Below are 283,880 nucleotides of genomic sequence, written 5' to 3' on the forward strand. Positions count from 1 at the left end.
CAGGGGTAGTGCTTTTGCTAAGCACACACAACACCTTGGGTTCAACCCTCAGTACTGCGGGAAAAGGGGCATGGGAAGAGTAGGGAGCTCAGTGCCAGCCTTGTCTGGAGACCTTTCACCCCCTCACTTCCTGCCAGTCTCAGAGGTTGGCGCCTTGCCAGCATTTTCTGATGTATCTTTGTTAACACCGGTAATCTGCCTTTGTATAATTATCACTGCTAGTCAATGCCTTAGTAACTTTTCCTCTTGTGTGATGGAATACCCTGACGATAGACACTTAAAACAAAGAGTTCATTTGTTCTTATATTTCAGGGGTATAGTATACCACAATGGGAAGTCATGGTGTCAGGAGCTTGAGGTGGTTGGCCACATTGTGTCCATAGTCTAGAAGTAGAGAACAATTGCTTATGCCAGCTCACTTTCTCCTTTTTGTACAGTCCAGAATCTGAGCTTAGGGAATGATGCTGCCAATAGTGGGCAAGTCTTCCCGCCTCAATTAACAAATTCTGGATGTTTTGAATACTGGCTGTGTGCTCTTGGACAAATTGCTTACCATCTCCGGATCCCCCAGTTTCCTTATCTATAGAATGGGTATGTAAATTAATTGGAAGGTCAAAGAAGACACTTGGGCTGGAATATGAAGAAAAAGAGAAAGAAAGAGGGGAGGAAATTTGTAGGCGGAAATGAACAGCATGTGCAAAGGCCCTGTGGCAGCAAAGAGAAGAGGTAGGGGCAAAACAGGGTCCCAGGACTGAAGAGCTTGCCTGCTCAGCATCCCCACATTGTACCTTCCTATCAGAGGGACTAAAAGTGAGGTGGCTCTGACGTGGTTTAGGCCCTGCTACATTTTCTGTGTTGACTGTCCTCCAAAGGTCCATGTATGGAAGGGAGGTGGGGCCTACTGAGAGTGCATAGAGCTCGTGCAGGGCTGAGTTTAGCTCCTAGCACCCATGTCAGGCACCCTACAACCTCCTATAACCCCAGTTCCAGGGGATCTGAGGACCTCTCCTGGACCCTAGAGGCACCTGCACTCACATACGCACACACCTACTTACAGAAAATATGGAAACACATAATTTAAAAACAAAACAAATCTGAAGGAGAAGAAGAAGGAGGAGGAGGAGGAGGAGAAGAAGAAGAAGGAGAAGGAGAAGGAGAAGGAGAAAGAAGGAGGAGAAGAAGGAGAAGGAGGAGAAGGAGGAGAATGAGGAAGAGGAGGAGGAGGAGAGGAAGAGGAGGAGGAGGAGGAAGAGGAGGAGGAGGAGGAGGAGGAGGAGGAGGAAGAAGAAGAAGAAGAAGAAGAAGAAGAAGAAGAAGAAGAAGAAGAAGAAGAAGAAGAAGAAGAAGAAGAAGAAGAAGAAAAATTGTTGGTGAGATGGCTCAGTGGTACAAGTACTGGCAGACCCTGACAACCAGAGTTATTAATCAATCCCTGGAACCCACATGTTGGAAAGAGAGAAGTAATTTCACAAGTTATCCTCTGACCTCTGATCTCTCACCTCTGTGTGTGCTGTGGCATGCTTCCCCCAACCCACACCCCATGTCTACAAGAGTAATACTTTTTTTTTTTTCCGGAGCTGAGGACCGAACCCAGAGCCTTCCGCTTGCTAGGCAAGCGCTCTACCACTGAGCTAAATCCCCAACCCCAGAGTAATACATTTTTAAATGGGTATGGGCTTCTGGGTTGGATGTGTGCCTGGGCACTACATAAGTGCCTGATGTCCTCAGAGGCCAGAGAATGTTGGATCCTCTAGAACTGGAGTTACGGATATATGTGGATGCTGGGAATGGAATCCCTATCCTCTGAGACAGTAATGTGCTTTTTTTTTTTTTTTTTTTTTGAAGACTTATCTATTTTTTTTTTTTTTTCGGAGGTGGGGGCCGGACCCAGGGGCTTGCGGTTCCTAGGCAAGCGGTTTTCCACTGAGGTTAATCCCCCACCCCTTTTCTATTTTTTTTAAGATTTATTTATTTATTATATATAAGTACACTGTAGCTGTCCTCAGACACACCAGAAGAGGGCATCCGATCCCATTACAGATGGTTGTGAGCCACCATGTGGTCGCTGGGATTTGAACTCAGGACCTCTGGAAGAGCAGTCAGTGCTCTTAACCACTGAGCCATCTCTCCAGCCCTTATCTATTTATTTTATGTATATGGGAACACTGTCTTCATGCACATAAAAAGAGGGCCTCGGATCCCATTACAGATGGCTGTGAACCACCATGTGGTTGCTGGGAATTGAACTTAGGACCTCTGGAAGAGCAGTCAGTGCTCTTAACCGCTGAGTTATCTCTTCAGCTCCAGTGATATTCTTTTAATTAAAAAAAATTGTAAGAGGGTTGGAGATTTAGCTCAGTGGTAGAGTGCTTGCCTAGCAAGCGCAAGGCCCTGGGTTCGGTCCCCAGCTCCGAAAAAAAGAAAAAAAAATTGTAAGAAGAAATGAAGGAAGGAATGAAGGAAAGGAGAGAGGGAGGGACGGAGGAAGGAAAGATGGGACCAGGAAGATGGTTCTGTGGTAACTGCATTTGCAAGCTTGATGACCTGAGTTTGACCGCCAGAGTCCAGTGGGGCAGGAGAGAAAGACACCTGAAACTTGTCCTGTGACCGCCATACCCATGGTGAGTGTGCCCTCACCCCCGCTCTCAGACCTTACACACTAGTAACCAACAGAACAAATTAAAATAGAACTCTCCTTAAGTAGGAATTTCAGGTCCCTCCCGAGTGCCCTGTGTGCAGCTCCCGAGTGCCAGGGGCGTAGTTATAGCTAAAACGATCTGTTGCTTTTTTGAAACTAAAACTGAAGCAGACTCTGCAGTGTTTTTTCACTGATTAAGTCTGATTGTAGCCTAGCAGGACCTTGGACCTCACTGCTATGTGGAGAGCACTGCAGACGTGATGGGGTGCTGGAGGACTGAGTCCACCTCCCCTGTTTCCTGATCCCGTAGATGGAGGCTACAGGCCATGAGTCACACCCAGTACCATGAGCCTCCTGGCATGGGGGTCTGGACACCAGTGAAGGGAGGCTGGGGTCCAGGAAGGTTTGTGGGCTCTCACCCCTCCCAGCCGTCCCTGAATGCTCTTCCAAAGCTGTCCCCCCACATCTTGAAGGTTCATCTTGGCCTGACCCCATCATGTGGCCTTGTTTCCTGTCCTATCCATCTCCCCTCCTTGGGTTCAGAAGCCAAATGAAGATTTTTCCAACCTTGAGTACCTAAGTTCCTCCCGTTCTCTGGGACCTCTAGTGCTCTGTCCCTAGGTTCTTGTTGACCAATCAGAGGTCGAGGGAACTCCAGTGCATTCCTGGCCTGCACAGACCTGTGGAAGGAAAACTGCTGGTACTGCTGGCCTGCTAGTGTCCCAGAGTCGGTCTTCAGTGGACCAAGTAGCAGCTTAAAGAATTCCTGGGTATCCTGGAGCCCCAGAGCACCAGTCAGAGGCTAAGTGTCCATCAGGACAACAATTAGTGATCCACTGGCCTCTTAAATCCCAAACAGAACAATCTACAAGAGAGACTTGTGGCCTTTTGACCATCCTGGCCTGACTGGACCAGCCAAGTGACCAGGTCCTGGCAGCTCGGGGTGATGAATGCCTGTATGGGTACCACTTGGGAGGCTGAGGCAGGAGGGTTGCTGTGAGCCTGGTGACCTGGGTTGCAGAGTCAGACCTCATCTCAGAGGGTCAACTTTGAAGTCACCCCCCTCCACAGACTGCTCAGTGGGTCCCTCTGTGAGGCTGGGGTGGTATGGAGAGGTTCCCCCTCCCACCGTAGTACCATCCAATGTTGATGGCTTTTACAGCTTGGAGGGGGCCCTCATGTCCCTGCCTGCAGTCAGTGTTTGCCATGCTACCTCTCCACCTGCCTATTACCAGCTATTTATTTGTTTGTTTGTTTATTGTGTGCCAGTGGGATCATTCCACCTCCTCCAGCTGTTGTAACACCAGTCTTGAACTTAATAAAATGTGAATGGAAAAATAAGTCTGACAGCAGCAGCTGACTCGTCCCCGAGTCACTTCCCTAGAAGCTATTTCACTTTAGTCGGAAGGCAAGTATGGTAACCTCTCTGGCTTTTGTCCTCTAGCATGTTAGCCAGGACCTTTGGTGGATGTGGCTATCTGGGATGAGATGGGAGTGGCCTCCCAAGGCTTGGGAACTCATGCTGTAGGTAGGGCAGACCCCTTGTCTTCTCAAGCTAGTCCTTCAGGTGTTGGGAAGCAGATGTGTGTCGGGTTGTAAGCGGAATGATGGAAGCCAAAACATCTGTCTGTATATAGGAGCCAGGGGTTCTGGGAATATGCGCAGTGTTTCCTCGGGCGCCCTCTGTTGACTGCTAGGGATGCAGCGTAGTCTGATGTAGGGGGGTGTGGCGATCCGGGGCTGGAGAGTAGGCTGAAGTAGGAGGGCATGGCGATCCGGGGCTGGCCAAAGCTCTCCCTGAGCTTCCCCAAGCCAGGACTGGAGGGACAGACAAAGGATGGCAGAGAAGGGCTGGGGGAGAGGCAGTGAGGGGCTAAATGGCTGGAGCCAAGGCCCACAATCCCATGGGTCATCCCGGGCCTCCAGCACTTGGCCTGCACCTGCCTCAGTCCCGCCTTGCCATGCCAGGCTTTCTTCTGAGTCCTGCAGAAGTCACCTCCTGTGGGGACCCTCCTTTGGCAATGCTCCTGTGTCCACTCCACTTTGTACTTGGGATCCATCACAACCCTGGGTACAGAGTGGATGGCGCACGATCACTGAAGGACTGGCCACTCCCACACCTGTCCCTCAGACCCTGCGGACCTACAATATCTACCCAGGGCTGCAGAGCCAGGCAATGGGGAAGAAAGACCTCACCCCGGTTCTGCGGCTCACTGAGGTCACGGGCCTTTGCCGGAGCGGCAACACAATTTGGTTATTTTCAGCCTTGCTTGTTAGCAGTTCCGGGGCTTTGGTGCTTCCACCGAGGTCTCCTGGGCCTGCTTCCCTCTTTTTCCAAATTTCATTAATGTTCTCTCTACTGTGCTAATTATTCTTATGGCTTTATGTTCCTAAAAATAGCCCCTTGTCTTGGTGAGAATGGAGAGTCCGGAGGGAGCAGAGAGAGATGTGTCTGATCTATCTTAGTTTACCAGAGCCCACACTCAGCCTAATTTAATCTTCACACCAGTCCCAAGGCCAAGAACACGCCACCACGGGGACAGCATAGTCTCTTCAACAAATGGGAAAAGTGGGTAGCCCCAGGCAGGGACGTCAGATCGGACTCCTGTCTCACACCACAATCAGCTCAAAATGGATGAAAGATGCCAACAGAAGGCTGGTAGCTAGGAAAGTACTAGAAGGAGAAACAAAAACAAACAAACAAACAAAACCAAAAAAAACCAAAAAACCCAAACAAGATTAGCAGAAGAGCAGACAGCCCCAGGACATTTGTGAGGGTGATATCTGGGGACGTGGTATGATCCAAAAAAAACCCACAGGGACGAGAGGAAAATAGATGCATGGACTTACATCAAAATGCTCTGTGCAGCCAAGAGAATGATCAGAATAAAGAGACAGCTACCGCCCAGACGGTGCTGGCACCTGCCGTGAAGTCCAGCACTGGGAAGCAGAGGTAGGTGGGTCTATGAGTTCGGGGCCAGCTTGGCCTACAGAGTGAGTTTCAGGACAGCCAGGGGTACAGAGAGAAATTCAGTCTTGAAAACACACACACACACACACACACACACACACACACACACACACAGAGAGAGAGAGAGAGAGAGAGAGAGAGAGAGAGAGAGAGAGCGCCACAGAGTGAAATGAATTTACCAAAGCACACATCTGAATCTGACAGGGGCTTCGTACACACTATATGTAAGGATCATACCTCACCAGCAAGAGAGCAAACACTATAATTAAAACGGACATTAAGCCCCTAGGTGTGGTGGTGTGCATCAGAAGCCTGAGGTTATCCAGGGCAACCTGGGCTATGTGGCAAGCCAGCCTGTCTCAGGAAACAAACTTACAAGAACAGCAGCTACATGAATAGGTGCCAAACCTTGGGATTCATTGTCAAATTGAAACAGCAAAATCCAAAGGGGTGGAGCTGGCAAACACCTTTAATCCCAGCACTCGGGAGGCAGAGGCAGACTGAACTCTGTGAATTCAAGGCCAGTCTGTTCTGCAGAGTAAGTTCCAGGACAGCCAGAGCTACAGGCAGAAACTCTGTCTTAAAAACAAACTAACAAAAACAAAAATAACAAAACAAACAAACAAACAAACAAACAAACACAAAACACCAACCAACCAACCGACAAAAGCCCAGGGGCTGTATACTTGACTCAGTGGTTAAGAGAGCTTGCCAAGTTCTTGCAGAAGACTGGAGTTTGACTTCCAGGACCCACATAACTCTGGCTTCAGAGGATCAAATGTCCTCTTCCGGCCTCAATCCGCACCTGTACTCACTCACAGGAGCAAAACATCCTCCCACCAACGTGTGCATAATTAAACAAACCAATCAAAACCCAAACCACCACGAGCTCATGTGTTATTTAAAGATACTGATCACACACATATGCTCAAGGCACACACACACATAACACACACACACACACACACACACACAAATACATAATAAGTTGTTTTTGTTTTTTTTTTTAAAGGCAGTAGGGGCTGGGCTGGTGAGATGGCTCAGTGGGTACAGGAGCTTGCTGCTAAGCTTGACGACTTGAGTTCAATCCCTGGTACATGATGGAAGGACAAAGATGTCCTCTGTCACAGATACACTGTAGCATGTCGCTTGCCCTCCCCGCTAATACATTTTTTAATAAAGAAGCGATTCTTTTGGGCTCGTATTTTAAGAATGCACTCCTCATTGGCAGATCCAGCTTCTCCCCCCCTTAAAAAGCTGTGTCCTGACTGTGCGTTGGACAGAGTCCTGGCCTTAAGAGGTCGATGAACTATTTGTCAAGTGTAATTAACAGTTGGGAATGGCCTAGGTGTCCACCAGTTACAGATTAGGAAAATAAATGGTGGTATATCCATTTTAGCATGTGCACTGCTGACAGGGAGAACAATGGTGCATCCATTTAAAAAATACCATTTGGCTGTTTCGAAGGATCAGGCAGAAGACTATTTAATTTCATGGAAAAATGCCCCTGACACATTGGTAAATTGAAGAAGCCAGTTTCCTAAGCAGCAAGTGCTGTAGAAACCCCATCTCACAGTAATAGCAGGCAATGACAAATTAATTAAAAAGGACTCAGCGTTTGCACACCGTGAGGGCTTTACAGTCACCACCCCGACTCTCACTGAAACTTAAACTTGATTGTGAGGCTTTTATTTAAAAAATTTTTTTAAATTACATTTTATTCGGTTTTGTGTGTGTCTGTGTACCTGTATATGTGTGTGTGTGAGAGAGAGCCTGTGTACCTCCGTGTGTGTGTGTGTGTGTGTGTGTGTCTGTCTTTGTGTCTTTGTGTGTATACCTCCGTGTGTGTGTGTGTCTGTCTGTCTGTCTGTGTGTATATACCTCTGTGTGTCTGTGTGCGTGCGTGTGTGATTGAACTCAGGTGGTCACCCTTACTCACTGAGCAGACATGCTGACCCAGTAAGTTTAGGTGACAGAAACTTGATGGCATTGTGGTGATGGTAGAACCTGAGGGAGGTTAGATGAGGTCACAGGGAGAGGCTGATGGGACTGTGGCCCTCTAAGAGAAGGAAGAGAGGCACAAGATAGGGCAATATGTCTCTCTGCATGATGTCCTGTCACTGTCTTGGGTCCTGAGAATCCCCAATTGCAAGCGGTTCTTAATGACATGGCCGCTCAGCCTCCCAGCCTCGATACTTGAGAGCAGAGTAAACCTCTCTTCTCTCTGCGTCTCAGTATCCAGTGTGTAGCGTTTAGTGATCTCAACTGAAACCAGACCAGCGCACACACAGTTAGCCACTGTAGCTAAGGTGGTAGCAAGCCAGTGTCCAAGGTGGATGGATGTCCAAGCGAAATGTGATCCTTGAGGGACTGGCTCCACGGCTCCCTCAGATGCAGGGTCTGTGAGTGTTGATGTCCCTTACGGACAGTGCTGCTCCATGTGCGTGTGACACACAGCTGTCCTAGATGATATGGCTCATCTGGATTACTCGGTGACTGAGGGGCCAGTGCCCTGTGGATACTCCTTCTGCGGTGCCGTTTAGGGACTAAGGATGGCAGGAGACATCCGTGCGCTCATTCAGTAACACAGGTGCTGTGTGATTTCATGTATCTGAAATTTCACGTATGTTTCACGCTTAGGAAGGTCAGAGGGCATTTTGCAGGAGTCAATCACGTGGGGCTGGAGAATCAAAGTCAGGTCTTCAGGTTTGACAGCAAGAGTCCTTACCAAGTGAACCTATCTCGCCAGCTCAGCTTTTTTTCTTTCAAGTCAGGATCTTGTTGTGGAGTCCATGCTGGTTTAGAACTCACAGTGTCCTGACTCATCCCCCTCATGTTGAGACTGCAGGCGTGTACCTCCATGCACAGTGCAGAGCCTGCAGGCATTCACCTCCATGCACAGTGCAGAGGCTCCAAGCATGCACCTCCATGGGATCTAGGGGAGTGGGTCAGCCAGGGAAGGCAGTGCAGTAGCTACGGTGAGAAGGAAGGTCACTGCCACGCAGGCAAAGCAAGGGAAATGGAGTAGAGCTCTCACCACAGCTTGTCTTAGGAGACACTGGATTTCTCTTTCTAAAGACCCTTCTGCTTCCACAGGAGGCCTACACGCCGATGCTTGTGCCACCACCGTGTCCCTAGTGATCCCTGAGAAGTTCCAGCACATTCTGAGAGTACTTAATGCCAACATCGGGGCTGCGGAAAATAGCCTTCGCCATCACTGCCATTAAGCGGGTGGGGCGGAGATATGCGTGGGGCGGAGGTGCGCTCATGTGGTGTTGAGGAAAGCAGACACTGACCTCACCAAGAGGGCTGGGGAGCTCACGGAGGACAGGCGGAGCGTGTGATCACCATCATGCAAGCTCACGACAGTACAAGGTCCCCAACTGGTTCTTGGACAGACAGAAGGATGTGAAGGATGGGAAGTACAGCCAGGTTCTGGCCAACGGTCTAGCCAACAAGCTGCGCAAGGACCCGGAGCGGCTGAGGAAAATCTGAGCCCATAGGGGGCTGCGCCACTTTTGGGGCCTTTGTGTCCACAGTCAGCACACCAAGACCACTGGCCGCAGGGGCCGTACTGTGGGTGTGTCCAAGAAGAAACGAGTCTTTGGGCCTTTGCTGTTAATAAATTGTTTATATACCAAAAATAAAATAAAATAAAATAAAATAATAAAATAAAGGTCCTTTTGACAAGGTCATGAGAGGCCAAACCTACTCCATCTTGGGATGGGCCTCCATTTTAAAGAAAAAAAAAACCCTGAGAACTTGACCTGCAGCAGAACCTGTCAGCTTACAAGAGACATTCAGTTAGATATGTGCCCAACTGGACACCCTCTCTCTCCCATTCCCCATAAAACCATGTCCTGCTGAGGGTTTGAGGCTGCTCTGTCTTCCCTTCCTGTCGCCCTGCTGTGTCAGGGTTGGGTTGAAGGAGAGCCCAAGCCCGAGCCTGTAATAAAGAGACCCTAATGCTATTACATCAGAGACGGCTCCTGGGTGGTCTTTCAGGGTTCACGAATGCTTCCTGACACAACAGTCAAGGACCCATTTACTTATATACCAGCATAATATTTCAACTGAGGTCATTTCGACTACTGCTTGGTCCAGAAGTCCCAGGAGCTTGTGTGACCCTTATCTGAATGATGACTAGATTGGGAGACTATTATATGTGACACTATATAGTGTATATGTGTATATAGTGTATATATATATATATATATATACATACATATATATATTATATAGTTACTACTCTCCTAGGTGACTTTAACTTTATGTCAATTTGATGCAATCAGATTGACTCTCGGGCAACAATGTAAGGGACTATCTTGCTTGTCAGTACCACTGTGGGTGGTACCATTCCCTAAGCAGACAATCCAGGCTGCTTAAGAGAAAGAAAGCTAGCTAGCCAGTAAGGAGCATTCTTCATGGTCCCTGCTTCAAGTTCCAGCTTCAGTTACTTTCCTGACTTCTCTCAGGGACCGGCTGTAACCTGTAAGATGAAATGATTTCCTTCTTCCCCTAAGTTGCTTTTGGTCAGAGCATCAGACAGCAAAGGAAGCCAGTCACCTGTCTGATTTTCCCCATGGTGATTGAAGTGATATTTTGGATGTACTGGGTTAAATAACATCTTGTGTGTACATGTATGTGTTTTTATTATTATTGTTGTTGTTGAGACAAGGTCTCATGTATCCCAGACTGGTCTCAAACCTAATGAAACATAGCTGCAGGTGCCCTTGACTTCTGATCTTCCTGCCTCTTCCTCCTGACTGGCGGGGTTATAGGAATACACATATAACATATTACCAAAATTAATTTTTACTTTTTGAAAGAAGGTTTCTAGAGTTAAAACCCACAGTGGCTCAGAAACTCGGACATACAGCAGCCCAACACAACATGAGTTAACCTCTCATAGAAGCTCCGGCCACCGCAGTCCAGGAGGGCTGCAGAAACTCTGCTCTCGGTCACACACAGAGCAGCTGCTTTTCAACCCCAGTCGGTCACCTGCAGAGTGGACAACCCATGGCTGTGGCTAACAGAGCACCACAGTTGAAATGCTCGAGCCTACAAGTGAGACCAGCCATCCTTGCTTGTAGCTCATTGGCCAGTGCTACCCACATGACTTAACTCAACCACCAGGGGGCGGGACAGTCTCACTCTGCACTAGGTTTTGGCGCTGTAGAGAGCCTTTTTTTTTTTTTTTTAATTTCTCCTTTAAAAAATCACTTTTACTTTTTTTTACAATTCAGTCCTTACCCACCTCCCGGTCTGCCCTCCTACAGTTCCTCATCCCATTCCTCCTTCCTGTCTCCAAGAGGATGTCTCCACACCCCCAACACCCTGCCAGGCCTCCCCACTCCCTGCAGTCTCAAGTCTTCTCTCACTGAGGCCTGCCCAGGCCGTTCTCTGCTGTATATGTGTCAGGGACATCGGACCAGCTCTTGTATGCTCCCTGGTTGGTGGCTCAGTGTCTGAGAGATCTCAGGGGTCTGGGTTAATTGAGAATGCTCGTCTTCCTATGGGGTCACCCTCCTCCTCAGCTTCTTCTACCCTTTCCCTAATTCAACCACACTGGTCCCAACTTCACCCCCTTGGTTGGGTGTAAGTATCTGCGTCTGTCTCAGTCAACTGCTTGTTGGGCCTCTCGGAGGGCAGCCATGCTAGGCTCCTGTCTGTAAGCACAGCATAGCATTAGTAACAGTGTCAGGTCTTGGAGCCTCCCCTTGAGATGGATCCTAAGTTGGGCTGGTCACTGGACCTCCTTCTTTCCTCAGTCTCTTCTCCATTTTTGTCCCTGCAGTTCTGGGACAAAACTGGGTCAGGAACAATTCTGGGTCAGAGTTTTTGACTGTGGGATCCCTAGTTTTAAATTATGACACATTAGAAACATGTTTTGAATTATGACCATTTGTGGAATGTTGAAGATTCTTTATGGACAGGGGCCAAGCACTGGTCCACTGGCTGTCTCATTTGGGATATGGTGGGTTCACTCTGCCTGTGAAAAAACTGTCCTAAGAGAGGTGAGGGACCTGTCAGGTCACTCAGCCAAGTGGCAGCATGTAGACTTGGGAACCAAAAGCACAGCCACCACCCCACCCTTCAGGCCCAAAGTGAGGACTTGCTATTCTTTTTCTTTTAAGATTTATTTATTTATTTATTTATTTATTTATTTATTTATTTATTTATTTATTCTATATGAGCACACTGTAGCTGTCTTCAGACACACCAGAAGAGGGCATCAGATCTCATCACAGATGGTTGTGAGCCACCATGTGGTTGCTGGGAATTGAACTCAGGACCTCTGGAAGAGCAGTCAGAGCTCTAACCACTGAGCATCTCTCCAGCCCAGGAACTTGCTATTCTTTATATCTTTGAACATTAGTATTTAGGGTAGACTCACAAATACCTCGATCCTCTCAGGGTCAAGGAAACTGGGGCCTAAGCAGATGGAATGCCTTTTCCAGAACCACGCAGCCCAGAAGAGACAGGATTCGGCTAAAATGCAGCGTGTGAGGCTTTCTGCCTCTCTGAAGTATTTATCTGGCTCTCCACAGGTACTTGACTGCCAGCAGGTCAAGCCTGAGTGATTTTCTCACGGTTCTTCCGTGCTGGTGCTCTTTGCCCAGCCACACCTGCCTCAGCACCCGACGTTTCTCCTTATCTGGACCCTAGAGGCAGAAACTTCTAGACTTGTCATAGACTCTGAAGCCTTGATGTATACAACAGACAGGAGGGGCTGGAGAGATGGCTGACGTGGTAATGTGCTTACCCGAGGAGCATGAAGACCTGAGTTCAGATTCCCAGAACCCACATAAAAGTCAGATGTCACCATGCCAACCACAAGGGGGCAATAGCGACGGGCATGGCTTCCTGGCCAGCCAGTCTAGAGGAGTTATTAGCTCCAAGTTCAGTAAGAGACTGTCTCAAAAACTAAGGTGTGACAGGTGTGTTTGTACACACTTGTCACCCCCAGCTCTTGGGAGAGAGGGGTAGCAGATCTCTGTGAGTTCAAGGCTAGCTAGGTCTACCAAGGGAGAACCTGCCTCAAAAACAAACAAAACAAAACAGGGCTATAGAGATGGCTCAGCGGTTAAGAGCACTGACTGCTCTTCCAGAGGTCCTAAGTTCAATTCCCAGCAACCACGTGGTGGCTCACAACCATCTATAATGGGATCTGATGCCCTCTTCCGTTGTGTCTGAAGACAGTGTACTTATATATAATACATAAATTTTTAAAAACAAAACAAACTGAAAAACAAGAAACAAGATGGAAAGTGACTAAAGAAAGGCATCTGATGTCAATATCTGGGCTTTACGCTCATGGGCACGCACGCCTGCATGCACCTATGGGCACACATGCTGATCACCCCACCCCCAGACAAAAGTCTTGATTTCAGCGAGTGGGAACAGGTGGGTAAATTACGGCAGGACCACGTTTTCAGGGAACTATTTTATTTCTAGCATTATAGGGCTTGATGTAAGCTCTTGGGAAACACGTTTTTATGACATCCAAAGATATTTATTTTACATGCCCTTTGAAAAGCACCAGGGCCATAAATAATAACAGCTAACAGTCTCCTCCGCCTTCCAGCTCCTCTACTCGCCGTCACGCGATGACAAGTGGGGGACACGGAACCCTGGGGGAATCTGATGGGCAGTCAGTGCTTGTCCCATGGTCCCAGAGGGGATCCTCAGGTCTGATAGGAACATCTGTAGCACTGAAGTCAGTCACACACTCTGGGCCTTGGAGTGCACGTCTGAAACTTCCCGCTGCTTGGTAGATGTCCCCAAGCTCCTGGAAGGAGGGCTTCCCTGGGTAGCACTCATCACAAACACTGGAGTGACAGTTGAAGGTTTGGCGTTCTCCTGGGGGGACCATGGATAGAGTGTTTTGGTCGTGGCGTTCCCTTGCAATCTGATGTTCCAGATCTTTCTTGGGACCGGTCTCTTGCTTGCCACTAGGGAATGAGGCATCGCTGGCTCTTTGGTTTGTTTGTGTTTATGTTCATGTTTGTGTGAGTGTGTGCACATGTGCCTGAGGGTGTGTGTGTAGTGCATATGCATGGGCTTCTTCAGTTACTGTTAAACCTGAAAATTGTGGGGAGAAAGACCAGATCTGTGATGGTCCAATTATTGAAATACAGGAAGATGGACAGTGGTCAGGTCCATAGCTGGGATTCCCAGAGAATAGGTCTGAATTAGGTCAGTCGGGTGCTATAAAGTCAAAACCCATAAGGCTACACACTTCCTCTGTGATCAAGAAATCCCATGTAGTTAGGGCAATCGAGCTGGTTTACCGAAGCAGAACAGAAACACATGACTTGTTATCTCCCATGAACAACGGCCCCCAGCAATCAGGGGAAGTTATCTGTCCTTAGGCAAGCAGTCTCACAGGTTAACGTTGGCATTTACGTAGCTTACTGTGTTTTGGTTGTTATGGTTGTTGCCTTTTTTTATTTTTTAATGTATGAGTGTTTTGCCTGCATACAAGTGTATCATCTGGTGTCTGTGGAGGTCAGAAGAAGAGGGTGATGGGTCCTCTGGAACTGGAGTTACAGATGGTTGTGAACCTCCATGTGGGTGCTGGGAATCGAACCCCGGTCCTTTGCAAGAGCAACAAGTGTTGCCTTTAAATGCTGAGTCATCTCCCAGTCCCCCATGTTAGTTTTTGAGGCAAGGTCTCTCTGAGTCAGGAGCTCTTGCTTTGGCTAGCCCTATCATTCGAGATACAAGCGTGCCCTGTTACACCAGCCTCTCATGTGGGTGCCAAGGATCTGAACTTAGTCCTCATGCCTCTGTGGCAACCACTTTACTGAGACACCGAGTTAAGAAGCTACAGGCTACCCTATTGGTCGGCGGCGGCTCCTCTCTTGCTCTCCCTCCCTACCTGTGCTTACACGGCCCAGCTCAGTCTGGCCGTGTTCACTTTGGACTCTCTCAGATGCCTCTGCCGCTGCCTCTGGCTCCTTTCTCCCTTTTATTTACAATAAACTTTCTCTTCTACCATCCCCAGGAGCGTTCTGCTTTTCCTCTTCTCTTTCCTTCTGTCTTTCTATCTTTCTGTCTGTCTGTCTGTCTTCCTTTCTCTTCCATTTATTGAGTACGGTAGCATGCTTAGTCAGCATCACCACCATCAGAAGGATGGAAAAACTTGCCTAGAGTCACCAGCGCAAGTGTGACCAAGCTAGGACTCACGCGTGCCTGGCTGCAGAGGCTCGGCTCTTGGCCAGGTTTCCTGCCTCTGCACCCTTGATGTATGGGGCCGGTGGTGGGCTTGTTAGGTTTATTGAGTAGCATCCCTGACCCGAGCTGCTACACGCCAATGGCACCCGGTCCCTGACGGTGATTATCTCCAGCCCCTACAGAAGCCCCTACCAGTAGGACGCCAGCACTCAGGCTGAAGATCGAGCTGACGGCAGACTCAGCTGCAGGGCTCAGGCTCAAAGGCAAGAAGAGTTGAAAGAAAGGAAGGGCAACTTCAGAGAGTTCTGGCTCTGTGACCCTGGGACTGGCCCTAGCACAGAAAGGTATTGGCTGATGGCAGCCTGCTAGGATAAGCCCAAGATGATTGTGGGGTCTTTGATCTCAGGAGTCACTGGTGTGCTATGGGCTGGGGGGAGGAGGGAACATTGTTTTGTCTCACCCCTAGTCGGCTAAGTGTCTCCTGCCTGGGAAGGATGTCTGGTGGCCATTAGGGAGCTGTCTGATGGTTATCTAGGAGACAGCTTGGTTCTCTCTCTCTCTGTGATTCTAAATGGGGCTAATGGCCACTTGAGATTCAGATTCTGCTACGCCTGGAGCCTTCCTAGTGCAGGAGAATCAGTAGCAGTCCCTCCCGCGCTCGCTCCCAACTCAGACATATGCTAGCGCCCTGGGCACTGATGGCAACGGCTCCTGTCTCCCATGGCCCAGATCAAGTCTCCAAGTGCCTTCTTTCTAGGCATCCCAGCGCCAGCCGACACGAACAGGGCCTCTGGTAGTGGACCCCAGAAGACCTCTACTTCCTTCACCCTATCAGTCCTTAAAATGGCCACCGAGTCAGGCCTAGTGTCACAGGCCTGTGATCTCAGCTACTGGGGAGGCTACGGCAGAAGGATCACAAATTCTAAGTCAGCCTGAATAATCCGGCGAGACCCTGTGCCAAAGTATGAAAGTTAATGGGGCTGGGGGTAGCTTGGTCGTGGCGTGCTTGCTTAGCACGGCGGAATCACTGGGTTTGGTCTCCAGGACTGCAAAGGAAAAGGAAGTTCATCTGACCCAGCTTTCCCAACTCCCTGACCTGTCCTTACCAGTGAAGCTGCCCATGTCCCCCCCACCGCCATTGTTCTCTGTCCAGGCCTCTTCATTCCCGTGATTGTTGTTATTTCTATTACTCCTCTTCCTCCTCCTCTCTCTCCTCCCCGCCTCCCCCTCTCCTAGTCCTCATAGGGCCTAACCCAGCAGCGTGGCACACCTTTTATCCCAGCACTCCAGAGGCAGAGGGAGGTAGGCAAACCTCTGAGTTAAGAGGCCAGCCATGGTCTACAGAGTGAGTTCCAGGATAGCCAAGGCTATGGAGAAATTCTGTTTTAACTCTCCCCCATCACCCCTCCCCCCTCCCCAATTACATACATTCATACATACATACATACATGCATACATACACGCATGCATACATACATACAGATAAGGTCTCACTGTGTCTCACCTGGAACTTGCTCTGTAGGCCAAGCTGGCCCCAGGCTCTCCGAGTTCATCTGCCTCTGCCTCCTGCGTGCCCCACCACACCCACCTCTGCTTCTCCTTCGCTTTGCAGCGCCAGGCCCACTTTTCCTGCTCTGACAGCGTACGGGACCTGTTGCTACTACGGCTTTTCAAGGCTGGAAGTAGGTGACTTTGAATACCATCAAGGGTTCTGGACCCTAAGCATCAGGGGTCTTAGCCTTCTTTGCCCCCTCAGAAGTGCGACATTAGGTCCATCTTGATGTTGTTACTCCTGCAAAGGGAGAGTAAAAACAAGGCCTGCCTCAGGGCATCAGTCAGCCAATCAATCAATCAATCAATCAATCAATCAATCAATCGTGTGTGTGTGTGTGTGTGTGTGTGTGTTTTGCACTCGTGTCCTTGTGTGCCTGTGGGGTGGGGGTGGGGCAGAGGACAGCTCGTAGGAATAGGTTCTCTCCTCCTACCATGAGGCTAGCACCAGATTCCTCAGCTTGGCAGTGGATGCTTTTGCCCTCTGAACCATCTTGCTGGCCCTCAGAGGTGGCCTTCACCACCCAGAGATTTATTTTCCTTAGCATGCTGTTTTGTTTGTTTGAGCCACAGTCTGGATCTGGAGCCCAGGCTGGCTTTGAACTTGTGACAATCTTGCCTCCGCCTTCTGAAGGCTGAGAGTCTAGGCATGCACCACCGTGCCTGGCTTCTCCTCCAACATACTTGAAAAATTCTGCTCCATGGTGTCTCAGAACTCTTTTTTTTTCTTCTTCTTCTTTTTTTTTTTTTGAGCTGGGGACCCGAACACAGGGCCTTGTGCTTGCTAGGCAAGTGCTCTACCACTGAGCTAAATCCCCAACCCCGTCTCAGAACTCTTAGGAGTTACACATCCGTCCCCTCCTCGTGTGTGCTCGTGTGTGTGTGTGTGTGTGTGTGTGTGTGTGTGTGTGTCTGTGTCTGTGTCTGTGTCTGTGTGTGTGAATGCACATGCCACAGCACATATGTGAAAGTCAGAGGACAGCTTCAAAAGTCTGTTCTCTCTTTCCCCAGGGGTCAAACTTGGGTCATTGGGTTCAGAAAGTGACATCCATTAAGTCATCTCACCAGCCCTGGCTGGGCCTGTACTTAAAATAACATTTGCAGGGGCTGGAGAGATGGTTTAAGAGCACTGACTGCTCTTCCAGAGGTCCTGAGTTCAAGTCCCAGCAACCACATGGTGGCTCACAACCATCTGTAATGGGATCTGATGCCCTCTTCTGATGTGTCTGAAGACAGCGACAGTGTACTCATATAAATAAAATAAATAAATCTTTAAAAAAACAAAACAAAACACAACAAAGTGGACCTTTGGCCACATAGTACATAAACACACATGTAAACATGTATACACACATGAACCTGCACACATGTACAACCCGTCCCCCCATGCATTACAAGAAAGATGGCATATGAAACCTTCTGTCAGAAAGGGCTGCTGTCCTCCTGGGCAGGGAGCGAGTGAAGCACATGGCTTTTCAGAGAAGAACCCCCCTTGAAGGGAAGCTTCGTGTCCTACTCAGGGCTGCAGGCCCAGACCCTCTGCCCTTGACACACAGTAGGTGTTCAGTGTTGTTCCTCACAGGATGAGTGTGTCAGTCACAATAGGAACTACGCTCTGTCCATCTTGGTGCCGGAAACCAGATTTGTGAGATGTCTACCAGCTCCTTTGAGTGAGTGTTTGTGAACAGAACAGCTTTGGAGAAACGCTGTTGGGCTGTGCTTCCAGCTCAACTGGGAAAGATGTTGTGACAGTTGGCAGGGCTGAGGGATGCTTCCATAGCGGGGAAGACACCACCCCCGAGACTGTCTGGGAGGCCATTTCCAGGAGGGTAGGTATGGGTGTGTGGACTGACACTGCACACTAACCCACTGTGGGCTCCCATGGAGCTAGAGGGTCAGGAAATACCCAGGGAGGCTCTGAGGATGAGCTGAGATAGCCCTTTGGGCTGCTGGGGTTTCTAGTTCTGGGGTCTTCAAGCTCAGATGAGGGCTCACTATACTACTGCACCCCTTTTCTGGTGCTCAGGGCTTCCCGTGCAGACTGGGACTCTGTCTACAGCTTGCCTGGGCTCCAGCTCCAGCCTCCTCGCTCACATGAGTCAAAACTCTCGGAATACATCTCTCTCTCCACTGGTTCTGTTGTTCTGGAGAACCCTGACTAAGACAAAGACTTAATCTCTTATCCCAAATCTCGCCAAACCTTTTGGAAATCGAGGCTATTACTAACACTCACCGAATAAGGTTGTTTTTAAGAGTAAATGAAGAAGTACCTGGAAAGAGTTCACTTAGTGTCCTTCCTTGAGCCTCACTTTCCCCTTTTGTAAATGGGTACGTACTCATCATTCGCTTACTCAGCACACGCAGTGTTTAAGACTCAGGGAAGTAGCTGGGTGGTGGTGGGTGGCGGTTGTGGTGGCGAAGCCTTTGATTCCAGCATTCGGGAAGGCAGATCTCAGAGTACCAGGCCAGGCCAGGTCTACACAGGGAACACTGTCTTGCCAAAAACCAAACAAAAATAAAAAACAAACAAACAAAAACCTCCCAACAACCTGAGGGAAGGCCTGCAGGCTCTAGTTCTTGCCGTGAGGCTCTCTGTGGATGGTAGAGTACAGAACTCTGTTAGAGATGCAGACAGACAGTGGGCGAAGAGGAATATTACGTGTGGGTCCACAGGGGCTAGAGGTGTGGGTGAGGACACCTCAGGGTCTCGGAGAGCTAGCTAGCAAACGGGAAAAGGTTATAGACACCAGCCCATGTGTGTGTGTGTGTGTGTGTGTGTGTACCATTGACATCATGTCAGTGTCAAATGGACAACGGACTAGTCCCCTGTACGTTCTGGTCCTGTACTCCACGTGCCTTTAGGGTGCTACTTAGCCGCTGGCTCATGACACACACCAGGGTTTGTTTGGGATGTCCCATCAGAATGAGTACTCTGTTCAGACTTCTTGCTTTCCACCTCCTCCAGTGACCCCCTCTCTCCCCCTCCCTCCCTATCAGTCCAGAGAAATTGATATTAAAGGCTAGGTCCTTGGCTTATTCTCCAAGTACTTGCCCTCAGTCTCCTGTAGGATCCATTGCACTGAGAAGCTTGGGCAAGGGAGATACGTAGGAGACCAGGCTAGGCCTCTGGGAAACTGCGTCTAAGAAGCACATGCTTATCTCCTGCACTAGCTAACTCCAGGGAACTGACTTCTGCCAGCCAAACTCATAAGAGACTGAAACATTCGAAGGAGACATTTACATAGAAGCTAGGTGTATTGGGAGAAATTATTCATCTCCGGTGACCAAAATATTTGCCCCTGTTACCGACAGTAGTCTTTTATCTTTTCTTTTCAGTAGAGAGAAATTTATATGCCAGGGGTATTTAAATGTCAGGAGTGGGCGTGTTGGCAATGGTTTGGCCAGATTCAGAAGGAAGCCTCAGTGGCCCTTTTGCAGTAGGCCTCAGGGAAGAAGCAAGATTTATGAAGTGAGAGCCTGCCTGGGCTGCCTCCTCCTCGGGAAAGGCGTCCCTGCAGTATTTTCTGTCTTGTCAACGCCGGAGTTTCATTTTAAATTGCAGCTGAAAGCAGATATTTTCCCCCCTTGCCTATTACACCTCTTAATTTGTCTCTCCCTCTGCTGTAGTGTCTATAAAGTGTTTTGCATGAGAGACCCACACAGCAGTGTTATTTGGCCCCGGGTGAGGTTTCACAGCAAAGGAAGGGCTAAAGTCCACCGATGCCTGTGCCTTGGGGCAGGGGCACACGTGTCTGACAACACATGTCTGTGTATGTGTGGGCTTGTGGAGGTGTCTCTGGGTATGCCTGTGCACATGTCAATGTTTGCTTAGATAGACCCGTCTAGATACACTTTGACATAATCGCTAGGGTGTCCGTGCTGAAACTAAGTGTATATTTGCATGTAGGCACACACTCACACGATAGTCTCAGTATGCATGAAAATGCAAATGTGTAGTTACATGCATATCCTATGTATGACCCGTGCATATGTCCAGGTTCCCGAGTCTCTCTGTCCCTCTCTTCTTGCTTCTCATGTTAGCATCTCTCGCCAACCCCACCCAAGGGCCTTAGCCACGTTTTTGGTGGACGTATGAGAGGAACCCTGGAAATACTGATTCAGCCAGACCTAATCGCGGCCACAGCTCTCGGGTTTGGTCCAGCCATCCCCATCCCCCGCAGCGCGAAGCAGCTGTACCACCGCGGCTCGTCTGAGCTCTGAGCATCCCTGGCTACCAGCAACCTGGCAATCCCCGGCCAGTGCTGAAAAGTGACAGGGTCGCCCAACGATGGATAGCGCATTCCAGACCAACCTGGTCTCTTGGCCCTTCTTGGGGAGACCGAAACACAGAGCGGCTCAAGGCGGAGGTGGGCGGTGGAGGGGGCGTCTTGGTCTCTCGGAGTCCAGCGAACGTTGGGCAGAAACCAATGGGTGACTGTGGCCCATCGGGGATCCCTCGGAAGCAGCCAATGACCTCGCTCCGCTCTGCACCCCGCCCTCTCCACAGCGCGCAGCTGGACCATTGGAGCTAGCAGGAAGGGGGAGCGCAGCACCAGTAACGGGGAGCGGGGGGCGTGGCCAGGACTAGGATCCGCCCATGTCTCCCGGTTAGGTTCCCCATTGGCCAGACTGCGGCGCCGCGGCGGGCGGAGAGGAGGGGCGCTAGGCGCGTTGTGGGCGTGGCCTGAGGGCGTGGCTGGCGGGGGGCGGGGCAGCAGCGCTGTCGCAGTGAGAGCCTGAGCGGCGGCGGCCCGTCTGGAGCTGCGGCGGGCGAGCCTGCGCGGCTAGCGGAGCCGCGGGGCCGGGAACAGGTGATCGCAGCGGGAGACCCGCGCCCTCCCGAGTTGCGGCGCCCGAGCCTGCGCTTCCGGGCTCAGCGGCAGCCTCCCAGCCCCGGGCTGCTAGAGGCCAGCTTCAGGCTTAGCACGCGCTTCCTGGGTATCCCTCTCCCCGCGCGAGCATCTAGAGCCCCTGGGTCCCGCGCAGCCTCGGGAGCGGCAGCCGCGCGCGGCGGAGCAAAGTTGTGGACGTGTCCCGATCGCTGGGCCCCGCGCGGTCGCCACTGGCCGGGCGCGCGCTCTAGGAGCGGCGCTCGCCCTGCAGCCCCGGGGGCTCCCTTTGCAAACTGCTCCAGAGGCTGAAACTTCGGGTGCCGGCGGGTCGGGGCCTGCGTCCTGCGCACCCTCCGCGAGGACGTCGCGGACGGCATGTGACCGTTCCGGCGCGGGAAGGCGCGGGCTCCCTGGACCAGGCGGAGGGCAGGCTGCGGTGCACGGCGGGCCCGGGCTCCAGCCGAGCAGCCCCCCTCGCCCGGGCCCCGCCGAGGCCGGCGCGTTCCCGCCCCCGCGCGGGAGGATTCGCTCCAAACTCCCTGAACTTCGGGCGGGTCCCGAAGCGGCAGCCTCGAGGTGCACAGCTCTGCTCGGGGACCCCAGCCACTTCATCGTTGCTCTCCACCCTCGAGGACTCTGAAGACTCCTGGAGCCCCGGGCGGAGCTGACAGCCCCCTGCTGCTGGCCGTGCCGTGATGCTGGTGAGGAAAGTGCCGGGCTTCGTCCCGGCCTCGTCGTGGGGGCTGCGGCTGCCGCAGAAGTTCCTTTTTCTGCTCTTCCTCTCGGGCCTCGTTACCCTGTGCTTCGGTGCCCTGTTCCTGCTGCCCCACTCCTCTCGCCTCAAGCGCCTCTTCTCGGCCTCGCGGACGCAGCAGCCCGGCCTGGAGGTGATGGCCGAAATCGCCGGCCACCACTCGGTGTCAGAGCAAGAGCCACCTCCCAACCCTGCCCCTGCGGCTCCGGCCCCGGGTGAGGACGATCCTGGCCGCCTGGTCGGTGTCCTCCGTAGGAAAGGGTGGCTGCGGCGAACCCGCCCCACCGGGCCCCGGGAGGAGGGCAACAGGGTTTCAGCCCTCCGGCCGCAGGAAGAGAGCGTCCGGTTCAGTTTCGACTACAATAGTTTCCGCAGCCGCCTTCGACACCCGGTCTTGGGGACAAGGACTGATGAGAGTCAGGAGTCCCAGAGTCTAGTGAGAGCTCAGCGAGAGAAAATCAAAGAGGTAAGCACCCCTCCCCTCCAACACACACCTCCCGCCAAGACTTCTAGCTGCAAGCCCTTCCCTACCTGCTTGGCCTCTCCTGGCTTCAGGTCTACTCAGACCCTTTAGGCATGCCGCAGCACCGCCCCTCAATCCAAAGTTACTCTCTTTCCATGGTGCATACTTTAGGGTGACTAGGCTAGGTCATGGATCCTACCCAACCTCCAGGTGAATTCTTTTCCCGTTGAGTTCCCAGGCCTGGTGGGCTTCAGGCTTTCCCTGATGGGCTTCAAGTAGAGCGGATTCTAGGTCCTTAGTTTTCGTTTGTACAGCACGGAGCCACTAGAAACCCTCTCCCTCACTGAGTGTCTTTTAAGTCTTGACTTCTTCTAATCTCCATCAGGCTATGGAAAAGCCAAGACCCGTGAGGTATTTGCTGTCCTGTTTTGTAATCTCTCAGCATCTTGCAAACCAGAGATCTCCAGCATCCCCGCTAACTGCTTCCTTCTATCGAACTTCGCCACAATTGTACATAATTGCATGTGAAAGACGAAGGAGTAATCAATAAAGCAGTGGTAATGTTACAGAAGCTCTGAGGTTATTGGCTTAATGAGGCGGGTCTTGGACTGGTTCCCCGTAAGGAGTGGGCCGAAGAGGGATTTAGAAGGATCACTTAGACTTGAGTCACAGACTTTGTTTTAAGACATCAAAAACAAACACGGCCTGGAACTGGCTTGCAGACAATTGCCAAGAGGCCACTGGTACTTGAGTGTTCTGCCCCACCCCAGCTAAGAGTGTTCTGCCTGAGATGCGTGGCCAACATAGCAGAGGGGGTTGCAGTGACACCCCCAGGCCACAAGGGGGCTGTGAGCAAGCCGTGGGCCAGGGTCTCTTCCCTGGAAAGAAGAGGATTCTTTCTCCTTCCCGGGGACCCAGAAGGAAAGCATTGCTTCAGTCTGGACCTCTGAGTTTACCGCAGGAAGTCAGCAGCCTGTTTCGATTTCTAGAGAGAGCAGCCAGCACCTTTAGAGTCTGCTGCCAAGATCTTCCACAGCCATTGGAGGACTTGGCTACCCCCTTCCTCTACGGGAGCTGTCCTTCCTCCCTGCACCCACCTCATTTACAGCTGCACCCAAAGGTGCTGTGCTGAGCCCTGTTTGAGCTTCTGTATAAGCAGTCACAGGACAGGTGGAAACACACACACGAGCTTAGTCCTTGGTGTGTGCATGCTTGTGTGTGCACACAAGCAACTTCAGTTCCAGTTTTCACTCAACTCTTAAAGGTTAATCAAAGACTAGAGTTTATAACGGTTAAGCGAGAGCTGTCATCCGTGCCCTTTCTGTTCAGGCACTTCTTGTGTTCACTTCACCTGAGCCACCTGCCTCTCCCTTTCCTGTCCCTTAACCCAGTCCCACTTCCTACTCCTCCAAACCTCCTTAGCGGGCCACAGCCCCCCGTGAAATCACACATACATCTCGTTCGTGCGTGCCGTCTCTCCTGGGATGCCTAGAGCTGCCAAGAAATTGTCAAAAAGATCTCCAAAAGCATTGGGAATTCTCCAGTGTGGGAGAGGTAGAACGAGCCACTTCTGAAAGCCTGGGCTAGAGCCTTCTGAGAGCCTCCCTGGTAGGGCATGGCGCATGGGTGTGTGTGTGGGGGAAGCATGGGGGGTACGGTGGGCTGGCTCCTGGATGGGACCGTGGCCCTGTCCGTGCCGAGACAGCCTTTGTTACTAGCAGAGACTGGAGCTCCCCACTTGCTGCAGTGGCTGGGGCTGGTAGGAGGTGTGAGCACTGTATGCTGTGCAAGTGGGTGTGGCTGGGGCTGGTAGGAGGCGCTTGCCGTGGAGGTGGGCATGAAGTAACAGAGTGGGAGGAGGGCTGCACGGTGCCAGGTATCTGGATGTGTGATGTGTCATCTCCTTACACCTCTGGTTGTAGCTAGAGGCACACGTGTGGTTCCTCGCACCTGCCGTTCTACAGCCTTCTTGCTCCGTCTGCAGACTTCAAGCTCCTCAGAGTGGTGGGCTCTGGGCTGTATTCACAGTTATGCTTGGAGACCTGTGGTCTTCTCAGGCTGCTTGACTTTGAACCCTGCCCCATGTCCCCATTCTGAAAATGGTGGGTGGAGTCTTTGGCTTAGAAGTTAAAACACAATGACTGTCTTTGTTGTCCCACCAGAGGAGGCATCCCGCTGGAGGTGTCTGTCCGCCGTTCTCCTTTGGTCTCTCTCTGTGTCACGCCTACAGGTAGATCATTTTAAAGAAAGGGACCGTGTCATTTGTCTCTGGTTTGTTTATTTCCAGACACGGACTGATTAGACTCAAGAAGAAGAGGAGAGCTAGCATCAGATAAAAAGAGACCCGTTCTTATAAGATGAGGCTTTTGAAAGTGAACGTAAGCATCAGGGCAGAATCTGAGAGAGTGACGGATGAGCGTGGATGGAAACCGGACAGACACTCTGGCTCCGAAGCAAGTAAATGTCTTTGTGAACATTCTGGTGCGAGAGATGGATGCGTCCTGCTGATAAGATGGGTTGATGTAGCAGCTTCTGGTTATCTATGTGTCAGGACAGAGTTTATCACCCCCACCCTGGTTTTGAAACTGTGGGTGTTGGAGATGGGGGGAACCAAGAGAACATGGATTGGCGTCTTAGCTCAGCTGCCAACTGTCTGTCTTTGGGTAAGCCACGCCCCTTCCTGTAGGACTGGATGAAGAAGAGGGGCTAGGCTGTTGGTGGACGAGGGTCCAGCTTTGGCCCCTTCATAGACTTCCAAGCTGGTCAGGGAGGTCTTAGCCTTGAACTTCCTCTGTTCTTGTTCCTCTCCGTCCCATGCGGCCAAGTGTAATCACGTGGTGATGGTTTTGATGGCGGTGATGTTGTGGCCCTAGCTCGTACCTATGAATAGCTATCTAAATGTTGATTAATTTAGTTATTCCCAGCACACATATTGAACTTGGGAGATGGGGCTGAATGGCTCTGCAGCTTGGGCTCGAGAAGGGCCAAGATGGCGGCTACAATGGAAACCAGAGCTCTGAGGACCATACAGACCCACAGGGAGGCTTTCTGGCATTGTGGTATGATGTCATCTATGTCCATATTGGGATGTATTCATAGTTGTCCTGGGACATGTGCAGCCCGAAGGCTACAGGTTGGACATGTTTGATAGGGAATGGGGGTCACTGTCCATTGGTGGATTCAAATTCAGGTTTTTTCCAACAAGAGTCAGAAATGGGCGGCCTGTTAACATCACATTCCAGGGAAATGAATTATACTGCTTTGATCTCATGATGGTAGGTTGCTGACCTCCCAATAAAGGGAGCTTTGGTTAGAGAGAATGGGCAGTCCAGAACTGTGATACTGACTGGGCACTGGTTTCGGGTTTCCTCCCAGCCTGTTTGTTACTTTTGAAAAAAAATTATAGAAAGTATCATTTCTTCTGGTTCCTCTTCGCAAAGTGCTTGTCTAGGCAGAGAGGACCCTGGATTGAATTTCCATGTCCTTGCCCAGTTAGCCCTGAACTCTCGTGTCACCTCACAGCAGTCTTGCAAAGAATCCATTCCGGCTCCAACCCTGACCCTGGTCTGGGTCTTGGTCTTGATGTGGTAAAGTCGATAGACCAGGACTGAGGGGACACTCTTCTCCTCCCCACCCCCACCCCGTGTTTACTGCTGTGTTTACGGATCTGCCCCAGTACCTAGGATCTGCTGTGACATTTTGTTGGCCCAGCTACTTGAATATTGATCCAGCTTTATTAAAGATCTGTCATTCGGGCTGGGGAGATTGGTCAGTTGGTGAAGTGCTTGAGGACCGGAATTGGAATCTCAGAAGCCATGTGAGAAAGCTGAGCTCGGTGGCATGTCCTTATCTCGGTCGTGGGGAGGTAGAGACGGATGGGTCTTCAGGACTTACTGTCCGGCCAGCCCGGTCTACTGGGCAATGAAGGGATCCATTGGATTTTCTTCACAGGGTGTCTCTGTGTAGCCCTGGCTGTCCTGGAACTCACCCTATAGACCAGGCTGGCCTCAAACTCATAGAGATCTGCCTGCCTGTGCCTTCCAAGTGCTGGGATTAAAGACATGCAGCACCACTGCCTGGCCAAGAGACCCATCTTTAAAAAAAAATAGGAAAAAAGAAAAAAGGCTAGGTCAAGTCAGCTGTTGCTAAGATGGACTCCCTGGTGTCGATCTCTGAGACCCACAGGGTGGAAGGGAAGAACTATTTCCAAAAGTTATCCCTGACCTTCACTGATGAGCTGAGGTGCATCTCCCCCACAGGCAAAAGAAATAAATGTAAAGAGAATTGCTGCTTTTTTTGGAAAGGATTATTTATTTATTTTGGGTGTATCTATCTTCAGACACACCAGGGGGTTGGGGGATTTAGCTCAGTGGTAGAGCACTTGCCTAGCAAGCGCAGGCCCCCTGGTTCGGTCCCCAGCTCCGAAAAAAAAAAAAAAAAAAAAAAAGATAAAACAGACACACCAGAAGAGGGCATCGGATCCCATTGCAGATGTCTGCGAGCCACCATGTGGTTGCTGGGAATTGAACTCAGGACCTCTGGAAGAGCAGTCAGTGCTCTTAACCGCCGAGCCACCTCTCCAGCCCCCAAGATTGCTGTTCTTAGAAGAAAAGCAAAAGCAAGATGGCTAGCTAGCATTGACCACCTGAGGTTGACCTCTGGCCTCCATATGCACACGCACATGTGCATGTGTGCCCTCCCCCTAACATGCACCACCCACGTAGGAACACACAAAAAGACCTGCGAATGAACAGTTAAGGCTGCTGATAGTTGAGGTTGGATGTTTGCCCTAAGAGCGTCTGAGATTGCCACGGTGGGGTGTTGGGGCTCCAGCTGCGTTTAAGGGCGGACGAGCTCAACCCGAGAGACTGGCTAGACTATCAGTAATTTTCCAAGGCTAATTTGAAGGGGCAGAGTTCCTGTGAATGAACTCTTTCCTGCCTGGATAGCAGGCACCTGGAGGATCCTCTCAATTATCCCAAAGTGCCTTTGGCTTGGCAAAACGTATCCCTCGCTCTACCCTCCGGGCCTGCCACCTCAAGCCTCCAGGATATTGCTGACTGTGACAGGTGATGGTGTCATCCTGTCGAGTGATCTTTGCTCCTCATTAGTAGACTGGTTCATTAGTCATGTGTGGTTTCTCTGTATCTTTGATTTATCATCACTGGTACCGGGGACAGGTAGGAAAATTAAAAGGCCCTGTGTTCTTTGTAGCGTGTGAGCATCGGAGCCTGGGAGATGCACAGAATAATTAATATTAGGAATGGCTCGGATCGAAACGGCTCTGCCTGGAAGAGCTGGCTTGCAGACCCGTTGAAGGTCCTTTGAGTCTTTCCCGCTCCTCCGTTTTCTTCCTGACTTGCTGTGTAGTTCATTAATGTGGCTGGGGACAGGCTGTAATAAGTGGGCATATCCCTCAGGAACCTTGTATCCGGAGCCCAGCCACACCCTTCCAATCCCTCCTTAGAACTTCACACTTAGTGTCAGCCACCGCTAACACCTGCAGATTGCTGGCCCAACTTTCTCTCTGGGTGGCCAGCCTTTTGGGGGATTGGACATCGGAGAAGGGGTCGCTTCCTGGGCCTGACATCCTTAAGTCTGTTGTTAGTGTTAGATAAGGAACAAATAAAATGACGCCTGTCAAGAAATCAGCTGTTTACTTCACAGTACAGTTAGCAGGGGGCGGGGTGGGAAGACAGATTCCCCGAGGTGTTCAGAGTGACTGATTTACATCCGTGTTCACAAGATGCCTTTTCTCCAGCTTCCCCGCAAGACCGATCCATTACTCCACCAAAAATAAATATTGTGATATATATATTAGGCTTCGCTCAGAGGGTCTTTACTTCTTTTCTCTTATTGGAAAAAATAAATCAGGCTTGTAGATGGCAAGCCTGGCACAGGGAAGCTGCTTGGTAATCTCGGTGGGCACTTGGCCTAGTGAGTGGCGGCGCTCGGGCTCTGGGACGTCACCGGTCTCATCTTGAGTTGAGGGCAGGGTAGGGGATGGGCCAGAGGGTTAGGAATCTCTACTTTCTGTTACGCACGTCTGTTGGCCAAGCCGGTGGCGGCAGCTTAACCATGAAATGACGAATTTGGGATACAAGACAGTTGTCTTGACTGAAATCATGGCTGTTTATTACACGTCTGAAAGACAGGGACCACATGTGGACTGTGGCCGAGTGTCATGAGGGGGGAGGGTGTGAGTGTGTGTGTGGGGTGATGGGGGGGTCAACTGTTACCACAGCTTGGCGTGCCTGCCATTCAGAAACACCAGGCTCGGTCAGACAGCAATGTCTCCTGCTCTCCCACTGGCCTCAGGCAGAGGCTTGACTCACCAATGTTTGCCTAACTGGGGTAAAAACAGTAACATTTTCTGGGCTCTGTGTTTCCACTGCGGATAATGGAGACTCCTCAAAGGGATTTTGACCACCAGAGGACCCTAGTCCCACTTCCCTCTTCCTCCTTCAAGTCTCTTTTCTCTGGGACAAGTTAGTAGTACCCAGGTTAGGCATAGATCTTGTTCTCTTTCTGGACAGGGTTTCTCTATGTAGCCCTGGCTTACAGAGAGGCTACTCATTCTGTAGACCAGGCTGGCCTCGAACTTGGATCCACCTGCCTGCCTCCCAAGTGCTGGGACTAAAGCTGTGTGCCTCCACAGCCCAGCAGATCTTTTTTTCTATGCCGGCGGGAGAGCTCTCTCATTAGCCCTGGCTCTGTGTCCCTACGTTTCAAAAGAGTAACAGTCACAGGGGCCATGGCCACAGACCTCAGCTTCAGGAGTTTGCTGCCTTTCAAGGTTTGTTTTCTAAGATTTGGATCGAGAGCCCCCCCAGATCGGGGAGGCAGGTATTCAACCCGTGCTTCCTCATACTAGGGTCTGGCTGTCTCTCATCTTGGCAGTGACTTTTTTATGACTGAAGCTCAAAGTCTGTGGAAACTTTTGTGAGGCAAATTTATGCCCAACCCAAGATTTAAAAAAAATATGTACGTGTGTCTGCACAAGTTTTCATGCATACACGTGTCCTTCGTGGGGCACTGGATCCCCTGGGACGGAGGTTACATACATGTGGTAGTGAGCTGTCTTACGTGGATGCTGGGAATCAAACTTGGCCCCTCTACATGAACAACGAGTGCCCTTAACCTGTGAGTGGTCTCTCCACCTCCAGCGTTGGCATTTTGACGAGGGCCCTCGTAGGTAAAGGAACAATTGGGCTTTTGTCTGGTATATTCTGGGTCAGCTCCTTCACTAGTGGCAGCCATTTTCAACCAACACACAACAGGGAATTGTTTTTTCCCTCCTTACTGTCCACCTCAGTCACTTTCCACAGCCCCCACCAAACACAAGTCGTTCTGGCCAACTCAGTGGCCGTCATACACACTTCTGCGCAATGCCACCATGTCCCGATGGGCCCAGGACTCTCACCCGTCATCGCTGGTCCTGTGTGTTCTCTTCTTTTTCACAGCTTCCTGGTATAGGTGCTATTTAGGTACGTATGGTTTATATATAGTGAAATGCATAGATCTCTTTTTCCCCAGGGGGCGGGGTTTAAGACAGATCTGTCTGTCTGTCATCAGTGAGGACTCCAGTTCCACGTAAAAGGACTAAGAGCTGGTGGGTCTTGTTTTGAGTTTAAGACAGGGTTTCTCTGTGTAGCCCTGGCTGTCTTAGAACTCACTTTGTAGACCAGGCTTGCATTATAGATCAGACTGGCCTCAAACTCCGCCATCCACCTGCTTCTGCCTCCGAAGCACCAGATTGAAAGCGTGGGCCAGGCCCGCCAGGCATGCGCCGTATTCTTACCTCAAGGGAAAAGCATTTGTCTGGTTTCAAGACCACAGTGTCAGACATAGTGTTTTAGTGAATGTCTTTTATCAGGTCAAAATAAATTCCTCTCTATTCCTAGTGTGAGAGAGAGAGAGAGAGAGAGAGAGAGAGAGAGAGAGAGAGAGAGAGAGAGAGAGAGAGAGAGAGAGAGAGAGAGAGAGAGAGATTGATTGAGAGAGAGAGAGAGAGAGAGAGAGAGAGAGAGAGAGAGTGTGTGTGTGTGTGTGTGTGAGAGAGAGAGAGAGAGAGAGAGAGAGAGAGAGAGAGAGAGAGAGAGAGAGAGAGCTCTCCACATCCTGTGGAGGTCCGAGAAACAACCTGATTCCTCCGGTACTGTGCACCGAGCAGCCTTTGAGACTATCATCAGCTGGGACCTCACCATGGAGGCTAGGCTGACTGGGCAGTGAGCCTCAGGGACCCACCATCTCTGCCTCCCTGGAGGTGGGATTACAGGTGTGAACCACCACCGCGCTTGGCTTCTAGGGATGGCCTGAGCCATTGTCCTGGTGCCAGCAGGACTGAATGCTGTCAGATGCTTTTCCTGAATCTGTGGAGATGGTGACAGTGCTTTTCCTTTTTTAATCCTGTCACTATGGTAAAGCAAGATGATCTAAAAAGAATGTTAAACCGGTGTACTTGATGTCCTGATCGTTTGTTGAGGGGTTTGCCCGTAGTGTTATTGTAAGAAATCCTTATCTGCTTTTTGATGTCTACACCATGACAGCCTCACAGATGGCTTCTCTTCTCTCTGCATTGCAAAAGAATTATGCCTGAGTGTGTTCTTTTTATTCCAGGGTCTCTGGTAGCTCAGGCTGGCCTTGGATTCCAGCGTGGCTGAAGATGACCTTGAACTTCTGATCCTCCCATCTCCCAAGTGCAGGATTTACAGGAGTGTACGAATCAATAAATCACCCAGGCAGACACACATAGACATAATTTTTTAAATATAAAAGAAGCATTTTGTTTGTTTGTTTGACATAATATTTTTTTTTGTTTTTTGAGACAGGGTTTCTCTGTATAACAGCTGTCCTGGAGCTTGCCCTGTAGACCAGGCTGGCCTCAAACTCACATAGCCTGCTTCTGCCTCCGGAGTGCTGAGCCGAAAGGTGTGCGCCATCACCTGGCTTATAAGATTTTAAAATTTTTAAATGTTTCTTGGCTTTTTTAAAAATCTAGTGTTTTTGTTTTGTTTTATTTTGTTTTGTTTTCCAGTGCTGGACATTAAGTCCAGAGCGCCTATGCCAGGCAAGTACATTCCCAGCCCTAAGAAAATTTGGATTTTAATATTGTTTGTTTTGTGTTTCTTAGAATCTACCAGTAAAACCTGCTGGAATGCCTAGGTTGGAAGTGTTAAATCTGACTTTGTGGGGAGGGCTGGAAAAATGACTCAGTAGTCACTAGCCCAGAGGACGCAAGTTCTGTTCCCAGCACTGTGTTAGGAAGTTTGTAACAGCCTGCCCTCTGCTGGTTACCTCAGGTACTTGCACTCACTTTCATAGACACAAACACATGCTTAACTAAAGTAAGTCTTAAAAATTATGGTTTTGGTCATATAAAAGACATGGAATCATTCAGAATATTTTTCTTCTGCCAGATTTACCATTTTCTCTCTCCTTTTGATTTATTTATTTTATTTTATTTTATTTTATTTTATTTTATTTTTTTGTTCTTTTTTTCGGAGCTGGGGACCGAACCCAGGGCCTTGCGCTTCCTGGGCAAGCGCTCTACCACTGAGCTAAATCCCCAACCCCAATTTATTTATTTTATATATGAGTAGTTGTCTTCAGACACACCAGAAGAGGGCATCGGATCCCATTACAGATGGCTGTGAGCCACCATGTGGTTGCTGGGAATTGAACTCAGGACCTCTGGAAAGGCAGTCAGTGCTCTTAACCACTGAGCCATCTCTACAGCCCGCATATTCGTTTCTTAGAAGTTTGTCTAGTTCACACAAGTTGTCGACTCAATCAAACTGCTCCCAAGAGTCATTTTCTTTTACTTTTTTGAGGAATCTTTTGTGATCTTTCTTTCCTGACTGAAATTGACAGTCCCTTCCCTTGAGTCCTTCTTGTTTTTTGTTTTTTTAAGATTCATTTATTATATGTAAGTACACTGTAGCTGTCTTCAGACACACCAGAAGAGGGCATCGGATCCCATTACAGATGGTTGTGAACCACCATGTGGTTGCTGGGATTTGAACTCAGGACCTCTGGAAGAGCAGATAGTGCTCTTAACCGCTGAGTCATCTCTCCAGCCCGAGTCCTTCTTGTAATAGTAGTTTAGCTGTTAGTGTATCATTCCTATTGATCTGCCCCAGGAATCAGTGTTTAGTATTTTCTGTGTGTCCATGTGGTATGTGCATGTATGTACAGTTGTGTGCACATGTGTATGCACCTGTGGAGGCCAGAGACAGGTGTCTTTCCCTCCTTCCCACTTCCTTTCCCTTTCTCCATGCCCCCTCAACTTCCCTCCCCCAACAGGGTCTCTAGCCTGACTTGCCCGAAACTTGCTATGAGGACCAGGCTGGCCTCTGCCTCTTGAGTTCTGTGGTCAGAGGTGTATAGCATCGATCCTGGTCCTCTCTGTTTTTTTGAGACAAGGTTCATCACTGAACCTGGAGCTCGCCATTTTGGCTTGGCTGAGCAGCAAGAATCTGGTTTCTGCTTGCTCAGATCTGGGGCTACTGGGGTGTTGGGTTGCACCAGATTTTTCCATGGGTACTAGGGATCCAAACTCAGGTTTTCACATTCGAACATCAAGCACTTTACCCACCAACATGTGTTTTGACACCCAAATATTTTCTAATATCCATTTAAATTGTTTCTGTTTTATTTTAGTTACTTGATATATTGTCTTAGGGTCACTACTGCTGTGTTGAAACACCATGACCAAAGCAACTTGGGGGGAGAAAAGGATTTATTTGGCTTACACTTTAGTGTTTATCACTGATAGAAGTCAGGACAGGAACTCACACAGGGCAGGAACCTGGAGGCAGGCGCTGAAGCAGAGGCCATGGAGGGGTGCTGCTTACTGGCTTACTCCCCATACCTTGCTCAGCCTGCTTTCTTGTAGAACCCAGGATCATCAGCCCAGGGGATGGCACCGCCCACAATGGGCTGGGCCCTCCCCCATCAATCACTAATTAAGGAAATGCCCCACAGGCTTCGACAGCCCAATCTCACGAAGGCATTTTCTCAGTTGAGGCTCCTTCCTCTGATGACCCTAGCTGTGTCTCTGATGTGTCAAGTTGGCATAAAAACAGAAAATACATATATTTTCTGTTTTAAAAAAAACACATTTTATTTTGTGTGCTCGGCAGACATAACTTGTTAGCCATGGTCTGTATGTGGGGGTCAGAGGACAGCTTGTGGTAGTCAGTTCTCTCCTTCCACCGTATGTTACCTCGGGTTGAGCTCTGGTTCACCTTTGCCTGCTGAGCCGTCTCCCCAGGTATCAAACACCCTTCCTAACGGTATAGGTGTGTTTCTGTGTTCGGGATAATGCTCCTTGTTTCAAGTTTATTTCACCTGATTGATATATAATAATAGATATATTTTTCCATTCTTTCTTTTCCTTTCTTTTTGTTTTCTGTGACAGGGTTTCTCTGTGTAGCCCTGGCTATCCTGAACTCACTTTGTAGACCAGGCTGGCCTTGAACTCAGAGACCTACCTGCCTCTGCCTCCTGAGCGCTGGGATTAAAGGTGTGCCTCACCATGCCTGGCCCTCCTTTCGTTTTATAACCTATCTGTATTTTTGTATTTAAAGTGTGTCTATCATGGAGAGCACAAACTTGGCTCGCCTCCTTAATTTAGTCTGATAGTCTTCCCCAGCTCATTAGTTTATTCCATTTACATTTAATGTAATTTATATAATGCAACTCAAGTCTATAATGCAGCCGTTCTTAAATTGGTTCTGCACACCCTGTTTCTCCCTCTTCCAGTCATCTTTTGGGTTAATCAAATGTTTATAATTGATCTATCATTTTAGGTGATTTTAAAAACTATAATTATTTATTATTATTATCATTATTATTTATTTTTCAAGACATGGTTTCTTTGGGTAGCCCGGGCTCTCCTAGAATTAGCTCTGTAGACCAGGCTGGTCTTGAACTCACAGACTCCCCTACCTCTGCCTCCCAAGTGCTGGCACTAAAGGCATGCACCACCACTGCCTGGCTTATGATTTATATATTTTTTTTTACATCTGTGTATATGCATGTGTCTGTATGTATCTAACATGTGTGGAGGTACCAAGGAGGCCAAAAGAGAGGGGTATCACAGCCCCTGGAGATTTAGTTACAGGCGATTGTGAGCTACTGGACGTGGGCGCAAGGGGTTGAGCTGAATTTCTGAAAGAGCAGTGAGCACCCCAAAGCCATCTCTCCAGGTCCTTACATGATGTCTTTATTTTTTTTAAGATTTATTTATTTTATGTATATGAGTACACTGTAGCTGTCTTCAGACACAGCAGAAGAGGGCATCAGATCTCATTACAGATGGTTGTGAGCCACCATGTGGTTGCTGGGATTTGAACTCAGGACCTCTGGAAGAGCAGTCGGTGCTCTAACCGCTGAGCCATCTCTCCAGCCCTCCTTACATAATGTGTTAATTATTAGCGTTTTGTCTGTATTGCAGACTACCTTGAGATGGCACGTCATATCTGAACGCCCTGACGATGGGCTTTTCTTCTCTCGGTCTCCACTTTGTCGTCCTACATTATTTTTAGCTTTACATAGACATAAATATATGTCTGTGTACGCATACATGCATTTTAGCTGTGGTTATAAACACCGTAATATAGTTGGTGTTGTTTTAGCTTTATTTTAAACAATCAGTTGTCTAAAGAGAGTAATAAAGTTTCCACCCACATTCTTACCATTTCGAGTGCCTTTAATTTTTCCCTCTGTGTTTGTGTTTCTGTCTGCTTTTATTTCCACTTAGCTTGAAAACAGTCTTTTTTAACAGTGTAAGTCGGCTGATGACAGATTCGTGCAGTTTCTGTTTATCTAAAAAAAAACGTTTTAACTTTATTTTATTTTGGAATTTTACTTGTTCACTTATTTTTTTAAAAAAAATATTTTTTTAAAAAAATCTATTTATTTATTTTATGTATATAAGTACACTGTCGCTGTCCTCAGACACACCAGAAGAGGGCATCGGATCCCATTACAGATGGTTGTGAGCCACCATGTGGTTGCTGGGATTTGAACCCAGGACCTCTGGAAGAGCAGTCAGTGCTCTTAACCGCTGAGCCATCTCTCCAGCCCGTGTTTATGTGTATGAGTGTTTTGCCCGAATATATGTCTTATTGAATGTCTCAGCCCCACATGTATTTTTGTCACCTGCAGAGACCAGAAGGGGTCATGTCAGCTCCCTGGAACTGGAGCTATAGATAGTTGTGAGCTGACATGTGTAGTGACAATTCTGGAATTTTGGTTTTTTCAAAAACAAAACAAAACAAAACAAAACACAAGATATCACAGGAATGAGCTTTTGTTCTAATCCCAGGTGTGGGGTATGGGGCTGCTTCCGACTGACCACAGCAGCTGACTATGATTTGCCTCGGGCTCTAGCAGAGGCGTGATTTTGCCAGCTTCAGATAGTTTTTGTGACTGAACACCAGGCCTCCGGAAAGGGAGCCAGTGCTTCTTAATCACTGAGCAGTCTCTGCAGAGGATCTGTTCCCCTTTGACTCCTGAGCACTGAGATTAAAGGTGTGTCCAATCCTGGCCTTCTTGGGGATTGTTTGTCTTATTTCTTGAATTGATATTTTCATCACCTTGGTCAAAAAATCCAGCTCACATGTCTTCAGATACATTGAACTCTGTTACTCACTCTCTCTGTCTCTCTCTCTCTGTCTCTCTGTCTCTCTCTCTCTCTCTGTCTCTCTCTCTCTCCTTCAGTGTAAATGACTTTGTCATTTGCATAAATCTATTTTTAAGCTCATTGAACATTTCTTCTGTTGTGTATAATCTGCTGTTATGTCTTCCTAGTAGGTCTTTAGATGGAAAAGTTTTCTTTCTTTTTTTTTTTTTTTCCGGAGCTGAGGACTGAACCCAGGGCCTTGCGCTTGCTAGGCAAGTGCTCTACCACTGAGCTAAATCCCCAACCCCAAAGTTTTCTGTTTCCCAAGTGTTTGTTCATTGTTTGTATATTTTCCTTTAAATCCAAAGGCATATCTTTAGAATGGCCCTCTTTTTCTGTTGTTGTTTTTAAGTCAGGGTTTCTCTGAATAGTCTCAACTGTCCTGGAACTCACTCTGTAGACCGGCTGGTCTCGAACTCAGAGAACCGCCTGCCTCTGCCTTCAGAGGCATCACTGCTAATAGCTTTTCTTTTCTTCTTCTTCTTCTTTTTTTTTTTTTTAAAGCATTTTTGTTTGCTTTCTCCCCTTGCGGTCAGTCACCCCTCCCTCTGCAGCTGAATCTCCCGCTTGGGTCTTCACTTGCCAGCCATTTGTTACTCTGTATTAGAACTTATGGCTGCTACTTTCTTTGAGATGCTGGCTCCTCTGCGTTCAGTTCTCCTCCCCCTTCCTGGTAGCTTTCAGCTGTCAAGTTCCTCTGTGTCTGGATTCTCTGTTCCCTACTTGGCCAGTTTTGTTATTTTCTAGCCTGCAGTCGGCTAGGAAACCATTTCCTCTAGCTTGTTACCAGGATAGATAGATACAGTGCAAGCAGGCAGGCTAAAGAGATCTCTAAGGACTGCAGAATCAAGGACAGCTCATAGCTCAGCGTGGCATTTAAAGCACCTGATTGATTGATTGACTGACTGACTGATTGATTGATTGATTGTGTTATGATTTTTCTGTTGAAACTGCGACTGAACAGTGATGGGGTTCTGGAAAAGGGTCCCAGCTTCTGATTGATCACATCTTAAATTACTTGTGCATATTTTGTTCATCTGCCTTTTTGTATTAAAAGAGAGAGATGTTTTTAGTGGTCCACAACGTCCCAGCCGACATTACTGGGACTTGCCTCTCCGGATCTCATAAACAGTCAAATACCTCCTCTGGGTGCTTTACTTTATGTATAACGACTGCTTTTGAGTCTTGGTATAAATCTCCACATTAAAAAAAAGGAAGGGAGGGGTTGGGGATTTAGCTCAGTGGTAGAGCACTTGCCTAGCAAGCGCAAGGCCCTGGGTTCGGTCCCCAGCTCCGGGGGAAAGGAAGGAAGAGAGAGATGTGGGAGAAGGAGGGAAGGAAGGAAAGCTCAAGTAAACCTAACTGCTGAGTCGCTAAGGGATTTCCGTGGTGTGTTCTGTGAGGTCTGATTCTATCTCCCCTCACTCTCGAATGTTCCTGATGAATTTAAGTATCATGTGTCTTAGGGTTTCTATTGCTGTGATAAACATTGACCAAAGGGGAGGAAAGGGTTCATTTCAGCTCACAACTCTTGGTCATTATGCCTTATCACTGAGGGAAGTCAGGCAGGAACCTAGGACAGGAACCTGCAGGCAGGAACTGAAGCAGACAGATGCTGAAGAGGGCCTTGTATGGCTTGGTCCTTCTGGCTGGCTCAGCCTGCCTTCTTAAATACTCCTGCCCTGGGATGGCACCAGCCTCAATGAACTGGGCCCTTACACATCATAAATCAAGACAATACCCCACAGATGAAAGCATTTTCTCGGTTGAGATCCCCTCTTCTGAAATGTCTGGAGCTTGTGTCAAGTCGATACAAAAGTAGCCAGCACAATTATCACTGTGCATCCTACCCTTAACTTTGTTTCATTTGGGTAGCGGGAGGTGTTGAATCTAAGTCCTGAATCTCCTGTTAAAGATCCCGCCGCCCATGACCCTGCCCTGCCCCACCCCTGGAATGGGCTTTTCAAAGGTTCAAACCTGACTTTTGTACGTGGTAACTTCCCAGGAAGACATGCCAGCCCTTGTTCTGTTCCCTGCGTGTGTACTCTTGACCTAAATCAGACTCCTCCATCCTCTCTGCCTCGCCACAAGCCTTCCCCACGTGTGTCACTTGCCTTACAGAACTCTGGAGTAGCCTTGGGTTTTAATGATAAGAATCAGTGGGAAATGAAGCCTTTCATTCCTTCCTTTCAGAAGGAGCCCTTTTTAAAAACAGCAAGTAAAAAATATGATCGATTTTGCTACCTCATTGTGCAAGGGAACCCTTTATAAAAGAGACACGTTCCTGTTTTGGCCAGAAAACAGCAGCTCGGTCCAGAGACTCCAGCTGCTTGTGGTGCTGGCTTTCCCAGACCAAGGTTGGGAAGGGCTGGGGACACTCACTGCTCTCAGGGTGGCACTGTGCAGGATCCTCCCATAGTCATGTCTTGTTATTCATCCGCTAGGCTACCAGAGTAGCATCCACCCAGATGGAGTGGACAGAGGCGGACATTGTAGGTTTCCTGTGGCTGTGCATTGTGGGGGTTCCCTGTGCTCAATGTAAAGTTGCTTTTAGGTTTGGTGTCGGGAAGGAACAGGATATAGTCCTCTTCCAGGAACTAGGGTTCTACTTGAATGCAAGAAGTAGGGTTCTGAGGGCTCATGAGGAGGCTCAGTGGGTAAAAGCTGCTTCTGACTCAGCACAAACCTGAGGACCTGCATCTGGTGCCTGGGCTCCTGGATCACACTGTAGGAGCGGACTGGTTCCTACTGCACGAACACACACACACACACACACACACACACACACACACACGCTACAGAGATATGACAATAATAAATAAGATAATTTTTACTGATATTGTAGCAAGCTGCATAAATTTAATAGTTTAAAGATTAAAATTTTATTATTTTGCAAATACAATAAAATTTTAAAAAGAGAGAGAGAGTTTTGACTCAGTACCTACCACCCCTACATGCAAGAATTCTCAGGGCTGGGATGGAACTGTTTAAAGGACCAGAGGACCAGGGTTCAATTTCTAGCACCCACATTGTGGCTCACAACAGTCTGTAACTCAAGAACCAGGGGATCTCATGCCCTCTTCTGGCCTCTGCTGGTATTGCATGTGTGCAGTGCACAGCCATACATGCAGGCAAAACACCAATACACATAAAAACTAAATTAAATTAAAGATGAAAATAATCTTTAGGGAGCTTGGTTTGAAGGAAAGGGCCTCTAGAACCTTGACCTAGAACGATCAAGTCAGAAATTCCTGTGGTGTTCATAGCAGAGCCCCAGCATCCTATTCAGAGCCAAGCTGATCCGTCTAACAGACTGTGACATTTAGAGCAAGGACTGTAATCCTGGCTCATTCTTGACAGAACCCCAAGAGGGAATTGACCAGCAGGCTGCAGGCCAGTAGGTTTACACGGTGTTGTGTGGGCTCAGACATCTCTTCTGGCTTCCAGGTTGACATTCTCATGGCGTCATCGGAAAGCCGCAGTGGTCATTTTGGAAGGAGAGTTTTCACTTTGGCATCGAACACGGTTAGAAATGTCCTGGTCTTAGGTATTCAAAAGAACGAGGCGTCTGAGCCCTGAGAGCCCGGCTTCGGACCTTTTATTGCTGCCTAGAATCTCACGGAGGCCTTTGGTAAATGCTCCCGCACTTCCGTTTATGAAATCGGAGATGCACACTTGATTGGACTGGCTGTAGCCTGAGCCGCTGGACCTCTAGACACTTCCCAGTGGGTCTGAGGTGCAGCAGGCGTGCCCGCTCCGAGGTTGTTTTCACGCTAGGCTCCTTTTGGAGTTGAGTCCTTTTGTTCCTCACTTAAGAGAGACGCTGAAAGTTGGCTATATGTCAGACTGCCCCCCGGGATCGGAGGAGGAGAGACTGGGACAAAGACTCCGTTAAAACCGAGTTTTCCTGGGGTTGGGGATTTAGCTCAGTGGTAGAGCGCTTGCCTAGGAAGCACAAGGCCCTGGGTTCGATCCCCAGCTCCGAAAAAAAGAACCAAAAAAAAAAAAAAAACCAAGTTTTCCTGAGCCAAGAATACACACGGTTCCCTTGATCTCACGGATCCATTAAAACTTTAAGAAAAACATTGGCAACACAGACAGTCCACGGAGTCTCGTTTGCACAGTGGGCGCATAAGAAGGGCAAAGGGGAGCCTCTGGCTTCACAGAGCTTTATAGAATAATATTGTCACAGGCTCGGGTCACTTCCTCCTACAAACAGACGCCCAGAGTCAGGAAACGCTGCTTAGCTGTGTAAATATTTGCCTGTTCCACCTAAAACATTGGCGGGGGGAGCAGATAAACTGCCGAGATGAAAATATTTGCTTGTCCAGGAGTAGCTCTCACAGTGGGCCATCCTTGTCCTCCCGCGGTGGTCTCTGATGCTCTCCCATCGGCAGAACAGTCTTTGCCTGTTGCTTCTTGGCCTTCTGGAGGGCCGGTTGCTATCTATATAAAATCCAGTGATTGATGGAACACGGGAGGAAGGGATGCTTACAGTGGAACCCCCCGCCCGCACTCCCACCTCAGTCCTGCTGTTACCCTGTTTTTACCATGCTGGGTGTGCCCTACCCTGGGCATCGCTGACTGGGGTTATCAGATCCAGGGCATTGAGGCTGCTCTGGTTGAAGCTGCCAAGGAGAGATGCTACCACTGAGCTGGGTAGACGGCCCAGTCACTGAAAGTTCTTGCTGCCAAGACTGACAACCTGAGTTGGAGCCCTGGGGGGACTTCATTTTGATTTATTTTATGTAGATGAGTGCTCTATCTGCGTCAACACCTGCATGCTAGAAGAGGGCATCAGATCCCATTACAGATGGTTGTGAGCCACCGTGTGGGTGCTGGGATTTGAACTCAGGACCTCTGGAAGAGCAGTCCTTAACCACTCTTAACCACTGAGCCACCTCTCCAACCCATGCTCCCCCCATCCCCCGGGAGGGGACTTTACTGGTGTCAGGAGAGACCCCAGCTCCCATGAGTTGCCTTCCACACACTTGTCATGATGCAGGGGACCCCATCTACTTGTTAAACAAATTTGGAAAGAAATGATTTAAAACAAAGACTTTATTGTTGCTTCCCGAGAGCGTTCTTTCCAGGGGCATCTGGATGGTGTCTTGCAGATCTCCGTGTCTGTGAAAGAAATCTGTGAATTCCCAACCTTCAGACGACTCACAGTCTTTCTTCGGTTCTGTCCCAACTGTTTATTTCTAACAAATTCCTGGAGTGAGGCAGCCTATAGAAACCTGACTCAATTGCCCGTCTCTGATTTCCTTCCAGCTTGGGTGAGTGGACATTCAGCCGAGGGGCACCAGTGGAGAGTCAAGGGGGAGAGCTCTCTGTTGTTAAATCTCACAGCAAGCCATGCTTACTCCGGTTGCTGGCTGCAGGAAGCAAAGCCGGGCAGGCGGGCAGGCAGGCGGGCGTCTTGGCAGATGGCCTTGCCTGTGGTTTCCTGGAGGCCTGTGTGGGAGACGATTGTTTGTATATTGGTTTTCATTTATGTGTTGGCCCTATTTTCATCTTCCTGAGGTACCCAGATGCTATGGTGATAGATTGATTGGAAACGACTCATTTGTCAGGGTTCCGTGGGGGACTCAGGTTCCCTGCTCACGTGCAGTGGAGTCTAAAATGTTTAATTAGATGCCGAAGCTTTCTGCATGGGTCCATCTCTGCCAGGCCTCCCAGGACTTAAGTGGGAAAGGGGGGACCGGGGGCCTTTGTGCCTCAGCCTTCTCTTCCTTCACCTCTTCGTTGAGTCTCAGGACTGCTATTTGTCTGTGTCTCCCCCATCCCGGTTACCCTAAAAACTGCCCTCCTGTGGCTGCTGGAATTTTCAGAGCTGCTGCTTGTTGCCAAACAGGTCAGACCCAGACCTCCTCTGGATTGACACGCTTGAGCTGACAGGTGCCGAGAGGAATGTTAACTGCCTTCTGTTCCTTTCTGGTTCGACCTTTCCTGGGAGCTGACCTCATTCAGCCTCAGGTGTGAGGGCACAAAGGTGCGGTTTCACCTCCACGGTTGTAGAACTTGAAGGTTGTGAGCAGCCGCGGGCGCACAGTGTCCGCACCACAGAGGTGTCGTAGGCACGCGTGCGGAGGGCTGAGGAAAGAGTGGCATTTGGGGCCATCTGGGCGGCGGTTGGGAGGGGTGGGCTTGTGGAGTTGAAGCTGGGGGTGCTGGATGGTGGGAGGGATTGGTAGGTGTGACTGTGGGTAGTGATGTTTGGTGTGGCCAAGGTCTCTGCCTGGGGTGGGCCGATGCGACTAATTCTAGACACACTAAATGCGAGAGGCTTGTGGAATGGAGGCACCCATCTTTGCTAAGGGCTGAGGCAGCCATCTCTGCTAAGGGCTGGAGACTGGGCTTCGTGCTGGGTATGGTGAGGTCGCAGGAGTCATTGTCTAGTGTGCCAGGGGTCAAGGGCTTTCGTGCCCAGCCGTTGGAGGAGCACCTGAAATGAAGAGCAGGTAGCAGAGCTTTTGGAAGCACCAGTATTTAGAAGAAGAACCAGCGGCGGGGGGATGGCTCACGAGGTAAACTCCCTTGATGCTTTCCAGTGGATTGGAATCCCGTTCCCAGCAGCCATTGTGTGGGCCTCACGTGTAACGGCAGCTCAGGAGGCTCTTCCTTCCTCTGGCCTCCACTGGTGTCGCCCACACACGGTGCACACATGGACATGCTCATGCACAGAAATAAACATTTATAAATCTTAACAGAGAGAGTGGAACCGTGGTCTCCCCTCGGTTTAGCCAGGCTCCCAGCATCGCCCAGCTGGGTGAGGAGCCTGCCTTTGGTCCTTCAACCTCACCTCTCTCCAGGCTTACTGATGACAGTCCTCCACGGTCCCGAACTCCAGCCTTTCCTCCTGGCTCTCACCAAGGATGGGAAGCCATTTGCTGGCAGGATGTCGGGATTCACCATCTCAGGAGATCTGGGTGCCTGAGTTCTCTGCTTTCCAGCCTCCCTCCGAGGACAGTCACGTGACCATTCTGCCCAGCCAGTGCTGAGCCAGCCTCCATAGGCTGTCAACTGTTCATTTTGTTCTCTCTCTCTCTTCTCTCTCTCTCTCTCTCTCTCTCTCTCTCTCTCGACAGGGTTTCTCTGTGTAGCATTGGCTGTCCTGGAACTCACTCTGTAGACCAGTTTAGCCTCAAACTCAGAGATCCCCCTGTCTCTGCCCACCGAGAGCTAGGATTAAAGGTGTGTTCCACCATTGCCACTGCCTGATTTGGTTTTCTTGAGATAAGGCCTCCTTTAACCTAACCTGGCTTTGAACTAGTTATGTAGACTAGGCTAGTCTCGAACCCCTGACCCTCCCGCCAAGTGCTGGGGTTACAAGCAAGCACCACTGTGCCACACTGTTTATATATTGTGTTATGAGACAGGGTCTTGCTATGCAGCTAAGCTGCCGTAGGACTCATGAGGCATCCTCTGGGTGGTACCTCGTGGGAGCTCTTTGTCATGAGTTCTTCAGTGATGAGGGACTTGGTTTAAGAGTACACACCATGGGAGTGGAGGGCTCCGGACACCGGCTGGGAAGAGTTTAATGACATCTACACGGCCACGGCCTGCGTGTGAGATTTATCTTTGCTCTTTTCTCAGACATCAGTGAGGACGAAACTGCCTCCTCCCACCACACATGGCCCCCTTCCTTCCCCAGTGTGTCCCTGGAGAGGGCCACGGACCATGGCCATGCACATCCCATTTCCCAAAAAAGAGGGAACCCTGGCTCTGAACTTCCAGCCACAGAGAGGGAACATGTCGGCACAGGCATGGAGTCCCAACACCCGGGAGGAGAGGCAGGCCACTGTCACAGGCTACCCCACTGCCATAGTAGTCGCCTGGCTTCCTGGAGCTGGCCTGGGTATGAAGATAGGCACCTGGGGTGGGGGGTGGCTAAAGGGGACACAAGACCTCTGCTGCCATGCGCCCCTGTGTACCGCATCCAGGAGGTTCGCTTTTTCTGCCTTGCCCGGATCATTCTGCCTTTAGTGGCTCAGACATCTTGAAGTCTGAATGCTAACCCTGCTGTTCCCCCTGGGTGCAGGGTGAGGCCAGGCCAGCGCTAGTCAATTCCAGTTTATTACTGCAGGAATGAGAAGGGACTCTGATTGCAGGGTTTTCCTCTAATGGGGCTAGGTTGCTCAGATTGTTCAAAGAGGTGTCCTCACGGGCTCTGTGGAGGAGCCTGGAATCATTTCCCAGCCAAATTGAAAAGCATATGGCCTTCTGACTCTACACTCCGTTCTTTCTGGGACCTGGTCCTGAGTACTCAGCCAATGCCTAGTCCCACTCCCAACCCCCGACCCCTGGGATGGGACCAACGTGCCCTCCTTGTAGTCCCGGGTTTTGCAGACTCCAGACTGGCTTTAGCGGAGGCTGCACAGGTATCTGGATACCAGCAGGGAACTGCGGGGCAGGCTGCCGAGTGAGGTGTCTGTGTGTGTGTGTGTTCGTGTGTGGGTGATCCTGTGTGTGCAAGCGTGTATGTATGTGTGTGTGCACATGTAGAAGGGTGTATCTATGTGTGCACATGTAGAAGGGTGTATCTATGTGTGCACATGTAGAAGGGTGTATCTATGTGTGCACATGTAGAAGGGTGTATCTATGTGTGCATTCGTGCTCGCTATGTAGGTGTGCATGTGCACACATGTGTACGGATTCATGTGTGTAAGTCAGAAGACCACCTGAGAGGTCTGTCTGTCTCCACCTTCCAACTTATTTGAGACAGGGTCTCCTTATTGTTTTTAGGCCATATGTGCCTAAAGTTTCTGCATGGCCCTCAAGTTTCTTGAAATTCTCCTTCCTGTCTCTGCCTGCTGTGTTTTGGTAGGAGAGCAGGGATTACTGACCCCAGGCCTATGTGTCTGCCTTTTATATATCTCTAGGGTTCAAACTCAGTTCCTTGTACAAGCACTTTCACCCATCAAGCCATCTCCCTACCCAACTCCACTTCACTTCCTTTTTTTTGCCAGGCGGGGTGTGTGTGTGTGTGTGTGTGTGTGTGTGTGTGTGTGTGTGTGTGTGTGTGTGTGTGTGTGTGTGCTCATACCTCTTTTGGGACAGTAAAAGCCAAGGTCGAGTTTGAGTGACGAGAAAGTAAAGAATGAGGTGGTTGGGGAGGAGCGTTGTAAGACACATAGGCAATTAGGACAAGGAAAGGTCTGGAATGCTCACACCAGGGTCTCTAAGGCCTAAAGGTGCCGCAGGGCAGTCCTCTTAGCTATGGCTGACGATAGATCAGCTATCTTAAGCCCTCCAAAGCCCTGGCTCAGTGTAGCGGTGTTAGCTTAGGGGCCTGTTACTGTCCCCAGGCCTGAGAGACCAGGGATACCTGACAGAGGCCTCCTTTGCGGCCCATGAATCCGGGCAGTGCCACCCTAGAGATGGCTGGAGGTTAGCCATGTCTGTAGAGACTTCTGTGTGTTCTGCCCACTTGTTCAAACGGGGGCTCAGAAAGAGTGGCGTCCACAGCGTCACCAGGGAGACAGAACTCGGGTGTGCGTCTGGGCTTCCTGGCTCCAGCGTTCTCTCTGCTCTGCTCATTTCTGGGGCCTTCACGGCTCTGAGGCCTGTGGTCATCTCTCCCTGCGCTGTCTCTGTCAGAATAGAGGAAGGTCTTGGGCTCACGAGGAGTCAGGATCAGGGATGGGATCTGGGCCATTTCTGGCTCTTGAGCTGCCAGCTCTCTCTCTCCCCAGGCTCTGGTCAGATGGGAGATGAATCTGCTTTTCCTGGTCCGCTGAAGCCATCTTGACCCCTGGCTGTGCCCCCATCTGTCCATGCCCCGTTGTGGACAGCAGGACTCCCAGAGAGATGAGCCCTCATCTGCACTCGGCTCGGATTTTTCGAGTCACGGCCCGGAGTGCGATGAGGCACATTTAGCGTCTCCGGCTTTGAGCAAATGGTAAACTCTACTTGAAGGCAACATTCAATTATGAAATCTATTTCTCTTGCCACATTTCAAAAAAAAAAAAAAAAAGTCCCCTAATGTGCTTTTGTGCATACACAAATTTAGTGACACATCACTAAATGTGTATGCGGTTGCCATGGAGATGCCTCTCTTCTAACGTGGCGTTCTAAGAGCACAGCGAAAGGGAAGTTTTCTTTGTAAAGAGAAGTGGAGCAGAACTTGGCTAATTGTCATCACACTAATCCCCAAACTGTCACTCTTCCCTGACTACCTGTCCCCTCCCCCGAAACAACTTTACTGAGGAATCCAAATCAACGCACAGGGCTGGGTCCTTTCCTCACTTTCCCAGGAGTCCACAGGCACCCCCTCCCCCACCCTCCCTCCCTTCCCTCCCTCCCCAACCCCGTGTACACCCCTCCACCCCCAGGCTCGAACCTGGAAGGAGCCCTGGATTTCTTGTTTGAGTTTTCACCAGAGGCTCAGGAGCTGTACCCCAGGCCCCTTTAGCACGAGCCACTGCGGCGAAAAGCTCTGAGGGACTTGGTGCCATTTCCTGATAGAAAGTGTGAGCTGAGTAGGTCTGTCTTGTGCAGGATCCTGTGGTTTCCACTGGGGACTCTGAGTTTCTTTTCTTTTTTTTTTTTTTTCTTTTCTTTTTTTTGTCATTGTGACGAGCTTGTAGCATGGTGTCATGTAAGATGTTTCAATTTCACGATACCTTTTGGTTCTCAGAAGTCCCCAGTATTTTCTTAGTAGCGTGTGAGCCCACAGGATGTAGAGAGGGGAAAGGCCAGCAGAGACTTAAGTTGGCGCCCACCCCTAGGTCTCTGGTCTTCCCGGCTTCTCCTCTGTGGTTTCTTTAGATTTCACTGGACTGTGGATTGGGCCATTGAGCTTCACTGTCCTGCTGGGGTTTAGAATGAAGTAATTCCTGTTACTGATACAAAAGTTCAAGTTTGAGAGACTTAATGAGTTTACAGTCAAGAGTTTATCCTTGGGACTTGAGGCCACTTCACTTAGACCGTGCTTTCTCTTCCTGACATTCAGGTTGGACGATCTCTTGGCTGAGGCTGCTTATCGCTTTCCATAACAAGATTGTGTCAGGCCTGGAGAGGCCCAGAGTCAAGCAGGCCCTCTGACTTGCTCTCTCTGAGGAGAGGCCTTTGAGCCCTTCTGCAAGTCAGAGCAGCCAGGAAGCATGTGACGAGGTGGCTGGCTTGTACAAGGAGGCCAGAGGGCAACCTTGGTTGTCTTGCCTCAGACGCAGTCTACTTTGTCTTCTCAGAGAAGAAAGCTGGAGGTTACCAAGTAGGCTAGGCTGACCAGCCGGGGAGCCCCCAAAATCTGCCAGTTCTGTCTTCCCTTTTCTAGGATCACTGGTGTGGGTAATCTGAGTTTTTCTCACCAAAAAACTTTAGCTACTGGTCCATCAGTGTGAGACTATGTAACCCTAGCTGGCTAGAATTTGCTATGTAGATAAGGCTAGCCTTGAACTCACAGAGATCTGCTTACCTCTTGAAGGCTTGGCTTAAAGGCAGTGTGCCCTACCACACCTGGCCCCAGAACTGACTTTTGACACTAAAGGTGGTTTCCTAATGCTGGATGCTTCTGTGTGTACACACCTGTGTCCCTGATACAGTCTGAGGTCCCTACATGCCAGGGACATAAGGTTTGTCATCTACTGTTTGTCTCTTGCTCTCTCAAGGGATGAAGGAGGTACCAGGCTCAGGCTGGGGCATGACCTAACAGAATTTGCAAGGTTAAAGGAGGAAGGCCTCGAAACTCTTTAGTAACCAAATCAGTGTTTGGGATACCTTTGTGGAGTCCTGTCAGGGACATGTCCCCTCTGCGGGCCACGGCAGTCATGACTACTTACAAGCCTTTGTTGCCTCCTGGCGTCTCTGAGCTTGTGAAACAGCTCATGACCTCCGAGAAGCCAAGTCAGTGGGCCTGTTTGACTCTGGGCCTCTCCAGGCCTGACAGAATCTGCCCTCTGGCAGGGAACTGGCCTTTAACAATGGTGAGCGCTAGCATGGGATGGATGTTATGATAGGAGCTTTCTTCTGCTTTAGCTTTAGGCTGTGATAAATCTCTCTGGCGTGGATATTTGAATGGCTGTTAGGAGAGCCGCCTGCCCCCTTTCGCTCTTGGCTTGTGCTAGTAAATATCAATTTAGTCCTTGTAGGAGGAAAATAAAGGAGACTGGGTTGTCTCCTTAATCCACACACCCTGTAATTCTCACCTGGAAACTCTGGCTCTCCTATTTCAAATCTCTTTTAATGGCGAAGGCTAAAAGGGGGCTTTATTGTTCTTACCCAAGCTTATGTTGAAACTGACTTCCTTTTGGCTTCTGCATCCAGTAAATAAGAAACCCCTTCCGGGAACACCAGAGGGGGCCAGCTCTGGAGAAAGATGAGTGAAGCTTGAAACTGGGTGCCGGAAAGAGTCCCAGAAGGTGGGGGGACCCCAGCAGACGCTCTAGACGGAATTTAGGCATGATTGCTGCTGAGCTCAGGGATCCCTTCCTGTTTTCGATTCTGTCCCCGAGGGGAAGCGGGCAGATGAGTCCTTGCCGAGGACTATGGACAGGGGACAGCTGAGGTGAACAGAAAGACAGACTACCCAGAGAGAGGTGGGAGGGTCTCCAGCTCTGTGAGGCCCCATCCCTGAGCTCACCTGCTTCTTGAGTTGGACCCACAACCTAACTTTGAGCTCCCGGCCTCGTTCCAAGGGCAGTCTGGGCCAGTTGATCTTAGCAGCTTGTACTGCAGCCAGATGGGTTTCAATCTCACTTCTGCCCTTCTTGTTCTTGAGCAACCCTCCCAACAGATGGGAGAGGACAGCCAGCAACACTGACTGCCACGCCTCAGAGAGGTCCTTAAGCCACAGACAGACTGGAACGATAACCCTGACTCCGCCTACCAGAGGTCCAATGTCCCATAGAATAAGATGCTCCCCATGAGGGACAGCTACACCTTGGACTTAGATGGGTTTCAGGACTTTCCTAGAACTGATGGTTGTGGATTTAGAAATGTCGTCAAGTCCTGCTTCACAAGCTGGGATGGAGTCCCCAATTCCTGCCCGTTCAGGGAGGGACTCCTAATGGGCTTGGAAACCAGCAGGCCACATTGCCATGAGTATATACTCAAGGCTTTCTGACTGGCTCCCATAGCTACTCACACCTCCTAAGGCCTGGCATATCCCAGAGACGATTTCAGATCTCTTGAATCAAGTGGAAGAACCTTGGCTCTGTCGGTCAGGGTGCCCAGGCTGTGGAACCTCTGACCAGGGAGGCCTGGGCACGAGGACTCCTCAGGGCAGCTGCCATCGCCTTCCTGGTTGCTGTTGGCAAACAGCAGGCCCTTCTCAGTGACTGAGATTCAGGCAAGTGCGGCCAGAGGAGGCAGTTCTGTGTGACAGCCACACTCTTCTGAGAAGTGAGACTCTGCTAATGTGTTCTCAAAGGCCGGTCCAGCTGGCGGCCCCCATTCCTGCTCCTGTGGCTGGAAGGTCCCCAGCACCCCACTCAGGCATGGGGCTGGCTGGCTGGCAGCACTTGGCCCTTGGCCATTCAGCTAAGACTGGAGCCTGCTGCCTACCTCAAACAGTGGCACCTTCCTCCTGCCATTGCGGGTTTTGGCACCATGATGGGGTGGCTTTCTCTTGAGGCAGATCGTGTGTGTGTGTGTGTGTGTGTGTGTGTGTGTGTGTGTGTGTGTGTGTGTGTGTGTGATGTGAGTGTGTGTGTGTGTGTGTGTGTGTGTGTGTGTGTGGTGTGTGTGTGTGGTGTGTGTGTATGTGAGTGTGTGTGAGTGTGTGTATGTGACTGTGTGTATGTGTGTGCCTGTATGTGTGTGTATGTGTGTGTGTGCGAGTGTGTGTGTGAGTGTGTGAGAGCATGTGAGTGGGTGTGTATATGTGTGTGAGTGTATGTGTGAGTGTGTATGTGTGTGTGTGTGTGTGTGTGTGTGTGTGAGTGTGTGTGTGTGTGTGTGAGTGTGTGTATGTATATGTGTGTGTATGTGAGTGTGTGTGTGTGAGTGTGTGTGTGTGTGAGTGCGTGTGTGTGTGTGTGTGTGTGTGTGAACTACAGATTCACAGGATGGACCTTGGGTCCCAAGCATAAGTAACTATAGCCTCAGTTTCTTTTTTTGGCACAATGGGTGATTTTGGGAACCCTGCCTGACACACAGGACTTGTTTAATTAAGATTAGTTTCTACTGTCCCTGTTAGAACCCTGACATTTTCCCAGGCGTTGCAGCTAGTTGTAGACTAACAAGAAAGCTTTCACGTTTCTGTGTGATTGCAGTGTGCCTCTAACTTAAACTCCTCTTAAGTCGGTGACCTGTAACCCATCTTCTCAGATGGATTGGTCCTTATAGAATGCTGGTCCTGGGCAAGGGGACATGTTGGAGAATGTACCTCAGAGCTCATCTCCCTGGGACTGTCTGCTGTGCTTGCCTGTGCCTTTCCCTCAGCTGCCCGTGCAGGGAAGCGCTCGACTGGCCTGGCCCTCCCCAGACAGAGAGGCAGAGACATTTGGGCGGTATGAAACCAGTGGCTCCCAGCTGTGAATCCCACCTCACACTTGTCAGAGTCTGGGGGACACTTTGGGGTGCCACAGTGGGGGATGGCCTTGACACCCTGTGGGCCTAATCTAGTAAGACTATACATAGGACAACTCCGTAAATAATTATCGGCCCGGCAGTGGTGGCGCACACCTTTAATCCGGGCACCTGGGAGGCAGAGGCAGTCCACAGAGTGAGTTCCAGGACAGCTAGGGCTACAGCCCCCCACCCCCACCCCAAATAATTACTCAGCTGAGAAAGTCCGTAATGCTGAGATGGAGAGAGATGGAGGGACCCCCCCCCCATTCCTACCCTGCTCTCCAGTCCTGGCTAGGCAGTGAGAGGAATCTGGGGACTCTCCGGGTGCTAGAAGCAGGACTCTTCAGTTAGATTACCTCTTCACGTCCCCTAGTCAGGAGAACCTAGTCATTCCTTCTTATTGATGTGCTGTGTGGCTGAGGGCGGATCCATTAACCTTTCTGAACCCACCTTTAAAAAGTCCTCAGCTGTAAGGGCCTGCTATTTTCTCAACGCCTGGGATCCTGGGCAGTTCTCCGGACTCACGAGGCGTCTGACTTGTAGAGCGCAGGGCTTCGTAAAGGGGGACTTGTGTTAAATGGTGTGCTGCCTGTAGTCGGGCGGGATCCAGCTCAGGAGCTGAGGACTACCCTGACAGGCTGGGTGGGTGTCACCAAACAATAGCCCACAGGATTTTGCTTCAATTCTTATGTGGCTGTGCCGGGGCGGCGGACTTGTTGCAGACGCCACAGAATGTAACCTGCTCACAGTTTGGCAGTAAGTCTTCCATGGGCCCCAACATGGCAGAGTTCAGTGGAGCCAAAGCCCTCTCAAATTAGAATAAGGCAGGCTGGTTTAAAACAAACACAAAATTTAGATCTTAGCTCCCATGAGCATTTACTCCAGCCTGTACCATCCCCAAAGACCCCAGGCGAAAGAACTGGGCGACTCCAATTCTGGGCACCGCCTATCGCTGTCCAACCTCGGTCTCATTTGTAAGTCCCACCATGTAGCCTTCTGGGGTTCCTCAGAACTTAGGCTGGGAACCTGCCCCTCAGGGTTAAAGTCAGCCATTGTTCTCAAAGGCGTGGGCTGGCTGAGGCCGGTGGTGGCCTTCCTTGCCCACCTCTGTGGTTGCTAACCTCGGGTGGTGCTTCCGTGACTCCAAATGACCGGTTTAGTCACAGGGAGCCTCGGACACTTGTGGTTTAATCTCTTTTCTCGGCTTTCAGGGGGCAGAGTTGACAAGACAGATGGAATCCTGTTGTCTGGCTCTTTGCTCGGGCCCTGGGGACAGGAGGTGACCGATCAATGGTGCACAGGGGCCATTGCAGCTGCTCAGAAGGCAGTCTCTTTCCTGCGTGGCTCCGCTCTGGTCTCTCGCCCGCTGTCTTCTCAGCCTCCAGTCAGAAGGAATAACTTCCAAGTCTATTGAAAGAAATCTTTAAAAAAAAACAAAACAAACCAAAAAACTGCAGAAAATGCCAGTTTCCCCTCGGGATGAGTTCTCGTGTTAATGGGAGAAAATATGAAGAAGTGTACCTTAGCCTCCGAACCTCTGTTTCTCTTGGGTTCTAGTTTGATTTAAGGAAGGGAAGTCTTGTCCTTGAGCGTGACAGTGTGGGGTGGCGTCCCCCGGGCTGCAGACAGGACAGAGTCCAAACTGTCAGTGGGGTATCCTCAGCGGCTGCCGCCTCTTTGGGGTCTATAGAGGAGGCATTCCGACACCGAGACAGATGCTGGAACAGAGTCACCTCGCCTCTTCTTTATTTTCCTTAAGGAAGTCTTTGTGGGACCTGAGAGGTGGCTCAGTGGTCAAGGACACGGGCTTCTCTTGTGGAGGACCCAGGTTTGATTCTCAGGAACTACACGGCTGCTCCCAGGTGGCTGTAACTCTCATCCCAAGGGATCCAACGCCCCCTTCTGATCTCTGTGTGCGTATGGTGCGTGTACACACGGAGGCAAAACACGTGTATTTGTAAGATAAAAATAAATAAAAATCTTTAAAAGAAGAAATCATTCGTATGTCTGCGTGCAGGTACATGTGTGTGTACGTGTAAGTGGGGGCCAGGTCCACTGGATGGACACTTGTTTTTCTTCCCCGAGGAAGGGTCTCTGTTGGTGTGGGAGCCACTGATTAGGTCAGGCTGGTTAACAGGTGGTTCTCAGGGACCTACCTGTCACCACTCTTAACACAGCTGGCTTTTCCCACGGCTTCTGGGAATCAAACTCAGACCTTCAGGCTTGTGTGGCAGGCGTTTCGCTTGTCAACGTTAGGAAGAATGTTTATTGACACGTACTATTTCCAAAATTTACGGGGCATGGTATTATCACCTGACACATATATAATTATATGTAATATATCATTTCAATAAAGGAAGCACTCTCCCTGTGAGCTCCGTTGCCAGAAAGATGGCATTGTGTCCCTTGGTCCCTTGTCCCAGGCTGCCACTTGAGTAATGCTTCGTTGAAGTGTTAGCTCCTGGCTTCAACTAGAGGTGGCCGGCTTTGCCTCATTCTGAGCGATTCATTCCTGTGGTGTCCGCCCTCTGCCTTTTGCTCTGAGTGCGGTGCCCTCGGTAGGCTGTGCCGGGGCCTGCTTAATTGCAGTGTTCATTTGAAAGCGCCCTCAGAAGTAAACTTGAAAAAGGCTCGCGTTCCGTCACGCCCATACCGGCATCTTTGCTGTCTGTCTTCACCGTGCTGGGCGCGGGGAGTCACCGAGTTAAGAGGGAGAGATAGTTGAAAGGAAAGGTCACCTGTCTGGGCCCTGCCCCATGAGGCCTGCTGCCTGGCATGGTGGCGCCTTCCCTGCTCAGCCCAAGGCACTTTAGTGACTCATCCGGAACAGCAATTTATGTTCTTTTTCTCCCTTACTAAGAGATAATTTCCTCCCCATCTGCCACTTTAAGACTCAAGGCCTCTGTTTCCTGTGCTGAGAACAGAGTGGCCTGTTGTCCCTTAGCTCTGTTCATGTCCTTTGGGGCTTGGGTTTTTTTTTGGGGGGGAGGGGCTTCTGTCTAATAGATGCACAGAAACCAGATTGCCTTATCCAGAGCCATGGAGAGGTGGGGCAGGAGGACGGGGAGTGTGGGAACCGCTTGCTGTGCTCTGTTACCCACGGGCCTTGTCAGGTGTGACTTCTGTCCCTCATCCTTTTCTCTCTCATCGGTGTAACGAGATAGACAACCGTCACCCTGGGGTGATAACTGGGGACTCCGGCTCTGAGCTGAAGCAACTTGAAGTGAGCAGAAGTGGGTGAGCAACCACGCAGCGTGCCCCGCGGGCTGGGCAGCTGTCAGCTTCAGGGCCCACCCCTCTTGGGGTGGGGCTTACAGCCAGGTGCCTTTCCTATTTCACACCCCTCCCTCACTGCTCTGCCTCCTAGGGTCTGGGCAGGTCCAAAACTGAGACTGGACCCTGGCTGTCCCAGGTGCCACTGGTCATACCAGGTGACCTAGCACACATTAAGTTAGCCAGCCTGAAACTCAGTGACAGGGCGAGTCCTCCCTATAAGTTATCCATCTTCATGGTGACTCAGGAGACCGGGATGGCTTTCCTGTGCTGGAAACTGAGGCCCAGAGGTGGAAAGCAACACAGTTAGAAAGTGGCCAAGCCAGGGTGTGGACTGAGAGTGGCCATGCCGCCTGTGAGGGCCAGGTGTCCAGGCTGTGGACCCACGAGAGTGAGGAGAGCTTGGGGCTTCATGGGAGCACCAAGCCAGTACAGAGCCAGCTTCAGGCTCAACTCAAACCCCCTCTACAATTCTGTCTCCTCTTGGAGGTTTCTCTCAGCTGCCCAGGGACTGGACCTTTGGTCTTCACAGTAGTCTCAGAATTTCTCTTCTTTTTGCAGATGAGGGCCCGAGGCAGGGAGGGATACTCTGTCCAAGATGCTGTAGTAAACGCTGGAGTCTGCTGGTTTCTGTACCACACTGTCCATTCTCCATGTTAGACTTTAGCTCCTTGGATCTCAGGCTCGACTGCCTTGTGAGATGGGCTCGGGGCTATGGCCTGCACTACCCAGAGTTCCCTCCATACCATCCCTGATTCGTATATCTCCGTGGCCTCCCCAGGCCCACTCCATACCTCTCCACTCCATAGCAAGCATCTCTCACTCACCCAGGCTGCTCCCACAGTCCCTTCAGCTCAGTGAGAAGCCGAGAGATCGATTGCTTCCTCAAGTAATCTGCGGTCCGTGTCTCTCAGGGTGTCACCGGTTTGCCTTGGCCGTTGCCTCATTTCAGTACACCTGTACCAGCCGGGGTGCGGAAGGGAGCGGGGTGGGGGCAGTGGGGAAGGGCAGGAATGGCTCTTCTTGCTGCTGAGCCAGCGCCCGGGACACCCGGGGCAGCTTTCAAAGTCATGATTCTTCTGTGTCAGACTGCTTGTCTCCAGGGCCGCCTCTCAGGGCCTGCCAGAGTCACTGTAGCTCATGGATCCTGCACCCTGGCTCTGTCCCCACCCTGACCTCAGATCTCAAAACTGTATCAGTTCACTGGTACCTCATTCTGACGGGGCTGGAAGGGAGGCTGGCACCCCATTCTGATGGGGCTGGAGGGGAGAGTGGTACCCCATTCTGACGGGGCTGGAAGGGAGGCTGGCACCCCATTCTGATGGGGCTGGAGGGGAGAGTGGTACCCCACTCTGACAGAGCTGGAGAGGAGGCTGGTACCCCACTCTGACGGGGCTGGAGGGGAGGCTGGCACCCCACTCTGACAGAGCTGGAGGGGAGAGTGGCACCCCACTCTGACGGGGCTGGAAGGGAGGCTGGCCTGCTTGGTTAGTGCACCCAGGGACTGACAGGATCCAGAGATGACTGGAGAGGGTGGAAATTTTTTAAAATTAAAATATAATTATGGGGGTTGGAGAAATGGTTCAGCTATTAAGAGCACTGGCTTGATTCCTAGTACCCACACGGCAGCTCACAACTATTTGTAACTCCAGTTCCAGAGGATCTGACACCCTCTTCTAGTCCCTATGGGCACCATACATCCAAATGGTACACAGACATACATTCAGGCCAAACTTCCATACACATAAAATAGAAACATAATTATACCATTTCCTCCCATTTTTTTCTTCCATTTTTTCCCCATTGTCCCCCGTCCCCCATCTCCTTTAACTCTAGGCCTCTTTTTCATTAATTGTCATCGTTACACACAGGGCTGACCACTTGGCATTGGATAACAGGGGGGCTCCTCCCTTGGGGAAGACCACTTCTCCCAAGAGCAAAAAAATTTTATGGGCTGTTGGTTAAAACAACCACTATGTAAAAAGTGCAGTTTTTACACAGGTTTACTGTTAAGTATATTGAAAACGGGGGTAGCAAAGGCTTAAAGTGTATCTCTGCTAATTATCTTGCTGCCTTTTAGATAAGTCATGTAGACCTATGGTGTCCTGTATAGGTTTATTCATACTGGCTCTGTCCAGTGACATTGTGTTGGTAGCTAGAGATGAACAGGGTGGGAATATTTACACCACAGACATGTGCAAACATTGTAAATCGAAATGTGAGATGTCCTTTTAATCATCGTCTGGACTTAGAGAAGACATAAGGAGCCAGGTGTGGAGGGCCTTTAGTCCCAGCACTCGGGAGGCAGAGGCAGAGGTAGGTCGTGAGTTCGAGGCCAGCCTGGTCTACAAAGCAAGTTCTGGGACAGGCAGGGCTACAGAGAGCAACCTTGTCTCGAAAAACAAAAACAAACAAGCAAAAAGAAAAAGAATGATGGGGAAGAGGTAATAGAGATTAAACTTGAAGTCTTTGTGTATGCCACAAAAACCTAGAGGATTAAAGATTACCGAGTGCTGGGGACCTAGCTTGGTGGTGGTGTCTTGCCTGGCATGTGTGGGACTGTGAGTTAACTGCTCAGTACTGTCAAAAAAGTGGGGCGTACAGTATTTGTCAGGGTTCTCTAGAGTAACAGAACTTTAGAACAAATCTCTCTCTCTCTCTCTCTCTCTCTCTCTCTCTCTCTCTCTTTCTACACACACACACACACACACACACACACACACACACACACACACACACACACCATTTATTAGAATGGGTTCCAGGCTGTGGTCCAGCTAATCCAACTATGGCTTCCTCTGAACAGAAGGACCAGAAGACATGGACTTGCTAGCGAGGCGGGAACAAGCAGGCAGAGAGCAAAAGTTTCTTTCTTCCAAGTCCCTACATAGGTTTCCAGCAGAGGGCATGGCCCAGATTAGAGGTTGGTCTTCCTACCTCAAAAGATCTGGGTTAAAGACTTAAGTAGGATCGTCCCACTTCCAGTAAAGCACCTCAGAGGTGTGCCTCTCCACCTTGGGTTTTAGTTAACTCCAGATGTTGTCGAGTTGACAACTCAGAACAGCTGTTACACCTACCATGCATCCATCCAAGAAGTCACTGGTGTCCTGGGACACGGAAGGAACAACCACAGCCCAGATCCTGTTCAGTGGCAGAGGGTCCAGAAACACAAGAAGCACGAGACTGCCGTTTATGGCTTTGCAGACTTTGGATGCATAGACTCTCTGCCTTGGTCTCCCCACCAAGAATGAGCAGTATATATTTCCACCTTACACTAATGGGGACACATCTCAGCCCAGGATCTGAGGTGGGCTGTGTGTGAATGGCCAGGAACTGAAACAAAGTCTGAAATGGACATGAACGGGTTTGGGGGGGAAAGCACCCATAAGGGAAGTCGAACCATGAATTGGGTGTCTTCTGCCTAGCTCATGTTCGGCTGGGATTTCTCTACCATGTGTGGGTTGAAGACCTGAGGAGAGACCTTTGCTCCCGAATGGGGTTAAAAATATTTAATCTAAGAAACATCACAGGCTAGACAGTTTGTCCGTGCGTCTACCTATTTGTCGAGCAAATAGTGCCTGCCTGCCCAGCACCGGGCGTTACAAACTCCACAAGCTGCAGGGTCATGTGATCGGAGTCCTCTTCCTGGAGGAGCTTTTCTGTGTGTGTGGGAGGGAAATAGCCGAATGCTCCAGAAGCTTTTCCTGTCGTGGAATCATCAGCCATTTTCTCCGCATCTGGTTTTGTATTTTGGGTGGATTTCAGTTTGTAATTATCTATGTGTATGTACAGTGTATGTCTGTCTCTCTCTTTTTTTTTTTTATTCTTTTTTTCGGAGCTGGGGACCGAACCCAGGGCCTTGTGCTTGCTAGGCAAGCGCTCTACCACTGAGCTAAATCCCCAACCCCTGTATGTCTGTCTCTTACAGTAGGACTCACCACACCTACTGTAAGCATGGAGCCTGAAACAAGGGGGCAGAAACAATGTGGGTTCAGCCAAAACAGGGAAGCAGGAGGCTGCGGCCACAGTCAAGTCTCAGAGGTGTCCCAGAGTAAGAGGTTTGCTACAAGGACGAAGTCTTGGGGGCTGGGGAGATGGCCCAGTTGATAAAATGCTTGTGTCAAAAGAATGGCAACCTGAGTTCAATGCCCAGATCCCAGGTAAATACTTCGCGTGGTGGTGCCTGATCGAAATCCAGCGCTGGGGAGGCAGAGAGAGGCAGCCCTGTGACTGCTAATCATGGAGCCTGGTCTGATGAACTCCAGGCCAAATGAGAGATCCTCTAAAACAAGGTGTACAGCGCTTCCACATGCCACGCTTAGGGGGACAGACGGACGGACACACACACACACACACACACACACACACACACACACACACACACTGCCTTCATAGTCCTGTCCTTTGACACTTCGCCGGGAACTGAAAGTTCTTCATCTCCATTGCTCTTCTGCATTTCTGGGCTGTCACTGGCAGGTCACAGCAGTTTGTATAAAGTCACACACATACTGTGACATTGTGGGGCCAGAGACCCCTGCGTGAATCTGATGAAACTGTAAGCATTCCGTCCTAGGGCAATGCTCCTAGTGCATGCACACGGACTCATCCTACCTAGTTTTACATGACATTTACAGGGGTTCCCATCCGCCCTGGAGCCCACCCATCAACTCCGTACCAAGAAGCCTGCTGGGGAGAAGGGCGAGCCCGGTACCCACACACCCTGGTCCTCTTAGCCCCGAAGGATAGCCTAGTTCTTGGCAGATCGGCTGTGTGCAATGGGGGGCATCTGACGGCTAAGTGAGTTGACTTATGGAGCAGTGCCCTGGTTTGCCTTGACCTGTACAGAGCTGAGCTCACTGGGGTGGGGCAGCCGAGACCACATTAGTTCTGGTCTGTCCACATCTAAGAAGCCTTCTTAGTCCCTAAGGCTATTTTTCAAATAAAAACTTAGAATGTAGGGGTCTGGGGCAATGGTTCAGGCGGTAAGAGCACTTGCTGTGCTTGCATGAGGACCTGAGTTCGAATCCCAAGCACCCGTGTAAAAAGTCAGGCATGGCTGTGCATCCCAGTGTCGAGGGAGCAGAGACAGGTAAATCCTGGGTGCTCAGTAGCCAGCCAACCAGCCAGCCGGCGCAGCTGAAATGGCGGGCTTCTAGTTTGGTGGCGACCCTGTCTTCGAGGGGTGAGGCAGACACTGATAGTGGAAGGCACCCGGCATCCTCCCCTGCCTCTGCATGTGTGCACGTGACTGTGTACAGCTTCACACGCGTGTACGTGGAATATACACACTCCTCAGCGCGCGGGGTGATGGGGGAGCCATGAATTGGCGTTAGGTCAGGATCTTAGAAAGCCAGTGTCTGTGTGACTTCATCCTGGGGAATCGCTGGGGTTCTTACAACCCCGAAACTCCCACAAGGGGCGTATGAGTCCTGTGCACCCCACAAAGATAACGTTACACCCCGGCTCTGTCTAGAGAGCACTGGCGCACCAGCCATCTGCCGCCCACCCTTTCTATGGTCACCTGAGTTGAGTGACAGCTTTAGCGGCCTCTCTTGATGAGGCCCGTCTCTCGTTCAGTCCCTCCTACCCTTCCTTCCCCCATAGGGCAGCAGGATCGGGTTTTGTTTTTTAACGAAGAGCTTGTTTTATTCTCCTTCTCGTTTTGTACATGAGAACTTTTGGGCCGTTTGATGCCAGAACTGTTCAAGCCCATGGGGTGAGGCGGTACGGTGTTAGAATTTGCTTGGAGAGCTGTTCACATGGAGATAGACTTCTGCACAGCATTTCCTCCCGGGAGAGTCCTCTTTTTCCTCACCTCCTCACATTGAACATTATTCTGCCACGTGACCGTGGTCGGCTGAGGTACCACTGGCAGGTAATTTGTGTAGCCAAACATCTAATTATGAATTTAAACTCGCCCTGGCATCTTTACAGATTGTCGGCCAATAGCAGCCAGAGTTTTAAGTTCAGCGTGTGGTGTCTGCACTGCTCCTGGACACCGGAGTGATGCAGGATTTCCTTGGCTCTGAGCTAGCCCGTGGGGTGCTGTGTTAGCGGACAAAGAATGCGTCTGATAGATGGGGCCGAAACCGCAAGGGAAGGTGGGTAGCTCCTGAGGCAGGGTCGTGACCCAGGATCCTGGGGGGGTGGGGGTGGGATCTTATCTCCTGGTTAGACATACTGGCTGCTAGACGCCAGCCGATATTGCTGGCAGGATCTGCCTCCGCTAGACGTGTCACAGAGTCTGTGGACTGCTCAGCTGCGAGCAGACCTCGTAAGCCGGGCTGGCAGCTGTAATTACCACCTGTGAAGACTCCAAGAACACAGAGCTGGCCCCGATAGACTTAAAGCCACGGGCCCTGGCAGGTGGTTAATCCCAAACCTCTCCAGTCCTGTGGAGGAGTGCGGCCTGTGTGTAAACAGTAGGAGAATGGCTGAGAAAGGCAGAGGTGGCCCGTCTCTCCGCTTTCTTGTTTGGGTTGGGATCCATTGTATTTGCAATAATCTTTAATTATAAAAGCCATTACTACGGAGTGGATTATCAGTGTGGTTCACTTCTGCCATGTTGCTTGGTAACATCCTCTTGTGTCCAAGACCATTCGATGAGGAAAGGAAGCCTGCCTCTCTTTGCAGCCAGTCTGCCATTGTACAGGTATAGAACGCTCCTTAAGAAGGCTGGAGGGCCAGGGAGAGGGCCCAGCGGGGAAAGGCACTTGCCACCAAGCCCCGACCACCTGACTGCCATCTTTGGCTGGGTTACCAGGCAACGTTACATGACCTGCATGGCGGAAGGAGGGACTCAACTTTTGCAAGCTGACTTCTGATTTCCGCATGTGTGCATATGTGTGCATGTGCACACATACAGTTCAACAAACATGTTTTGAACTCCCACCCCCGCCAAAAGATCTGGGGGGGGTCTAGTCAGCAATAGAGTGCGTGCATAGTGTGAGTGAGGTCCTAGGTTTGATTTCTGGTACTGGGAAAAATGGGTGGAGGAAGTCCATTCAAAAAAGTCTATTTTCAAAAAGATGGAAAGACCTGGAGTAGTTTGGGGCATCCGGTCTAAGCAGCAAAACAGAAGCCGGTTCTCATCCACTAACCTGCAGTTTTACGTCCCTCCAGGATAGCACCCTGTTGTGTTGTGCACCCTCTCTTCTGAGAAGCCCATTCTGCACACCCCCATGGGCTGGAGGAGTCGTGAATCTTTAGTTTTTTTTTTTTAAGTTCCAGTGGAAGAAATGACTGGAAAGGACAGGCTGTTCTCAGCTATCTTGGGTACAGTCTGTTGGCTCCCTCGAAGCCGCTCTGTCGTCCCATCCCGCTGATCTGTGAAAGTCTCCCTTAATGGAAGAAATGTCTGTGGTTCTAGCAGGGACACTCAGAGTGTGCCATTTGCTCTCAAGGACCCACCGGAGGGATTTTTCAGACGGCACTGGCAGGGGTTGGGCTGCTGTTATTTATTTATTTTTTTAAGTTGAAGGACAGCTGCTCGGTCCACTTGGAGAGGTCGTCTGTGGGGTGTCAGCGCCCCAGTCGCGGCTGTGACCCCCACAAGTGGTTATCACTTAAAGATAATCACATCCCGAATTGTTCGGCTAAACCCTGGAATTGGATTGATTGGCATATTTAAATCTCATCTCCCAGGCACGTGCTAATTACCACAGCCTGCACAGGGAGAAGAAACACTCTAATCAGGGAGGCTTTGCATCTTAAAATCTTGCTGCCTTCCATAGGAAGAGGAAGATGCTTCCGTCCCTGACCTCGAGAGGGTTTAAACTTTCAGTGGTTTAAACGATCATGGTTAATCACACAGGGACTATTTTCACATCTAAATCCTTAGGGCTTTTTTTTCTCCTGCCTTTCCATGTAGGGTCCGTCCCTCTTTCAGTTACGAACTTCCCATCCGTCCAGGAGGGAGTCGAAGCTGACTGAGGATACCCACCTGTCTTACTCATTGTCTGTGGGCAGAGCTGGGCCTGCAGTCAGACCTGAGCACGAGCCGCCTCCCCCTCCTCTTTCTCAAGTTCCACACGGACTATCAAGTCCGTGGTGGAAGTGAGAAGAATTTCTCCCTTCTGTCCAGAAAGGGACAGCCACAGAGAGAGCTGGGCCGGTCTGTGGGAGTAGCGGAGGCCCCTCCTTAAGGAGAGCACTCCTAGCAACCTCACCCCATTCCACCTCCACCCCAGCTTTAACCCCCACACCAGCCATCCTGTCCCTATCCCACTCTACCTTACCTTAATCCTATACCCACCCTCCCCTTCCCCTAGCCTGCCACCTCGGGCCAGCCAACAGTGTTGTTATTTCTAAAAACCACTTATTTGTGTGCAAGTGTGTATGTGTGTGTGTGTACATGGGAGGCAGGGAACACTGAAGGTTCTTTTCCGTTCACCGTGTGAGGCCCAGGGATGGACTCCGGGTCATCAGCCTTGGCAGCAGGTGTCCTCCCCGCTGAGCCACCGCACTGGCCATGGCTGACAGTGTTTTAAGCAACAGTGCCTGTCAGCCGCTGAGCTCAGAACGAGGAACAAGATGGCTTCTGCCTTTATACAGAATATCTGGCTGTCAGGGATGGGAATCTCAGCGCAGCCTACCCTTTGTAGGAAGTGTCAGCCGGAGCCTGTCTCTGAGATTTATGAAAGAGGCCCAGTGAGCCACCGTCACCCACAGCGGTGCCTCCAAAGCGAGTGTGGAAAAGAGGAAATGTTTGACGGCTTTGTCGAATCGCCTGTCACGGCTGTCCGCTCGTTTGTCTCTGGTCCGTGGAAGGGCTCTGTTTTGCCCACACTGCGGGAGCTGCCATCTCCCCGTGGCAGGTTTATGGGCCCCAGTAGGAAAGCTCTAGATCTGGAGGCAGCTTAGGAAGGAGGAAATCCTGGTGCCATCAGAGCTGACAAGATCGTCAGGAATGGGGGCCTCGGATTTCGGGGGTGGGGTGGGGGGGAGGAGGCAGGAGGAAGCCTCTGGAAACGGAGCAGGTCCAGGGCTCGCGTGTGCTTTGATTGTGATCACTGAAGTCGTTCAAACGATCTGAGTTTTCTCTTTCTCTCCCGGCCAGTCCCACTAGTTCGTCAAGACGAGGCCTTTTGGTTTTCCCAGTTAATTGTTCTATGGTGTCTCTTTCAAGGGTTTGCGATCGAATCGCCTGATGCGCTCGCCCGGCTCCCGGGCGATTAGGTTCTCTTTTCAGAGGGCGGCTGCAGGAATCCTTTCAAGCACACAGCACTCTCTGCTCGCACTGTCACGGAAAGCATCCTAAGTGTATGCCCCGAGTAATTCAGTCGTGCGGGAGTGAGAGAGCGCCACCGGTCCTCATTAGGAACCTCGAAGGGCCGCCGCCGCGCATCGTCCATCACCACAGACCTAGAAAAATGAGAAGCAAGCCAGCCTGAGCAGGCTGATGAATGCAGACACCAGGAGTGCTTATGGGGTGGCAGCTCCCCGGCTTCGGGATGAATGAGTCCGGGACCCAGTCGTTTTTATGACATTTGTAAGGCTGAGCCATGCTGTTTGCTGCTACTGCAGCACCCCCCCCCCAGTGTGAGCAGAGAGCCTTCTCCATAGATTTGCCAAGGCTTTCTAGCCGAGATCAGCAAGCTACACCAGAGTCCGTGCTGGTGGGGGTCTGGGGTGGGGGATGACAAAGAGATTTCTGCGGATGAAGAAACAAAAGCCTGTCCTTCTTAGTGTTCAGCCGGAGCTCAGCCCAGCTGAGACCATTCACGGCCACCCCACCCCTCACCTGCCTCCGCCCCCTTCCACTGAGGGGCACCGGGCTTCTCTTCACAGTGTTTAGCCCCAGTTGAATTTCTCGTGTTCATTGTTTTCTGTCTGATCATTCTAGGATCCGTGAGTTATGAGTCACACGGAGCTATGCAGTTGGTCCTCAGGGCACGTTCTCTGAGGTGGAAACAGGCACAGGTTGCAGTCAGGCTGGGTTCAAACCTACTATTGACTGTGTGTTTCAGGTTTCCATCTTCTGTCTGTGATCTGTGCTGTGTCTGAGGTTCCTGTCCCCCGTCTGTGATGGCTGTGTCTGAGGTTCCTGTCCCCTGTCTGTGATGGCTGTGTCTGAGGTTCCTGTCCCCCGTCTGTGATGGCTGTGTCTGAGGTTCCTGTCCCCCGTCTGTGATGGCTGTGTCTGAGGTTCCTGTCCTCCGTCTGTGATGGCTGTGTCTGAGGTTCCTGTCCCCGTCTGTGATGGCTGTGTCTGAGGTTCCTGTCCCCTGTCTGTGATGGCTGTGTCTCTGGGTTTTCTCCCCCGTCTGTGTTGTGTGTGTGTCTCGTGTTGTCTCAGGTTCCTATCCCTGTCTGTGAGATGGGTTTCATACCTGCTTCCTGGAGTTGCCGTGGGCTAGGAGGTGATTCACGTGGGCACGGGTTGACTCCTGCCTCATTCCCTATTCTTTTAGAAGAATATTCTTTAAGGGAATAGAATAACTCTATTTGGATCAGAAACAGGGCACCTTCCATCCCGTGAAGGCTGAGCCTTCTGTGTTTGAAGGAAGATCTCAGTCTGTGTCCCTGGCAGGCTCGGAACTCTATGTGGACCGGTTGCTTCAGAACTCACAGAGATTCGCCTGCTCCACCTTCTGGGTGCTAGGATGCCACCATTCCCTCTTCATCCTCTGCTAATCCAGGGACAGGGCCTCTGAGATTAAGAGTCCTCGATAAAACCCTTTCAGTTCAAGGGAAAGCGCCGGGAAATGCACAGTTCCAGTAGCTTCTATGTGGACTGCACACCAAAAGCCGGCCTCTTTCAGTTGGCAGGTGACAGCTAGCCAGCAGGCCCTCTCCTAAGTCCCTTCTTCCCACCCGTGGCCTGGGCCTTCCTGTAAAGCTCAGGCTCTGGCACAGATCGTCAGGACTGAACGTATAGACTCCAAACTGAAGGCCGAAACCTAGTTCTCTGCTCAGCCCGAGTCCATCGCTCAAACAGGCTTGTTCATTGTGCGTGTGTGTGTGTGTGTGTGTGTGTGTGTGTGTGTGTGTGTGTGAAAGAGGTTGACACTGGGCGTTGTCAGTATTTTTGCGACAGGGCTTCTCACTGACCCTAGTCTGGCTGAATCATTGAGCCATATGGATTCTCTGTGTCTGTCTCCCTAACACTGAGGTCACAGACGTGGGTCCCCTCTCCTGGTTCTTGATGCAGATGCTAAGATCTTAGCTCAGGTCTTCATGCTCGACATCGAGTTATTTACTGGCCGAGCCATCTCCCCAGCCTGGTTCCTAGGCTCTTACAGCTCAGTCTCAGATCTCACAGCTCAGACAAAAGAACAGCCTCCTTTATATCCTCAGAAGCTCCAAGCCTTGCAGTGCCAAAGCCGGCTGCCCACCCCTTCCACCTAGGCAGCCTCCAGGAAACAGAGAACAGACATCAGGATGAACCCCATGGCCCAGCCACTGGGCAGCAGCCAGCCCTCATTCTGACGCTGCGTGTTGCCACATGCTGTCTAGAGGTGCCGGGGTGATGTTTCGTTGGTTCTCATTAGCCAGTTGGAGCATCCCGGTGAGATGAAGGAGTGTAGTCTTTCAAATCAGCCAGACTCAGGCTTCACATTGCTTCTGCCACTGCCAGCCCCACAACCCCTAAGGTTGGGAAGACGAGACTCTAATAAGACCCCTGGGTGGGACGCAGTTTGCTCCCATAGATCAGCGTGCAGGCTCTGAGCTCTCCTCTTACACCATTACCTGGGTCAGCCTGGTGTGTGGCCATGAGCAGGTGATCTCACCCTCTAAGACCAGAATGGAGGGGCTACGAGGAGGGCTCCGTGGGTAGAATGTTTGCTGTGCAGTAGCAAAGATCTGAGACGGACAACTAGATAACCAGAACCTATGTCAAAAAGCCAGACGTAGATGGGAGTGGTGACACACACCTTTATTCCCAGCACAGAGGCAGACCTCTGTGAGTTCAAGGCCAGCCTGGTGTCCATAATGGGTTCCAGGTCAGCCAGATGTAATCCCAGGACTTGGGAGACAGACAGGCAAGACCCCTGGGGCTCACTGGTCAGCCAACCCCACTTACTGGGTGAGTCCCAGGCCATCGAGATCCTATCTCAGAATCAAGGTGGACAATATCTAAGGTTGTGTCTTCTGACTTCTGCATGCAGGTGGGCACACATAATTCTCACCCCTCACATACGTGTGCACACATACACACGCACACACAGGCATACACACACATGGGCGGGGGGAGGTGGGTGGAAATGATATGGCAGCTGGCAGGATTGGCATGGGCTGAATGAACCGTCATCGGGACAGGTGTGCTGTGTCGACTCTTTGAGAGGTCATGCCACATGTTAGAAATACCGGGGTGACTGGGTCACCCATTCAAGGGACACACAGACAGACGCAGGTGAAATTACTGTCTATTACTATCTAGTAGAGAGATCAGTTGCTGCCAGGATGGCCTGCAGTGACCAGAGCCCCTGAGCCATGTCCCAAAGGTGCCACAGGGCAGACAGTCTCAGGCTTGGCTTGTTCATTAAAGGTAGTGTGTCAGTGTCCCGATGGCTGGGTGACCAGTCTCACAAACTCAGTGACTTAATGCACACATCTGTCCTCTCCAGCTCTGGAGGTCTGAAGCCTGAGATGGGTCTCACCGGGCTAAGAATCAACGTGTTGGCTGGACTGCATCCACTCTGTTCTGGGAGAGTGGATCAGGCAGGGTTCCCCAGGGAGTTAGAAGCAATAGAGTGAGAGCCAGAATTGAGCTGGGTTCTGTCGTGCAGGCCTGGGGAGCGTGGCAGGTTGCACACCTGTCATTTACCGCCTGGGTGGCCAGGGGGATTTGCTTGGGTCAGGGAGTTTGAGGTAGCCCGGAAAACAGCATTACCCTTTTCCAAAAACAAAAGGAGATCAAAAGTAAAAATGAAAGAAGAAAAAAAAATAAGACTAGATAAAAGGATGGATGTCGTGGTACAACCAACTTCAATTTTTCCCTGACTAGCTTACAAATAAATGAGTCCCAGACTATGGTTATTTGATTTGATTTTGACAGTTACTAGGAGTCACCCCTAATCTACGCGTCTAACTGCTGGCTGAGCTACCTCCTAGGCGGTGTACCCCAGATACTCTCTGTTTCTCCTGGCCACGTGCTCATGGTTCCTCTCCCCTCATGGAGGCTTCCTCCTATCCTCTCCTTCCTCCTTCTTCTCTATAACTCTCCTCTCGCCAACAGTTAACTCAAAACCCACCTACCTCTATTCCCTCTCAGCCCTCCCGGAACTGGCTGTGGCCAATTTTATTTAGCCAATAGTATTAAATTAAGGAACAAGGTTGGCACAACAAAAGCTTGTAACTGTGAGAATTCACTCGTAGGCCTAGCATTTCAACACCTAGCAACAGACCAGCCCTCAACAGGATGGATGGAAGGATTCGTGGTTTCCAAGGAGAGCTGATTGGTCGGGAAGAATGAGAACTCTCATGACAGGTTCCCGAGAGTCAAGCGAGCTGGTGATGCCACTCAGCGTGAGGCTTGAGAACTGGGGAGAGGGACTGGTTAGCTCTGTGAGGGGGACGTGTGAGTCTCGTGGTCGCAAGTGCCAGGGCGCCCAGAGATCTGCTGTCCAAAGACGAGACCAGGGTTTCCTCGGTAGCCCCGGAGAATGGGAACATGCTCTCCTTGCTTGGTTGGTCTCTTCTGTGCTTGCCTAGCTCCCGTGAACACTGAGCAGGACCCGCCTGACTTCTGACTCAGCCCACTGACTCTAATCAGTCTCTCCCACAACATTCTCAGAGACTCACTCAGAAGCCACACTTCACCAACCTCGGGAGCTTCCCTCAGCCCTGTCAGGTTAGCACGTGAAGTCAGCTGCCCTGGAAAAAAGCCCTCAGGAGGCCGGGCCGCATTCCGTTGCTTCTGGCTCCTTCTTCATCCTCAGCTAAGGACCTTCTTGTCCACCACCGAGGCTCTGACACCCTGCCCAGAGCCTAGCAGTCATGGTGGCTTGTCTGGATAATCAGGCTCACCCTACCAGGGTCAAGGTCAGCTGATTAATAGTCTAGGTCCACCTAAACTTTAATATCATCTGCCCTGTGACCTCTTGGACTCTGTGCTAACTCGGGTTGGGGGCCAGGTGTGTCTGAGGCCAGCTCAAAGGTTCCTGTGACTGAAGGTGGTGAGCAGAGATGGAGTCAGGGAAAAGTCAGAGAGAGGCGTTTGCCACAGGGGGCCGGCGAGCCAGGGGAGAGACACTGGCGTAGAGGGCAGGTAGACAATAGGTGAGCAAGCAGGGGGCGGGGGTCGCGCTCAGACAGGATGACTGTGAGGTATGGGCAAGAGGAGACTCCGAAGTTCTGGTCAAAACTAAATGCCAGTTCCTGGGGAGGGAGGGAAACTCACTCTGCGGTCCAGGATGTGACAGCTTTTGGGGACACCTTCTGGGGGTTACTAAGCGCGTGGTGGTTTGACAGTGGACAGCGGCAGCTCTGAAGACAGACAGGGGAGTACCGTGTCTCTGAAGCTTGCTGTGACCCTCAGCCTCAGTTTCCTTCTCTGTCAGTGAGCACGGTGATGTGCTAATCTCACAAGATCTGGGAGACAGGGAAGGAGTGTGTGTGTGTGTGTGTGTGTGTGCGCGTGCGCGCGAGTGTGCATCTGTGTGTGTTTCTCTGTGTTTGTGCGTGTCCGTGAGTGTCTGTGTGAGATGGGGGGATTGTGGAGGGATGAAGAACGTGGACAGCCATGGGCTGTGAAACACGGGATGGAGACACCCAGTCTAGGACACACTGCTGTGTGGAGCTGGGATCCAGTGCTGGGCTCTCCCCTGCCTTGCCTCCCTCCCTCCTGAGAGCACCTTCCAGAGGCATGGGGAGCACCAGGTGTGCTTGCTGTGTGTGTAGTGCACACCGTGTGGGCCCTAAAGGATGGCCTGTGAACGTGCAGCTTTGTTTTCTGGAAAATGGGGTACGCCCCACCCCATACATAACCAGGAGGTTTGAAAAAGAGGGAGACGGAGCATTCTAGAAGCTGGCCAGTCCGCCCACTCCTGGAGGTTTTACACCAAGTGTCTCCACAGGGCTGTGATTTCCCTTCAGCCAAGTTCGCCCATGCTACTGTCCCTGCCTTTTCCAGATTCCTGGTCCCCTTATCACACATGGCATGAAGGCCTCCATTCCGCAGGCAGCCCAGCAAGGTTTGCTCTTGGGGGAGGCTCTCTGTGTAGCTGCTAAGCGGCTGCCTTCAGATGTGTAGCAGCCACATGGCTCACCAGGGAGGGTTTCCCAAGAGCCATTGCTGTGCTGGTCCTCGGATGAGACCTTACTGGCATATTAAATCCTGGCTCTGGGGGCTTTTGTTCCAAGCAGTTCTTTCTCTCTGTGGTTCTCTGACCTGAGACCCAGGGTCTCTGGTTGTGTCGTGACTCACTGGGGACACTGAATGTACATGTGTTTTTGCAGAACCTCTGAGTGCAAGGGCTGATTGTGAACGGTGGAGCCCACAGCTCTGCTCTGTGGGGAACTAGATATGAACTAGTGATTCACAATCAATGTTACATTTCAACTCTAACCAATCTACACACGGGTGATCCAGGAAGCTAGCAAGTATTCAGTAACAACTAAATCAAATGTGGTTGGGCACACGTATGGTATTTGGGCAGGAGAAGGAAGTCAAGGTTATCCTCAACTACGTTGTGACATCATGAGTTCTAGGCCATCCTGGGCTACATGAAACCATGCTCCTCATCCGCCCCAAAAGTGTCAAGTTGAGAGCCAACATTTACCAGGCAGAAAAAAGGCAGGGACGTTTTCTGGGGGATGATCACATGCAAAGGTCCTGTGGCAGAGGAGGGGGTATGAGGAACGAGCTCCGAGCTGACGGGATCAGGAAGGAGGAGCTGACTGGAGACTTGAGTGGGCGGGACTCTGGCTTGACAGCTTCATTAAGGAGTTAGCTCTTTCCTTCTGATGAAAGTGTTTAAAGTATGTTGGGGTAGGAATAAATTTGCATTTCAAATAGCCGCTTTCGCTCCAGTGTGGAGAATGGCTTTGGAGGCCTGTGGAAGAACTCATTGGGAATTCTGATGTTGCAAGTGGGTGGGGAAGCGCTTAATGGATAATTAACAGGATGTGATGTCCTCCCGCCGCTTCTCATTGGGCATGCACTGTACACCAGCCATCGTGCTAAACACTTTACCTAAGAGTCAACCATTCTCCCTCATTTTAGATGTGAAAGTTGGGGCTCAGAGAGGTTGAGACACTCCAGCAAGGGCACACAGCCAACGGAGGCAGACTTACATAGGTCTGCGTGGTGTCCAGGGTGGCCTCCATTCATGGTGTGCCCAGTTGCTGGTCCCAGACCACACCTGGGGTAGCAAAGAGTTCCATCTTCTGGGACCCACAGTCAGCCATGGTGCCTGAACAGCCATGAGTTGGGTGAGCTCCAGTGGCTCGGGTCTAGGTCCCCACAGGCAGTAAGCAGGGCTTGATTGGCCACAGGTAGGCCATACCACAGTCACTGTTTGTCACTTCCTGTCCCTGTGCCTGCAAACCTGGGCAAAAAAAGTGGGTAGCCCCTCCCTGTCCCCTCACAGGGGCAGCGCTACAAAACAGCCTTGTTCAGGTTACCAGTCAGCTCCTGTGCTCCACCCAGAGCCTGGCTAGGTCAAGACAATGGTTGCGGGATTTGGGAGGCTGAGGCAGGAGGATAGCTGCAAGTTTGAGGCCAGTTTGAGTGACATTGTTTTAGGTTAGTTTTAGGTTAGGTTAGCTACAAAATAAAACTCTGTCTAGGAGGAAAAGAAAAGAAAAGAGAACAAGGGCTGGCGATATGGCTCAGAGAGTAGAGGGGCTTGCTGCCAGGGCAAGACAATGTAAGTTCAAAGCTGAGACCCACATAGAGAAATGACTTCTATAAGATATTCTTTGATCCTCCCCCAAATGTATGCCATGGCACATATATACCCCTATTATACACACACACACACACACACACACACACACACACACACACACACACACACACATACACACATACAATTAATATAAAAATAAATAATTTTTTTTTTATAAAAAGGAAGACAGCCAGCAGGGGTGGCTCCTGGGTGTCTAGCCGGCAGCTGGTTCCTTAGGCTGCACAAAAGTGGAGAGAAGCCACCACCACCCACGGCTCCAATCTGTGCACACAGTCAGTGGATCCCAGTGTCACTGGAAACCAAACCCTTTCCCCCTGGCTCTGTAGACAGGGCTGGTGTCAGTGCTGGGTGGTGCTAGTCAGGCATACAGTGAGGACAGAGGACACCAGTTGTGGCCTTGAATGACCAGAAAACCCTTTTCCCTTCCTCAGTTGGGAAAGAGCAGGTATGTTTGAGCCATTGTTGGGCCTAGCCTGCTGTGCTGGTGAGTCTAATGTGAGTCGTGTGTGTGTGTGTGTGTGTGTGTGTGTGTGTGTGTGTGTGTGTGTGTGTGTGTGTGTAGAAGCCAGGGGACAACCTTGTCTGTCATTCTTGGGCACCAGCCATCTTTGTTCTCCTTAGTCCTAACTGTGCTGAAGTCACCAGTCAGGACAGACGGCTTGGCCAGTAAGCTCCAAGGCTCCATCTCCGTCTACCTCTCCAGCTCTGCACAGTCGCCATGCCCCGCTTCCTTTATGAGTTCTGGGACTGACCTCGGTCCTTAGGCTTCTGGAATGCCCTTCATGGACAGACCCGTCGCCCTAGTCCGAGTGACTCTACAGAGGCCCATTGCCTGGCTTCATGCTCACTCTTCTTCCCTACTGGTCCCACGTAACTTCCTGTCCCAAACAGCGTGTTCCTTTCTTCCTCAGAGGCCACCTCTGGAACTGTGTCCCCCCTGGCTCACAGACCCCTTTCTCTGCTGTGGGTTGTTCTGAGCTGCTCAGCGGTATGAACGCCCATGCCTGGAGAGACAGCGGACCCTCTTTTCTGCAGGAGAAAGCCTTAAGAACTTCTAGCACAGTGATACCTTGTGCCTGCCTCCACCTGTGTCACCCATGTGGTGGCCTTGAGTCGTGGCTCTGGGCTCAGGGGGATGTACCTGTGTCCTTAGACAAAGAACTAGAGATATCTTGGGGTCCGACTCTTGTTCTTCTGTCCCATGGACCTTCTTGCTTTAGTGCAGAATATGGTCCCTAAAGACACAGACCTGCAGCTGGGTGGTGGCTTTAATCCCAGCACTCTGGAGGCAGAGGCAGGTGGATCTCTGTAAGTTCAAGGCCAGCCCAGAGTGAGTTCTAGGACAGCCATGGCTACACAGAGAAACCCTATCTCAAAAAACCAAACAAAACATCAACAGCAAAAGCAGCCTGGCAAGGCATGGGAAGTCAGTAAGATGCTCTCCTGCTCAGAGAGGCTGAAACAAGCCAGTTCCTCCCCGGGCTGCTGTTGATCACAGTGTTCTGTCAGAGCAATAGAAACCCTAACTGACACATGGCCCCAGACACAATCTATTCTCATAGTCACACATCATGAGAACTGTGTGAGGATTGGAGAAGTGACCTGCCCCAACCAGACAGGAAGGTTAAGGTGAGACGAGTGGCTGGAGCGGAGGCAGCTACATCAGACTTAAGGAGGGGCAGTCACCATCTGTGCGTGTGTGTGCACTCCCACACGCATGCGTATACATGCCAGACAGAAGTGGCCTCCCAGGGTCTCTGAAAGCCTTTCTCGTCTACTCAGAGAGCACCTGTCAGCGGACCCCACAGCCTTCCTTTCACTAGAGCACCCAAGGGTGGAGAGCCATGTGCTACCACAGAGTCAGACTGAAAGACATCTCTAGTTCTTTGTCCAACGACACAAGTACATCGCCCTAGGCCCGCAGCCACGACTCAAGGCCACCACATGGGTGACACAGATGGAGGCAGGCACAAGGTATCACTGTGCTAGAAGTTCTTAAGGCTTTCTACTGCAGAAAAGAGGGTCCGCTGTCTCTCCAGGCACGGGCGTTCATACCGCTGAGCAGCTCAGAACAACCCACAGCAGAGAAAAGGGCTCTGTGAGCCAGGGGGGACACAGTTCCAGAGGTGGCCTCTGAGGAAGAAAGGAACACGCTGTTTGGGACAGGAAGTTACGTGGGACCAGTAGGGAAGAAGAGTGAGCATGAAGCCAGGCAATGGGCCTCTGTAGAGTCACTCGGACTAAGGCAACAGCTCTGTCTTTGAAGGGCATCCCAGAAGCAATAAGGACCGAGGTCAGTCCCAGAACTCATAAAGGAAGCCGGGCATGGCGACTGTGCAGAGCTGGAGAGGCAGACGGAGATGGAGCCTTGGAGCTTACTGGTCAAGCCGTCTGTCCTGACTGGTGACTTCAGCACAGTTAGGACTAAGGAGAACAAAGTCTGAGATGCAAAACACCACACAGATATTTAAAAGTATGTTTTCAACTCCTCAGCGCCAGGCAAGGAAGGCTCATTATGTGCCATTAAGTGGAAAAGCGAGCTATCAAAATGTATGGCACGAAGTCAGCAAATTTATATATGTGTTAAAGGACTTGAAAAACAGAAAAATATTTATGGTGATTACATCTCTGGGTGAGGTGTTCGACGATTTTTATTTGTGTGAACCTGTATTTTCCAACTTCCCCACAGTGGTATCTGGAAATGTTTGCAATACAGAAAATAAAGGCTGTTAACATGAAAGACAGAGGGAATAGCGTCTTGCCCTGGATGAAAGGCAAGCACAGAAACTATGGGGTGGATGCAGCCAAGCGGGGTTTGCTAAGACAGAGGACGGTGTCTGGAGCTGGGCGTTATCCAGCAAGAGGAGTAACAGGAAGAGAAGCCCAGACTTAGGTCCCAGCCAGCCAGAACCCCAGAGCCTGTTCTGGTGAGTTTTTGTACCAGCTTGACAGAGGGTCATTTGAGAAGAGAGAACATCAATTGAAAATGCCTCCACCCTATTGCCTGTGGGCAAGCCTGTGGTCATTTCTTAGTGATTGATGTGGGAGAGCCCAGCCCTTGGTGGATGGGCCCACCCTGGGCTGTCCTGGGTGCTATAAGAAAACAGCCTGGGGCAGGCACGGTGGATTTCACGCCATAAAATTCGATATCTTACTTTTCTTCATGATGGCACATAATGAGGATTCCTTGCCTGGCGCTAAAGATTGGAAGACATACTTTAAAATAACTGTGTACAGTTTCACTTCTCAGTCTTTTTTTTAAGGCCCTTGCATAATTATTTTTGAAGGCATTGGAGTCTTGTCTGTCTGTGGCTTATCTGAGCCAGGGAGCTGGGTAGGCACTAAATGGAGACAGTGACAGACAGTGACGGCTCTGGAGGTCAGGCTTTGTTTGGGGGCAAGAAAGGGAAGACGAGACATGGAAGTAGGATGTGGCCTCATCCTGTACCCCAGGGCCTTCTATGGCCCTGTTGGCGTCCCTACATTTGGGTTGTTCTGATGTGTCATTAGCTTTGAATCGCAGACACCCCTGCCTCCACCTCCTGAGTGCTGGGGTCACAGGTGTGAGCCACCATGCCTGGCTCAGGCAAGCTTACACGTGTGGAGCAAACAAGCTATTTGCTTTCATCTGGTGTGCATGTGTTTGTGTGTGTGTGTGTGTGTGTGTGTGTGTGTGTGTGTTTTGTATGCATGTGTGTATGTGTTTTGTATGTATGTGTGTATGTGTGTATATGTTTTGTATGCATGTGTGTATGTGTTTTGTATGTATGTGTGTATATGTGTTTTGTATGCATGTGTGTATGTGTTTTATATGTGTGTGTATGTGTTTTGTTTGTATGTGTGTGTGTGTTTTGTATGTATGTGTGTATGTGTTTTGTATGTATGTGTGTATATGTGTTTTGTATGCATGTATGTGTTTTGTATGTGTGTATGTGTTTTGTATGTGTGTATGTGTTTTGTATGTATGTATGTATATATGTGTGTGTGTGTGCGTGTGCACGTGCCTGTCCGTGCATGCATGTATGGAGGTCTGAAATTACTGTCAAGCATCCTACTTAGGCTCTCTGTTTACATTATAAAAAATCTACTTAACTTTTGAATGTTTGCCGTGTGCCTATGCGTGACAGTGCGTGTGCTCCCACCCACTGAGGTCAGACATGTCAGATCCCCCGGAGCCACAGTTATAGGTAGATGTGAACTGCCAGACTTGGGTGCTAGAACTGAACAGGGTTCTCTGCAGCAGCGGCAAATACCCAGCCGTCTCTCTGTTCCTCCCACCTAATTTTTGGAAATGCGTCTCTCACGGAACTTGGAGTCCGCTATTCTGGACAGCCTGGTTGGTCAATGAGCCCTGGCGGGCTCTACCGAGCACTGCTGCTAGAGGCACGAGCCACTGGGCACCACTTTCCCCATCAGCGCCAGAGCGATGGCCTCAGGTCCCAGTGCTCGTTCAGTAAGCGCTTTACCCGACAAAGAGAGCCGCGGCCCCAGCCTCCCCAGCTGTCATCTTTGAGCACTTCACACACGCTAATAACTCCTCATCTGTTTCCTCTGACGATCTGACGAGACTCTGGATGAAGGAAAGCGTTTGAAATGTTTCGTGTACAAAGATACGCACTGTAGCATTGCCTTACAAACGAGAACTCGCAGAAATGTCTACAGTTGGGCAGGCAGATGAAGTAGGAGCTGATGGAGGTGCTCCAGGCTGTTAGGTAGCCATTAACAGTGCTGTTTAAGAAGTGTCTGTCACGACGCTGAGTGTGTTTGTGTCGTATTCACGGGGAGCAACGAGACGCCAAAGTCGGAACGTGATCAGATTGAATGATGGGTAATCATTTCCCTTCTGTCTGCTTTTCTACTTTGAGTCCGTGTACTTCTATATTAAATTATAGACAGGTGCGTGGATAGGAACCAACCTTACTTTTCTTAAAATTATCTATTTAAAAAAAAATGTCGGGGTTGGGGATTTAGCTCAGCGGTAGAGCGCTTGCCTAGCACGCACAAGGCCCTGGGTTCGGTCCCCAGCTCCGAAAAAAAGAAAAAAGAAAAAGAAAAAAAAATGTCACAGTCTTCTCTGTGTTGCTATAACAAAATGCCTGAGGTGGGTACATTAAAAAGAAAAAAAAAAAGATCAATTTGTCTCGCACTCATGGAGACCAAAAGTGTTATGCTCCACCCCACATTGCTGAACCACACCGCGTGAAGAAACAGAAAAGGGAAGGGAGTGTGTAAGGTGGGCAGAAGAGAAGAAGAGGAGAAAAAGGGGGAGGCAAGAATCTGAAGAAACTCCAAAATAATCCCCCTTCTCAGCAGCCAGTTCTGCCCAGTGAGGCAACCTCCTCCAACAAGACCTTCACTGATCCTTTCCCAGGGTCATGCCCCTGTGCCATGGTCACCTCCACCTGCCCCCGACAGCTCAGAGGTGCCATACCTCACAGCTCTGTTACACTGAGGACCAAACACATGGCCCTGTGGGGGACGGACCTCATCTAAACCACACATGCTGAAGGGGGCATTGAGGATACAGAACCGAGCCCAGAGGAACCTAAGGAAGGAGCAGAAAGGTCGACACGGAGCAAATCTTCTGGAAAGTGAGCAAAACTGTAAAAGGACCCTCTCATTAAAAAGTAAGAACCACTAAGAATGGACAGTCCATTTGAACATGGCAGCCTCATCCCTAGAGAACAGCCAGGTGGACAGTCCCCACTTTGTCTGCTGGCTTCTGGCTTCTACAGGACAGGCTGTGTTTGGCTGGGAGCCTGCCGTGCTGGGGAGGCTCTGGGGTGGGAAGACCTGAGGGTAAGAGTTGGGGTCCCCAGCTCTGAAAAAAAAAAGAGTTGGAAAGTAGAATTCCACGGGATGGACACAGTGAACGAACGTGGTGTCAGCCTTCAGCACGATTCCCTCATGCATGCGTGCTTTCTCTCGTCCATTCTTATCTATGTATAAACGTCTATCTATGCTCTGAACCGTCTGAGAGTATGCCGCAGACGCACGGCCCCTAAATACATAGCTGTGCCTCTTCAGCAAGATCAACCCTTCCCACAGCACCACGGAAAACCCCGTTAGAACCAGAATGTTAGCACTGTGGCGCTCTCTGTTCCCGAGGCCGCATTCAAATCTGTCCGGTCTCTATAACACCCTTCCCCCTAGGCATCCATAGTCACTGCCAGATGGTGTTTGCTTCCGGAGTAGCGGGGTCTGGCTAATTTGTTCCCTTCCTTGTGAGTGTTTCTTGATCTTCCTTTCTGATGTGTCTTTAGGGTTTGTCCAGGTGAGGCATTTTAGGGGCAGAAATATCTCTGAGGGGTTGCTGGATTCTACGTGCCATGTGGCAGCTACTTCTGGCCACATAGGGGTTTTTTTTTTAATATGTAAATCAGTAGTGGCTTCATTGAGACGTAATTCCTAAAGACCACCTTTTAAAAAGTGCTATTGGGCTGGGGAGGAGGCCGTGGGTCAAACGCTTTTATTGTGTAAGCATGAGGACACAGGTGCGGGTCGCTAGCAGCGTCATGTGTCTGCAGTCAGCAGTCGATAGTGGCGACATACATCTGTGATCAGTACTTGGGAAGAGGGAGGCAGGACACTTGGGGTTTGTTGACCAGCCAGCCTAGTCAAACTTGTGAGCCAGGTAAGAGCCTCCCCACCCCCCTCCCCAGTCTCAGAAAATACTATGGGAGGACACCCAATGTTGACCTCTGACCTCCGCACGCACAAGCACACCCTTCGCACACCCTTCGTCCCCAATGGCAGTCTCGTCCCCTCATGCTCCCCAACCTCCAGCAGCCAGCGCTCCACTCTGTCACCAGTACTCCCTTCTGAGTGTCACTCTTAATTAGAATCATACACTAAGATACATTTCTGGGCCTGGCTCCTTTTCCTTAATGCAGGGTTGCGGGCGTTCATCCGAGTTGCTGCGTTCTGCCGTCCTTTTTATGGTCACCAAATATTCTTTCGGATAGGTACACCGCAGCCTGTGGTTCGTTCACCAGTCAACAGGCCTTTGGTTTATTTCCCCCTTCTGGCTGTTTAAAATAGTGTTGCCACGAGCGCCTGTGCCCACGTTTCTATGTGGTTGTCTGTGTTCCAGTTTCACTCGGTTGCTATGGCGGTCTCAGCAACTTGGGGAGAAAGAGTGTCTTTGGCTCACCTTCCAGGTTACAGCCAGGCAGTGATGGAGTTCAGGGCGGGTCCTGAAGCAAAAGGCATGGAGGAGTGCTGCTTGCTGGCTCATTCCTTGGTGTGATGCTTAGCCAGTTCTATCATGCAACCCACCTGCCTAGGGATGGTGCCGCCCACGGGGGGCTGGGCTCGCCCACACCGGTGAAGATCATCCTCACAGACGTGGCCGTGATCCATCTGATCTGGGCAGCCCATCAGCTGAAACTCCCTCCGTAGACTTTCGGTGCGCCAAATTGACATCCGACGCTAACTAGGACATTATGTTTGAATTCCAGTTGTGTGCTAGGGGTCCTCAAGATGACAGAGGACCCGTGGAGTCAGGGGTTCAGTAGGAGGTCTTGCTGTCAGGCGCAGTGCGTGGTCTCAATCACGGGTGTGGTTTATTAAAGCAATGGGCACGAGACAAAGTTAACCAAGGAGCCACTGCGGGACAGCAGTGTGGAGGGTACCAGGTGCAGCTTTCAAGTGTCTTCCCCCCCCACCCCCAGGGAAACCACACAGGATGCACCTGCAGCATGAGATTGTGCCTGTGCAAGGGACCCTTACCATGTGCGTTCCTTAGAGACTGATCATGTCAGCACCCTGTGCCTAACATGTCCTGAAATCCCAGGCCATGGCAGAAAAGGAGATACTCCGTGTAAGTGTACTTGTGTCTTCTTGGTTCAGTGGGTCTCCTGACCAGTCAGCCAGGTGTGGAACACTCAAGAAATTCATCTACCCGGAGGCTGGCTCAAGCCCAGCGTGACCAGCAGGCTTTTCTAAGGATGGACCTCCTGGGCCTCCTAGGCTGACACATTTTTCCCCCCACAGTTATTTTACTCGTGATCATCTTACCTAGAAAGACTGGGTTAAATGCTAACTCTCCCTGTCTTGGTTCTTATTGTCAGCACAACCCAGGATCACCTAGGATCAGAATGGCTCCGTGGTGGGCTTGCTTACATCAGTTTGGCCTGTGGTCTGCGGAGAACTGTTTGGACTGTTGGTTGATGTGGGAGGGGCCCAGCCCACCGTGGGCAGCACCATTCCCAGGCTTCCAAAGTGAGCAAGTGAATCAGTAACAACAGTGCATCTCCTGGGCTCTGCTCCAGGTTCCCGTCTCTGCTTCCTCGGTGATACACTATGACGTGGAGCTGTAATTTCTCCAGCTTGCTCTGGTTACGGCATTTATCACAACAGAAGGAGAAACCAGACCGCTCCACGTGGGAACCTTTTCCTGCCCATCTCCATCACTACCCGTCATTGATGAGGTCTCCCGTCTCCCCGCATCCCTGCCACCGCTTTTACTGTCGTCTTTCTGCATCGAGCCGTCCTTATGCAGGGCTTCAAGTTAGTGATTTGCAAGAGCTTAGAACAAAAAGGATCAGAGGCAGCCAAAGTGAGTTCTCCAAGAGCAATCCTGCCAGCCTGAACCCGTTTTCCTTCACTGAGAGATGGGTTTTGCCCACCTTGCCTGAAGGTCGGCAAGTGGTGCTAGATCCAAGAGGAAGCCCTCTGGTGATTCCTCGCCCTCAGCCCAGCCATTTTCGCTTACGCCCCAAGTCTGGGTTGCACACAGATGCCTGCCCGTCTAGGCTGAGTTTGCCCGGAGCAGGCAGACATAGAACTGCACAGTCAGATCTGGTTCCACAAAGATCAGGATAGCGTAGGATGGGAGGCAGAAATGGGTGTCACCAGATGTGGCAGACAGAGCCTGGTGAAATGGGTGTCACCAGGGACAAAGGGCAGACTGGCAGCTGCAGGGTGGCCAAGGTCGGTTGATACTGTGTTTCTGATTTTTTATCAAAATGGGTGATAACGTCACAGGGTACCGGAGGGGAATGTGATGTGGGAAGGTTTGTGGTCACAGAGGGTGCTGTGGCTAGACATGGGGGACTCGGAGGTTAGGCTGGGGGGAACCTGTTGACATAGCAGGACTGTTCAGCTAGGGGGACAGGAGACTTGGGTCCCTGAGAGGAAGGATTTGTGACTTTGTGCCATTGATGGGGCTGTCCAGTAAGGGGGTGAGCCCCACATCACGGTGGGTATTCAAGGAGAGCAAGCTTAATTAATTCTCTACTTAGGAACGTGGGGGAGACAGGATGTAGTAGCCTGAGTGACCTATGGGGTCTTGAGGATCTTAGGATCACATCACGCCTTTGAACGAGGTCCCCTGGTGTTCACCTTGTATCCCTACCTGTCTGACCCAGCATTTGGGACCCAGCAGACTCCTCTGAAGACTGTCTCTCTGAGCAGCCCTTTGGCAGTGGCCGGTTCCCACCCATATCATGGAATTCACACAGGGCCTCCTGCCCACCGGTTAAGTTGCAGGGCCAGTTTTTCTGTTTGTTCTTTCATTCAGTGCTTCAGCAAATACTTAACAAGCCTCCTCCATGTGCCAGTGCCAGAGCGTGGTAGGCAGGCCACAGGAATAGGGGGGTACGGGGCTGACTTGATGGCAGTGGGAACAACCCTTGATCCCGGGCGCCAGAGTATCTTTGTGCTTGCTTTTGAGGCCGGGTCTCATGATATCGGACCGGAACGTGGGCTGCCTCAGGCGGTGCTGGGACTGACGACTCCCTCAGCCCGAAGGAAGATGAGCAGCAGGGAGAGGGGAGAGGGTGGAGCTGTTGAAAGAACACTGCCTCCACATACAGCTAAAACCGTAGCCCACGCCCTGGCAGGCGCTTGCTAGGTGTGTGCACGCTCATCCGGTGCCCAAGCGTCTCAGCCTGAGGGGTGGCGCGTGCGTGTTTGAGGGTTTGCACACCGAGACAATTGTGTGCCTTCCCAGTCCAGCCCCAGGTGACACAGGGATCATTTGTGCCTTTGGCCACCTCTTGTGCTTCTCCACTGATGCAGCTGGCAGGGACAGCCTTGGGAGGGCAGCTCCGAACGCACACCTGGGAGGCTCATGACTCCTCCTGAACACTCGTTTCTTTCCACGTAGGGGTTGGTTCAGGGTGGGGTACGGCAGCCCACACAGCTCTGCTGCGGTTTATGTTCTGAGATCTGCTTGCTGCTGCCTACCCCACTGCCAACGGCAATGGCGGCGGGGGCGGGGGCAGGGGGTGCAGAGGAGGGAGGGAGGGACTCCATTCTTCCTCCACGAGCATACCCAACAATTATTCTCTGTTATTGCCAATTCGAGATAAGTAGAAAATAACAGAGGAGTGGGGGCGGGCCTCCAGACCCGTGCTGAGCTCTTGCCATGAAGCTGGCGTGAACCATGGGAGCAGGGAGCCGCACAATGGCTATGTGTGACGGGGGCCCACTGCTCTGGGCGACAAGACGCATTCCAGTCCGGCTAGCTGTGCTGTCCTTCTTGGAGCCTCAGTGTCATCATTTGGGACGCGGGGACATGGTGCTAGAGCATCCTGCGGGTCAGAGTCCAGGCCACACCCCTGTGAGGTCACACCCCTGTGGATGTTGGTCACACAGCAGCAATGATTACCAGAAGAGGTGGCCTTTAAGCCTGGGTACCAGGGAAAAGGAGGACCACTGGGAGCACGGAGAGGGGGTAGGGTTGCCTTAGAGGCAGGCGCTGCCGCAGGAAACACAGAACGGAGTAAACCAAGACACGGCAGTGTTTGAAAACACTGAGAAATGGGGACCGGTTGAAGGCGTGTAGTGGCTCCGTTAGCAGCCTGCTCACCTAACATACAGACCTCCCTGCTCCCAGCCCCGAACCACAGGAGAGGGGCGGACAGGAGAACCAGAGGTTTAAGGTTAAACTTCGGCAATAGAGTGAGCTACCCCGGGCTACATGAGACCCTGTCTCAAAACCCAAGAAAGCCCTGCCCTGCCCCACTGTCACCCCAGAGCTCCGACCCCGCGGACCCTTCCTTGCAGAAGTGAAAGGAACGGAGTGTAAAAGCAATGAGGGGGACTGTGGGACGCAGGAGCAGGGTGGGCAGATTGTCCCCGTGTCCCTCAGCCTCCAGGCTGAGTGTAACCAAGGAGCAAGCACCGGTCCTCCTGAGGAGCCAACTGAGTGACGATCCTCAGGCACTCGGATAGTGTGTACAACGCCCGGGTTGGGTTCTGTCAGGAAAACTGAGGCAAGGCAGGTATAGTGTCTGGCCTCAAGGAGCTCCTGCCCCACAGCCATACAGATAACAAATGACAGTGACCAGCTAGCGCCCAAGGAGCCTAGGTCAGGCTCCATAGAGTCTCAGTGTCTTTAGGGGACAGACCTGTCACTTCTAAACCAGAGAGCGTTACATCCCATTCCCATCCCTCTCACTCACCACCTGGGAAGTCTGGGCCGTTACCTCATTCTTGACCCAGCTCCTCACGTACATGTTGGCTTCCACACAGCTCTCCTGGGCAGTCTCCTACCACTGAGCCACACTCCCCGCCCGAGAGTTTCCCTCTTCTTTCTGGTTTTCCTCTTCTCCTCGAAGGAAGCCGGAATCCGGTCATCGCTTCAGGTTCCTCCTGGGAGACCCGTGCGTGGTCTTCGGTCTGTGTGGCGTGACCTGGAGGGGGGCCGGCGGCTGTCTGCGCAGCTCTGACTGGGACTAAAATCAGGCTGAGACCTTGGAAGAGGGGTACGGTGGGTGCCACTGGCCACCAGCATCGTCTCACCGGGGCCTGGTCCCCTGCTCTTTCCCGCAGATGATGCGGTTTTCGTGGCAGAGTTACCGCCGTTATGCGATGGGGAAGAACGAGCTTCGGCCACTCACAAAGGACGGCTTCGAGGGCAGCATGTTTGGTGAGTTGACACAGACCCCCGGGCGTCGAGCACAGCAGCGCCACTTTCGTCCGTCCTTTCCTGGGCTCTCCCAAGCTTTCTCTGGACTCAGAGGACCCAAGTGCGTCCGTCCGCTCCTACATCCTCACCTCCGAGCAGTGGAGCTTGGGAATGTGAGGATGGTGAGGGGTGGGGAGCATGGAAGACTGGGTAGATACACCTTATGGATGGTGGTGGCAAGGAGGCTTTGTCTCCAGAGAGAGCCAACAGGTGTCTAGAGAGGCCCCGTTCAGGCTGCCTTAGACATCTTTCATGTTGCCTGGTGACAGCAGCCACATGCCCTTCTGTTTCTCCTGTAGCCCTTCTGGCTGTGCCCCCTCCCTACCGCAGCCTTCTTTGAGCCCAGAGCCCCCTCTGCATCTCCTAAAGGCTGCAAGCTCAGCCGTGTTTCGGATGTCACACCTCTACCTGTCATGGTGCTAGCTCCCGCTCCATGGGCCCTCTAGAGAGAAGACACTGGGGACAGCCTGAGCATCTCCTTCCTTAAAGGAAGGATGACTCGCTACACCGGGTAACGGGTAACGGCAGCATCATACACCCCACTCCTCACTCCCAAGCAATGCAGGCTGCTGGATTTGGATCCACAGAAGCAAGCCTGATACGGAAGCCCCAGGGAAACCTGAAGGGTAGCTGGATGCCTGAGGCTGGGGCCTGCGTGTGGACCCCCCCAGGATCGGGGTTGGCATTACAAGAAATGGAAGCCAGACCTATATTCTCCTCCAGTAGTCAGTACCAGGGATCCCAGTCTGTCTGGATGAGTCACCCCTGTGGCAGGAGCGAGGGATATGGATTTGAGCAACTTCGTGCATTTATGAATGGAGGAGGAAAGGGGGTCCAAAGAGTAGAAAGTGGGCAAAATAAACAGATTGCAGTTGCTCTGTCGCATAAATGCAGCCACTGCTGACGTCTCTGCTGATGTCGCTGCTAACGTCTCTGTTCACGGCCTTCCAGTTGTTCCTCTGTGCATTTTTTTGTGTATACAGTTTGGGCTCCATGGGAGGGACTTTTGTGTTGGCAATAGTGGTTGTGGCTCAGGCCTTTAATCCCAGCACTCAGGAGGCAAAGGGAGGGGGATCTCTGAGTTTGAGGTCAGCCTGGTCTACAGATTGAGTACCAGGATAATCAGTGCTATATGAATAAACCGTGTCTTGAAACAACAAAAACAAAACAAAACAAAAAAGAATGTGCGTTGGTCGGTTTTCTCATTTCTGTGGCCAGATATTTGACAAACGTCAGCTGAAGGAAGGGAAGGTTTCTTTTGGCTCACAGGTTAAGGGCACACGGTCTGGCTTGGTGGGAAAGGGCTGGGGCTGGAATGTGAAGGGGTGTTGTTATTGTTTCCATAGTGAGGGAGCAGTGAGAGGCACTCAGCCTTTTCATACAGTGTGTTTCCTGAGCAACACCGGGAGAGAAGTGTGCCTCACTGAGATCTTGAAATCAGTGAAGATTAACTGTCACGGAGTAGATATATTACATTTTTAAAATATCTTTGAGCCAGACGTGGTGGCGTATGCTTTCAACCCAGCACTGGAGAGGCAGAGGCAGGCAGATCTCTGAGTTGGAGCCCAGCCTTGTCTACGGAGTGATATCTAGGCCAGCCAGGGCTCCCTAAACTCTATCTAAAGAGATGAAGCTATAGTAACCATAATGAGTACCGGAGATGCTTCTCCCTGTGTTGCCCAGGTTGAAGTTGAACTCCCGGGCTCAGATAGTCCTCCTGCCTCTGCTTCCTGAGTGGCTGGGACGATGGTCTCCTCAGCTCGTATGAAAGGACTTTACTGGTTTGGCTGACTGTATGGACGTGTCGCCGCGATTCATGAGACTCCCTCACTGTGGACAAAGGTTGTTTCTGTTTTATTCCCGTTAAGAATAGTGTAAGAGCTTCACTCCAGACATAACCATTCAGGCATGACTTCCTAGAGATGACTCCTGGGATGTTTGGGGGAAGGGATGGTCTTGGGCCTCAGCATGAAGTATGAGGACTTCTGTCAGGAGTCCGGCTGCCTCCTCTTTCCAGCACAGAGACCTGCCACTGGGTGTCTGCCACCTGCCACCATCCGCTCAGCCTCGAGGACAGGGGGCTGGCGTAGCTCTTCCCAAAGCTGTTGAAACGTGGACTAGCGGACTAAGTGGGACTGTAATAAGAAAGTGTCCCCCTTTCTTCTCTGTAAAGGGGAACTGATGCTGTCGGTTGGGCGTCTATGTCTGAAACTGTGTCAGCATAGACCCAGCCGTTGTCTAGTCTTACAGGAAGCACTTCTACGAGGGACTGGGATCAGTTGGGCTCCATTTGGTGCAGTCCCCAGGGTGTAGGGTTTAAGGCACAGCTCTTCAGAACTTCACTCTGTAAGGGAAATCGCTAGGCGCCCGGAACAATGGAAAGAACAAATCACTGAATCCAGCCCTGTACCACATTCCTGATTCCTTCCCAGACTCTGTAGGGGCTGTGGGGTGGTCTCTAACGCCATCAGTGACCTCCAGAGCCTGAGCCCCATAGACACAGGATGCCCCAGGGTAGGCTGGAATAGGCAGATCCATCCTGCCCTGCCCCCTGTATGCAGTGCTCAGATGGGACAGGCTCCCACAATCTGGTCCTGGGGATCCTCTGGCTGCCTGCATGTGAGGAGGGTCCTGAGTTCACACTGGTGCCCCCCTTTGCCAAGATCTACAGGAGCTGTGGTGAGAATGGCCGCTGCCTGAGTGTGGTCTCTCTGTGTGGCCCTTCCCCATGCCAACCACCCTATGCTGCCCCATCCTTCCTCAGATCAAAGCCGTTCTTTCTCTGAGGGCGGAAGCGTCTTGCTGAGGCGTCTTCCCAGCCCCTTCTCGTGAGGCATCCCACTGTCCTCAGTAGCTTGTTCTCGTCCACATCCGGCTCAGCAGGCCCCACCGGAAGACACTCCCAATGCCCCACCGGTCACCAGAGAAGACAGTCAACTCTTGGCCTGTCACTCAGGCCATAGAACGTGGCTTTCCCTTCCTCTGTAAGCTTGCCAGACGGGACACGTACCGCCCAGCTGGATGGCAGAGAGGCATGGACTTCAGGTCCAGATAAGTTTGCATGGCTCTTGGCAGAGAGGGCAGGGCCTCAGTTTCCCGGGCCTGTGATAATCATAATTATTTTATACACTTTACACATTTTGTTTGCTTATTTTGTATGTGGGGGCACAGATTACAATTTGTGCAGGTGGAGATCCGCAGAATTAGTCATCTTCTACAACACGGGTTCTGGGGGTTGAACACTGGTTGTCAGATTTCTTGATAGCTGCCTTTATCTGATGAGCCATCTTGCCGGTCTCTCCCGAGATGATTAGTAGGGAGATGTGCACAGGACCCAGCCCTACACACCAAGGAGGCACGTGGACACTTGCTCTGACTGCTCCTGTCACAGAGGCCAGTCTTCAGCCTGGGACAGAGTGTGTGCGTGTGTGTGTGTGTGTGTGTGTGTGTGTGTCTGTCTGTCTGTCTGTCTGTCTGTCTGTCTGTCTGTGTGGTGGCAATGGTAGAAGAGCCAGCCCCAGATTGGCAGCCACCATGTTTAGAGCAAGTGGCTTGGTGTACAGAGGCCCAGTTTCTGCCTGTAGGAAGGCCAGCCACTACACCTAGAAAGTAGGAGACTGAGAAGTAAGCTCACTGAGAGGCCCCGCCTCCACAGCCAGAGGGCGGGGAGTTAATAACACTCTGCTGTTCCTAGCTGTGTGATCTTGGGTTAGTTTCCTAACTTCTCTGGGCCTTTTAGCCCAGCTGCCCAGCGAGGCCCTAACAGTGTTTCCTTCCCAGGGTTGATTTTAAAGGAAGTGGCCAGCACACACAGCACGTGCCTAGCACACAGGCTGCAGTCCTAGTGTAGGAAGGGCCCCGATGTCAAACTGTGCTGGTCCTGTGTTGTGGGGGCTCGCCCAGGTTCCCCGGACCCAGAAACCCATGTAAGGGCCAAAGGGCTGTCCCCATCCCGTCCCTGTTGCCCCTGGTAGGAACGCAGTGGGCACTGCTCCTCCTGGCCAGTTCGTGCAGTGTCTTAGAATCCTGTAACAGCAGCAGGGGATAAACCAGCCTGTTGCCAACAGAAGGTTCGGGGTGTCCAGGGCAGGCAATCAGTAACACCCCATCTTCGGACTCTGCGTGAGCCAGTCACGACTGCACTTGGCGATCGTTCACCGTTCTGTCCGTGCAGTGTGAACTCGGCCCCTTCCTCACAGGAGCGCCACAGGACAGAGCCTTGTTACCACCGCCGGAGGGGCCCTTTGATGGTGCGACTGTTCCGTTGGTTTAGAGTAGGGGGAACTGAGGCTCGGCGTGGGGAGAAGGGACTTGCTGGTGTGGCAGCTTGGGTTAACCCTAGCGGCTGGCATCCCAATCCACTGCACTTCGCAACACCCATCCGGAGAGTAACCGGATTGTCACCTGTGGCCTGTCACTGTGGCCAGGTCACAACCAGATGTATATAAGCTCAGAGCTTCATAAAACCGTCTTTCAGGAGGTGTAGGTTGGGGCCAAAAGTCCTACTTGCTCTAAGTACACATCCTTCCGGACACCAGAGCTGTGTTACCCTCATTGACCCAGTGTGCTTCATTTCACAGGCAAGAGGACAGAGCTACCAGGACTTGGCAGTGTAGGCTCCAGAGCCCTACAGTAAGGTGCACACAGTGTAGCAGGACAGAAAGCTGCCTCAGGGTTAGAGGGATGTGTCCCCCTTCCTCCACCCACCACAGCTAGGGTCCTCATCACCTGTCCCTCAGCGTCTTTACTGGACATGAGCGGAGTTTTTAGAGCTCAAAAGACTCGTCTCCCACCTAGAAAATCTGCCCAGCAACCTCAGGAATATCTGCTTGCAGCCGTGCCATTGGCTGTCTGGGCTGAGCTGCAAGGAGCAGAGGTTTGAGAGTCAGGCCAGCCTGGGTTTGAATCCTGGGTCTGCCTCTTACTCGTCCTCCAAACCTAGGGTTAGTTCCTTGACCTCTCTGCACCAGTTTCTCCATCTGCGCAATGGGTACAGCATCAGCCTCATCCGGTACTGGGATCAGAGGCAGCTGATGTGTTAAACACCTGGCGCAACACCTGCCCGCGTACTCGTTAAATGGAAGCCGCTGTCAGCATTCTACTTGCTAATTAATAATAACGACTCTGATTCTAATCCAGGCAAGAGCAGCGTCTGGCACGCAGCGGGCTCTTGATGTATTGTACAAAGAATGAACAGCCTGCCACCGTCTCTGCCTGGACCATTTCCTCTTTGTTCCCAGGCTGGCTCGGCCGTACTCCGCTCTCTCATCCCCTTCAGCGGCCTTGACCTCCTGCCTGAAGCACGCTCACTCGGAATCAGCAAAGAGGCCAGGGGAAGTGGCTGTCCTGCTTGGTCAGCAAATCTGGTCCCCGAGTCTTCGCCCGAGAGGATGGAAGTGTCACTAAAAGTGATATTCCCCAGCTCCAGGCCGAGCCTCACGGCGACTGTGAGAGCCACACATTGGATTTTGTCTCTGCCCATGGATTCCCCTATAGAAATGCCGGCCCAGTCCCCATCGAGGGGATGATTTATAGCCCTGAGTGAGTTAAGAGGCGAAATGAGTACGGTGTGATTTTCAGATCACGGGCCGGCCGTGTTCGGCCTTGGCAGAGAGAAAAATCATCTTTGCCTTGTAAACGAGCAAATAGGATGTCGAGGAGCAAATAAATCCAGACCCAGAGGTGTCACTTTTACAACTGCTGTGGGGCGTGTGGCTTAGTAGTGCCACCTCACGCTGCTCATGCTCTCCTGGGCGCATGCGCACACCGTTACACACGCCGCTCCTCCCCAGCCCATGGGGCTCCCTTTGGAGAAGCCAGCTTTGCCAGCCGAGGAGTCTGGGAAGCATTGCCGTCTTGCCCACATCTTCCCAGATCTCTACCGTGCCTCTGAATTTGGTTCTGGAAAATTCCACCCCTGGCACTCCCCAGACACCCACCCCTCCTCTCACGTTTCCTTTTACCTCTGTGTGAGGCTGGACAGTCAGCACACAGAATGGCATCAAACATTAAGAGGCTTCTGGCCTGGTCTGGGGAGATGCTCAGTCAGTTAAACAATGTGTAAGCATTCAATTCTCAGATCTGATGTTAAAAATGGCGGGCATGGTGATGCATGCTTGTAACCCCAGCACTGGGGGATACAGAGACAGGCGGGTCCAGGGAAGAGGTGTCACTGGCCAGCTAGCCTAGTCTACTTGACAGTGTCTAGAAGTGAGGTAGACAGGCCTAGAGACACCTTTCCTATGCAGGCACACAGACGCCTGCATATTAATACATACAAGAACTTTTTTCTCCATTGCACCTACCTGTCCCCTTACTGATGTTGTTTTTAAAAAAGGATTACATGTGTGTATTCATGTGTGTGGTTGTATGTGGGTACACACATGTTTCGGCACATATGGGGAGGTCAGATCGCAAATTTGAGGAATCAGTTCTCTCCTTCCATCATGGGGGTTCCAGGGAACATTAGGCTTGGAAGCAAGCGTCTTCACCCGCTGAGCCATCTTGCCAGCCCCCCTGCCCCCCAGTGCCTAATTCTTCCCTTCGGTTAAGTAATAGCGTTTCAAGTTGTCTGGTGAAAATACTGCTTCTCTTTTATGGCCTGTTTTTTTATTTTTGTTTTTTGTTTTTTGTTTTTTTTTTTTCTGGAGTTTTTCTTCTGGGGAAAGAAAAACATCTACAGTTCTTGGAACGTCAGCGTTAGGCCGGGCAGCTGGCTGTTCTGGCAAACTGTGCACACATTCCTGACTTGGGCTGGGGTTTGCTCTGAGAAATGACTGTCATCAACTTTTCGATCGAACGGCAACACTATCGTTCCTTGGACAGAGTAGGTCAGGCTGTTGGGGCAGCAGGCACCCTTCCAGGAAGTCACATGCTTTGGAAGCCCGGCAAGCTCCATCCGGAGACCAGAGGGTGGAAAGGCACAGAGGAAATGAACTAGAAACTCAGGCCACTGGCAGATGTGCCTTGGCCTCGAGGAGGGTAATTGGGTGAAAAGTCAGCCGCCTCTCTCGGTCCCCTGCGTACCCCGAGTCCCCTGCGTCCCCCGCGTCCCCCGAATTAAAGGACAAGCTGGACCCACAGTCACTGGACAAGTGCTGCAGCCCCCTGAGGTCTCCCTGGGACCTTGAATGACAGTCCCTTAGCCACCTTCTGATGGTCAGAATGCCCCTCGGGTCACCGTGGGTGATTTCAGCATAAACATTCCTCTACCGCATGACTCACTGGGTTTTCAGGCTTACGGGCAGCTGGCCGGCCACTGGCAGGGCCCCGTTCACTCCCCCTGAGACCGCTTTCTCCTCCAAGCAGTTTCTAATTAAGATGCATCGTGGTCCTTTTCTTTTCCTTTAAAAGCCCTAGCACAGAGCAGAATTTATTTCTTTAGAAAATATAGTAGCAGGTTGTTGTAAAAAGAATTCTCAGGCGAGAGGCCTGGGTTGCTGTCCCAATACTGGCACAGGCTGTCACCAGAGCCCACAATATCCTCTGAGCCTTGTCAGCATCCACACAAAGGACCTGTGCATAGGGCCTCTGCCTCTGGGCTCCTGGCTGTTTATCAGGTGCATTCTCTGTCTCTGTGTCTCCTGTCTTTCTCTCTGTCTCTGTCTCTGTCTCTGTCTCTGTCTCTGTCTCTGTCTCTCTCTGTCTCTCTGTCTCTCTCTCTCTCTCTCTGTCTCTCTCTCTCTCTCTCTCTCTCTCTCTCTCTCTCTCTCTCTGCTATTGCTGATTCTCTTGGCATCCAAAATGTAAGCAACAAGTCGTCCTCCTGTGGGAGCCCAGTGACTCAGGGTATCTATTCCCAGAGTGAGTTACTGCCATGCGTGAAATGATTCATATTGAAATTGACATTCCCTCCCCGTGGCAGCGTGTTCCACCCACTCTCCGAAGACCTTTCTTTCCTTGGAAACAAGGCTGAGCCTCAGCAACCAGCCCCCTCTCTTCTCACCACGCTGATGGCACGCACTTGCCAAATTCTCCAGCGAATTCTGTGACTCATTGGAATGTAGATTCACACTGTGGCCATGCCAATAGGATTTCTCTCCAGACGTCTGGTCTGGTCTGGTGCCCGAGGATGGGGAGGATGGTATCCAGGGGCAGGGACTCTCACCTGATGCTTGACAACCTGGATCTGAACCCCGACTTTGGAACATGGAATTGTTTGGAATTGTTTCTTATATGTAATTGCTGCCCATTTCTTTCCTCAGATTGAAGCATTTCCTGTTGGAGGGAGGTGTGGTTAAGACCCAGGAAGTAAAGGAAACTCACAAACCATAGGAAGCTCCTGAAACTTAAAAGATTTTCAAAGCCCTACCCCTAAGGTTGTATCAGCAGTGACAGTTGCTGGGGAGGGGAGACTGTCCAGCTGTACCACTTGCAAGTCCAGCAGGGAGCACCAGGGATGCCACTTTCATGAGTTGTCACCTTGCTGGGGTGAGGCAGCTGCCTTTAAATCACTGGTGCCCATGTAACTAACCCCAATAAACCCTTGGTTCACGGGGCTGGATTTGAGAGACATTTTCTTTGCTCTGTCATTATGTGTCTTGAGGAAAAGCCACAAAACATTTGCTAGAGGGAAAAAAAAACCCTGAAACTCTTAGGTGTTACTTGAACATCTGCCCAGTAAAATCATAAACACACACCACAGTGAGATCTGCACAGATACAGCTGCGGACCAGCCGTGCAGACCAAGATAGAGATGGGTTCCTGGTTCTTTAGGTTCTTCATGGTCACTGGGTGCCCAGTGGTGGCTGCTGTTTTGACTCCTGACACCAAGGACTCTTTTTGTCTGATCTAAACTTTTATGTCCTGCGCCTTCTAGACATGGGCCTTATGCTCGTCATCCTGTTATAAACAGTGGTTGATTTTTTATTTTTTGTTTTTAAAGATTTATTTGTTTTATATACGTGAGTACACTGTACTGTCTTCAGCCATACCAGAAGAGGGCATCAGATCTCATTACAGATGGTTGGGAGCCACCGTGTGGTTGCTGGGAGTTGAACTCAGGTCCTCTGGGAGAGCAGTCAGTGCTCTTAACCGCTGAGCCATCTCTCCAGCCCAGTAGTTGATTCTTTATCAGATCCTCCTGCCAATTCTACTGCTGCTGGCCACTTTTGTTTCTGATATTTGTTAACTATGTATTAGCTACCGTAAATGACTTCTCGTTTTCCGTGAAATGGTGCATGGTTTATGGTTTATGGAGGTTTTAGCCATTGCCCCAGTTAATTTTAGAACATTTGCATCATCTCCCCTAGAAACCCCACACTCATGAGCACATGGTTCTACTTATCCGATTTCCCTTCCCATCCTAACCCTGGGTGGACTGGCTAATTCTAAGCACTTTATTTAAATGCTATGATACGGTCTGACTCTGAACGGACCCCCACAGGCTTCTGTTTCGGATCACTTGCTTCCCAGCTTGTGATGCTATCTGGAAGGCTGTGGAGCCCTCCGGAGGCGGTTCCGAATGGTAGGAGTACCGCTAGGGGCGGGGCTTTGCAGAGTATACCTGTGCCGCTGTGTTGGGGATGGCACCCCGAGCGCCTGCAGTGTGGACTGAGTCACCCCCCCACACACATGTCTCCTCTGCCAAGATAGCCTGAGACCCTCTGAAACCATGAGGCAAAGTAAAGCTCCCTGCTGTTAAGATGTTGTGCAAGCATTTTGTCATAGCAACAAAAGTAACCAATACATGGTTTGTGTAACAGCTGGTCTTCATAACTGGCTTTTTTCTCTGAGTACGTTTTGTGTTTCATCCACAGAGTCCCATGTATTGGCCCTTTAGTCTTTTTTTTTTTTTTTTTTTCTTTTTTTTGGAGCTGGGGACCGAACCCAGGGCCTTGCGCTCGCTAGGCAGGCGCTCTACCGCTGAGCTAAATCCCCAACCCCTTTAGTCTTCTTTATTGATGACTACTTTCCCATTTTCGGATTTGTCACAAGTGCTGGGTTGTTCGGTAATCAACAGTACAGACCTTTGACTGTTTGCCATCGGGCTAGCCTAGTTTGCGTTACTACCAGGAGTCTGCGAGGATGAAGAGCACTTTGGATACATCGTCATTGTTGTTGTTGTTTTTCCTGGTAGGAATAGCAGGTGGTTGTGTGAGACACGCTCCATATTCTATTGGGATCATACGCTCAGTTTCTGAGCTTTACTGGGAAGGTACCAGTTTCACAGAGTGGTTAAACCCGTTGGCAGCCCCAAGCTGGGTGAGAGCTCCCTGGTTTCTCTGCTCTCCTCACCAGCCCTTGCTGTCATTGATTATGCTGACATTAGCCTCCTGCATGGCGCCTTTCTCCTAGTCTCCTGCACTGCCCACTGCTCAGTCCTGGTCCGCAGGGATCTTGATCTTCCTGCCTCCTCTGTGGGGGTGAATCCGGACACCCACAAATGCTTCTCGCATTAAAGTCCTCCTCCGTCAGCCTCTCCCTCCCTGCCTCCTCCCCAGTGCTGTGGAATGGTGTCTCTGTTCTGCAGCCCACACCAATGTTATGGGTCCAGCTAGGGTGGACAGGGACGGAAAGTCTGCAGTCTGGGACTGCACAAGACACAGGGATTAGTGGGCAAAGGATTGACCTGGGAGTCAGGAGTCATGGCCTCCTCAGATTCTGAATCCACGTCACTCATTCAACGGGACCGGATCACGCTCTCTTTCCAGATGGTGACACTTTTCCTTGTGGCCATTATTGGGGTCACGGGCGATGTCTCCTGTGTGCCAGACACTGTCCACATTGTGTGGACCTCCTAACAGGTGCTTGAGTTTGACATGTACCACGTCGAGGACCCCTCAACTTGCTCTTGAAGGGATGGCTCCCGAGGGTGGCTGCTTCTACACTCACACCAGAAACATGGCACAGAAATACCCACGGGAGTGTAAATGAATTGCCTTTAATATAAATATGACAGTGGATTAAAGGAGCGGCCATATTTCGTTAGCTTATATTATTCCCCAATAACCACACAGGAAGAACCAATATTTATTCAAAGCTGCACTTCAATAGCTGAGCAGTGAAGTCATCTATATTTCCTTTCTATGCTAATCTGATTACCTCCCAGCCCCATCCATGACACCTGCGTATCATTATTGATCTGGCTCTTTGGACTTCGGCTGTGCTCCCATGATCTCCTTCCATGACCCCCTTCCTCGTGACCTCTCTCCCCCTCTCCCTCTTTCTTTTCTCTGATTGGTGGACATCCTGCCCACCATTGCCCAGCCATTGGGTGAACAGCATTTATTGACAAGGCAGAGAATAAATGGTAAGAACTGTTTACACACACTTGAGACAGGAGATTCTAGACTAAGCATTACAGTGCCGTGTCTGGATTGAAACAGGATATGAGGGCGGAGAAATCAGTATTTGAACAACACAAGGGTAACCTTTACGTGGTGCGTCAAAACATGCCTACAGAGGGAAGAGCGAGCAAGAGCGTGGCCCCCTTGGGTCTGAAGGATGCTCATCGTGGCTCAGGGAGGGCATGTCTGTTGGGAGAGACATTCTTTGAGCATAAACACCATGTTTGCAGATGTAGCTTAAAGTCCCTGCTCCTGCCCTGCTCAGGAACCAAGGGCGCCTAGCTTCTCAGTTCTCAGCTGCTCAGAACTCCAGGTCCCACCCGGTACCATATAGACAGCTCGAAAAAAAGAACGAGGGAGGTTGCTTTGGTGCGCTTCTCCCTGGCTGCTGAGAGCCCCTGCAGCTGGGTGACCAGTAGGGGGTTCAGGGATGGGGACTTCAGGGCCAAAGGAAACAGCACTCAGCCACATCCCCTGTGCCACCAGCCAGGGGCCTCTGGAGCAGGAAGATCGCTTTCCACACTCCACAGAAGGCAGCCCTCTCGAGCATTACCAGAATCAATAGGCACGATGACATTTTCTGAAAGAGCCCCGAGGAGACAAAGAGCCCCGGAAGTGTGCTGTCAGCACAGCTTGGTGCTAACATTCAGGTTTGTCTTTTTCTTCTCATCAAGTCTGAAAGACAACGTGCAGTTCTCTGCCTGTGGCTTTTGTTTTGTGTTTTAATGACTGGATAAGACATAATCGTGTTCTCCCCACCCCTCCCCCTGACCATGAATTCTGGGAATAGTCCACTCGAGGTCTTTGCCGTTGTCCTTCCCACCCACTGGCCCTGAGGAGGGAAGGACAGAGGAAGGGAGCCATGTGGCTCAGGCCTCCTGTCTATGTCACTTCCTGGGTATGGCTTGGCCTAGGCCCCCGCTCCTTAAATAGCTGTCACCCAAAACTGCGTCTGGACATTGTCTCGAGACAAATAGCGGGGGGGTGGGGGTAGGGTGGGGGGTGCAGATGGAGTTGGAGTTTCATTTGACATCTGTGTGTACTGAGTCCTCACTGTGCACCCAGCTGGGAGCCAGGAGTGGGACAGAGAGGAAGACTGAAAACGCACCAGCCCAGCAGGCGCATGGGAGGGTAGCTATGCGGTGCCCATGTCTGTCACCAATGAGAATGTGTCCAAAGGGCAACATCTACCAGAGACCCTTGGGGTGTCCGAGGAGGGGCACACATCCCATTCCTGAAGCTCTAAAGCTATCATCACTTTCCCACTAAGCTCCATACCTTACACTGTAGGAACCACAGAGCGGGTGGCATCTGGAAGCTGTTGTGAGAGCGCAGGTTCTGTGAGTGCCAGGTTGCTGGGAAGGTACACGCCGATAGCTGACAGTGAAATCCCTTACAGGTGAGGCACAGCACAGGCCACACCCCGGACACTGTCTGACAGGGGTTGGGAGTGGGGTCTGGGAGTCAGAGATCTCTGTGCACTCGGCAGTAGATCGTCCCTCGCGGTTCTGCGCAGGCTGACGTCTTCATTAGGCATAACACGTGGGACCCATGGGCTCACAGAATGTTTTAATTTCAGTTTCTTTTCAGATCAGAAGAAAAAAAAAAGCATGGGTAATAGCGTACCCAGATGAGATCAGACACATCTTTATCCTGACACAGTTGTAAATGATTCTTTTCTTTCTTTGTATCGGAGGAAGGGAGGCCGGGTGCGGTCATGTAGGCTTACGGTCCCCACATTTGATGTGGAGGCAGGAGGAATAGTTCAGAAGTCTAGCCTGAGCTAAGAGTGAGCACTTGCCTCAAACCAGAAGAAAGAAAAACCCGAGAAAGGGGCCCCAAAGACAACCTTGCACAACCCCAGGAAGTCACAGCGGCCCTGCTGTGTAGACCTGCCTTTTCCTTCTGGTGGATCTGAAACCTGGGCCTGCTCAGACCGCAAGAGAAGGGCCTGTCTTACCGATGCCCCCAGAGCTGACCGGGGACCTCAGTAAGAGCTTGTTTCCCCTTCTCTTTAGACACTGGTTTCCTCATCCTGTAGACACTTCCTCTTGTGCTTCAGCCATCACATCTTTTTCTTTTTTCTTTTTTTTTTTCTTTTTTTCTTTTTTTTCGGAGCTGGGGACCGAACCCAGGGCCTTGCACTTCCTAGGTAAGCGCTCTACCGCTGAGCTAAATCCCCAGCCCCAGCCATCACATCTTGAAGGGGGAACAGACTCCAGGAGGTGACCCACCCTCGACACATAGGTGGTCAAATCCAGGCTGCCTCCAGGCTGAGACAGCTTTCTCTCCTGGCCGGTGGGGGTGTGGGAGGTGGGGGGTGCAGGACCATGCGTGTATGAGGGCCTCGGACAGCCTCAGCGTCAGGCTCAGAGGCACCCTGAGGAGGCAGGACTGGGGCTGCTCCACCCACACTGCTCGCCTTGGTACCTGTTGTCCCTCTTCCCTGCATTGGGATCTAAAAATAAAGCCAAAGTAACCTTCCTCCCGCGGAGGATGAGACAGAAAATCCCGAACACCCCAGACAAAGCTATCACTTGACATTCTCTTGCCACCCTAAGAGGCTGCGGCTCCTGGCTAATGAAGAAGACTTCTGTGGGAAAACTGAAGTCCGCTTTCTTGCCTGAAGCAAACCCTGAAGTGGCTTCATTTGAAGGGCTTGAATTCCCAAACATCAAACTCCCTCAGACCAAGAAGCAAGTGCAAAAAAAGTTCCTGCAGTCTTAGAAAATGTATTCTCTGGGCTCTGCCAGGTTCTGGGGGCTGGCTGTACATGTCTCTCCTTCAGGGAGCAGGGAGTGGGAGCAAGTCTGGGCAAGTCTCCAGGGTCCAGCCTCCCCTCCCAGAGCATGTTGGAATGGATAGCTCAACCCACTCACTGGGGAAGAAGAGAACCCCCTAGGGTTGGGCAGTTAAGTCCACTAGATAGGAGTTCAGGCCTCAGTACCAGGAAACCTGATGTATGCTGCCTGTGTTAACCTCGGGGATGTGAGTTAGCATTCCTGTGCCTCAGTTTCCTTTCTTGGAAACATAGGAAATGTGGTGGTTATGAGAACGGGCTTAGTTAACGCACTCTAAGGATGTTTTCTGACATTGGTGCCTTTATTATTAATCTTGGGGTTTTGGTTTTCTGAGAGAGTCTTCTGTAGCTCAGGCTGGCCTTGAACTCTTCATCGTAGCTCTGGGTAGCCTTGAACTCCTGATCCTCCTGTCTCCATTTCCTTAGTGCTGAGATTACGTGCAAGAGCCACTGTGCCCAGCCCCCATCACCATTATTGACGTCATCTTTGTCATGTATATTTTCTGATCTGTCTATGGAGCCCTTCCCCTGTTGTGCCATCTATGACTCCTTTGACCCACCTTCCCTTGAACACGGGCTCACCAGCTCTGAATGTGAGAACTGTATGGTGAAGCTATTCCTCTTTTAAAAATCATTCTATTTGTAAAGCTGTGTGTTTATACACATGAGTGCAGTGCCTGCAGAGGCCAGAAGGGGGCATCATATCCTCTTGAAGCAAAGTTACAGGCCCTGGTGAGCTGCCTGGTGTGGGTGTCAGGGATTGAACCCAGGTCCTCTGGAAATGCAATGCGTGCTCTTAACCACTAAGCCATCTCTCCAGCCCAAACTTGACCAGCGTTCCCCCTGGTACTCATACCTCCCATTGGAGTTTTTGGTAATGTGAATTTTGGTTCCATCCACAGCAGATCCAGCTGGGAGGGTCTGGAGCTGGCCTGGGGATCTGGGTTGAGCACAATATCTCTGCGTATGATGGTTCTGATAGCCAGACCAGGTAAGCGATCATTGGCACAGAACCAGGTCAGGGCCCTGAAGTAAGTGACTAGCCCCGGCTAATTGACATAGATAGGATTTTGGCACCTCAAGCCCCCTACTTCCATCCCGTAGGTGACAAGTCTGCCTTGTAGCTGGGCTCCTGCTCTACTGGGGACAGTAGGGGTGGCCTGGGAATCAGCCATATGTGCAGTGGCTTTCGCTCAGCTGGTGTTGGCTGACTGCAGAGTCTGCCCACAGCAGGGAGAGCAGTTGTAAGACGCTGTCTTCCAGCTGGCCGCTTGCTAAGTACTTGAGACGCCCAACCCCGGTGGAGAACATCTCCCACCAACCTCCAGGCTGTTTCTAACGCATTGGCAAGGAGGGGCTGGGGCTATGGGTGGATATCAGCCTCCTATGGGACTTTGGGTCTCCTGATAAAAGAAACCTCGAAGGCTAGCAAGATGGCTCAGTGGGTGAAAGTGTTAGTGGCCAAGCCTGGCAGCCTGTGTTGGATTCAGGGAGGCATCGTGGGACACAATCGAAGATGGAAGGAGAGGCCTGAGTCCACAGAGAAGGAAGCCAAGACTTTGTCCTTCATGTGTGCTCTATGTATTCATTCATTCTCTCTCTTTCTCTCTTTTCTTCTCTCTCTCTTTCTCTCTCTCTCTCTCTCTCTCTCTCTCTCTCTCTCTCTCTCTCTCTCACACACACACACACACACACACACACACACACACACTGATAATGTACTGGTAGTTCCAGCCTCTCAGGAGGCTGAGGCAGGAGCATGATCGAGGACTAACCCAGGTGACATAGTAAGACCACATATAAAGGGGAGGAGGGTTATTGCAACAACCAGCTTGTCCCCGTGGGAGGGCTATGTCCTGCCTCCCTGTCCCAGGCTGGCTGGACCCACAGACACCACCACTGTGCATGTGTTGCTCATCCTGCTCATCTGTCCTCTGATCAATGGCCAGAAAAGCAGGTCTGTGGCCTTGGGGTTCCCAGCAAGCATTTTATCTCTTCCAAGGATGAGTGGCTCTCCATCCATCCCCTTATCTCTCTCCAGCCTCCAGCCGCCATTGCCTGCGTGAAGTTGACTGGATTAATGCCTCTCTGTAAAGATCAGCGCCAGGCAGACACTGTTTTCTGGAGGCAGGTGCGACCTCCCACAGGCCCCCGAGCCCTGCCCCGCCCCCACCAGATGCTGGAACAAATGAACTCAACTCGCTTGGGGCTGCACAGCCCCCAGTGTGGGGAGAAGAGGGAAGCGGGACCCGAGAGAGAGCAAGCAGGCTGTGGTGGCAGGGCCTAGGCCTGCTCAGCACAGGCTCCCGACAGAGCCCCGAAGGGCGGGTGTTAGGGCTTATGTGTCTAACCACTCCAGTTTGGCACGGGTCTCGAGGTGCTGGGTAAGCATCTTGTCAGCGTCAACACAGCTGACAAAGTTACGACACCAGGAATACTTAGAGTTTGCAGTTTTCCCCGGCCTCCAGCTGATCCTGTGAAAATGTCACTTCTGTTTCCAGAGAGCTGATTTGTGTCCTAAATTTTCTCATCTCTGTGGGAAGGGCCTCTTTGCCAGGTGGAGCGCAATCCTCTCGTCCGTCACCTGAGGCCCTGGCGTTAAGAGATCTGGAGACCCTCGAATTTCACGTCTGGTTTGTCACTGGTTGTCAAGGCTAAGTTCCTGCAGGGTGGGAGGGACAGTGAATGAAGCATTGCCAGAAACACGGCCAGCTTTTGTTTATTTGTTCATTTATTAACTAGTGTATGTGTGTCTGTGTGTGCATGCGTGTGCACGCATGTACACGTGCACGGATACATTCGCAAGTACATGCAGCAGCCAGCGGAGCTATTTCTCTCTGTTTCATTCCTTTGAGGCAGAGTCTCTCACTGAACCTGTAGCTTGAGTTTTGCTGCTTGTCTAGCGGCCTGGAAGTCCCAGCAATCCTCCTGTCTGTCCCGGCCTCCTCCATGCTGGGGTGGACACCCTGGCTTCTTCCGTGTGTGCTGAGATCCGACCTTAGCCCTCACAGTTGGGCAGCAGATTCTGTTAACAGCCCAGTCAGACACTGTCATTTTAAAACCGCTTTCACGGATGGAAAGCCTCTCACCAGGTGGGACGTGCCCTCGTCTCTGACGTGCCTGTGTGTCTGTCCGGTCGGGTGAAGTTTGAGCAAACTCTGTTATCCATGTGTTGGCATTATCTGAGTATGGAAAACAGTTTTTTTTTTTAAAAAGATTTATTTATTTATTTTATGTATATGAGTACACTGTAGCTGTCTTCAGACACACCAGAAGAGGGCATCGGATCCCATTACAGATGGTTGTGAGCCACCATGTGGTTGCTGGGAATTGAACTCAGGACCTCTGGAAGAGCAGTCAGTGCTCTTAACCGATGAGCCAACCATTTCTTAGCCCAGGAAAACAATTTTTTTGAGATGGTCTTTCTATGTAGCCCTGGGTGTCCTGGAACTTGCTATGTAGACCAGGCTGGCTTTGAACTCACAGAGATCTGCCTGCCTCTGCATCCAGCGTGCTAGGATTAAAGTTGTTGCCACTGCAATAGGCTCGGAAGTCTTTTCAACTCTTCAGATTACTTCCTCTGTGTGTGCGCGTGCACATGCTTGAGTGTGCAGCCCCACTGGAGGAAGTAACTGGGGGTGGGCGTGGGCTTTGAGAGTTCATACCCTTGCCTTGCTTCCGGGTCACTGCCCGCTTCACGCCTGTGATTAAAGATGCAACCGCTCAGCTCCCTGCCCCTGTCAGCACGCACGCCATATTTGCTGTCCTGCCCTATCTGCCACGGTGGACTCTTCCCTCTGGAACCATAAGCCAGAATAAACTCTTCCTTAAGTTGGTCAGGCTCAATCACAGCGCAGAAAAGCAGTTAATACAGAAGGTTTGAGTCAGTCCTGATTTTTTTTCCCCTTTCATGCTAAGTAATAGTGCGAGGAATTTCATAATTCAGTATATTTTTTAAAATTTCGTATGTGTGTGATGTGTGTATGTGTGTGTGAGTAATGTGTGTGTGTGTGTGTGTGTGTGTGTGTGTGTGTGTGTGTGTGTTCTGCCTTCCACCTTGTTAAGATTGGCTCTCTTAATTTCTGCTGCATACGCCAGGCAGGGTGGCCTGAGAGCTGCTGGGAGTTCTTGTGTCTCCACCTCCCATTTTGTTGTGGGAGCACAGGGTTGGCTTCACGTGGGTTCTGCTAATGAGATCTTAGATCCTCCAGCTTCCTCCGGCCCCTTCCTCCTGGACCTGTCTCCCAGACGTCCCAGTGTTTTCCTAAAGACTAGTTTGTATGTCCAAGTGTTTGCCACCGGCCACTTTGCAGACGGAAATGTATCACCTGTGGAATCCTGAGAAGAGCCTCTACAGAAATATTCATGAGTGACAGACGAGGATGCTGAGGCACAGAGAGGTTGGGTACCTTAATCAATGTTGCACAGCTAGCAGACTCTGAAGGATTGGAACCCAAGTTCTTCAGTCCTAGAAGCTTTTGGTACAACGACTTAATCCATTTCCTGTGGGACTAGGGTCCTTTCCACTTCTCTCCCCCCTCTGCCCACCCCAACTCTTGCTGCTCTGACTGACTGGCCTGATACCTGGTCCCCAGGAGTCCTCATGCACTGCCTGACAGCAGGGAGGGGACACGGTGTTTGTGCTGAGCCTTGTCATCTCAGAGCTCTGCCTCATGGGACCCTGTTTCCTAGCTCCCTAGGGTTCTTTCTCTAGAACCATCCATGGCAGGAAGAGGCCCCTGGAGACATGTCTTGTGGAGCCTGAGCGTGTCTATGGGCTGAGATGCAGCCAAGGTCGGGAGCCCCCAGATTTCTGACGGGAGAGAATCCTCGCAGGTCCCTCTAGGGACAGCCTGGCTGGTCGTGCACACAGCAGTGTGGGAGTCTGCTCTGAAGAAGGTGGGGGGAAATGCAAGATGGGGGACTGGAGACAATTAGCTCAGCAGAAGTGTCCCTAGATTGGGCACACCTAAGGCCACACCCCCAAAGTAGGCTCTAGTTTGCAAAGACTTGGGATGCAGGTACTAAGAGAGGTAGGTAGGACTCTCATCCTGTGATCCTTCCTGGACCTGTGTCAGCAACTCTGCCCTTTGGAGATAACCGGAGACTTGGCTGCCTCTGCCTTGGGCCTGTAGTGCCAAGCTAGAGTCTAGGATTCCTGCCCCAGCCCCCAGCCCCCTTCCAGTGCAGAAGAAGAGACTCAGAACGGGGAAGGCTTGCCCTGTGCTGGGCCCAGCCATCTCTCCCCGATTTAGCTATAGATGGCGCTTGATGACACAGGCTCAGAATATTCATTCAACTAATCACGCGAGTTATTTCTGCAATTTAGGTCTTCGAATAAGTGCACCCGGTTGCTGAATATGTGATCAGCCCCAGATTTCTCATTCTTTAAAACCCGGGGAGCGGAAATACCAACCGGAGGTCGTCAGCGCACAGCAGAGCTTTGCCGAGGCAGGGAAATCAGGCCGCACAGAGTGCTGGCCCCCAGACATCCCCACAGGCTGCCACTTGGTCCATCAGGGCCGCCTGCAGAGCCCAGGTCGGGGAGCTTTCTCCGGCCAACCAGGATGCCGGCAATCAATAAGACAATCTTTTCTCATTCTCTTACTTAACTCAGAGAATTGGTTTGCCTCAGAAGCTACGGCATCTGCTGGAAGGAATGCGCTGCAAGGGGTTAGAAGGAGGGATTGAAGGTTGGGAAAAGCTCCTGCAGGCTTTGAGATGGGGAAGGACAGCCGGGTGCTCAGTGCTCTGACCCTGAACAAGGACGCCGTGTCTAACTCCTTTCTGTCACTGACATTGTCTTTGCGGGCATCGCTACCAGCTGGGTCTCTCCAGTGCTGTTAGATTTCTGCAGTGTTCCAGGGATTTGACTTAGCACTGGAGATTTTAGAGAGAAAACAGGCCTGGGCTCTGCCCCACAGAGTGGGGCAGCTGCAGGCAGTTGAATACAGGTGTGGAAAGCAAACAGGTACAAAGGAGTCCTCCTCCTGTGCTTAGCCACTGCATGGTGTCCTGTCCTGGAGCAAAGGCCTCAGTCTCTCTTTCCTGTCCCTGGTCACCAGGCTGGGTCCTCTGAGGAGAGTCCTACAGGCCTCTGAGGGGGAGCTAAGTAAGATCCTGCAGACTGGGTGGCCGGTGTGTCACAGCAGGCAGGGCTGTCGGGAGCAGATGGTACATTGCAGTTGGGCTGAATCTATGCCTCAGGGTCAGTGGCATCAGCTCCCGGACCCCAAACACAGAAGTGAAAGTCCCAGATCACCTTTTTTTTAAGGAACTAATCAAAGAGGAGTCGTCATTCAGGGCTAGCTCTGTCTAGGCTGGCAGTCTTTCCCTACCCTTGAAAACATACACGTTTTTAAGAAACAATCCTATGGGGGTTGGGGATTTAGCTCAGTGGTAGAGTGCTTGCCTAGGAAGCTCAAGGCCCTGGGTTCGGTCCCCAGCTCGAAAAAAAAAGAACCAAAAAAAAAAAAAAAAAAAAAAAAAAAAAAAAAAAGAAACAATCCTATGGGCGTCTGAGAAGTGACTTGCATCTTGTTCCCAGTGACTCTCCCGTTCCATTATGCTGCCAGCTTCAGAACACGGCGAGCCTCCTGTCCGAGTCTGACAGCTGGGATGGGGGCAGGGCAGGGACCGCGTCCACCATGTCCTCACGGCTTCTCTGACCAGAGGCCTGTGTTTCCTCTTCTAACAGAGAGGTCTGGTGTCTCCAGACGCGGTAAAGGGGCTAGCCTCCGTGAGCTCCGGTGGTCATTGTTCATTCACCTGGCCTGCTGGCTGACGAATGGTAACGGGCACAAAAGGTCTCAGAATAATTTGTGGGCGAGCACAATAACGGCAATCAGTAACATTTATCGAACGCTTACTGGGCGCCAAGCGCAGCCCCGCGTGCCTCTTAGAGATTACTGCTAATATTAAAAACCCTATTGATTCCTACAAGTTTTCTGGGATTGGGGAAAGGCCACCGCGGTTTGGTTTTCGGGTCAGAGAACGAGATGATGTGAGGGAACCTAATGGCCCCCTCGGATCAGATCTCTAATCTCAGAGGTAACCAGCTGGGAAGTGCTGAGATAGTGTTGACCTTGTTATAGCTGCTCAGCGGCCTTCACGCACCGGCTCCTGCCCTTTGTTCGGAACCCGAGGGCTGACGGCTTAGCTAATATGAGAAACATGGCTTTCTGAAGAAGGTCCAGTAATTTAGTATCGCTGGACAGGCCCCGGGTGACTGCTTCTCACCCTGCAGGTGTGGTTTTCAGAAGGGCTTTGTTCCTCCTCAGCCCTCAGAGGCCTCCTCATTCTTTGGAATGCCGAGCTCAATGTAACAGTTAGCTACTGCTGTGTAACAAAGCACCCTGAGACTCAGTGTTGACAAACAAAAGCATGTGTTCTTTCTGATGTGCCTTGCTTGGCTTGGCTAATTCATGGCGTTGGTCATCTGGGAGCTGCTTGGTTCTAGGAAGAGTCAAAGTCTAAGAGGTTGGGGTGAGACACACAAACCCTGAAAACCCAGACTCAGAATAGCACACTGCCATGCCCTGTGCCTATTGATGGTCGAGGCAAGCGAAAAAGCCAGTCTAGAAACAAAGGGTGAGCATGTTGAGTCTGTCTGTCAGCAGGAACAGCTGCTAAGTCACATGTCCAAAGCCATGAGCACAGAGAGGGAGGGGTGGAGAATCAGGAATGTGGCAGGGTAACAGCCACCTCCCCTTCCACTGTAGCGTCGCTATGAGCAGAGAGTTCGGGGCTTGGGGGCTGCTGCAAGGGTCTCGGTCCCTAACATGTGCTGTATAGCCATGAAAGCCTGAGTTCAGATCACCAGTGCACACATACAAACCTGGACAGGGTGGTGTGTGGCTGTAATTCTTGGGGAGGTAGAGACGGGGGATCCCTGAGGTTCGCTGGCCAGCTGACAGCTGAGTCACTGAGCCGTTCAGTGAGAGACCCCCATCTCTAAAGCAATGAAGTGGAGAAGGCTAGCAAGATGGCCTCCTGGACAGAGACACTTGAGGCCAATCCTAATTGCCTGAGTTCAATGCTGGGAACCCATGCGGTGGAAGGAGAGAACTGACTCCAAGGTGTCTCCTGACCTCCACACACACAAGTGGCACATGCATTCACACATGCACATTGTACGCCTACCCTCACACAAGTGCCACATGTACCCACACACACACAAATAGCACATGTACCCACAGACACAAGTAGCACATGCTAACACATGCACGTCCTTCACACACTACACAGACAGCACTTCTGTCATACATGTATCACACACATGTAGCACGTGCTAACACATGCACGTCCTTCATACGCACACACAGCACTTGTGCTCACACACGCACACATGCACATCCCCCCTCACATGTGCTCAAATATGTGCATCACACACATACACGAGTAGCACATACTAACACATGAACATCCTTCACTCATACACACACATGCACAGACAAGCATCACATGTGCTTACACATGTGCTCCCCCACAAGTGGCCCATGTGCTCACACTCACACAAGCAGCACATGGTCATCCTTCACACACACACACACACACACGGCACATGCACTCACCATGTGTGCCCCCAACACCAAACTCAAATAGCTCACAGAACTACCAGAGAGAGAGGAAGAAGCTAGCTCCTTGAGCCAGGAGCTGCCAGCCTTCCCGGAATTGAGATAAGGTACTCGGGCTGTTGGTGCTGTGCTCGCGTTGATGAAATGGACAGACCCAAAAGCCAGGTCTTCACTCTGTCATCCTTCTGCATTTATTGAGCACCTCCATATGCCGGGTCCTGAGCAGAGCCAGATGTATAAATCACTCTATCGCAGCCTGCACGAAACCATATAGAATGTGTAGCTGGGCCTCTCGGATGCTACTCCAGAGCCCCAAAGTATGGGCTTTTCCTCAGCCCCACACTGGGCAGACCTGGAGGCCTATGACAGTTCCACAGGACGCCCTCCATCGCGGGGTCTCAGGAGACAAATGTGGAGGCAGAGTCCACGTGACTGCACTGTGGGCCCAGGCTCCAGGCCTCTTGAGCGCTCCCAAGCGCCCGGCTTCAAGAGGCAGTTAAATCAGCCTTGAGGCTCCCACAGCCCCTCCTCGAATAGATACCCAGCTGGCATTTTCCTTAAATACCACTCATTTTTAAAAGGGGAAGAAATGTTGGTGGCATTGAACGAGATCACACTTTAGAATGCCGAGTAGCAGCGAGTCGGCTCAAATTATTCTCTTAATAGAGTTCTTGGGAGCAGGAAAGTGACGAGGGAACGTAATTGGTCCTTTTGTCATTTGGGCAAAAATCTAAGGCCTGCAATCCATCCATTTGTCTGCAGAAGTACTCATGCAAATTACAGCAAGCCGTCCTCCGCCAGGGAGAGTGGGCTTTAGTTAAAGTCGGTTGTCTCCCGTGCTTGAGGGAGGGAAGGGGCTTGCAGCCCAGACTAACATGAATTTCTTTTCCTCTTTAAAGTTGGAAGGGGGGCTGAGGAAGGGACTCGGAGGGCAAAGAGGTTTCTGTGCAAGCATAAAAACCTGAGTTCAGATCCACATCTGCCCGGGGAGGCAGAGAAGGGCGGAACCCAAGGGCTCATAGGCCGGTCAGTCTGTCTGACAAGGGAAACTCCAGAATCAGTGAGAGGCTGATTCTCAAAAAGATAAACAGAGAAGCAATAGAGGAAGACACCTTATGTCAGCCTGCGGCCTCCATAGGTGCCCACCCACATAGGCACACCGACAGGCGTGCGTGCGTGCGTGCGTGCGTGCCACTGAAACAGTACAGCCAGTTGCTCATGACCGTAATCCTAGGACACTGGAGGAAGAGGTAGAAGGATCCAGAGTTCAAGGGTAACCTGAGCTATGTAGCTCAGACTACCTCAGATTCTCACAAAACAAAATATGTACATTACTTAAAATTGCACTTCCTCAATTTGATTTTTTTTTTTTTTTTTTTTTTGTAAGTAAAACTCGTCTGGTGCGTACTGGTGTTTAGAATTGTTTGCCGTCGGCCTCTCAGAGGCAGGGGGAGGATTTCCATGGCAATCGCGGTGGAGCTGTGTCCCCACAGCATTGATTTGTGTAGCTCGAGTGCGTTATGTGTTTTGCATGAGCCTTTGAAAGCTCAGATAAATGAGATGGCTCAGAAAGCAGATAAAAAAAAATAATAACAGGAGGAAATTATCCCGATCCACAGAAAGACAAATGCCCACTAATTCTCAGATTAACATTTTCGACTCCCGTGTTTTTCATAGGGGGATTTTTTTGCAACGCTTATAAGGTGGGATGGGCTCGTGGTGCCTCAGAGCAGGTGAAGTCAGTGTGTCCTCAGGAGTGCCGTCAGCGCCGGCCTGGTGCTGCCACAGCCACGTCTCCAAGGCACTAGCAGCATCCCCAGTCCCCAACCTTCCTAACGCTGTGACTCCAGTACACTTCCTCATGCCGTGTTGGCCCCCAGCCACAAAATTATGTTCGTTGCTACTTCCTCTCTGTAATTTTGCTACGGTTGTGAATCTCAGTGTAGATATTGGATATGGGGCCCCTGTCGGGTCACAACCCTCGGGTTGAGAACTCTTGCCCCAGGGTGCCACTGACCTTCCAGGTCAAATCTGCACTCTCTGGAGTGAACGAATTGACAGCTGATCAGAGGCCGTTTAAATCCAAAAGGAGTGTACAAGATGGGGAGCAAGCCTCAGCTGTGTCCACCACTGGCTTTGTCTGTCTCAGGTTAGCCCTTCCTTTTTTTTTTTTTAAAGATTTATTTATTTATTATATATGAGTACACTGTAGCTGTCTTCAGTCACACCAGAAGAGGGCATCCGATCTTATTACAGATGGTTGTGAGCCACCATGTGATTGCTGGGATTTGAACTCAGGACCTCTGGAAGAACAGTCAGTGCTCTTAACTACTGAGCCATCTCTCCAGCCCCTAGCCCGTCCTTCTTTCACTTCAGGGAGCGCTGCTGGCAACCCGGCCTCCATCCACACACGCAGTCAGTCTTCTGTTGCTGTGCAGAGACACCAAAGCCAGTAATTTCCTTCAGCAAACACTGGGGTCTGGGGAGAAGGTTCAAGAAGAGGTGCAGGGGTGACGTGGTGACATCAGGACTCAGGCACCTCAGAGAAATCGTTTCTCTTGAGCTGAGGCTGGATCGTGTACTTGGACTTGATCTTTACCAAGTACCTACTATGTACCAAGGCCTGTCAGCAGATGGGTGAGGAAAACCAGGGCCACGCCCTCAAGTGGCTTAGAGCAAAAATGACAAAGGCGTTGTCCTGGAGAGCCTGAGGCACTGGGAACAGCAGCTCGCAGCCCCTCACCTGTGCCTTTCTTCCTTGTGTTCTTTAGAATTACAGTCTGGCAGAACTGATGGAAAGCCTGAAATAGCAGCGACTTAAGCAAAGTAGAATTCACCTCTCTCAAGTCAAGGTAGTGTGGAATTGCAGTACTGACCCTACTGTCCCTGGGGACTAGGGCTCCCTGATCATTCTTCACCTTGGAAGAAAGTCTCAGCGAGGGATTGTCTACATTGGGTTGGCCTGTGGGAATGTCTAGGGAATTGTCTTAATTAAGTTAACTGAAGTGGGAAGACACAGCCCACCGTGGGTGGCACTATTCCCTAGGCAGGCAGTCCTGACTCATGTAAGAGTAGAGAAACCAAGCTGAATACAAGCAAGCAAGTGAGTGAGCATGCCTGCATTAATTTTCCTCTGCTCTTGACTGTGGATGTATGTGGCCAGCTGTTTCAAGTCTCTGCTTCCTTGACTTCCTCATGATGATGGTCTGTGATCCTAGAAGAGTGAGCATGAGTGATACAGGACCTGTGAGTCTTCCTCTTTGCCCTTCCATGGCATCTGCCTGCTCCTGGGTTTGTCTGTTTCCATGTGAATTTAGTATCAGCCTGACAACTTCTCATACATACATACATACATACATACATACAGTTGGGATTTTGATAGGGATTCCATTGAATGTATAGACCAGTTTAGGGACTATTGGGTTCAAGTCTTCCAAACCACAAATATGAGACATCTTTTCTAGTTATTTAGAAATAAGTTTATTTTATTTAAAAATAAAATAAGCCAGGTATAGTGCTACATGCCTTTAATCCCAGCACTCAGGAGGCAGATGTTTGTGATTTTGAGGTCAGCCTGGTCTACATACAGAGTTCCAGGGCAGCCAGTGATACCTGGGAAGACCCCATCTCAAAAAGAACAAAACAAATAAGTAAATAAATCTAATTAAATAGTCGTTAAATTTGTTTGTGCCTTTTTAATGCCTTTTTCATGCAAAACTCTAATTTCACTTTTGGGATGTCCTTCTGGTCCATAAAACACAACCGAATACCACCACTTTGCTGAGTTCTTTACTGGTGTATTTCATAGGCCAGGGGTTTTACTTTCTCCTGTCTGCCTAATCTTCCTGTCTAGACTGTGAGAATGTGAGGTGGGCAGCTGCACTGGCTAACAGTTCTCATAGCTCTGACAGAGTGCACGGTGGAAGGAACTTAAGAGAGAAAGGTTGATTCCAGCTCACAGTGAGGACACAGCCCGTCATGGTGAGGGCCACCTGGATGGAGGTGGCTCCATCATGGTGGGGAGTGGGGGGCAGGACTCTCCTCCTCCCATCCTGATAGAACAGGAAGCAGAGTCTACAGGACGAGGGACAAGCTATAACTCTCAAGGCCCTCCCCTACAGACCCACTTCCTCAAGCCTGGCCCTACAGACTTGAAGAACAGCGCCACCATCTGGGGGGACAGTGTGCAAACTCTTGTGCCTGTGGGGAGCGTTTTACACCCAAACCATCTTTATTCAATCCCAACCTCAGAGAAAAAGGTTGGCCTCTAACCATCCAGTGTGAGGGCTCTGGTTGTCTCCTGGTATCTCCTTACCCACCCCCGACCCAACACACGTGCACGCGCGCGCACACACACACACCCCTGCGGTCTTTCTTTCGCTCACAGTAGCCTCCACTCAGGAAGGCAGAGAGGGAGGGGTGTTGGGAGGAGATTAAAATAGTTGAAATTTTTGAAATCTGAAACTGTCCTGCACTCGGCTTGGTGATTAGGCTGAGGTAAGGACCATAAATCGTTTTCCCTCAGGTGTTTGAAATGGACCCAGTTTTTAGTTCCCAGCGTCCCTGAAGAGAAGCGTGGTGTTGTTCCATACCACTTAGCTTGGACAGATGTGCCCAGTGTGTTTTTCTCTGGACACTCATAAGTCCCTCTCTGTGTTCTCAGTTCTGAACCGTCACGGTGGCAGGACTTAGGGAGAGTCCCCTCATCTGTTGACCACGGCCCTGAATTACACCTCAAGCTGCCTGCTGTCCATATTCCTGGAGTCGCTGCAGTTGGAACATTAGAGTGGCTGAGCTGCTCTCTCGCCTGCCTCACTCCTCCCAGAGTCCATGTCTGGGCTCTGAGTTCTGCCGGGTTCTTTTCCTTGACTCTGTCTTCAGCCCTCTGGCCAGAGTTTTCTGTATCTGCTAGATGCTTGTCGCCGTCCCCGGCTGCTGGGGTTCCTCAGCAGTTCATCCTGTGGGTTGGTCCGTTTTCTCTAAATAATCACCTCACTTCCTGGGAGTCAGGGGCCAGGGTTCCTTTAGCACTCTTAGCCAGTCTCTGGTTCTCTTTATTTTTATTTTATATGTATTTAATGTATAGGTGTTTTGCCTGCATGTATGTGTGTGCACCACATGTGTGCAGAGGCCACAATAGGGTGTTGGATCCCCTGGAACTGGAGTTACACACAGTTGTAAGCTGCCGTGTAGGTGCCGGGAATTGAACCCAGGTCCTCTGGAAGAGCAGCCAGTGTTCTCTTCTGCTGAGCCATCTCTCCAGCTCTCTCCCCAGTCTCTGGCTCATAATCCAGAGATTCTCTGAGTATCTGAGGGGCTCTAAAACTGAGACAAATGAACCCCAACCTAGCACCTGCTGGAGAGCCTTTGTGAGGATCACATGAGTCTCTGGGTAAAGAGTCACCATTCTGATGCCAGGGTACCTGACTCTTGATGCTAAGTGCTCCTGGAAGCGAGGGGACCTTCTAGAGGCTGGGGCTACAGAGAAGCTATCATGGATGCCAGACATCTGTTGCCGTGAGACTGCTGTGTAACAAACAGCCCTAACCTGGGAGCCTCCAGAGTCCAGGCAAAGCTGTAGATCTCAGCCGACCTAGGGGACATTAGGGTCAACTTAGCCATGTTCAACATGGAGGTGGCCTGGGGCGGGGGGCAAGGCAAGAAAGCCAGTGCCTTTGGTAGGAAATGGATGTGCTGGTGAGTGTGTGTTCATGTGTAACACATGTGTCTGAGTGAGCATACATGGGTGTGCATGTAGAGGTTGGAGGTCAGCCTTGGGTGACATTCCTCAGCCACCAGGTGGTCTCTCCCTGGGATCTGCTTAGGGTAGGGTGACTGTCCAGCATTCTGGAGGATCTCCCTGCCTTTCACCTTTTCAGCGCTGGAATGACAGGTGCACGCTGCCACCCCAGCCTTGTTCCTGGGTACAGGAGATTAAACTCTCCTCCACCTGCTTTACTGACTGAGCCATTGCTCAGTTCCTGCAAGTCCCCTTAGAAACCATCACATTGGCTTTCCTCAACGAAAGGCGTACAGATGAGGCATCTACTGTGTTGTACAGGTATGGATGCAGGACAAGGTGAAGAACTGGACCCATGTACCCCACGACCGTGGGGGTCCCCATACTGTTTTGAAATAGTCCCAAGCTCGCCCTCAGTTTTCCTTCTGCTGACCCCAAAATATTTTGTTCAATCAAGCATCCCGCCGTCCTGATATGTGTTAGCGGCTCCCTAACCTCGGGCGGGAAGCCACACTGCCCGTCTCGAAGCTGATCAGAAACGGTCTCTCTATCAGCATCGACCTCCAGGCTCCCGCTCGGTCTGTTGATCACAGGAGGTCGACTTAATCTGCTTAATTATTTGATTCAATCAGAAGTTGGCTTAATTACCTTCTTACTTCTCACCTCCTTCGAATCCATTCTGGAAACTGATTATGTCTTTAACACCAGCCCAAAGATAAGCGTTGCAATTGGGAAATGTAATTAGCCAAGGAAGATGAACACCAGAGCTGCCTTTTGTCAAAGCGCCACTAAAACCCGGCTCCGGTCAATACCAAGGTGGAGGAGACAGCAGAGGCACTTAAAGTGACCTGGAGGGAAGCGTGGCCTGAGGTGGGGGTCATAGGAACCTCCGAGCCTGTACGAACAGATCCTCCAGGCAGCTGTAGGCCAGGACGCAAGGTCAACTGGCCATGGCCTTGCTCCGAATTCCTCATCCTTCCTGAACAGTCCGTGTATCCTCATGAGGTCAGAGTGCTGTGGGAACCTGGAAAACAGCTATAGAGGTCACTCCTGGGAACGTCACAGAATTGGTCACGCTGAGCTGAGGCTGAAGGGATAGGCAGAGGTAAGCAGAAGGAGTTAGGGACTTGGGAGAGAAGTCTGGGCCCTCAGAGACCATGGCAGGCCTTCTAGGGCAGCAGCAGGAGTGATCTCAGATGTCCCATTTTGCCTTCCCGTCACCCTCCCCTCTGTGTTGACCCTCTCCCACTAACTTTGTTCCACTGGCACTTTTTTGAGGATGCTCTCAAAATGCTTGTTTAATGGAAGTAGCTGTGCAGCTTTTGAGGAGAGTCTGAGCCATCTGAGACAGGACAAATCAACGGCCATCAAGAACAGTAGGTGTGCCCATTTGAGCTGGAGAATTGAGTTCGGGAGAAGGAACAAGTCTGGGTAGAAGAGCACAGACTAGAAAAACCAAAGCAACTGTCCATGACTTAAGGGTGCTGACCTGCTAGGCTGTGACTCACAAAGGCCCTTTCAGAGGCCACAGAGGAGTCGTTTCTAGGCTGTGACCTCGATGATGGGGTTGTGGACGTGAGGCTCTCGTCACAGCTGGAGATGGTGGTGGCTGTGGCAGCCCTAGCCTGCCAAGCTTGGAGAGCAGTGGGTCTCAGATGCTTGAATCGAAGCCAACACAGAAACTTGGCCAGGCTGCTGCGGCTCCTACACCTGTTGGAGGGAAGAGAGGCGCTCCACCCTCCCGGCCAAGGGAAGGTTGAGCATCTTACCTGTACCCCTGGATCCTGTTCACCTTAACCGTTAGCCCTCCAAGCATGCAGTCAGGCCCACCTGTACCCTTACAGACGATACCAGCCCAGTCATGCCAGTCGGGGGTTCTCAACCTATGTGTTACAACCCCTTTGAGGGTTGAATGACCCTTTCACAGGGGTCGCCCAAGACCATCCTGCATATCAGATGTTTACGTTCCAGTTCATAACAGAAGCAAATTACTGCTACGAAGTAGCAATGAAATAATTTTATGGTCAGGGGTCACCACGACATGAGGAACCGTAATGAAGGGTCAGGGCGTTAGGAAGGTTGAGAACCACTGCGCTGGGTCCTCTGCCCTCTGCGGCCACATCCCTGTCTGATCTGAACAGACTTTGATAGGGTGGTGTCCTGCATTCCACCCTCCTTTCTTCTCAATCTCAACGCCTCCTTCTCAGGGTTCCACAGGAAGGACCCCCTTCACTAGGGACATACCTGGTATAGGAAGACAGCCCAGTCATGTGACACTGTCAGCAGACACGACACTGCAGGCAGTCACGTGACACCGTACGCATCAGCTCATGCTTCCTGCTGCTGCTGCTGCTTTTTCTTTTTTTAACGTTGAAATTTTTTGTTTGAGAATGTCAGATCCGAGTACCACATTTACATCGTGGCCATTCCTCCCTCTGCCCTCCAACTCCTGCTATGCCCCCCACAACTTCCTCTCAACTTCATGCCATCTTCCTCTTAATTGTTATTGTCACACACCCACATGCACACACACACATGCACATACATGCAAACACACACATGCATGCATACACATGCATACACACATGCACACACATGCACACATACACACATGCACATGCATGCATTCACATGCACACATGCACAATTACAACTGGCTGAGTCTGTTTAGTCTTGCTTATATGTGTATGTGCTTGGGGTAACCATTTGGGACTGGGTAGCCTAAGAGAGGGCTCAGCCTGGGGGAGACTGACCCCCCCAGCAGCCATTCTCACCTGTAGCTCTTCATCTAGAGGTTGGGCCTGGTGAGATCCTCCCCACCCACACTAGCACGTCAACTGCTGTTGTCAGTGTGTAGGTCTCAATTGGGCAGCCATGTTGTTGATATTTCATGGGTACCACTTTCCCGTCATATATAGAAGCAATCTCTGTGCAGATGTCGGGTGACTTAGGATCTGTTTGTCCCCTCTTCCAAAGACGTTCCTTGAGCATTAGGTGCTGGCTCGTGTCGTAGATGAATCAGCTGCGTCTGGACCCCTGTGGTCTCTGTACTGTGATCAGTTGTGGCTTTCTGTGGTGGCCTCTGTCTGCTACAAAAAGAAGCTGGAAACTGGTGAGAGCTGCCCTCCTCTGCGGTGTAGGGAGATGTGGAATGGAGTTAGGATGTTATACTGGCTTGGGGAACTGCGATACTAGGGAAGACGTCATTCACTCTAGAGGGAGACCGTCTACTGTCCCTTTCCCTAAACCAGTTCCTGCGTTACTGTGCAATCTTGGAGTAGTTGCTAAACCTCTCTGGACCTGTCATCAGGACATGGAGATCTCACAACAGCCCGTGCTGTGAATTGTTGAGGACTGAGAGATACATTTTCTGTGCCATACTTCTATGTAGGGAGCATTAACACAGATGTGGAGAGAGTTGTGGAAGTAGCTGGACCCAGCTCGAATGACCACTGGACCCAGCTTTGGCACCGTCATTTAACTTCCACGAGCCTCAGTTTCCTTCTCTGCATAGTAGATGTGGTGATAGCATCTAGAACCACTGTGCGAGGCCATGTGTCTCAGATCCTTGCCATGGCAGGACACCAGTGACCTTCATTCCCATGGACAGCGTGAGGACCCCTTATTCGTCTCTAGATAGAGCCAGTGAGTCAGACTGAGAAAGAGGAGAGCTAGTGGGTGGAGGCCTGTGTCTGCCCTGTCCCCACCCTGCAATGAGTGGGACCTTGGGTGTGATAAGATGGTCTGGTCCCCAAGCCCAGGCTCTAGGGACCCAAGGAAGCATTCTCAACCCTGCTCCAAGCCAGGGCAGAGGAGCCACCCTTGCCTATCAAAACGACAAGGGATGAATCTGAGTTCTGTGGTCATAGAGAGGCAGCCTGTCCCCTGCCTGCAGGACCTCAGCCCTCCTGGGCCGGAATGCAGGATGCTTCAGACCCGAGATGAGGCTGAGCCTCGGGCCATGTAGGCAGATTTTATCCCAAGCTTGCTCTAGCCACCCGTGCTGGCAGAGCGCTGGGCTGCTGCTTCTCAGAGGCAGCGTGCTCGTGTGGATCAGAGTCTGGCGAGGACGCAGCAGAGTGTTTGGGGGCCTCGAGGAGACATGACAAGGTTTGATAACACACTCTGCCTGACATGTCTGAAAATCGGGCAAGCATCTTCCTGGCAGGGAGGGTGAGTTCCTGCTAATGAGCTGTGAGAGGCTGGGAAGAAGTTATCAAGGAGGAGCTGGGCCCTCTCCTCCTGGGGGAGCAGCCCGCTATGGAAGCCTGCCAGCCTCCCTGTCTCTTCCCCCGGCAGGGAGCCTTAGCTTTCAGAACAGGTCTGCTGGAACAGGGACTAATGCCTGGAGAGCACCTCTCCCTGGGTCAGGGCCAGCAGTGAACTTGGGTTCCTCTCACCTCTCGCCTGGAGCTACCTCAGCCTTGACTTTCAGGGGTCACCCTCGGTGCCATTCAGCAGCCTCTGGTTCAGAGACTCAGGCCAGAAATCTCAGAGAAAGAGACCCTCCCCGACGAGGCACCTCTCTGTACATGAGGTCCTATGGAGTCCTCACAGTCCAATGCCAGGCCATCAGTGGGTATGTGTGTCTGAAATCAGGCTAGCTGCTGTAACAGGTAAACCCAGAGCATTGCTCTATTATCTGTCATTCATATACAAGCAGGTTGATGGTGGAAGGGGTGTCTTTGCTACAGCCCACAGGCTCTTAGGGACTTGGGGAGTTGGAGGCACCCTGGTGGTTCCCATGCTCACCCTGGCTTTGGAGCATTTTGTGGGCCACACTCCTGGTTGCATGTGGAACTCATGCCTGCATTCTTTTGACTAGAACTGGGCCCCGGGTCCTACCGAGCTTCAGAGAGACTGAGGCACAGGGTCTGTCCGTGAAGCAGCATCTCACCTCTGTCCTACCCCCAGGGAGGAGCTTGGAAGAAGGCATTCTCCTCCAGCAGCATCTAGGGACCTGGGTGAGATGCTTAACGCCAGCGGGCAGCACACAGTATTCTTGAGAGCTGGGAGGGGACATGCCATGTGGTTCTGGGCTCTGCAACAAGCCTGAAGTCACATTGCCTGCCTTCTCTGCACCCCTTCCCAGTGCTCCCGGTTCTCTCTGAGGGCCACAGCAGTCAGCAGCTCGCCCCTGCAGTCATACCTCCACATTCCAACCTCACATGTTCCCTCTAAGTGGTCACCCCAGGGCCTTTGCACGTGTTGGCCTCTGCCTGGGATGACCTTCCTCCACCTTGCCATTCTGCAGATGTCTGCTCCTCTTTCTTCATCCAAGGTCACCTCAGGCTTCCTGTCACAGCAGGCTACCCAGCTGGCATCTGCGGGGCTGCCCCTGAGTGCCAGGTGCTCTGATAGCTGCTGTGGGAGAGCAAAATTACTGGCCAGCCCACTTCGCAGATGCGGAACTAGAGGCCCTGAGGGATGCGTGCGGGAAGCCATTTAAGGTCGGCTGAGCCTGGACTGTGGAGTAAGAACTCCCGGGATTTCTGTGGGGAAAGCTCAAGCCATCGTGGCCACCCCTCCTCCCCATCACTCATTGTCTTACCATCTCAGTCCCGACAGTGATATCTCTCAAATCCTTTATCTCCACCCCCATCCCCCTGACGCAGACAGACCCAGAAGCCCCACAGATCACATCTGTCTGTCGTAATCCCCTCTCTGCTGATGGCGTTTGCAAGCTACCCTGCAGCATCCGGAGCTGACCTGGGGACAGTGTCCAGCCTCCCCAGACTTGGTTCTGTTCCGTGGTGTCTCAGTGATTTGAGCTAAGCCTTTCATTGATGGGAAGATTACCATGTATTTCTTAAAATCAGTGCTTCCAGATCAGATCTGCGTCATTTCCTCCAGCATCCCCACGCCAGTACGGAACGTGACAAATACTCAGGACGTTGACGATTGAGAACTGCCCCGGCCGGGGTAGCCTTGATACCCTCCCTCTCCATTTAGATAAACAGCTCCATGTGCATTGTGATGCTGTGAGTTGCCCTGGCCCCAACCCTTACCCCCAAAAAGCCATTTGGGCACCAGCATGAGCTTGGGTGGTCGTGAGGAGGAGGGCTTAGGCACCCCTGCCACCTACGTGCCACCTAGTGCCACCTAAGATGACCGTTTGCTTCAGTAATGCACCAGAGTCCCGTTTCCTAGGGTGAATCAGGTGACCAGAGATACATGGCCTGTGACACACTGAGGATATTTACTGGCCTCCCATCCTCACTACGCACCAGCATCCCAGGCCTGTCCCTTAGCCAGTCAGTCTGGTGGTGGATGCTGCCTGCGTTCAAGAGTCTCGTTAGTAAGGAAGTCGTTGGGCTTGGTAGTGCACATCTTTAACTCAAACACTCAGGAGTCAGAGGCAGGTCTAACCGAGCTGGAGGCCAGCCTGGGGTACATCGTGACACTGTCTCAGAGACAGGGAAACAGGGAGAAGGGGAGAGTGTGCTCAGCTCCTGTCAGAATCTAGAAAGCTCTGGGAGCCAAGAAAGACAAAACCCAGGGCTGTCAACTGGGTCTCTCCCTCCCTCCCTTTACTCTTGACGCCGGAGTGAACTGGCCCACTGCTGGTTCACTCATGACTCAGGACCTGCTGTGGAATGAGCATCCTCTTGGGTCCTTTGATGGTCTGGCGATCATAACAGAGCAAGGCCTCCGCCTTCCCAGATCCCACGTGTCAGGGAAGTAGAGCCTCCTATGAGCTCATCTGCATCAGATAATGGGACCCAGGTGGTGGTGGTGGTGGTGGTGGTGGTGGTGGTGGTGGCAGCCGTGGCGGTGGCGGTGGTGGTGGAGGTGACATTAGACCTAAAGGCAGCTACATAGTGCAGAAGGAAAGCCATACCAGCTGGTCCTCTACTATATGAGGGTCCCCAGGCCTCTAGGGAGAGACAAGTTCCTCACACACAGACAATGCAAGCCAGAGGTCCTCTGGGGTAAAGCCTGCCTCCCACTCCCTACTCTGAGACTTTTAGCTGGCTCTAAGCCTTTGTCTCTCATCTGTAACCACAGTCTTCGCCAAGTTGTCAGGAAGCTTGTGAATGTGCTGTCAAGGCTCAGGGGCACCCCGTAGGGGTGCAGTATTTGCCAGCGTGTGTGAGGGCCTGGGTTATGTCCCCAGTACCACAGCCAGGAGTGGCAGCGCTGCCCAGAAGAAAGTGCCTGCAGGCTCCAGGACAGATGCTGTAGCCCTCATTCTGTGGGCTCTCTAACCTCCAGGGCAGCTTAACAGGTGGCCGTACCATTGTTCCTGTTACACAGATGGTGAAACTGAGGCAGCACATGAATACTGGAGTCAAGCTCACTAGTGTCTCCAGAGTTCTGCCCGGTCTCTGTGGCTGAAAGGACTACCTCAGACACTGAGCTCTGTACCAGCCCTTCCCCCTCCCCGGCTACTTCTGCCATCTCCACGTGTATCTTGGGGCGGGGGCTGGTAAACGGGGCCTCTCTGATTGAAGTCTAGGAAGGATTCATCTGGTTATCAGATCCACACATCTGTGCTGCTTGGCTCTGGCCCATGGAGTAAGAGAGAATGCATAGTAATCAATACATAGCCCTGTGTGGCCACAGCGTATGCCAGACAGGGTCTGTAACTGCCCTGGGATGGGGAGACCCAGGCGTTACAGGCAGATGGCGGCTCTCCTAGCAGGATAGAGAGACAGCGGGCTGACCACACCTAGACCTGCAGGAGGGTGAGAGGCCTTAAAGCTTGTTATTCCTGCCCACGCACACTCATGCACGCACGCACGCATACACTTACACCCAACCCTAAGTGACTATTGGCCACACCTCAGACTCACCTCAGACTGGGGTCTCCTCTGGGTCCACTCCAGAGCCCTCTTCTTGCAGCAGCCCATCAGATCTGGTCCTAACTAGCTAGATTCCCCCTCCCTTAGCCCCATGGCCCTGTGCAGCCTGAGCCTGACCCCCTCCCCAGATGCTGCTTTCCCTCCTCCATGCACTGAGAACTTGTTCACCTTGCAAAGATCCTTGAACCACACGCTCGCTAGGATTTGCCACCTTCCAGTGTATGTGGTGCCGTTTCTTCCCTCCATACCTTGCCCTCTCCCCTGCGTGTGCCCTAAGCTCTTATCAGATGGATACAGCGCTTCCTGAGCAAAGCGAACCCCATTCAGCCCCGTTCAGCTTCCCTCTTCCCCTCTGCGGTGGAGCTCCTGCCCCTGCCCTCTGGCAGCCTGGAACCCTGTGCACGAGGTCTCAGAAGGCACCGTTAGTAGAAAGGGAAGTTGGTTGAAGGGGGGCTGTCGCCCATGCTGAGGTGGAACTTCTATATGACACGGCTATTTTAGGGCCACCACTCCAGTAAGTCCTATCCACTGCTGGTTCATCAAGCGAGGCTGAGTGTGTTTCTTGGTGTGTGGCCGGCACCCTACCTGGGCTCGGGGAGTGTGTGCTCACATTCACCCGGAGTCACCCAGCACTCTCACAGAAGCTTACGCTTGGACCGCAGCCCCTCTCTTCCCATGGACCTCCTGTGCCAGGCCCCAGCACCCTGAGAGTAGAGTTGGGCTGAATGGATGAATCTTGAGCAAGTGACTTAATCCGATAAGCCCTGATCCTCATCTGTGAGATGGTGACATTATGAGAGCTGTCACGAGAGTTAAGAGAGTGGCGTGTGGCACTGCAGTGCCTGGTATGAAGTGAGCACTGGGGGGGCCAGTTCTGATGAGGCCTCGCTGGTCAGGGGCGTTTATCAGGTTTCACGCTCCACTGGCATTTCCTTCCCCGTGTCAACCCCATGCCAGGATCTGGGGACATCACACAGCTGGCCTCTCCCACTGTCATCCCCTTGCAGAGGCAGTAGAGCAACAAAGAGGGAGGAGGCCAGATTCATCCACTGACCAGGTCCCCAGCATCCTCGAACAGAGGTTACGCTGTGAACAGAGTCCCCCAGGAGGACCCCCTTATCTCCTAGGTCCCACCTGCAACACTGTCACATTGGAACTTATGTTCCTAGGATGTGGGAGACACCTTGGAACCCTAGCAGAAGGCATCCCAGGTAGAGAGACACGGGCTAATGGATGCCCTGAGCAAACCCAAGGTTCTGCTGGCAGTCTGTGCTTGGGACAGAACGTCACTGTCAGAGTGGGTAACAGAGGCCCCACGCAGGGGCTACAAGGCCTAGACTTCATCTCTGCTCAGTGCATCGGGAGTTTGGTCCTGGAGAACAGATGGAATGGGGCCTTTAAATAGGCCAATGGCGTGGGCAGACCAGACTAAGCAAGTGTGTGTTTCTCAGCTTCCAGCGAGCATTCTGGATTCCGGAATAGTTCCTAATAACGTTTTTTTCCCCTCCCAGAATCTCCAAGAAGCTTTTGCCTGGAAACAGCCTCTGAGTGCAATTCGAGTGACCCAGGAAACAGCATCATAAACATTCCAGGAAAGAAAAAGAAAAAAAAAAAAAAAACCCCAGACCACATAGGAACGGAGGCTCCTGTGTGGGTGGTGCGCACCTGTAATCCCAGCACACAGGAAGCCAAGGCAGGAGGACCATGAGACCAGGCCAGCCTGGGCTACCTAGGGAAGGAAACAGAAGTTTTTGAGCAACTGAGGGGCTTCCTCCTATGAGACGGTGGTTTTTGACAGTGTACGGTGTGCTTTGTGGTGCGGGCGGGGGTGGGGATGGGACAGGTACCACTTTGGCGGGGCTTCCTAGAAACTCATGTGGTAGAACTTCCCAGGTGCCTTTGCTGCTCCTGAACTTCACGCCTGCAACAGTTATTTGGTGAGGCCCCCGGACCTGACAGGTCAGAAGTTCTCAGAAGGCACCTCATGGATGACTCTTCTCAGGCGCTCAGCTGGGTAGGTCCGAGGCAGAGGTTCTCCATTCACGTGTCTGGAATCCATGCCAGTTGTTGGCCAGACCTCTGATGGGACTGTCATTCAGGATAGATGCACACAGTGTCCTGGTGGCTATCTTGGGCTCCCCAACAATATGGCGTCTGTCCCTCCCAGAGGCGGGGGACCAGCCGCCAGTCAATTTCTTAAGGCTGGCCTAGAAACCAGAATATCCTCGTATTCTTTATTCTGCGGGTCCGGGTCGTTACCTGTCCTGCCCAGGTGTTGGGGTAAAGCCGTGGCAGGAGTGTCAGTGTCCCAGGAAGCCTCATTCCCATGGGCGAGCAGCGCCTTGGGCCCCATCTGTAAAAATCTAGTCTGCCACACACAGACAGCCTGCTCCCTGTGGCAGCTGAGAAAAGACGTATATGTTGTTTCACTGCAGATCAAGAGAAGTCTCTGCGGATTGTATCATTAAATTAAACACAGCCATTAGTGTATGGCTCTGGGGAGGCACAGTAATAGGCTATGCCTTGGGTCATTTTTTTCCTTCTAAATGTTCTTCCCGGAGCTGGAGTTGCCCAGCCTGACCCATTTCTCTCTGTTAATATAGCATCACATAAAAGACATCATTATTATACAGCAGAGTTGGTGGGGACACAGACCAGGCAAATGCCTCTATACGCAGTCCTGGCCCTGAGAGGCGGCGTTAGGGCCTGGGGTTCTCCCTCCTCTTAACAGGAAGCACTGTGTGAGGTGAGGTGATGCCGGTGGAGGCCAAAGGATGACCTTGAGTGTTGATCCTCTTTGGTGTCGTTCAGCTTGGTTTTTGAGACGTAGTCTGTCATTGGCCTGGAGTTCACTGATGAGGTTAGACTGACTCTCCACTGAGCACCAGGTATCGGGGTTGGGGGTGGGCAGGGAGTTTGTGAGAGAGAGAGAGAGAGAGAGAGAGAGAGAGAGAGAGAGAGAGAGAGTGTGTGAGTGTGTGTGTGTGTGTGTGTGTGTGTGTGTGGGTGGTGGTGGTGGTGGTGGTGGTGGTGGTTTAGACAAGGTCTCACTCTGTAGCAATGGCTACCCAGGAACTCACTATGTAGATCAGGCTGGCCTTGAACTCAGTGAGCAGCCTGCCTCTGCTTCCTGAGTGCTGGAACTAAGGCTGTAGGCCACCACTCCCAGCAAGAATAAAAGCTAACCCTAACCCCAACTCTCCCCAGCGCAGGGACTGTAAAAGCATCCCAACCCCGGCTTCTTCATTATAAAGTTTGTTTGTTTGTTTGGTGTGTGTATGCTTGAAGCCAACAGGAATGGGGTCCTTGTGCCAAAGGCACCAGGGATTGCTTCTCAGAGAACACAGCAGAAGGTGTTGGGAGTCAGAGAGGCGCCGAGGGCCATAAAGGTGGACCACAGGCCGCCAAACTCAGAGGGATGTGAGGAGGCCGAGGGAGTGGACACTGGGCCTTTAAGCAGAACGCTGGCCTTGAGGGCTGCTTGGAGACAAGACTACAAGGTCCAGAGGAGAGGGACAGAGAGATAGAGGAACCTTCTTCAACCTTTGAGCATTCGTTGGAGGGAAAGATACAATGCGTGGAAGGAGAATGGCCCTGGAGAGTGTTGTGGGCGTGCTGTGAGTGGGAACAGGTTCACCAGTGGGAAGCAGGCTTCTAACCCGCCACGATACAGAGCGATCTCACAAATCCGTGAAGGCAAGGACAAGAGTGCCTTAACTGTACAGATACTGGGAAGCCATGGCAGGGTCCCAGATCCAGGGAGCTGTACCACCAGATCTGGTTCCAGGACGACATGAAACACATGAAAATGGAGGCGGTGCCGGGAACTGGTGCTTAGAGGTCAGGGGTCATGGTGGCCCATGCAGCAGATACTGGGGACCACCAAGAGCATCGCGCCCAGGGACAGTCAGGAGCAGAGGCTGGATGTTGGGGTATGGTGTACACACCCATGTTGGCATCCCCTCCCATCCCCTGCAGCCAGCAGTATTGTGATGTGGGACCTACAATCTCCCATGTGAGGTTTCTGGAGGCTTCGTTCCCTGAACAAGTCAGAACAGTTAGATGTCAGCATCCCTTCTCCCATGGGGAAGGACCAAGAGTGTCTCCCACACTTCGCAACCCTTCCCCACTTCCTAGCCAGGCCACTGTTTCAAGATGGACAAAGGGGAAATCAGCAAACTGGTTTACCAAACACTTAGTGTTCATCGAGCAGGGGCAGATGAACATATGGCGGTGAGCGATGCTTGGGGACCAGAGATGGCTCTCTAGTGCTCTACCTGAGGGTCTTCCCCTCCATCCACAGACGACTTTGACGCTTGGAGTAGACATGCTGTTCGGTCATGCTGGGGTTGGAGCCAGTTCTCCTGCTTCCCGGACCTCTGTTCTTTCTAGCATGTTCCACCGTCTCCTGCTCTGGTTAGGTTATCCTGCGTAAAGTGAAGAACTCAGAATGGGGGCTGTGCGCATAGGCTCACCCTCAGCCCACTATGGCCGCAGCCCTGGGGAAGGTGCTGGCTGCTGTTTTGAGCCCTGTTGGATCTTTCGGCATACACAGGCCATGGCCTCGCTACTGGAGACTCTGTTCCCCATGGAAATTGTCCCAGGAGGCACATAGGGTAGAACTGGGGATAAGGCTTTCTCTGTCATCCAGCATGGACTCTGGGGTAACCCTGAGCCCAAAAGGAAGGTTCCCAGTAAGTGCCTTGCTGGACCCCTGCCCGGCCAGGTGCAGGGAGAGGGGTGGGGTGGAGACGAACCAAGCTGAGAAGTGGGAGGTCAGACAGCCAGAGCAGGCCCTCACCAACAAACTCAGCCCGCGTCTCAGGTGTCTCAGACATCTGGAGGTGTCACGGGAACAGATGGTCACAAGGAGCCCTGGTTACTCACCCTGCTGGGCCCCAAGACACAGAGGCCATTGAGGTGAACAGGTGGCCCAGGGCAAGATTCTGAAATCAGAGACTCTGCTGTGCCCTGGAGGGAAGGACTTAGCTTCCTCCCAGTCCTGTTTTGTAGCTGCCAGATGGGTGAACAGGGAGTTCTCTCTGCTCAGAGTTGAGAAGCCACATTGGCAGGGGGAGCTTATCTCCCCTGGGCTGGGTGAGTCCTTGATAGGGCCTCATCTGTGAGATGAAAGGGTGACCCAGCAGGACCTCAGAGTCCCTCCAGGCTCTTAAAACATGCAACAGGGCCCCAGGTCACCGGGCCCTTCAGAGTGGGGCCTGAGCTCCAGACCAGCGACCCAAGCATACGCACTTCTCGGGGGAAGGTGGGTAACTCCTCACTGGAACCTTGCTTGCCCTGACACCTCCTAGAAGGGAGGTGGCCAGGAAAGGAATGTCTAACTGGCTCCGTGGTCATAGGAGGGGCTGACGCGTCACATGCTCACTTCAGCCCTAGTCCAAACACCCAGACACATGGCAATGCCCTTCCTCTGTGGCCAGCTCTCTCCCTTCTGTGACATGCCCTTAACTGTTGGCCCTGCCCTTGCGGGGGCACAGTGGGGGCAGCTACTCTTCTGGGGATCATGCTGGGTCCTCTGTGCCCCTTGGATTTTTACATGAGTGAATTCAGCCATCCACAGTGGAAAATGTTTGGGGGGAAAGTGTATCCTGAACTTGATCCTCCTGTCTCTGGCTCCTAACACAATGTGACAAAGACGTATCTGACACCAAGTCTCGTAGCTCATCTGAGATGAACTAGAGCACACAGGAGAACTGCCTATGTCCTCTGCAACAAAAGTCCCATTTATGTATGGGATTTGAATATCTACAAATTGGCCCATCAGAGGAGAGCGTGGGTATCAGCCTCCCTAGAGGAATTATGGGTAAAAGTGCTTTGGACCCTAAAAGACATTGTTGCTGACTGTGACCCTAGTTATGAGGTATGATGAGAGTCAACCTCCTCCTCCAGGAAGCTCTCCGGGTTGCTTGTCCCCTCCCCCTCCCCCCCAGTCCTCTCCATTCCAGGATCTGACAGTGCTCAACCAGCTGAGGCTTTCCTCAGTCCTCTCCTGCCTCCCTCACAGTGAGGTGATGGGGACAAATGATCCTAGGACCATCGTCGGGGTGGTGGGCGTAAGCAGGTGGCTCAGCGTGAACTCACTGCCCTGGAATCAAAGGGAGCATGAGGACTTTTGGGTTGAGCATTCGTTTGGCTTCTTCGTCTGAACCGTTTTCCCTTTTTCTTCTTGATGGAAATAAATCTCCATCAGTAAAAATAACCCAGAAGACATAAACGGCCCTTTTGCCCCAGCCCCCCAGAGATAAGCCCTGAGCCCCGCTGCCTCCAGCTCAGGGCCTAGAGGCCCCCTCTTCACGTCACCACAAAGAGCTTCTGCCACGTCGCCTTTGGAGCTTTGTTGTGCGTGAGAGACGGCACACGTGTGTAGAACCCGGAGGACAGCCTCGGCTGATGCTCTTCAACTGCTGGCTTTTTTTTTTTTTAATGACACAGGGTTTCATGGGCCAGCGTTTCATGGGCTGACGGCCACCAGGCTCCAGGGATCAGCCTGTCTCTGCTCTCCCACCCTGGGGTTGCAGGCATCACCACCAGGACACTAACTGAGCTGTTGGATATGTCTACTTAGCAACGTCCTAGTACTAGATTCTCCCCTGGGGCTCTGGCCTAGGCAGCCACAGGTTGTTGGCCCAGTGAATAGTACCAGGCATGAGTTCGGCCTTGTGGTGCAGGATTCAGATCCAACCAGACAGCGGTTGGCTACTCCCACAACAGCAATGCCACTGTTACGCCACTGGGTCTACGTGGCCAGGCCAGTTGCTACTGTAGCTCACAGTGTCCAGAAGTAGATAAGATCGGCGATTCATTCTCTCCTCTGACAGCACCTTCCAGCACCGTGAAAGCTTCCCAGTACGGATGACGCTTCCAAGTCAGTACCAGCTTGATCTCACCATATTCTATAATTCAAGGATGTGGTGTCTTCAACAGTAGGATCTTACCATCAAGGTCCGGAGGGTAACCAATAGCAATAGCCTATACTTATTTGGGGGAGTCTAAAGGACCCCACTGACCAACATTTGAAAGGAGGTAATCCATACCTGCCTTTTTTATTTGATAGACAGTGTCTGGCCTTAGATCTCATTATGTAGCTCAGGCTAGCCTCAGAACTCATTATGTAGCCCAGGTTGGCTTTGAGCTCCCAGCAACCCTCCTGCTACTGCCTCCTAAGTGCTTGAATTGCAGGCATGCACCACACAGCCTGACTGTTTTTGTTTTCTTTTGTTTTAACTTAAGTGATCCCAGGGTTATCTTCCAAGCACATAAAGACAGGTCTGTGTCACCTCTGTGGGTGGATGCTCCTGGGATGTCCCTATGCTTTGCAGAATTTAAAGGATTTGGATACCCTCCCTAGGTTCACAGTCCTATATGGCTGTCTCCCTGCATAAGCGTACGTGAACGCCTGTATTTTTCACGGGATAAAGAAAAAGGAAGGTTGAGTGAGCTGCAGGACTGGCTGTGCACTGGGAACTGTGCGTGCCACATTGGTCAGGGTTGTATCACCTGCAACTGAGTGAGTTGCTGACCACAGAGTGACCGTGGTCTGGAATGGGCCAGCACAGCCTCCATCCCCCTCCCACAAGGAGACAGGATGGTGGGTCCATTCTCACCTTCACTGGTGGGTACTAGAACCACCCTAGATGGTACCTTGAAGTTCTCCAGGCATTTGGGGACCCCGGGGAAGGGTGACTTGTCTAGTCAAGAATGGAAAGGATAAAATGGCCCCTGGATCACACTTTGAATTCTCTGTCCTACAGGCGGTCTCAGTGGGGCGACCATCATCGATTCTCTCGACACCCTCTACCTCATGGAGCTGAAAGAGGAGTTCCAGGAGGCCAAGGCCTGGGTGCAAGACAGCTTCCACCTGAACGTGGTGAGTCAGAAGACGCAGGGAGACGAGGGCCAGCCTTCCGCTCACAGACAACAGGCTTCTTACCTGAGAGCCAGGGCTGCAGTATAAATCCTCTCAGAAAACCAGGCTCCAAGTGGGGATGTCTCCCAGCTGGTGTCCTCTGGTACAAGGGGACACAGCCAGGGCCACCCTCCCCTCTGTGCTCATCTTTGGCTCAGCAAGTGGTAGGAGGGGAAGAGGCTTTGTTAGAGGTGAGAGGTGTGGGGACCCTGAGAGATGAACTGGAGAGCTGTAAAAGGCTTTCACCTCCCTCACCTTTAGTCTCCTCACAGTGAGAGGGGAATGACAGGCCTCAGCAGAGGACTGTGGAGAGCTTTTATGGCACCATAAAGTCAACACTAGGCTAAGTGGCTTCTCATCACCATTATAATTACTGGAGTCATCTTGAGGCCTTTGTAACTTGGTCTGTGAGGCCAAGGGGAGCCCTTTGTTCCTTTTCTGTTGATGAGAGAGGAGCAGAGGAGCATCTTCAGGGGTTCACCTGGCTCCCCTGGACAGGCCCCAGCTCCCCCAGCAGAGGATAGATCTGCCCAGGGGACCAGGGAGCTGTGGACACTCAGGCAGGCTGGGGTAGATTGGTGCTTTCAGGAAAAAGAAAGGTGGGGCCGTGACCTCTTTGAGCCTTAGCTTCTTCATCTAGAGAATGGGGTGACATCATGGGGTGCTAGGAGGCTGAAAGGAAGTGAGATCTGCACACTCTTTGCTAGTGGAAAAATCCTCTCAGATTAACAGACAATGATGGCTGCTGTCCGTAGTGAAAGCTTGAGCCAAGCCAGGTAGTGGCGGTCCTGGGATCCCAACTACTCTGGAGGCTGAGGCAGCCGGGGCACAAGTTCAAGGCTAGCCTGGACAACTTAGTGAGACCCTGTCTCAAAATAAAGAAAAAAGAAGGCTGGGGAGATAACTCCTTTGCCTAGACCCTCAGTCAACTCCCCAACCATCACACATGAAAATTTAAAATCCGATGCAGAGAGCCACCAAGGGGAGCCCCTGGGGCAAAGGAGGCAGAAACAGGAGACTGTGTGAGACTGTGTGAGACCCCCATCACAGCTCACTGTGCATGAGAAGCTCACTTCTTGCCCGTGAGAAGACCTGCATGGTGTCACACTCGTTCTGTGCAGGAGGAAACCCAGGGGAAGGGAGAAATCTATCTCAAGTCACAAGGCCATGCACATGGCTAAAGTGGGGAGTTTAGCCAGAGCGTGCCCTTGGCACAATGCCGCCACACCTGCTTTATACAGGGCAGTGGGGGGAGGGGCACAGTCATGGAGAAGGGCAGTGTGAGTAGGCCCAGAGGCTGATGGCTCCTTCACAGGCATCGGCCCACAGCCTCCTGCTCTGCCCTGCCCTGCCCTGTCACCCCAGGGAAGGCTCACCTTCCTGCTAAGCCTCAGGAACGTCTCAGGAGAGGGCGAGGGTGGCAGGCCAGACTAGAGAAGGCTTTGCTTCTCCTTGGGCTAAGCGTTTCCTGCAGCTTAGCACAGGTCCTGGGGCTCCTTGGAGCACAGCCAGGCGTAACTGCTCCAATGGCCTCCGGCAAGGCTGGGGAAGGGAGCCAAAGCCCGTGTTTATTTGGAACGCTTAAATGCACAGTAGCAACTGCCAGGCAGGTGCCGGCCTCTCCCAGCCTCAGCGGTGAAAACAGAGCCGTGGCCTGACCTGCTGGGGTCCTCAGGGCAGGGTACAGGTGTGTACGGAGGGGAGCAGTGTGCCCCTTGTCCAAGGTCTGACTGGCTGTGGAAGCTCACACATTACCTTACTGTCCTGTTGCCCCCCCCCATCCTCCACCTTCTTGCAGAGCGGAGAAGCATCTTTGTTTGAAGTGAACATCCGGTATATCGGAGGACTGCTCTCGGCCTTCTACCTGACGGGAGAAGAGGTAAGTTGGTCCTCTGAGGCCCCAGGCTGGACAGGTATTAGAAAAACTCTGGTCTTGCCTCTACTTTCCCAGTGGCTTCATGGGGGCAGGACGTCTGCCAGAGACCAATCAGGACCCCCACTGCCATGAGGGTTCCCCAATGCTCAGATCTGTGGCCCAGGTGAACACACTTGGCTCCCAGAACAGCCGATGAGTTCTGTGAGGATGGACCCGTGTCCATGCAGAATCAGACACATGCCCAGCACTCAGCCACCCGATTCACAGATGTCAGGTCTCAGGACCCACAAGGCCAAACCGCCACTTCTCACTCCCAGGGACATTGGCTTTAAAAAAAATAGTGTGTGGGTGTTTGCTTGTATGCATGTGTGTGAACCGTATGTGTGTCTAGTACCCACAGAAGCTAGAAGAAGGCATTGAATCCCCTGAAATTGTAGTTACAGCTGTGAGCCTCCGTGTGTTAGGAATTGAACCTGGGTCCTCTGGAAGAGCAGCCAGTGCTTTTAACTGCTGAGTTACAGAGCCCGTAGGTTTTTCTATACTTCACAAACCCTTTCCTTCGCTCCCCTCCTGGGCAGAACTGCCTGTGCCCATTCTTAAGGAAGCAGTGGGGCAATGGAGCCGCCCTGCTGGCCATAACCTGTAACTGCAAGGCTTTGAGGACCAAGAAGTACCCAGGGTCACCTACTGATGGCCTTAAATAAGTCCCCTCTTATCACTTTCTTTCCAGTCATCGGATGGTCCTGTTACCTCTTTAAACCAAACAGCCCTTGTGACATGGAACAGGACAGAGAGTTTGGCCCAGGGCTGTCACCTCCAAAGGGCGTCTTCTCTCTGCCAGAGAATTCTGATTGTACTGAGATTGGGACAAACTGGAGCTTCCCTTGTCCCCTCGTGAGCTCTTGTCATAGCAGCCCGAGTATCGGGTGGCTGGATTGGCAGCGTCCCCAGAATAGGTCATCCGTCAGACTGTTCCCTGGGATCCAGAGGGCCACTCTGCCCAGCTCTGCCAGGGCAGGAGCCAAGCAGGCAAAGCAAGCAAGCTACAGAGAAATCCTGGCCCGCTCCATCACTGTGATCCAAGAAAGTCTTCCTCCCTCGGCTGTCATGGCTGAAGTCGAGGGCTTAGAGGCAGCAAGCCGCCACTATCTCTCCAGTCGCTCCGGGCTGCTCTCCATCAAACATAATCTCCTCAGCAGAGATTACCGCTTGTACCAATTTGTCCAAAAAAATTGTCGACGGGCACCCTCGGCTTCGAGCCACCCAGAGCTTGAATGTTATTTGAAAACCCCAGGACAGGAAAATGACAGAGCGAGCAGAGAGGGAAAAAGGCAAAGTCATTCATGTGCTTCAGAGGCTCCTGCCCAACCTCCCCTGGCTGGTGTGGTGGGAGGGATGGATGCAGGGAAGGGGAGGGGACATGCTTAGGATTAGCTAGTGGCTCTGGGGTGACAGCCACGCTGCCCTCCTTTGACTCTTCTCTGATGTCCTCTGAGCCCTCGGCTCTCTGAGCAACCCTTACTTTGACTTCAGGATGTACATCTGTCAGGGGCCTGTGGACCGGGGCACTGGTGACTTGAGAAACAGTTCACAGCCAGGCGGTGGCAGTGTCCTTTAATCCCAGCACTCAGGATGCAAAGGCAGGTAGAGCTCTGAGTTAGAGGCCAGCTTGGTCTACTGGGCGAGTTCCAGGCCAGCCAGGGCTATACAGAGAAACACTGTGTCAAAAAAAAAAAAGAAAGAAAGAAAGAAGAGAGAGAGAGAGAGAGAGAGAGAAGAGAGAGAGAGAGAGAAAGAAAAAGAGTTCATAAGACTCAGAGGGAAGCCCAAGGAACCAGCATGCTGAGTCTGTCTGCCCCTGCCCAGAGGTGTAGCACACCTCCATGGTCCCGGCTATCCCCAGACTTCTTCCTTTCTCAATACCAGGTTTTTGAGTTCTGTGCACAGCTCCGTGGAAGCCAATGTCCCATCAGTGAAGGGAGGGCATCACCCACTTACAGATGATAAGATGACTTAAAACTAACTGTGAGTCACTGAGGGCTGTACCAGGTCTCACGCCTGTCCTTTGGCCTTCCAGCCTCTGTCTCCATCGTCAGTGTTTGCTACCAGAGCTCAGTCACTAAAGCTCAAACCATGCCCAGTAGCTGCCTGTTGGGGGCATGTCTTAACTTCCTACACCTGTGTGGGCCACGCCTGCTAGCTGCCACTTTCTTTGCTTCAGAGGGAGTGGCAGAAGAGAACCCTGCGGTCGGTCACTCCTGCTGAGACTGACTCCCATCATGATGACTGGCAGAGGGGCAGAGAAACATCTTAGTAGTTATAAGAGCCCTGGATGCTCTTGCAGAGGACCTGAGTTCAGTTCCTAGCATCCACATGGCGGCTCACCAACTTCTATAGCTCCAGTTCCAGGGCTTCTGATGCCCTCTTCTGGCTTTCCTGAGCCCTGCGTGTATATACTGTGTAGAGAGGTACACGCCGGCTCAACACCCTTACACATAAAATAGTAAAATGTTTTTTAAAGGTGATAGGCATAATCAGAGTTGTTCCTGGAGATGCTAGGACAACACTTCACAGTTTAGAAGCACGCTCACACGAAAGCTTCCTCTTTCTCAACTTCTAAAAGAACTCTGTGGCGCTATCATGGCACATCCCATCTTTCTACTGGGCAGATGGGGAAACCGAGGCTCGGAGACAGTGCAGGGTTCAACGAAGGTCACACAAAAGGCAGAGAAGACGTGTGCTAGGCCCTCGCTCCCATGTGCTTTCTGCCCTGCAGGATGAAACTCTCACCTGTTTCCTTCCTGGGACTGTGACCACAAGGTCACTGAGGCCACATCCCTCTGAGGAGAGACACCTAGGTGTCCCGGTGAAAGTCACAGAGCTCTGTAGCCTTGACTGAGCAAGTCACCCAGAGCTGAGCTGTCTCACCCTTAGTGAGGACCATCCCTGCTGATGTGCAGACCGTGTAGACATAGCCTCTCCCCTGCTCCGTCCATGATGGCAGAGTGGACCCGTGTCTTTCTGCCATCTTCAATTTCGTTCTAGAATTCACATGCTCTCCCAGTCCCTCCTCAGGGCCACTGGGACCTTCTGTGACAGCCAACAGCAAGGCCTCCTAAGGGTGGTGCCCAGGAAGGACGGGGTATTCTGACAGAGAAGAGAAGGCCCTTTCAGTTAGCCGAGCCTCCTCAGAGTCTCAGGCAAACACAACCTGGGTGGGTTCCATTCTCCACCGACAACCTCTTGGATGGGTAAAGCCATCCAAAGCCTGCCTGAGATCAAGGCTTCACATGTCTTTTCTGTCACTAAGCCAGTGGTTTCCCAGCCTGGCTGAGCATTGCAGCAAACCCACAGAGCCCACCCTGCAGCTCCAGGAGACAGGTGCCTTTGGGTTCTAGACCAACCCCCTGGGGTCTACTTCCAGGTCTCACTGACAGGCACTGGACAGTGTCCTCTTGTCTGACCACCTGGCCAGCCCTGCCACTCCCCTTCTTCCCTGACAAGGCCACATGCCCTCAGAGGCCTCAAACCCATTCAGAGTTGGGAAGGCCCTGACAGCTATCTCACCAGACTTGTGTTGTTTGCTTTATATTCTGTGACAGAGATGAGACCCAGGGCCCTGAGTACTTGGGACAGGAGCCTCATCCCCCAGGCCCTGGTTCAGCAGAGTTTTGTTCCTGGTAGCTTTGTTAGGAAGGTCAGAAAACTGAGTGAGCAGAGTGACAGACTGGGGACTTGCATCTCAGCTCTTAAATGACTTTTATGATCCTCTCTAGGTATCCACGGTGACTGGGCCCCGAACCCCTATGGATCCCAAAATCCAGGAAGACTCAGGCCCTTACCTGAAATGGCACGCTATCGGCAGAGAGCCTGCCTCCCTCCTCTGAGTCCTTAGGAGCCGACAGCCAAGGCTGTGCCCCGGTCTGTCCGTTAGGAATAAGAATCCCAGTGCATGGCCAATACAGATGTGATTTTTATCCCTCCTCCAGGGAGTGGCCCACACTGGCCTCTAACCTTTCTCTTCCTCAGGGCCAGGATTCCAGGTGGACTCCATCATGGTCAGCTTTTTAAAAAGCGTGTTTTCAGTTTGCTGAAAGTTTGTGTGTGTGTGTGTGTGTGTGTGTGTGTGTGTGTGTTTACTATACTGGAAGCTTACTATTTAGGCTAGACTGCCCTGCTGAGAAGCTCCGCCTTTCTCTGCCCTGCCCAGGACCGGGGTTCCAAGAACCACAACCACACCTAACTTTTTTTTTCTTTAAGATTTGTTTATTTATTTTATGTATGTGAGTACACTGTCGCTATTTTCAGACACACCAGAAGAGGGCATCAGATCCCTTTACAGATGGTTGTGAGCCACCATGTAGTCACTGGGAATTGAACTCAGGACCTCTGGAAGAGCAGTCAGTGCTATTAACCGCTGAACCATCTCTCCAGCCCCACACCTAACATTTTATCTGAGCTAAGGTCCTGAAGCTTACAGAGGGAGTGCTCCAACCACTGAGCCATCCCTCCCCCTCCACCCCCCCCCCAATCCTCTTGTCAAATTACACAGGCTGAACACAGTCATATATACCTGTAGTCCCAACTACTCAGAAAGCTGAGGCAGGATTACTTGAGTGTAGGTATTCAAAAGCAGCCTGGGCAGCACAGTGAGACCTTCGCTTCAAAAAATAAAAATAATTGCATAAGGGACTGGAGAGATGGCTCAGCGGTTAAGAGCACTGACTGCTCTTCCAGAGGTCCTGAGTTCATTCCCAGCAACCACAGGGTGGCTTACAACCATCTGTAATGGGATCCTATGCCCTCTTCTGGTGTGTCTGAAGAAAGCTACAGCGTACTCACATACAAAAAAAAAAAAAAAACTAAAAAAAAAAAAAAAAAAAAAGACCAAAAAGAGGAAATAAGTACCATCCATGAGCTAACCTCTCTGAGAGGGCATTATTAGTGTTTTCATATATTTCCTTCTTTTTTCAATGCATCCATATGTGAACAGACTATAGACTAAGTTGCAGTCTTCTGAAATACTTTGCATATACTCTCCTACTGTGCCCTTTCGGTGGCTGCGTGACATTGTATCTCATGGAGGCCAGCACTGAGCCACTTCTGCATTGCCTGGCTCACCACGGACTATTTTAGGCAATGCTAGAACAAACAGACACAATATAAACTCTTTCGAAACCCTCTTAATTATTTATGCCCTAAGAGAAGTCAGGTTGGTTCATCTTTCTTTTTTTTTACATCTGTCCATTTGTTTTTTGAGGGTGTGGGCACACTCAGGTGTGTCACAGTGTACACGTGGTTGTCCGAGGACAACGTCTGAGAGTGGGCTCTCTCCTTCCATCACGTGGGTCTCAGGAAATGAACTCAAGATCCTTGGGGGGGGGGGGATAAAGCTTGGCAGCGAGCTCCTTTATGAACTGAGCCCTCTCGCTGACCCTTTCTGAGAAATTGGTTACGAGAGACACTGCTGAGTCTGAAGGCCACATTTCCTGAGTTAATCTGGCATTTCTGAGGGACAGTTTCAAGGGCTTGGAACCTTGCTTGAGGCCCAGAGCTGTGACCTTGCTATGGCTCCTTAGCTATCACATGGAGGGTTTAAAACAACCTTCCGCCCCTGTGCATAGCATGAAAACAATTGAGTGGCCTCAGACTAGCAAAGAAAGACATTTCTCCTACAATCTCACAGGAAGCTGTCACCCAGGAGGTAGAAGTTTCTAGAACCTGGAGGATGGTACGGTCTGGGCTCTAAGTCCAATGCCGTAACATTCTCCTCACAGATACACAACTCATTTCCCATACTCTTGCCGTTTTTTTTTTTTTTTTTTTTTTTTGTTTTTTTTTTTGGAGCTGGGGACCAAACCAGGGCCTTATGCTTCCTAGGCAAGCGCTCTACCACTGAGCTAAATCCCCAACCCCACTCTTGCCGTTTTAATTAGCTCCCCCTCACGGAACAAAATGCCTGAGACAACTTAAGAGGAGGAGATGTACGGCCAGGCTCACTGGTTCGGTGGTCCATGCTTACTTAGCCTGATGCTTCTGCTCCAGAGCAACCCAGGACGTCCTGGCTGGAGCACACCGTGGTAGAGATGCAGGAAACAGAGAGCAAGAGAGTGGGGGTCCCTCTATCCCCATGAAGCCCCCCCAACCTAATTCTTTTCCCTTAGGTCCCAGCTTCGGTTGCACCATGTCCTGGTAGTAACAAGACTGGGGGCCAAGCCTTCAATGCATAGACCTTTGGTCACCTGGTCACAATCATGGTCCTTCATCCCCCAGCCATCTGAGGAACAACCCAGGCATTTCCTGAACACAGAAATTGATACTCAGAAATGCCTGGTGTAAGGACCACGAACACCAGCCATCTAGGGACTGGGTTCTGTCACCACAGAGTGCCTCTTCCCAGTCGGTTCTCCCAGCCTTGGCTGCAGCACTCGATGACAGTGACCGCTCCACCCACTTCAGACTCAGTGCCCTTTGACCTTTCCCCACAGGTGTTCCGAGTGAAGGCCATCAAGCTGGGTGAGAAACTGCTGCCCGCCTTCAACACACCCACGGGCATCCCCAAGGGCGTGGTGAACTTCAAAAGGTGAGAGGCCCCCTGTGAACTGGTGACCGTGCTCCTGATGAGGAGGCCCAGGGACAGTTGGCAAGCAGAACCAAGTCCTAGGGAGTCAGTTTTATGTGACTGAAATGTTTGCAGATGTGGGCGCTGAGGAATGTGGATGGAATAGTTCCTAGTCTGTGCACGCTGAGAACTGACCTTCGCTAAGTGCTGCTCCGGACAGGCGCTGGTTGCCAAGTGTGGGTCTCAGGGTTTGAACCACTTAGGCTTGACCTTCTCAGGATTGGAGGGACATTCGTTCCTCTGCAAGCAGCTGCCAGTGTCATGTTGACGTAGCACCTGTTGGCCCTGGCTTCCCAGGTGGATCCCACAGCTCTCTGGGCCATGCATGACATCCTTGAGGTGGGAGAAAGGCTGGGGTCATCCATGCTCCCTGTCTTACCTGAGCATTCGTCTGGGGTACCTGACAAGAGTGCTGGCCAGGTACCTGGGAGGGGAGTCCACTCCGCTCTCCCCAGGCCTCACGCACCCTCGCTGCCCTGTGGCCTTGGTAGCTTTGCCCTCCATGCCCTCCAAACCAGTTCCTCCTTCACCTCCCCCTGGTGAAAAACCTTCCCAGAGTCCTCACTAAAACCTCACAGGGACCAGGGTAGCCGTGAGGCTGACAGAGGCCAGCCTCCATATTGACCTGATACCTGAGAAACACACATACAGGCCTGGGTGCAGAGTGCTTCTCCAGACACTGATCCTGAGAATGAGGGCAGAAGTGACCCTCACTTGAGTCTGGGCACAGCCCTCTGTGCTTCTCCCTCAGCCCTAGTCCCCCCTTCTCACCTCAGCGGAGCCTGGTCCTACACAGACCCTAGGATTCCTGTCATAGGCCGAGCTATTTTTAGGCTCCTAGCTCGCCATCGAGAGATGCTGCAGGCGCGGACTTCCTGGCATCACTCCCTTTCATATTCTGGGAAAGAAGCAACTGCTAAAATGGGAGGGTCTCAGGGTTACAGCAGCACGCGCTACCAAGGACGCCCCTCAGAGATGCCCGGGCAGAGGCCTAGACCCACTTGCTCTTCCTGTAGGGCTCCAGAAGGCCTGGTCCCGGCATCTGGCGGGGTAGGTGAACTGCCCTGCCCCAGCTCTGTCCAGCGTGGAGATGGGTGCCCATCTCTGCAGGGGAGGCATGGTGGGGGAACCAAGGGAGAGCCAAGGCCAGCTGTGGCCGGCAGAGACCACTGCTACCTGAGACAGTGACTGTGGCCAGTCCAGGGCTGTGTGCGCACGTGCGTGCACACACACACGTACACACACCACATACACTCACACACACACACCACATACACTCACACACACACACCACACGCACACACCACAGACACACACACACATACCACACACACACACACACCACACACACCGCATACCTCACACACACACACACACACACCACATGCACACGTGCACACACCACACACACACACGCATATACCATACACATACACACACCACACACACACACACACACACACACACGCACATACCACACATCACACACACACCCACGCACACACACACCACACAAACACACACACACACACACACACACACACACACACACACACACACACACACACACACACACACACACACACACATACACACACACACACTGATGCATATACACAGACACACAGACACACACATGCACATACACACACACACGCACACATACACACACCACATACACTCACACACACGTACATACCACACACCACACACACACGCACGCACACTCACACTCACACATGCACAGTATCGTGCACAGTACAATCCTGCTGCCACGCGTGCCGCTTGTAAGGGTCTGACGTTCAAGCTGGTCATTGTCATGCCATCCTAAATCCATACGTGGACCCATGCAGTCACCCAAATGTACATTCACATGTACGTGGCTGTGCTCCCTCTAATCGTGTATGCACATCTCCATAATTGCTAGCAGCTTTTGAACACACAGGCCCCCTGTGAGCACACGACAGAGAACTTTCCTTTCTAACCACCAGGACCTCATTTTGCCAGGAAAGAAAACGAGGCTCAGAGAAGTGCGGTGACATCCCCAAGGTCACACAGCAACCAAGTAAAGTTAGGATTTGAACTCAGCTCTGGCGGTCGTGCGTATACCATACACAGGAAGGAGATTAACCAAATACTGAGGGGTACTGTGGAGCACCCCCTTGCTGGGGGAGAGGAGAGGAGTGTGGTTCTTACTGTTGGTCCACTCCTTTCCAGAATTTTGTGGGTGCGTTTAGCGCCTAAGATTTAGATTTGGCTCTACTGCTTGCTGTGTGACCTTGAAAAAGTGCCTCCCCCTCTCTGAGCCTAAGTATTCCCACCTCTGACATGAAGATTGCCGTAGCTAATGGAGTTGGGTGAAGGTAAAATAGAGACACCAAACCACCTGGCTCCCGTTGTCACTCACATATGCACAATTACATACTGATAAAGATGACAGTCACGTGCATAATTGATGCCTTGCGTTAGCTCCCCGAAGCCGAGCACCTTGGTTTAAGGGAGGAGGAAGCTGAGGTCTAGGGAATCGGTAGGACACGCCTGACGGCCCCTGGTCTGGGACATAGAGGAAGCCAGTAACGAGGCAGAGAGCGACAAAGTGCACCCCCCAGCATACATGCGCACACACACACACACATACACACACACACACACGCGCGCGCGCACGCATCCCAGACACACACATGCACACATGCGCAAGCACACATGCCCTCCCTACTACCTGAAGCCTCTGGGGTTGGTGACTCTGGGGTGCCAGGAGAGAGAAGAGAGAGGCCTGTGTGGTGGACATGAGGACAGAACTCACTGGAGGCCGGAAGGGCATGATGGTGCACTTTCATCCCAGCACTCAGGAGGCAGAGAGGTAGGCAGATCCCTGAGTTCAAGGCCAGCCTCATCTACAGAGTGAGTTTCGGCATAGCCTGGTCTACATAGTAAAACATTGTCAAGAAGAAAGGAAGGAAGGAAGGAAGGAAGGAAGGAAGGAAGGAAGGAAGGAAGGAAGGAAGGAAGGAAGGAAGGAAGGAAGGAAGGCAGGCAGGCAGGCAGGCAGGCTAACTGGGAGGCTGAGCTACCTGAAGGGTCTTCTTCTCTGTCAGAATACCAGAGGCCAGTGCTGAGCAAGGGCAGAGCTCAGAGTGGCTGTGAGGCCTTGGGCCTGCAGAAGTGTGGCTCGCAGGCCCCTCCCCACCCCACACTGCCTTCCCATGTGAACTCCATCTGTGGAGAGGGACAGATGAACAGCAGCTGGTTCCAAGGCAGCAGGAGAACAGAGGAACCCCCAAAAGGCAACACAGCCACCCACAACCCACAGAGGGAAGGTGGCTGCTGTACCTTGCTCTCTCCCTCCATCTTCACTAACTCTCTGCAGCGTGCCTGTCCCCTCGGAATCCTAAATATCCCGTGGGAAAGCGATCCGGATATGCGTGTGGAATCCGAGACACACAGGATTCAAAAGCTTGTCTGAGGGTGTCAGCTGACCAGCGCCATACCCTGGGCTTTCTGGTTCCAGGGTGCAGCGGGTGGAGCTCTGGGAAGCCCCCCTCACAGGGTGGGGTGATGCGGGCAGAGGCCTCCGGCAGGGCTGACTCAGTGCAGCCTACTGTTGGGCCCAGCCGCTGCACAGACTGGTGACTGGCGGATAGTGTCTGACCCTGGGTCTGATCCTTTGTGTCTTAGAAGGGAAAGTGGGAAGATAACTCACGTGCTGTCCCTGAGGTGGACATCAGAGCCTCCTGCAAGCACAAGGCAAGAACATGGCTGACATGTTCATGAGAGGCTAGCCTTGGCTACAAGGGCCCCACTTCTTTCACTCCTAACCGCCCCCCCCCGTGCAGTTTGGGACTTAGATGACCTTGGATAAAAGGACAGGCAAAAGTCTGTGTGTGTTTGGGGGTGACTCTGAAGATGACCATTGAGTGTCCTGTGGGGTTTGGGAACTCCTCAGTCACACCGACAATGTCACCTGCAGATTTCACCATAGTCACAACATCCCAAACATTATAAAGGTTGCTTGGTAGGAACAAAGACTGTGGCATGGGCTCAGACCACCTTCCCCAGGTCCCATCTCCTCACCAGCCTCAGTGACATCCACACAGTGGGGCCCAGAAGGATTGGCTGAGGTGCCTGGTGCACAGCAGGCACACCCTGTACCACAGGAGCCAGCAGGGTGATGCTTTTCAGCGGTGCACAGCTGAGCCAGCAGCTGATGTCTTTTCAGCGGTAGCTGGGGCTGGGCCACCGCGGGCAGCAGCAGCATCCTGGCGGAGTTTGGGTCCCTGCACTTGGAATTCTTGCATCTCACTGAACTCTCTGGCAATCCAGTCTTTGCAGAAAAGGTGAGTTTTCCCTCCCACCCTCTCTGAGGCAGACATCTTGCCCCCCCCCCCGAAGCCAAGGGATAGAGGGCAGGTGTCTGCAGTTGAGATTTGCAGGTCCCAAAGCCACCACTCTCGAAGCAGTAGCTAGCGGGAGAACCAACTGTGCCCAACGCCAGGTGGCAGGGAGGGAACAGAAGCAGCCAGAACTCTGCCAGGGAGGTTCGTGCTGGTGCAGATCTGTGAAATCTGGAGACTGTGACTGAGAGCGGGGACGGGAACAGGCTGGTGTGCACGAGCACCCTTTCCAGGGACATTTAGCTTTTCTCTGTGTGAGATCTCCCTGCCGTTTCCTCCCAGGTGCTGTCTGGCTTGTGCTGGCAGCAGGCTGGCAGCAGGCTGGCAGAGCTGATTCCTCGACACTGTTCTTGGCTGCCCAAGGCTACACGGGTACTGAGAAGTGCATCCAGGCCATTGCCCGATCCTGACCCTGGGTAGCTCTCCAGAGGGGCTACAGCCCTGGGCTATCCCTGAGGGAACATCTGGGTTCAGATTTAGTCCTGGATCCAAAGGAAGTCAGCAGACACATAAACCCTTTCCAGACCCCTCCGAGAACAACCTTTGGGGTCCCACTGTCCCCCTGAGACGCCTGCACACCTCTACCCGGTGGTGCCGTCTTGTGCCATCAGCCGTTCTCCGAGCATAGCCACCGCCACCTCAAACAACTGAAAGGAAGCAGCCTCCTGGCCTTCACTCGCCCCAGGCCCTGGAGTCTGCACATAAATATGAAGCCCGGTGCTCCCCAATAGGAAGTTTGGGACCACTGTGTCCTCTGTGTGGGCACCCATCAGGATAGAGCTCAGACCAAGCTTCCCTCCCCCTTGATTGGTGCCTCTGACCTGCCTCTGGCTCCTGTCCTTACCTATCCAGGGTATAGTCAAGCTCTCCATCAGGGACCTGTGAGTCCTGTGACCACTCAGATGAGTCTAATCCTACTGCCCGATGCCATGCCCTCTGACCCTTTGCCCAGTTCAGGCTTTCTGGTCTCACCACCCTCCAGAGGGACCTCCCTGGACAGCCCTGGCCAGCTCAGGGAAAGGTCCCCAAGAGTGCACACCAGCCCTTGCGGGGGGGGTGGGGGGGTGGGGGAGGGGCCTGTGGTGGGGGAAGGGTGGGTTGGGATCGGGGTGAGGTGTTTTCTGCCAACTTGATCTAACTGAGCTGAGCGGTAGAGGGTGGAGTGAGATCCAGAGAGGCTGAGTCACCAGCCCGGGGCGGCTAGCTAGTGAGTGGTGGAGCTTGAGAATTGGGTCAGGAACTTTTCAGCATCTCCCTTCCCAGGGCATTGGAGCACAGCTGGCCGCAGCTGCTCCAGACTCCAACCCCTCCGTCGCTCTCCATTTGCATACTTCAGCTATTTCCGTCCCCCTGTCACGCCTCCCATAGAGATGATTATTAGCAGTCAGAGTTTTACAGCACCCTGCCCCCTCCTGGAGAGCTAATATAGCCTGCTTCCCCGGACCCCACAGGGATAGGGGAGCCTATGACAGGCACAAGAATCTTCCTGTCCCTCGAATGGTCTCTGTTGCCTTAAAGGGACCTGAGGTCCAACGAGGCAAAGCCAAGAGCCTCTGAGGTAAAGGAAGGCTGGCGCTAATGGCTCAACCTCCCAGCTGCCCCTTTGTGCCAGCTTATCAGTGAGCAGGAGGCAGAGTGGTCCTGGGGGCTTGCTCTCCCAGACAGTCCATGTGAACCCCTCCCTCCCCCAGACTGCAAACCCAGCCTCTGCTGTGCGTCACCGTACCCTTGCCCTCTGGTCTGTGTTGGACTCAATGGCTGTTCCATGCAGGGCAAGGAATACAGTCTAAGGACTCAGAGCAACCTGATTCATGCCCCAGCTCTCTACTCTCACTGGGGCTGGGGCTCCATCAGTGGTGTTTGCCTAGCATACGTGAGGCCCTGGCTTTGATCTATGGCAGTCATAAACAGGACATGGTCTTGCATGGCTGTGACCCCAGCACTCAGGGTGGAGCTGGAAGATTAAGAGGTCAACCTGAGCTACTTGAGACCCTGTCTTTAAAAGAAGGAAATGTACGGCTTACAAGATAGTTACCGCTACTCATCTGAAACCCCTCCTCCCCCAGAGTGGTCTACAGGGGTGGTGCTGGCGGGCAGCCAGCCTGGGATAGGATTATTCCAGGGAGAGCGGTCAGCAGAGGGAGCGTGAGTCAGGCTGCACTTGGCCACATCCCACCATGCTCTGTGTGCAGGCACAGAACCTGTGGCTCTGCCACTGTCCCCCCTCCCCCCACCAGAAAGCTTTAACCCCCATGTGCACCCGAACTACGTGTTCCGTCCTCATGGGTGGGGAATCGGTAGTGACTGTGCCTGGTGTCTCTCACAGGTCAGAAATATCCGCAAGGTCCTCAGGGAGATTGACAAACCCTTCGGCCTCTACCCCAACTTCCTCAGCCCAGTGAGCGGGAACTGGGTACAGCGTAAGTACTGGCCCCGTGGCTTCTCATCCCAGGGTTCCCAGGGGCGGGCACCAGCTCCTGGATTCACCAGCCTGGGCACGCCAGCACCTGTGCACCTGACTCCTCCCAGCATCCTTAGCATCCGGCTCTCACAGCAGCTCAGCACCCTCCTCCATGACCCAGACTTACAGGAATGTCCCACTTACTGCTGTCACTCAGACGTGACTGAGGGAAAGGCCCTGTGACCTCCCCCTACTCCTTTGATCTGGTTTTCCACCTCAAGGTTTGATTTAGACAAAATTTTAGGTGGGACCAAACTAGGCAGTGATCTGAAATAAATCACTCACCACTGTATTTTAAACTTCCTTGAATCAGCCCTGGGCTTTTCTGCTTTTTCTCTTTAAAGACTTAGCTCAGGCTGTTCCGGGACTCATTTTATAGATTAGGCTAGCCTTGAACTCAAAGATCTGCCTGACTCTGCCTCCTGAGTGCCGGGATTAAAGGTGTGCACCACCACCATCCTACTGTTTAACTTTTTATTTGAGACAAGGTCTTCAGGTAGCCCAGGCTGGCCTCAGACTTGTTAGATAGCCAAGGTTGGCCTTGGATTCCCCTGCCTCCACATCCCAAGTGCTGAGATGGCAAGTGTGTGGCTCCACACCTAACAACTCTGTCAAACACCCCTGGGGCATCTCCCAAGCCAGGCATAGAGTGGGATGAAGAGCTGGCCAGTCCCCCAGACCCTGCTGCGCTCACTCATGGGAGAGCCAGGCTCTGAGAGTCTCAAAGGCTCAGCCAGTATCAATATCAGTTGGCTCCGAGTTCATTGTTTGGGCGTTTTGTGGGTTGAGAGTTTACTGATGTAAATCTGACTGATAAATTACAAGCCTCTAGAGTTTTGATTTTACCGGGTCACAGGGCTTTGTGACAGCTAACCTCGAGACGGGTGGTCGCTGCATGAGGCGAGGACTGGAGGCAGCGAGACCACTGGGGCCAGAGAGTAGCAGGCGGCACTTGCGTGAGATGGTACACTCCTTTTTATATTATTTAGCGCAGGAATGGCATTCTCTCGCTCTCTTTGTGGAGTGTGTGTGTGTGTGTGTGTGTGTGTGTGTGTGTGTGTTACATCATTTGCAACCTCAGAAATGACAGGTGAAGGGGAAAGAGTTAGGGCCACAGCTCAGGTCACCCAGCCTCGGCTCTGTCTGCTTCCCAGTCTGCCCACACCTGGCTTCAGCCGCTCAGGAGACCCAACTCCTCCTGCAGCTTAGATCGGTCCAGGATTATCCACTGGCTGCAAAAACACACACACACACACACACACCATACACAAACACACACAACACACATACCATACACATATACACACCATACACAAACACACACACACACACACCATACACAAACACACACAACACACATACCATACACATATACACACCATACACAAACACACATACCATACACACACACACTATACATACACACCATACACAAACACACATACAACACACACACTGTATATACACACACTGTACACACACACGCACACACAACACATACACATACACCGTACACAAACACACATACAACACACACACACCACATACATACACACACATATCATACACAAACACGCAGATATGCACAACGTAGACCTTTGCATCTACACAAACACACCAAACACACGCCACACTTACATACATACACACAGCCATATGCCATATAGATCCACACATATGCACAGACACACCACACATATACACACACACCAGACAAAGATATAAACCATCCCGCCCTACACAAACACACATACCACAACATACACATGGACATATGCCACACAGACCCATGTATATACACAAACACACCATACACGCATACACAAGTACATAGACATAAGCTACACAGACTCACACATATATACAAACATACCCCACATCTGTACCACATACAAGCACACACCACACAGATGCGTGCCTACATAGAAACACATGTACAAAACAACACACACACCATATGAAAGCACACAGAACTATACATACATGCTAATGCTGTCCGTATCACACGAACACACCACATAGCTGCAGAGCTGGCCTACTGGCCTCAGACAGAGAGGGGATCTCAACCCTCCCTTTCAGCTCCCACTGCCTTGGTCCACACAAACCAATTTGGTTTTCTGACGGGGCTCTGTGGCTGGGGTCTGACCTTGTGATCCACTTCCCCAGCCTTTTATGAAGGCCCAGAATTCACTGCTGGGTTTGGCAGACCCCAGTCATACCTGTGAACTGTCTGCCACCAAATGAAGACACACACAGAAACACACAAATGTATATATATATATATGTGTGTGTGTGTATCTGTGTGTGTGTGTGTGTGTGTATTTCCTAGTATTAAATTATAAATTTTTAATAGAAAAGAAAAACACACGCCCTTAACCCCAGCATTGGGGAGGCAGAGGCAGGTGGATTTCTGTGAGTTCAAGGCCAGCCTAGTTTTCCAAGACAAAAAGAGAAAGGGGGGGTTGGGGATTTAGCTCAGTGGTAGAGCGCTTGCCTAGGAAGCGCAAGGCCCTGGGTTCGGTCCCCAGCTCTGAAAAAAAGAACCAAAAAAAAAAAAAAAAAAGAGAGAGAGAGAGAAAGGGAAGTGGGGAGAGAGGAATAAATCAGCCTTTACAGCTAATAGCCAGGGTCCTGTGTCATCTTGCTAAGGTCAGATGAACTATGGCCCCAAGGACCCTGGGTGTGGATACAGGACGCCTGGCTCAAGATGTCCTGGTTCCCAACTAGGTCCCTTCACCCTACCCAAGTGGGATTGGGTGGCAGCCCAGGCCACAGAGGTCACCATTTGAGCCCAGCCAGTGGCAAATGTGCTAACCCTTCATATCATCTTTTCCTTGCAGATCACGTCTCAGTCGGGGGACTTGGGGACAGCTTTTATGAATATTTGATCAAGTCCTGGTTGATGTCTGCCAAAACAGATATGGAGGCTAAAACCATGTACTATGAAGCCTTGGAGGTAAGAGGCTTCCCGCTGTCTGCGGAGTGGGCAGCCATCACCCCTGGGGGCCCTGAGTGCTGAGAGAGGACGCAGAGTGGGCAGGGAGAGGCAGGAAGGCCTCACCAGCCACACTGATAGCTCCCCAGGCTCCAGAGACATCTGCGCGCCCCTTCCCCACGCTCAGAAACCCGGCTCAGGCAGGTCAGGCCATTTGTCCAAGATCTCATCGGAAGTGACAGCCTGCTTTCCAGAGCTCAGCTTAAGCCCTCCCCCAAGGGTCTCTGGGCTTCAGCTAATGTGCCAAAGCCCAGATGGCAGGCAGGATCCCCCGGGGGGCTCCCAGGCGAGATCTTCAGCTGTCATCCTGTAAACCAGAGGTGACACTCCAGGAGAGAGAGTGACACCCGGGATGCACGGAGCATGCTCTTGTGCTGGTTCTCGGCATGTGGGCGCAAGGTGAGGTTCAGAGAGAGGACACTTGCCCATGGCCACATGGCACTGAACTGTCAGAGTTAATGTCACTGCTGCTCTAGTCATGGGGTGTGGAGTGAAGAGAAGCGGGAGGCTGGGGTGAGTCCCCCACCCCCACCCCAAAGAGAGGAAAATTTAGAACAGAAAAGGGAGTTGGGTAGCTGGGGCTATGGATGCCGGTGAACCCAGCTGGTGAAGAAGCACATTCGGGGGCTGGAGAGATGGCTCAGTGGTTAGGATCACTGGCTGCTCTTCCAGAGGATGTGGGGTCACTTCCCAGTACCCATATAGTGGCTCACAACCGTCTGTAACTCCAGTTCCAGGGATCAGACACCCACTCCTAGCCTTCACAGGTACACATGTAAGGTGCACAGACATACATGCAGGTCAAACACTCATACACATAAAATAAAAATCATAAATCAAAAACTATATATGTGTATATGTGTGTGTGTATTACACACATACTTATATTTATATTTTTAGTCAGAGCTTTTCTGTGTAACCCTGGTTTTCTTAGAACTCACTCTCTAGGGGGCTGGAGAGATGGCTCAGCGGTTAAGAGCACTGACTGTTCTTCCAGAGGTCCTGAGTTCAAATCCCAGCAACCACATGGTGGCTCACAACCATCTGTAATGGGATCTGATGGCCTCTTCTGGTGTGTCTGAAGACAGCAACATACAGTGTACTTATATATAATAAATCAATAAATCTTTTTTAAAAAAACTCACTTTGTAGACCAGGCTGGCCTTGAAGTCATCAAAATCTACCTATCACAAGTGCTGGGATTGTAGGCATACGCCATCACAGTCTCGCTTTGGGTCTCAGTTTCCTCATGAAGTTAGTTGGATTCTTTGTCTAATCACCTCGCTCAGAAACACCACCTCACGTCCTTTAAAGTGAGCTCCTTCCTTCCTCTCCGCCCTGTGTCTAAATCGGTTCTCCACACAGCAGCCTTGGGGCTGGAAATGCTTCTTCCTCTCCTTGCCAGCTCCCCTTTCTCCTGGAGTTAACCCCAACCCTGCCCTTCACCCATGGGGCCCCACCTGATTGGGACCCTGGCAAACCCAAGGCTGTATCACATCCCTCTTACCCCTCTGCCTCCCCAGATGCACCAGGGCATTCCCACCTCAGCCTTTGTACTTGCTGTCCCCTCCACCCAGAATGCCATTCGAGTGGCCAGGTCCTTAAGACTGGCCAACTCTCCACTCACGCTACTGAAAAGACTTTTCCAGTCTGTCCATCACACGCCCCAGTTTATTCTCTTCTTCACTTGTAACAGAATCTGAAATGATTGCTTGCACACATTTGATCTTCCCCAAATACAACGTGAGTTCTCTAGAATCAACAATCTGGTCTCCGTGTTTACCCACATGCCTCACTACTAAAACAGACTGGTACGTGGTGGGCACACAGTAATTGTTATAGGAACAAGTAGTGCAGAGTGATGGACAGGAAGAGTGAGTGGGTGATTGGATGGGTGGGTTAACGGGTGGATGGGTGAATGGATGGGTGGATGGATAGGTCAGTGGGTGGATGGATAGGTGGATGGATGGGTGAGTGGGTGGGTGGGTGGCTGGCTGGATGGATGATGGATGGAGGGGTGTATGGATGAATGGGTAGGTAGATGGATAGATGGATGGGTGGGTGGGTGGATGGATGGGTGGATAGGTGAGTGGATGGATGTGGATGGATGGGTGGATAGGTGAGTGGATAGATGGATGGGTGGGTGGGTAACTGGGTGACTGGCTGGATGATGGATGGAAGGGTGTATGAATGGGTGGATGGGTGGATGGGTGGGTGCATGAATGGGTGGGTGGATGGATGAGTGGATGGGTGGGTGGGTGGGTGGGTGATGAATGGAAGGGTGTATAGGTGGATGGATGGGTGGATGGATGTGAATAGTTGCATTGAGGGATTGAGGGATGGATGGATAAGTTGTCAGAGTGATATAAACAGATGGATAGATGGATGGACAGATAGATGGATAGATATGAGTGGGTATATGGATTGTGGACAGATGTGAATAGTTGGGTGGATGATAGATGAGTGGATGGGTGTGTCTTAGGGTTTTACTGCTATGAACAGACACCATGACCAGGGCAGCTCTTATAAAGGACATTTAATTGAGGCTGGCTTGCAGGTTCAGAGGTTCAGTCCATTATCATCAAGGCAGAAATATGGCAGCATCCAGGCAGGCATGGTGGATGTAGAGCTAAGAGTTCTACTTCTTGTTCCAAGGGCAAACAGGAGAATACTGTCTTCTAGGCAGCAAGCATGAGGGTCTTAACGCCCGCGCCCACAGTGACACACCCACTCCAACAAGGCCACAGCTTCTAATAGTGCCACCCCCTGGGCCACGCATATACAGACTATCTGAGGTGGACTGGCATGGGCATCCTGACAGACAGATGAAAGGATGGATAAACGGATGCATGGACTGACAGACGTATGAGTGGATAGATGGATGGTGTGTGGATGGGTGAGTAGAGAGCTGGACCAATGGGCAGATGAGTAGATGCGTGGATGACAGATTGATGGGAACAGTCGAAGGAGTACATCCATGCATGGATGAGCTGATGGGTAGACAGCACATTAGATATGCACGGGCGGGTGGATTGGTGGGGATGGGCAGTTGATGTGAGCAGATAGACAGATATAGTGGGGGAGGGGTAGATCGATGCGAATGCTTGGATGGACGCATGGTGGGGGGTGGGAGGGTGGATGGTCTCCAAGCACCACTTGATGGTATGAGTCTACCCAGAAATGGCAGTGCTTTTAGAAGCACACCGAAGCGGACATCTAGAGCCACGGACCTTTTGAACTGTGGGTTTGGAAATCTCAGGGGTGAGGTTTCTCTGCCTGACTCCCTGGTGCCGAGCTCCATGCCATCCAACAGTGCAGCCCAGCGGGCTTCGCCTTGGCCCCGTCTGCGCCTGGCTTTGGCCAGCGTCCTCTGTTGGAGGATTAGGTTCTGCTCCTGCAGCTCTCTGCAGGGTAAAGCGAAGTTAACGAGCGAGCGCACGGACTCCCCGCCCTCAGGGCACACTGTGGTTGCAGCTTCAAGGGGGAGAGATGACCATGAATTATTTAAGCAGTCTGGGAGCCTCAGAAAGCATGGCTGAGTAGAGAGAACTCAGTTCCCACATTTGATCTCCTGTTGGAGCCTGCGGCTGCGGACCCTGAGTGAAGGACAGGCCTTGGCAGGTCTGAGGCTTTGAAGACTATTCCAGTGGTCCTCAGCCTTGCTAGCACGTTAGAATCGCTTAGGAGACTCAGACCCCTTCACAGGCTGCGCCCCAGCAATGGGGCTGGAACCTGGGGTGGCCCAGAGATGCTTCTCTGGAACTTCTCAGGGATCCCTGTGCAGACAGAGCTGAGAACCTGAAGGTTTAACCCATGTCCATGGGGTGAGCAGGAGGGTTCAGGGCATCTCGTGGGCACACCCTTGAGTGTCCTAAGAGGACACTTCAGGAAGACCTAGTCACTGCGACCTCCTCTAGAGAAATATATTAAGTCCCTGTGTTAGCTCCACGTTAAAAATAATAAAATGGAGACTCAAAAAGGTCTACCTGCGTCACAGCTAGAGTCAAGGCGGGAGCAGAGGCCTGCCCGTTTCTGCCTTCACTGGCTGGCTTCAAGTCACTTGGGTCCCTGTAGGACTTGGGTGGGCTTCCTAAGAAGCATGGGAAGGAACTGACTGGGGCAGGCACCAAGCCAGGCCACAGTGCCTTCTCGTTCAGACCCTACCAACGTCCTGTGAGCTTGTATTCCCATTCTACAGATGAGCAAAAGTGAATCTCTGGAAAGCCGGAAAAGTGTCTCTGAGATGCCCAGATATCCCTCACTACCACCAAACTCTGTACCCTGTCTTGTGACTTGAGCCTGGCCCAGACGCCCCACCCAGAGCCTGCATCTCCCTCCAGACTTAGCTGGAGCTAAGGAGATGTTTCAGTCTGTAAAAGGCTTGCTCCACAAGGGCAAGGTCCCAAGTTTCTCCCCAGACCCTACATAGTCGATTATGGTGGTATATGTTCGTAATTTCAGAGCTGGGGAGGCAGATGGGGGTACTGGGGGGTTGGTTTTAATGGCTGGCTAGTCTAATCAGCAAGCCCCAGATCCCAGTGAGAGACCCTAACCCTAAAAAACAAGATGGAGCTGGGTGGCGGTGCACACACCCTTGATTCCAGCACTTGGGAGGCAGAGGCAGTGGGATCTCTGAGTTCAAGGCCAGCCTGGTCTACAGAGTGAGTCCCAGAGTGACAGCCAGGGCTATACAGAGAACCCAGTCTTGGAAAAGCAAAGCAAACCAACCAACCAGGGTGGGCAGCTCTTGAGAACCGTCTGTGGCTGGCCTCTGGCCCCCACATTACAAGCGTACCCACACGCGTGCCAGTGCACACATGAACTTGCACACGTGAACACACACAGAGAATGAAGCGTGGCGCTTCTGTCTCCACCAATGCTTGTCTCTGTCGCAGGCAGAGACGCTGAGCTGTACTCTCCTCGGAGAGGCAGATACCCAGCATGTGGGAGGGAGCCCGGAAGACGCTTTGCCCAGCCCCACGACATGGCATCCTGGCATCTCCCCATACATCTGTTTCATCACATCCCACACACAGTAAGCCTCCTAGACTGGCCCAGATGCCGACCCCCTGCAGTGACCCTTAACAGAGCAGCTGCTGGGACCCCCATTCTACCCAGGAGCCAGTGCTGAACCCGGAGCCATCCCGCCTAGCAGCTGGTGGCACTCCGGGCCCCAGCTCATTCCCCATGTGGGGCTGGTGCCCTCGCAAGGCACCTCATCTGCCTTTTCCCATCTGCCACCCAGTGAAGGTCCTGCAGCCAAACCCCCATCCCTGGCCCAGACAGGGGAGGAAAAGGAAAAGTGGATCCAGAAGCCAGCCCCGTCTCCATGTGCCAGGCCCTGGCTGGCGGCTGGCGGTGTCAAACCACACTCAGATAATGGGGCCGAGGGAATTGTATGTAATCATGCTCCAAATGGAGAACCAGGAGGTAGGAGAAAGAGGTTCCACCTCCTCCTCTCTCCGAGGACCACAGGATGCTGGAGGAGGCCTTCCAGGGCTCAGAATGCAGGGTGGGGCATACACAGCCAGAGGCAAGAGACCTGTCTGACCTCACTCTGCAAAGCAGAGAGGCTACGCTTTCATCCCCAACTGTCTGCTGACCACAGTCGTTCCTATGTGCATTTGGATCTCTGCACCCAGAGCTGGGCCCTTCCACAGTGCTGCTGTATCCCCAGCCCCTGGCCCTCTTGGAATATCCAATGGAGGGGGGCGGGGCGCATGAACAGGAAAAGGCCAGTGAGGCCAGGAAGTGGACAGGTTGCCGAGGACTCATGGGCAGCATTTGTTGGGGACTCTGATGCAAAGAGACAAAGCTGATATGGCACAGAGAAGGTGTTTAACTTGCCCAGCGCCACACAGCGGAACTGATAGAGAAGAGACTTGAACTCATAGAATGCATGCCCAGGAGTCAGTCTAGAAAATCAGCCACACCTTGGGGGGCCAGATCAGGGTGTGTTTGAGGCCTGTTGAGACCTTCTACTGAGGCTCTGTGGAGGTTGTACAAAGGCCTGTGGTATGACCCAATTCATTTCAGAGTAGACTAGAGGCCGAGGACCAGTAATGTCCCCGTGGGTCCAGAGTTAAAATCAGGACTCATGGGCCTAGGGAGACAAGCTTTGGGCCATGTGGACAGCACCCAGCTTCAGAGTTCCTGGCACTATCGGCAGGGAGCAGAAGGCACCCCAACACCATGAGTCTTTTCTCAGGAGCCCCTTTCTACTGAAAGGAGCCCACAGCACTTGTAGCAGGAGCAGAGCTCTCCTGGGTGATGCGAGCTGGTCCTCCCTCAGCCAGCAAGGAGAAAGCACTTGAAATCCTGGACAGAGCAGAGCCTCTTTCTAGAAGAGACACAGAGGCCTCCCTTCCAGGAAGACTCTTAGCCACCAGAAAACTAGGAACTCTGGTACAGGCCAGCAGCCTTCAGGCTGAGCCCTTCTAGGGCTTAGCAGACGGTGAGGTGGAGGCAAAGTTTGGTTAACCGTTATTTCTTTCATCGTGATTATTGTTGGCTCTGGGAATCTGACTCAGGTGGACAAGTTTGCCAGCTGATCCCATTGTAAAGATTTTTCTAAGCGTTCTTTAAAACACTGGTTCCTTTTAACCGCTAAAACTTTTGTGTGCGGGCATGTCTGTGCACCATGTGCCTGCAGTGCCTGCAGAGGCCAGAAGAGGGCGACAGTGTGCTATGTGGATTCTGGGAATGAACCTAGGACGCTGGAAGAACAGCCAGTGCTCTTAACCGCTGAGCCATCTCCCCAGCCACAAGAAGGAGAAGATTTTGAAGGCCCATGTTATGTCTTAGCTCCCGGCAGGGCCCCTGCCACACACTGGCTCTGGGGGACAGAAGGGCCTGAGAGCACCTGCCACTGTTCCCTCACCACGCTGTCCTCCCCACCCCCCAGGCCATAGAGACCTATCTGGTGAATGTCTCTCCGGGGGGCCTGACCTACATCGCTGAGTGGCGCGGAGGAATTCTGGACCACAAGATGGGACACCTTGCCTGCTTCTCGGGGGGCATGATCGCCCTTGGTGCTGAGGATGCCAGGGAAGATAAAAGGGCCTACTACCGAGAGCTTGCAGCCCAGATCACCAGGACCTGCCACGAGTCCTACGCCCGCTCAGGTAACCTGCAGGGATAAAGGCAGCCCTGGATACCCAGGCTAGACACCAGGAAGCACAGGCCAGAGCAGCAGAGCAGTGAGGAGGGGGGCACTCTTAGTACCATCTCTCCTGGGAAGCTATTGGAATTTCAGTGAGAAGGAAGCAGTCCTGGCACTGGCTGTATTCTGTCCGGCACCGAGAGGTGTCCTCACTGAGCCTCCCGGCACAGAAGGGGAGTCCGAGGCTCAGAGATGACATGGCCAAGGTTCCACGGGAGGCAGGGATTGGAGGGTTCCCCAACATCCATGGCTGGTTGACACCTGAGCCCCACAAATCCTCTGCCTGTCTTCTGCACCCCGTGCGGGCTCTCACCCTGTGTCTAGCCACCTTTTGATTCAGAACAACCAGCGAGCTTGAAGGTCTCTGTTTGCACACAACGGGCGCTTACCAAAACTGCCTAATAGTGGCATGAGCCCCAAACCTCATTTTATACTTGGTGTAACAGCCCAGAGAGGGGGAGCTGCCTTAGAGAAAGTTCCCCTGAATGTGAGTAGCTGAGCCAGGCCCTGATAGCCAGTTACACACACACACACACACACACACGCACACGCACACGCACACGCACACGCACATTCTGCCCTTCGGAAAGTGGATGAGAGGCTCCATGCAGTCCTCTGAGCCTCTGTCTTCTCATCTGTCCAGCGGGGAGAACAACACAGAGCTGCCTGAGCCGTGCTAGACCCTGGGAGCCAGCATCTAACCGGCCCTGCATGAGGCTCTGACAGCCAGAGGCCAGTGACAAGTGTCAGGGCTGGAGCTGGTTCCAGGCGGCTTCCATCCGTGCTGGGCCTGAAATCGGGCGACCCATTCTTTGCACTGGGCTCTCTGCGCCAGGGCCGTCAACAAACGGGAAACCTCAGGAATAATAAAGAGTCGCTGTTTGTCTGGGACAATCACCCAGGGCTGGAAAAGACAGCCGCTTAATCGAGCATATTGTCCCAACCAGCCTGGCTCTCCCGCTGCTGGCTTTGCGGCCGGTGCCTCTGTCACCCCATTAGCAGCTTGGCACAAGCGCTGTCTCCCAGTGGCAGAGCCTGGAGCCATCTGGGGGTGGAGGGCGGGGGGCAAAGAAGCCGAGCCCAGTTGACTCCTAAGAAGATACATCTCCAGAATGCCAGCAGGCTCTGCAGAAAATCCCCTACCCTGGAGCCTCCTGGGGGCCAAGGCCAAGCAGGAGTGAGGACATACCCAGGACTAGAGCCAGTGCTCAGCTGGCCTGGACAGGTGTGCAGGCAGGAGAGGCGCAACCTAGCTCAGCCTTGACTCGCTGTGTGGCCTTGGATAAAATGCTTAGCCTCTCTGATCCTGTTTCCATAAGAAAGAAGGATTGCCCTTTGCAAAAAAGAGAAAGAAAAAAATAAGGACTGAGGTCATGTAAAGCACCCAGGGGGGCCCTGGAAATCACAGACAGCAAGATGGTGGCTGTGCTTTTTTTTTTTTTTTTTTTTTTGTTTTTGGATTTTTAGACCAGGCTGACCTCAAACTCACAAAGATCCGCCCGCCTCCCAAGTGCTGGGATTAAAAGTGTGCGCCACCAAGCCTGTTTGTTCCTGTGGAAAACAAAATGGCAGCAGGCTGTCCCCACACAAAACCTAGACCCCACGAAGCCAAACCAGGCCTAGGCAGGTGCTTTCCCAGGCTCCCGTCTGTCTGAGTTCACATCACTGATTGATATCAGGGCAGGAACTCAAGACAGGAACCTGGAGGCAGGAACGTAGGCAGAGGCCATGGCGGGGTGCTGCTTATTGGCCTGCTCCTATGACTTGCTCAGCCTGCTTTCTTATAGCACCAGGACCACCAGTCCAGGGATGGCCCTTCTTCTGTTGGGCTAGGCCTCCTTCTGCAATGATCAGTTAACACCGCAAGACTTGCCTCCAGGCCAGTCTTATAGTCCATTTCTCAATTAAGATCTCCTCTGCTTGGGGGCTGGAGAGATGGCTCAGTGGTTAAGAGCACTGGCTGCTCTTCTAGAGGTCCCGAGTTCAAATCCCAGCAACCACGTGGTGGCTCACAATCATCTGTAATGGGATCTGATGCCCTCTTCTGGCGGACAGCCATAAAATAAATATTTAAAAAAAAAAAAATCCCTCTTCCCAGATATGTCTAGATTCATGCCAAGTTGACAAAAAACAGCCAACATTGACCCTCCAAAAGAGGCCACTCCGTGTTTTTTCAGGTGGCCAAGAGTGTGTGAGGGAGGGGTTAGGGGAGGGACTGGTAGGTAACACACATAATAAAGGTTCTGGTAAGTCCTACAACCCCAACATTTTTGGGGAGAATGGTTGAGACGGGTCTCAAAATGTAGCCCTGGTTTGCCTGTAACTCATTCTGTAAATCAGGCCAGCCTCAAAATCAGAGATCCCTCTACTTCTGTCTCCTGAGTGCTGGGGTTATAGGTGGGCACCACCACACCCAGTTAAACAGCTAAATTCTTTAAGCTTCCATGAGCTTGCTGGAGGCTGTGCCCAGCTTAGTGCAACCCCGAGGGACAATTGACAAGGCTACCCCATCTCAGCCCTCTGCCCACACCCATCCAGCTGTATTCTAGACAGGGTCCAGGGAATTAGGAAGCCGGGGTTCTGACTGGTTGTTGATCTGTCCCACAGACACCAAGCTGGGGCCTGAGGCCTTCTGGTTCAACTCTGGCAGAGAGGCGGTGGCCACACAGCTGAGCGAGAGCTATTACATCCTGCGACCTGAGGTGGTGGAGAGCTACATGTACCTGTGGCGGCAGACACACGACCCCATCTACAGGGAGTGGGGCTGGGAGGTGGTGATGGTGAGTGTGGCTTAGCCGCTGTCCCTGGAAAATGAGCCTCTAGCTCAGGAACCACAGGGAGGCAGCCAGGCTGCCCTCCGGCCAAACGGTGGGATGGGAGAGTTAGGCAGGAGGCTGCGGAACCAAGAGCACACGCACCCAGCCCTGGGAGGCCTTTCTGAGGCAAGGCTGACATTGTTAAGGAGAGTGCAAGTGTCTGTGACCTTGGGGACAAGGCTGGTGGCCACCCCACCAACATCTAGTTGCTATGCCTTAGCGGTACTGCTCCTGGCCCCGGAACCTGCATGGCCTACTTCAGGTGCCTCCTTTGAAACAGGGCCAGCTGCCAGCCAGCAGAGCATGCTACTCAATCTCTAGCAACCCTCCAATCCCCATGGTCTTCCCTCCATTACAAGCACCCATTAGGAACCTGGCCCTCCTGGGGTGTCTTAGTCGCTGTTCTGTTGTGGAGAGACACCATGACCAAAGCAGCTCTTATAAGAGGAGGCACATAATTGAGAGCTTCCTTACAGAGTCAGAGATTTTCATTCTTGTCATGAGAGGCAGCTTGGCAGCAGGCATGGTGCTGGAGAAGTAGTGAGAGCTCTATCCTGATCCACAGAGAGACAGAGACAGAGAGACAAGAGGGAGAGAGAGACAGAGACAGAGAGACAAGAGGGAGAGGGAGAGACAGAGACAGAGAGACAAGAGGGAGAGAGAGACAGAGAAAGAGAGAGAAGAGGAAAAGAGACTAAAGCTGAAACTGAGCCTGGGATAGGCTCTTGAAACCTCAAAGCCTACCCCCAATGACAAGGCCACACCCACACCAACAAAGCCACACCTCCTTATCCTTCTCAAAGAGTTCCATTCCTTGGGACTATGCATTCAAATAGATGAGCCTATGGGACTATTCTTTTTTTTTTTTAAAGATTTATTCATTTATTATATATAAATACACTGTAGCTGTCTTCAGACACACCAGAAGAGGGCATCAGATCCCATTACAGATGGTTGTGAGCCACCATGTGGTTGCTGGGAATTGAACTCAGGACCTCTGGAAGAATAGTCGGGTGCTCTTAACCGCTGAGCCATCTCTCCAGCCCCCGTGGGACCATTCTTTTTTTTTTTTTTTTTTTTTTTTTTTTTTTCTTTTTTTCAGAGCTGGGGACCGAACCCAGGGCCTTGCGCTTCCTAGGCAAGCGCTCTACCACTGAGCTAAATCCCCAACCCGACCATTCTTATTTAAAGTACCACATGGGGTAAATGGAGAAGACAAGGGTAGTGCTTCCAGAAAATTCTCTGATAGGTCCTTTGTCCCTCTTCCCACAAGCCCACCCCACCCCGTGCCCATGCCAACAAGGGTCACCTGCTTTGGGGACAGGCCATCCTGGCAGCACACACTCCAGCTTACATTTAGGACTCTGAGGACTCATGCAGGGACTTGCTTCCCTGAGGCCCTGGTTCTTGGTTATGTTTGTCCTCAGAGCAGAAGGGGGCCATGCTGGATGTAGAGAAAAGCAGCAGTAAGCCCGAAGGCCTCTGAGCCTGTTCTCTGGATCCCAGAGGGCCCTGCAGATTGCCAGCAATCATCCTTGACATCCTTACCTCTGTGGTGACGGTGTTGGTCACCAGGTCACCCAGGTCCCTGGAAGGTGGAGAAGCCAGGGCTAGACTCATACTGGGGAATTGCTCACTTACCTGGGAAAGCATCAGAGCGAGTGGAGGTGGTGTGGTCAGGCTGACCTGGGAAGAAGGACGTAGCTGGACCCTCCCTCCCCCCAAGTAGCCAGCCAAGGGTTGGGACCTGTGTGTTGTTGAGCTCCAGCCACTGGACATCTCCTCCCCTCATTAAGCTGCTGCTCCCTTTCTCCAGGCCCTGGAGAAACACTGCCGGACAGAAGGCGGCTTCTCGGGGATCCAGGACGTGTATAGCAGTAACCCCAACCACGACAACAGGCAACAGAGCTTCTTCCTGGCTGAGACACTGAAGTGAGTACAGCTCTTCCCAGGTCAGGCCCACAGCTCAGGAGTCACAGGCAAGGAGGCCCTATGGGCGGTAGAGGCTAAGGGTCCCCAGGGCTGCACAGCAGGCTGAGCTCTGGTCAGGCCTCATTCTTCCCAAGAGCCCCAACGCTCACCACAGAGGTGCTTCCCCAAACCCCTTCACCCCGTCCTTTGCCATTCTTTGTTTCAAAATTCAGACACACACACACATGCACACACACACACACACACACACACACACACACTCACAGACACACACATTCACACACACACTCACACATATCCACACCACACACTCACAGACACACACACATACCCACACCACACACTCACAGACACACACATACACATACATACACACACCACACACTCACACATACTCACACTCACACACAGACCACCACGTGACATGTGACATTGGTCCTGTCCCCCTGTAACCTCTGCAGCCCAGCTTGGAGTGCTGGGCAGTCTCCTATCTGTTTCAGGTAGAGTCAGCTGCCCCGCTGCCCTTCCTCCCTCGCTCTGCTCAGAGTCCTGAGCTGTGTCTTACTCTTGTGGTCCCTCCTAGTAAGTCCCCACGCCAGAGCCTAGAGTTCCCAGAACCCAGCTGTGTCACTGCCCTGCGGGAATTTAACCACAGCCTGGGAACCTAGTAACACTTTGGGCAGGTACAGAGCCCGGGCCACCAGACCAAGAGCAAGTCTAGGCTCTAAAGTCCACAGGGCTCACAGCAGAGTGGATCAGGGGATGAAGCAGTGGGTGTTGCCAGAATTGAATAGGTCTCGGGATACAGCTCAGCATCCGTGTTTCCTCAGGACCAGCACCGGCAGTGCCCCCTCCCCCACACTAACTGCTCTCTCCTTCCCTGCCCCGCCACACAGATATCTCTATCTTCTGTTCTCTGAAGATGATGTGCTGTCACTGGAAGACTGGGTGTTCAACACCGAGGCTCATCCACTGCCCGTCAACCGCTCGGACAGCTCCAGCGTGGCGGGGCACCGCCACTGACCACTGTCTCCACGCCCGTGTCTCAGGGACGCCTCTACTTTCTTGGGATCCGGGACCGTTCTCAGAGGCACTGGGGACGGAAGGCCCACGGTGGGCAGACCCTGGACGGATGTGTCGGACAGACGACTTTTTTTCCTCTGTGAGGAGACAGGAGCTGGTGATGTACCAGCATGGGGCCCGGGCTGTGGTCCGAGGCGCCTACGTGTTCCTTTCTACGGGGGAATTTCTGTGCCCCCACACTTGCTGTCACTGGGCCAAAGGACTGGAGGTTTGCATATCCATCTCATGTATTTGATTCCGTTTCCTTTTTGGTTTCAGGAGTTCAGTTTTGCTTGACTTTACTTTTTTTTTTCCTCTCTACCCATTTGAGTTTTATGATGATCATAATTTTCAAAATCACGGTGTCACCTAACTCAAGGAGACCATAAGTGTTTGCACACACACACACACACACACACACACACACACACACACACACACTCGACCCATCTGCTTTCAATGCCTTTCACCCGTCGTAGACTCTGTCCCACTTTGTGTCACCTACCCCATCATTCAAGGAAACGCTTCCCCTTTGCTTTGGTCCCAAATGTTACAAATCACTGATGTTATTTTCATTACTGTAATGGAAAAAAAATATATGTGAAGTAGAATAAAGGAGTTCATTGAATAAGAAGTAAGATCGGACTCATTGGCCACCAGTGGCTCCTGGGAAAAAAATGTCCCTACAGTGTCATCAGAAGCAGTCACCGGCTGCCTCGCTGTCGAGCTTCTCCGTCTCCCTTCAATTAGCCCCAGAAATCCAGAAAATGTGAAGCCAGCCCTTTGGGTAGAGTTGGGTAGGCATACTCTGATGGAGGCTCGGAAGAAGCCCAGGGAGGTGAGTCTGTTTGCCTGAGGTCACACAGCCAGAGGAAAAGGCAGGAGTAAGCCTTGCCTCCAGAATCTCCTGGCCACCAGGTCCTTTGTTGATCTGCTGTCAATCATCCATGTGCCCCTCCCTCCACCGGGGTTAGATGGTCTCTGCCCTGCAGTCAGGGCACTTGGATCATACATGATGCCCGCCTATGTCGGTGGGAAGACTACCGACAAGGACACAGGAGGCTGAGACAACAATAGCCTGTCCCCGGGGTTAGGGACAATAAGGACTTTTAAGCCAAGAGCCAAAGACAAGTAGTAGCTATGTACAGACAGGGACAGAAATAGTGCGATGATGTCTTCTAACCCAGACTCCTTGTCAGTCTCTCTGCGCCCATCTATGAACCCAGAAGCCATCCGCATGGTGTGGAGGCCCAGTCCCTACCCTGAACTAGCAGGCTTTCCTTTCCAACAGATCCACTTGCAGCCTGGACACAGCTGAGGTCCTGGGTAATGTTGACTCTCTCCCAGCCCCTTCGGTAGACAGTGCTTGTCAACTGGCCATCAAGGTAATTGGGCTCCAGGCCTGGTGACCCACTGTGTGAGCCCAGACCAGTCAGTCACCTCACCTTACTGGGCTCTTTTCTATCAGCAGAAGTCCCACCTGCTAAGGTTGCTATGAAAACCAGCAAGATGCTCCTGATACCCTGTGGTCCAGCATCCACTGCCTCCTTGCTCTGGAGGCTCCGATGGCCCAGCTCTTCCTGAACAGAGAGTTGCGCTTGCACAGTCCCTGTAGCAGGAACCCCGACCCTCAGAGCATCAGTCACACACTATGATCAGGTGTCACAGAACAGAGTCTCCTGCTACCCATAGCACACAAGTCAAAGGAAAAGGGACACTCACTGCACAAACACTGTAGGACAATTAAGAAACCAAGCTAATCGGAAAGGAAATACGGTCACCATCCTACTCTCCGGAATTAATACGGTTATATTTTCTTCTAGACCTTTTTCTATGAATATATAGAAAATATATTTTGCAAACGTGGTGTCATCCTATGCATACTGTTTTCTTATAACCCGCTTTTGCACTTAACTATATATTGTCAACATCTTTCCATGTCAAAAAAAAAATACACGTATGTCAGCACTCTTCCTGGCTGTATAGTTTTCCACTGTGCGCCGTCTCGTGCTGTGTGTATCGAATGCTGGGCGTTCGGGTTTGAGTCTTTGAGGATTCTTAGTTGTGGCTTTGACAGCAGCAATAGCCTGTATTGAATAGCTGGTGAGTGGCTCCAGGAACAATGCAACAGCTAGACCTCAAAAGGAACAAGAGAGCTGGAGAGATGGCTCAGTGGTTAAGAGCACTGACTGCTCTTCCAGAGGTCCTGAGTTCAAATCCCAGGGTCATGACCATCTGTAATAGAACCTGTTGCCCTCTTCTGGTGTGTATATAATAAATGAATTAATTTAAAAAAGAAAAGACAAGAAAAGATTTGGTGGCCAGGGGTCCTATAAGAACTATGGATGGCCTTACAGGTCCCCAATAGGATGACTGAGTCCAAAGTACCCAGATCTGCTCTATCAGTTTCACTGGGCTTAGCCTGGGCGCCAGCTGCCATAGTCAAGGGTGGAGAAGCATCTTGATTGGCACCTCCCCAAGGCCTGAGCATCCAATGTTCACAGAACACAAACGCAGTTCACAGCCTACATACGGGGCCTTGAATTGAGTGTTCCATTTGCCAGGCTTTTTCCAGAATACTAAAGAGTTATGACAGCAACCTGGCCTCTCTTCCTCCCACCGTGCCCAGCTCTTCCCTAGGTGGTGTCAGCTAGAATGTCTCTCCCTCCAAAGTCCCCAGGCTCCCTGCTGGGCCCATGTCACATCCTTGTCCTTGGTCTTTCTGCTGGGAGCAACTTGTAAAAATGGCTATTTTAACGTTCATTCTCCAGGAGGGCCCTTGCAGGTGGGGGAAATAGAATCGTCTCAGCATGGAACACCACACCAGGGATAAAAATAAGGAAGGCCCGAGGCAGCTGAGAACCGACATGCACTGGGGGTGACGCAGATCCCCGAGGCAGGAGAGGGCCTATGGCAAGCCTTAGGCTGCCTTCCCTACAGCAGCCTGCAGCTCCTACCCAGCTTCACCTCACAAACACCTCAATGCTTACCTCTCTCTCGAGTTTTCCTCACCGCCTGCCCAGGCCCTGAGCCCTGAAGCATCACAGAGAATGGAGAGCATAGTCTGGCTAGGTGCCCTCATCGAGCCATGTGCATGGGTTCAGATGTGCTGGGGATGCGGGAGCCAAAAGCTGGTGGCTGATGCTGAACTGGTAAAGTGCTTGTGCACAAGCATGAGGACCTCAGTTCAAATCCCACGTGCCCAGGTAGGGATACCCCCACCCCCACCTCACCAGCCCCTGCACTGGATGGCACTTGTCTGCAATCCCAGAGCTGGGGAGGGGAACCCGTGCATCTCTAGAGCTCACTGGCTAACCCGTCTAATCAAATTAGTGAGGTTCAGGGAGAGACCCTGCCTCAAACATACCATAGAGGGGAGACTGGGGCGATGGCTCTCGGGTAAGGGAACCCAGGTTTGATGGTCAGCATCTGTGTTGGTGTTTCCTGACTGCCTGTAACTCTATCTCCACATGATCCAGCAGCCTCTTCTGGGCTCCTCGGGTACACATGGACGTACCCACACAGACACTCGTAAAAATAATTCTTTTGTTAATGGTGGAGAGTAATAGAGAAAGACACTCCATGTAACCTCTGGCATCCACACACATATCCCCATGTGGATGAGTGCTCGCACATGTGTGTGTCACAAACACACACACACACACAAAGCAAAACTGGAGATCTTTGGGGAACACCCTGAGGCCAAGATGGGTTTTTCATTCTAGGGGTACAGATCAAAGGCAGCTCACTCTCCTAGCTTGAGCCAAGCCCTGGGTTCTGTCACCATCGTCTTCCCTCATGCCTGGCAGGTGACAGTCAGTATGAGAGGAGGCCACAGCTGTCGCTGTAGAGTCTGACCTGGCACCTGTCTGTGGCTCTGTGACTCACTCACGGCTGCTGATGGAGGAGCTCTGTGGAGGCCCGGCTGGAAACACGCCTGGTTTTCTAGGTTTGAATGACATCACACCGGGTGGCTCAGCCTGGCTCCTAAATCAGAGCTTCTCGAACTAAATGTGCACAGGAAGCACCTGGGAACCTGCTTATAAAGAGCAAGGTTGGGGGATCCAGCTCAGTGGATAAAGTGCCTGCCTCCCAAGCTTCAAGTTCCTGAGTTCAGATCCCCAGAACCCGTGTAAAAGACTGTCTCAGAAGGTTGAGTGAAGCTGAGGGAGAGGCCCTACGTTGACCTCTGACCTCTGTACACACACACACACACACACACACACACACACACACACACACACACACACCAGCCTATTGTGGGTCCTGATTCCCTGGCAGACATGAATGTGCCAGGACTCTGAGCAATCAGGCCCTGGTCTGGGGTCACCCCGTAATTGGCTGGTTTTCCTTTACACCCCTGAAGCTTCAGCTGCTCTAGGAGGCGGGGCAGGGAGAATCGTCGCCATAGCATCTATTGGCTCCTGAGCTGGAGGCAGGATCTACATCAAAACAGATGTGCCCCCATGATGTCACCTCTAAATAGACAGCAGGGGAGACAGGAGCAGGCAGCTGGCGGCTGAAGGGCTGGCCGGAGGGATTTCCTGAGGTTCTGTGGCCCAGGCTTGGCCACGTGCCTCGGAGCCGAAGCACAGTGCCAGGCGCGACAAAAATACAGTCTCGATGTTCTTCACTTCAATTTTAAGAGCCGCATGTGGCTGCAAGCTGCCATTAACCAGCACAGAATTAGAACTTTGAAAGCAAGTGTCCTCCTCAGACCCTGCCAGACCCTCAGGCTTAGCTCTGTTGCAGGAAAAATAAATAAATAAATAAATAAATAAATAAATAAATAAATAAATAAACGAACGATCTTAGCACAAAACGTTCTGTTTGGGATCGCAAGTGTCCCCTGGTATGCAACTGGTTATTTTTAAACTGATTTCTCCTTTGACCGTTTGCCGAGCACACCCCTGGGTTTTGTCCCATTTTGGCTTTTCTCGCTCACAGTTTGTCCTCAGAGGACTGAGGTAGGTCAGGGTCAAGCTGAGAGAAGAAGGAGTCACCTCACCAGAGGGCCAGAAGCCAGGTGGACCTATGGTCAGCTGTGCCCTGCCCTGGGCTGGGTGGCCTTGGACAACCCCCTAACCTCTCTGAGCCCAGCTTCTCAGTTGGTGGGAACATTGGCGTTTCGTGAGTCCCCCCTGCGGAACACCATTCACAGCAGTGACGGTTGTTATTGTTACTATGCCAACGTTTTTGTAAACTATAGAACCCCCACTTAAACATGAGGCAAAACACTGCCATCGGAAGTCCTCCTTTTTAAACACAATGCTTTGAAACTTAGAGAAAACAGCATGAAACAGACCCAGGAGATGGAACAAACTCTCTAAGCAATAAATCCAAATGCTTTTCTGCTTCTCTCACTGAGCAAGCGTTTGCCATTAGCCCCGAGTTGGTTGAAATTGGAAAACTGGGATGATGATTTGCTGGCTGCCCAGGGGCTCCAGCTGAAGTCAGGTAGAGGAGGCCAGGCAGGGGCTGCCAGGGAGGGAAGCACCAGCCTGGGAGGCCCCTCCTCCTGAGCGGTGTGGGAGGCCTAATTCGTTCTGGTTCTAGGGTCTTCCTGCTGCTTTGGGAGGGAAGAGACTCGGGAAAAGCTAGTAACTTAACCTGCAGAGCGGCAAGTTGGCTCGAGTCAAACATCTGTTCCTAGGGGCTGCTGTGGTCTGCACACCCACCCCCTACCCACTCTCCACCCTATTCCCCCTACAGGGAGGATCTACCACCCCAAATCTGAGCAGCTCATATCCTACTCATTGGCTGAGAATAGTTGGGTTTTGTTCGTTTCTGAAACAGGGTCTCAGACATCCCAGTCTGGCCTTGAACTCCCTACCTCTGATTCAGGAGGTGATGTCCCCCATATGTGGTAGAGCAGAATCGGGACATTGAGTCTTGAACCAGCGGCCCATCTGACTTTAACTAATGGAAGATAACAAACTGATGTCAGCAGTGTGTACAGAACTAACTCTCAGCTCTCTGTCTCTGTTTTCCTGTCTCTTCTGGTAGCAGGGTGGAGGGGAGGGGAGTTTCATGCAGAGAAAAACTCTTGGATCAGTTGTTCAATGCTCAACACTCCAAAACTCACACCAGGGAAACCCAGCTGGTCCCCAACTCTGCCCAGTGATGCCCACAGCACCCAGGGGTGCGGCCGGGTCACTGGTTTTGCTCAAAGGGCCCAGGAAGCTGGTGGGCAGTGAAATCAGCCCCCACCAGGCTAAAAACAGTGTCCACTTGGGACATCTTTGGTCATCTGCTACCCTTCTTTGAGGAGTCACACAGAAACCTCAGAAAACAAACCTCTCCCTGTACCTGGACACCACAGGAGCTGAGCCAAGGTCATCCAGGTCCCCAGTACAGAGCTATTTTCTAGTTAATCACAGTCCAGTCCTGTCAGTGCTGGTGAATCCAGCCGAAACCACTTACCACCCCCACAGCGGCATCTGCAGCCACACAAGCCAAGGGCCTCCTCTCCACAGCCTTCTCCAATGACATCACTGGGTCTCGGGGCCTTTTAGATGCCATCACAGGCAGCTCTGGAATTAGGAGCCTGGCAGACTGAATCATACCAGATTTCTGTCTCAGGATGTCCCCATCAGCCAGTGAGCCAGAGACCACAGTTGGGACTCAGAGTCACACTGCTTCCCCTCTCTCCTCCCAACATGCCAGCCAGTGCCAGCTCTGGTTCTAGAACATTCTTTGCATCTTCGAGCCTCTCTCCTGCACCTATCCTAGGTCAGCCCAGGTGATGTCACTGCCAGAGGGATAGCTCCAACCTTTGTAACCCGTCTTTCCATTACACACACACACACACACACTCCACACGCACACATACACTCACACACATATACACATAAACACACATACACACACATGCACACACACATACACACACACACATACACATGCACACACACATACACACACATACATACACACACATGCACACGCATACACACTCACACACATATACACACATACACACTCACACACATACACATACATGCACACTCACACACTCACACACATACACATATACACACATGCACACACATGCACACACTCACACACATACATGCACATGCACACACACACTCACACTCTCACACATGTGCACACACTCATACACAAACATGCACACATACACACACACATACATACACACACTCACACACACACACACACACACACACACACACTCCGGTATGGTGATGCGTGCTTGTGATCCTGACACTCAGAAAATGGAACTAGGAAGATCATAAGTTCAAGGTCATCCTCAGCTTCACAGCAAGGTCATCTAGAGACACCCGAGAACTAACACACACTCTCTCTCTCTCTCTCTCTCTCTCTCTCTCTCTCTCTCTCTCTCTAAATCCCAAGTAATTTCATTGAAATAACATTTATATGCCACGAGATATATTCATTCTGTGTGTAATTAATATTTTTGGTATATTTATAGTCATTTTGTCATCACCCTCAGCTAATTTTAGGGGGAAAAAAAAGAAAAGAAAAAAAAAAGCTGTCCCCATTAGGAGTCAGGAACATCCTCCCACCCCAGGCCATAGCAACCCCTTTTCCATTCCATCACCATGGATCTGACTGCTCTTCCTCTTAACGAAGCCCTAACATCTGTGGCCTCTGCATCTGGCTACTTTGCCTAAGGCTTAACGAGTCTGTCACGTGCATTTGAGGGTCGTTTCTGCTCCTTTGACTAGGAGAAGGGTTGTTGTGTTGTGTTTTGATTTTTTTAAAGTCACAGCAGACCATCACAGTGGGGGGGAAGCGGGGCTGCCAGTTCTCACGAGAGTCTCAAGAGAGTCACAGGCTAGAATGATGAGATCCTATTGCAAGGGAAAAGAACAAATTCATCTGGCCCCATGGTGCACACTGTAATCCCAGCCCTCAGGAGGGCAGGAGGACCAGGAGTGAATTCAAGGTCATCCTGGGCCATATAACAAGTTAGAGGCCAGCTTAGGAGATGTGAGAGCCTGTCTTGGGGGTGGGATAGGGGAGAGTATGTCATGCCTGGAATAAAACTTATGGCTTATAGCCTGCCAGAGCCTCGATGTCCCTGCCTGTCACCGACTCCGTCTGCTGCTGCTCTCTCAGTCACTCTGCCTTCTTTCTACCTGCATTGGCATCTGTGCACTCTGTGCCCACAGAAGCCAGAGGAGTCATCAGATTTCCTGGAACTGAAAGTTACAGATGGTGGTGAACTGCTATGTGGATGCTGAGAATCGAACCCAGATCCCTGTAGGAGCGGCCAGTGCTCTAACCGCTGAGCCACCTCTCCAGCCCCTTCTTCAGGGACACACCACACACTCTCTCTCAGGGCCTTCACATTCATTTTTCCCTTTGGCTGGATGTTCTTCCCCATTCTTCCCACAGCTGACCTATTCCTCCCGCTCGGGCTGCCGTGTAAATGCCACCTCTCAGCTGAGGTGGTGCCAGTGTCACGGTACCCATGCCTTACTTCACTTGGTCTGTCAGGGCGACCATTATTTGAAGTTACCTTGCTATGTATGTCAGCGATTCTCCTGCAGGACAGTCTACTCCGACAGAGGAACACCTTCTCTTCCTCCTTACTGTGTTCTGGGATACATGGCAGCTCCCGGCACACAGTAGGTCCTTATTTAGTTCAGAGACCCAGGTATGCTTGTTATTCTTGCCTTGGCCCCAGAAGAGCCAGTTTCCCTAATGGCGCTCTCTTTCCATATGCTGGTCTCATCACCGGCTGCCAAGACGACACAGGTGGAATTTGAGTAAAAACTTCCCTTTGCGGGGAGTGGGGGTCCCAGATGATAGGAATGAATCAGGTGACGCTGCTGGACTTGCTGTGGGGGGAAAAAGGAGGGAGCTGCAGTGCCCCCTACAGGAGCTGCTGTCTCTTCACGGCTAGCACACCAAACAGTTGGGGAACAGGAAGTTATTGGAGGATAAAGGTGTGTGGTGTGTGTGTGTGTGTGTGTGTGTGTGTGTGTGTGTGTGTGTGTGTGTATTGTGTGTGTTTGGTGTGTGATGTGTGTGTCTTTGGTGTGTGTGTGTATTTGGTGTGTGTGGTGTGTGTGTTTGTGTGTGTGTGTTTGTGTGTGGTGTGTGTGTGTGTATATGTGTGTGTGTGTGTGTGTGTGTGTTTGGTGTGTGTTTGGTGTGTGTGTGTTTGGTGTGTCTGTCTGTCTGTCTGTGTGGTGTGTGTGTATGTGTGTAGTATGTGTTTGGTGTATGTGTGTCTGTGTGTATGGTGTGTGTGTCTGTTTGTGTGGTATGTGTGTTTGGTGTGTGTCTGTCTGTCTGTGTGTGGTATGTGTGTCTGTGTGGTGTGTGTGTGTGTGTGTGTTTGGTGTGTGTGTTTGTGTGTGTGGTGTTTCTGTGTGTCTCTGTGTGTGTGATGTGTGTGTGTCTGTGTATGTGCATTTGGTGTGTGTGTGTCTGTGTATGCATTTGTGATGTGCGTGTCTGTGTGTCTGTGTGGCTCAGAGAAAGAAAAAGACAGGCACAGAGAGAGAGAGAGAGAGATATAAGCATGGGGGAATCCAGAAAGGCAGGCCAGAACTGAGACAGAACCCCCTGCGCCCTTGCTTAAAGTACCACAGCCAAGTTAGGCCGCACTCCATCCTCACGTCCCTCCTGTACTCCTCAGTCCCAGCCCCCAGCCCCGCCTGGGCAGCAGACAGCAGCATGGGATCTGTGCCTTTAACAAACCCCCAGTGTGATAAATAAAGAAGTCTGGCCAAGCCACCTCCCCTCGCCGTTTGTTTTCTGGGGACCTGGCTCATCAATCTTCCCTCCTAACCTGCCCTGCACTCTGTTAGCTGTGCTTCTGCAAAGAACAGAATTTGGTTTTCTAATGGCATCTGTTTTATGTAGGGTGTCCCCAAACATTAGCTATAATGAGTTGGAAGTGGCACAGCTAGGAGCTTGGGACATCAACACCAGATGTCAGTTCCTCCTCGTCCTCTGAGGATGTGAAGTCAGAGCACAGGACAGAGCTAGGCCGGGCCCACAGTCATGGAATGTTCCTACCGATCTGTCTTAGTTAGGGTTTTACTGCTGCGAACAGGCACCGTGACCAAGGCCACTCTTATAAAGGACAACATTTAATTGGGGCTGGCTCACAGGGTCAGAGGTTCAGTCCATTATCATCAAGGCGGGAGCATGGCAGCATCCAGGCAGACGTAGGGCTGGAGGAGCTTAGAGTTCTACCTCTTGTTCCTAAGGCAACTAGGAGAAGACTGGATGTTTCGTAGTTAGGAGAAGGGTCTCATTGCCCACCCCCACAGTGACACACCCACTCCAGCAAGGCCATACCTCTAATAATGCCACTCCCTGGGCCAAGCATATTCAAACCACCACACTCTCTAATGGACACAGTGAGGCCCACCTCTGGAAGGCCTTGAATGGGAAAGACAAGGCGCTGTCTTCATGGTGCAGTGGCAACAGGTGACCAAGGTGTTGCAGAATAGCAGCAAAACCAAGCCACACTCACTGTCTTGTGTCTCAAAACCTCACTGAACCCAGGAAGTCACCAATAGTCAAGACTTGTTGGCTTGTGAGCTCTGGGGACACCCCCACCTCCACCCTGACCCCCAAAGTCCCTTGGGCCTGTGGCCACCCAGCAATGAGATTACAGATAATCCTACACTGATTTCTTTTTCCACGTGCATGCTGGGGATCTGAAATTGGGTCTTCATAGTTGTGCAGCCGCTGTTGAGTCATCTCTTAAGCCCCCAACAGCAGACTTGGCTGGGGCATGGGGGCACATGTCTTTAGTCCCAGCATGTGGGAAGCAGAGGCAAGCAGATCTCTATGAGTTCGAGGCCAGCCTGGTCTACAGAGTGAGTTCCAGGGCAGCCAGGGCTACACAGAGAGACCCTGTTTCAAAAAACCAAAAGCAAAAACAAAACAAAACCAACTTTACTTGGCTAGGTGACCTGGGAACTAAATAAGACAGCATTATAAGCCAGCCAATCCCCATCTAGCACACAACGGTCTGGAATCCACTAGTGCATGCACACTGGGGTCGCTAGTGCATGGGAGTTGATGGTGGTCTCCAAAGGTTACACGCCTTTCCTGTAGACTGAAGTCTAGAACTTCACAGCCGCTGGCCTCTGGGAAAGAGCAGTCACCTTGGGGCCTCAGAGTCTGATATAATTAAAGGAAGCCTGGCAGGAAGTCGGGCCCCTGGGGATGGACCCAGAGGAAAACATTTCCTGCAGTTACATCCGGTCCTTTCCCAATCCCTTCCCCAAGCGCACCCAGTGTTCTCCAGAAACAAATGATCCCGGCAGCAGGCCGATCCAGCTGGCTACTGGCTACACCACCTGCTGGGGTTGCAGTCCCAGCAGCTCTGAGTCCATCTCCATGAACCCCAGAAGGGCCTCTGGGACTCTCCACACTCAAGGGGAACCCTTGGCTCTGGGCTGGGAGGGTCTCAGTGCTCACCTCCTGTGTGGGATGGAGAGCAATCTGAAGAAGGGCCCTTCGGCTGGACCATGATGGGGAGGAGCAAGTTTCATGGTTTCTGCAGAGAACAGGTCTGGTCCAGCCCTCATGGAAACCACCAAGTATCAGCTTCACTTGTATGTGTGGACAAAACCTGCTCAGCCATGTTCTGTTCTGTATTATAAAGTGTATTTGTGGGGACCTAGTTCTGTGTGTATGTATGTGTGTGCATGTATGTGTGTGTGTCTGTGCATATGTGTGTATATTTGTATGTGTGTATATGTATGTATGCATGTGAGTGTATGTATGTGTATGTTTGTTAGTCTATGTGTGTATATATGTTTGTATATGTGCATATGTGTGTATGTGTATGTGTGTGTTTATGTGTGAGTCTATTGTGCATATGTATGTATGTGTATATGTGTGTGAGTCTATGTATGTGAATGTGTGTATATACATGTATGTGTGTGTATGTGTGTGTTAAGTCTGTGTGTGTATTTATGTGTGTATGTGTTGAGTCTATGTGTGCATATTTGTGTATGAGTCTATGTATGTGTGTATATAAGTGTATGTGTGTATGTATGTGTGTATGTGTCTATGTGTACATATGTATGTGTGTCTATGTGAGTCTGTGTGTATTGTGTCCATGTCAGGTCTCTTCCTCTATCACTCTCCAACATATTCATTTATTATATATAAGTACACTGCAGCTGTCTTCAGATACACCAGAAGAGGGCATTGGATCTTTTTTTTTTTTTTTTTTTTTTCCCCGAGCACCAAGGCTTTATTGGCATTGGATCTCTTTACAGATGGTTGTGAGCCACCATGTGGTTGCTGGGAATTGAACTCAGGACCTCTGGAAGAGTAGTCGGGTGCTCTTAACCGCTGAGCCATCTCTCCAGTTCCTCCAACTTATTTTTTGAGACAAGGTCTCTCACAGACCCTGGAGCTCACCTGTTAGGCTAGACTAACCCGCTAACAAGTCCTAGGGATCTTCTGTCACAGCCTTCGTATGCAACAAATAGATGTGTGAGGACACATCTGGCTTTTTAACATGGGAGCTGGGAATCAGCTTCTTCAATGACCCACTGTGTCCTCTCCACAGTCCCCAGAGGACTTTTGAGCCCTAACCATATTTTAGATCATAACAGCAGCGCACATTTTGCAAAAACTAACTGAACTTTAGATGGAAGGGAGAGAGTAAGGGAAAGAGTGTGTGTGCAGGGGTTAGGGTGCTCATACTTGAAGGCTCAGAGGACAAAAGACAGGAGGATCATCGCAAGTTCGGGAACAGCTTCGACAACACAGCGAGTTCCAGGCTAGCCTGAGCTACAGAGTAAAAGAATGTCTAAAATAATTTATTATTATTATTATTATTATTATTATTATTGTTATTGTTATTATTATTATTATTATTATTATTATTATTATTATTTTGGAAGAGGTAAGGTAGAGGGCCTGTGGACCCGCTGAGCAGGCGCCATGCCCTCGGGGCCTCTCTCTTCCCCCTGGCAGCGATGGGCCGGCAGTCCGCCTTGCTGACGCCCTCCCTCCGGGCTCCGCCCCGCGCCGCCCGCCCCGCGCCGCGCGATCCCCGTTCCCGCAGCCGCCGGGAGCCCGGGAGCCGCCGCCATGGCCTGGGCCCTCCCCGCCGAGCGCAGCCCGCACAGCCCCGACCCCGGCGCGCAGCCCGCGCTCCCCCGCCGCCGTGCCCGCGCCTTGGCGCTGCTCGGAGCCCTGCTGGCCGCTATCGCCGCCGTCGCCGCTGCCCGGGCCTGCGCGCTCCTCGCCGACGCCCAGGCGGCCGCGCGGCAGGTCGGAGGGGGACAGGAAGGGGACAGTGGCTGCAGAAAGAGGCGCAGAGCAAAGCTCTACCTCGCACCTGGGAAGGGGGGAACCGGGGAGGTCGGAGGGGACAGTGGCCAGGACAGGGTAAAAAGTAAGACCCAGCCTTTGGGAGGGGAGGGAGGGAACTCGGAGTAGACAATGGATGAAGGCGTGGAGTGAAGCTTGGACCAGCCGCGACTGGAAAGGGGACAAGGAACTCTGGGACCGCTGGCTGGGAGGTGACATTTGAGCAAACGGGCTGGCAAGTGTGGAGGGAACTCTGGGAGAGGACAGCAGGAGCTGCTGCAGGAAGCAGCTGCCTGCTCAGGAGCTGGGATGGAGAGTTTGGGGCCCGAGGTGATGCTCAGCTCAGCCCTTTCCTCCCCAACAGGAATCGGCACTGAAGGTCCTGGGGACAGATGGCCTCTTTCTCTTTTCCTCGCTGGACACTGACCAGGATTCGTACATCAGTCCGGAGGAATTCAAACCCATCGCGGAGAAACTGACAGGTACCAGAGGGGCTGGACACTCAGGGGAAGCCTAAAAGGAATCGGCCCCTACCCCACCCCCTCACCACTTTCTGGCTGGTGGGTACATGAGTTGTCTTGGCACCCGAGCCCATTTCAATCATGTTTGTGAATGGCGACAGTAGCATTCCTCCCGCCACCTCCCGGGCCACATCATCACCATGAAGCAGTTGGAGGAGGTCAGCCTTTACACCTGTCACAGGCCTGGGGCGGTGGACACTGTCCCGCCAGCTGCATTTCAAGCGATGAAGACACAGGCTAGAAGACAGAGAGAGCCGGGTTAGACCTGACCACCTGAATGCAGGGCCCTGCCTGGCTCCCGGGGTTAAGGATTCAGAGGCTGCAGTGCAATGGCCGGCATGCAGTCAGTCAGGAACAGGAGCCGCGCGGCTCAAAGGTTAGGTTGCAGAATTCCTAGCTGCTCAGGTCCGATTGCTGATTTCCTTAACAAAGGGGAAGATAATCCGAGTCTCTAACGAACGAATTATAAAGTGCTTATCCTTCCGGTCCAGGCTGCGTGTCCGTGCACTTGTGAGTTCTGTGCTCCTGTACCGTGTGCCCATAACAGTCAGAGGACAGCCTGAGGGTCAGTGCCCTGGTGCCTTCCGCCTTTTGTTTGAGGCAGAGTCTCTCCTTAGCCTGGAACCCTTCCACGGAGGCCAGGCTGGTGGCCAGCAAGCGGCCAGGGGTCCTCTTGCTCCGTCTTATGCTGGGATTACACATGACCCTGCCTGGCTTTTTTTTTTTTTTTTTTTTTTTTTTTTTTTTTTCTTTTTTTTTGGAGCTGGGGACCCAACCCAGGGCCTTGCGCTTCCTAGGCAAGCGCCTACCACTGAGCTAAATCCCCAACCCCCTGCCTGGCTTTTTTTTTATGTGACTTCTGGGATCCCATCTCATGCTCCGAAGGCAGGTGCTTTATCTAGTGAGCCATCTTGCCAGCTACTGTGTTGCCATCTCCCCCTCCCCCCAACTTATGGAGACTGAACACAGAGCTTTGCTTGTGCTGGTCAGACGTCTTCCCACTGGGCTACATGCTCAAGCCTTCGAGGCAGGGTTTTACTAAGCCGTACAGCCCAGGTAGGCGTCTAACTTGCTGGCCTCCTGCTTCGATGTCCCCAGTTCGATTTCTATTTCTCAAACTTATGCTCTTAGGCACCCAGTTGGGCACCAGTTGCCAATGGAAGCCTGCAGTGGGTGAGAGGCAGAGGAAGAAGAAAGCTAGTACTCTCAGGTCTCGGGGCACCATAAGGCCATCGTGGGCTTGCCAGGTTTCAGGGAGGGGTGTGAAAGATAGCCACTTGCTGGCCCAGCGTTCTGTGGTCACGGCTAGAGGAGGATGGTCAGGCAAACGTGTAAATTTTAAAGGATTATTTTATGTGTATGTCTCTCTGTGTGTGTGTGTGTGTGTGTGTGTGTGTGTGTGTGTGTGTGTGTATACCATGTGCATGAAGTACCCTCAGAGGCCAGAAGGGGGCATCAGATCCCCGGAAGCTAGAGTTACACACTGCCGTGAGCCACCATGTCATCTGGGATTGGAACCTAGAAGAGCCCCCAACGCTTCTAGCCACTGAGTCATTGCTCCAGCCCCGTCTTTTACTTTTGAAATAGAGCCAGGCTAAGTTGCCCAAAGTGGCCTTACGCTCACTCTAGAGTCCAGACTAGTCTTGAATTTTGGGTTCTCGCGCCTTAAGTTTTCCAAATGGTTATAGGTCAGGCTATTTCGCTTTGTTTTTGGGGACAGGGTTTCTCTGTGCAGCCCTGGCTGTCCTGGGACTCACTCTATAGGTGAGACTGGCCTTGAACTCAAAGATGCACCAGCCTTTGCCTCCCCAGCAGCAAATGTGCCACCGCCGCCCAGCAGCCCAGTTATTCTTAACGGTGACCACTAAAACCATTCACCGTGTAAGGCCCAGTGTGCTATTAACCCTGCATAATCTTCTCTCCATTGTCTGACGTTGCCACATTGCTGTTTTAAGACTTTGCTGGCCAGAGGGGGCTGTACACACTTTAGGAGCCAGAGAAGGAATTGTACCACAGATTTAAGGCCAGCCCTATCTACATACCAAATTCCAGGCCAGCCTAAGAGCTTGTCTCAAATAAATAACAACAAGGTTTTATTACATTGACTAACAGATAAAGAAATAACAACAAAGATGGGTGGTGGCTTACGCTTTTGATCCCAGCACTCAGGAGGCAGAGGCTGGCGGATCTCTGAGTTCAAGGCCAGCCTGGTCTATAGGTGAGGACCAGGACAGCCAGGGCTACCCAGAGAAACCCTGTCTAATGTCACACACACACAAAAAACCACATTAAAATGTTTATTATTGCTGTGTGTATGCCTATGCCACAGCACACATCTGGAGGTCAGAGGTCAACTTTTGGAAGTCAGTCTCTTCCCTCCACCCCACTGAGGCAGAGCCCCTCCCGTTTCCGTCATGGGACACATGTTTCGGGAGTGGAACTCCAGTCAGACTTACGTGGCAGACACCTTTACTCCCAAAAGTGATCTTCTGAACAGGGCTGCTGTGGGCTGCTAAGGAAAAGGGCAGTTTCCCGAGGCTAACCCCTGAAGGTGCCACTCGGTAGGCAGAGGTGAGCTCTGAGTGTGGCCAGGCAGCCTGGGTACGTGTGGTGGCTCTGGTTGGTAGGTGCCTATGATGTGTCCCATGCAGCTTGGCTAGTCACAAGTGCCAGCAGGTGCCAGAAATCGTCTCTGTACCTTCATCCATCCCTGGGAGTCTGTAGGGCAGGGCTGGCGTGCTTCCTTCTGTCATAGACCACCATTCCGTCATTGCTCCGGAAGTTGGCTTTTCTCCCCTTAACCCTGCGTGGTGGCTCCATCCACATGGAGAATATGAGGAACTATGAATCTCCCTATGGGGAGAGCTGAGGAGTCGGCCAGCCCTAACTGCTCCTGTAGAGAGGCTGAGCCAGCCAAAAGATCAGGGAGAAGCAGGTCACGTCTCTGCCCACCCGTCTCATCCAATGACGTCAGGCTGTGACATCATGCTGTTCTTTTTGCTAAGATCCCCGGGACTGCACCCCTCCCAGTAGCCTAAGATCCAGAAGGGCATCAGAATGATCAGGGACTCAGAGAGACACAGGCCTGGCTTTGAGTCCTCACTCCCCGCTTGCCTACAATGTCCCCCTTGTGACAGTGGGGAAGTGACATCATCTCCACTTATTTGTGTGATGCAGTTGCTAATGACACCGTCTACTTCCGGGCTGTGGGAAAGTAGAATCCCGTGCATGGTGACTTAGTTATCAACTCTGTCCCAAGCCTAGATCCCTTGTCATAGCCATCCTGAGAGAAGTGAGGCTTGGAGTCCAAGGGCAGGGCCTCTCCAGCCACCTCTGTCCCATAGGGTCAGTTCCTGTGGCCAGCTACGAGGAGGAGGAGCTGCCCCATGACCCCAGCGAGGAGACTCTTACCATAGAAGCCCGGTTCCAGCCTCTACTCACGGAGACCATGACCAAGAGCAAAGATGGCTTCCTAGGGGTGAGTAAGGGCTGGGTAACGGCACAGGAGGGCCACTGATGACCAGACCTGAGCACACTTGCTCTGATGACAGACCTGTGCCCTCCTCCTCAGGCCTGTCAGTGCCCCTCATATGCCCACTACATTCAAGAAGCTGAGCTAGCTTTCCAGTTCGGTCTGGCGGGAGGACATGAGGGAGCTGCAGAAGCCTCTTCCCTACCTAGGGAAGTTGGGAGAGCTTCCTGGCAGGGGCGACAGCCGACAGGGTGTCCCCAGGATGGGAGAGAGCTAGACAAGGAGCCTAGGTGATGGGTATTTTCTGCCCATCTATTTCCTGGACCTGTAGCAGACTCCTGGCATGGTGCTCTGTCAAATGCCCATGACGTGTTGTATGTTCAGTCTTTTGAGGGGATTGTGGGAAGGACGAGCCCCTGAGAGAGAGGAGGGGGGAGGCAGGCAGGTGCGTGTGTTGCCAATTTCTTCCCAGTTCAAGGCCCTGAGGACACAGAGAGCCCATTGCAGGGTCATGCCCTGTCCCCACTGGCCATCACCTCTCCTATCACATCCTCCGGGTTTTCTTCCTGTTTACTGGGTTTGCTTCTCACCTTCTTACCCCCCAGCCCGTACCTGCTTGGCAAAGCCCCACTTCTGCTTAAGCAAGAGCCTGCAGCGAAAGATGGCAGGCAGGTAGGCAGGCCAGAGGGAAGGTGTGGCTGGCCCAAGGCCTCTGAGTGGCGTGCTGGCCAATGGGGCTGAGAGAGGAGGATAGATGGCTGAGGGTCTCTTTGCCTGCCTTCTAGCCTTTGGTTTCCAGAAGCAAAGTGCCTCAGTGGGTTGACTGTGAAGTTAGATTTGTGTTCCCCGGGCTGGGGATGGAGGTGTGTGTGTGTGTGTGTGTGTGTGTGTGTGTGTGTGTGTATGCAAGCAGACCAGTTCCTGGAGTGGGTAGAGGCAGGGGGATGGAGGGAGGGAACAGACTGGAAGATAAAGAGAAAGAAAGGGGATTGCGTGGCAGCTGCTGAAGTATGGAGCAGAGAGGAGGTGACTCAAACCCCTGGCTGGGACCAGTGCTTGGTGTGCTGTTTGCCCAAGTAGGGGCTGTGAGAAGAGAGATCCTAACACTGCTTGGGACACAAAGCAGTGAGGTGTCCAGCGCATCAGGGGGACTTCTGTAAGTGGTAACACAGCTTTGACCTTCTTGGGGAGACCTAGAATAGAGGAGGGATTGAAGGTGATGTTCCTGCCTGGCAGAGAGCTCCCCACAATGGTAGGAAAGGCAGTGAAATAGAAACCAGAGGAACCTTTTCACTCTGGGAGGTAGGGTGGTTTCGGGAACCCAGAACCCCTCCTCTGGCAATGCCCTGCAGGGTTGGCCAGTCTGTGAGCAGAACCAGCAGGCAGGCTGCTCCGGCCGGCCCTCCTTTGAGAAGCTGTCTGTTAGATTCCTCTGGATGGGAGCTCCCTGGACCGTTCCTCCCCCTGCCTCTCTCCAAGCCCGGCTCTTTTGGCACAGCGGAAGTGGAGAGGGAGGGAGGGGTCTGCTGTCCAGCCAGGATTGGCAGTTTCCCAGTGGTCCCCATCCCTAAGGGGATGACACACCCCTCTCCTGGTGACGATGCTTCAAGGGGCACAGCCCCTGCAGACAGGCCGTATGCAGACGGGTGCTTCTGATCCGGAAGACCACAGAGGAGCTACAGATGGAAATTACAGATGTAATGGGGCCACCACCCACAGGGCCCTGCCTCTGAGCTCCAAGGCCTGTGCAGATAGCCCTGCAGCTAGCTGCTAGCTAATCAGTTCTGCCTCCACACTCTGAGAGAAGGTCTTGCAGGACAGGCTAAGCATGATGGGACAGGTGACTTGAGGCAGGGCCTTCTCTGAGGGTGATCTTTCTTCCACGACCCTGGGCTTCTGTTCTTAACTCTGGAGTTTTCTCCATTTTTACACTCTCCTCCTTCATCAGACTCCACAGCAAACCCAGACTCTGGTCTGCTGTGCTTTGGGGGAGACCCGGGGGTTAGGGAACGAAAGACAGGACTGCCTGAGGGAGCCAGCAGCCTGGGGCAGGGCCTGGCACTTGGGACTGGTTGGAGGCTTATGCACAGGCTGGGGGTGGGACCTGCTCCACCACCCTGTTCTAGGCTTGAGTGTGGTGTTGGCCTAGCTCAGGCCAGGAAAGCCACTAAAGCCAGGGCAGGTTGTGTGTGAGGTGGGCCTCTCCCTAGCAGGACTATGCTAAGCTTGTGGCTATCTCTGAGGCATGACCTTCCCTGTGCTCCCTCTCCTGTCCCAGCCTATGGTCTAGCTGGCCTTGAGGGACATAGACAGGGCATGCTAGAGCCTTGGCTTCCCCATCCCAGGTCTCCCGCCTCGCTCTGTCAGGCCTCCGCAACTGGACGACTGCAGCCTCGCCAAATGCAGTGTTCGCCGCCCGCCACTTCCGGCCCTTCCTGCCCCCTCCAGGTCAGGAGCTGGGCCAGCCTTGGTGGATTATCCCTGGGGAGCTGAGCGTCTTCACAGGCTATTTGTCCAACAACCGCTTCTACCCACCGCCACCCAAGGGCAAGGAGGTAAGGACAGCGCCCTGAGATGCAGGCTCCATCTGAATCCAAGTTCCAGGCACCCCTCTCTCTCGGTCTCCGTCTCTCGGGCCTTTGGGTCCAGAGCTGGCCCTCAGCTTACAGATTCAGGCCCAGGGGCCGGCAGACCAGCTGCGACCTTACTGCTGCCCCTAGGTCATCATCCACCGCCTGCTGGGCATGTTCCACCCTCGCCCCTTCGTGAAGACCCGCTTTGCCCCTCAGGGCACTGTGGCCTGCCTGACTGCCATCAGCGATTCCTACTATACCGTGATGTTCCGGTGAGTGTCACGATGCTTGGAAGTGTAGGAGAAGGCCAAGCCAGAGACCCCTAACTTTACCACCTCCCTCCCTGTTGGGCTTGGGCTCTCTGAGCCTCGGTTTCCTCTGGTGGGTCTGGGGAGTAATAACTTCCTTCAGAGGGCACGCGATTTGGTGAGCGGTGTCTGAACTGGAACTAGCTGGTGGCCAGGGTGGTGTCATCCACACACAGGGCCAGGATATGGGATCTATACACACAGTGTGGAGAAGGATGGTGGAGAGGGTCTGTTCCAAAGAAGGTGGCCCAGAGCCTTCTAGAGGAGTGACACTTGCAGGATCTCTTGCTTTCTCCTGACCGCACAGGAGTCTGGCCAAGGCTCCCTGGGCTCAGGGAGAGATTGGGGAAGGGATCTAGGCTTAGCAAACTCCATTCCCAACAGGATCCATGCCGAGTTCCAGCTCAGCGAGCCTCCTGACTTCCCCTTCTGGTTCTCGCCCGGCCAGTTCACCGGCCATATCATCTTATCCAAAGATGCTACACACATCCGTGACTTCCGACTGTTCGTGCCCAACCACAGGTAGGAGCTAGCCCTGGCATAGCCTCGGCACCTTCTACTGTGTTCTGCTGCTGCTATTCAGTTCCCTGAGCTCAGAAATCAAGGGGCACATAGACCCCCTCAGTGAGCCCTTTCCCCCCCTCCCCAGCTCCAGCACTTGGGAGGGACTTGTTGCCTACCTAGAAGAGGCAACAGGAGACATCCGAGTGGTCCTACCATCTTCTCACAAACATCTCCAGGCACTCCGCACTCCCTCCGCATCTATGGGAGCCCAACACGGTTTGCAGAACCAAGGCCCTAGGGCCAAGCAGGCCAGCTGGGGTCTTTGCTATTGTCCCGCAGCTGCCAGCAGGTCCTCCCTAGACTCAGTTTCTCATGTCCTCCTAAAATAGCCTAGACAGACGTGGAACCTAGCCTACTTGTGCCACCAAGGGGAAGTTCAGCAGCTGGGCAGAGCCTGTGGGAGTCCAGTGGGGCTTCCCAGAGGAGGTGACATCTAGTCAAAGCCCTTGGGTGAGGGAAGGCAGTCATCCCAGGGCCTTGGTGGGCCTCCTGGGACAACTGTTACACTAGTTAGTTGCCTGTTCTGGGTCAGTAGCATCAGCAGGTCAGGAGACCAAGGGGTGAAGTGGAGGTTGGCTTCAAGAGTCTTTCCTGACAGCAAGTAGACTTTAAGCAGGCCCATGGGTGGCAGGGAGCTTGTGCAAGAGGCCCCAGTTCAAAACTTGCTCTTGGTAGCAGTGGGCTGGGTGACTGTGAACAAGGCCCTGGCCCTCTCTGGGCCTCAGTTTCTTCACCATCCTGGTAGAAGACTGTTTTACCCATGGATCGGGGTAACAATGGTTGGGAGAGTCTGAACCTACTCTCTCAGGGGTTTCTCTCCCTCTCTAGAGAGGCAGGGCAGAGAGATATGGTTGTATACCTTCATGACTTGAACCCAGAAGCTGGCCTCGGTGGACCTGATTCAAGGACCAAAATAACACAGAAGGCAGAGGACTAGCTAGGAGCTACTGCTTCTAGGCCTGTGTCTAGGAATCAGGCTCTAAGAGGGTATGGAGTCACTGTGCAGACATTGCTTGGTGGTCCTGGGGCTCCCCCATGTGGCAAACCTTCAGATTGCACTGACGAAGCCAGACTTCTGTCCCCTGCAGGGTTAAGAGCCTGCCAGGAGGTCCTTCTAGGACCTCAGCACCAACCTGGCCTTACTGCTGCCTCATCCTGCGTCCTGCAGCGAGGCACTGGCCCCCTCCCTGCTGCACATGGTCATGAGGAGTATATATGGGTTGTGCCATGAGAGCTCTGTGCACTCTATCCAGGCCTGGCCCAGGCAGTGCTGTCAAAATCCCAATGACACCTACAGTCCCTGTGTCTTCAGCTGCTTGCTCTAGAGGGCACCTGGGCTTTGATGGTGACATTGTTTTACCTTGGCCATCCTCAGGTCTCTGAATGTGGACATGGAGTGGCTGTACGGGGCCAGTGAAACCAGCAACATGGAGGTGGACATTGGCTACATCCCCCAGGTGAACACCCAGTGCCCCTCTCCAGATACGTTTAGCTGAAAGGCCTTACCCTGAGCCCCGTCTCCCCACTTCTGCAGAGTAGACCATCCCTGAAGGTTTCTCAGGGCCCCTCTCTGAGAGACCCCTCACCACTGACTTCCGGCCCAGATGGAGCTGGAGGCTGTGGGCCCCTCGGTGCCCTCTGTGATCTTGGATGAGGACGGCAACATGATTGACAGCCGCCTGCCCTCGGGAGAACCCCTCCAGTTTGTGTTTGAGGAGATCAAGTGGCATCAGGAGCTGAGCTGGGAAGAAGCTGCCCGGCGCCTAGAGGTGGCCATGTACCCCTTCAAGAAGGTGAGGCTGGGAGGGAAGGCCGGAATAGGACTCCATGAGGCCAGGGCTGGGAGCTCTGGTCTAGTCATGGCACTGTGCTGGAACGTTGGGGCCTGGGACTCCCCTCTGCTGCTCTGAACTTGGAGAAGGATCACATGGCTCAGACATGGCCCTTCACACGCACACACGCACACACACATACAACACAGGCACACACGCACACCCATGGATAAATGCATACTTTACTGGCACAGCCACAAACAGGACCCCAGCCACTCAATAGAGTCTATCTTGGTTTGACACAGGTCAACTACCTGCCGTTCACGGAGGCCTTTGACAGAGCCAAGACCGAGAGCAAACTCGTCCATTCCATCTTGCTGTGGGGGGCCCTGGACGACCAGTCCTGCTGAGGTAAGGGAACCTTTGATTAGCTCTAAGGGGAAGTGTGGAATTTCATACCCTGTGGATAGGTCACATGCGACTCTGGGACAAACAGGACTTGGAGCCATGAGGACTTGAGTCACCAAGGTCCCAGGGATGCTTGCAGTACTAGAAGACAATGCCAAAATGTAGGAGAAAGGGGCTGGAGAGATGGTTCAGCGGTTAAGAGCACTGACTGCTCTTCCAGAGATCCTGAGTTCAAATCCCGGCAACCACATGATGGCTCACAACCATCTGTAATGGGATCTGGTGTGTCTGAAGAAAACTACAGTGTACTCGTATACATAGAATAAATAAATCTTTAAAAAAAAATGTAGGGGGTTGGGGATTTAGCTCAGCGGTAGAGCGCTTGCCTAGGAAGCGCAAGGCCCTGGGTTCGGTCCCCAGCTCCGAAAAAAAAGAACCAAAAAAAAAAAAAAAATGTAGGGGAAAGGCCGGGCAGACATGCTCATGCTTGGCCATTTTAATCTAGTGACCTTGACTAAGCAACATTCTCCACCTGAGCCTCAGTTTTCTCAACAGTGAAATGGGTAGAGCATACTGACTCCTAGTCATGGCATTGGGTGTCAACATTATCTTGCACTCTGTAAAGTAAAATCTACACGTGAGAGAGGAAACAGTGCCAGAAGCCAGGTGTAGATTCCTTATCCAGAATGTTCGCCAAAGACCTTCTGGAAAGTTCTCTGGGTGTCCAACAGTGAGTTCAAAGCAATGCCCCTGTCCTCGTCTTGTCACCCAGCCAACCTTGCTGGTGCCCACTGTAGCTATGTGTTATCCCAGCGTGGTGTAGACACAGATGCAGAGCAGGTAACCCGAGGGCAGGGAGTGACGTACAAGGCAACGTGGGTTAACAGAAGTGAAGCTGGGCGAGCCGGGAGTCTTCTCAAGACTCGGAGAAAAGTGATGTTTAAACTGAGATGTTGGGGTGTGTCACATGACAGGAGGAAGAGGGTTTGAGTGGAAAGTGTCTGTGTAAAAGGCCCTAGAGACAGAGAACTAAGTGGGATCAAGAATCTGTCACTGGTGCTGGAGAGATGATGGCTCAGTGGTTAAGAGCACTGACTGCTCTTGCAGAGGTCCTGAGTTCAATTCCCAGCAACCACATGGCGGCTCACAACTGTCTGTAATTCCCAGTTCCAGAGCATCTTATGCTCTCACAGAGCCATATATGCAGGCAAAACACCAATGCACATAAGAAAAAAAAATAAGTCTTTTTTTTTAAAAAAGTGGGAGAGAGAGAGAGAGAGAGAGAGAGAGAGAGAGAGAGAGAGAGAGAATATCACTCTCTGTCACTGTAAGCAGGCTCTGAGCCACCCCCAGCCACAGATCTGCATGATGTCATGCTGACCCCAGCACCTCCCTCATTCAGCGTCTACTCCTTGAGAGTCTGTTCTTGGCTTTTCATTTCTTGAGACAGGTTCTCAGTCTGTAACTCACTCATCATGTGGCCCAGGCTGGCCCTGAATTCATGGTAATCCTCCTGCCTCAGCCTCCTGAGTGCTGGGATACAGGTGTGCGCCACCGCTCCTGGCTTCCATCGCTTTCGACCTGTAACTTCACCCAGGTGTGGAGAGATTCCAAAACCCCACAGAATTTACCTGAACTGAGGTCGCTGCTGTAAAGTCGGGGCTGCTCACCCTTGACCTTGCCCTCAACAGGTTCCGGGCGGACTCTCCGGGAGACTGTCCTGGAAAGCCCGCCCATACTCACTCTCCTCAACGAGAGCTTCATCAGTACCTGGTCCCTGGTGAAGGAGCTGGAGGACCTGCAGGTGAGCAAGGGATCGTGGGGAGTCCCCAAGGCAGCCCTGGGTCAGATAGCAGGAAGTATCATTGTCGTCGTTGTCTCCACAGATCCAGCAGGGGAACCCCCTCCACAGGCAGCTGGCAGGCCTGCACTTGGAGAAGTACAGCTTTCCTGTGGAGATGCTGATCTGCCTGCCCAACGGCACAGTGGTAGGTCCCCAGCGACAGGCAGGGACACAGGGGGTGGTTTCCACCACGGGCATCGAGATCCTGAATACCCTTCAGGGCTGCCTTCGGGACTTTCAGCAAAGCTCTTAGTACAGCAACGGAGCCAAAATGTTCCCAGCAGCCTTGTCAGCTCAGTGGAGAAAACATGGCCAAGGGAAGGTTCCCTGGGCCACTCTAGCCAGGGAAGGGGGATAGAGAGGAATAGAAGGCCCGGCCTGAGCTAAGGTTCCCCTTCTCTCTGTGGGCTGCTTAGGGGGCCTCGCATCAGGTCGCAGCAGCTTTGGAAAACGTGCCCATTCTCAGACCGGTAGAGTAAGGCTCCCACTCTGAACAGCTGCCCCACCTTCCGTCTCAGTTTTGCCAGAGTGGGAGGGCGGGGCTACAGGAGGGGAGTGAGCTGGCCAGCCTTTAGTGGGTGGTAGCCAGGAGCGGGAGCTGGGGCTGGATGGGAGAGGAAAGGACTTGGGTACTTGAAGCTTCTGCTGGTCCAGGTTCAGGTGAGAACAATCCTGGGAACTATTGGGGAGCTGGGGAGGAAGGGCCTGGGTTACTGGTTCCTACCCTGGGGGTTGATGAAAAGGGGAACGGCCTGGCCTGGGCATCTCTAGCCAGTACATCCTCAGTGTGATGTCCTGTCTGTTCTCAGCCCACAGCGAAGTTGGGGGAGGCTGAGATGGCCTAGGGCCTCCCCAGTCCCCTTCACCCAGTCCTTCCTCTAGGTCCACCACATCAATGCCAACTACTTCCTGGACATCACCTCCATGAAGCCTGAAGACATGGAGAATAATAATGTCTTCAGCTTCTCATCGACCTTTGAGGACCCGTCCACAGCAACCTACATGCAGTTCCTGAGAGAAGGGCTCCGGCGTGGCCTGCCCCTCCTCCAGCCCTAGTGTGCCTCGAGCCCCAGAGTCCTGGATCTGGTGAAAGACCTGGCAGACAGAATCCACGTGCCCTGGAGCCACAGTGTCTGGAGTCCATTTCAGACCGGAAAGGGTCCCCATCTCATCCCCAGGTTGCCTAGAGAGGTCCAAGGTCAAGTGAGGCTACTTTCATGTAGCCTGAATGATGGTGGTTAGATGAGGGGACCTGCCCGCCTGGTCATGTGACTGAGCTTAAGCCTGCTACCACTAGCAGCTCATCTGGTTCCAAGAGCCTCTTCAAGTCCCCTAAAAAGGGGTGTGGGGAGATCTCCCTGGACCTTCCACACAGTGATATAGTTTAGGACTTTGTTGTGAATAAGGAGTGGGCTGGAAAGATGGACGGTCCCTTCTTTCTAGGCTCCCCTTTCCAGCCAAAGGAATCAAAGAGCTTGGCCCAGGGACCAGGCTGTCAGCCCTATGCCGGCTTGGAGCCTTCTGTGCTGGCCATCCCCTGTGCAGCCTTCTGTGCACAGCGCCCCCAGCTGGGGTCACTGTCAGCTGGAGACAGCTGTCTAGGGCCTGTGCACAGAGCCCTTCTACAGAAGTGGAGACCATATTGTCACACTGTTACCCTTCAGCCCATTGACCTGATGACCCGAGCCCAGCCCTGTTCGGGGAGTTGGAGAAGTTCACTGTGAAGTAGGGTTGCAGTAGGTTCCTGCCATCTGACCCCTATTCCATAGAGGTGTATCCCAGCCAAAGAACGCAGCCTTCCTTATAGCCAGCACTGTCTAGGCCCCCAGGGTACTGCTGGTCAACTCACTCACCACTGGATGGCCACCAGTTCCCACTGGCTACTTCTGGGGACCTGGTGGACATCTTGAACTGCTGACCACAGCCAGTCTTTTTTATGCATACAGAAAAGTGTTTTTGTAAGAACTTTCTCACAGTTTCTAGATATTTTTTAAAAATCTGAACGCTGAGGAGAAGGAAGGGGGCGGTGGTTTCCCCCAGCAGCAGCCGCATGATGGCTGGGTCTGAAATCCCAAAAGGATCCAGCCTGATGTCCTCGCAGTTGCACACGTGGGGAAAAACAAGCCCATCTCCCTTCTCTTCCACCTTTTTACAAACAGTCAAGGCTCAGTATTCCTCAGCTCTGTCCTGAGCTCCACACTCCCAAGATTTGCCTTGAACTCAGTCGCATGGAAGCCTACCTGACATCAGCCCGGTCCCTGTGTGCCATTTCTTTCCCTGGCCTCACCCGGGGCTCTGGCTTCAACCATGCAGAGGAGGAAGGCAGGTAGACTTTCCCTGAGTCCTACTCCCCTGCCTGGCCTTGGGGTTGCCACATAGAGCCCTCCTCACACTCTCTGGCTCCCAAGAGCCTTGTCTCTGGGATGCCCTGTGAAGATCACATACATTTTCTCATAACAAAACCATGAACTGGAAAATTGGCCCCATTTTCAGAGGAAGACATTGGAGTCTTAGAGAAGTGACTCCCAGGGTCAGAGGACGAGAGTTGTGATCCAAACCTGCATGACTGTAAAGGCGATGTCTCGGGTTTGGGGGTGCCCTGGCTCATTTACCCCTGTAGTGGGAAGGGAATCCTTACAAATCATCATGTCTTCTGATCTGACTAAACTGAGCGGGTGACAGCACTGCCAGGTTCTCTGAGCAGTCCTGTGGAGAGCACTGATGGCTGGGGCTTTGAGTCTTCATCAGATGACGCTGCACATCCCCAGCTGACACCTTGCCACCCCTCTGCCTTTCTTCCTCCATCCCTCAGCATGCCCTGTAATAAAATTGGAGAGCCTGAGGTAGCTTGGTGCTTTTCCTTTGAGCAGGATGTTCGGTTTAGTCCTTCCACAGTCTGACAGCTGCTCCTATCGGGGGACGGACAAGGATGGGCACGTTTGACCTGGAATGTTTTTGGAGCCTTGTCTGTCAGCAGAGAGCTTGAGAGACTTGCCAAAGGTAAGTCTGTAGTAGATGGAGTGAGAAATGATACTGGAGAATCTGGGTGTTTGTGTTGAGAATGGTCCTGATGTTGAACTCGTTAGAAGCTGAGCGTATGACAGGTATTAGGTAATTATGGGAGGCAGTGTACCTGTAGGGGTGGTGGGATGGCTCACTGGGTAAAGGTGTTTGCTATCCAGATAACCTGAGTTTGGTCCCTGAATTCCACATGGTGGAGAGAAGCGATTCCTGGTTGTCTTTTGACCTCGTCGTAGGCAGCACCATAGTGCGCACACACACAGTGGGCAGGGTGTAAGGATGGAGAAGACCTGTAAACGAAGGTTGAGTTGGAAGGCAGGGGAACATGCTGAGACAGCACATCAATGCCTAGCCTTCCACAGAAGAAAGGCTCTGCAAACCATGCTGCAGAGCCAACCCAGTTTCTTGAAACCATATTGTTTTCACCTACACGGAGAGGTAAAGTCAGTTTCCAGGTTAGGGCTTCATTATAACCACTCATCTATCTTATGGGGACCAGTGAAAAATGAAGTACAAGAAAAACCTAAGAAACGTTTAAATAGCCGGGTGTGACACGTGGTGGCTCTGGTCACAGTGAAGCCCAATGTTTACAGGAGCTGAGAAATTCCAGCTATCTAGAACTTGGCCCGAGCCCTATCTGTGTTTAGATGTAAATGTACAACTTCCCTGAGGTTTAGCACAGTTGCAATGGTTTGTAGTCTGGAGCAATAGGCTTTACCAATTCACCTAGGTATGTAATATATTACATAGGTGTAAGTACTCACTCTATAATGTGTGTACAGCTCAGTCATCTAAGGACACATTTCTCAGACAGTCCCCCTTCTTCAGCAACATAGAACTGTAATTTCAAGAGGACGACAATAGAGCATGTATGGGTGTAGAAGGGCAGGTCTGGGCATAATGCCCATTGTGACTGCATAGGGCTGTCCACCCACGGACCCAAAAGATTTGTCCCTGGCAGGTGGGAATTACAGGCTTTGGGACAAAGGGAATACAACTGGTGAGTCAGGCAAAGCCATGTGCAGAGAAGGAATTGTGTCCCCATTAACTGGATGCCATGGAGACCAGCAGAAAGAGCGCTCTTGAGAGCTTTTTAGTCTCCGCGTGTCATCAATCCACCTATCTAATCAACGACTGAATTATGCTGCACACGTGTGTACGTGTATGTGCGTGTGTGAGACAATGAGCTTTTAAATAGAAGAAAGCTACTCCGAAGCACTGGAGGGCATGCCTTTCCAAGGCGAAAGCAGCCATTTTTGCTGGGAACTGCGTCTGGGAAGCAAGAAACGGGACGAGAGTCCAGACTAGACAGGAAAGGCGGAAATGAGGAAAGGATTCGGAGAGCTGCAGCAGGGAGTAGGGAACAGCACCAACTATTTTCGGTGCTGAGCAGCAACACTGGCAGACTACTGCTTTCCAGAAGTTTGTTGACACTAAACATGGGAAGCAACTCCCACGGCAACAACTAATCACGGAAAGAAACTCAACGGATGAAAGCACAGACCTTCCCGGGAACGGGGCGTGGCCTGGAGAGGGGTGTGGCCTCCTGACACTAAGCCACTCAGAGGCCGCGTCCGCTCCGGCCCCTTGCTAGGCCCGCCTCTCCTGGGCGCGTGGCTTGCCGCGCAGCTGCAAATGATTGCTTCCGGAGGCGGGTCAGCGGAAGTGAGGACGTTTGAGGCTTGGCCGCCCACTGTGGTAGGAGGGGCTGAGGTGAGTCTGGAGCTCGAATCTGAGGTGAGCCCTAAACGGGGTACCGCAGAAGGCGGGCTCGATGAGCGACCCGGTGCGTCACCGGCGTCTCCGTCTCGGCGCAGCGGAGCGCGCGTTCCCTATTCCCGTGCAAGTTCTCGCGGGAGGCGCCGCTGTCTGCCCCCCTTAGTGAGGACACTAGTCCCGAGGCGTAGTTGCTGGCCAAGTCACTCAGCGGTTGGGGTCGACCCAGCCGTTGGAGTGCGATACGCCCGGGCCGCGCGGCGTTTCTGGGACCTACGCCGGCCTGGAGGCTATTGTGCGCTCCGGCCCGGCCCGTGGGTCCAAGGGCCGCTGGACGCGCGGTAAGGACTTGACCGACCTTGGCCCGAGCCGGGTCGCCGTCGCGGGGTTGGGGACGCGTTGTTGAGGTCGCAAGGTGCTGCATCTGGCTGACCATTCGCGCCTCGTGAGACCCTCGCGCACTGCCCGGGTGTCCGCCAGGCACCGCTGGGCAAAAGTTTCTCAGTGGCCCAGGACTGCCGGGTCGAGGCCCTTCTCGGAACAGAGAGGGTCTGCCGAGAGACCGCACGTAAAGACGCGTGCTCGGCCAGCGCAGAAGGGGTTGCGGCAGCGCCAAGGTGTGAAGACCCAGTTTGCGGAACCGGCAAGAGCGTCTAGCGGGCACGCGGGGGGCGGGGCCTCGAAGCTAAGTTAGTGTCGCCTACAGCGGTTTCTTAAAAGCTAAGCGCTTACAGTGGCTGGCAGAGGCAGGGATGTGGGCCGTTTGGTTACTTCCAGTTTTGAGCAGCCTCGGAAAACGATTCTTCAGGCTGCTACCCAGTGAACTGAGGACCCAAGCCGCCAGGGACAGAGTGATGGATGAGCAGAGTGCGAGGGGCTGGGATGAGTTGGACAAGGAAGAATTTTGTTGGGACACAGAAAAGGTGTGTTGGGAGCTGGTGGCCCGGTAGATGCATGGTCCCAGCAGAGGACTAGGGAGGGGGTATGACCTAAAGTCTTGTGCTTGCCAAACGGTTGGTTTGAAGAGAGCTGGAAGATGGGGTACACCCTGCTAGCAGGACTGTGGAGTCTAGGAGAGTTGAAAGATTTAAACACCAGAGCAATAGGACCGACAGCTTGTTAAATGCTGTCACCTGAGGTTTACGTTTGGTTGGAGTCTGTGGAGATGAAGCAAGACAGGAGAGGGCATAATGGTAAGAGCAGCATAGTCAGATGACATTTGGCAAGAATTCTGGCACACAGGGACTTCTTAGGCTTCAACAGGGCTGCATGTATCAGAACCTGGACCAGACTTTAGACACTGTTTACTGAACAGCCGCTTGGTGACTGGCCAGACAAGTCCTTTCCTCTCTCCATGTACGTCATGACAACTCTCCCTAAGAGAGACTGCCCATCCAGTTTATCTCCTCACTGTTGAGAGCTAGACCGAGGTTCTCCGGTGACTCCTCACCCAGGAATTGCAAAGACCTCTGGTCTACCTTTTGCAATCTCTTGGGATGCTCTGTCCTCTTTTTTTTTTAAAGATTTATTTATTTATTATATATAAGTACACTGTAGCTGTCTTCAGATACACCAGAAGAGGGCATCGGATCTCTTTACAGATGGTTGTGAGCCACCATGTGGTTGCTGGGAATTGAACTCATGACCTCTGGAAGAGCAGTCAGGGTGCTCTTAACCTCTGAGCCATCTCTCCAGCCCGCTCTGTCCTCTTTAGAAGTCCTTCACTTTCCTATTCTCTCCGAGTTCACCATGGGGCCCTGGGCTGTAGTCACCTTATATGGCCACCTGCCTAGTGTGCCTCTTAATGATGCCCAGCCTTTCATAGGAAAATGTGTCCAGGTCCTGTCCTGTTGGACTTGAGTTCCCTAAAAGCACAAATGTCTACATGTCTGGCACTGGTGGGCATTTTTGTCTTTAGTGGACATAAAAAAGCTCATTGATTGAACTCTATGCCAGGGCGGCTGTGAAAGGTACAGTCAGTATTGCTTTGTATATTAACCTTATAAATGAATTTTCAAAATTCAGGAATAACTGTCTTGTTTTAAATTTTGTTGAGGGTTGGGAATTTAGCTCAGTGGTAGAGCGCTTGCCTAGCAAGCGCAAGGCCCTGGGTTCAGTCCCCAGCTCCGAAAAAAAAGAAAAGAAAAAAAAATTTTTTTTGTTGAGCACTTTATCCATCCAATTTCACTGACCTTTAGAGCAGCCTAGAGTGGCAACTATACCTTTCTCCATTTTACCAGTGAAGAACACAACGTCCCAAACATTACAAGACAGTCCTAGATAAGGAAAAAGAGGAAAAGGCTCTTGGGACTGGAGGTGCGGCTCTGACAGAATGCTGCAGTTGGGGTGGGGTGATACATTACAACCACTTAAAGCTCATAAAAGCACTTAAAGCCCATAGCCCAGTAGACTGAAATTAGCATGAGTTGGCTGTTGATTCTTTCTTATCCACTTGAATTTTCAAGAATAAATGCTTAGGCTTGGACGGCATTCTTGGTTTTGCTCTCCTTTGGGTTTTGTAACCACTAAACTGTTCTATCTTGAGGCATTGCCTCAGTTAAGCTTAGAGCCTGGGAGTTTCCCTGGGTTGGCCAGGCTTTCTCAGCAGGTCTGAAACATGGCCTGTAATGGGTCTGGGTTTCGAAAAGCCAGGGACAAGGAAAGGCAGCCTCTTGGGCTTGCTTTCTTCCTTTAAACATTGCAGTGTTGGTTTTAGCGTGGCTCTGCAGAGGTGTTTTGTGTCTCTGAGTCCCTGCTCTCTGGGGTGTTTGGCAGGAAAGGAAGTCTCATGCTCCAGGAAATGGCCTGATATGAAGGAGTCACACCTCCAGCCTTCCCTGTGGGTGCCTTGTCCTTTGGGTGCAGGAGCTGGCTGAAACATCAGGAATGGAAGCCAATGTGGTAAGGAGGCCCAGGGCAGGGGGCTAGAGAGACAGAGAGTACTGTGTTTGCTTAAGAACTATACAAGGTCCTGAGACACCGGTTCATTTTTGCTTCTCCCTGAAGCCCTGCCATTGAGCAAGGCTGGAGTCCTACTTCTTCGTATTTCAGAAGTCCATGTTTTTTACTTTTTTGTACAGGGAGCCAGAACAGTCATATCACCAGATAATTCTAGTTCCTTCTCTAGACCTCCCAACCACTGACTACTTTAGCAGCAGCAGGCGTAGAGACTAGCCCTAACAGTTGCCTCGACTCACCTCCAAGAAGAGAAAGGCAAGCAAGGAACAGTAGTTGGACTCCTCTGAGGTTTGGGGTTGTCTGTCTCTCTTCTCTAGACTATCCCAATCTGGCAGAACAAGCCACATGGGGCTGCTCGCAGTGTGGTAAGAAGAATTGGGACCAATCTGCCCCTGAAACCTTGTCCACGGGCATCCTTTGAGGTGAGTATACTGGAAGAGTAAGAAAAGTAAAGGCTCAGAGTATGGGAGGAAGATGCTGCTTTTGTGCCAATTGCCAAGGCTTGTGCTTGCTTTCCTGGTCACTTTCATTTACTGAGTGTTTATAATAGATCCTGGTCTCCATGCCTTTCCGATTGCACACAGATGTGTGACCCCACAGTCAGACTTCCAGCATGTTCATAAATTGACGGTCTTTCATCTTATCTTTGTTGCTACTAAGTGACTCAGATTTTATAAGCTTCCAGCAATGCATTTTTTTAATCAAAGCAGTCCCAAAAGCCTTTGCTAGACCAAATCTCCAGATGGCTTACGTTAGAGCTGAGGCGTTTGTGCCTTGCATCTCTCCCTACCTGAGTGCTGTGACTCTTGAGTAGACCTGCTTTTCTCACCAGCTTCTCTGTGGCCTCAAATTCCCATACTCTTCTGTCCAAACATGGCCACTCTATTACTAGGCTCTTTACTCTGTGCTTATGGAGGCTTTAAAAGCATCCACTCTCCAGTAGGGATTCCTGTCTGGGCGAAGTCTGAAACCTGTTTCTGTGGTAGAAAAAGGAAATAATGTTGATTAGACTCAGCTGCCTCCATTAAGAAATGGTTAGCACCAGCCTGTGTTAGGTGGTTATGGTGGCAAGTATGGGAAATGGAGACGTGAAAGCATTATTGGCACAGAGAGAGGCAGAGACACAGGCCTGAGGACCGTAGGGAGGTGGGTGGGTAGGTAGGTAGGTGGGTGGGTAGGTCAGTAGGTAGGGTAGGTAGGTGGGTAGGTAGGTAGGTAGGTAGGTAGGTGGGTGGGTAGGTAGGTAGGTGGGTAGGGTCAGTCTGTGCAGGAACTGAATCCGGGGTTAGAAGTGGTATCAGTTAGTGTTAGGTAAGATTAGAAGTGTGTAGTTACCAGACAAGTGTGTCATTACAGAACACTGTCCAGAACTATCAAAGGAACTTGGGGAGGTCCTGGGTACTCAGAAGCAAGCAAAGGACAATGAAGCTGTGTAGTGTGACACTGGAAGTTTCCTGACAGTTGGCAGGACACAGGCCCTTCAGAGTAGTATGTAATAGGAGCATTAATATTTAGTGTATGGGACTAAAGAGATGGCTCAGTAGCTGCTTTTCCAGAGGATGCAGGTTTGATTCCCAGCACCCATGGGCACCTGTCTGTAGCTCCAGTTCTAGATCTGACACCCTCTCCTGGCATCTGTGGGTACCAAGTGTGCACATTGTACAGACATCGAGCAGGCAATACATTAAAGGGGGGAGGGGCAATTCAGGCCAGTCCCATTAAATAGCCTGGTTTGTAAACAGGAAGCCTTCCTCACCTAGTGGATTGGTGTCCCATTTTGCATTAATCTGACTAGCTGTCATCATGCTGGGTAAATGTAGAATTTTGCTTTTTCACAGACCCTGCCCAACATCTCTGACCTGTGTTTGAAAGATGTGCCTCCAGTCCCGACTCTGGCTGACATTGCCTGGATCGCCGCAGATGAAGAGGAGACATATGCTCGGGTCAGGTAGCTGAGGCAGCAGCCGCCCTGCTGGTGTTTCTACCAATCAAGGTGTTGCTGCAGTTTCTACCAAATGAGGCAGTCAGCCAGGAGGGTGTTTATAAGAGGCTGACGGGCAATAGGATTGAGAGCTGTGGGCTTAAAGGGAAGTGGGACCTGTGGGGTGAAAGAATTTAATCAGGGATACACAGTGGCCAGCTGTCTGTAGTAAGACATCTTTTCCCTTCTCTGGCCCAGGAGCGATACACGCCCTCTGAGACATACCTGGAAGCCCAGCCCTCTGATTGTCATGCAACGGAATGCCTCAGTGCCCAATCTGCGTGGGTCTGAGGAGAGGCTCCTGGCCCTGAAGAAGCCAGCCCTGCCTGCCCTAAGCCGCACCACTGAGCTGCAGGATGAACTAAGCCACCTGCGCAGCCAGATTGCTAAAATAGTGGCAGCAGATGCAGGTAGGAGCCCCACGCCAAGCATGGAGGGGTGTGTGTGTGTGTGTGTGTGTGTGTGTGTGTGTGTGGCTGTCCTTTCCCTGCCCCTGATTAGTGAGCAAGATACGGATGAGAAAAATGACAAATGACAGTCTGAGACTCAGGAAGATAGGCACAGGGCTCTGAGGTGCTCAGCAGGTACCCGCCACCAAGCCAGCCTTTCTGAGTTCCATCTCCATCCCTAGGACCCACATGGGGGAACAAAGACCAGACTCTGGTTGTCCCTGACCTGTCCCTACACACACACACACACACACACACACACACACACACACACACACACACACACACACACACACACACACACACACACACACACACACAGTAAATAAGTGTAATAACATCTTAGGAACTCTGAAGAACCACTGTCTCAATTAAAACAGGGATTTTTGTCTAGAACAATTCAAGCTCATAGATAGAATTCAAAATATTAAGCCAAACACCACCACAGTTGAGAAAATGACAAATGTAGGAGATGCAGGCCTCGCTTGGCTTCAGATTAAACCAGGGCTTCCAGCCAGGTGGTGGTGGGCACCTTTAATCCCAGCAGTTAGTGGGTAGAGGCAGGCAGATCTCCGTGAGTTCCAGGACAGCCAGGGCTACACAGAGGAACTGTCTTGGGAAAAACAAGCAATGGGACTTCAGACCCACATCCCACTGCAAAACCGTGGCTTCCTATGAGAAGGGGTTTCCGCCCTGGACACTAAGAAGCCAGTGCTTCTCGGCCTAGGTAGAGCTCTCAGGAGAGACTCCCTGAGGACATCCCACCCATGGCACCTCACTCAGGCATGTCATGAGGTCTGCCCAGGGGATGAGTGTGCTCTGTGGGTAGTGCTTGTGAGGTCACTGCTATACTCAGCCCGGTGTCCATTATGCCTATTGTTTTCTCTTTCAGCTGCGGCCTCATTAACGCCAGATTTCTTATCTTCAGGAAGTTCAAATGTCTCCTCTCCTTTGCCTTGCTTTGGATCCTCATTCCACTCTACAACTTCCTTTGTCATTAGTGACATCACTGAGGAGACTGAGGTTGAGGTCCCCGAGCTTCCAACAATCCCCCTGCTTTGTTCTGCCAGCCCTGAATGTTGCAAATCAGAACACAAAACTACCTGCAGCTCGTCTGAGGAGGATGACTGCATCTCTCTGTCCAAGGCCAGCAGCTTTGCAGACATGATGGGCATCCTGAAGGATTTTCATCGGATAAAACAGAGCCAAGACCTGTGAGTATCTGACAGCTCTGGTAATCTCTTGGTCACTCCTAGCTCACGGTGAATGATCAAGTCGCTGCATTCACAAAGCCTGCTGACTGACTAGGACCTAGTTTGAGGAGGAAGCAGCACTTTGCATTCATGCTAGTAAGTTACCTCAATCGAGTGTTAAGACTGCAGCTGTGGGTTGGAGAGCTCACCAGTTAAGAGCACCCCTTCCAGAGGACCCAGGTTCAATTCCCAGGTCCCACATAGGAACTCACAACTGTCTGTAACTCCAGTCATACATACAGGCAAAACACCAATGCATTGGTTTAGAAACAGATTCAGTAGCCTTTTAGTTTACATGCTCTATCCTTCAAAACAAGGTTTATAGGACATACTGGTGTCTCTAACTTTGGTGGACGGAGAATTTTGTAACGGAGGTTTTATTGTTGTATAAGATAGTGAGATGGCTCAGTGGTTAAGAGCACTATGTGCTCCTGCAAAGTTTGATTCCCAGTACCCACAGCACTCCTTACCTATAGCTCCAGCTCGGGATCGCACACTCTGGCTTCTGCAGGCCCTGCACTCTATGTATAGTACTCTGTAGTGTAAAACCTTCAAGTTCAAGGACTTGAAAGCCAAAAGACAGGGTTTCTCTGTGTAGCCCTGGCTATCCTGGAGCTCCTCTGTAGGCCAGGCTGGCCTCTGAACCTGAGTGCTGGAATTAAAGGAATTTGCCACCACTCACGCCTTCATATATATTATATAAAATTCATAGAAATCTGGCCACTTGTCAAACCTGCTCAAATTTAAGGTGTTGGTTGGCTTTTTTGTTTTGTTTTGTTTTTTTTTTTTTTTTTTGAGACAAGGTCTCATAGTAAAGCCCTGGGTGGCCTAGGACTCGCTTTATAGACCAGGCTGGCCTTGAATTTTCAGAGATCTGCCTGCCTCTACCTCCCAAGTGCTGGGATCAAAGGCATGAGCCACTGCACCTGGCCCAAATTTGTACACATTAAACTCATCAAAGCACAATACCCAGAGAATGAAGCCGTGGCTGACGTTGCTCAAATCTGAGGGAATTTGAGCAGGTCTGGAGTTTGAAGCAAGGCCATTCTCTGAGCCTCCTGTATGGTTCCTGGTAGACAAGCTGTAGAACTGCCTCAGGGAGCCTGTCCTTTGCAGCTACTCCAGATGTAGTGAGACTACAGGGGACCTTGTTCTTGGGCACCTTAATTGGAGATGGAGCCTGGTGGTGGGTGCCCAGTATAGCTGTCCTTGAAACTTGCCGACCCAGTCTCCTCTCTGATCTCTTACTCCCCCAAATGTAGCAGCCACCTCACCTCATTTTCTACTGAGCTCCTTTTCTTCTAGTCAGTGATATAAAACATACTGCTTGTCTATTCGTGTAGCTCAAGCTGGTCTTGAACTTGCGGTCCTTCAGCCTCTGCTTCCTAAGTGCTAGAAATAGAGATATTTGTCACCAGCTGAGCTTCTAGTACTTGGCTTCTTGGACCAAATTAGATGCAAAACCTTGGCCAAACCTGCCCCACAAGTGCCCTGGCATCTTTTTCTCTAATAAAGAATGGTTCAGCTAACTAGGTCAGCAAAAGTTCAGATAATGTGATTAGACCAAAGACAGTCCTTTTACTTTCAGATTTGAAGTCAATCTTTGACCTTTTGTTTCTTCAAAGACCAGTAAAGCACCTCCAGGAAACAAGTGTACAAGTTAACAGCTTCAGACAACTATTCCCAGAGTATCCAGGATGCTCTTCTGTCATAAATGTGTACCTATCCTAGAGTTCAGTTTGTTCCCACAGTTCCTTATAATGTAGATGTTTTGCTATGCTTTTGATCTTTTGGGGGGTGGGGTGGGGGCGCACACAATCAAACAGCTCACCTAAGGAGGATGGTGGTAGAATAATCCAGGTTGTACTCTCCAAAACTAGTAAGGATCAGAATGGCTGAGCCATCAGTTACTTACTGCAGACCCTCTTGAGGTAAGATCAGAACTGCAACTAATGGAGAGGCCTTCATCTTACCATATTTTGTAGCTGTGTAAGAAGTATAGGCACTCTAGTTAGGAGATGGGATCCAGATCAGATAGCTTGGTTTTAAAGACCAAACACTAACTCCAGGTCCACATGGGAAATCTTCCCATAGGTGCGGGAACACGCACTGGCAGGTGCTTCACAGAATTGCTGTGAAGACTCGGGAGGTAAAAAGTGCACATACACCACGCCCCAGAACAGAGCAAGTGCTCTCTAAACACAAGCTCTTGTGTCTCCAGGAGCCGGAGTTTACTGAAGGAAGAAGACCCTGCTGTCCTTATCTCTGAGGTCCTTAGGAGGAAGTTTGCCCTGAAGGAAGAAGACATCAGTAGAAAAGGAAACTGACAGCACTGACTGCAAACTCTTCTCTTGCTCCTGAACTCCTTCAATAGCTGCCTTCCTCACTGCGGATGTCTGTCTCAGTTGAGATCTGAACAGTCTTGCTGACTAGGGCTTGGGCTGGAAGAGAAGAGCTGGATTATGTGTTACCTGCACTTAAACCTTGGCAGAGTCTAAGGTCTATGGTTTTTGGAGATGTGACATTTGTTACAGGTAATTGGGTAGAGTGGAGTATCTCTGCTTAAGGCGTGAAGTTTGTTTTTTCTTGTCTCTGAAAAATAAGCCCTCTATGAATGACTTAATTAACTCACTGCATTAGACTCCATAATTGGTCTCACTGGACATGTTGTGCACAGCGGTCACTCTCAGCAGCTTCCCTGCAGCACCACGGGGCTGAGGGGGAGTGGCTGTTAGTTCATGCTCACAGGAAGGTCTTCTGCTGCTCCATCACAGACATACACCAGTGCCCACAGTCACCCTTTCCCTCTAGCTGCAGAGGTCAGGCCACTGGGCCAGCCAATATCTGGGCTGCTGCAGGGAGGCCTGGCCTGTTTTTTCTTAAACATTTTATAAAACTACAACCTGATCTACCCTCCAGGGCCTCATTAGTTCCACTGATTGAATTTTTTTTCTTCCATGGACTTACTAAGTCCATCTTGGAAGGAGAAATGTGGAGACAAAAAGAGCATACCATCCTTCTTCTAGGACAGTGACTGATCTCTCTAGGTTGGGCCAAGATTTTATTTACTGCATCATGCATGACTCAGGTGCCCTCAGGGCCCTTTTCTCTATGGTATGAATACTGTGTGTTTTGAGTTGAAGCATTACCTGATATTAAATGAAGGATTTGGAGAAATGGTGTAGTTTTTCTTTATTTTGTCTCTGAATTTTGACCACAGTGGCCTCTAGTGAAGAGAGGGCTCCTGTTGATTCTAAGGTATGTGAACTTTTAAAAAACAGGCTCCTGACTTCCTTCCTTGCCCTCAGGACAGTGGTGCTCACTGTGACCCTTTAATACAAGTCCTTATGCTATGGTGACCCCCTCTCCCCACAACCATAAAATTTTGTTGCTACTTCATAACTAAATTTGCTACCATTAAGAGTTGTAATATGGGCTGTATAGACGGCTCAGTGGTTGGGAGCACTGACTGTTCTTTCCGGAGGTTCTGAGTTCAAATCCCAGCAACGACATCGTGGCTCAAAACCATCTGTAATGAGATCTCATGCCCTCTTCTGATGTGTCTGAAGACAGCTACAGTGTACTTACATATAATAAATAAATCTTAAAAAAAAAAATTTAATGTAAATAAATACAACCTCAAGAGGCCAAGAGCCACAAGTTGAGAACCTCAAGATAATTTTCCAAGGACTGGAGGAATGACCCAGAAGTCACTAGCTGCTCTTCCAGAGGACAAGGGTTTGAGTCCTAGCACCTACGTGACTGTTAACAATTGTTTGTTCTTCCAGTCCTAGGAATCTGACATACTCTTCTGGCCTTGTTGGTACCAGGCTCACACATGAGGTACACATACATTCAGACAAAACACCTGTACATCTTATTCTAAGGAATTTTATCCTTTCCATAGAAAATTATCCCAAACTCGTAAAAATTCCCTTTGGTAACTTACTGTGGTTTGCATCATCTGCCACACAGAATGCCACATGAACAGAGGTGCTTTGGGTAGAATACAGGCAAAATCAGAGAAGTTATGATTGGTGGAATTCAGGCAGTGACACCACTTTTATTAAAAAGTTGACTAGCGGGGCTGGAGAGGCTCAGCGGTTAAGAGCACTGACTGCTCTTCCAGAGGTCCTGAGTTCAATTCCCAGCAACCACATGGTGGCTCACAACCATCTGTAAAGAGATCCAATGCCCTCTTCTGCTGTGTCTGAAGACAGCTACAGTGTACTCATATATAATAAATAAATAAGGCTCAGTGGGTGTTTGCCACTCAGCCTGGTGCCCTGGGTCCAGAGTCCACACGGCAGAGACAGTTCCTGAAAGCTGCCCTTTGCGTGGCACGTGCATCTGTACTCACACATCATAACGTTGCTGTCTCTTGGAGCAAAATGTCATTCTAGCCCAGGCTGGTCCAGTACTCAACTGTGTAGCTTTGATAAACGTTTTAATTACCACCAGAGCCAGCTTTCCAGACATTAACCTAGAGTCACGGAAGAGTGATAGTTCAGATTTGGGTATAAAAAAATAAAGCAAATCACTTTTTAGAAATTAATTTCATTTTATGTGTATGAGTGTTTGCCTACATGTCTGTATGTACCACATGTGTCTGGTGCCTGTACAGGTCAGATCCCATAAAACTGGAGTTACAGGCAGTTATGAATGGACACACGGGTGCTGGTACCTGAACCTGGATTCGCTATGAGAGCAGCAAGTGCTCTTACCATCTGAGCCATCTCTCCAGCTCTAAGCATACAATGTACAGTTAACACCAACAAAAAGATGACCTGTGGGCTGTGGTGGGTACATCCCGGCACTTGGGAGTGAGAGAGAAGCAAGCAGATCTCTGTGAGTTCAAGGCCGTCCAGAGCTACACAGAAAAACCCTATCTTGGGTGGTTGGGGGGACACATGATTGTCTGCCATATGCACCCCCTCCACCAGCTCCACACACCGGGCTGGGGCAGTAGACTTCTCTTCAGCTGCAGTTGGGAGTCTGAATGAGCCAGAGAGGAAAAGAGCTCGTATCTGAGCAGTAACTGCAAGGCCTTTAGAAGGGCGGAGGAGCAGCTCCGGGAACAGAGTTGGTTTCAGTTAGTCCTGTCCTGCCGTCTCAGTCCTCACATCCATTCACGGGATGCACCAGTCACCTTCCTGAGTGGAAAGCACGATACCAACCAGCATGCCTACCACACACTGCCTGCTTTATTTATATACAGAAAATGTTCCATAGTGACAACTGCTTCATCCCACCTGGCCTTTCACCAAACAAATCTTACCCTTTACCCAGCCCCACCCCACTTTCCTCCAGCTCTGCCACTTCAAGATACACTCACATAAACGTCTAGAATTAGTGCCTGATAACCCGATTACCTTCAGAGTCCTGGGTAAAGAGCAGGTGTGGCTGCAGATGTAACAGAGTAGGCCCATCTTGGCCCTGGGCCTGAGAGCTGTCGGGAAACTGCCCTGAGCCTTGATTCCTAGCATTGGTTACATCTTGGAAAGGCATTTTAGTGCTGTGGGCAATGACCTGATGGCCTTGGGAATCTTCAGTGAAAAGCTGACTCCAGGAGTCCCTGTCTCTCCTGTCAATGTCCCAGGGAAATACAGAAAGAGGACAAGGGCTTTTTGTCACCAGTAATGTTTTTTTCCCACTGTGGGATCCAAGCCTGTATGTCTGAAGATGCACAGGGGCCTGCCTGTTCTCCTTGGCAGGCGCCCTTTTCTCCACTTTGGCTTTGTCCAAGGGCTGATGGCATTTACCCCCAGGTGGTCTGATGTGGCTTCCCATCCCTGGACAGTCCGTCTTAGATCCACAAAGTCCTTCCCTTTTCCTCTTGGCCTCTCTTTGATCCAGCAAACAAGAATGTTCTAAGAACTGGGTAAAGGAAAAAGCCAGGGGGGCTTTACTTTCTCCGGTGCCCATCAGGACATCTGGCTGGGGAAAAGACATCATAGTCAAAGATGTTGTTTCCAAACTCTGGCAGCCTGAAATCTGGGGAGACTGAGGAGAATGTCCAGCTTCCCGGATGTCTGCAGGAGTTGAAGTGGCCAAAGGGGACACCAAGCAATCATCCTCTAATCCCTGGTCCAAACAGTCTAGCTGGCTTCTAGACTTGCATTCTCTGTTGATCTGATTTTCTTTGAGAGAGGACGCGTTCTTCTGGTTACCACCATTTGCCATTCCTAATGAAACGGAAGACAATTACACTGAGAAAATGCTCTGGCCAGGAGTTCGTTGGACTTTCCAATCCAGTATCAGGCACTGTTCCTGCAGTACAGGGGTCCCAGACTCTTGAAACAACTTCAAGGCTAATAGTCCTATTTTCTCTGCTGAAAGCTCTAAGACCTCAATCATACATTCCCCTATTCAAGCATGATGTTTCCAGGGAGGTACCCTCTGCCTAATATGTCAAAGACGCTTTACAGTCAGACCATAGCTGACTTCTTCAACTCAGTTTTCATCACAAGGTTCTTAACAAAGAGCCAAACAGTAACAGTTTCGCTTGTTTTATTTACTATGGTTTCTACTAAACATCGGTCCTGCCTTGGCTAACTACATACCCAGGCATTATCCTTAAGGAAATATGCTCGGACATTTGTTTTGTAAGGTCATAAAAAAATCATATTAGCAATCAAAGTATAATTTTTAAGTAATTATAAAAATAAATGTCATTTCTCCACAACTCAGACATTTCATGAGAAAGCCAATGAAGATAGTAGGATGTTAAGTCAACCAGTTAGAACGGAAAACAAGTTAGTGTCTAGCCTGTCCATTTCAGTAAGTGTGGGATCGATCCTGTTCTCCCTTAAAGATGAATGATACAGGATTCCTATCCACTCAAATCACACTCAAATTATATAAAGAATTTTAAAAAGCAGAATGGTGGATTTTCTTTTTACTGCTAAGATATATTGCAGACACTATTCTGTGAGAAACTTCAATTTTTCTTAAGAATTCAACATAGAGTATATAAAATACACCAGATTTTGAAAATAGTGAGTGTTTTGGGTGGGGGGAGTGAAGGAATGGCAACTTCCCTTGTTATATAAAAAAGAAAAGTACGTTTGTGTTTGGAGAACAGTGCACACGAAGGGCTCTGTGTGTTCCAACCTGCTCTGAGACAGCTCTCCCTATGCTCTCCCTCACGGCTCTATCAGTGAAGACAATATTTAAAATTAGATGGAGCAGAACAGAACCAGCAAGCACACGTATAGAGGTATGTATAATATCCAGCTTCTCCAAAGCAACATCTACGGTTTATAAAGACTCCACCACGGGGAAATGACACCCTTGTTCTGCTCCTCAGATCCCGGTGTCTCCAGTGGCTGCCATACCTGGCTGTGAGGTGACAAAGGAGGTGATGCTGGTCTGCCGGGTTCCTCTTCTTTGAGTAAAAGGAATACTAGGTTTCCTCTCTCCAGGAAGCAACGTCAGCATTTTGGTGCCTAGTTTGAGTAAATGTGTCTGAGGGAGAAAAATACCAGAACCCATCTCTATTATTAACAGCAGTGATTCTTGGAGGCATAGTAGTCCCACCCTGTGGGCCCAACTCATACCCCATTCTCTAGGAAGATTGTGATCTGTGCTGGACGTCACCTCCCTCTGCTTCCTCCCATTGTGAGGATTCTTTTTTTTTTTTGTTCTTTTTTTTTGAGCTGGGGACCGAACCCAGGGCCTTGCGCTTGCTAGGCAAGCGCTCTACCACTGAGCTAAATCCCCAACTCCCATTGTGAGGATCCTTACTTCAGCCCAGTCTTTCCAATATCCAAGAGTTATCAGTAAGACTGACCAAACAGTACTAATCAAAGAATGCAAAGATGAGGCCCTCTCCCTTAGATTTAGAAATAACTGATTCGGGGGTTGGGGATTTGGCTCAGTGGTAGGTAGAGCGCTTGCCTAGCAAGCACAAGGCCCTGGGTTCGGTCCCCAGCTCCGAAAAAGGAAAAAAAAAAAAAAAGAAATAACTGATTCTGTACTAGCAATCAATAAATTTTTGATAATTTTCAAATATGCACTTAACAGGTAAGAACATGGCCACAGAACCATATGGGTTGGGCTCAAATCATTCAAACATCCCTTTATGGTCAAAGTCCTGAAGAAACCCAGAATAGAAGAAACATAAATAATTGTAAAGCAACATATGCTACCTAGGAAAACTTTCCACTAACCCCAGGAACCGGTGTCTACTCTGTCTGCTCTCCACCAGGGCCAGCAGTCTGAGCTGGAGCAAGCAGAGAGGCAAATGGAAGGTGGCAGATAGGAAAGCCGAAGCAGCCCTGTTCGTAAGATGAAATGGTTACAGACAAGGAAACCCTACACTACTAGAAAAGTCTAACTGACAATCACTTCCAACAAGGTGGAAAGATACATGAGCTTCCATACATCTGTAGCCTTCCTATATACCAGTAACAACCATGCCAAGGAAGAAGCCACATCCAAAATTACCTCAAAAAAGGGAGAACACCTAGGGATAAACTTAACCAAGTAAGTGAAAGATCTCTACAATTATAATGGAAACTTTAATAAAACACTCAGAGAGACTGAAGACACTAGAATCTCCCATGTTCACTGAAGAATTGAGATTGTGAAAATGGCTGTCTTAACCGTGGTCATTAATACTGTCAACTTGGCAGGAGTTAAAATAACCAAGGAGACAGGCCTCTGAGCACACCAGGAAGGGATTATCTAGATGAGGTTAGCTCTGGCCTTGCCTGTTCAGGGCTCTCTTACCTGAGGTGGTGGCACTGTGCGGGCCACCAGCACTCAGACTCTGCTTCCTAATTGCAGACACAATGTGAGCAACTGCCCTCAGCTGTACAGACGGCCAGGACTTCACCACCACATGGACTACGTCCTCAAACTGGGAGCCAAATCCCATCCTTTTTTTTTTTTTTTTTTTTTTTCCAACTGCATACTTTCATTTTCTTTATGGTATATATACCATGCTTTGATTATCCACTCAGTTCACCTGTTGATGGACATCTGGGTTGATCCCATCTCGTCAGGAGTAGGAATAGAGTGGCACTAAACATAAATAAAGGACTTACTGCCGCAGGTTGTAAGTCCTTTGGGAACAGGAGCGGAAGGCCTGGGCCATGAGCTTGCTCTATTTCCCACGCTGATCTCACAGTGGTGCACCAGGCTCCCGTCGGAACCAGCTGTGAATACGGTTCTTTTCCCCTCACAATGTACTTGTCGGTTTCCCCTCAGACTTGTTTATTTTTATTTCATCAGTACGAGTGTTTGCCTACACGTCTGTGGACTGAGTGCACGTCAGTGCCCTCAGAGGCTGGAGGAGAGCACCAGCTCTCCTGGAAGTGGACTTACAGACTGTTGTTATTAACAGGTTTCACCATGTAGACCCAGCTGACCTTCAATTTGTGGGTCTCCTGCCTCCACCTCCCAAGTGCTTAGACCACACACACACTAGACAGCAAATTATTAATTCTAGGCAGTTGACTTCAGTTCCACATTTGGAAACCTTGTTGTACTTCAAGTGGTTAAAACAAGATTGTACATTTAAAGTCAGATTTTGCCAGGTATGATGGCACGCATTTCTAATCCCAGCACTGGAAAGGCAGAGGCAGGTGGATTTCTCCAAATTCAAGATCCAACTGGTCTATATAGCAAGTTCTAAGCCAACCAGGGCTACATACAAACCACACACTTACACAGAGCAGTGCCGACTGGGGAGACGGCCCAGCTGGCAAAAGCACTAGCTGTGCTTCCCGGGGACCTGCACACATGGGAGTCGCTACCATCTGTAGCCCCAGTTCCGGGGGAACCAATGTCTTCTGCCTCCCACCAGCAACAGGCATACATGTACACAGACATACATGAGAGCAAACATTCATGCACATGAAAAGTTAAAGTTACAAAAGAAACAACTATCTGACCCAACCAAAACCCAAATACCATGAAAAGCCGGCCGTGAAGAACTGGAAGGAGAGAGAAGGAGACCCTGGCGGCTTCCCTAGCCTGCTGCTCGGAAGCACTCTCCGGGTCAGCGGGCACCCAAATGAGCACTGCGGTCCTGATCAACTAAGTCCACATTTTGTTTGTTTTCTTTTCCTTTCTTCATTTTTTTTTTTCTTTTTTTCGGAGCTGGGGACCGAACCCAGGGCCTTGTGCTTCCTAGGCAAGCGCTCTACCGCTGAGCTAAATCCCCAACCCCTCTTCATTTTTTTCAAGACGGGGTTTCTCTGTGTAGCCCTGGCTGTCCTGGAACTCACTCTGTAGGCCAGGCTGTCCTGGAACTCAGAGATCTACCTGCCTCTGACTCCACAGTGCAGGGATCGAAGGCTTGTGCCACCACGCCCAGCCAATAGGAAGACTGGGACTTGGAGAAGCCGAGGTAGGGTCTGCAGTTCAGAGGTGACTTCCAGACACTGCAGACCCTTGATCCACTGCTCAAGCTACACTGCTGTTAGGGAAGCCTGGGCAGTACAAATGGCCAGCTGAACTGCAGGCCGAATCATTCCCAGGGCTCACACTGGAGTTCCCACAACCCAGGTAAGACAATCGTGAGGTCCCATGTCCTGTGTTCCCCTGCTAGCGGAACAATTATATTTTCTCCATGAAAGAGAGAGGTCCTTATTGCTTCACTCTGAATTTAATTTTGAGAAAAAGCCTGTGACTATCTTGATCCATAATCTGAATCCCAAAACTAGAATGCAAAGCACTTCTGCCTTGCTCCTTAGAAATACTCACTCTTGGAACCTACCCAACACATTGTAAGATGCCCACGCTGGCATATGGTCTTTCAATTTTATGGGAACACGTGTTAAATGTGTGAAAAATTGTGAATGATATTTGAGTATCTATACGCAAGATACTGAAATGCAAACAAACAAAATGCTCAACAAGGTCAGCTCGCATCGGGGAGGGGTGTTCTTTGCTGTAAACCAAGGCAGGAGAACAGAGAAGAAGCCACTGGGCTAATGCCCTTTACATGAGTCAGGACATTATGCAAGCAAGTTTCCCTTGGAGAGTCTCAATTGGTGGTTAAGGCAAGCAGATGTGAGTTCTAGGAGATCAGAGTTCGTACCCAGTCAGGTGGGAAGATAAGTAAAGCCAGGCAGCCAGGCTACACCTAGCTGTCTCATGGGAAGTGTCACTGGCAAACAGCTGTGGAAGGCAGGTGACTGGATTGACCACACTGAGGAACTGTGGGCTTCTAGATTAGGGTACAAACTTGGAAACTTAAACAGTCAGTGACCTCCAATTCTGGCCTGAGAAAAGGTAACTTCTGACTAAAATGGATGCCAGGGTGACACAAGCGTAAGACTAGATGACAGTCTTTGCCAGGCTACGGGTGTACACCCACAAGTGCTGCCCTCTTGGACTCCTTACTGCTAAGCCTTTCTTTCCATTTAGTGAACTAAGCTTTTCTTCTCTATTACAAAGAAAGGAGGTAGTATCAGCAAGGAGGAGTGTTAATAAACACGTCAGCAGCCACGTTCCTGGATGTCTCCAGCCTATTTTTACCCAAAAACACTCCAAGTCCTCCCACTCATCCCTCAGAGGACGAGTGAGGCACTGCAACAGCAGCAGAGATGGTGAGGCTGCTGGTTGTTCACTGGCAGACACCGATTTACTGAGACAACTGTAAAGACTCCTGCGGCCTTTCGGTCTAATGAAGAGAAGGACAAAAGGGACGGATTAAAGACAGAGCACATTGTGTGCTGGACGGACGTGCTACTGTGAAAGAGTAAGCAAGGATGATGAGTGTGTGCGGCAGGGACCAAGGCGCCTACGTTATGGTGGCTAAGGAAGAACTCACTGATAACACTGGGATCGGAGCAAGCGCAGAATGGGGCATGTGACTCGGCTCCATCCGCTCTGGAGCTAATGCACCAGGCCAAGGGACCTGAAGAGCAGTAGGGTCGGTGTGGCTGGAGCAGAGTGAGGCTGTGCTTGCGGGACTAAAGGGGCTTCTGGATGTTATGAGGAGATGGATTCAGTTTAACTGAGCAAAGGGTCATTCTGGCCATGTGGGAGAGACAGTAAGAAACACGACTCGAGACCAGGCATTGAGGCACTCTCCTAACCCCAGCACATGGGAAGCTGAGGCTGGAGGATTTTGAGTTTGGAAGCATAGTGAGACCTTAGCGGGGTTGGGATAGACAGAGCTGAGGATATGGAGGTGGTCGAGGACTTGAATACCATGTAAGAGGCTTAGATACAAGGAGGCCTCATGTTAACCCAGGGACACACTGATGGGACAGGAAGGAGGAAGAATGGAGGGAAGGATTCTAAATATAGCGAAAGCCCAGCAGAGAATGTGCTGACGGGATGAATGCTAATAAAGCTGCCCAGGGGCAGGCAGCCACTGTTCCACCTCTCTGGCCTAGAAACCCACGACGACTCAGCCCGGGTCTCTGGTATGTTCCCAGTCCCATCTCTCCTGGTCATGCCCTTCCTTTAGTTATAATGACATTTAAGTATAACACAATGAAGATAGCAAACGCATTAATCACCTTACATCGGTGCCACCTCCCTCATGTGTAGGAAAAATACCTTTCCTAAGGGCTCACAAGGACACCCGCACACGCACACATGTGCCCATACGGACACATCTGCATACGAAGTACAAAGGATTAAAAAGCCAGGGAGAGGAGTTGCTTTGGCAGCAAAGCACTGGGGCAAGGGGGCAGGGGCAGATTTTTCAATGTTTTTTAAGCATAGTTAAAAGATAAATCTTTAAAGTTTTATAAATTAGTCTTTCAGTCACAGAACTTGGGGGTCTTACGTGAAGGTGTAGCTGTCGCCCCAGTGTGTGGAAAGCACCTCCCTTACTCAAGGCTCTGCTCTGTGTCCAGTTTCCTACAGCAGCTCCAGTCTAACACGGCAGTGGAAATTATGGAAATAAACAAGTTTACAATGTAATGTGTCACCCTGCCTACCGAGGTGAGTTTCTACACCATCCTACTCCGCCATGACTGTCGTATTTAGCTGGTGTACTTCACTGTGTACTCTACGCTCCCATGAGAGTCAAAGAGACCATCTGCATAACTGTTTATCAGTATATTGCTCTGGTTTTTATTACTGTTCTTCATAAGGTAAAGCTTTAGGGCCCGGGATGTACCTCAGTTGGCAGAGTGCTCATCTGGCATTCAGGATGCTCTGATTTTCATCTCTAGGACCTTATAGCATTGGGCATAATGGCACATGCCTAAAATCCAGCACCCAGAAGACGAGCGATGGGAGATGGGAAGTTCAGGTCATCCATGACTACATATGAGCTCAAGGACAACCTACAATGCACAAGACCCTGGGGGAAGGGGTTGGGGATTTAGCTCAGTGGTAGAGCGCTTGCCTAGGAAGCACAAGGCCCTGGGTTCGGTCCCCAGCTCCGAAAAAAAAGAACCAAAAAAAAAAAAAGACCCTGGGGGAGAGAGGGCTCAAGACAGGGTTCCTCTGTGTAGCCTGACTGCCTGGAACTCGCTCTGTAGACCAGGCTGGTCTTGAACTCAGAGATCCACCTGCCTCTGCCTCCTAAGGGCTGGGATTAAAGGCGTGTGGGACCACTGCCTGGCTGAGACCCTGTCTTAACAAGGGCTGTAGAGATGATTCAGTAGTCAAGAGCACGCTTTTGGGGTTGGGGATTTGCTCAGTGGTAGAGCACTTGCCTAGCAAGCGCAAGGCCCTGGGTTCAGTCCCCAGTTCAAAAAAAAAAAAGGGGGGATTTAGCTCAGTGGTAGAGCGCTTGCCTAGAAGCGCAAGGCCCTGGGTTCGATCCCCAGCTCAAAAAAAAAAACCAAAAAAAAAAAAAAAAAAAAACTCGATAAAAATAAATAAATAAAAACCACTTAAAAGTAACATCTTTATTAAAAAAAAAAAAAAAGGGCTGGAGAGATGGCTCAGTGGTTAAGAGCACTGACTGCTCTTCCAGAGGTCCTGAGTTCAAATCCCAGCGACCACATGGTGGCTCACAACCATCTGCAATGAGATCTGTTGCTCTCTTCTGGTGTGTCTGAAGACAGCTACAGTGTACTCATATAATAAACAATTCTTTAAAAAAAAAAAGAAAAAAAAGGAGTTGGGGATGTAGCTCAGTGGTAGAGCACTTGCCTAGCAAGCACAAGGCCCTGGGTTCGGTTCCCTAGCTCTGGAAAAAAAAAAAGAAAAGAAAAAGAAAAAAAAATCTCAATAAATGCTGGACAAAGTGGTGCATGCCTTTAATTTCAGCACTCAGGAGGAAGAGGCAAGTGGATCTCTGTGAATTCAAGGCCAGCCTAGTCTTCATAATGAGTTCCAGGACAGCCAGAACTATGTAGCAATATTTTCTCAAAAAAAAACCTAAACCAAACCAAACCAAACAAAAATCTTAATCAAAAATTTTTCATAGGTATCTATCAACAGGAAAAAAAATACAGCCAATATAGGGTTCAGTACTAAGGCTTCAAATACCCACTAGACTAGGGGACACGTCTTGAAGGATATCAATGTGTTACTGTGGCTACCACCAATGAAGCCTTTTGTTTTTAAAATAATTCAGTATTATCTGTTTGGTTTTATTTTTATAAGCCTGTATGAAAATGAGTGTCTGTCATGAAGCCCAGTGGCCTTGAACTCTTGACTTTCCCATCCCCATTTCCTGAACACTGGGGTTACAGGCCTGTGCTACCATGCCTGGTTAAATAGTTCCTAAACCATAAAAAAGAAAATACCACTATTCACTGTCCCACATTGACCTCTGTGGTGAGGTCAATACTGCATGCTTGAGGCAGTGAGAACAGGTAAGACGAAAACTCACTCTAGATATAGGTCAGACTATGTGCTGCCCTCACTCTCTCCAAAGTAAGTTTTATTCAAGGACTGAGAGGGGAAAGACAGGTTCTCAAAGCACTGGCCAGTGTGCCATGTGCCTCTCCGATGGCTAGAGGAGGCAGGTTTCTATAGTCTGCTAGACACTGTAGTGCTCTTGTCTGGTATTTGAAGAGTTTTATGAGAACACAGTAGGAAAATACACATTCATGGCTAAGTGTATGGATTTTTTCCTCACAGTCAAGCAAACAATCCAGGCAGCAAAAACCAGTTAAACGTCCTCTGACTCAATTCATTTATGACTCCATTACTCACAGATGTCAGGCCCTACAGGCTCAGAGGCGGCCCTTAAGAACGCTATCCCGGGCTGGAGAGATGACTCAGAGGTTAAGAGCACTGACTGCTCTTCCAGAGGTCCTGAGTTCAATTCCCAGCAACCACATGGTGGCTCACAGCCATCTATCAGGTCTGGTGCCCTCTTCTGGTCTGCAGGTGCATACATGCAGACAGAAAGCTGTATGATGTATACATAATAAATGTTTAAAAAAAGTCTGTTAAAAAAAAAAAAAAAAAAAAGAACGCTATCCCCCTTTAGATACCGATCACAAGCCTAGGGTTGTTTGACCAATGCTATCATTCCGGTCCACAAACCACTGTAATCTGCTCTCGAGAGCCCAGGGAAACACTAGCATTTATTGTTTTTTTTTTTTTTTTTTTTTTTTTTTCGGAGCTGGGGACCGAACCCAGGGCCTTGCACTTGCTAGGCAAGCGCTCTACCACTGAGCTAAATCCCCAACCCCATTTATTGTTTTCTTTAAATATTACATATACCAGGTCATCTCAGCAAGAGGATCAAAAAGATCAAGGTCGGGTTGGGGATTTAGCTCACTGGTAGAGTGCTTGCCTAGCTGCTTTTAAGGCCCTGGGTTCAGTCCCCAGCTCCGAAAAAAAAGAAAAAAAAAAAAAAAAGATCAAGGTCAGCCTGTTCTACAATGGTAAGCTCCAGGCCAGTCTGGGCTACATAAAAAGAAAACAAACAAAACTAGCCACACATATTACATAGGTACCGAAGAACACATGCATAAGATTGTGCCACATTCACCAAGACATGACTTTTGGGTTTTGTGGTGATTTTGTTGCTGTATCCCCCAAGGCAGTCTCACTGTATAGTACGAGCTGACCTAGAACTCATCCATACCAAGGTGGCCTCAAACATGGAATCTGCCTGCCTCCAGCTTCTGGGCCACATGCCATTAAACCAGCTCGGAAGCTGTTTTAAATAGCACAAGACACAACGCAACTCTTCATTAGTTAGGGACTACTGACACACACACACACACACACACACACACACCTCTGCTATGGACTGAACTATGGTTACATGGAGTTCATAAATTGAAACAAACTCCCAGTGAGATGGTACTTGGGAGATGGCGGTAATTAATAATGCATGAGGGTGAGGGTGAGCCTCTGATGACACTAGAGAGAGTGCTGTTTCTCCTCCTCTCCACACATGAATCCACACAGTCAGACATCACAATGCCACCTAAGCACATTGTGTGCAAGCTAGGAGAATCCTCACCAAAACATGACTCTGACGACACTCAGATCGCAAGACTGGCAGTCCTCACAGCGAAGAAAACCACTTCTGTTGTTTAAGCCATCTAGTCTATGGTATTTCACTATGGCTGCCTGAGCCAACTACAGTAATATTACTTCATACAATGAACGACATGCTATGCATGTAACATTACAAAAGCATGAAGGCAGCGCTATGAAAACGTGATTCACAAGGCAAGAAGTAAAACCCAAGCTTCACGCTGGAGACACGGCTCAGTAGTTAAGAAATCTTGGGGCTGGGGATTTAGCTCAGTGGTAGAGCGCTTTTACCTAGGGAAGCATAAGGCCCTGGGTTCGGTCCCCAGCTCCGAAAAAAGAACCAAAAAAAAAAAAAAAAAAAAAAAATCTTGGTGCTCTTCCAGAGGAGCCAAGTTCAGCTCACAAATGAATGCAACTACAGCTCCCCTCTAAAGTCATCCATACAGACATCCAGGGGTAGCTGGGGATGGGCTGGAGAGAGAGCTTAGAGGTTAAGAGCGCATACTCTGTCTGAGGACCTAAGTTCGATTCCCAGGGTATCAGGTGGCTTACAACTACCTGTAACCTCAGCTCCAGCAGGAGGACTCTCACACCTCTATCTGACCTCTGTGGGCACTTACACTCATATACATAACCCCCACGCATACGTCATTTTTTTCCACATGTAAGAGGTTTATTGAGGACAACAGACACAAGGGGAGGGGGGGAGAAAAGAAGCATTGAAGTAATTTTTTTTTTCCGAAGCTGGGGACCGCACCTAGGGCCTTAGCAAGCTCTCTACCACTGAGCTAAATCCCCAACCCCTGAAGTAATTTTTAAAAATTAAACTCAAATTGCTAAACGACGTATGGCATGCAACTATTTGTGGAAAAAGAATCATTTGCACGCGCACACACACACACACACAAATTACAGGCAAAGCCAGGAGTATGTTTCATAGACTAAATGTTTAGACTATATGTTTAAATCACAGAACACATCAATCAATATATTACCTATTCCAAAAAATGTTCTTAAGAGGAAAAAAATTGTGAAAATTTGTTACCCCTCAAAAAATTACTTCAGGGGTTGGGGATTTAGCTCAGTGGTTAGAGCGCTTGCCTAGGAAGTGCAATGCCTTGGGTTCGGTCCCCCGCTCCGAAAAAAAAAAGAACCAAAAAAAAAAAAAAAAAAAAAAAAAAAAAAAATTACTTCAGCCAGGCATTGGTGGCCTTTAATCCCAGCACTCGGGAGGCAGAAGCAGGCAGATCTCTGAGTTCCAGGACAGCCAGGACTACACAGAGAAACACTGAAAACTGCTTCAGTTGTAAGATGACTTTAAGAATCCTCAATTTTTTTCAGCTTGGTTGCACACACTAATCCTAGCACTTGGGGAGGCAAACAAGTGGATCTCTGAGTTCAAGGCCAGCCTGCTCTACACAGGGAGTTCCAGAGCAGCCAGAGTTACATAACAGAAAAACCCTGGCTCAAAACAAACAAAACAAAACAAAAAAAAAAAAGTCTCCAATTTTTCATCAGCAAAAAAAAAAAAAAAAAAAGGTTAACAGCTGGTCTATAGCCTACTAATCAAACTACTTAAATCTCAGATCTCCACCTGTTCCGTTCAATGTGCTTTAATAGTCTCAAATCAATAGCAATCCTTCTAAACTCCAAAAATCACATTTCTCTTGAAACTACTTCTGGAGACATATTATGTTCTGCCTAGGTAATTGGACGGATACTACCATATAGCTATACCAAACAAGGTGACATCTAAAACCCAAACAACAGCCAGCATAAAATGCTAAACAAGCAAGTATCTCACACATGGTAATGGGCGAACTGGGTGAACCTGGACTACTCAACCTTCTTTCACTGGTGGGGAGAAAAAGATTAATGACAGCCAACGCATATTAAATGTCCATTCGTCTCCAGCACCTCAGGGATGCTCATTTAATGTTGGGCCAGATCCCCGTTCTGCATTCTCGATGTTGCTGGTCCTGGCAAGCTCGGCAGAACACACCCAGTGGGTGACCAGTAGTTGAGCCTCTCCCAGCATGCCCCAGGACGACTTAGGAGCCAGCTTCTGGCCTCGCGCAGCCGGTCGCCCCAAAGCCGTCCTCCCACCGTGCCGACCCCCTCTCTCAGGCGTCCCCAAAGTCCGCGTATCGCCTCAATGACGGCGTCCCACCTGCATCTTCTGCCTCTTCAGCGCCGCTGCGTCCAACCACACGCCACACGCCTCCTCCTCTGGCCCTCTACGACTCATAGCGGCAGAGAACCGCGAGCCCCTGTAGCGGCCGTTAGCGGAGACCCGCGTTCAGATCTCCCGCCACTGTAGGAGGCGGGGCTCCGCCCGGCCGTCGTGACGTAATTCCGCCTCTAACCACGCCCACTGCGCGAAGGAGCCCTGGTCACTTCCCCCCTCAACCCCCGCAGTGCTATTCATTCCTGTGTAGACTCTGAGTAAGACTCCACCAACTTTGGTTGGGCAGGACAGCACTTTTGATGTATTCATATAATTTATATGACTATAATATGTGAATACATAATTATTATCGCTTCTCGGCCTTTTGGCTAAGATCAAGTGTGAATACATAATTATATATAACATAATAAAATAAAAATATATTCTCTGTGTGGGTTGTTATATATTATTATATGTGAATATACATTTATGTAAATATATCGTATATAATTTTTAAAAATTACGTATGGGGTGTGTGTCTGTAGGCATGCGTGCATGAGCGTAGGTGTACATGGAGGACAGGCGTCGGATCCTGAGGATGGAGCTAGAGTTATAGGTTCTTCCGAGTCACCATATAGTAGTTAGAAATCAAACCAGGGTCCTCTGCAAGAGCAACCAGTGCTCTTAACCGCTGAGCCATCTCTCCAGTCTCAGACTGTACTGTTTCACTACGGAGCCTCCCCTCCCACAAAGGGAACAGTGGAGCCAGGCTCTAGACCTCACTCCAAACCCTCTTACCCCTGGTTGGCCTGGTGATTACCAGACACTCAAGGTTGCCACTAAGTGGCATGTAAGACTCACTGAGCCACCACGTGGAAGATCTGTGAAGACATGAAATAAAAAATGGAATGTGCCACAGGCCTTAAATCCCAGCAGAGGCAGGTGGATTTCTATGAGTTACAAGGCAAGCCTGGTCTACAGAGCGAGTTCCAGGACAGCCAAGACTCCACAGAGAAACCCTGTCTCAAACAAACAAAACTGGAATCGAGGATGAGGCTGTAGCCGATTTGTTAGAGTGCTTGTCTAGCTTGCACGGAAGGCTGTTAGTCCAAGCACTCTAACAAAGAGGCAGAGGCAGGCAGATTTCTGTCAGTTCAAAACAGAACTAAAAGACAGTTTGTAATTATCATTTGGAGTTATAGGAGATTGTGAGCCACCAACGCATGTGCTGGAATCAACCTCAGATCTCCTGGAAGGGCAGTACACACTCTTAACCACTGAGCAATCTCCAGCCCCAGGTGTATATTTCTTATAACGTTTGTATGTATGATTTTATATAAATTGTATATATGAATTTCATATGCATTACACAAAGATCCTCGGGAGATGTTATCAATGGAGGGTTATGTCCTATTCATTTACTCATTCATCTGCAGTACTGGCGACTATCAGGCAAAGGCTTGTCCATGAGCTAGATTCCCAGTCCTTTGTTAACTTCCAGACAGGATCTCTCTGTTTCCCACGCCTGCAAACCTGGCTGCTCTTTAGTCCCTCAAAATGCCAAATACAAATATAATTACACACACACACACACACACACACACACACACACACACACACACACACACTGCATTCCCATCATCAGTTCTACCCTCAGGTACAAATGAAACACGAACCCCTCTGGCGCCACATCCACCCCCGCAGTACCCTACAACTTCCTGCAACAACAAAACAACACACCCACCTCCTATGAACAGGACCCCACCTGGAACAGGAGTCAAAACACAGAGGAAGCAATGTCATAGTCATTTTATTGAATCCAGGCATATCAGGGACCCCGGGAACAAACTTGCCTCAAGCCCCTCCCCCGCAACTCCCTGCATCTGCGTCGCCCTTGCCTGAAAACCCTTCTAAGCTCGGTCTTCGAACTCCTCCTCACCCTTCCCAGCCCAAGGCTCCGAGGGTCCCGTCAGTGCTGATGAGTCTGGCCTTTGAGCTTTTCTTGACAATTCCTAATGGTTCTAAAGCCTGGAGCCCCCGGAAACTGTGAGCTAAGGAGACATAGCACAAAATCATAAATGAGTTGCGGGGAGAAGCTGGAAACTGTGTGCAAGAAATACAGGCCAATGCTAGATGTGAGGCTTTGTGGCTGGGCTGTGACCCAGCGATATGGGCAGTGGAGGGGATCTTTTGTCTCTCGGGACTCTCTGGAACCCAACCATCCAGGCTGTGGTGCAGGGGATAGTAAAGTCAAAATGCTACCCATCTTTTGGTCTGTTTCTTTGCCCTCCACCCGCGAGATCACGTAGGTGGTGGCCGCTAAGACTTCCCCTCCCCTCTCGACTCAAATTTGACACTGGCCTGAGTCTTACTTCTCACCCAACGACCTGGAAAACCCAAGCCAGGGTGGTGACCAAAGCCGACCCTCAACCCTCAGCTCTGAGAGGAGGCAAGGGAGGAGCGGTCCGGAGTCCCTCATCTCTTCCCCTCCCAGGGCAGGGAATTGAGCAAGGCTCTGAGGCTCCCAGCCAATCCCCAGGTCCAAGGATTGGCTAGCACCACTTTGGCCACTGAGTTTGTATGCAGGGAGTCATGGCCTGCCAAATATAATCGACGTTACCAGGCCTCGTTCCCATCTGGAGCCAAGTCCAGGCTTTTGCCCCTAGCATCCTCTCTCACCCCAGCCAGCTCCCACCGACTCGCTTTCACTTGGTCTTCTGATGGAGTTTGCGCCGCACCAGCTGACTGAGGAGCAGCGCGGTGAGGATGCTGCTGCCCACGGTGAGCAGGAAGAGACCGAAGAAGTTGTGGGGCCAACGGGCGTGCAGAGGCTTATAGATGGCCCCCCGGGCCTGATAGTCCAGCGTCACAGCTTCTAGCTGGGCTAACGTACACAGCACCAAAAAGACATGGAAAACTTGGTGTCCCTGCCCAAAGATGTGGCAGCTGCCGGGGAACCAACTTTCAGGCATAACCGTGGAGAAAAACGCAGCAGCTAGAAGAAAGAAAACCACCTGGCACTTGTGATAGAGAAGGGCAGGATCCTCCTCGGCCGGGAGGGGAGACACTATGATGCGGTGCACCACGGGGCTGATGTCCAGTGCATAGGCCAGCGCCGAGGGCACCTCCTGGAAAGAGCGCCCCAGCAGGCCTGGCTTCTGGCTGTACTTGTTGTAGCAGGAGCCGGCGCAGGAGAGCCAGGCCAGGAAGGCAGCGGTGGGCAGGAAAATACCCTGCACCTTGTCATGCCAGGACGGCTCTATGGCATAGTAAAAGTGTGCCAGGGCACTACCAAACTGGTACACGGCCACACCCACATAGTCCAAGAAGAAGAAGCTGTAATGCCAGAACTCCGATTTAGCCTGCAGGAGGTGAGCCAGGGCACTGAAGGAGAGATAGGTGAAGGAGGCCAGGACAATGATGAAGAGGGGCAGAGCGTGAGGGTCTTCCCGGAAGTCCACGCTCCCCGCCAAGACGATCAGCCGCAGCAGCAGGGCCAGGGCCGCCAGGAGGTGGGTCCACACGTTCACAGCTTCGTTGTGCTGCTGGAACAGTGTGCGGAAGTAGAAACACCAGTTCTGGTGCAGCGGCCGGTAGCCAGCATAGATGTACGGCTTCCAGAAGAGCGGTGGCACCTCGGCCCGGTCCACTGTAAACACCGGTTCTGCTTGCAGAGGCTTCTGGCCCACGTGCCACAGGCTAGACAGCAGGTGGCTGAACTTCTGGGCTACTGCCATCGCCATGCCTGGGACCTGGAAGAGAAGTCAGGAAAACTGGAAGAGAGGGGCTGGGCAAAGTCTAGAGTCCTTGTGTCTCTACCTGAGGCTCTAATGCCCCAGACTGTCTCCTCTCCCATCCCCTGTCATTAGGCTGAGTTTGAGGATCAAGGAGTTACCCTTAAAAAAAAAAAAAAAAGAATAAATTAAAAACAAGGGGTTGGGGATTTAGCTCAGTGGTAGAGCGCTTGCCTAGGAAGCGCAAGGCCCTGGGTTCGATCCCCAGCTCCAAAAAAAAGAACCAAAAAAAAAATAAATAAATAAAAAAAAATAAAAACAAAAAAAGCCGACCTCTCTTCCCTGCATTCTCCAAACTGGGACCTGATTCAGCAGATGCTCACCTCAAAGGGCCTCGTTCACTCATTCATAAAGCGTCCTGCCTCTCAGTCACTTTCTAGCAGAGTCACCACACAGCAGCCCTAACTATTTTTCTCTGCTTAAGTAGAGCCATGCTGAACTCAGAATGTGGAGACAGGCTTTCTGAGCCCGGGAGCTTGTGCCACCATCCGTGTTCTCTCTGAGTGACAACACCCTTATTAACAGACCCATGACCTCTACCTACAACCCATCCAGAGCTACCAGGAATGCCCACTGCCCCTCCCTTTGCATAATCTACCCCCTGCTCCCCCCGACCCCACCCACTTCCTCCTCCGGCCTTACTACCCAGCCCAAGTGCGACTGTTCCTTATCTCGGCTATACCAGACACTCGCAGCCATTGCATCAGGTCCCGACTTTGCACAACGCTGTTGCCTCTACTGTGACATCCTGCCCACCTTGCCAGCTCAGCAGACGCCTATTAATTCTTCAAAACCTATTTCTTCTTTGACCCCCGACCTCTCTACTTCAGTGCCTACCATCAAACCGTTATACCTCACACGGGCGTTAAGTGTGTCGCTGTGAGCTCAGAGGCTGGGCAGTTCGTCTCCATACTTTGTGGACTAAAAAGGGAAGGAAGTTGGTCTGGGGTGTGATGTAGGCTAGGTGGGAATCAGGACAGGTGCAGTCCCAAGCTCTGAGTTCCAGGACGAGGGATTAAACCTGGTTTATCTAGAATTAGGATTCAAGGGAAACCTGCAACATCCTCCCGACCTGTGCCCCTGGGGTTTGAACTCACAGAGACCCTGACTGCATACCCAACGCCTGCACGAATCTAAGCCAGATTAGGGTGGAATACGGGGGGGGGGGGTGAACAGAACCCCACATGCCTAACCCAGAAGCTATCTCCAACTGATACCGCTTGTAAAGGAAAAGTTAGTTTTCTTCAGTGAACTCTCACTGGGTACACAAACCATACTTAGGGGCAGGCCCCAGGCCCAGCAGTGGATGGCCTACGTAAAACGGCCCTTTTTTTCTTTCCTTTTCTTTTAAAGAGCAGAGGTCTTTGTTTTAGCCTTGTCTTGTTTTTGTTTTTGTCTCACAATGCTCTGTCTGAGCTTCCCCTTACCCCCTACTTTTTTTTTTTTTTTTTTTTTTTTTTTTTTGCTTATATATTATGGTCTCTGGTCTCTGGTTTTTTTGGGGTTTTTTTTTTTTTTGAGTTTTTTTCTGTGCGTGAATGCGTGTGTCTCAGCATCTGTGTTTCTTCTAGTTTTTCTTTGGTTTGTTGCTGTTGTTGTTTGTTTGTTTGTTTGCATGATTTGTTCTAATCTAGCTTTTATTATTATTATTATTATTATTATTATTATTATTATTATAGATGACTGTTTATATTCTAGTGAGAAAGGATGTTGTCTGGGGTGAGTGGGAAGTGGGGAGGATCAGGGAGGAGTTGTGGGAGGGGAAACCATAATTAGAATACATTGTATTAAAAAATTACATTTCCAATTAAAAAAAAAATTTCCAAAAGGAGCGAGAGAAAGGCACTCCATACCAGCCTTCCTTTCTTTCTGCTTCCTGACCGGGTACAATGTGACCACCTGAAGTGCACACCGCGGTGTCCTCCCAACCGCGATGGACTGTGCACCCTCGAACCGTGAGCCCAAATCAAACCCTTCCTCACTTGACTGGTCTTTGTCAAGTACTTTATGACAAAGAAGAAAGAAAAAAAAAGTTGAAGACAGGGTGACACATGCCATGTGTCATTCCTTTAATAAACACGGCACATTTGCCTGCTGCCTGCTCCTTAATCCAGGTTTATCAATCTGTGCTGGCTAGTTTTCTATCAACTTGAAAACAGGAGCCTCGATTGAGAAAACGCCCCTGTGAAATTGGAATGGAGGCAAGCCTAGAGAGCATTTTCTTAATTAGTAATTAATGAGGGAAGGCCCATTGTGGGTGGGGGCGTCCGTGGGCTGGGTTCTATAAGAAAGCAGGCCGAGCAAGCCAGCAAGCAGCATCCTTCCATGCCCTCTGCCTCCAGGTCCCTGCCCTGTGTGAGTTCCTGTCCTGACCTCCTGTGAAAATGAACTGTTATATGTACTGTGGAAGCATAAACCAAATAAATCCTTTCCTCCCCAAGCTGCTTGGGCCCGGAGCTCACCACTGCCATGGTAACCCTCAGACACCACCTTCATCTCTTATATCTGCCAGACAACTCCCTGATCAAGCTTTCTAGACTCTGTCCATGGAGCACCAGATGCCAGCCAAAGACACCGTTGCCCCAGCCAAGACTGTGTGAGCCTCACTGCCTATACCCCCAGGTCACCCAGGAGATGCATTCACAATTCAAGAGGGTGATGTGTGCAGGTGGCATCAGGACCTGCCCCAAACCTGCCCTCCCTCCCTAAACACCCACTCTCTAGGCTTCCAGACTTGGATCAGTCACACACCTCTGTACATGGGGGCTCCTTAGCCTTAGGGAGCACGAGTGGGGCTCTTCTGATTCCTTCACCTCAGAGAGCCTGGCTCAACACAGACTCAGGAATCCTTCAGATGACCTATTAACAAGGACTATTAACAATCTCCACCCAGGGCTTCTCCCTCTTCTCAAGAGAATGGACTTTAGCCATAACAACGTGGCCTCCATTGGTCTTTTGTCTGCAGGGGCAGAATAGGCCTCAGAACACATCTTGTGTGGCTTACAAGGACACTAGACCTGAGAGTTCCCTCCTAGACCTAACCAACACAGCAAGGCTCCCTCTGCCCTGGGCACAGTGAAGCTGGATGGATCCTATGGACACCTAGTTACCCCCTTGACCGCCTGGGTTCCCTGTGATCTGTTAAGTCCACTCCTAGCCTCTGTCTCTCACTCCTGGACCCTCCCAATGTCACCACAGGCTCTGGGGAGTCCAATAGCAAAATCTACTCAGCTTTGTTGAGCCCTACATATGTCAAGTTTACGTGGCTTAGGCCTCCTTCCCCAGTCATGACCGCATGGTAAAGCCAGGTGAAACCAAACAGCTCTCTCTATCTGTTCATTCTTCGCTATCATTTTGTAATCAGTTCCCTGGGAGGTAAGCACTAGTCCCCAATTAGTTGTTACATAAGGTGCACCCCAGAGAGATAAAGAGGTTCTTACTTAAGGCCAGAGGAAGTGGGAGAGAGCATGCCCAGGCAACCAGTGCTCTGCCTGAAAGCCTGGACACTCTTGTTTTTCAAGATAGGGTTTCTCTGCCTAGCTCTGTAGACCAGGCTGGCCATAAACTCAGAGACCCACCTGAGAAACCAGAGTCAGAGGTCAAGCCTGGGCCAACGGAAAGAGCTGACTGTGGAGAGAGGCCCTAGGGCATCCAGAATGGTCTGCCAATCAAGCAGCCAGGCCCGGCCTAGTCTGGAAAGCCAGCTCAGCATAATGCCACTACCTCCCACTAGGCCTCTCAACCTACACTGGGAACCTGGGGGTATCTCCCTGGATCCTGGAACCCAATGATCTGCTGTGGGATGGTACAAAGTCACCGAATGCTCAGTGCTAGTGGCACTTGCACAGACAAGGGACCCTAGGGCTGGGGCTTCCAAGGATCTGGAGGTGTCTTGTGTGATGTCATAGGAAGGTGAGACTAAAGATGCCTTCCTCCTCCCTTTCTTACTGACTCCCACACTAGTAAAATCCAGGCTCCATATGCGCCCTCCCAGTTAGGCCTCAGTCACAGACAACACCTCCATGACAGGAGTATGGTGCTATCTGGAGAGCTGTGGCGTACCCAAGTTCACACAACAAAAGAAGAGCGGAGCCAACTGGTCCCAAACGTCTAGGGTCCAGGAGGACAGCAGGTGCTCTTGGCTGATTCAGAAGGAATCAGAAGAGGAGTTAAGAATAAAAGGGTAAGGGGCTGGAGAGATGGCTCAGCGGTTAAGAGCATGACTGCTCTTCCAGAGGTCCTGAGTTCAAATCCCAGCAACCACATGGTGGCTCATAAACCATCTGTAATGGGATCCGATGCCCTCTTCTGGTGTGTCTGAAGACAGTGACAGTGTACTCACATGAATAGAGTAAATAAATAAATCTTTAAGAAAAAAAAAGGGACTCTTTGGTTCTTGGCTCCCTTGTGGGAAAGATAAAAGTGCACACCTTAGAAATTGCTGCTGAGATTTAAATGGCTGGAACTAAGTTTGAGCCCCATTTAGAGGCTCAGTAAATCACTGCTGCCATTTTTATGACTACTAAAGTGATCAGAGAAATCACAGCCTGTGGCTAGCTTGAGGGGAATTCTTTAAAAAGCTGTCCTTAAACGGGGAGGAGGAGGGTGGGATAGGGGGTTTATGGATGGGAAACCGGGAAAAGGGATAACATTTGAGATGTAAATTAAAAAAATCCAATTTAAAAAAATAAAAGAAAAAGAAAACAAAAACAAACGGAAAAAAAAAAATCTGTCCTTAAGCTGGGAGAGTGGCCTTGGCCGGCACAGGCCCAAGGTCCCACCCAGCATCATAACAAATACAAAAGCCCTTCAATCTGGGCCAGTGGATCTGGGGGGAGGGTTAGAAAAACAACTGTATCTTAGCCTAGAGTGCTGCCCCCCCCCTGTAATCTCAGCACTTGGGAGGTGGAGGCAGGAGGATCAGCAATTGAGGGTCATCCTTAGCTATATAGCAAGTACAAGGCCAGCCTGGGCTGCATTAGACCCTGTCTTGGGGAGGGAAGTGGTCAACTGTCCCCTGACACACCTGATTTGTGGGGACACATTTAAGGACCAGGGAAGTTTGGCTAGAGTTGGTACTCCTGAGGACACTGACCTATGTAATCATTAAGTTGTTCTCAGCGAGGAGCAGCCAGGACAATACTTCCGGATTGCAGGAGGAATCTGAATTCTGAAAATTGGCACTTGTCCACAGACCCAGAAAAGGTGGCTGGGAAGTGACTTCCCCAGGGAAGGAGTCTTAACCCCAGCTGCCCTACCATGGATCTATAGGGCACTAGAGGGCAAACTGTAAGCAGGCAGCCCAAAAGATAAACCGCCTTGGGCTGGAGAGGTGCTTTGGTAGCTAAGTGTATGCTGCTCGCAAAAGACCTGAGTACCCACAGGCTATAACTGCCTGTAATTCCACCTCCAGGGGGGCTCTGATGCCATTTTCTAAACTCTATTGGCATCTGCACAAACCCTACATGCAGAAACACACATAAAATAAAATACATCTTTAAAAACACATAGGTTGCCAAGAGAAGCCAGAATTCTGGTCACCCACCCACCTTCTCCAGTTCACCTTCTCAAGCCTCTCTTTACCCAAACTCTAGGTCACCCTCTTCACCTTTTCTTCCAAGGTTCATCGACTCTAATTCCTCCCGGAATGAGTTCACATACCTCTTAGTGGTATTTGGAGAGGGCGAGCCTGGCCCCTCCATGCTCAGTTTTCAACCAATGCTTACTAACTTCCAGCCACCAGGCTACCCCACAGAACAGAGAACACAGATATTCACCCACAGATATTCTGATATTTCACCCACACGGATGCCTGTGGAAGGAAGCAAGCCAAAGGGCTGCTGTGAAAAAGACAGGGCCACTGTCTGAAGGGTGAGCACCTACAACTCAACCATGAAGAAGACCGAAAGTCTGGGTTTTGTGTGGGGCTGGAACCTGAAGTCTGGGACTTCCTCGCTTGGTAACTTCCTGAGACTTCCTTTACCTCCCTGAGCTGGTTTCCTGGGAGGCTAAAAAGAGCTACCACTGGGCTCTTCAAAAACTGTCATCGCTCGGTGCTCACTACTGGCCCTGAGGTTCTACTGCTTTTGTTGGGATCTCCTCGCTCAACCACATAAGCGCTGGAAAAGGCCCTTGCACTTTGGCTCCTTTTTTGAAGGGAGGAAAAAAATGAATCCACCTACTTCGAAGGGTGCTGAGGCCCTGTGACATTCCATCCATATTTTAGGCCTGCAAAATATTTAGCAAATTAGCCTGGTTGTTCCTCAGCTCTCAGACGCTGCTTCAGGCCTCACAAACAACCAGGGTCAGAAGGCTTGGTTTTCCCCGCACTTCTTCCCGTCCTTGGCGTGTAAAACATTCGTTGTTGCTTTGTGTTCAGACTGTTCGGCATGCTCTCCTAAAGATTATATTATCTCTCCATGGAGAACAAGGTTTGGCCTCATTAGATAGAGAACAAAACCAGGATTCAGAAATCACACAATGTACAAACGTCTCTTTTCCCTTCCTTCTTTTTTTTCCCCCTCTCCTTTATTTATTCTTCTTTCTTTGCTTTCTTCCTTCTGCCTTTCTTTTTCTGTGGGTGTGCACATGTGTATACATGCCCTTGTGTATGCATGCCCTTATGCATGCCCATTGTATGCACGACGCCCACATGTGAGTCTCTGTGAAGACAGAGGTCTGTCAGGACCTCTACCACATTCCACCTTATTTTGAGGCGGGGTCTCTCGTCCAACTTGGAGGTCACCAATTGGGCTAGACTGACTGGCCGAGGAGTCTCCTAAGGCCTACCTCAGCCCTGCTGTGACAGGCTTTTCATGTGCGTGCTGGAGGGTCATACTCAGTTCTCATACCAACCCAGCAAACGTTTTACTGGCTCGGCCCTCTCTGTCCTTTTCACACAGGATCTCACCATGTTGCTCAGACTGGCCTTCAAATCCTGATTCCCCTGCCTCTGCCTCCTGACTGCTGGGATTACAGGTGCGTTCCGTCATGCACACATAATTTTTCATGTTTCCATGATCCCGTTAAAAATTAAATAATCCTTGGCCAGAGAGTGGTGTCGCCTGCCTTTAATCCCAGCATTCGGGAAGCAGAGGCAGGCAGATCTCTGAGTTCCTGAGTTTGAGGCTAGTCTGCTCTGACAGCCAAGAGCTACACAGAGAAACCCTGCTTTCAGAAACAAAAAAAGAAAGGAAAGGAAGGGAAGAAGGAAGGAAGAAATAAAGAAAGAAAGGAAGGGAGAAGGAAGAAAGAAAGAGAGAAAAGGAAAGGAAGAAAAGAAGGAAGGAATGGAAAAGGAAAGAAGGAAAGAAAGGAAGAAAGAGAGAAAGAAAGAAAGAAAGAAAGAAAGAAAGAAAGAAAGAAAGAACGAACGAACCCTAGCAATTAGGAGGCAAGGTAGAAGTGCTATTCGAAGCCTGCCTGGCCTACATACTAAGATCCTGCTTCAAAAATAAGTTAATAGCCACTTGGGGACAGAAGGGAAAATAACTTGAACCCAGGAGTTCAAGGCCCATGTGGGAAAAACACCAAGACTCCCATCTACAGAAGATAAAGAATAGCAATAAGAAGTCTAGTCAGAGTTACTATTGTGACTGTGGGAGGCAAATCCTCCAGAGGGGGCCTGAGGAAAGGCAAGCCATGGAGGACACCAAATGGTTGTGGTTTGGGACTACATCAGTCAGCTCCAGTAGCTACTTTCCCACATGTTTCTGCACAGCTTCAAGCAGCAGGTACATCGGGTGATCCAGGCCCAGAGGAAAGATAATACCAACATTTGTTTAAGCCTTACTCCAGAAACAGGGCTCCAGGCAACTTCTGGGTACCCTGTGTGGATGAATGTAGATTGGACAAGCCCTGGCAGGCCTTCGGATCTCTCAGCAACCAGGTCACCTCCCTCTTTGCAAGTCTCCAATTCGTCTCAACCAATTAAAAGAAAAAGCTACCTCCCTGTCTTCCAGGACTGAACAGAAACCACTTGTGTTTGACTCTGCGTGGTGGGTCTCCGTTTGTACTCAGAAACGTGATCAGAATGGAAATTTAAGGAAATTCTTCCCCAAAGCTCAGACACCCCCACGGCTCCAAGGAGAGCACCCGAAAGGGGAGAGCTTCAACATGGTGTCCTGGGTACCCAACAAGAACAATCCAGCTTGAAGAATCCACCAAACCTCTCAGCGCATAGCCTGAGGCTGCCTAAGATGCTGCAGGGGCTGCTGGGAGAAAACCTCTCAGGTTAAGGCTGAGGGTGATGGTGATGGTGTGGCCATGTCTCTTTTCCTTCTTTTCAATCTGGCTTTCTTGACGCTAGGGAAGGGGTCCAATATTCTGGCCTGGTAGCCCTCCCACCTCCCTAAAGCTTTTCTTGGGGTTCCCCAGAAGGATCTACACCACACACACACACACACACACACACACACACACACACACACACACACACACACACACACCTCCACCCCTGCTCCCTCTTGCCCCTAGGAGCTCACCTAGCTCCTAGAACGCAAGCACACAGCCTGTGGGGTTGTTCCGTGGGTGTGATCCTGCACAGGCGTCTCCTATACCTACCTTTTGCAGACTACACTCAAGTATTCTCCCCATTCCACAAGCTCATAGGCTATGCTCTAGCCCTGATCCTCCTTCTCCATGACACACTACCTCGGGTCCTCCCATAATCCTTCTGCTCTCCCCACTCCCCGCTACAGTGACCCCCATTGCTCCTCCCGTCCTCCCGGGGATGACCTCAGACTTTGCTTCTTCCGGTCCCCTCCTTATAGCCGATTCCCTTGGCGACCTCTCCCCACCCCTACCGCGAGGTGTTCCCCTACATAACAGTCCGGCTGTCAGGGTCCTGCTGTCTTCGGCCTCGCCCCATCTTCCACCACCTGCCCACTTCCGCCACTGCGCACCGCAGTATGCAGAGCTAGGAGCACACCCTCCCAACCCGCGTGCCCACCGGAAAACTTCTCTACTCTCAGCCCAGCCCAGCCCAGCCTCAGGATCTCCAAGAGCAGTCTCACCTGTGGTCAGAGCAGAGCTGGGAGCTGTCTGCTGCGTCCTTGCAGCTGGAGTCGCAGATAAAGAGGCAGCGGCCACGCCCCGGACCGGGAGGGCGGCGCTGGGCACCCGGCGCTCAGCGGCCTCCGCCAGGCTGCAGCTTCCCGCTTGGCGTTATGCAAGCTCAGGCTGCAGGAGGGATCACTGCCTGACGCATCCCCGGACCTCCTACGGTCACAGTATAGTCTGAAAATAGGAGGCCCAGAGAAGCTAGGCTCAGGAATGGACCGCAGACTCCTGCGGAGTTTGCCCACTTCCCCAAAAACGCAGGCTTCAGTCTGTGATAGTTTTAAGACAACCGGAGGAGTGTCCTAACAAGTGCTCTGAGACCAGCTCAAGCTCAGCACATACCTGTCATCCTTCTGCTACTGTCATCCAGATGCCACTCTGCCTGAGGAACTGCGTCCCAAGCTGGGCTGTCTGGCTTATCAAAGGCTCATCCCATGATCTCTGACATTTTCCTTGTCCTGGTTTGTCTAGATCTCCATCAAAACAACCACTCCCCGTGGTCACCTCTTCCAGGGGTGGGTGCAGCAAAAAAGGTGAACAGCCCAATGGGTTGTTTTTTTTGTTTTGTTTTGTTTTGTTTTTTTGTTTTTTTTTTTTTGGTTGTTTTTTGTTTTTTAATGGGGCTGAGGACCGAACCCAGGGCCTTGTGCTTCTGAGCTAAATCTCCAACCCCAGCCCAACGGGTTTTAAAGGCAAGCTATGCCTCCAGTAAATGCTGGCTTTCAGTGCCTCATATGCCTGCCCCTTCCCGTGGTGTTCGGGATACCCATACCTAACAAAAATGGAGTACCAAACTGGGTCTTGAGTGACTAGGCCGGTAGGTGGGTGTTAGGGCTCTGCCCTTAATGAACTCTTGAGTCTGGAGCCCTGGCACATTAACAGAATTGGAGCCTGGTGCTACCCCAGCTCACCATGTGACCTTGGACAAACCTTGCTCTTTGGGCCTCAGTATTACAGAGACGACAGCACCTCTGGGCAAGGTGGTTAGGCTTAGGTCAACTGCAAAATTTCACTCTGTACTGTGATGAAGCATGTTATCTTAAGAGAATTGTGTGAAATTGGCCTCTCATTCAACAAATTCAGACAACCCCACATTTCCTTAATCCATGGGGCAAGGCAACAGGCCTGCCATCCCAGGCCTACTACTCTGGAGGCTGAGGCAGGAGGATTGTTTGGCCAGCCTGGGCAACATAAGGTTACTCTGTCTCAACAGGATGAATAAAAGTGAAAGACTGCAGACAGCGGTGGTACACGCCTTTGATCCCAGCACTCAGGAGCCAGAGGCAGAGGCAGAGGATCTCTGAGTTCCCGGCCAGCCTGCTCTATAGAGTGTCCAGGACAGCCAGGGTTATACAAAGAAATCGCAGTCTCAAACAAAACAAAACAAACACTGAGGACTTAGAAGAGGGGTTGGACTGGGCTTCTATTTTTGGAAGGAAGAACTAGCTCCCGTTACTTTGATTCTTTGTTTCCGGTTGGTTTGGGCTTTGTCAACGGAGGTATTTTTTTTGTTCATTTGTATGTTTTTAAAGACAGAGTCTCATGCAGCTTCTGCCTGGAAGTCGCAAATGAAGCAAAGGCTGGCTTTAAGTTCCTGATCCTCCTGGTTCCACCTCCCAAGCGCTGAGGTCACCAGTATACACCACCACATCCTGTCCCCCGCTTAACTTGTTTTAATATCCACAATTTATACTTAATGTTCTTGGCATGTGGCGAACAGTGAGCCAAACGGTTGCTATGGCAACCTCTCTCGATCCAAACAACCCTCTGAAACAGGTACTGTGTCTGCCACTCTATGCTCCGGAGACGTGAGCTCTGAGCAGAGATGGGGCCTTCTTATTGACCTTGTTTAAACCTCGAACATTCCTTTGAGGTGAATGTGATGGCCGCTGTTTTATGGGTAGAACGCAGAGCTGGGAAAGATGCATCCCAACTCAGGCAGCCGTAGATGTGTCGGGCTCAGGCTCTACCAAGTGGCCCAGGAGAAACGTCATTTAGCCATGACCCTCTGAGAGCCCAGTGGTTCAGTGAGGACAGGGCTTCTTCACTGCCTGTCAGCTCCATGCTCTGTCACCATCTTTGTCTGTGACCGAGGAAATAGGTTCCAGAGTGCAACCTTCTCAAGGCTGTCCAGTTGCCTAGCACAGGGCTTGGATGCAAGCCGGCTCTTATCTTGTGGCACAGGGATGGTATTAAGGAGTAACCCCAGCATTTCCTTCACAGTCCTGCTATGTAGCAACTTCTGGCTCAGCCCAGGCAGCAGGAAAGCAGCGCTGAGAACACACCTCCCACAGCTCAGTTCAGGCCCTTGGGTGGAAGCAAGGCCTCTATGGTCCAGAAGCACAGAATCTCCCCTCCCCCGCCCCCCAGAATCCTTTAGGCTCGGGACCCTGGGGCCTTGTGGGTAACTGTATGTTATCCAGCTGTTGTCTCAGATCCTAGGAAGAAGGTTTCCAGTGAGGTTGGAGGCCTAGGTGGCCTCCCTCAAGGCCCCAACAAAAGTCAACAGGCCTCAGAAGCCAGGCTCTGAACTCAGATTTAACACGAAAAGGCTTTAAGGTGCTCATATTGAGAGAAAGAATGGACAGGTGGCGCCTGCGATGTCCCCAACAAGGTCACACATTTGTGAGCTCTGCAATGTACCAACTATGTCACCATAAGCAAGTTGCATACCCTTTCTAGATACACCCCCACGGAGAGAGACAGGGGTGGGGGTGGGGGTGGGGACCCTCCACAGAGTTCTTGTGAGGAGACTAAATCATAAAAGTGCTCACATGGCCTGGCCTGCAGGAGCTACTCAATAAATGCCACATGGTATTTCCCTTTTTTTTCTAGGTGTAAGGTTGACAATTGAACATTGTAGGGTGTAGGACTCAGCTCACTGGAAGTCTTCCGGACGGAGTGCAGGGCCCGCTGTCTGTCTGGGACACCACAAGTGGGGATGTATCTGAGCCCAACAGCCATCAGGGATGAGATGCCTCTTATCGGCGGTTCTCAACCTTCCTGACACCATAACCCTTTAACACAGTTCCTCATGCTGTGGGGACCCCACCATAATTATCTGTGTGTTCCGATGGTCTTAAGGGACTCCTGTGAAAGGGTCGGGTTGCTCCACCCCCCCAACCCCACACACAGGGGTCATGACCTACAGACTGAGAACGTCTGTACTGTCTTCAAATTCATCTGCATTAAACTTAATAGAGCCCCACCTCTGAGATGCAGATCTCTTGCTGCTGCCGGAGAGCCTGGCTCTCTGCAGGGCCTCAGTCACATGGTCTTTATTCTGTAGCCTAGGGCAGATAGCCATGCTGACCTGTCCAAGATGGACCCTGGCCTCTGTGCCCTGGGGCTTCCCAAAGGCATTCTGCATAGCTCTCCGGAGCCTGTCAGCTCCAGCACAGCACACCATGTTGATGATTCGGATGAGTTGGAAGGAGAGAGCCCCACTCTAGAACGAGAGCCGTCTTAGCCCCAACCTTTTACCATGTATTTGTTCAGCACAAATACTGGGGACCTCTCAGGCTTCGGAGGAGATTGTCACTCTTGTCAGACACCACGAGGCCACCAAGAGGGAATGTGCCCACTTTTGCCACCTTCTGTCCCAAGTCAAAGACCAATCGCTACCAACATCAGAGACACCAGGGCGAAAATGATAAACGGGGCATAGTTTGTTCTCACAATATGGGCAACACCGCCTGGGGCAGCCCATGAGAGAGGGTCTTAGGTGTCGCTCTAGAGGAAAGGATTGTTACTTTAAATTAATGTTTTAACAGTGTGTGTGTGTGTGTGAGAGAGAGAGAGACAGACAGACAGAGACAGACAGAGACAGAGACAGACAGACAGACAGACAGACAGAGACAGAGACAGTCATGGAGGGAGAGGGAGAGACCTGTGGAAGTCAGAGCACAACACGCAAGAGTCCATTCCCCTTCCTACCACATGAGTCTCAGACACTGAACTTAGATCCATCAGTCGAGGCGGCAGGTGCCTTTGTCCCCTGAGCCATCTCGCCTGCCCTTCCCCTCTTTCCTCTTCCCTTCCCCTCCAACTTTTACCCAGAATAAGAAAAGAAAAAGGAGTCCTGGAAGGGTGAGGTTAGACTCCATTGCTCAAGGCCTCCTGGCCTCACATGTGACAAAGCCAGGACTGAACCTCTGGGGTCTAGCTGAAAACTGTCCTTGCAGCCACACCGGAGGCAGGGTGACTTTCCTAGTCGCTGGACCTCCTAGGACCAGTACCCCAGGAGCCTCAGGAGCAAAAAGGACTTCCGGCAGAAGAAAGAGCAGGTCCACAGGCTAAGGACAGTTAGTGAATGAATGTTGGAGCTGTGGGCTGGGAGCAAGGTGGGTTTTTTTTTTTTCCCTCAGGAGCTGGGGACCGACCCCAGGGCCTTGGCATGCTAGGCAAGCGCTCTACCGCTGAGCTAAATCCCCAACCCCGCAAGGTGAGGTTTTTAAAGGACCAGAAGGAGAAATGACAGGAGGGAGAAAAGTAGGATGGGCAGGGGCTTCAAACGAGCCAAACATCCCCTACGATGACACAGCTTGGCGTCTCGCTTGAGGATTCCAAGGGATAAAATGACTGGTACAAGCTTCCTCCCTCCCTGCAAAGGCCTCAGTGTAGAGGGTGCCGCATCTCTATGGAGTCACATCTCTGTGGAGACAGGTCAGGTGTGTATGCTTCCTGAGCCACTGGATGACGGAGCCAGCTGTGGTTACCATGAGCCTGGTGTGAATATCTTGGGATGGTTGGGGAAGAGGGTGTTCCCAGGCAACCCACTGGTAGGACTGTCCTTGCCAGGGATCTTCAGATGGCAATTCCCACAGTGATAGCCTTCAGGGTGGCCAGCACCAGAGTGCCAGGTCTAACTCCTACGTCAGCCTCTGCAATAGAGGACTTCACCAGGCCTACTGACTCAGCCACCTCCACTTTCCTGCCTTGGGGTCTATTGGCTAACACAGGCCGTTTACACCCTGGGAGCTTTCGTACAGGTCCTGGCCCTGTCCAAATGGATTTATGTGCTGAGAGCAAGGTGGGGCTTCTGGAGATGACAGGACTCTGGAGAGAGCAGGACAGAGCGGGACAGGGCTTCAACAAGCCAGGTGTCCCCTGTGACGTGGCTTGGCATGTCTGTCTGACCTTCACTCAGATCTCTATTTAGGTGTTACCTAATCAGAGAGGGTCCCCTGTCTACCTCAGCTTCCCTTGGAACCTTCCACTCACAGGACTGAAGGACCGAATCTCTCCACAAGGAATGTCAGCTCCCAGAGGTCCTGGGTGGTGCCTGGTCACTGTCCTATTTCAGAACACTTTTGACACCCAGCAAGTACTCTGTAGAGATTAACGCAAAGGTGGAAGGGAGGGAGAGGAGAAGAAGGGGTGGGGTGGGGGAGAAATCTTCAGGCCTGGAGTGGATTTAAGCTTCGGAAAGCAACTTCTTGACTAAAACTCAAATTGCCCAAAGGAGACTATTTTGTGTTTTAGAGTCACTAGGCGTGGGGCTGGAGAGACGGATCAGCAGTTAAGAGCAGTGGCTGCTGTTTTCGAGGACCTGGGTTCAATTCCCAGCACCCACATAGCTCAGGCAACTGTCTGTTAACTCCAGTCCGAGGGGATCTGACCCCCTCTTCTGACCTCTGAGAGTACTGCATGCAAGTGATTCACAGACACAAACACTCGTACCCGTAAAACAGCTTTTAGTTCCAGGCTAGCCAAGGTTACGGAGTGAGGCCTTGTCTGAGCGATAAAATTAATATATCCTTAAAAATAAAGTGGCTGGGAGCATTTTTCTTTAAAATCTGAGTGTCACGGGGGGCTGAAGGCACAGGAAGCCATTTTCTCTGGAACTAGGTGCCCCGTGTTGCTGGGAGTGCTGGTCCTTCGTGCACATTCATTCCCAGCCCCTTTATCTACACAAACGGTTAAATTCCCTTTAGTGTTCGGAGCTCTCGGCCCCTCTCATTCCCGAGTGTACACAGTCACACACATCCCCCATCCCCGCCCTGTCTAAGTGGCCCCTATGTGCCTGGAGTTTAACTTGCCTGCCTTGGTTCTTGCCACACGCACCTCACTGTTTCCCTTGGTTACACAGTGTGCCGAGCTGACTGACCTTTCACCTACATCGTTCCGCTGAAGCCAGAGTATCTGTGAGGCAAAGTCCTAGAAGCAGAAGTGTCGGGTCAAAGGGAAATGATTTGAGTAGCGCAGCAGAGAGCAGAGAACCTGGCCTCAGGTTCCTGCGGGGGACCAAGGCCCCTGTGTTAGCATGGAATCTTCTCCCCACTTTAGCTCACAGGGCTCTTACGAGTGGGGCTGAATCTGCATCAAAATACACCAAAGAGGGGTCAGGGAAGATGGCTCCGCAGTTAAGGGCTTGGTGCCCCTAAGGATAGAAGAAGGCGGGGTTGGGGATTTAGCTCGGGGCCCTGGGTTCGGTCCCCAGCTCCAGAAAAAAAAAAAAAAAAAAAAAAAAAAAAAAAAAAAAAAAAAGAAGGCATTGGGTCCCTGGGAACCAGAGTTACAGATAGATGTGAGCCACCGTGTGGGTGCAGAGACTGAAACCACACTTTTAGTGTACTCCTAAGCCAGTGCTCCTAACCATTGAGCCATCGCCCCAGATGCCTTTTCTTTCTTTTGAAATAGGGTTTATCTTGGAACTCACTTTGTAGATCAAGTTGGCTCTGAACTCACAAAGGTATGTCTGCCTTGGCCTCCTGAGTGTGGGAAATAAAACTGTGCGTCACCATGTCCAGCTAAAGATTTGTCTCTTATTTTTCACTGTGTGTGTGCATGTGTGTGTGTGTGTGTGTGTGTGTGTGTGTGCGTGTGTGCATGTGTGTGTGTATGTACATGCAGGTACCTAGAAGATCAGAAGAAGGCTAATCTCCTGGAGCTGGAAATACAAGGACTTGTGCACCCCCAAACCCCTGAAATGGGGATTAAGAACTGAAATCAGGTCCTCTGGAAGAGCAGCAAGTGCTCTTAGCCCCTCATCTGTTCACCCCCCTAAAAGACAAGGTGGGTTTTTTTTTTCTTTTTTTTTTTTGGTTCTTTTTTTCTGGTTCTTTTTTTTGGAGCTGGGGACCGAACCCAGGGCCTTGCGTTTGCTTGGCAAGCGCTCTACCACTGAGCTAAATCTCCAACCCGACAAGGTGGGTTTTAAAGCAGCAGCTCCCTAACTCTCCCTAACTGCAGTGTCTGTGTGCTGTGAGACCAAACATATCCTCTCTCAATGTCTCTCCTCTGGGTCCAGGGAAGGTTGAAGGGGAGAGAAAACACATAAACGCATCAACATGAAAACAGGGGAATCACCACAAGAATGCTTATTAGTATCTACTTATAGAGGAGGAAAAGAATGGGCAAAGTAGACAGCATTAGGGGAATCACAAAGGGGCACAGGCCCAGGGTGGAGTGGTGCATGCTTTAGTCCCCGTAATCCCGGTACTCAGGAGGCAAAGGCAGGCCGATCACTGTGAGCTCAAGGCCAGCCTGTTTACAGAGCGAGTTCCAGGAGAGTCAAGGCTATACAGAGAAACCCTGTCTCAAAAATAAAATAAAATAAAATAAAATAAGTAAGGACAGAAGTGAACTTCCATAATAATTCTTGAAATTTGAATGAACCCAAGAGTTACATGTTCGTTCACGAGGGAAGTCCATCAGGTTGTGAGAAAGATCTGGGATTTATTTATTTATTTACTTATTATATATGAGTACACTGTAGCTGTCTTCAGACACACCAGAAGAGGGCATCAGATCTCATTACAGAGGGTTGTGAGCCACCATGTGGTTGCTGGGAATTGAACTCAGGACCTCTGGAAGAGCAGTCAGGGCTCTTAACTGCTGAGCCGTCTCCCCAGCACCTGTTTTCTTCTTTCTAAAGTTTCCCTTGGTTTGCTCTGGAATAGCCGGGCAGAAGGGGGTTGCATTACATCTCCCCACCCCTTCCTCCTCCCTGCTTTATCAGAACAGGGTCTCACTCTGTAGGAGTGCTGGTGGCTTAATACTGTGTTTGTTGATCAGGATGGCCATGAACTTACCCTGATCCTCCTGACTCTGCCTCCTGAATACTAGGTTTACGGTTGTGAACCACCCGTCACACCACCAATGCCTGGCTTCTGCCGTGCTGTGGATGACCCTGGAGCGTGCATGTTACCTAAGGTCTCCCTTCCTTCACTTCTGGTTGGAGAGGTGGCTCAGTGGTTAAGCATTGACTGCTCTTCCAAAGGTCCTGAGTTCTCAGAAACTAAATGTAAGGGCCCAGGCCCCAGGGGAGCTGGGGACTTCCCTATAGCTGAACAGCTTCTGTTGTAAACAGTCATCGGAGTCCAGAAATCTCAGGGACAACTTCTCCATCTTGCTGGCAGGGTCAAATAAGTTCATGTTCCCAGACCCAGAAATAAACTCCTATCTCATTTCTCCATGTATTTATTTAATTGTCTGTTAACGGTAAAAGAATATAGAAATTGCTAATGGACTGCATGCAGCTGACCCACTCCTTTTTCCCCTGTATCACTCTGAGCTCCGGACCTAATGTCTAGGAGAATAAATTAAGGACCTTAAAGCCAGGCGCCCTGGGCACTGCCCAGCCTCCAGTGGGCACTCCCTTGTTAACCCATAATGTCAAATACAATTGGAAAACACTGCAGCTCCCCCCAAATCCCCTCACTTTGTGTTCCCATCCCTTAAAATGTTGTACAATCTCCCTTTGGGAACCAAGTTCAGAACCTGAACTGCCTGCTTCCCAGACTGCTCAGAAAATGAAGTTTCCATTTTAAAGCTTCCGTATCTGAAGTGGGTTTTCTCAGCTTCCGCCCCAAACCAAACACTGTAATCTACTTCTTGTGTATTTATAAGCAGGGTCTCAATTGCCCAGGTTGGCCTGGAATGTTCTACATCAGTGGTTCTCAACTTTCCTAATGCTGCAACCCTTTAATACGGTTCCTCACATTTTGGTGACTCCAACCGTAAAATTATTTCTTTGATACTTCATGACTGTAATGAATTGTAATGTAAATATTTGATATGCAGGTTATCTGCTGTGCAACTTCCAAAAGGGCTGTGACCCACAGGTTGAAAACTACTGCTCAATTAACCAGACTGGGTCCTTCTGAGGCCAACCCTCTAAGTACTGGGATTACCAGTGTAAGCCGTTGGCCCATCCTCGTGTGGTCAATTTCATCATTTATGCCCTTTGCTTCTGAAGGCAGCTGTCCAGGAGGAAAAGGTGGGATGTAGAAAACGGCTTTCACTGTCCTGTGACTGACCTCGCTGCCTCTGGATTGACCGGTTCCAAAGGTCCATCTCGTGTGCCTTCCACACTTACATCACTCTGCCACAAGGGGACCTTGCTTCGGGCGTGGCCCTGTCCGAAGGCACAGAGCCTCCACATACAGCTATCTCTCCTCTGAAGGTGCTACTGGCCAGCGTTGGGAAGCTGAAAACTGACAGGAATCAAGACTGAGGGAGGGAACAACTTGTCACACTTCAGGGCACGCTGACACAGCTGGGAGCCCCAGCACCTTCCTTCCACAGATACTGATAGACACCCTCCGCCACTCTTCCAGGGACACTGGCAGTCACAGGATAGACACAGTCTCCATTCTCCCGATGGACGAACTAGAATACCTGGCTTGAAATGCAGGGGGCTACATAATACCATGAGTTTTAAAAGGCAGTGTGGGAAATAGGGAGAGATGCTTGGGACAGGAGTGGCTACTTTTGAAGGCTCTCACCTCTCTCCACCGTGAAAGCCAGAATATCCCACTCTCACCACAGGCTTCTATGAGTCGCCGCGCCCTTCGCACACGTTAGTCAGTATCTCTGATCCTCCTCAGAAACTGCAAGGCAGCGTTTTTGCCCCTGAGCCTCCAGCCCTATTCACAGATGGGTAAACTGAGGCTGAAACACAACTGGTGGAACCGCTTGGTATTAGAGCCCAAGTCTGCCTGTCCTCAAAGCCCTTTTCCTCTTTCACAGCCAGGATCCTCTGGTCCAGGCTGCTCTTCAGTCTCAAGGTCAGTGCCATCATCACTGGTAAATATTTGAGCATAGTGATGGGGATAAAGGTCAGACCAGGTCACTCAGACGGCCTGACAGGCAAAGGGCAGAGGAAGGGTTAGCATTGCTCAGGCAAGGTCTGAACCAAGGCCTGGGTGTGACCGGCAAGCCTGGGAGCCAAACAAACAACAAAACAAAACAAGAAACCTGCCATCTAGCGGCCAAGGATCAGGAACCATGAAGTCAGGCTCCAGCTGTAGAACGGAAATCACCTCAGGGCAAATGCTAGATCTTTCGAGTCTACAGAACACCAGGACAGCCTAGCATAAGGGTGTTGGAAACTGAACCCCCGTCCTCTGAAACAGCATTTAATCTGCAAGTGTTCTCAGTCACACAACCATCTGCGTGTGTGTGTGTGTGTGTGTGCGCACACACGCATACATACACACAGAGTTTTTAAATATAGCAGTTTGAGGAAGGGAGGAGGGAGAGGCAGCTTTTAAGGTCTAAGGAGCAATGGTAATGGTGTAGCCTTAAGGAACCCAAGGTTCTAAGAGGGCTGGGTGCTGGGCTGGCCTATAGTCAGGTGTCAAAACGGAAGGTGGAGGGCGTTCGGCACAGAGAAGGACATCTGGCCCAGGCAGGACTGTGATTTTGTGTTTATTTATCGTTCTTTTTTGTTGTGGCCGTGGATGACCTGCTGTTCCTCTGGGCCTCGGGTGTTTATAAGGAGCCAACCTCTAGCATCTATATTTGTGCCAGCTGGTCAGCACTGCCCTCAACCCTGGTGGGAGAGGCAGCTTCTCCCTGCAGTGGGCACAGGTTAATACAGAGACTCATAAGTGCTCAAAATGTCGGGACTAAGGGGCCACTGAGTACTCAGTCATTCATGGAGCATTTGTATCACCAGCGTTGCCTCCACCGAGGCTCGGGGAACATCTCGGAAGGTGGGGTGGAAGGAACGTAAGAGAAAGCCAGACGCTGAGGCATGCTGGGAGATGGTGTCCTCTGGACCTGGCATGGCTGTAGCCATGGTCACCTGTTCATGATTAATACAACGCGATTGGTCAACATTCCAGCAGGACTCAGGGGACTCGGTGCGTTATTATATAGTCAAAGTGGGGAGGGCAGAGGCAGGCAGGTCGCTTTGAGTTTCAGACATGGAGGGGGAGCGGAAGGACAGACAGACAGAGAGACAGAACACGGAAGAGGAGGACATGATAGAAGGGGTAAGGGGGGGCACTGTGGTGAATACAATCAAAATACATTATTGATAGGCATGGAATTGTCAAAGAATAAATAAAAGGTACCCTGCTCCGTCTCAAAAGAACAGATTGAATTTGGTGGGCTCAGATCCTTCAAGGTCTGCCTTCAGCCCTAAGCTAGGATCCTCAAGTGTAATAAGCCCAATTAGAGGAGCACCAGTCTGCAGAGGTCACCCACTCTCCATGCCTGTCGGGGTGCAGACACAGGCATCGGTGAGCCTCCCCGCAAGACCCAGACAGGCTACACATTCTGCAGCTGGGCAAGGTGGCAATGGAATTTTCCACTCAGCCCCTCTAGCCCAGCAGGGAAACGAAGCTGTCCTTGTAGCTTCCAAGTGGAAATTTCCACACACACACACACACACACCTCTGTGTGTGTGTGTGTGTGTGTGTGTGTGTGTGTGTGTGTGTAAGAGAGAGAGACAGAGAGACAGAGAAAGAGGAGAGAGGTAGAGACAGAGACACAGAGAGAGATGAGAGGAGAGGAGAGAGGTAGAGACAGAGAGAGAGAGGAGAGAGGTAGAGACAGAGAGAGAGGAGAGAGGTAGAGACAGAGAGACAGAGACAGACAGTCACAGAGATACAGACACAGAGAGAAAGAGGAGAGGAGAGAGGTAGAGACAGAGACACAGAAAGAGAAGTGGGAGGGAAGTCGTGAGCTGCAGGAGATTCAGGGCTAAAGACAGACAATGATCATCACAGTGGGGAGCGATGTGGACCCCTACATAGAGCTCCCTGGCTGTATGGAGGATAGCCGGGGTCCAGGTATCTCCCTCCTAGAAATATTGAACACCTCACCGGCTACATATTAGGGCCCATTCCAGTTGCCATGGACATGGTTGCTAACAGGATAGACAGCTCTACCTTCCTGAAGGCTATCACAGGGGAGAGGATTAGTTAATTTCCTCATTGTGGCAACAAAAGTCCCAACAAAAAAGCCATGTATGAAAGGAAGCATCTACTTGGGTTTACAGTTACAGGGACTACAGCACATCATGACAGCAGAGGCAGGGGGCAGGGGGCAGGGGGCAAGGGGCAGGGGGCAGTCAGCCACGAAGAGAAAGCAGCTGGGTATGGTGGGACACACCTATTTTTGTTTTTTTTTTTAAGATTTATTCATTTATTATATATAAGTACATTGTAGCTATCTTCAGATACACCAGATGAGGGCATCGGATCTCTTTACAGATGGTTGTGAGCCACCATGTGGTTGCGGGGAATTGAACTCAGGACCTCTGGGAGAGCAGTCAGTGCTCTTAACCCCTGAGCCATCTCTCCAGCCCTGGGGTAGACCTTTAATCCCAGCACTTGGGAGGCAGAGGCAGATGGATCTCTAAGTTTGAAGCCAGCTTGGTCTATATAGGGTGTTCTAGATCAGCCAGAGGCTACACAGAGTAACCTTGTCTCAAAAGACGTCTGCATGCATGCATGCATACATACATACATACATGTATGTATATATATATACATATATATATATATATGAAGGGAAAAGTTATGAATGTTTGTGCTCAGCTCTCTGTCTCCTTAGACAGTCTGGGGCCACCGGCCCGTAGAACAGACATACAATCCTTCCCCTTTATTTTTACTTTCCTGAGCCCCCCCCCCACGGTCCACATTTAAAGTGGGACTTTGCACCTTTCAAACTAATCCACCTAATCGATAGAATCCCTTGTAGCTCTGTCTAGAGACTTGTGTGTTCAGCGGTTCTAGATCCTAGAATCCTAGCGGCTGAATTTGCTGTGTTGGTCAGCACCGAGAGTCACCCAGGAATTCCAGGCAACAGATTCCCAGTGCCTTTCCTGCCCTGTGCTAACTAGCCGTGGTCCTGACTCAGGTTCCCGTGTCCCGCAGCCAGCTTTGTCTATCAGTGATGTGTGTGGCAATTCCTTTCATTTCAATGAACCCTGGGCAGATCTCTTTACAGGATCTCAGGACTGTGGGTGGGCTGTGTGGTAAAGCCAGGGAGTTGGCCTGGAGGCTGCTGCAGCAACCCTGGTAGCATCAGTGGGGGCCAGCAGGGGAGTAGAGGAGGAAGAAGTAAGGAATGCTTGTTTGTGTCCTAGCACTGGATGACTTGTCCTTCCACTGTCCCCTCTGCCCTGTGGGACACACGCCAGACACTCCATAACCACGACTGCTCTGTCATTCATTCATTCTGACTGGTTTTCCTAGAATACCCAAACAGCTCCAACCAGCCACACCTTCCCCACGTCCTCTGCAGTGCCCTGACCTTATGCAACCAACCATTACATGACTGTTGCTTGGGACCTCCACCCCCGCCTCACCCCTCCGTGTCTCCCTCCATCCGTAGCCCAGCCACCCCCATAAACTGCCCAGTCTCTTCCCTTACATACACCTTCCCGTGTCGGAAACACTCATTGCTACTTTTGCGTGCGCGCATGCGCGAGTGTACAGGTACATCTATACATTCTGCACATGTATGTATATATGTGCCTGAGGAGGCCAAAGGACTACCTTGGGTGCCATTCCTCAGACGATATCCACTTAAAAATTCTTTTAGGGGGTTGGGGATTTGGCTCAGTGGTAGAGCGCTTGCCTAGGAAGCGCAAGGTCCTGGGTTCGATTCCCCAGCCCCAAAAAAAAAATATTAAAAAAAAAATTCTTTTAAAGTTGGTTATGTGTCTGTGCTCGCATACACGTATGCACACCATATGCACACAGGTGCCCCGGAGATCAGAAGACTGCGTTGGATTCCATGAAACTGGAGTGAAAGGAAGTTTGAGCCACCCTATATATGGCTGCGAACTGAACCTGGCCTCCCCAAGGGCAGCAAGTGCTTGCTCTTAACCACTGAGCCATCTCTCCACCCCTGGGCTTTTTGTTTGCTTTTGGTTTTTTATTTATTTATTTATTTATTTATTTATTTATTTATTTATTTATTGTTTTTGTTTTTTGAGACAGGGTTCCTCTGCGTAGCCCTAGCTGCCCTGCAACTTGCTCTGTAGATGAGGCTGGCCTCGAACTCAGAGCTCCACCTATCTCTGCCTCCCTAGTTCAGGGTGAGCCACCTGGCTGCTTTTTTTTTTTTTTTGACAGTCTCTCATGGATCTGGAACTCGCTAAGTAGACTGTACTCAGGATCTTCCCGTCTTCACCTCTCCAGCTCTGGTACCGTACACCACCATACCTGGCCTTTCTTTCTATGGGTTCTGAGAATGGAACTCAAGACTTCGTCTCCTTAAAACCTTTTCCCCCTCTGCTAACTGTGCTCAATCTCTGTGGGACTGACTCGGTTGTTAGCTTCCCTAGGAAGCTCGCCTGCCAGTTGCCCTTTTTCCGTCCCCGTACTGGTCCCACCAATGACCCCACCAGCATCCGTCACACCACAAATCTTGGTCATTGCACCCTGGTGGATGATATGTGCTGTCCTGTGACGTGGCCTACACTCCTAGCACTCAGCACGCTGTGAGCTTCTTGCCAACACATGTATGAGTCCAGGGTGCAGGGCCCTTTTTGGTGCCTGACCACGAGAACAGCTTGTGTCTATATAAAGCAAGGAGAGGGGCTAATCAGGAGACAGCTTTTTCCAGATGAACAGAAAAGGCTCAAGAAATGGTGGCAGGCGGAGGGAGGTCAGCTTCTGGAATCAAAAGCTCTGGGTTTGAGTAGCATAGCCATTATTAGCCGAGTGGCACACCTTCTCCTTCCTGCTGTGAAATGGGGACAAGAGCGCCTCCTCCGGAGAGAATGCGGTAAGGCATCTGTCTTACATAGAATGCTGGGAGGAAGGCTGATTATTCAGTGGGTGGGCGAGGTCTGTGAGAACACATGTGCCCCGCCCTACCTGCACATAAATCTCCAGCAAGGAACTTTTCAATGGTCAGCTGGGCAGGAACCAGGTCTGCCTCCCAGATTCCACCAGAGGGCGCACTTCTTGAGGTTGGGGTTCTGTGTTGCAAGTTGCTAAGTCTCCCTACAGTAGTGTCTACTACATAGTTCTGCAGATACTTTTTTTCTTTGAGTTCTGGTGTTGGTTCCTGTAGGAATCCCCTCCCCTACTTTTTTTTGATGCGGTGTATGTTATGTTTTTATGTGGGTATAGACGTGTGTGTTCAGGTGTACATGCATGTGTGTTCCTATTTTTAGTGATTTATTTTTACTTTATGTGCATTGGTGTTTGCCTGCATGTATGTCTGTGTGAAGGTGCTGGATCCCCTGGAACTGGAGTTACAGGCATTTGTGAGCTGCTCCATGGTTGCTGGGAATTGAACTTGAGTCCGCTGGAAGAGCAGTCAGTGCTCTTAACCTCTGAGTCATCTCTCTAGCCCCTATGTGTTCATATTCATGTGAAAGTCAGGGGTTGACACTGGGTGTCTTTTTCAATTACTCTTCATATTTTTATAGTATTAGTATTTATTAGTATTAGTATTGACAGGGTCTCATTATGTAGGCCAGGCTGGCCTTGAACTCAGAACTCTGCCTGCCTCTGCTCCTAGGTGCTGGTTTTAAAAGCTTACACCTCGGGGTTGGGGATTTAGCTCAGTGGTAGAGCGCTTGCTTAGCAAGCGCAAGGCCCTGGGTTCGGTCCCCAGCTCCAAAAAAAAAAAAAAAAAAAAAAAAAAAAACTTACACCTCCATGCCCATCCCACCAACTTTATGATACATGTTCTCTCGTCAAACCCAGCTCATCACTGGCTGGACTGGTTAGCCGGAGAGCTGCAGGGAGCCACCTACCTTTCCCCTCTCCTTACCTCCCAGTGCTTTGTTACAGTCGTGCACCAGGCTTGGCTTCTTAACATGGGCTCTGGGATCAACCTCGGGCCCTCAGGCTTGTACAGCAGGCACTTCGCTGCCACTTTGAGCCAGCAGTCTAAATATGTAACCAGTTTAATTTGCCTCCTGCAACAGAACCTGGCTGGTGAGTCCTAGCTGATGTGGCAGCTAAATGCTAGCACCAAGACCCAAGGTCATGTCTGTCCCCTGCTCTAGTCAGGTTTGTCCTGGGACTTTTACCCTCAGAATCACAAGATGACTACTGCACTCCAGGTGTTATATCTGTCCCAGGTAGGGGACTGGGGATGGCAGAAAGAGGTGGCAGTGTAAGCAAGGGCTAGACCAGTACTCGGGGAAAACCACACGAGTCTTTTATCAGGAGAGAACGGACCAAGCCTACTACGATGGCCAAAAGGAATCACGGAGGGGGTGGGGCAGGAGGAGGTGGTAAACAAGGCCGGTCACTGGCCACATCTGATGTGCTGGTTCTGACTCAGAAAGGGGCCTGGGAAACCATCTTGAGAGCAGCCTGAGCATGTGACCCTCGACCCCAACCCTCAATTCCCTATAAATTGTGAGAGGGATGAGAGCAGAAATCACATCACAAGGCTATTCCGAGCATTAATATGGCGTGTGTAAGTGAACCTCTTACTGTGAATGTATAGATCGGTAAGAGCTCAGAAAACATGAGTCATAACTAGAAAGAGGAGAAAGAAAAACACTCGCAGACAGCACAGGCCCCCAGGGAAGGAGGGTCAGCAGGGTGGACCAAGGTCCTCCAAGAGGAGACAGAGTATTCAAATATCCACACTCTCCCTCCAAACTTACTTTGAGTACTTCTGTTGTACTTCAGTCTGTAGACCAGGTTGGCCTTGAACTCCGAGATCTGCCCACCTCTACTCCCTGACCCCTGGGATGAAAGGTATGTACCACAATATCTGGCTTACAAATACTTTAAGTTCCAGAAAGAGCAGAGAGACTCCCATAGGGCTGGACAGAAAGCCAGCTACAGAGATGGTCCTGTGGGTCCCTACTCAGTCCAGGAAGGCATTTGCCTTCCTGTCAGGGCCAGGCTGAGAATGGCTCAGTGACTGCGGGGAGAGGGCAGGCCCGGTGTGTCGCTTCTCTAAACCTAGCCCCTAGCTCTTATTGCCAGCTGTAGGGATTACGCGGTCGATAAGGACACCCAAAGCCCTGTGCAGCTGCTAGACTACACTTTGAATCCCATTCTCTGTGATTCAAAAAAAATCTTTTTGGCTACTGTATGGAAATTGAACAATCTCTGAGACCATTACTAATTGCCTAAGACAGCTGGCAAATCGTTTATGTGGTTCGAGGCTCCTCTAAGTAAAGAGGGTAGGATCCACCAAGCACTGTGGACTTAACTTCAGAAGCTGATGTGGGGATTGTAGACTAATGTCCCCCTCACCTGAGGCAGAGGGACATCCTGCAAACTCTTACGCTTCCATGATCCAGAACGAGTTAGGGAGCCTGTAGTCTTAGATGGAACACCCCAGTGGCCACTCGTCTACCCTTACGCTCCAGCAGTGAACAACAGAACCGTGCAGGGTGAGTCCCTAGGTCCTGCTGTGAAATACAGTGTGTGCGTGTACGTGTGCGCGTTATTGGGCTTCACTTGGGTGGTGACCCGCAGGAACTGTCCACCTTGCGTTTTGAGACAGGGTCTCCCACTAAACCCTGAGCTCTTTGAAGCAAGCACCTCTGCAGGCCAGCAGGTGCACCCGGAGGTGAGAGCTGTGGTGTACAAGTTCTGCCACCAGGGGGCAGCAGCCACCAGGAGTGGACTGTGGGTGGGACTGCAAGCCAAAGCTCACGGTTTTTCAAGAAGCCTAAAATCAAGATCCTTCCGTGCAAACGTCAATTAATTCGATCATTTGAAACACAGCATGGGCCAGCAACATGCCTGCAGACTGGTGCTGGCTGCAAGCCGTCAACTTGTCAGCTTGTGCCTTTGGGAATAGGATTCCAGTTAAAAGTTAGGCACCTCCAGGACCAGTTGGCAGTGCTGAGGCAAAGCCAGTCTTTGCCTCTAGAAAATGAGCTGACGTCCCGTGGGGTCCACAGGACAAAGCAGGTGTCCCAGGGTAACTATGGGAGTGGTTATCTATTAAAGCACGTTTTTTTCTACATATACTTATTTGGAGGTTTGAGTGTAGGTGCAGGCTGGTGGTTCTGGGGACTGAACTTAAGCACCTTTATTCATGCGTTTTGCTGCCCCCTCAGACTTTGTATTTATTTGCAGAGATGACAGTCCTAAGGCATCTGTCTCTTTCCACCTGTCTCTTTCCTTGGATCAATCTTGTCTCTTTAGGACCTAGGGGCCAAAGGCAGGGAATAACCCTTGGTCATTTTGGGCAAGGGCCTGCCCAGAAAGTGCTACCCTTTGAAGCCCATTAAAGCCTACAACTAAACCTTCAAAATCTGCATGCATGTATGATCTAAAACCCTTTTCTGCGCCTTTACAAAAGATGAGTTAGGGTGTCATAAATCCCAGGCTGGCTTCAAAAGTGTAACAGGATGACTGGAACTTCTGTTCCTCCTGTCTCCCAGTACCCGGGATCACACCTGCTTTATAAGCTGGGGGCAGAGCCCAAAGAGGCTTGATGGATGCTAGGCAGTTGCTCTACTGACTGAGCTACATCCCCAAGCTCACACCTTCTAAGTGCTGAGCTGGAGCCTCCACTGATGGGGGGGTGGAGGGGGGCGGCTCGGCCACCAGGATGTTCAGCATTCGCTGTGTGCAGAAGCAGATGTCAGAAGACTCATTCTACTACAAGTTTCTGGTCAGGGCAAGCTAGCAGTCTTACCAGGCAGAGTCAGTCTTGGGAACTTCGAGGGGACCTACGCTAACCTACAAACAGGTAAGCACAAGGTCCACAGAGAGCCGGCTTTGCCTTCTGATTATTCTGAATCACAGTTAATACTGAGTCAAGACAGCTGGGTTGTCGAGGAAAATGGCCATGCCCCTTTCCAGTACAGACTTAACTGGAAACAACCACCCTCTGAAATTATGCAGAAGAGAGGAGAGCACTGTATGACGTGCTGGGGTGGGACAGAACCTCTTTCCACACATGCCAGAGTAACAAGAGATGGTTGTGAATTTCTTTGAAGGGCATGGCCCTGGTTAAACTTAGGACTTTCCGATAGCAGTGCGGCTAGAGTAGGGGGTAGTGGGGTATCCAAGGCTAGAAGGCACTGGGCTGCCAGATACCAGCCATCCCTTCAGACAGCCCAGGGCCTAGGGTGGGCTCTCTTACAGGTTCAGGTAGGCATGTGACCCAATCCTAATGGTTCATTTCTCTCACGCCCAACCATTTCCTTTCCTTGTGGTTTTCCTCCTGTCTCCCTGGTTCTGCTGCACAATCCTGCTTGATGGAGTGAGTCACACGGACCCCTCTAGGGCCCTCCAGCTCCCGGCTTCACCTGTGTGGCTCTAGCAGCCCCCTATGCCAAACATGGTCTCTTCTCAGTCCAGTGGCTGTCAAGTCACTCCTTTCTATGTTCTCTTCCTTAAACATCCATGCTGAAAGCCAGTGGTGCCTTTAATCCTAGCACTCTGGGAGGCAGAGGCAGGCAGATCTCTGCTCAATGCCAGCCTGGTCTACAGAGCAACGTCCAAAACAAGGGCATAAAGAAACCTTGGCTCAAAAACAAACAAACAAAAAAAGTGAAATCCCTGTGTTCTAACACCTGTCTTCCCAGGGGTGTCCACCACTTAGGATAAAGGGAGTCTCCCAGCACCCACTATGGCGGCTTCTCCACACCTGCCACAGTGGCAGGCTAAGTGCATACTAGTAAGTGCTTGGTCTGAGGGCAGAACTGAGTCCATCTGACTTCTCAAAAGGCTAGCTCAAGTCCTTTCTCTCCTAAGCTTCCCAGGCCACCCCACCCCTTACAGTGACTAAGTACCAGGGCAAGCATGTGGTTTTATCATTCTCAGGTGAGCAGTCTACAAACTTCATGTGTGAACACAGGGTGAGCAGGGACCCACCTCATCCTCCTCTCACTAGCATAGAGCCCAGGGTAGAGCACTCTGAGTGCTTGTTAAAGTATTTTACAGCTTCAGGCCTTATTAGAGAGAGGGCCTCAACCTTAACCCAGGCTGGCTTTTAACCCCTGGAAGTCCTGCCTCAGTCCTTAAAGTGCTAGTTTTGTTGTTTATTTTAGAAACAGGACCTTGCCCTAGGCTGGCCTTGATTTTTGCAGTCCCCTGCCTCTGCTTCCAAATCCTGGAACTATTGACATGTGTCATACCTTCTGGGTCAGCCCTCTTTCACAGAGGCCAAACAATGTAGAATTCTTAGGAAAGGCTGGGCAACGGTGGAGGCAGGATAGCCTGGTCTACAGAGTGAGTTCCAGGACAGCCAGAGCTACACAGAGAAACCCTGTTTTAATTAGACCTCTACCCCACCAAAAATAAATAAATAAAAACTCAACTCCAAGGCAGAGACATCCCGATTTCTATTCAGTATGACAGGAGTGCTCCATAGTGACAGGCCCTGGCTGCAGTCAAACTACTCTGGCCTTAATGGGACCAACGCTGGCACCTGGCTCCCCAGGTGAGCGGCAGAGTTGAGGCAGCCAAACACCCAGGCCTAGGAAAAGGCACTGGCAGCCCTGGGTTTGGAATGTAGCTCTGTATGTGTGGCTACCTTGAATGTGTGGCAACCTGTTTGAACCTCTAGCACAGTTTTTTTTTTTTTTTAAAAAAGGGAATTACCCGGCTCATGAACCCCCATGACTTTCCTTTGTTCACATGCCCATTGACAGTCACAGCCAACATTCTCATCCCATGAGAAATGGGTGCTTTTCTGCTTGCCTCTCCGACAGAATTTGCGCCATCTATAGGGCACAAATAACGTTACTGCAAACTCCTACCTTCAGACTCCCATTCTGAATCCCCATCTGCTCAGTGGGACCTTGTCACCCAAGGCAGACACCGGACCCATTGTCGAGCAGTGCCACGCCCCCTCACCTGACCTCTGCTCAGAAGGAACCACTGTTTATGGAGCTACCCTTGCATGGGGTCTTTGCATCCCATGACCCCAGCTGTTTCTCAGGACTCCTCTCATGGCCTGCCTTCTGCACAATATGAAAGTCAACTCAAGGCGTGGGTGCTGCACACTCACCCCAGCTCAAGGCCAGAAGTGGATCACTCACTCACTAGCCTGACAGGAAACAGCAATCACTGTAGGGTCAAACATACAATGGCTCAAACACCATCTCAAAGCTCCTTCCCCACTCAATCTGTTGAGGACAGGGGATCCTCTCCAGCTCATGGTGAAACCAGAGTTGCCGAGGCTGAAGTGTGTCAGTCACTGGGAGCCCCACATTACTGAATGGAGAGGGACACATCCTCTGAGGCCTAGGCTAGAATCTTCAGTTCCCCAGCACTCTCCCATCTCTGCTTCCCAAGTGCTGAAATTACAGGCACAAGCCATTAAGCCTGGTCCCAAAGGCACTCTTAGGCCTCCTGCAAGCAGGCTCTTGCTGTGGATGCTTAGCTGCTAAGAGCTTTATGCCGATGTGAGGGCAGACAGACTGTATGTAATTAAAGTTATTTCCCAACAGGGCAGGGAAGGAAGGCTGCCTGCGTTTCCCTGAACCGAGAGAGAGGCCCTGTGCTGGCCTTGGTCAATTAGTCTGTGGATGAGGTGAGGTGTCTGCCTCTCAAAGCACGTCCATCAGTGCTGCTTGCTGAGAAAGGTCCTTTCCCATTCTCACAGGTGTCACTCACTACAGCAGCACAGAGTTTTCTGAGTAGCCTGAATCTCAGGATGTAGCTTCAAGGAAGGAACATAAGTAGTGACTCTCCTCCCAGCTGTCCTATTAAGCAAACAAACCATCAAATATCCTAAGACCTTAAGGATGCCTCTAAACTCTTCTCTAGAAATCACTCTTTGTGCCTGTAATCTCCCTTTTTAACGGGAACAAAACACTGCTTGTTTGCACATAAACATCTGAAAGAAAATAACAGCTGATCTGGGTAAGACACCAACACAAAGACTTGATTGTACGAGGACAATTCGAGAGACTGGGAGCAAAGGACTAGTTGGCTGTCTGTAGCAGCAGGAGGCCTCGGGTGAAAAAGTCTAGGGCTTGTCACTACCTGAACAGAAAGAAGTCACTGCCACCAACAGCACTGTGCAGTTTATTAACCATTCAAGTACAGTAGCATCTGGTGAGATTGGGACAGAATTGGGATCGCAAAGTGAACAGATACTCAGCATCTAATGGGTTGGAAGAAGCCACTACATACTCTTCACGAACGTCTTCCACAGTCAATACAGCACTAGCCATTAACCCAGCACACCGAGTGTGCCCGAGTGGAAAAGATGCAACGAGAAAAATAGCTACGTTAGAAAGACCAACACTTTAAAAAAGAGCAAAACACTTTCAGTTTCTCCCCTTGAGCCCCTAAAACATCTCACGGTCTGGATCTACCTATACGGTCCTACATCAGCTTCTAGAATATTTGTCAGGAGGGAAAAAGTAAATGACACTGGCCAGTACAGTCTTTGGATATTTAGGAAGGGGTCGGGGAGAAAGTCAGTTCTCGGAACAACTTAGTCAGCCTCGGTCTCGTCCGCGGGGTCTTTGGATTCTTTGTTCTTCCGCACCTCTTCAACGTGCTTGTCCTGGAAGAAACTGTACGTAAGTGCCATCTGTCCAAAACATAACTTGTCCAGCCCTGTCTCCTGCCTACAAGGAGGTCCAACAGTCTCAGACACACAACCCATGGGAATCACAAACCAAAAATCCCAAGACATCATCTTAAACCTGTTGGTCTCTTGGGGTCGAGAACAGCTAAGGCTCCAACTGTTCTTCCGAGGAATATGCACTTATGCTGAGAATAAGCCCCAAACTGATGGCAAAAAGGAACCAGACATATTTTTATCAAGACAGTTTAAGCCAATTCACTGCTGCCTGAAGCTGCTAACTCTATAAAGCTGGAAACCAACCTTCTCTCGCAAACGCTCCAGCTTGGCAGCCATTTGCGCCTCCCGGTTCTCTTTGTTAGCCTCCATTTTGTGGGTCAGTTTCTCCTCTGCCATTTTGCTGAAGTTGTTGTTCTCCTCAATGGCTTTCTGGAGCACTTCTTTTTCATGCTCCCGCTTCTCAGCAAGCTGCTTCAAGACTTCTGCTTCATGAGACTGCAAAAAAGTTTAACAGGCCCCTCTGAAGGGGAAGCAGGCAGGAAAAAGGGCCCTCTGAAATGAATATTCAAGTGAGGGGCTGAAGTACCTGCTAGAAAACGCTAAGTCACCTGCTTTGCTGCCAATGTGTATTTGCTGTGGAAAACTAGCTGTTCGTTCAAGTTTGCTTTTAAGACAAGATCTCGGGTCGCCCAGAACTCTCTATGTAGCCAGGGCCCACCTGGAACCTGATTCGCCTACATTCCATTCCCAGTGTTGGGATTATGGCTATACACACACCAACTTAGCTTGTCGGATTTCCTTCAAAATTACTTGTTAAGGAAACCCTTAGAAGGTTTTGAATAAGAAAATTTAAAATAGTTTTACTTTATTGCTTAAAGTATCCAGATGAGTTTAATAATCTGCTTAAGTGCAGGGCATCTTTGACAATATCTGTCCAGGTGGGAGCATCACTACGTAGGCCGTTACTGTGTAGTCGGGCTACTAAGCACAAGGCCTAGCTCTCCTGTCTAGTCTCTGGTTACACTGAGTTCTCCTATTCTAGGACCCAAACTACATGAAAGAGCCGGGCAGGCAGATGGCATCCCAAGGTAAATGCTGACATTCTCTTTATTTGCATTCTGGGAAACGGTCTGACTCTAGGCTGGTCTTGAACTAACAACCTTAAAAATGTGACCTTCCCACCTCTACCATGCAAGCACTCCTCCAACTGAACTACACCTCCGGCCAGGCTGGCTTTCAATGGTATATTTAGCTAAGGATGATCCTGACCTTCTTCTGATCATCCTACCTCCGCTTTCAAGTACTAGGATTATAGATATGCCCAGCTAACGTCCTCGTTATCCGTGGAGATGGAAGAGATTTAGTAAAACCTTATGTAAAGTTCTTTTATAAAAAGTGTATTTTATGCATCTGAGTGTTCTGTTTGCACGCAAGTGCAATGAATGCATGCCTGGTGCCTGTGGTGGCCAGAACTGGGCACTGGATCCCCTGTAACTTGAATGAGGACTGCTGTCTGCTGACGCATGGGTGCTAGAAATGAAAGCTGGGTCCTCTGCGAGAGTGGCTCGTAGTTTTAACTGCTGCTCCTGTCTGAAGTTCTTAGTAACAGTATTGCTGCATGGAAAGAAATACACGGCAACAGGTATCCACTCCGGGGATAAAATAATGATGATAATTTCATTTCCCAACTCTTTTATAATTATGTTAATATTTGTTAAGCTTTTCATTCGTTCTTTTACTTTTGTGTATATGGTCTGTATAAATATATATGCACATGTGTCAGGCCTTTACAAGCCAGAAGAGGGCATCAGATCCCTCAGAACTAGAGTTGCAGGAAGTTGTTAATTACCCAGTGTAGGTGCTAGGAACCACATCCTGGTCTTCTTCAAGAATAGCAAGCACTCTTAACAGCAGGGGCCACCTCTCCAGCCTCTCATAAGGCCTTATTTCCTATTTGCTTTATGTGCATGGTTGTTTAGCTTGCACGTTTACCTGTGTGCTAATGTGACTGTGGTACCCATGAAGACAAGAAGGCAGCTGGGTCCCCGGAAATGGAGCTGAATGTTTGTGAGCTACCGTGTTGCTGGCGATCAAACATGGATCCTCTGGAAGAGCAAGCAGCTCCTTACTGCTGAGCTACCCCTCCAGGCCTCATTGGGCTTCAATGATGGTTACTTTATAATAGAAGTGTTTGGAAGGAAAAAGCTACAATACCACAGCCCTGGAAATTTAGTTTTTATTGCATAGCTCTTTAAAAGAGCAAAACTAAGAAAACAAAGAATTACCTGCCAACAAATGTCCTATTTTTTTTTTTTTGGAGGTTTTTTTTTTTTTCTTTTTTCTATTTTTTTTTTTAAAGAGAAAAGCATGAGCTTTGATGTAAGACAGGTCTTAGCTTAAATTCTGCCTCCAGTACTTACTAACAGGAAAATGCCTTAATAATACAATTTTCGAGTCTGTTACCTGAGACAATGCCCACCACGGAGCCTCTCTTTAAAGAAAGCTCCTGAGTTAAGGAGCTGGCCCGAGAGGAGCTCATTAAACTATGGCCGCTGCTTCCTCTGAACCTCTGGCACAAGGACATTTCCCACTTCAGATCACAGTGGGCCACAATCCCTTCTTCCTTTGTATGAAAATGAAACCAGTTTGCCTCATTACATTAATAAGTTTCCTGTATCTCCTGTAAATCGTCTGGGTTACCTTGCGTCTTTCTTCTGCAGCTTCTAATTTCTTCTGAATTTCCTCCAGGGAAAGATCCTTCTTCTTTGGGGGGGAAAGGGGGAACTCGGGGACAGATTCTTTTGATCGAGGGCTGAGAATCAGCTCAAAAGCCTGGCCGGAAGCACGCTTCTCCAGCTCTTTCACCTGAATATCTGGGGTTGATCAGATGTATGATAAATGAGGAAAAACCCAGCTTGCTTATTTAAATAAAGGGATCTATAATTTTCTAAAAAACCAGTAATTTAACAATCAGAATGAAAGCTAATGAAAGTATTTGTAGATAAGAAATCAAATGACTTTTTTTTTTTTTAAAGCTCAACATTTTGGGCTAACAAATACCATTTTGAGGAGGAATTAGTACTTGACAATCATTCTATGAAACAAAGAATGGCTTGTGTAAAACCCCACAATTTTGCTTTAGACCAAGCCAAAATTATGAATGGCAATGAGCTTTCCATATACTTATCCAAGTAATAAAAATTTAATTGCCTTTTTATTTGCAAATTAAACTTTGAAAAGAACACAAAAGCCAAATTAAAAGCTTAAGGCCTGCGCCACTTCCTATTCTAAAGCCATAGCCCACCCCAGTTTCAGCTTTTTGAAATCAATTACCTACCAGAAGATGCCATGTTGGACAGAAGACAAGAGACTGGCTGTACACTCTACACAATCCACTGGCAAGGAAAGCCCTGGAATGATTTTTCAAAGCATGCAATCAATTTCTCCACATTTCCCCCATGTCATCAGCACAAAGGGATCTCAAATCACACCCGTGACAATGTCAGGAAAGTCATTAGGTGGAAATCAAGAAACATCATTAAGAAATCATCTAGAAACACCGAAACCTATCAGGATATTTTAACTGAATAACCCTGGCAGCAGAAAATCAAATTAAATGATATTCTTCAAAGAAAAAAATCTTGGAATCTCAAAAATCAGATGTTCAATCACAAGGTTGAAGGATTCCTTTCCTTAACCCTTTTTTCCCTACCCAACATAAGAAGATCTTCCAGATTCAACCCAACAATGAGATCGGAGCCATCTTAATTCTGTCTACAACTCATTGTGCAATTGAAATACCCACCCCTGCTTTGTCTGTGTCTGCCATGGTGAATAACACCCAAGCTAGCAGCCAATGGTATTCAAGTCCCATTGTTCCTAGGGTTTAAGCTACTAGCCTCACAGTGAGAAAATGAAGTTTTAAGAACCTCTACGTTTCTTTTGAGGGCAGGGTCTAAGAGCTATTTAGCCCAGGCTGGTCTTGAAATTACAATCCTCTTGCCTCAGCCTCCTCAGTGTAGAGGGGTGGGGTTTAGCCCAGTAGGTTAGCAGTTGCTTAACATTTGCAAAGCCCTGGGTTTCATGTTCGATACACACACGGGCGATGGGGCGGGGGAAGCTTCTGAGGTTGAGATTTTAGACAAGCACCACCACACCCGCCTTAGGTTTGTCACATTTGATGCCTTATGTCGCAAAATTTTTTTCCAACAGTTGTCGAGTATTTTTAAAAAGATCACCACTCTTTCAGCCCCGAAGTGTATTTTTTTAAAGGTTCCAAACGCTAGACATTGAAAAAAACGAGGCAACGAAAAAAGCATTTAGCTGTGGCGGAGCACCCAAGCAGCAGACTACACAGCATGGGCGTGGTCCTGGCCCGGGCGGGCAGGCTGGCAGCCCCGGCCAATCAGAACACGCCCTAAGCTCCGGCCCCTGGCCCCGCCCCTCGACTCCCCGCGCCTTTTCGAATCTCCGCGAACCTCTCCACACTCGGGAGCCCGCGCGCGTGGGCAGCGACAGGATGGGCGGGGCTAACGGTCCTCCGGGGTGGCCCCGCCCCTCTCGGGCTGGCAGCGCGCGGCAGTCTACCCCCCCAACTCCCGCCAAAAACACCTCGCGGACACGCAGCCCTGGGGTGGTTGCAGAGGGCTTGGTCGCATGGCCTCCACCCACTGACGGGAGTGCCCAGAGCTGCCCGGGACCACCGCCACGAAGCCCCGGGAGACTGGGCGGGCGCCGCCCCTCAGGAGCACGAGCGCCCCCAGCCTCGCTCTCCTTTAGACAATGGGGACCCCTGAACAGCCGCGCCCGCCGAGCGGTAGATGCAGAGGACGGCTCACGCCTCCTATTGTCTCCACGCTCGCACCCGGGGCTAAAGCTCACCGCTGGCCGCGCCCCCTCCCCACCAAGCCGCATCCCCAGGGAACAGGGACAAAAGCCAAGGCTCCGCCGGAGCTCCACACAAAAGACGAACGCCCCCCACCCACCAGGGCTCGGGGTCTCCGCCCGTCCGGTGTCCCCGGCTAGGGGCCCGCCGCGTTCCCGGCTGCTCCCTACCCTGCCGTCGCCTCCGCCTAAGCCAAGCCTGCACCCACCTGCTCAGTCCGAGCCGCCTGGCCACACTCTGAGAACCAACAGACCTGGGCGCGCACAAAAGCGCCAAACAGCGGCACGTGACCCGGACCAGGCGCACCGCATTGGCTGCGGGTGACCGCACGTGCCAGTCCCGCCCCGAAGCCCGAGGGCCCCGCCTCTCTGGAGCGGCGCATTTCGGGAATTGTAGTCTGGGCTAGTGGGGCAAGAAGACAATGCTAGGGGTGGGGCACTCCTGGTAGGGGGTCTCGCTAGGTGCGAGCTCGCACTGGACCTGGGCCTCTGATCTGAAGAGCATTTGGCCGCGGCCACTGGAGTGAATCCGTTACGGAACTCCCTCCCTAGGAAAAGTGCAGGGCGAGGCGAGGCACTGGGTAGGGGTCGGTTCTAACCTACTTCTGTCTTTTAGACCTTGACGGACTGGACTCTTCTTCTACCCGGCCATAGGAGTTTCGTTCGCTCCCTAAGCAGTGTCCCTTTTGATGCCACACCCCACCCGGTCGCCTAAGACTCTCGAACCCCTGTGACAAGACAGTGCCATTCCACGCCCCTGCACGGTCCTCTACCCTTGGCGTGCTACCACAGACACACCGCAGCGAGTCACCTGTAGCGCGACATCGCAGTCGCTAACCCATTTTCTACTGGCAGGTCACGGGCGTGGTCCTTCCTTTGGTCATTTGCATTCTCACCATCAGCTTCCCGAGCTGGAAACACTAGGATCTATGCTGGACAGCGTGAGGCTCTGGAATCTGATCTTGGGTCTAACAAAAGCGACTAAGCTTAAAGGCAGACTCCATCTGGCCTGCCAAAGCGTTGCGGTGACAGGAAAGGGAAGGGAAGAGCGATGGCAGTTCTAGATACACTTTGCTGCTTTTGTTCTGAAAGCACGTGCTCCCCAGAGCGGGGCTGGGCTCTCTTTGAGAATGTAAACAAAAGGAACCACAAGGTCACGGTTCCCTCCGGCCAGGATAAAGCAAAACTATAGCAGAGACACAAAGGAAATTAGCATGAATCTGTCTCTCTCAGAACCCCTCCTCTCTGCTGACCGAAGCTGTGTCCCCGTGAGTGGTCTTTTCCCCAAAGCACCTGCTCAAAAACTCTATTAATTTGATTTACTATTTTATTAATGGATTTGGTCTCCCAAAAGCTAAACCACACATAGACCAGCTTCTGTGGAAACACAGTCCTAATTCTAAAACAATCCTACATCTGGTTAATGAATAGGGAAGTACCCGAGATAAAATACAACAGGCATACAAGACAATGAAAACTGTATTGTGCAGAAAACACACAAAGCAAGCAACTGGCAAAGCCCTGTTGCGTAAAATATGCTTATAGAGGCATATTTTTCCAACAATTGCCCTTGCGTGGGGTCAGTCTCCCTCTGCCCCCACCCAGCCAGTCTAAGTGGTTCTTGCTTAGCATGTGAGCAGCAGGAGACAATTCTGCACATTGACCGGGCTTTTCTCTTTCACAAACGTAGCCCCACAACGGCCTAGCGCTTCAACTTTCCGAATGGATCTCAGAAATCATTTTCAAAACTGGACAGGAATGAGGATAAGTCCCTTCAGAAAACCGAGATGACGGAGGAACACAGATGAGCGGAGACCTCCACGGCGGCCAAGAGGTCCGGTACCTTCCGAACGAGCACTTTGTCTTAAAGTCTTTGTACTGGATTTGGAGATGTGTGTGGAAGGTCCCACCCATGCGATGCACTTTTTTTTTTTTTTCAAATACAAGATATGCCACACAAAAGTCTCATATTTCTATTAATGTTGTGACAGGGGAGAATTAATCTTTCAAAACACTGATTATTTTGAAGCATTTATATCATCCCTCCCCACCCCCACACACACCTCTCTCCCTGGAGCAGATGCGTATTTCCATGGAAACCACAGCTAGGAATGGAGTAGATGTTAGAACCCATGTAGATTTTTTTTTCATGTTTTTTATCGATACCCCTTGCCTTCTGCATTTGTGGTTAGGCGTCCGCTCCTGTTGACACCTGTGACAAGAATGTCTCCAGATTCTCACTGCTGCTTAGGAGGGGGAAGGACATGGGGTGGGGTGAGGGGGGTGGGAATAAGGGTCCCCTGGCATGACCTTGTGAATAAAGCAGTGCTTCCTGTGCTGTGGAAGATCCTGTTCTGTAGGATGGAAAGGGGTTGCTTCTCTCAAAGCCGGTTCTCACCAGTGTTCACAGATGGTCTCCGGAATCAGGAAGGGTAGCCAACATCTTTTGCTTCCCCACTTTGGGAAGGGCCAGAACCTCCCTCTCCCTAACACTAGCAAGATCCCCGCCCTCTCCAAGAGACAGTGAAGGGTTAATGTTTCCATCTCGGGAGCTGCCTGCCTTTGCCCATGAGAATTATTTTTGCTTCTGCTCAGACGGTTTGGTCGGATTGCTGTGGCTGTGACTGGATTAGCACCGAGTGAACTCTAGATAGGGCAGCTGTCCAGCTTATTTGATCTGTGTAGACAGCCAAAGGACAGGACTTGGGGCTTCAAAGCCCAGCAAGGGTGTCTACCCTGATGAAACACACGGCACCCGGCTCTTGTCAGATCTCAGCTATTCCCAGAGAGGCAACAGCCTTTGTTCATTGTTGCTTCTGAGGCCACAGAGGTTGTCTCCCACATAGGCGCCTCTGAGGTCCACGGCTGCTCCTGGGGCCTGTCCTCAGCCAAGGAGTGTCGTGGGAGAAGTCATTTTTATTGTCACTTCTTTGTTCCCTTTGTCCCTAGTCCTCAGGACCGAGGCTCTAATGTGCCTTGCCCTGTTCAAACCCCATCGTTGGAAACATTTCACACATCTGTCTCCCTTATTGGGCAGAGTCATGTTAATGTTATACACTTTAAATATAAAAAATATCTCCTTTTCAGCTGGGTGGTGATAACACACACATTAATCCCAGCACTTATGTGGGATTAAACAATTCTGTGCCCAAGGACCTGCCCACCTGGCATTTCCCACATAGGTGAGCCTATCTGCAAAAGATGCGGTACTAAAGGGTCAAAGGACAAGCCCATTCGGCATATGGGAGGCAGAGGCAGGAGGATCTCTGTGAGTTTGAGGCCAGCCTAGTCTATAGAGTGTGTTCCAGGATAGTCACAACTACACAGAAAAACCCTTCTAAAAACCAAACCAAAACAAACCAAAACAAAAAAACAAAACAAAACACCTCTCCTCTTTCAGGGCAACCTGATCTACATAGAGAGTTCCAGGACACCTAGTGCTATATACAGAGACCCTGCCTCAAAATAAGTAAATAAGTAAATAAATAAATAAAAAATCTCTCCTTGTTTATTGATCTCTATCTGCCAATTTCTTCATCTTCCTCTCTGCCCACAGTGATCATTGCTTCGGCTTCCTATGGATTTATTCTAAGTGTCTTTATAGGGTTGGAAGCGAATTTATTGATACGTGTTCCATCCATGACAATAGTAACCTGCCGTGACTCTTCTGCGTTTAACTGCTTAGTTCTCACTTAATATATGTCAGGGCCTTACCACTGTTCCTACATCTATCATGCCCGTGATTCAGAGTATAACTAGCCCATGACCTGGTTAAACTGTGCTCACACCAAGCGCCCCCAATCATCCCTACCAACGTGCTGTTTCAAACAATTCTGTGCCCAAGGACCCTGCCCACCTGGCATTTCCCACATAGGTAAGCCTATCTGCAAAAGACGCGGTACTGAAGGGTCAAAGGGCAAGCCCATACGGCATCTCGATAGTGCCAAATTGCCTGCCGCGGAAGTGGTACCAACTCAGCACTTGCCGTTTGGCGTTTTAATTCACTTTCTCAACCCATTCAAGAGCGGTTTAAAAGGCTTTGTCTCTGGAAATTTCAGGCTCCAGGGAAAGAAGGAGGAGGAGAAATCCCTCTGAAGATGTGGCTGTCAGTTCCTCGAGGATATTAATAACCCACATAAAGGCTCGTCAAGCCGCCGCTGAGCTCAGAGAGACTCAGGTTTACTGACCATCTCAGTATGTCTGTGCGAGTGTCTGCAGGTGTCACCTGGGGGGCGGAGCTTTGTGAAGTCAGGAAACCCCCATACACACACTAAGTGTCGGGCACACACATTATTTGGTTAATTCCAAACTACATTTTTCCCTGCATTTTAAAAAAAAAAAAATCTTGAAACGTTAGAATTATTCATAGTGGCTTTTCTTGGTGGTAACTTAAACAAGTGCTATCGCCAAGTCAATGGAAAAGTGTCCACATGTGTGTGTGTGTGTGTGCGTGCGTGTGTGTGTGTGTGCGCGTGCGTGTGTGCATGTGTGTGTGTGTGTGCATGCGTGTATGTGTGCGTGCGTGTGTGTGTGCGTGTGCCTGTGTGCATGCGTGTGTGTGTGCGTGCGTGCGTGTGCATGCGTGTGTGTGCGTGTGCGTGTGTGCGTGAGCGTGTGTGTGTGTGTGCGTGCATGCGTGTGTGTGTGTGTGCGTGTGCATGCGCGTGTGTGTCGTGCGTGCGTCGTGTGAGTCGTCGTGCGTGCGTGTGTGTGCGTGCGTGTGGCTGGTATGCTTGGCGTGTGTGTGCGCGTGTGTGCGTGTGTGCATCGTGTGTGTGTGTGTGTGTGTGTGGTGTGTGTGTGTGTGCGCAGCGCGCGCGTGTGGCAACCGGAGGTCACACAGGCGGCACATATAACCATCACCTGAATATCCACCCAGCTGCAGGATCCCCTGGCTCTGTGCAGAATGGGGCCTGAGATTAGGGAATGGTTCATTCACTGGATTGGACCTCCTTGAAGGACCACTGACTATGGTCTGTGATGCTACCAGAGGCCATGTTGGTGTCTGGGGCCCATGCTGCTCCAGGCCGAGATCCATGTGGGCCTGTGTGGTCTGTGCATCTGACTGAAGCCTTGGTGATAGTCTTTGCCTTTGCTGCCTGGGGAGGTGGGATAGGTGTGGATGTGAGTGACTTGTATAACCACCTGAAGCCACGTTGAAGCTCGTGGTCCATGCTGCTGCCAAGGGTCATGAGTGGGTCAATTTGCATAAATATCTTATTCTCTGCTCTGTCATCTCAGAGGCTCACTGCCTCAGTCTGCTAACCTAGGCCTAGTTCTGGAAGCTTCCAGCCTCTATACAATCTTATCTAGGCCTAGAAGGTTTTCAGCCTCTGAGATTTGCCGCTGAATAAGCTCGCCCTTTCTAGGTCTTTCTGAACTCTGGCTGACTGGTTCAACTCAGCTGTTCTGTCTCTAACTCCTCTCCAAGCTGACTGGTTCAGTCTGGCTTCTCTCTCGGCCTATGATTTTTGCTCTGCTCAGCCTCATACTAACTCTGTCAATCTGTTCTAATCTCCTGGCTCCTTCGCATTCGCTGGCTTTCGTTCTGTCTTCCCCTGTGTCTAGCTTGTTCTCGCTCTGCAGCCTGTCTTTGTACAACTGTCCCAGTAAAACTGCCTCCTCTCTCTCTCTCTGCACTGCCCCCTCAAGTAGCTTCCCTTTCCTCCCTCTTCTTGTAAGAGTTGGGCATATCCTGTTCCGTCAAATCGTCCTCCAATTTGTCACTTTGTGTGCCACTCAATTAGACATCACTTTCAAACACGGGTACATTGTACTACAAACTAACTTTCCCTTCATTGTTTGGGATTACGCGTTGGTATTCTATCTAAGCTCCACCCCCACAGCTACGTGGGGAGGGGACAGCCAGGTAGGCTCGCCCCACAGTTACTTGGCAACAGCCAGCTGTGCCTGACACTATAAAAAGGGCTGCTTGCCCCCTCCTCTTACCCCTCCCTTGCTCTTTATTGCTCCTTCTCTTCTCATGCCCTCTTTGCCCCTGTCCCTTCTCTCCCCAGCCCCCTTCTCTCCACGTGCCCATGGCGGGCCTCTCCTTCCCTCTCCTCTCCTCTTCTTCTCTCATTAAACCTCTCCACTTGGAACCATGCTGGCTTGGTGTGCTTTATCTGGGTGCGAGCCAAGATTTAAACCCTTAGTGTTAACCAAGGGTTCAGCCACACCACAACTAGCAACAGGTTTTTGTTTGTTTTTCAGTAAGTAACACAATCTCGGCCTTCACAGTGCGATCAAGTATCCTGCAACAGTCAGTGTGGCCCTGATAAGTCTGCGATGTCTGGGGGAGGTGCTGTAGCCTGAATTCAGTCTGATGTCCACGGGCTATATTGTCGCGGGGGAGGAGGGGCTGCATTCTGATCAGAGCTGCCTGTGGTGATATCGGCTCCTTGCTGCTATGGTGGAGGGCCATGTCTGGGTCTGAGGTCCTATTACAACCAGGGTCTGTGGCTTGTGTTTCCACCTGGGGCCATGTGGATGTTGGGGGATCTGTGCTGTTGTCACCAGAAACCGTGTGGAAGCGCCATGATCTATGCTCTGCCTGGCAGTGAAGAGTGAGGAAGTTACTTTTGCAGTGATATCAATGACTGCAAGGGTACAGCTGAGGAAGAAGGACCTGGAAGGCTTCGGTGACAATCCCTACCCTTCCCCAGAGCCTCCAGGAAGACAACCTAAACAGGAAGTCATTGAAGAGAACTCTTTAAAAAGGGTGCCTCTAACGTGTGTGTGTCTGTCTGTCTGTCTGTGTGTGTGTGTACATGCGCACACGCGGGAAGGTCTCAGTTCTATTTAAGGGGCTGAGAGTTTGACCTTGCTCTAGTGAGTATACAGATAACACAGAGTAGACTTGTCTTTTTGCTTTTTTTTTTTTTTTTTTTTAAAATTTTTGGATTGAGAGAAGTCACAAGGATGGATTGGGGGACAGATATGGAAGGACTGGGAGTGTGATTGGGGTGCATGATGGGAAATTCCAGAAAAATCAATGAAAAAAATTATTATTTTTTTTTAAAAAAAGCACTACTTGCTCCTCTTTTGCTCTTGCCTTCCTGCCCTGCTCTGTCCTCTTCCTCCCCCCCCCTCCAGACTCATCGCTGGCCTCTCTCTCTCTCTCTCTCTCTCTCTCTCTCTCTCTCTCTCTCTCTCTCTCTCTCTCTCTGCCCTACTGTCCTCTTAACTTCCCTCCCAATGCCCTGAATAAACTCTATTCTATACTAAAAAAAAAAAAAAAAAAGCACTGTCTGCTCTTCAGAGGACCCAGGTTCAATTCCCAGCACCCCCCACAGCAGCTCACAACCATCACTCCAGCTCCAAAGGATCTGACACTCCTTTTTTTTTTTTTTTTTTTTTTTTTTGGCTTTCTTGGGCACCAAGCACACAAGCAGCTCACACTTATACATGCCAAGAAAACAACCACACACATAAGATAAATAATAACGTTTTTAATTTAAATTTTAAAATAGAGGCTGCAAAGATCACTCAGGGGTTAAGAGCACTTACTGTTCGCACAGTAGTTCATGGTAACCACAGTAGTCATTTCTCAACTGCCTGTAACTCCAGCCCCAGGGGACCCAACACCCTCCTCTGTCTCCACAGATACGTGCACAATTGCACGCCCATCCTCCCAAAATATGTTGATCGTGATCAGGAGCTGGGCATGGTGGCACATATCTTTAAACTTAGCACTTGGAAGATGGAGTAGATGGAGAGTGAGTTCAGGGTCAGCCTGGTCTACGCAGATAATTCTAGGATACCTAGGGCTACATAGAAAGACTGTCTCAAAGACCAAAAAAAAAAAAAAAGCAATGTAAAGAAATAAAAGTGAGGGGTTGGGGATTTAGCTCAGTGGTAGAGCGCTTGCCTAGCAACCCCAAGGCCCTGGGTTCGGTCCCCAGCTCCGGAAAAAAAAAAAAAAAAAGGAATGTTTAAAAAAAGAGGGCTGGAGAGATGGCTCAGTGGTTAAGAGCACTGACTGCTCTTCCAGAGGTCCTGAGTTCAAATCCCAGCAACCACATGGTGGCTCACAACCATCTGTAATGAGATCTGGTGTCCTCTTCTGGTGTGTCTGGAGACAGCTACGTGTATTTATATATAATAAATAAATAAATAAACCTTTAAAAAAAAAAGAAATAAAAGAGAGGGGGTTGAGGATTTAGCTCAGTGGTAGAGCACCTGCCTAGCAAACACAAGGCCCTGGGTTCGATCCCCAGCTCCGAAAAAAAAAGAAAAAAAGAAAAAAAAAAGAAAGAAAAGAGAGAAAGAAAAACAGAATAAGAGAAACACCACACACATATATACGTGCAAATTTTTTGTGTTTATTAGGGGGTGGGTTTTGTTTGCTTTTGTTTTTGACAGGGTTTCTCTGTGTAGCCCTGGCTGTCTTGGAACACACTCCATAAACCAGGCTGGCCTTGAACTTAGAGATCTACCTGCCTCTGCCTCCTGGGTGGTAGGATTAGGTGCCACCACCACACACCTTAATTTTTTTTTCTTTCTTTTTTTCGGAGCTGGGGACCGAACCCAGGGCCTTGTGCTTGCTAGGCAAGTGCTCTACCACTGAGCTAAATCCCCAACCCCTAATTTTTTTTTAAAGATAAATTTCTCAACTTGAAATCTGTCTCTCTAGGCTCTGTAGAAGTGAGAGAACAGAACATGCAAGTTTAAGAGCTAGTTTGCTGCCTTGGTCTGTGACTGAGACACCGGAACATACGGTGTGGGGCTTTTCCCTTCTACCTCTGCCCTGCCTGGGCATTGGATCCGCTCAGCTTACATCACTGGTCCAGCTACGCCATTTGGAAGCAGCAGAGCCTCAGTCTAGTCTGTCACTCTGTGTTGTCCTAAGGGCCACTCCTATTCTTTACAGATGAGGGGCGTGGCCCGAGAACCGGAGACATTTGCCCAGGGTCCCGAGGTGTCACACAGGGACTGTGTTTCACACAATCCTGCTGGTCCTCTTCAACACGGTTGTGCAAAACTGGGGTGCGACTGCTCCATCTCCTCATCTGTGAGAAGCACATGAAGCTCCTGTACCACAGCGGTTGATATCAGGATCACACAGAATAATAAATGACGAGAATCCAAACTAGGACGGCTGCCTTAGTGCAGCGCTGCAAACTGAACAGCTGGTTTGAACTGACTCCTCCATCTTCCCAGTGGTTTTTTTTTTTTTTTCTTTTCTGTTCCAAGATCTAATTCAGGACACCACTTTGCATGGAGAGTCTCGTCACCTCAATGGGTGCCGTTTCTTTAGTGAGGAAGCTGGGCAATTGCTTTCCACCGCTTCCTCCATCTAGTCTTCTTTGAACGAGCAAAATGCAAACCAGAAGTGAGCAGTATGAAAGCCCGGGCTATGTAGTGAATTCCAGGTCAACCTGAGGTACAGGTGAGACCTTGTCTCCAAATGGAGAGAGGGAGAGAGAAGATACAAGAGTAATAAGATGGGAGAAGGGCCCTCTCACCTCTGCTGGGCTTCTGACACTGCTGATGGATGATTTGACTGCTCCTCCTCCATGGACAGAGGAAGATGATCTTAAGCCATCTTGTCTCATCGAATTTCTTTTGAATTTATTTGTTTATTTGAGACATGGTCTCATGTAGCCAAGGCTGGCCTTGAACGTCCGATCTTCCTGCCCTGTGTGCCCAGTGCTGGGATTAAGCGAGTGCCACCACACTCAGCAATTCTTTTGTTTTAGAGTAGTCTACTTCTCTCTCTCTTTTTTTTTTTTCTTTTTTGGGAGCTGGGGTCCGAACCCAGGGCCTTGTGCTTGCTAGGCAAGTGCTCTACCACTGAGCTAAATCCCCAACCCCTAGAGTAGTCTACTTCTCTATTTTTACTTTTGTTTGTTTACTTTTGAGACAGGATCTCCTGTAAATGGTCTAGCCTTGGCTCACTAGGAGGCTGAGGATCTCCTTGCTTTTCTGATCTTCCTGCCTCTACCTCCCAAGTGCTAGGATTTCAGGCAAGTGCTGGTACACCTGATTGATGTGGTACAGGGGATAGAAACCAGGGCTTGGACATGCTGGTCAGGTGCTCTCCAAGTGAACTATACCCCCAGGCCCTAGTCTACCTCTCCAATGGACTCTCATGGCCCTCAACACAGGGCAGAGGGGAATCACCAGCTTCTTTGACTTCATCATATTTCAGGGATATCTGTAGCCTCAGATAGGAAACATGCCCAGTCCCCACAGGCTTCCAAAGCAGTCAGCACTCTCAGGAGTCTCAGTAATTCAGGAAGGCCGAGGTTACAGCTGTCACCAGAGGTTAACAGCAGGCTGCTGAGATCACGCCTCCCAGGCCGGGTGGATAACTACACCGGGGAGAATTCAAGCCAGAAAGGTTTGGAGGCAGCTGGAGTGTCAGATGGAGAGGTACTGAATAACAAGAAGGGATAACAGGTCTTTCCTCCTAGCCTTGTCCTGGTGAAGCCATGACCCACATCCATGGACAAAAACAGTCACTCACAGTTGGTGCCTGCCAATCGCCTCACCAGACTCGGGCAAGGGCCAGTCAAGAGCCCTGTGGAGGGACCAGGACAGAGCAGCCAATCAGGAGCCTAGAGTGGGAGGACACAGCCCATGAATGGGATGGGGATGGGGAAGGGCTAGCCTTTCTCTGGGCTGTCTTAACAAAGTGCCTGTAACTGGGGAGAGGAGGGGGCTTCAGTAAATGTACCAACACAGTGTTCTAGGACTGGGAGCTGAGGTCCTGGCATTGCAGGGCTGGTTCCTTCTAAGGTTCAATCTCTTCCGATCCTCTGGGTTTCTGGTGCCTCTGCTATAAGTTGGCTGAACACCATGTTCTGTAAGTTGATTGACACACCAAGTGCTTCCTTGGTCCTTGTCTCCGTGCTTGTCTGTCTCAGGGTCCACAAACGTCCTGCTTATCCTGACACTAGTAGTATTCAATTGGGGCCCAGTTTGATGACCTCATCTTAACGTGACCATCTACTAAGACTCATTTTCCAAATATGGTCACAAGGATGGGGGATGGGAGACTCAGGACGATGTCTTTAAGGGGGCCACGATTCAATCCAAAGTGGAGGACTCCATTTAGTATCAGTGATGCCTGTCCCTATTGAGAGGTGCCTTGTAATTTTTAAATACTGACATCTAACCAACCGGAAGTAAAATTTTCAGCTGAAAAGTGGCCCCCAGATAGCCCCAAGGGTTTTCTAAGCTCTGACAATCGCCTGGTGTCTATGAGATGGATCAAAGGCTAACTTCTCACACAGCACATGATACCGTCCATAGTTCAACCTTTGCTCATCTTGAGGATCCTTCTCTACTGCCCATTACAGGACAACCCTGTCTGATTATTTACCAGCTACGTCCCAGCCATGACACTGCTGCACTTTGTACCCTCTGGGCCTTGGTGCGTCTCTCTGCCTGCCTTGCTGTGGTGACTCCAGCCTGCGGAGAATTTCCTGGCCATCTTTCCAAGGCTTCTTCCTTGTCCCCACCTTTGTGAGGCCTTCCCTGGCCACCTCACCCCTCAAGTAAACCTTGTCCTTCTGTAGGCCTCTGCCACGCCCAGAAGTTCTGTCTACTGTCAGAGCACACGGTCTGTTTGCAGCTATTCAACTACACTTCTGCCTGCAGTGCATGGGCTGGCTGATGGCCTCCACTGTTGGTCTTGAACACCGAACGCAACCTCTGACACATGCCAGGTACTCGATAGACTGCACATGCGTGTAAAATAAAACAAAAGCACATGCACTGTCTGTGCTGCTAATTAGTAAATGTTAGCCTACTTAATAAAAGTCAAATCCTAACCTGTAAATGCAGCCTAGGTTTACGCTCTGACACCTTCCCTCGCCAAAGCACAGATGTCCCAGATGAACTCTGGCCCACCCCTCTCCTCCACTCTGCTCTTTTCATTGTCCTGGGTATCACATCCCCCAGGCACAGGAAGGCAGCCGATTATCTCCAGTGTCCTCTCCCACCCCATACTCTAGGCTTAAATGTAAGTCAGATCCACGGGAATAGGAGTTCTGTCCACGTTTCACTAGAGAACCCCGCCTGATACACCTCAGGTTCTTCACACGTTTGGGATCCGAAAACGTAAGTGGATTAGGACTCAGAGCCCTGTGGTTGATAGTGTGGGCTCTGGGGGCTCCATGGGGAAAATGAGACAAGTGGGAGTGAATGATTGAAATTGTCAAAGAATACATTTGGAAGAAGTTCTTCTTAGTGTGGGTGAAAGATGGCTTAGTGGTTAACGTCATTTCATGCTTTTCCTGAGGACCCCGGTTCAATTCCCAGCACACCCATGGTCGTTCACAGTCATCCTGAACTCCAGATCCAGAGAGCATCCGACAGCTTCTTTGGGCTTCTGTGGGCACTGTACATACATACTGTACAGTCATATATTCAAGTAAAAGACCCACACAAAATAAAAAGAAATACATCTTTGGGGGAAACATGGGAGTGTACCAAATGTTGTCCCGAGCAGATGGAAGGACCTGAGTCCGATGCCTAGGATCCATTAGAGCAAGCTGTTATCCCTTCACCTTTAATCCCAGCACTCGGGAGGCAGAGGCAGGTGGATCTCTGAGTTTGAAGCCATCCTGGTCTACAGAATGAGGGACAGCCAGGGCTACATAATAGAGATACCTTGTCTCAAACCTAATAGCCAGCATACAAGAGCCCTGGGCACCTGCTTGCCATCCTCCTAATTGAGAAGGCAGAGACAGAAGGACCCCAGGGGCTCACTGGCCAGACGGTTTAGCCCAATCCTCCAGCCCTAGGTGGAAGTAGAGGATCTATGTCTCAGAAAACAAAATGGATTCTCCCGAGGCTGCCTGAGGCTGACATCTGTCCTCCACACAAACTCACAGACGTGCATGCCCGAGCACTTGTATGGACATGTACGGTCTACATACACACCAAAAATGGAAGCAATTATACCTAAAAAGGAGGTGAACTATCTCGAATGGTGTTAATATGTCTTTCTTTGTGAAGGCTTTATCACGCCCTGAGCTTTCTGAGGGGGTTTAGAAATTGCATTTGATTTATTCTGTGACATTAAAAAAGTAAATAAACAAAAGAGTGCAGACTTTGCACCCACAGTCTCTAAGTTGAAGTCCCAGTTCTGCCTCTTGACCAGAGCAAGCAAAACCCTCCAAATGTATCAGAGGGGCACCCCAGAGAGGAACTCGACTCTGTCCATCTGACCTGTCTGTCCAGTTAGTAGAGAGGTGTCTGGTTCACAAGTCAAATCCTAAGGAGGACACAGTAGATAAACCATCAGCCCAGAGCACTGAGAACGGCCAGCCCTAACCCCAAAGCAGGGGAAGCCTCTGAGGAGAGGGAGAACCGATAGAGACAGCAAGGAAGTCTGCAGGCAGAGGCAGGGGCACGGGGTGCTGGAAATGGTAAGCCTGGTGCAGCTTGGGGAGACTGGGAGTTTGCCCTGGGTTCAAGTGGAAGGCAGGGACACTGACCCTGAGAGCAGGGAGGGACCTGGGGCAGAAGCTCCTCCATCAGGTTTAGGGGGAAGAGTGGAGTGGCAGTCACTTTTAGGCCAGAGATTCTACTCAACAGCTCCTGGTGTTTTCTTTATAAATAGGCAGCTTAGAATCCCTTAAGTAATCTGTAACTGACTTGCCTTTTGAAATTTTATTTATTTATTTATTTTCGAAGTGCAAGAGTTGGAACACAGGACCTGGCACGTGCAGAGACAGCCGCTGTTAAGGACTGTGCTGCTCCCTCTCCCTTTCTCTTTTTTGAGATATTATGTATGTGTTTGAATAAAATCAGAGAAAACTCAGAGATTTGTTTGATATGTCGCAAAAATGATATTATGTAATTGGTCTGCATTCTTTTACTCCGGTTTAGTGCATTTTAAGTTCTACTTACAGCTTCCCACATGTCTAGCTTGCTGCATCTAGCTTGATCCAGTAACCCATAGCCCGTACACATTCCAGCTTACTTACACATTCCATTGCTGGCCCTGAACTGTATCAAAGGTTTGCCTCTAGGTAGACTCTAAAAAGGACAGGCTCCCTGAACGTACATATTTTACTAGGTTAAAGAGAAAAGATCAGGGTGGTGGTGGCGCATGCCTTTAGTCCCAGCGCTCTGGAGGCAGAGGCCAGCAGATCTCTGAGTTTGAGGCCAACGTGGTCTACAGAGTGCCAGGACTGCTAACGCTACCCAGAGAACCCCCCCCCCCAAAAAAAAGGCATGGTGGCGTGCTATGAATATTTTATTTTCAGATTTATTAGGTGAAGACAAATTGAGTTAGTCTTTTGTCTCCCCACCCCCACCCATACCTGCTCTGGTCTAGCTTTAATCTTTCCCTTCAACAGATGAAAAGACAAGATGTGGGGGCATGCGCAGTTAGAAGCACAACCCAGACTAAGCCTCAAGGTCAGTGCCTTCCCACAACGCCACCCCTACCACACAGGTGGGGCCACGTGAGGAGCACCGTGCGGTTGGCATCTGCTCTCCCTGGAAAATCAAGTCCTTAGTGAAAGGAAGGGGAGGGTAGGGAGGGCATAGCTATGATGCTCCAACATGGTGATGACACCACGAGTGGAAATTTTTTTGCAAATCTGCCCAGAAAATGGCTTCGCCCTGTGTTCGTTGGAGCTGCTCCCAAGCCACCTGCAGAGCGCACAGCTGCACCCTGGCGTTGTCCTTGGCGGGTCCCCGGCGGGGCGAGGGTGGGAGAGCAGTGGCGTCTCCCGGGCTGACTTCAGGGCACAGCAGCCCGGTGCTGGGAGTCCGAGCAATGGACTCCAATATCCCGCGGGCACCGTCCGGAATGTGGGTGCAGGTGCGAGCCCGGCTGCAGCACCCAGCATGCAGCACCCAGTACCCAGCACGCAGCACCTAGCTCGCTGCATTTGCCCCAAACCCCTTCATGACCTGGTCAGCCCCGGCGGAGTCCCGCCGGAGCTTTCTGGCTCTCGGGTTAGGGGACCGCAGTGTTCACCCCAGAGGCTGGTAGCCCGCTCTCTGCACCCTGCAGTGCGGCAAAGGCCACCGCCAGCATTTGAAAGAACAAAGCCGCCGGCCCCGCCCAGTCGCCTTTTCTCAGCCTAGAAACCTCCTGTCCTCTGGTCTTTGGTTTGTCTCCGGCAGCTGCCACCTTTTGAGACCTTGCTGGGGCCCGAGGAGCTGGTTACTGAGTGTACGTCACTACCCGGGCTGCATTGTCCCCAGGCATTGCCGGCTCTTTATGAGGAGTCCCGAACCAAGGTCACACGGAAACAGTGGTAAAATTGGGATAAGGGAATTCTCCCAGAAACCAACTTTAAAATGATAGTTTTGTTTAGTGTTGTGCAGACAGGATCTCTGTAGCCCAGGCTGGACTCAAATTTATTAGGTAGCTGAGGCTAGCCTATAACTCCTAGATTCCCCTCCCTCTGGTTCCAAGTGCTGGGATTACAAGTGTGCATCACCACATTTTAAGATTTAAAAATTGGCCACGTATATATGTTTTTTAAAGATTTAAAAGCTCACCTTTGCTAATCTTTAAACAGATCCTCTTCGAAAAGACGACTGAGGACAGATACTGTGCAAATAGCCAAGCTCTTTCCCTCTGAGTCGGGAGTGTGGCGGGGGTGGGGGGGTGGGGATGGATGGGGGTGAGGGTGGAGGGGGTGGGGGGTGGCAGCTGGTGAAGAGGCAGACAGGTGTGTCCAAGCCGGCCATTTGTATGAAGTGCTTCTAACCTTGTTCCTTTCCTCTAGAGATGAAATGGTCACTTGTCAGGAAAAGGCAACGGCCAATCCCCTCTGCTCAGTCCCACTTACAGGAAGGGATTGCCCAGATGTGTGTGGAACATCTTCTAAGTGAGGATCCTTATTACTGCACTAGCCCAACGCTTTCCGATGGAGTGGGGGGACCTTAAACATATCAATAGAATTGATTGATTTAATTAGGACACATCCATCTAAAAGAATTCTCTGCAACTTTTTTTTTTTTTTTTTTTTTTTTTTAGAAAATCTGGCAAGTCTCAGAAACAGACCAACCAATAACGTAGTGAAAAACTGTCAAAATGTGTCTCTGATTCGCTGCCTCTCCCATAGGACAAAGGAGGACGTGCTTATAGTTTTCCTTTAAAAAAATCACACACAAAGCTGGGAGTGGCTGTATGTGTCTCAGTGTTTGGGAAGCCAAGGCCAGAGGATTGCAAGTCCCAGGTCAGTCTGGGTTACACAGTGTGACCTCTACAAACAAAAACATCACCTGTGAGCCTAGGTCCCTTTGGGATTCTGGTCCATGTGCACCCATTACAATGCAGAATTCAACTTGAAAAATAGATTTACTGAAATCTCTGGCCTTTGGAACCAGTGCGTCTCCTTTGGGGAGTGTCGCTTAAGAATGAGGACAATGATTTAGGAAAAAAAAAAAAAATCACTGAGATCATGTAGTAGAAAATAATGTAGGGCAACTTAAAGCCCAACAATGGAGAAATAGGATTTAAAACCTATGGTATGTGCATACAATGTCTGTCATAATATCATAAAAACAGTGTTTAGACAGATGCTTTAGGGATGAGGGGAAATGCTCACAAGGTTAAGAAAGGCTAGTTAGGGAATGGTGCGGTCTGCTTGGACTGCGATACCAATAACAACCTAAACAAATAGGGCTGACAGGTGGCTCAACGGTAAAGAATGGTAAAGGTGCTTGCCCCAGAAGCCCGGTTTGATCCCTGGATCCCACCGAAGGTAGAAGGAGAGAAGCAACTCCACACTACATGGCAGTCCACACACATGAGCGTGGGGGGGATGGAGGGAGAGAAATAACAAATCTAAATAAATAATTGGGAGAAAAACATGCCCCAATTTTGTAAACAGTCTGTGACTGCTGGATAAAGAGACACAGTGATTTCTCTCTCCCTGAGTGATTTTCTTTTCTGCCTTCCCCCCCCACAATGGACATCTTTGTGTTAGATAATTAAAAAGGACAAAGACAAAATGCTTAAAAATAAATACCCATGGTATTTAGGAAAATTAGACACACAGACACGTTACCCCAGCAATTCCACATCTAGAACCGCCCCCCACTGCCCCAGCTGCCTGAGTGCCCAAAGCATTATTATTCATATTAACAAAAGACTATAAATAGCGCGTGACTCCTAACGATGATGTAAACAAATCACCAAGTGTCTGTAATGGAGAGTGTGGGTTGGCAGTTGCTGGAGAACCTAACTATGAGAAACAGCGCGGTGGGGAAAGCTTCAGGACAAAGCGATGTGATGGCTGCACACGCTAAAGGCTAAAGAAAAACCGAGTCTCTAGGCGACATGAAATTGTTAATGGCCGGAGGAGCAAGGGGACAACAAAGGCCAGTTTATCTTTAGTGTGTTTGCATCCTTTATAAAATGGGGTTCTTGGGCCAGCAGCAGGGCTCAACAGGTAAAGACGCTTGCCGCCAAGCTTGAGGGCCTCGTTTTGAACTCTGGGATTTCTGCAAGAGAGAACCAATTTCTGCAAGTTGTTCTTTGACTTCCAGACATATGCTGACTAGGGCGCGGGCGCGCGCGCGCGCGCACACACACACACACACATTTTTTAAATTAAAGCATGCTCTGATATCATTTGTGTAATTTATAAATAATAGTAATATGGGGGAGGCAGTGAAAGGACAGTGGGGTCTGAAGTGATGGCTCTGTCTCTCGTTGCCTTTGTGTTCCTTGGCCCAGGCTTTTTTCTTACATAACGCCCCTGTCTGCGCTACCTTTCTGATTAAAGCCGCTGCCCGCTGCACAGGAAGTCTGGGAGCTGCTCTGCTTTTCTCTGTCCTCTCTTGCTCCTCCACGAGCCGGCTCCGTTCTCTTACATAAGGACCCTGCTCACATGCACAGCACAGAAGCCCAAAGTCCCAGATGACACCAGACCCGCATCTCCTTTCACAGAATAAGATGAAAGCTAGGTGCTGGCCGCTGCTCTGGAAACAGGACCAACGACTTGGATCCCAGGCCCCTCCCCTCCCTCCTGGGGTTTCCTGAGATAACCTGTAGGGGAGCTGGGGAACTTGGCCCAGCAAGGTCCCGGCCTGAAGGATGCCAGCCAGGCTGCAAACTAATGATATCAGTGTAGCATCAAACGAGGGGACAATAAACCCTGTCACTTGCCATTTGCCTCTGGGCTCAGCTTCTGCTAGCTCCCTACCCAGACAAAGGCTGTTCACAGACTCTCTGGCCAGCCAGGTTTTCCAGAGAGAAAGTGACAGAAAGCTGGGCCAAATTGGCCTCTAGTGGCTAATACACATCTAAGGACATGGTCCCTTCCTGCAGGTGACCGAGAAACCCTCCCAGGGCTCAAGGCTTCAGCGCTACAGGGTCTTGTTTGCTCCCAAAGCTGAACGGAAGGCTACTGTTATATGAATGGGCGTTGGCTTAGAGGCAAGAAATTGGGGTTTGTCCTGTCTCTTGTTTTGTGACTTGGCAACTGTGGAGAACTGAAAGCCTGAGAGATGGGGACAGACAGCGGTCTCCAGGAAGAAAGGAGGGTATGCACCCCCTCCCCCACCACGGGTGTCTCCCGATCCTAGATGTAGAAGCTGCAGGTTCTTCCTCCCTAGCAGCTGCTGCCTGTCGGTTTCCATGGCAACCAGGCCAAAAGACCAATTTGCCGGGGTTCAGGCTCTGGATCTTACCTTGGAACTGGGTTTTCAACCTGTCTTTCTAGAAGCCAGGCCCATAGCCACTCCCTGGAGACTGTCAGCATCCTCCCTACCACTGTGTCGGGACTGCCGACTCAGTGCCAGCCAGAAAGACATTCCCTGTATCTCTCCTCAGCGTGCCTCCTCAGGAAAGACAAAGAACGAGGCCTTCTACCCATTGATGATTTGTGTTTGCAAGACACTCTCACCCTCACCCGTCTCCCTGGATGCTCTGGGTTACTGAGTTGGGGTCTGTAAGGATTTATGGCTTAGGGAACAGGTCACATGCCAGGAGGTCACTCAATGCCCCTCCCACTTCCGGTTCCTCAGGCTCCTCTGTGCTCTTATTGGCCTATGGCTGGATCCAGAGTCCTGCTGTGTGGCCTGTCTGACTTTAGGAAGAGAAGACAGAAAACAAAAGAAAACAAAAACCCAGGAGGCTGATTGTCACCTGCCCCGGATGTCATTGTTAGTCAGATAGGTGTCAGAGACTCACAGATCTCTTCCTTGGATAAAATATATCTACTGTGTCAACTTCTTCTGGGGCCGTTTTTTTTTAGCCACACAGCCAGGTTTCCTGAGGAAAGACTTTGGACTCCTAGTCTTTCTGCCTAAGCCTCCCACATGCTGGGCTAACAGGCATGCACTTCACAGCTCCCTGGACTCCTCAAAAAAGATGGATGTCCTAAAAGGCCTTCCACCAATAGCCAGCTAGCCTGGGCTACCTGGCAAGATCAAAACAAACAGGCCTCATACCCACTCATCATAATTATAGTTTATTTAGATCTGCTCCCTCCTCCCTCTGAGTTCCGGGAACCTGTGGGAATCCTCAGTCCCTGAGAAAATAACAGCGTCTGGTACAGGGGCGGGATTCTCTCAGTGCTTTTCCAGTGAGGAAGGAACAACGGGAAGGAAGAAGGAAAGAAATCAGGCTGAAGGTTCCCGCTGCCATTTTGGATGAAGAGATCCAGGACCCTTCAGGTCATGTGATGCTTCAAGAGCCTTGAGGTCACGTGATGCGCTCGACATTTCCAAAGTGCTTCTGACTTTGCTAGTTTTCTTTGCTTCTCACCGCAACCAAGAGGTACACAAAGAAAGGAAGCCCATGCCCTGTGGTTGAGAAACCCCTAGTGTGCCGGGAGGGACCTGTTCAAGGTCAGAGGGGAGCGGAGTTGCTGGGCTAAGCCTGGGTTCATTCTACTTCCTCCATCTTCTTCAAGTGTCCCGGGAAACATCTGGGAAATAAAAGAATCCTGTGGCTTTTGTGGGGAGCCATTTCTTTTTAGGAAAGTCCGGTCCAGGACTCCAGATAAGGAACAATCTAGAATCACAGACACAAAGACTCAGAGCCTGCAGAGCTGTGGTTTTCCACCATGTTTTTCCCACTCTTTTTCTTTGGGCAGGGACGGGAGTGGGGTTGGAGTTGGAGGTAGGGGGTGGGGTAAGGGGAAGGAGTAGGCTAGGGTCTAGACCTGGAACTGACAACCCAGCCATCTTTTAGTCTCCAGGTGCTGGGATAACACACACACACACACACACACACACACACACACACACACACACACGCCACTACACCCGGCTACCCCTTTGATTATGTTTTCTCTCTCTGAGCCTCAGTTTCCCCAGCAGTGACAGGTGCCCACTTCACGGAACTGTTATAGAATCTGTGGGGATCCAGGGTCAGAAGGGCTTGGTGCCCTGTTAAATGTCCTATGCATGCCCGAGAATGATGAGCTTCATACTGTGGGGGAGAAAAGCTCCCCCCCTCCCCTGCCCCGCCCCCCATTTCCAGCCAAGGGAGGGCAGAGTTCACTTCATCACACAAACCAGCAAGGAGGTTTACCTGTGCTCATGGATCTGCTCCAGCTTATAGATCCAGCAACTCTGGCCAACAACCCCTCCCTACAGACTCTTCCGCCATTTTTCTACATAGTCTCCCTCGTGGGATGGGTGGGACACGTGATTCAAAGCTGGACACCAGCAGTCTTAATTGTCCCAGTAGGAGGTGAAGTTAAGTGTTAACCTTGCAGTGCCTGAGGGACAATGACATATCTCAAGTCTCCAGAAAAGCCACTTCAGTCAGCACTGAGTTTTATCAGGCTTTGTGGAGAATAAAACAACGCCCCTGGCTGCCATGAAGGCTTGCACACCTCCCTGGAACTGGCCAGCCATTACCATTACTGTGTTATTATTCCTTTTATGTTCCCATTATCTAAAGCTGAGAGTTTAGTCTCTAGTCTCACCTAATTAACTTCCCAGCAGGCAGGAAGCCGTATTCCCCAGCTAAGGACTACAGAAGTCCCCTCCAGCCAGCCAATGAGCAGCGTCTGTCATGTGCCCTTACCCTAGCCACAAGCCAGGGAGAGGACCCTGTCTTGTTCACATCAGCTCTCTAGCAGCTAGCCTGGGGTTGACATACTGTAGGCATTTACTAGGTCGTATGACTGCTGTTTAGCGTGTCCTGTGTTAGACCCTTTTAGACATGGTCTCATGTGTCGAAGGCTAGCCTTGAACTCACTATGTAGCTGATGATGACCTTGAACTGACCCTTCGGCCTCTAGAGCTGGGGTTACAGGTGCGCACCGCCACGCTGTGTTTATTCAGCGGTGGGGGTGAAACTCGGGGTCTTGAATATGCTAGGCTTCATTTGAGCCTCTGAAGAGTGGAAGCACTGGCTACCCCGGAATTCTGGAAGTAGAAAACAGAGGCCTTTTCATTTTACAGTTGAGGAGACCGGCTCAGAAAGACAAAGAGATTCAGATGGCCAGGAGACAACAGGTTCAGCGTTGGCCAGAGGCTGAGAATCTTCCGAGGCAGCCTGCTAGCTCTTCCCCGTACGTACGTAGCTGGCCACCGCCATCTCCCTCCACGGCTGAATGCAGCTCAGGCTGAGGCAGAGCGGGCCTGGCGTTCCATCCTGACTCTCTCAGATTCTTACCCTGTTTGTCTTGTCTCCGTGGCGTCCCTCAGTGTCCCAGCCGCAGAATACGGATTTCACCCCTTTTCTCTGCTGCCTTTCCTTGTCAACAGTGTCGGCAGCGGCAGGGTTTGGGGACTTGGGTTCACAGGTGCGCGGTGGCTAAAAGGGAAAATTCATAATGATTAAAATAATGAGGCAGTTGAAGCCACCTCCGGCCCCAGCTGTCCTCGGGGGAGTCTGACATCCTAATCTGGCCCTGGCCTGAAGACTCCCTCCCTCTGTGTGTGGGGGGGGAGCTCATTTGCTTATGAAATGATGACAAAGATGCTGACCCTGCTGGGGACAAGGCATGGTGGGGGGTGAAGAGAAGAGGCTTGAGGGAGGGCAGGGGACTAGGACAGGAGATTAGAGGTGAAAAAGCAAGAACTTCAGGCTGACTCTAAAGCATGACATCATTCCTCTCAGGAATCTTCTCAGGGCATCCTAGGGCCTAGCACTAACCCCTTGCCTGAGAGTCTCTCTGTGTGTGTATGCGTGTGGAAGGCAGAGATGCCCTCCAGTGGCCTTTAGGCACCTGATTTCTGAGACAGAGTCTTTCACTGGTCTGGAACTTTCTGTGTAGGCCAAGCTGACTGGCCAGTGAGCCTCCCGGGGTTCCATGGGTCATCACAAGTACTAGGTTCATGGACACACACCATCTCCTCTGGTTTCTGGGTATCAAACCCAGGTCTTTGCACACTGTGAAACCACCTCTCTCTGAGTCATCTTCCCACCCTATCCCTCCCCCACTTTTTGTTTTTATTTGAAACAGAGTTTCATCAGGCAGCTTTAGCTGGCCTTGAACTCACAGAGATCTGCCTGCCTCTACCTCCCGAAGAAAAGCTTGCCCTGGGAGAAGCTTGCCCTGGGAGAAGCTTGCCCTTGGAGAAGCTTGCCCTTGGAGAAGCTTGCCCTGGGAGAAGCTTGCCCTTGGAGAAGCTTGCCCTGGGAGAAGCTTGCCCTGGGAGAAGCTTGCCCTGGGAGAAGCTTGCCCTTGGAGAAGCTTGCCCTTGGAGAAGCTTGCCCTGGGAGAAGCTTGCCCTGGGAGAAGCTTGCCCTGGGAGAAGCTTGCCCTTGGAGAAGCTTGCCCTGGGAGAAGCTTGCCCTTGGAGAAGCTTGCCCTGGGAGAAGCTTGCCCTGGGAGAAGCTTGCCCTGGGAGAAGCTTGCCCTTGGAGAAGCTTGCCCTTGGAGAAGCTTGCCTCTACCATGCGCTCGTTTTCCTCTTTCAAAGAGAGAGAGCCTGAAGTCTGGGGAGTGGGGGATGCTGTAATTTACTGGTGAAACTCTGAAGGCTCCCAACCGGCACCCAGGAATGAAAAAAGTGAGAAGAAAAGAAGGGGGCTTGTGGCAGCTTGCAGGATGGCCGCTCTGTGTGTGGGAGACCCCCCTGGAAGACAGACAGGTCATGGGGAGCTAGGGAGGGGTCCTTTATCACTTGTTCCTTTAGGTCCAGGCATGAACTGCTAAAACAGATGCTGTCATCTAAGGATTCGCAGACTGAGCCAAGATAAAAATGGTATTTAGCAAAAGAGAGAAAAATGAATTCAATTCCCGGTCCAGTTCTGAGTTAGAGGCAGCCGTGGGCAGAATAGCAATGAGCTCCTTATTTTAAGCAGGCGGTGGAGAGATGAAAACAGAACAAGTGTTGAAGCAATCCAGGGTTTTTGCCATCGGTGGCTTTAAGACCACTCCTTAGGAGAGAGGAGTACGATCTTCACAAATGAACCCCAGGGACAACGGCATGGCTTACAGGCAAAGGGGCTTGCTGCCAAGCCTGACAGCCAGAGTTCGGTCCCTGGCATCTCCATGATGGGAGAGAGAACTGACTCCTCCAAGTTGTCCTCTAACCTTCATGGCATAGGCCTTCAGTCCCAGCACTTGGGAGGCACAGGTAGGTGGATCTCTGTGAGTTCCAGGCCAGCCTGGGCTACAGAGTGAGTTCCACAATAGCCAGGGGCTAGAGAAACCATGTCTCAAAAAACAACCTCCAAAAACCCAAACAAAAACAAAACCAAACAAAATGAACTAGAAAAACTAATCCCCTTCTTTCAAAATCATTGATAGAAGAGACTTAGTTTTTCTCTTGGGGCTGGTGTCCAGGGCAGATGCACTCACTCTAGCTCCTCTTTTGAGCTTTTGGATCAGAGCAAGACCCTCCCCAAACCAGGGCGTCTGAGAGTGACTCCCACGGGAGTAGCTGGGGCCAGATAAATTGCATACATTATTGTGTCCAGACCCTGCCACCCCTTTCCTCTGTGACATTAAGGTAAGAGTATTGGTTGGTTTTTACTGTCACTCTGACACAAACTAGAGTCACCTGGGAAGAGGAAACCTTGAGAGAAAACCACAGCCAGGCCTGGTGCTGCACACTTGTCATCCCAGCACTGAGAGCACTGGGGAGGTGGAGGCAGGAGGATTAAGAGTTCAAGGACAGGGGTTGGGGATATGGCTCGGTGGTAGAGCGCTTGCCTAGGAAGCGCAAGGTCAAGGACAGTCTCAGGGACTCTTCAGCTTTCTGGCCAGCCTTGGATATATGAAATGCTATCTCGAAAATAAAACAAGGGCTGGGGATATAGCTGAGTCAGGAGGATGTTTGCCTAGTGTGCATGAGGCCTTGAGTTTAAACCTCAGCACACATAGATGAAATGTGGTGGTGCACACTGGGAAGCCCAGCCACCGGCTGGTGAAGGCCGCAGAACCAGACATTCAACACCATCCCCGGCTACATAGGGAGCCGGAGGTCACTTCTGGACCCTGTCCCAGATGACCCCAAAAATCCTGACTAATACAGACCTTGTCTCAAAAGAAAGAAAGAAAGAAAGAAAGAAAGAAAGAAAGAAAGAAAGAAAGAAAGAAAGGAAGGAAGAAAGGAAGGAAGAAAGAAAGGAAGAAAACAAACCAACCAAAAAAAGCAAAAACCTAAAACAAAGGCTATCTAGATGGCTCAACTGGTAAAGGGGCTTGCTGCCAACTCTGATGATCTGAGTTCAACTCCCAGGACCCACCTGGAAGGCGAAGACTGACTTCTGAAAACTCTCCTCTGACTTCCCACATGTAAGCTGTGGCACATGCACCCCCCCTCCCATGCAAACATGTAATCTAGAAATTAGCAAAACAAAACAAAAAGTCAGCCATGAAGTACCTGCTTGGAAACCCAGCATTTGGGAGGCAGAAAAAGAAGATCACTACAGGGGTTGGGGATTTAGCTCAGTGGTAGAGCGCTTGCCTAGCAAGCACAAGGGCCTGGGTTCGGTCCCCAGCTCTGAAAAAAAAAGAAAATCACTACAAATCTGAGGCTAGCCTAGTCTATATCACAAGTTCCAGGCCCATCAAAGGTATACAAGCAAGGTTGTGTTTTGAAGTAAGCCAAAACCAGCCACCACTTAAAAAAAAAAAAAAAAAAGGTCAAGCAGTAGTAATATGTACCTTTTATCCTTTTATCCCACCACTTGGGAGGTAGAGGTAGCCATTTCTGTGAGTTTGAGGCCAGCCTGGTCTAAAGAATTCCAGGGCAACCAGGGCTATACAGAGAAACCATGTCTTGAAAAGCAAAATAGAAGAAAGAAATAAGCCAAAACCAAAACAAATGGTATAGAGGCAGGATTTGAACACAGGCCTGTCTAACACCAAAACCCAGGCTTTCTCTGTTCCCTAGAGACTGGTTTAATTGTTACATAGCAAGGTCGCCCTGACGGATTTAGCACATAGCGCCCTGTCCCCAGCACCAGTGTACCTGTCCTTCCTTCACTTCTGTCACGTCCTTGGATGTGGTGGGTTCTTTACTATTTGTGTTTTGAGACAAGGCAACACTCTGCAGCCCAGACTGGCCTCAAATTCACACAATCCTCCTGCCTCAACCTTCCAAATATTGGTGTTGTGGTTTGAATAAAAATGGCATACATAGACTCATATATTTGAATACTTAGTCACCAGGGAGTGGCGCTACTTAGAAAGATAAGGAGGTGTGGCCTTGGAGGAAGTATAAGTGTAATCTTTTCAAAACCTAATTTTAATGATGGTTCTTAAATGCTTTTTTTATAAAGATTTATTTATTTATTATATATAAGTACACTGTCTTTAGACACACCAGAGGAGGGCATCAGATCTCATTACGGATGGTTGTAAGCCACCATGTGGTTGCTAGGATTTGAACTCAGGACCTCCGGAAGAGCAGTCAGTGCTCTTAACCACTGAGCCATCTCTCCAGCCCTGGATCTTAAATGCTTTAACCTCCCTTTGAGCCCACCACCCACCAGAGAAAGGATACAGGGGAAGTGGACCTGTTTAGAAAGGTTCTTTGGAGCAACTCCCGTCTGTGTTGTCTGGAAATCAGCGGTTCAGTTCACAGGTCAGCTGTGGCAGCTCGATCCACTCGCAAACACTTTACAGACACACCAGCAGTCCAGTTTGGTAGAGCCAGGAGAGCAAACATGAATCATCAGCGGTGGCACGACCTAGCAGAGACAGCCAGGCCTCAGCAGGAGGGACCAAGAGGGACGCTAAGAGAAGCGCTCAGCTGTGCCTTTCTTGAGTGCAGATCAGCGAAGACACAAGACCCACGAGTGTTGCACAGCTAGCCGTACCAGCAAGCCAAGCTCTGTCTCCGTCACTGTCTGGCGAGCCCTAGTTATACCCTCCAAGCATCGTTTGTCCTCCACGGGGCTTGCCTCAGCACGTGCGTCTGTCTCGGCTGACATCACTCTGTCCATCAGTACGAGTCAGCAGAGGAAGCAGTAAGAAGTTGCAGGACACCACCAGAAGGTTTTTGGTGTGCTTTTCTCTCTATGGTGTCTCCACGAATGCAGCTCAACCAAGCAATGTAAGGCAGACCAATACATGCGTGTCGTTAGCAGAGAATCCTCCATCTTGTGTGCTTTCATGTGCTTGCTTTAGCAGAACATCCTCTCTCCCGTGTCTGCTTCAGTGAAGCGTCCCTTCAAGAGTCTGCCTTAGCCTGTCACCTGTGTCCACGTTAGGAAAACACTCCTTCCCGTGTTTGCCCCAGCAAAACGCCATGCAACCGACTTTCCAAAGAGCCCTTAAGTTCCTACTTCAAGGGGGTTGGGGATTTAGCTCAGTGGTAGAGCGCTTGCCTAGCAAGCATAAGGCCCTGGGTTCGGTTCCCACCTCCGGAAAAAAAAAAAAAAAAAAAAAGAAGTTCCTACTTCAAGGAAGTGTGTCACTGTGCGTGGACTTTGATGCTTCAGAAGCTCAAGGAAGGCCTAGTGTCTCTCTATTCTGGCTGCCTGTCTCTGGACGTAGGACTGCCAGCTACTTCTCCAGCACCGTGTCTGCCTGTGCACCACCATGCTCCCCACCATGACAGTGGGCTAAACCTCTGAAACTGTAAGCCAGCCCCAGTCAGACCCTCTGTCTCTTCACAGCAACAGTGGCTAAGACAATGGGGACCACTGGTGCCACTTTTGACAAATAACAACCCAAGAAGCTTCAGGGAGCCTAGAGGCTCTAGACTCTGCAGGGGTGGAAGGAAGAACAGGAGCAGGGCACCTTGGGAAGGAAGGGTGTCTGCCGAAGGTGGCATCCAGGCCGCAGTACACGAGATGGGTCAGGAGGGGCTCGTTCACAAGGTAATTTCAGCATGGACAGAGCCAAGTGAAGAAGAAAAGAAAGCAAGTGACTGGAGTCTGCTGGCCCAGCCTCTGGGCAGACCCATTCCACAGTGCCATGTGGCATAGGTTGCCTGTGTTTCTTCTGCCCCTTCATCCAGAAAGACCAAAGGATAAGGAAGGCTCGCCCACAGCACAAACAGTGACGAGTCCAGGCAAGAGATTTTCAAAGTCACCTTAGGGAGATGTTTGCTCGGCTTGCTCAGGCTTGGCCTCAGTGGGGATTAGATGGGATCACACTTAAAAAAAACAGCTCCTGCCAAAGCCTGGCGTGGGGGGGTGTGTGGAGTGGGAGGGTGGCAAACACTCCCCGCTATCAAATAGAAATCTCTTCTTGGGGTTGGGAATTTAGCTCAGTGGTAGAGCGCTTGCCTAGCAAGCGCAAGGCCCTGGGTTCGGTCCCCAGCTCCGAAAAAAAAAAGAAAAAAAAAAAAAAAAAAAAAAGAAATCTCTTCTTACAACTCTGGTAAACACTATAAACTCCCCTGAAAATACACTTTTGACCAGGACCTGATTTGCATGCAGTTCTGAGAGTGATTAGTCCTTGGGAACCTACTGGACCGGGATTTGGGTACAAGCTCTAGGAGACAGACTAAATAGCTTTGCTACTGAACATTCCCATGCCTGAAGGAATGATGTGTTTATGGAACAGGAGTCAGCAAACCACGGAAGCCCAGAATTGCAAATAGATCAATATAGGATGCCCCTTTCAAGCACTGCAGAGGGAGTGGTACTTTGACCCCCAAGTCCCTGCATCTGTCTCTGGCAGCCATGGCTTGGGACTACCATGGACATGTTCAGCAGAGTCTTTGCCTGATGCCTTTGTCTTCCCCTTTTCTTTTTGTGCACGTTTATATGTATGCATATTGGTGTGTGTAGAGATGCATGTGTATGCACGCGCATGAGTCTGTGGAGGTCAGAGGTCAGCGTTGGACATTCCTCGGTTGCCGCCTACCTTGTGTTTTGAGGTGGCGGCTTTTGCACTAGTCAGAAGTTTGCCAAGCAGGCTGGGCTAACCGGCCAGGGGCCCTGTCTCCATCTCCACACTTGGATTTCAGGCAAGCATCTGCCACCACACTCTGCCTTTTAATAGGGGAGATAGGGGGTGGGGTGGGGTGGGGTGGGACTCATCTTGCGTACAAGCGCTTTTCTGAACGAGCCTTCTCCCCAGCCCCTGATGCCATCTTCTCTTTTTGCCACACTGAGCATCAAACCCCCGGCTGCAGCCATTCATCCAGGCGAGTACTCTGCCTTGAGCTATGCCCCCAGTCCCATTGGCCTGATAGCTGTACTAACTTACCCTTCTACTACTACTTAAACCCTTGCTCCAGATCGCCAGTCAATCTCCCCACAGCTCCCCGTGAGGAGCAGAGGATGCTCTGGCTGGGGCGGGGCTTCTTCCTGCTCTCCATGCTACCGACCCACGTTTTAGTAAACTAGCATTCTGGCTTCCTAGGACGATCTAGGGGTGTGGCCAAGCCCTCTCCTTTTCACCTATCGAGATCAATTTGTTTATGCCTCCGAGCCTTCTTGGGAGGTAGCCAGTAAATTCCGATATGCTGAGACTGAGATTTCATTTCTTATTGAATTCCTTTGAAATCTCTCTCCGGGGACTCTTCTGGAAGGGAGTAATTAGAAACTGCAGTTTCTACACGTGTATATGAAAGATAGCACACACACAGGCACGCATGCATGCACGCACGCACACATGTACACACGGGCACATGCCCGAACACACAGAGAGTATTTTCGGGAATGGGGTACAGTCCTGAAGATTTAACCTAGAGGCCTTCCACATGTTAGGCAGGACCCTTTATCTCTGGACACGTCCCCAGCCACCCCATAAGTGGCCCAGGCTGGGCTTGAACCTGGAACCCTTCTGCCTCAGGCTCCCGAGTAGCTGAGGAGCTATAGGCCTGTGCTGCTAAGCCCAGTGTCACTACAGTATCTTACTTTACTTTAATATCCTTTTCTTTATTTGCACGTGTCTGTGCCCGCTTGTCTGTATGCACACCTTGCGTGTGAATGTGCAGGCAGAGTGCAGAAGTGGGCCTCAGAACTCCTGGAACCAGAGTCGTAAAGAGTTGAGAGCTGCCCATTGTGCAGTCTGGGAACAGAACCCAGGTTCCCTGCAAGAGCAGCAAACCCCTGAGCTGTCAACCCAAACCCAACTCTTTTTGTTTCCTTTGGTCTCCCAGGTTTGCCAGGAAGTCACCATATACCCGAGGCTAGCCTCTATCTTTTGAGACTCCTCCTCCTCTGGCGTCTCACATGCTAGGATTTGTGTGTGTGTGTGTGTGTGTGTGTGTGTGTGTGTGTGTGTGTGAACCGCCATGTCTAGGCTGTTTAAGTTTTTTTCTGTAAAAGCCTCTGTAATGACAGAGTGTCCTCCCCTGAGGTCCACACGTGAGGCTAGAAGTGTAGCTGGTTGAGGAAGGGCTTGCCTAGCATGCTTGGCTCTCTGAGTTTCGTCTGTAGCACTGTATAAATTGGCCGAGGAAGGGCTCAGGGGTAGACATAGGAGGATCAGAAGTTCAAAGTCATTTTTGGCTATATATCAAGTTCAAGACCAGTCTGGGCTAGATGAGGCCCTGCCTCAAAACAAACAAACAAACAAACAAACAAGCCATGTTGAAACTATAACCTTATAGCCTGATATGATGACACTCAGGGGTGGGACTTTTGGGGAGCAATTTGGTGCAGAAAAGATCATGGGGGCAGACCCCATGATTGATTCATATGCTTGTAGGACGAGGAAGGAATAGTAGATGTAACTCAGTGGAAGACTACCTGAAGGAAAGGAAGAAAAAGCTATGTCTTTCTACCATGTAAGAGATAGTGCCCAGCAGTCAGATGGCAGTCATCGGAACTGGGTAACCCTCTAGGAGCCAACTCTACTCGAATCATTTTGTCTGCTTCTATGTTTTAATTTTGGTTCTTCAAGCAGGGTTTCTCTGTGTGGTCCTGGCTGTCCTAGAACTTGCTTTGTAGACCAGGCTGGCTTCGAACTCAGGCGTCCACCTACCTCTGCCTCCCAGTTCTGGGATCAGAGGCGTGCACCACCACGCTTGGCTTCAACTAGGCTTGGATTTGGCCTTCCCAGCCTTGCCAGCAGTGGACCTCAGTGGCTGTGTTATTAGGTTACTGCAGCCTGAGCTGAAGAAGAGTTGGGGTGGGAGATGTAAACTGCAAGTGGGGAGCAAGCAGGGCCGAGATAAAAACACAAAGCAAGGGAAAAAAAGGGACTTCAGGCAGAGAAGCAAAATGGAGAAGGCATAGCTCCCTGGGGTTTTCCCACAAGGACCTGGGTGGCTCTGGTCTGTTTCCTAGAGCAGCTTAGAGAGGGGTCTTCCAAGTTCTGCAGCTCCAAGCTGTGACCTGGTGAGCAGGGAGGTGAAACAACTCCCCAGCCTTAGCTGTTTTTCAAACAGGGAGCACCTTGACAGGGTTGGAGGATGCCTGGCTCTACCCTCATCGCCCAGATCT

At 50.8% G+C, this 283,880-nt stretch overlaps 6 protein-coding genes across 12 annotated transcripts; 3 read left to right on the top strand and 3 right to left on the bottom strand.

Moving 5' to 3' along the window:
- Positions 1-21,093: 21,093 nt before the first annotated feature.
- Positions 21,094-160,066, top strand: Man1c1 (mannosidase alpha class 1C member 1). The gene is made up of 12 exons (XM_032896378.1): positions 21,094-22,392; positions 82,507-82,603; positions 126,624-126,739; positions 128,577-128,657; positions 135,143-135,237; positions 139,493-139,610; positions 141,994-142,087; positions 144,969-145,084; positions 152,028-152,247; positions 154,893-155,065; positions 156,918-157,033; positions 157,930-160,066. The coding sequence occupies exons 1-12, from the start codon at positions 21,868-21,870 to the stop codon at positions 158,054-158,056; spliced, it is 1,878 nt and encodes a 625-aa protein (XP_032752269.1). The 5' UTR covers positions 21,094-21,867; the 3' UTR covers positions 158,057-160,066.
- Positions 160,067-171,133: 11,067 nt separating this feature from the next.
- On the top strand, positions 171,134-185,695 carry Selenon (selenoprotein N). The gene is made up of 12 exons (XM_032896387.1): positions 171,134-171,349; positions 171,753-171,870; positions 175,254-175,387; positions 177,727-177,936; positions 178,102-178,226; positions 178,647-178,784; positions 180,202-180,283; positions 180,431-180,619; positions 180,904-181,009; positions 182,698-182,810; positions 182,893-182,994; positions 183,732-185,695. The coding sequence occupies exons 1-12, from the start codon at positions 171,167-171,169 to the stop codon at positions 183,903-183,905; spliced, it is 1,674 nt and encodes a 557-aa protein (XP_032752278.1). The 5' UTR covers positions 171,134-171,166; the 3' UTR covers positions 183,906-185,695.
- A 1,765-nt stretch (positions 185,696-187,460) lies between these two features.
- Positions 187,461-197,404, top strand: Mtfr1l (mitochondrial fission regulator 1 like). Of its 4 annotated transcripts, none has more exons than XM_032896404.1 (7): positions 187,461-187,583; positions 190,362-190,487; positions 190,862-190,966; positions 192,383-192,492; positions 192,724-192,935; positions 193,867-194,188; positions 196,449-197,404. In XM_032896404.1, exons 2-7 carry the CDS (start codon positions 190,473-190,475, stop codon positions 196,552-196,554), a joined length of 870 nt encoding a protein of 289 aa, XP_032752295.1. In that variant the 5' UTR covers positions 187,461-187,583; positions 190,362-190,472; the 3' UTR covers positions 196,555-197,404. The 4 variants fall into 4 exon arrangements, with proteins under 4 accessions (XP_032752295.1, XP_032752292.1, XP_032752286.1 ...); XM_032896401.1 differs by having other exon boundaries at positions 187,521-187,607; XM_032896395.1 differs by lacking the exon at positions 187,461-187,583 and adding an exon at positions 187,615-187,927.
- Positions 197,405-199,409: 2,005 nt separating this feature from the next.
- Positions 199,410-213,043, bottom strand: Aunip (aurora kinase A and ninein interacting protein). 2 transcript variants are annotated; one of them, XM_032896418.1, is made up of 3 exons: positions 212,769-213,043; positions 201,565-201,694; positions 199,410-200,412 (listed from the first exon to the last, which is right to left on the bottom strand). In XM_032896418.1, exons 1-3 carry the CDS (start codon positions 212,844-212,846, stop codon positions 199,577-199,579), a joined length of 1,044 nt encoding a protein of 347 aa, XP_032752309.1. In that variant the 5' UTR covers positions 212,847-213,043; the 3' UTR covers positions 199,410-199,576. The 2 variants fall into 2 exon arrangements, with proteins under 2 accessions (XP_032752309.1, XP_032752307.1); XM_032896416.1 differs by lacking the exon at positions 212,769-213,043 and having other exon boundaries at positions 201,565-201,844.
- Positions 213,044-214,882: 1,839 nt separating this feature from the next.
- On the bottom strand, positions 214,883-226,131 carry Paqr7 (progestin and adipoQ receptor family member 7). 2 transcript variants are annotated; one of them, XM_032896423.1, is made up of 2 exons: positions 225,574-226,131; positions 214,883-216,517 (listed from the first exon to the last, which is right to left on the bottom strand). In XM_032896423.1, the coding sequence occupies exon 2, from the start codon at positions 216,506-216,508 to the stop codon at positions 215,471-215,473; it is 1,038 nt and encodes a 345-aa protein (XP_032752314.1). In that variant the 5' UTR covers positions 216,509-216,517; positions 225,574-226,131; the 3' UTR covers positions 214,883-215,470. The 2 variants fall into 2 exon arrangements, with proteins under 2 accessions (XP_032752314.1, XP_032752311.1); XM_032896420.1 differs by lacking the exon at positions 225,574-226,131 and adding an exon at positions 222,742-223,701.
- Positions 226,132-247,765: 21,634 nt separating this feature from the next.
- Stmn1 (stathmin 1) lies at positions 247,766-254,109 on the bottom strand. 2 transcript variants are annotated; one of them, XM_032896426.1, is made up of 5 exons: positions 253,992-254,109; positions 251,634-251,706; positions 250,997-251,169; positions 248,600-248,791; positions 247,766-248,275 (listed from the first exon to the last, which is right to left on the bottom strand). In XM_032896426.1, exons 2-5 carry the CDS (start codon positions 251,644-251,646, stop codon positions 248,204-248,206), a joined length of 450 nt encoding a protein of 149 aa, XP_032752317.1. In that variant the 5' UTR covers positions 251,647-251,706; positions 253,992-254,109; the 3' UTR covers positions 247,766-248,203. The 2 variants fall into 2 exon arrangements, with proteins under 2 accessions (XP_032752317.1, XP_032752315.1); XM_032896424.1 differs by lacking the exon at positions 253,992-254,109 and adding an exon at positions 253,390-253,491.
- Between the last annotated feature and the right edge of the window lie 29,771 nt (positions 254,110-283,880).

This window comes from Rattus rattus, chromosome 1, assembly GCF_011064425.1.
Source record: "Rattus rattus isolate New Zealand chromosome 1, Rrattus_CSIRO_v1, whole genome shotgun sequence".
NCBI classification, from domain to species: Eukaryota; Metazoa; Chordata; class Mammalia; order Rodentia; family Muridae; genus Rattus; species Rattus rattus.

Excerpts from the sequence above, each read along its gene's own strand:
- Mtfr1l (XM_032896404.1), top strand. Across the intron at positions 190,967-192,382 it reads GTCCACGGGCATCCTTTGAG|ACCCTGCCCAACATCTCTGA; the intron begins GTGAGTATACTG and ends GCTTTTTCACAG. Across the intron at positions 194,189-196,448 it reads ATAAAACAGAGCCAAGACCT|GAGCCGGAGTTTACTGAAGG; the intron begins GTGAGTATCTGA and ends TTGTGTCTCCAG.
- Paqr7 (XM_032896420.1), bottom strand. The coding sequence starts at position 222,774 with ATGGAATGTCACAGGGCCTCAGCACCCTTCGAA. Across the intron at positions 216,518-222,741 it reads GGGCCTCAGCACCCTTCGAA|GTCCCAGGCATGGCGATGGC; the intron begins GTAGGTGGATTC and ends CTTCTCTTCCAG.
- Man1c1 (XM_032896378.1), top strand. The coding sequence starts at position 21,868 with ATGCTGGTGAGGAAAGTGCCGGGCTTCGTCCCGGCCTCGTCGTGGGGG. Across the intron at positions 142,088-144,968 it reads GAGCGGGAACTGGGTACAGC|ATCACGTCTCAGTCGGGGGA; the intron begins GTAAGTACTGGC and ends TTTTCCTTGCAG. Across the intron at positions 145,085-152,027 it reads TGTACTATGAAGCCTTGGAG|GCCATAGAGACCTATCTGGT; the intron begins GTAAGAGGCTTC and ends CCCACCCCCCAG.
- Stmn1 (XM_032896426.1), bottom strand. Across the intron at positions 248,792-250,996 it reads CTGCAGAAGAAAGACGCAAG|TCTCATGAAGCAGAAGTCTT; the intron begins GTAACCCAGACG and ends ACTTTTTTGCAG. Across the intron at positions 248,276-248,599 it reads TGGAGCGTTTGCGAGAGAAG|GACAAGCACGTTGAAGAGGT; the intron begins GTTGGTTTCCAG and ends AGTTTCTTCCAG.
- Aunip (XM_032896416.1), bottom strand. The coding sequence starts at position 201,784 with ATGAGTTGGGCCCACAGGGTGGGACTACTATGCCTCCAAGAATCACTG. Across the intron at positions 200,413-201,564 it reads CTTTGTCACCTCACAGCCAG|GAATGGCAAATGGTGGTAAC; the intron begins GTATGGCAGCCA and ends CCGTTTCATTAG.